At 43.5% G+C, this 202,637-nt stretch overlaps 7 protein-coding genes and 1 pseudogene across 10 annotated transcripts in view; 4 read left to right on the top strand and 4 right to left on the bottom strand.

The window, feature by feature from the left end:
- The first annotated feature begins 38,714 nt into the window (after positions 1 to 38,714).
- Positions 38,715 to 50,946, top strand: LOC135511192 (sideroflexin-1-like). Its single transcript, XM_064932815.1, has 11 exons — positions 38,715 to 39,051; positions 42,002 to 42,188; positions 42,983 to 43,153; positions 44,469 to 44,567; positions 45,692 to 45,767; positions 45,853 to 45,938; positions 46,160 to 46,287; positions 46,591 to 46,640; positions 46,958 to 47,007; positions 47,235 to 47,282; positions 47,419 to 50,946. The coding sequence occupies exons 2-11, from the start codon at positions 42,025 to 42,027 to the stop codon at positions 47,513 to 47,515; spliced, it is 969 nt and encodes a 322-aa protein (XP_064788887.1). The 5' UTR covers positions 38,715 to 39,051; positions 42,002 to 42,024; the 3' UTR covers positions 47,516 to 50,946.
- A 259-nt stretch (positions 50,947 to 51,205) lies between these two features.
- Positions 51,206 to 64,513, bottom strand: LOC135511193 (peroxiredoxin-like 2A). 2 transcript variants are annotated; one of them, XM_064932817.1, is made up of 7 exons: positions 64,412 to 64,498; positions 57,380 to 57,604; positions 56,886 to 57,065; positions 56,308 to 56,399; positions 55,972 to 56,112; positions 52,967 to 53,131; positions 51,206 to 52,124 (listed from the first exon to the last, which is right to left on the bottom strand). In XM_064932817.1, the coding sequence occupies exons 2-7, from the start codon at positions 57,597 to 57,599 to the stop codon at positions 52,029 to 52,031; spliced, it is 894 nt and encodes a 297-aa protein (XP_064788889.1). In that variant the 5' UTR covers positions 57,600 to 57,604; positions 64,412 to 64,498; the 3' UTR covers positions 51,206 to 52,028. The 2 variants fall into 2 exon arrangements, with proteins under 2 accessions (XP_064788889.1, XP_064788890.1); XM_064932818.1 differs by lacking the exon at positions 57,380 to 57,604 and having other exon boundaries at positions 64,412 to 64,513.
- Positions 64,514 to 81,658: 17,145 nt separating this feature from the next.
- LOC135510139 (uncharacterized) lies at positions 81,659 to 88,014 on the bottom strand. Its single transcript, XM_064930918.1, has 5 exons — positions 88,005 to 88,014; positions 87,352 to 87,812; positions 82,558 to 82,873; positions 82,092 to 82,227; positions 81,659 to 81,737 (listed from the first exon to the last, which is right to left on the bottom strand). Exons 1-5 carry the CDS (start codon positions 88,012 to 88,014, stop codon positions 81,659 to 81,661), a joined length of 1,002 nt encoding a protein of 333 aa, XP_064786990.1.
- A 16,257-nt stretch (positions 88,015 to 104,271) lies between these two features.
- LOC135511189 (S-adenosylmethionine synthase-like) lies at positions 104,272 to 118,838 on the top strand. Of its 2 annotated transcripts, XM_064932811.1 has the most exons (9): positions 104,273 to 104,519; positions 111,105 to 111,182; positions 111,788 to 111,910; positions 112,131 to 112,387; positions 113,636 to 113,761; positions 113,913 to 114,005; positions 114,172 to 114,354; positions 114,582 to 114,715; positions 115,057 to 118,838. In XM_064932811.1, the coding sequence occupies exons 1-9, from the start codon at positions 104,450 to 104,452 to the stop codon at positions 115,157 to 115,159; spliced, it is 1,167 nt and encodes a 388-aa protein (XP_064788883.1). In that variant the 5' UTR covers positions 104,273 to 104,449; the 3' UTR covers positions 115,160 to 118,838. The 2 variants fall into 2 exon arrangements, with proteins under 2 accessions (XP_064788884.1, XP_064788883.1); XM_064932812.1 differs by lacking the exon at positions 115,057 to 118,838 and having other exon boundaries at positions 104,272 to 104,519; positions 114,582 to 114,719.
- Positions 118,839 to 120,141: 1,303 nt separating this feature from the next.
- On the bottom strand, positions 120,142 to 167,920 carry LOC135511191 (transmembrane protein 150A-like). Of its 2 annotated transcripts, XM_064932813.1 has the most exons (8): positions 167,596 to 167,920; positions 167,064 to 167,329; positions 155,048 to 155,095; positions 153,824 to 153,910; positions 141,924 to 141,991; positions 130,676 to 130,803; positions 124,365 to 124,542; positions 120,142 to 123,800 (listed from the first exon to the last, which is right to left on the bottom strand). In XM_064932813.1, the coding sequence occupies exons 2-8, from the start codon at positions 167,126 to 167,128 to the stop codon at positions 123,556 to 123,558; spliced, it is 819 nt and encodes a 272-aa protein (XP_064788885.1). In that variant the 5' UTR covers positions 167,129 to 167,329; positions 167,596 to 167,920; the 3' UTR covers positions 120,142 to 123,555. The 2 variants fall into 2 exon arrangements, with proteins under 2 accessions (XP_064788885.1, XP_064788886.1); XM_064932814.1 differs by lacking the exons at positions 153,824 to 153,910; positions 155,048 to 155,095.
- Positions 167,921 to 171,859: 3,939 nt separating this feature from the next.
- On the top strand, positions 171,860 to 178,233 carry LOC135510137 (toll-like receptor 4; annotated as a pseudogene).
- Positions 178,234 to 186,557: 8,324 nt separating this feature from the next.
- LOC135511188 (zinc finger protein 883-like) lies at positions 186,558 to 192,404 on the top strand. The gene is made up of 2 exons (XM_064932810.1): positions 186,558 to 186,679; positions 188,616 to 192,404. The coding sequence occupies exon 2, from the start codon at positions 188,757 to 188,759 to the stop codon at positions 190,395 to 190,397; it is 1,641 nt and encodes a 546-aa protein (XP_064788882.1). The 5' UTR covers positions 186,558 to 186,679; positions 188,616 to 188,756; the 3' UTR covers positions 190,398 to 192,404.
- Positions 192,405 to 192,840: 436 nt separating this feature from the next.
- LOC135511187 (storkhead-box protein 1-like) overlaps positions 192,841 to 202,637 on the bottom strand; it is a 52,050-nt gene continuing 42,253 nt past the window's right edge. The window contains exons 2-4 of the mRNA XM_064932809.1: positions 197,958 to 198,110; positions 194,856 to 197,703; positions 192,841 to 193,928 (exon numbers count right to left, since the gene is read on the bottom strand). Coding sequence (XP_064788881.1) covers positions 193,775 to 193,928; positions 194,856 to 197,703; positions 197,958 to 198,110 — 3,155 coding nt within the window. The 3' untranslated portion in view covers positions 192,841 to 193,774. The remainder of the gene's footprint in view (positions 193,929 to 194,855; positions 197,704 to 197,957; positions 198,111 to 202,637) is intronic.

Here is a 202,637-nt window from a genome sequence, read left to right as displayed (position 1 = left end):
TTGACAGACCTACCTAAACCTTACCCTAACCATCCCAAAACCCATATCTAAACCTAACCCTAACCTCAACCCTTCTTAAAAAACGATATCTTACCCCAACCTTAAACCCTAACTTTAACCATTCTAAAACCATACCTAACCCTAACCCTACAGACAGACATTCCTTTAACCCAACCAACGGGTTAATCTACAAGTGGGCTACCATGGGGCCTACAACTTTGGCCGGCCGCGCCCGTACCCTCCGACCCGCGCGTATATGATGTGGAGTGCAACCCCTCCCTTCCCCCCTCCGGTTTCCACGTGTCAGAGATGGAAGTGGATCAACCGACTCAAAACTAGAAACCTAACCCGTTTCCACGTGTCAGAGATGGAAGTGGATCAACCGACTCAAAACTAGAAACCTAACCCTAATGACATTCTAGACAATTCTGTGCTTCCAACTTTGTGGCAACAATTTGGGGAAGGCCCTTTCCTGTTTCAGCATGACAATGCCCCTGTGCACAAAGAGAGGTCCATACAGAAATGGTTTGTCGAGATTGGTGTGGAAGAACTTGACTGGCCTGCACAGGACCCTGACCTCAACCCCATCGAACACCTTTGGGATGAATTGGAACGCCAACTGCAATCATTAGTGCCCAACCTCACGAATGCTCGTGGCTGAATGGAAGCAAGTTATTGAACAATCCCGAGTGGAGCAGCAGTCTAAGGCACTACATAACAGTGCCTGAGGCGTCACTACAGACCCTGGTTCGATTCCAGGCTGTATCACAACCAGCCATGATTGGGAGTACCATAGGTCGGTTAGGGTTTGGCCAGGGTAGGCCGTCATTGTCAATAAGAATGTGTTCTTAACGGACTTGCCTCGTTAAATAAAAGGTTAAAAAATATTTAAATAAAGTACCAGCAGCAGTGTTCCAACACCAATGGTAATTCTTCCCAGAAGAACAGTGGCTGTTATAGCAGCAATAGTGGGAACCAACACCATATTAATGCCCATGATTTTGGATAGAGATGTTTGACAAGCTGGTGTCCACATACACTACATGACCAAAAGTATACGCAAACTGTTCTGGATGGGAAGCATGCAGGCGTCTTAAAATAGTTTCCTCTCTCCACCCCTTCGCTCTCATTCTACCACTCATAAGACTGTCAGTCAGACAAAAGCCAGACACACCAACATAGGCACACACACCAGCAAAGTCTTTTCATTCAGGTATTGTCGACTCAGAGTTCTGAGCCCAGGCCAAAGTTGAATGTTGTTTACAAACGTCACAGACCAATGCATTCCCACAAACACATCACCTTGTATTATATGGCTCAGCTTGGATTAAAGCATGAGCTGCTGGAATATAACAGTCACCTCCTAAAGAAGCTTGCCATCAGAACGTCACCGGTAGAGGCAGCTCCTCCTGGAAACATCATCTCATTCTCCATCGCACCAGAGATACTGATACCTGTAGAGACAGGGAATTTCTCCACAGAGTGCCAGTGTAGGTGTTGGCTTTTGCCAATCAACTAAAAACCATAGTATTTAGTACAAGACTTAGTTGAATCAGTTGTGATACTGATCTTTGGCAAGATTGAAATCCTGCATCTACATGGGAAGATGACCAACTGTTGCTGTAGCCTAAAGAGACATGGTAAATAGCCTTACTAAGGTTCTTTTTCAGACTGGGCTATTAATAACAATAAGCAGGTGATGCACTGACCTCTACTGGTGGGGCGGGGTACTAGGCTACTGATTAGTGGGCGGCTGACTGATGGGCATACTCACCCAGAGACTGTTTCATCTTAAAGATGGTCAACGTGGCAATCTCATGTCCTGAACTGGTACAGGTGGTATGTTTCCATGGTGACCATTCTGTGATTGTCCTGGCGAATATCTGTTCACTTGTTTCCCCCTTCCCCGTCTGTCCCAGTCTGGCTAAAGTTGGAAACCACCATGGTAGTCTGGAGAGAAGATATACACGACATCATAAATATTAGCAGACACACGCAGACACACAGACTCAGTCCTTTAACCCCAGTAGACCAACAGTATTATACTATAGTTTTACACCCTCCCAGCCCTGGTCAACCCTGTGTTTGACAGTGACAATGCGTGAGTTCACATGCGTGAGTTCACTTGCGTCAGTAAACACAAAATGAGTCCATTCACCCCAGGAAACATCAGCATGTCTCTATCGGAATTCATCACACCCACCTGCTCAGTAACACGAGTAATATTTTGATTTGAATCATTCTGACAATAGAAAAATAAACACACACACACACACACACATATATATATATATATAAAGTGGGGAGAACAAGTATTTGATACACTGCTGATTTTGCAGGTTTTCCTACTTACAAAGCATGTAGAGGTTTGTAATTTTTATCATAGGTACACTTCAACTGTGAGAGACGGAATCTAAAACAAAAATCCAGAAAATCACATTGTATGATTTTTAAGTAATTAATTTGCATTTTATTGCATGACATAAGTATTTGATCACCTACCAACCAGTAAGAATTCCAGCTCACAGACCTGTTAGTTTTTATTTAAGAAGCACTCTTGTTCTCCACTCATTACCTGTATTAACTGCACTTGTTTGAACTCGTTACCTGTATAAAAGACACCTGTCCACACACAATCAAATAGACTCCAACCTCTACAACGGCCAAGACCAGAGAGCTGTATAAGGACATCAGGGATAAAATTGTAGACTTGCACAAGGCTGGGATGGGCTCCAGGACAATAGGCAAGCAGCCTGGTGAGAAGGCAACAACTGTTGGCGCAATTATTAGAAAATGGAAGAAGTTCAAGATGACGGTCAATCACCCTCGGTCTGGGGCTCTATGCAAGATCTCACCTCATGGGGCATCAATGATCATGAGGAAGGTGAGGGATCAGCCCAGAACTACACGGCAGGACCTGGTCGATGACCTGAAGAGATCTGGGACCACAGTCTCAAAGAAAACCATTTGTAACCCACTACGCAGTCATTGATTAAAATCCTGCAGAGCACGCAAGGACCCCCTGCTCAAGCCAGCGCATGTCCAGGCCCGCCTGAAGTTTGCAAATGACCATCTGGATGATCCAGAGGAGGAATGGGAGAAGGTCATGTGGTCTGATGAGACAAAAATAGAGCTTTTTGGTCTAAACTGCACTCACCGTGTTTGGAGGAAGAAGGATGAGTACAACCCCAAGAACCCTATCCCAACCGTGAAGCATGGAGATGGAAACATCATTCTTTGGGGATGCTTTTCTGCAAAGGTGACAGGACAACTGCACCGAATTGAGGGAAGGTTGGATTGGGCCATGTACCGCAAGATCTTGGCCAACAACCTCCTTCCCTCAGTAAGAGCATTGAAGATGGGTCGTGGCTGGGTCTTCCAGCATGACAACGAACCGAAACAGACACCCAGGGCAACTAAGGAGTGGCTCCGTAAGAAGCATCTCAAGGTCCTGGAATGGCCGAGCCAGTCTCCAGACCTGAACCCAATAGAAAATCTTGCGAGGGAGCTGAAAGTCCATATTGCCCAGCGACAGCCTCGAAACCTGAAGGATCTGGAGAATGTCTGTATGGAGGAGTGGGCCAAAATCCCTGCTGCAGTGTGCGCAAACCTGGTCAAGAACTACATGAAACTTATGATCTCTGTAATTGCAAAAAAAGGTTTCTGTACCAAATATTAAGTTATGCTTTTCTGATGTATCAAATTACTTAATCATACAATGTGATTTTCTGGATTTTTGTTTTAGATACTTCTCACAGCTGAAGTGTACCTATGATAAGAAATTATAGACCCCTACATGCTTTGTAAGTAGGAAAACATGCAAAAACAGCAGTGTATCAAATACTTGTTCTCCCCACTGTATGTATGTATGTATGTATGTATGTATGTATGTATGTATGTATGTATATATATATACACACACACACACACACACACACACACACACACACACACAGTGGGGCAAAAAAGTATTGTCAGCCACCAATTGTGCAAGCTCTCCCACTTAAAAAGATGAGGCCTGTAATTTTCATTATAGGTACACTTCAACTATGACAGACAAAATGAGAAGAAAAAAAATCTGAAAATCACATTGTAGGATTTTTTATGAATTTATTTGCAAATTATGGTGGAAAATGAGTATTTGGTCAATAACAAAAGCTTCTCAATACTTTGTTATATACCCTTTGTTGACAATGACAGAGGTCAAACATTTTCTGTAAGTCTTCACAAGGTTTTCACGCACTGTTGCTGGTATTTTGGCCCATTCCTCCATGCAGATCTCCTCTAGAGCAGTGATGTTTTGGGGCTGTTGCTGGGCAACACGTACTTTCAACTCCCTCTAAATATTTTCTATGGGGTTGAGATCTGGAGACTGGCTAGGCCACTCCAGGACCTTGAAATGCTTCTTACAAAGCCACTCCTTCTTTGCCGGTGGTGTGTTTGGGATTATTGTCATGCTGAAAGACCCAGCCACGTTTCATCTTCAATGCCCTTGCTGATGGAAGGTTTTCACTCAAAATCTAACGATACATGGCCCTATTCAGTCTTTCCTTTACACGGATAAGTCGTCCTGGTCCCTTTGCAGAAAAACAGCCCCAAAGCATGATGTTTCCACCCCCATGATTCACAGTAGGTATGGTGTTCTTTGGATGCAACTCAGCATTCTTTGTCCTCCAAACACAACGAGTTGAGTTTACCAAAAAGTTATATTTTGGTTTCATCTGACCATATGACATTCCCCCAATCTTCTTCTGGATCATCCAAATGCTCTCTAGCAAACTTCAGACGGGCCTGGAAATGTACTGGCTTAAGCAGGGGGACATGTCTGGCACTGCAGGATTTGAGTCCCTGGCGGCGTAGTGCGTTACTGATTGTAGGCTTTGATACTTTGGTCCCAGCTCTCTGCAGGTCATTCACTCGGTCCCCCCGTGTGGTTCTGGGATTTTTGCTCACCGTTCTTGTGATCATTTTGACCCCACGGGGTGAGATCTTGCGTGGAGCCTCAGTGGTCTTTGTATGTCTTCCATTTCCTAATAATTGCTCCCACAGTTGATTTCTTCAAACCAAGCTGCTTACCTATTGCAGATTCAGTCTTCCCAGCCTGCAGCAAGTCTACAACTTTGTTTCTGGTGTCCTTTGACAGCTCTTTGGACTTGGCCATAGTAGAGTTTGGAGTGTGACTGTTTGAGGTGGTGGACAGGTGTCTTTTATACTGATAACAAGTTCAAACAGGTGCCATTAATACAGGTAACGAGTAGAGGACAGAGGAGCCTCTTAAAGAAGTTACAGATCTGTGAGAGCCAGAAATCTTGCTTGTTTGTAGGTGACCAAATACTTATTTTCCACCATAATTTGCAAATAAATTCATAAAAAATTCCTACAATGTGATACCTATCAAAGTGTAACTATGATGAAAATTACAGGCCTCTCATCTTTTAAGTGGGAGAACTTGCACAATTGGTGGCTGACTAAATACTTTTTTGCCCCTTTTTTTGCCCCACTGTATATAGTTGAAGTCGGAAGTTTACATACACTTAGGTTGGAGTCATTAAAACTCGTTTTTCAACCACTCCACAAATTTCTTGTTATCAAACTATAGTTTTGGCAAGTCGGTTAGGACATCTCCTTTGTACATGACACAAGTAATTTCTCCAACAATTGTTTACAGACAGATTATTTCACTTATAATACACTGTATCACAATTCCAGTAGGTCAGAAGTTCACATACACTAAGTTCACTGTGCCTTTAAACAGCTTGGAAAAATCCAGAAAATGATGCCATGGCTTTAGAAGCTTCTGACAATTTGAGTCAATTGGAGGTGTACCTGTGGATGTATTTCAAGGCCTACCTTCAAACTCAGTGCCTCTTTGCTTGACATCATGGGAAAATCAAAAGAAATCAGCCAAGAAAAAAAAAGTGTAGACCTCCACAAGTCTGGTTCATCCTTGGGAGCAATTTCCAAACGCCTGCAGGTACCACGTTCATCTGTACATACAATAGTACATAAGTATAAACACCATGGGACCACTTAGCCATCATACCGCTCAGTAAGGAGACGCGTTCTGTGTCCTAGAGAAGAACATACAAATGGTGCTTAAAGTGCAAATCAACCCCAGAACAACAGGAAATGACCTTTTTATTTTTTATTCTTTATTTAACCAGGTAGGCAAGTTGAGAACACCTTTATTTAACCAGGTAGGCAAGTTGAGAACAAGTTCTCATTTACAATTGCGACCTGGCCAAGATAAAGCAAAGCAGTTCGACACACAACGACACAGAGTTACACATGGAGTAAAACATGGAGTAAAACAAACAATACAGTCAATAATACAGTATAAAAAAGTCTATATACGATGTGAGCAAATGAGGTGAGATAAGGGAGGTAAAGGCAAAAAAAGGCCATGGTGGCAAAGTAAATACAATATAGCAGGTAAAACACTGGAATGGTAGATTTGCAGTGGAAGAATGTGCAAAGTAGAAATAAAAATAATGGGTTGCAAAGGAGCAAAATAAATAAAATAAATACAGTAGGGAAAGAGGTAGTTGTTTGGGCTAAATTATAGGTGGGCTATGTACAGGTGCAGTAATCTGTGAGCTGCTCTGACAGTTGGTGCTTAAAGCTAGTGAGGGAGATAAGTGTTTTCAGTTTCAGAGATTTTTGTAGTTCGTTCCAGTCATTGGCAGCAGAGAACTGGAAGGAGAGGCGGCCAAAGAAAGAATTGGTTTTGGGGGTGACCAGAGAGATATACCTGCTGGAGCGCGTGCTGCAGGTGGGTGATGCTATGGTGACCAGGGAGCAGAGATAAGGGGGGACTTTACCTAGCAGGGTCTTGTAGATGACATGGAGCCAGTGGGTTTGGCGACGAGTATATTTTACTTTATTTCACCTTTATTTAACCAGGTAGGCTAGTTGAGAACACCTTTATTTAACCAGGTAGGCTAGTTGAGAACACCTTTATTTAACCAGGTAGGCTAGTTGAGAACACCTTTATTTAACCAGGTAGGCTAGTTGAGAACACCTTTATTTAACCAGGTAGGCTAGTTGAGAACAAGTTCTCATTTGCAACTGCGACCTGGCTAAGATAAAGAATAGCAGTGTGAACAGACAACACAGAGTTACACACGGAGTAAACAATTAACAAGTCAATAACACAGTAAACAAAAAAAAAGAGTATACACTGTGTGCAAAAGGCATGAGGAGGTAGGCGAATAATTACAATTTTGCAGATTAACACTGGAGTGATAAATGATCTGATGGTCATGTACAGGTAGAGATATTGGTGTGCAAAAGAGCAGAAAAGTAAATAAATAAAAACAGTATGGGGATGAGGGAGGTAAAAATGGGTGGGCTATTTACCGATAGACTATGTACAGCTGCAGCGATCGGTTAGCTGCTCAGATAGCACATGTTTGAAGTTGGTGAGGGAGATAAAAGTCTCCAACTTCAGCGATTTTTGCAATTCGTTCCAGTCACAGGCAGCAGAGAACTGGAACGAAAAGCGGCCAAATGAGGTGTTGGCTTTAGGGATGATCAGTGAGATACACCTGCTGGAGCACGTGCTACTGGTGGGTGTTGCCATCGTGACCAGTGAACTGAGATAAGGCGGAGCTTTACCTAGCATGGACTTGTAGATGACCTGGAGCCAGTGGGTCTGGCGAAGAATATGTAGCGAGGGCCAGCCGACTAGAGCATACAGGTCGCAGTGGTGGGTGGTATAAGGTGCTTTAGTGACAAAACGGATGGCACTGTGAAACTGCATCCAGTTTGCTGAGTAGAGTGTTGGAAGCTATTTTGTAGATGACATCGCCGAAGTCGAGGATCGGTAGGATAGTCAGTTTTACTAGGGTAAGTTTGGCGGCGTGAGAGGAGGCGGCTTTGTTGTGGAATAGAAAGCCGACTCCAGATTTGATTTTCGATTGGAGATGTTTGATATGAGTCTGGAAGGAGAGTTTACAGTCTAGCCAGACACCTAGGTACTTATAGATGCCCACATATTCAAGGTCGGAACCATCCAGGGTGGTGATGCTAGTCAGGCGTGCGGGTGCAGGCAGCGAACGGTTGAAAAGCATGCATTTGGTTTTACTAGCGTTTAAGAGCAGTTGGAGGCCGCGGAAGGAGTGTTGTATGGCATTGAAGCTCGTTTGGAGGTTAGATAGCACAGTGTCCAAGGACGGGCCGGCAGTATATAGAATGGTGTCGTCTGCGTAGAGGTGGATCAGGGAATTGCCCGCAGCAAGAGCAACATCATTGATATATACAGAGAAAAGAGTCGGCCCGAGAATTGAACCCTGTGGCACCCCCATAGAGACTGCCAGAGGACCGGACAGCATGCCCTCCGATTTGACACACTGAACTCTGTCTGCAAAGTAGTTGGTGAACCAGGCATGGCAGTCATCAGAAAAACCGAGGCTACTGAGTCTGCCGATAAGAATATGGTGATTGACAGTTGAAAGCCTTGGCAAGGTCGATGAAGACGGCTGCACAGTACTGTCATTTATCGATGGCGGTTATGATATCGTTTAGTACCTTGAGCGTGGCTGAGGTGCACCCGTGACCGGCTCGGAAACCAGATTGCACAGCGGAGAAGGTATGGTGGGATTCGAGATGGTCAGTGACCTGTTTGTTGACTTGGCTTTCGAAGACCTTAGATAGGCAGGGCAGGATGGATATAGGTCTGTAACAGTTTGGGTCCAGGGTGTCTCCCCCTTTGAAGAGAGGGATGACTGCGGCAGCTTTCCAATCCTTGGGGACCTCAGACGATATGAAAGAGAGGTTGAACAGGCTGGTAATAGGGGTTGCGACAATGGCGGCGGACAGTTTCAGAAATAGAGGGTCCAGATTGTCAAGCCCAGCTGATTTGTACGGGTCCAGGTTTTGCAGCTCTTTCAGAACATCTGCTGTCTGGATTTGGGTAAAGGAGAACCTGGAGAGGCTTGGGCGAGTAGCTGTGGTGGGGGCAGAGCTATTGGCCGAGGTTGGAGTAGCCAGGCGGAAGGCATGGCTCGCCGTTGAGAAATGCTTGTTGAAGTTTTCAATAATCATGGATTTATTGGTGGTGACCGTGTTACCTAGCCTCAGTGCAGTGGGCAGCTGGGAGGAGGTGTTCTTGTTCTCCATGGACTTCACAGTGTCCCAGAACTTTTTGGAGTTGGAGCTACAGGATGCAAATTTCTGCCTGAAGAAGCTGGCCTTAGCTTTCCTGACTGACTGCGTGTATTGGTTCCTGACCTCCCTGAACAGTTGCATATCGCGGGGACTATTCGAAGCGAAGGCCAGCCAACGAGAGCGTACAGGTCGCAATGGTGGGTAGTATATGGGGCTTTGGTGACAAAACAGATTGCACTGTGGTAGACTGCATCCAATTTGTTGAGTAGGGTATTGGAGGCTATTTTTAAAGGACATCGCCGAAGCCGAGGATTGTTAGGATGGTCAGTTTTACAAGGGTATGTTTGGCAGTATGAGTGAAGGATGCTTTGTTGCAAAATAGGAAGCCAATTCTAGATTTAACTTTGTGACCTTGTGAAGATGCTGAGGAAACAGGTACAAAAGTATCTATATCCACAGTAAAACAAGTCCTACATCAACATAACCTAAAAGGCCGCTCAGCAAGGAAGAAGCCACTGCTCCAAAACCGCCATAAAAAAGCCAGACTACGGTTTGTAACTGCCCATGGGGACAAACATCGTACTTTTTGGAGAATGTCCTCTGGTCTGATTAAACAAAAATAGAACTGTTTTGCCATAATGACCATAATTAAGCATGGGGAAGGAAGCATGTTGTGAGGGTGCATTGCTGCATGGGGGACTGGTGCACTTCACAAAATAGATAGCTTGGTCACAAATGGGTCTTCCAAATGGACAATGACCCCAAGCATACTTCAAAAGTTGTGGCAAAATTGCTTAATTAAGGACAACAAAGTCAAGCTATTGGAGTGGCCATCACAAAACCCTGACCTCAACCCTATAGAACATTTGTGGGCAGAACTGAAAAAACGTGGGCGAGCAAGGAGGCCTAAAAACCTGACTTCGTTACACCAGCTCTGTCAGGAGGAATGGGCCAAAATTCACCCAACTTATTGTGGGAAGCTAGTGGAAGGCTACCCAAAACTTTTGACCCAAGTTAAACAATTTAAAGACAATGCTACCAAATACTAATTGAGTGCATGTAAACTTCTAACCAACTGGGAATGTGATGAAAGAAATAAAAGCTGAAATAAATCACTCTACTATTATTCTGACATTTCACATTCTTAAAACAACTCTGTGTTGTTGTCTGTTCACACTGCTATGCTTTATCTTGGCCAGGTCACAGTTGTAAATGAGAACTTGTTCTCAACTGGCCTACCTGGTTAAATAAAAGGTGATATAAATACTTAAAAAAATATTAAAAAAATAAAGCTGCCAGTTGAATCTCTGACTAACACCCCTTCAGGGCTTTGAGGTAGGTTACTCACTTCTGAAGAGTTCCGTCAAACATGGCAGAAAGGACAGAAAGACCATTCTGCTTTTGGGACGCATGCTCAGCCGGTTGACACAGAGACGCAGCACCTGGGAAGAAATGTGTATGCAGTTACCAGAACAGGGCAGGATCCAGCAAACACTCAACCTTACACTTAGATATGAAAATAATATGGCTAAAATGCTGAAAGTCCATCAGAAGGCATGCTGGAGCTATTACCACATGTCAAATACTTTCTAATTATAGGGGTTGGGGGCTAGTGGTCTCTTCAAGGGAGGGCCCAAGTGATTACAAAATACATTCAAGAGTGGAGATTAAGAAATATATATTTACAACAAGATGAAACCTGAAATAGCAAAGTCTTGGTTAGGCTAATTAACAGTTAACATTTCATTAATTAACAGAAATGAAGCATAAAAGCTACATACCCTTTGTTCCAAAGACACTCCAAAGTATGCCAGAAAGAAACTCTTTTGAGGCAGTCCACAAATGGGAGAAGTATGAAGACTTCTTCAAAAAATGTGTTAATCCTCCCAGGATAAAAAAGCAAAAATAAACTAAATAAATCAACCTCCAAAAATGGCTGAAACAAACATCTGCTCAGAAAAATGAATATCACAAAAACATCCACGAAACTGTAAGCACTTGGATAAGAGTCAAAATGACTAAAAAAAAATAAAAATAAAATAAAATAGAAACAAAGACAATTCACTCATTTGTCTAAAAAAGGTGACAAAAAGTTCAAAGAAAATGCCAGGTAGACAAAAAAAAGTTGATTTACATTCTCAGTGTTAACATGGTGTTTAAAAACTATGCGGTAGCGATGTCTCACGGATCCTGGATAGCAAGGACCATTCACTGAAGGAACACTTAGGGGCGAGAGGCAGCACAGAGCCAGCGTAAAATGTTGTGAATTATATTGTATCTTGCAAGTGACAACTACCAGTGGCTACAGCCCTACAAATCGAATGCTAGCCTCATTCTGGCATGGGGCCGTTCAGTCTTCAGAGGCTAATGTTGTTTCCTGGAATCAGGGCGGTATATATCTTCCTTTCACTAGGGTACATTTTTTATTTACTTTTTTTCCTGCATCTTTCTGGTGCTCCAAATTTTTCTGTGGTGCTTACATTAAATGTTCTTTGAGTATCTTTTTAATCACAATCCATACAGAAAACATTTAAATGTTTCATTCCAGCTAAAATCATAAAAATATAGGCCCAATATTGATTATCTGTTAATATTTCCCCTCTAAAATTGGATACAAAAATCCCATATCCGTCGGGCTCTAGAATAAATGGTATCAAAACACTGTATACAAGCACACCATTACAGACCAGTTTGCATGTTTTAAAGTTTGAATGGCAAGCAGTAGAAGAAGCTGCAATGCGCATCTGTCACACATTTACTTGCATACCTTGTAATGCAACAGGTGTCAGAGGTACACCTAAGAATGTCAATGAAAGTGTCCTTAAAAATACTTTCACTTCATAGATGACCTTATAATAGAAAAGTATGGGTAACTGCAAAGCAAGTCTTGAAGCAGTGTTTTCTTAATCTCTCCTCCTCAAAAAAAGAAAAAAAAGAACTAGCCCACAGACAAGTCACTCCAAAAATGGCTGAAAAACAAACTTACAAAAAGAAAAACATGATCCATTAGGTTTTTTACCAATGCCTAGGCCAACTCTTAAATTAGAAAAAATATCATTGTTTGCCTTATTTACATCAAAAAAGAAAGATCAGAAGGTTAATCTACAGAGGCTTTCAAAGGTAGAAAAGTTAGGCTCGTCAATGAACATGTCGTTGAAAGAAAAAAGAGGTCTAGAAATAAACCACAGCAAGAACAAAAGTGAACCAACAGGAGGACAAGGGAATCTGCAAAATCCACTATTCAAAGAGTTAACCGTTAACACAAAAGTATTTGGACACCTTCAAATAAGTGGGTTCGGCTATTTCAGTCACACCTGTTGCTAACAGGTGTATAAAATCTCCATAGACAATCATTGGCAGTAGAATGGCTTTCCTGTAGAGCTTTAGTGACTTTCAACATGACACCTTTCCAATAAGTCAGTTTGTCAAATTTCTGCTCCGGTCAACTGTAAGTGGTATTTTGAAGTGGAAATGTCTAGGAGCAACAACGGCGCAGCCACGAAGTCCTAGGCCACACAAAATCACTGGTAAACAAAAAAAAACTGTCTAAGATCAGATTGAGTTGAACAGTCAAAAACAATTTCAAAAACTGGGTCTGTCCTCTGACAATATTCTTATAGAATTTTCACAAATGCCTTACTATACGTCATTCTCAAACATTCAATGAATTTATAAAAATGACCATATCTAAAAGTGATCACGTGTCAGAAAATGTTAAAATAAATATGTATATAATCTTCCTGGGATGTATATGAACAGATCTAAGAATGCATATTGTTAAAACGCTATCAGTTCCACTTTAAGATCAAAAATGTATTCTAGACTATCATAGAGAAAAGACGCATATCCTTTAGCCTTTTTACATTCTATTATTAAATATTTACACCATTACCAGTAACTGAAATGTGCGTTTTGTTTTTTTGCAGGTTTGGATGCAACGTCGAGGTCCAGGCCTATTTCCTTGCAGCGTGGGTAGCATTTTTGAACGCTGATTGCTAAGGACATCGTTTAATTTAAATCAATTTTACAAAAAGGCTGTAACTTAACAAAATGTGGAAAAAGTCAAGGGGTCTGAAAACTTTCCGAAGGCAATTTATGCATATAGCTTTTTGCCCATGTAAGGGAGTATTGTCCTGCTTTCATTGTCTTTGGATCAGGAAGTTCAAACACTTATGTTAACCACCCAGGTTCTTCTCCTGTAATGCATCTTGCTTCTGTCCATTTTTAAAGTAATATCGTTACTCATTTTGCAAAGGAAGATCAAAGTTCTACTCTACAATATCTCAGACATGTTGGCAAGCTCTACTAATCCACTTACTTAAATCCGAAACCTCAACCATTACGGCATTAGTCAGTAAAAATGCAAATCAAGATTATATTTTGCTCCAGTTCCGACATTCAATTAATTCTAAGCCTATTTCTTGGCACTTTCAAATATCTTCCAGCACATTTTGGGAAAGGTTGAGCAACTGACGACAATGACAAATAAACTCAGAAAAAAAAGAAACGTCCCCTTTTCAGGACCCTGTCTTTCAAAGATAATTTGTAAAAATCCAAATAACTTCACAGATCTTCATTGTAAAGGGTTTAAACACAGTTTCCCATGCTTGCACAATGAACCATAAACAATTAATGAACATGCACCTGTGGAACGGTCATTAAGACACTAACAGCGTAAAGACTGTAGGCAATTAAGGTCACAGTTATAAAAACTTAGGACACTAAAGACACCGTTCTACTGACTCTGAAAAACACCAAAAGAAAATGCCCATGGTCCCTGCTTATCTGTGTGGACTTGCCTTAGGCATGCTGCAAGGAGGCATGAGGACTGGAGATGTGGCCAGGGCAATAAATTGTCATGTCTATACTGTGAGACGCCTAAGACAGCGCTACAGGGAGACAGGACGGACAGCTGATTGTCCTCACAGTGGCAGACCACGTGTAACAACACCTGCACAGGATCGGTACATCCGAACATTACACCTGCGGGACAGGTACAGGATGGCAACAACAACTGCCCGAGTTACACCAGGAACGCACAATCCCTCCATTAGAGCTCAAACTATCCGCAATAGACAGAGACTGGACTGAGGGCTTGTAGGCCTGTTGTAAGGCAGGTCCTCAACAGACATCACCAGCAACAATGTTGGGCACAAACCCAGTTGTTGGGTTTGGGGTTTGTGCAACAATGTTGGGCACAAACCCCAGATTCGCATGTATCGTCGAAGGAATGAGCATTACACCGAGGCCTGTACCCTAGTGCGGGATCGATTTGGAGGTGGAGGGTCCGTCATGGTCTGGGGCGGTGTGTCACAGCATCATCGGACTGAGTTTGTTGTCATTGCAGGCAATCTCAAAGTTGTGCGTTACATGGAAGACATCCTCCTCCCTTCCTGCGGGCTCATCCTGACATGACCCTCCAGCATGACAATGCCACCAGCCATACTGCTCGTTCTGTGCGTGATGTCCTGCAACACATGAATGTCAGTGTTTTGCCATGGCCAGCAAAGAGCCCGGATCTCAATCCCATTGACCACGTCTGGGACCTGAAGGATCAGAGGATAAGGGTTAGGGCCAATCACCTCAGAAATGTCTAAACTTGCAGGTGCCTTGGTGGAAGAGTGGGGTATCTTACAGCAAGAACTGGCAAATCTGGTGCAGTCCATGAGGAGATTTACTGCAGTACTTAATGCAGCTGGTGGCCACACCAGATACTGACTTACTTTTGACCCCCTTGTTCAGGGACACATTTCCATTGCGGTTAGTCAGATGTCTGTGGAACTTGTTCAGTTTATGTCTCAGTTGTTGAATCTTGTTATGTTCATACAAATATTTACACATGTTAAGTTTGCTGAAAATAAATGCAGTCGACAGTGAGAGGACGTTTCTTTTTCTGCTGAGTTCATACTCATCCTCTGAATTCTTGACATTGTAGACTTCAGGGGGAAAGTTCAAATGCTTTACAATTGGCTGGAAGAGGAGGACTAGTAGGTAGTTCTACATTACAGCCGACTGCTGTAGCAGATGAGGATAGCACAAAAGGTACGGCAGTACCGTGTTTTGGGAGATTGTTGGCCTGATGTTCGAGTTTAGTTGGTGTTTGGCTAAATATCTGAAGTTGGGTTGACTTGACTTTCAAAATAACCCTTTTCTGCAATGTGTAGTGACAATTCTGGGAGGCTGAATACAATTCCTGTCAGAATATCAATGGGCGTTGAGCCATTCCATGAACAATCTTTGATTAAATGCTCTTCGTGGCGATAGTGTTGGCCATGATTAGGATATACCAGTCTTGCATCTTGTTCCATTTTTTTCCCCCTGAGAATTCTTTGACATTCTTTCAGGAAAATGATCTGAAAGCACTGGGTTTGTTTTTTGTTGCACGGCTTTGAAATCACACTTGGTATTATGAACACTTCTTTCGACATTTCACCCTTTCCCAAGAGCTCAGGTTTGTGTTTCCGATCCGTTACTTTACTCTAAATCCATAATAGAAATTGATAACGTCTCTGATTTTGCAAACTATGATCAAAATTGTATTCTAGAATATCAGAGAGTAAACAAAGTACCCACCCATCTTTTCCAATCCAATCTTACCTCAACGATTCTTACGCAAGTATGTATGAACCTCGATAACAACACTGTTAGTCAGTAAATTCAATTGCAGTTGTTTGTGCAGGTTTGGATGCAACATCAATGTCCAGACCTACTTCATGAGAGATCGGGTAGCACTCTTACACCCATTTGTGTTAAACGTCACATATGATTGGTCTAAGTTGGTAACATTTTGCTTCGTTTCATCAGCACAAAGTGCAAGGTCAATCTTAATCAGAGATGCTCTCTAGCTTGACTTCCAGCAAATTGCCTCCTTTCGACGCCCTGGCTATTAACATGTCCATTTCTTTTTTTTTCTTAATTAAAGCCAACCTCCTCATTTTTGTTACTTCTTTCAGCCTTTGGTATTTCGGCTCAAGTGTTGCTGTAGTGGCCTTCTGGTTATTGGAAATCTCTGCAGAATTCCTATGTTTGCGACGTTTTTTCATGAAAGTATCCTTGTAAAATTCACATCTCCTTTGACCTTGTAACTTTGTCCTTCTCTTCAAAACTGATCCTAACACACACATAATCTCATGAGCCAGCTCAGTTTTCCCACTTTGTAAATCCAGTTCAAAATTGTGTTCTAGAACATCACAGATAACCTGCCTGTAAGTTCCACACACTTCTGAGGCAAAATCAGCCAATTCTAACATAACATCTCTGGTCAATAGATGCAAGTCAAGTTGTTCCTTTTTCACAAATTTAGATTTCACATCCAGGTCAAGTCCTTTTTCCTTACAGAGAGGGTAGAGGTACTCCAATGCTTCTTCTAGTGTGGTTTTTGTCTGGACATGTTGAGGATAGATCACATCCAGAGCAGCCTCATCCTTTGTGCATATTTCATTAGGTCCCTTTTCAGGGCCAAGGAGTGCAGTCTCATCCGCACACCGTGTTAAAACTGTCTCAGTAAAGAGGCTTTCAGTCTTCACATGCGGAGGAGATATCAAGTCCACAACAGACTCCTCCTTTATACAGACGTCAAAGGGTGTTCGATTTTCTGAGACGCTGCTATGCAAATTGGACCTTGCCCATTTAAGAGAGGAGTTTTTTGCATTGATTGTCTTTGGATCAGGAAGTTCAAACACTACTGCTAACCACTCAGGTGTCCTCCTGTGATTCTTTTTCATGTCTTTTAGTCTTAACAAAGTCCGGGCGGAAAAATCACATCGTACTTCATCACCAACACCAAGATCAAAGTTGTATTCTAGAATATCAAAGATAACATGCTGGAGAGCTCTATTAATCTCTTTAGCATATTGAGACACCTCAAACATTACACCATTTGTCAGTAAATGACGATCAAGTTTCTGTTTCGCTCCAGATCCAACATTGAAATCTACACCCAGTTCTTTGCACTTCGGGTATGGAGCCTTCCAAAACCTTCCAAACTGTCTTGGGGTTTTTCTTGAGTAATGGTCACGACACTGTCTTGTATACTCATCCTCTATCGTTTTTTGGCATTGCAGTCTTAGACTTTCATAGCCATTGTAGTCTTCGTCTTCATCAGAAGGAAAGTTGAATGGCTCACAATAATCGGAAAGAATAGGCCTCGGTCTAGTAGATACAGCTAAATTACATCCGCTTTCTGTAGCAGGTGAGGTTAGCACAGAAGGAGTGTCAGTACTATATCTTGCTAGATGAACATTGTCAGCAGGCAATGGCAATTCATTATTGGTCTGGGTTTGGTTTACGCTAAACACCTGTGAAGTTGGGTTGATTTGAGCTTCAAATGAACCACAGTGAGTGAATGCAGGTTTGGATGCAACATCAAGGCCAAGACCTATTTCATGACAGAGTGGGTAGCAGTCTTCCACCAGTTCTTTGGTGTTAAACGTCACATTTGAATGTTCTAAGTTGGTAACATTTTGCTTTGTTTCATCAGCACAAAGTGCAAAGTCAATCTTATCAGAGATGCTCTCTAGCTTGACCCAATGAGGTTCGACTTGTCTGACTTCCAGCAAATTGCCTCCCTTCGACACCCTGGCTATTAACATGTCCATTTCTCTTTTTTTTCTCATTAAATCCAACCTCCTCCTTTTTGTTATTTCTTTCAGTCTTCGGTATTTCGGCACAAGTGATGCTGTAGTGAAATTCAGTCTACGGAAAATCTTTGCGGGATTCTTATGTTTGGGTCGTTTTTTCATGAAAGTATCCTTGTCAAATCCACATTTTCGCTTTTGTATACCTGTCATACTCAACAAAGCGCGTAGCCTTAACATAATATCTTCAGCAAGCTCAGTTTTCCCACCTTGTAAATCCAGATCAAAATTTTGTTCTAGAACATCACAGACAACCTGCCTGAAAGTTCCACACACATCTGAGACAAAATCAGCCAATTCTAACATGACATCTCTGGTCAATAGATGCAAGTCAAGTTGTTTCTTATTCACAAATTTAGATTTCACATCCAGGTCAAGTCCTTTTTCCTTACAGAGAGGGTAGAGGTACTCCAATGCTTCTTCTAGTGTGGGCATCATTAAGGATTGCTTCATTGTTATGTCTGTCTGAGTGAAGATGGTTTTTGTCTGGACATGTTGAGGATAGATCACATCCAGAGCAGCCTCATCCTTTGTGCATATTTCATTAGGTACCTTTTCAGGGCCAAGGAGTGCAGTCTCATCCGCACACCGTGTTAAAACTGTCTCAGTAAAGAGGCTTTCAGTCTTCACATGCGGAGGAGATATCAAGTCCACAACAGACTCCTCCTTTATACAGACGTCAAAGGGTGTTCGATTTTCTGAGACGCTGCTATGCAAATTGGATCTTTCCCATTTAAGAGAATGGTTTCTTTGTTTGAGTGTCTTTGGATCAGGAAGTTCAAACACTTCTGCTAACCACCCAGGTTGTGTCCTCCTTTGATTCTTTTTCATTTCTTTTAGTTTTTTCCAAGTCCGGGCGGAAAATTCATATCGTAAATTACCAACACCAAGATCAAAGTTGTATTCTAGAATATCACAGATAACATGCCGGTGAGCTTTATTAATATCTTTAGCATATTGAGACACCTCAAACATTACACGATTTGTCAGTAAATGACGATCAAGTTTCTGTTTCGCTCCAGATCCAACATTGAAATCTACACCCAGTTCTTTGCACTTCTGGTATGGAACTTTCAAAAACCTTCCAAACTGTTTTGGGTTTTTTCTTGAGTAACCGACACGACACTGCCGTATATATTCATCTATCGTGTTTTGGCATTGCAGTCTTCGTCTTTCATCGCCACTGTAGTCTTCGTCTTCATCAGAAGGAAAATTGAATGGCTCACAATCGGAAAGAATAGGCCTTGATCTAGTAGATGCAGCTAAATTGCAGCCGCTTTCTGTAGCAGGTGAGGTTAGCACAGGAGTGTCAGTACTATATCTTGCTAGATGAACATTGTCATCAGGCAATGGCAATTCATTATTGGTCTGGGTTTGGTTTACGCTAAACACCTGTGAAGATGGGTTGATGAGAAAATGCCCTTCAGATGTGCTAACGGGATCTTGGGCATTACAGAAATAAACCACTTTGACAGCATTATTCTCCCCATCACGTGGGCCTGTCTTTTCAGGGAAAAGACGTAAAATCTGCCCTTGACTTGTTGTTTGGGAACTGATGGAAGGTACATGTGAATGCTCTTTTGGTAAACCCACATAGGAACACGAAGACCATGGGACAGTTGGGGATATTCCCATGTCATTCTCCTCAAGCTTTACATCAATCTCAGAAAGAAAATAACTGTCTGATAAATTGTTGGTAGTTTGGATCACTGTATAGTCATGTTCATATGTTGAATCGGTTTTGGTTTCCAGATAACTTGTTTCTGTGTTTCCTGACACTGGAGAATGTGGGTAATCTATACAGGCATGAATTGAATCAGACCAAATGGTTACTTGGGATCGCTCTGCTTCATCGTCCTCTATCTTAACATCCATTTTGCACCAATAAACTACAAACTCATCAAAAAGCCCCGATGACAATCTCTAAACTGAAAACAGTCGATTGTTAGATATCTGGCAGAACAACTTATTAAAAAAAGGAAAGTCAACGTCACTTTACGGTACAACCAGTCACCAGCAACAATTAGTCATTTATTTAATATTGATAAATACTGTAAATTCTATTTCAAACACACCCGGGAATCAGACTCGCTGCTAAAAAAATATAATTCACCAATTTGCGACTACCCGTGCCTTTCCAATACATACATGGGCTATAAAAATTACCATTCAACTGATCTGACCAAGCTAGCCAGCCAACTTCCTAGCTAGCTAACGAGCTAGCTAGATAGCTAGCTAGCTAAATGACAACAAACGCCTAAATCGTATTTGGATGTATCTAACGTTAGCTATTTAGATGTAACTTTTTATTGTGTTTTGCTAACTAGGTTAATGCGGTTAGCAACTGCTAACCAATCGTTAGCAAGCTAGCTAGTTGTCCGTAACATAACTAGCTAGCGTTAAGTTTGCTACTAGGCTACCTACCTAAAATAACGTAACGTTACCTTTACTGGTGGTGGACAACAGCAAATCCCTTGGCCTGCATTTTGTTTAAAGAAAATCGAGACACAAAAAATGACTTTACATATTTGTTCGGCGTTATTTCTTAAAACCGCCTGCTTGCTAGCAGCAGCATGCGTCTGAGTGGAATTTTTAAGTAGCAACCTCGTCAGGTGGTTGTGGCTAGTTGGGGTACAGCTACAGACGAACGTGACGTTTTTCTCCCGTCGTGCAATTCGGATTTGACTATTTCACAGATGATCCGTTATAGTGACCAGATACTATAGTGACTAGGGCCCGAAAGGTTGCAAGATAAAATCCCCAAGCTGACAAGGTAAAAATCTGTCGTTCTTCTCCCGAACAAGGCCGTTCCTAGGCTGTCATTGTAAATAAACATTTGTTCTTAACTGACTTGCCTAGTTAAATATATATATATATATATATATATATATATATATATATATATATATATATTAATAAATAAGGCTGCAGTACGGTGATCACCACTGACCTAGATATGCCAAGACCCTCAAAATGCCTTATATCTGTGGTGGCATCGGTGTAGATGATCAGGTCCTGTACATATCCTGTCTAAGAGCCACGTAAACAGAGAACTTGACTCCAAATCTGTGACGCTTTGATGGGATGTAATTGGCAGAATGTAAGCCTCCCTTTCCAAGCCATGTGAGGCTCTTTTTATGCCAGCGACAGTCTTTTCTTTGAGTTCATGAGAATACTTGCAAACAAATTATGCACATTTAGTAGGCTAAAGACATTATGAATGTTGATACATTTGAAAAGAGCCTTGGGGGGTTTCTGTAATATGATTATGGGCATACCTGTTGGTTTCCTGCACCACACTCTCCACCAATTCCTCAAGGAACAGTTTAAAACACTCTGACAGGATCTCCAGCAGAAGGGCGCGACCTCCTCAACTTCAACCTCTTCTCCCTTACAGCCTACAAGATTGGCAGTAGCACCAGCATCTTGGGAAGGTGAGGGATGATCATTGCCTGCAATGTTGGGCAGGGCACCATTGTCACTCTCATACACAAGTTCTTCAGAATTACAAAATATCTATTGTACCTACTCATCAGTAAGGCGTTTCCCTTTGAAACCGGACATTATCTCTATACTCAAAGGCTATCAGTGTCTGTCAAGAGTTACGTTTTTTTGTCATGACTGACTTCGATTGTAGGTATGGTTACTCTGGGTTGCCAGTTTAGACCCCTCCTTCCCAGGAGTTTTATTTTTATTCAGATTATAAACATCATAGTAATATTTCCTCCATCATATCCCCTCATGATACCTTCCCCCATTTCCACCCCGATGGAATTGAAACCCCCCCACAAATTAAATGACCCCCCCCCCCCCCCCGTTTTCCTGTGTGTGGTTGGCAGAAATATTCACACTTCATCATATTGTTGCACTGTGCGCATCCTCTGCATAGCTACCATTTGGTAGAGGGCGTAAAAGAGCTTGGCTAATTTTCTTTTGTGGCTGGCAGTTGGCATGAACCAATTTATCGCGTAAATTGCGACCTCTCCTATACACAATACGTGGTGGATATTTAAATTCAGAAGGCAAAACTGGGTCCGATGATAAAATATGCCAGTGTTTCTTGACCACACCTCACACTTTTCGCGAATTCAAAGTATATGTACTTTTGAACATTAGGGAGTGTTCTTTGGCTTTAGCGGGTCTTTTTTGTAGCAGTTCATCTCGTGTTTTTTCCAATGCCAAATTAAGAGCCTCATCCACACATTGTAGCCTCTTCTTAGTAACCTCATGCGCATCTCCGCTGCTTTTTCTAGATGATCCTCTGTGGAGTGGCATATACGGCGCAGTCTAAAAAAATGTCTTCTTGGAAGTCCTCTTTTTAATGGCTCAGGGTGGAAGCTGTCACCCTGTAATAGAGTATTTCTGTCCGTTTCTTTTCTATACAGAGTTGTAAACAGGGTTCCATTTGATTTCTCAATCCACATATCGAGATAATGAACACGTTGAGTGTCAAGTTCAATAGTGAATTTGAGATTAGGGTCAATGTCATTGAGTAGTGCCATAAAATCTGACAGTTCTTCTTCAGTTCTATATGGTGCTGGCAGAAATATTCACACTTCAACATATTGTTGCACTGTGCGCAACCTCTGCATTTATAGCAACCATTCGGGAGAGGGCGTAAAAGATCCTGGCTGATTTTCTTTTGTGGCTGGGAGTTGGCATGGAACAATTTATCTCGTAAATTGCGACCTCTCCAATATACAATAAGTGGTGGATTCTTAAATTAAGCTGGCAAAGCTGGGTCCGATGATAAAACATTTCTTGACAGCATCAACCATTTTTTGCAAGTTCAAAGTGTATGTGGTGGTGAACATTCCAGAATGTTATTTAGCTCTAGTGGGTCTTTTTGTAGCAGGTCATCTCTTGTTTTCCCCAATGCCAAATGAAGAGCTTCATCCACACATTGTGGAGAGTAGCCTCTTCTTAGAAACCTATCACACATCTCCGCTGCTTTCTCTAGATAATCCTCTGTGGAGTGGCATTTACTGCACAGTCTGAAAAACTGGCTTCTTGGAAGTCCTCTTTTTAATGGCTCAGGTTGGAAACTGTCCCCCTGTAATATATTATTTCTGTCCGTTTCTGTTCTATACAGAGTGGTAAACAGGGTTCCATTTAATTTCTCAATCCACATATCGAGGTAATGAACACGTTTAGTGTCACATTCAATTGTGAATTTGAGATTGTGGTCAATATCATTGAGTAATGCCATAAAGTCTGACAGCTCTTTTCCCATTCCTCCTCATATGCAAAAACATGCTGTCAATATATCGATACCACTTCAGGACTTTATTCAAAAATGGATTTTTGTTTTCATAATTAACAAAACGTTCTTCAAAAAGACCCACATAAAGGTTAGCATGTCTCGGAGCGAATGTGAAGCCCATCGACGTTCCATTCCTTTGTAGGTGGTATTCATCATCAAACCTGAAATAGCTGCACGTCAAAACATATTCAGCTCTAGAATAAAGTTTGTTGGTGGCTATTCGTTAGTATCTCTGTCTCTCAAATAGTGTGCTAGTGCTGCCAGCCCCCCTCCCCCCACATGGGGAATGCTGGTATATTGACTCACGACATCTATTGTGACCAAAATGCAGTCTTCTTTTAAACCCGTTATTGGTGATATCTTGTTTATGAAGTCTATAGAGTATTTTACATATGATGGCAATGATTGAACATGAGATTTAATAAAATAATCTACAAAGTTCGACAATGGCTCTAGCATTGAGCCTATTCCTGCAACCACTGGTCTGCCTGGATAGTTGCCTTGTTGTGTTTTAGGTTTGTGTAATTTCGGTAAAATGTATAAGCATGGATGTATGGCACATTTGCAGCAAATATATTCATATTCAGGTTTTGAGATCAGGTGGTTTAATAGGGCTCCAGATTAGAGCATATTTCCCTTTGGAACACCTGTGTGGGATCAACTGAGTTGTCTCTGAATTTCTTCTTTATATTTTTCATAGTCTAAACAACCACAGCACCCCCCTTATCTGCAGGTTTTATAACCAAAGATGAATCTTTCATTAATTCATTGAGTGCCAGTTCTTCTGTTCTAGGGAGATTCTTCTGAATGTGGTTTGTTTGTCTCGTATATACTGATATGGCTTCTTGTTTGACTAACCTACAATAGGTATTAATCGAGAAGTTGTTAACCAATTTGAATTTGCTTTTGGGCTTAAAATGGGTACCAGTTCTTTGATGTGTTGATGTGTTACTAGGCCCAAATCAGTGTTTTGCAAAAATACATGCTTAAGTTTAATCTTGCGAAATAATTTAAACAGATCTACTTTCGTATCGAATGGTTTATCTGTACATGTAGGTACAAAAGTGAGGCCCTTAGATAAGACTGAGACTTGAGCGTCAGTAAGGTATTTTTTGGAGAGGTTAATTACCGCGTCCCGCTGTAGCGCCGTGTCCACGGCCTGTGTTCCTGGTCTCCTCTTCGACCGCTTGCCTCTCCTGCATCTTTCTTTTCTTTCCTGGAGCCCTCTGTTGCTTCCGGGCTAAAAAAGCGGACTGTGTGCAATGGTAGCTGGAGTCACTGTCTGTAGGGAATTGGCTCTCGGTGGATGCCTCTGTGTCCAAGTTTCCATGTCCTCCCGCTGCTGCGTATCTGTATCCTCCGATCAGCCTCTCCTGTCCTTGGGCCTTCCCATGCGTACACGTGGTTGAGCTGGTTGTCCTCTGTGTCTCGCTGGTCTTTCTTGATCTTTGTTGCTTGTAGAGAGTCTCTGTGTTTCCCAATGGACTGCTTGATCGTGTCGTCTGTGGCTGTAAAATTAGGGCCTAGAACCTCCTTCATTATAGCCTCATGTTCGCTAATCTTAACTTCAACTTCTTTCACTTCCTTCGACACATGTTCAATGATTAATAGCATTAAATCTAATGAGCATTTGTTGAGTATTTCACCCCATTGCTGAACAAAATTTTTGTCATTTTTCCCTATTGTAGGCTCCTTCTGTATTCTCAGTTCTCTTGGAATGCGCCAATACTCGCTAAGAGTGGTGCCATGCAGGAACAAATGTGTTTCTTTCTCTCGGAGTCTGGAGTTGGATTTTGAGTTTGACAGTCGAGCGTGGAACTGGGTTGTCTATGTTGGAGGTAGGAAAAATAATCTTATTGGCGTCTTCTTGTGTGAATGAAAGGGTACTCGCACAATGCGTGGTAAGTGAGTTTATCTCTCGTAGTGGATCCATTGTATACTTGGTACGTCTTTTACTTTTGTGTATACTTACAAGATTCCAGAGTGCGGATTGAAAAATAGTTATACAAAATTCAAAAGGCACTCGCACTTCTGAGCAATCTTATTTGCAGGTGCATGGCAACAATTGAACACGATGAAGGAAAAAGGGTCTCTGTATTTTGCCTCCAACCCCCTTCGATGTGTAGAACGGATGTGGGTGGGGCCAGGTCTACATAAGGGCGAAAAAATGTAAAAATCACAAAAGCTCTGATGAAGGCCGTGTGGCCGATACGTAAGCCTATAAATATCGGTGATACTATCAAGAGTGGCAGGGTAGCCTAGTGGTTAGACCGGAAGTTTGCAAGTTCAAATCCCCGAGCTGACAAGGTACAAATCTGTCGTTCTGCCCTGAACAGGCAGTTATCCCACTGTCATTGAAAATAAGAATTTGTTCTTAACTGACTTGCCTCGTTAAATAAAGATATATAAAAAAAGAAAGAGCAGTGTGCGGTTTCCTTTTTCCTCAGCTAAAGACTTACAGAAATCTCTGTAAGATGCTAACATCTCTGTTGACGAGTCTACAATTTGTAAAATACTAAACAAGAATGGTGTTCATGGGAGGACAGCATGGAAGAAGCCACTGCTGTCCAACAAAAACATTGCTGCACATCTGAAGTTTGCAAAAGATCACCTGGATGTTCCGCTGGCAAAATATTCTATATTGGTTGAGGTTATTGCTGCCAAAGGAGGGTCAACCTGTTATTAAATCTAAGGGTTCACTTACTTTTCCCAACCTGCACTGTGAACGTTTACACAGTGTGTTCAATAAAGACATGAAAAATTATCATTGTTTGTGTGTTATTAGTTTAAGCAGACTGTTTGTCTAGTGTTGTGACTTAGATGAAGATCAGATACAATTTTCTGACCAATTTATGCAGAAATCCTGGTAATTCTAAAGGGTTCACATACTTTGTCTTCCCACTGTAAGTAAACATACTTTAAAGTTCTACTTAAGTTGTTTTGGGGGGTATCTGTACTTTACTATTTATATTTTTGACAACTTTTACTTTTATTTCACTACATTCCTAAAGAAAATATTGTACTTTTTACTCCATACATTTTCCCTGACAACCGAAAGTACTCGTTACATTTTGAATCATTAGCAGGACAGGAAAATTGTGAAATTCACACACTTATAAACAGAACACATGGTTATCCCTACTGCCTATGGTCTGGTGGACTCACCAAACACAAATGCATTGTTTGTAAATAATGTCTGAGTGTTGGAGTGTGCCCCTGGCTATCCATAATTTTTTTAAACAAGAAAATGGTGTCGTTTGCTTTGCTTATTATAAGGAATTTGAAATTATTTATACTTTTACGTTTGATACTTACATATATTTTAGCTATTCCATTTACTTTTGATACTTAAGTATATTTTAAACCAAATACTTTCAGACTTTCACTCAAGTAGTATTTTACTGGGTGACTTACTTCTTCTTCAGTCATTTTCTATTAAGGTATCTTTACTTTTACTTAAGTATGACGATTGGGTAGTTTTTCCACCACTGCTCCATAGTAACTAATATCAGCTGGAGCCATTGATGTGAGTGGCGAGCACCACAGTACACCTCCAAGAGTCACAGCAGCCGCTGATTCAGTGAGACCGGAAGTTCCAGAGGTGACAGTCCATGTCAAGTCCGAGAGAGAACCCAAAGCGTTCAGAGGTGACAGTCCATGTCAAGTCCGAGAGAGAACCCAAAGCGTTCAGAGGTGACAGTCCATGTCAAGTCCGAGAGAGAACCCAAAGCGTTCAGAGCTGACAGTCCATGTCAAGTCCGAGAGAGAACCCAAAGCGTTCAGAGGTGACAGTCCATGTCAAGTCCGAGAGAGAACCCAAAGCGTTCAGAGGTGACAGTCCATGTCAAGTCCGAGAGAGAACCCAAAGCGTTCAGAGGTGACAGTTCATGTCAAGTCCGAGAGAGAACCCAAAGCGTTCAGAGGTGACAGTCCATGTCAAGTCCGAGAGAGAACCCAAAGCGTTCAGAGGTGACAGTCCATGTCAAGTCCGAGAGAGAACCCAAAGCGTTCAGAGGTGACAGTCCATGTCAAGTCCGAGAGAGAACCCAAAGCGTTCAGAGGTGACAGTCCATGTCAAGTCCGAGAGAGAACCCAAAGCGTTCAGAGGTGACAGTCCATGTCAAGTCCGAGAGAGAACCCAAAGCGTTCAGAGGTGACAGCTCTGACAGATCCACAGTTCAAGAGTGGGTCGACATCACAAAAGCTTACCTGGAAAAACAAAGATGTGATGTGACTGATTAGGCGGAAGAGATCATGAACAGGTTGATGGGAAAAGAAAGGGATGTCGTGAAGATTGGCTTGCGGAGTGACAAGTCAGTGGATGTCATACTATCACATTCTCCTGCAGTACTTCAGTGACATGTCATCCTGTCTGCCGCTTGAAGACTTCTACAGTCCCAGACCCAAGCTAAAGAAGAACCTAATCAACTACTGGATCAGGCTCGACAAATCAGCAGATCAAGCCAATAAGGGTTTACGTAGACAGGGTGGGAGGATGGAAAATATAATTCAACAAGTGGTTCGCATGTTTGTGAAAAATTTCCCTGATTCTGAGCTCTCCTGCAGGTTCAACTGCAAAGCACTTGTCATGATGTTGGCCTGGGGGTAGGTTTATGATAGTCATAAATACCTCTCCCCCTTTTTCCTCTCTCTACCCCACTGATGTGACATTTGAAAATCCTTTCGTTAACATAGAGATTCTGGGAACATCAGAAGGTGGGGGGAAATGAACCATATTCTGGCAATCCGACCAGTTGAACATATGCAGTGGTACTTAATGAATATGATGTCAGTTCGATTGTCATCTGAGACATGTCAGAATGGTTCAGATAATAACTACAGAACGAAGCCAACCTCAGCCTGAGCTTTGGTTGCAAATGGTATGAACTTTGAACTCTTATTCACTACAGAAGTGATACCTCCTAGCCGTTGAGTTAGCAACAGCAGCTGCAAATGTGGGCTAGGAAAGAACAGACAGAGTATCCCGTCTGCCACACAAAGAAGTTACTACAACGCATCCAATTTACCAGCAGAGACATTCTTCAAAGGACGAAAGACTCTGTTGGGCAACACGGCCTTCCATCTACCACCAACCTACCGAAGCACAGCTCAGAGTAAATATTTATTGCATTTTCCTTTTCCAAATGGGCGGTAATTTAGAATGGATAAGATTCTGTATTTACGACAGAGTAGCTGCCTACGGCCTGATAGAGACATCGCTTCTCCCTTTGTTCTTCAGTCTTCCCGCTCTTTCACTCAAACCCAGCCCCCTTTTCTTTGTGTAACCAGCTGTCATATCTATTCCGTCCGCTAGGGACGTTTTCCTTTATGATATCATTTGTAATCAAGGTATGATTCATTCTGTGTATATGTAATTCTGTGTGATTAGTTAGGTATTTAGTAAATAAATAATTAAACCCAATTTTGTATTGCTGATTCAACTTGTTAGCCAGAGTTCGTGAAGATAACCAAGAATTTACAACTTTCAGATGAGACTGTAATAAGGTGATGATTAATATTGACTGCTATTGATGTAAAATATTACTAGTTCATTCGGAAGATAACAGCTCTATAAATATTATTTTGTGGTGACCCGACTTTCTAGTTAATTACATTTACATGATTAGCTCAATCAGTTAATATTAATTACAGAGAAAGGATTTTATAGGATATCATGTCATATCACTTAATCCGGGATAGCCAAAGACACTAAACACTTCATGAATGGAACTCCAAAGGTGTGCAGGTGAGGGTCAACAGCTTTCAGAGGGAGCAGAGAGCCTTAATGAGACAAGGCAGATTTTCACAGCCGAAGAGACATTCCACTGCTCTGCATGACAGCAATCTCTACTGCAGGCCACACTGCCTTCTCCCACCTGGACAAGAGGACCACCTATGTCAGAATGCTGTTCATTGAAAAGCTCAGAGTTCAACACCATAGTGCCCTCCAAGCTCATCTCTAAGCTAAGGACCCTGGGACTGAACACCTCCCTCTGCAACTGGATCCTGGACCAGTGGGTAAGGGTAGGCAACAACACATCCGCCACACTGACCATCAACACAGGGGCCCATCGGGTGCAGGCTTAGTCCCATCTTGTACTCCCTGTTCACCCATGACTGTGTGGTAGTGCACAACTCCAATATCATCATTACGTTTGCTGATGACACAACGGTGGTATGCCTGATCACCGATGCCAATGAGACGGCCAACAGGGAGGAGGTCAGAGACCTGGCAGTGCGGTGCCAGGGCAACAACCTCTTCCTCAATGTCAACAAGACAAAGGAGCTGGTTGTGGACTACAAGAAATGGAGGGCCGAGCTCGCCACCTTCAACAGGGCTCTTGTAGAGCAGGCAGAGAGCTTCAAGTTCCTCGGTGTCCACATCACTAAGGAACTGTCATGGTCCATACACATCTACAGTTGTGAAAAGGGCACAACACCTCTTCCCCCTCAGGAGGCTGAAAAGATTTGGCATGGGTCCTCAGAGCCTCAAAAAGTTATACAGCTGCACAATTGAGAACATCTTTACTGGCTGTATAACTGCTTGGTATTGAAGGGCTTTGCATTAAACCGCAAGGCGCTACAGAGGATAGAGCTTCCTGCCATCCATGACCTCTATACCAGGCAGTGTCAGAGGAAGGCCCTAAAAATTGTCTCCAGCCACCCAAGTCATAGACTGTTCTCTCTGCTACCGCACGGCAAGCAGTACCATGTCTGGAACCAACAAGAACCTGAACCTGACTACTGCTAAATAGTGAACCAAATAGCTACCCAGACTATCTGCGTTGATCCTTTTTGCACAAACTTTAATTAATCACATAAGCTGCTACTGTTTTTCTATCCTTACGTGATGAATAACAAGCCATTTGATTTGTAACTTTCGGGTCTTTGTTAGAAATGCCTTGCTTGTGTATGTAGCTTTGCCAGATTGAGGTTTACAGAGAAAAATTACAAAAATAATTTTATGTGTGTGTTATTTCAAAGCATATGTGGTAAACTGTGGGGTGTTGGGTTGAGCATGCAGAGATCAACACAGAGACAAGGAGGGTTTCGTCCACAAAAACAACTTTACTAGGACATAAAATAAGCATAACGAAGACAATCACGTAGGTTTCACTCGGTCCTTCTTCTCTGCTTTTGCTCTGTGTCGGTCTCTCCCCGTTCTCCATCACGGTGTGCCACAGTGCTCCTTTTATTTGGCCTCCACGGCTGGTTGGCACTTTCACCTAATTACCTCCACCTGGAGCTATCCGGGTCGGGGAGCCCAGCTCATGTATTCCCAGCAGAGGGAGCCAACATCTCATCAGGTCCCTCCCCTCTATTACCATCCCCCGGGGTAGACCTACTGGGATACCACACATCATTAATTTGGTTCCATGCTCATGCTGGCCAATAAAAGTGGATGAAACTCATTCTTCACTACACGGTTAAATGTCATCCTTCATCCAGTCACATTCTCTGTTCTCTCCAGTAATCATAACTAGACAATACGCTAATATTGATGTGTTGTAGACAGATGGTTACATTCTCTGGTGTATTGAGAGATCTGCCTCAGTCCTATGACTAACATAAATAAAGTGTGACTCATGGGGTGCATCTCAATAGTCTGAAGTGTCTTTCTTGGTCTCCTTTCCCTTATCTGTGAAAACTGCAATCGAGTGAAATCAAATACCTGTAACTTCAGGTATCCCCACCATATTGTTTTCACCTATTCTTTATTTTCAGTTCAGTGCAGATGATGGAGAGGAAGCGGGTGAAAACTATTGAGCTGCACCTTCAAACAAAACAGTAAAGTGTTGTTGTTTTTGTTGATTTCTTAGTGAGAGGGAGGACCAGTGGGGTCGTGTGCAGATCAACAGACTACAGCTCAGGGGATCTCCCTAAAGCTCTGAGGGCATATCTCGTTATCCAGAGGCACCCACAGCCAGAGGCACAAAACTGAACTCTGAGTAAACTCTAGTTTGGTCAAGGGGATAGCAGCTCTGGGTTAGGATTAGATCATTTGAGATAAATAAACATTTTCAGCTCATGAAACATGGGACCAACATTTTACATGTTGCGTTTATATTTTCATTCAGTACACATAACACTCATCACATTTCTCACATTAGTCTTGGTAGTTGGTACAGACAGACATCTGGCTGAACTCAGTCTCAGCTTATCCCACTGGCTTTAACTACAGTACAGAGGGACAGAGGATCAATTCAACTACATGAATCATCAGGAACAATCATATAAATCCCATAAATGGCTCAGTATTCTCAGATCCCAGTAACCTAAATACACCCACACTGTATCCCAAATGGCACCCTATTCCCTATATAGTGCACTACTTTTGACCAGAGCCCTATGGACCCTGGTCAAAAGTGCACTGACTAGGGAATATGATGCCATTTGGGACTCAGTCCCATCCAGCCACCCATCTGCCGTAACAAGCCGTGACCCAGACTGCTGCTCTGTATCTGGGCACACAGCACTACTCTGGGGCTATTTCCAGACCAACTCATATTAAGCAAAAAGCAGAGGATAAGATCTGGGGACTGTGATGAACACAGCAGAGGATTTAGTTGTTGTGATGTGGCCGGCGCGTTACTTTAAACGTGTGTTATGTTTGGGGCAAATCCAATACAACACATTACTGAGTATTTATATATAGTAAAGCATAGTGGTGGCTGCATCATGTTATGGGTCTGCTTGTAATTGTTAAGGAATGGAGAGGTTTTCAGGATAAAAAAGAAAAGGAATGGAGCTAAGCACAGGCAAAATCCTAGAGGTTCAGTCTGCTTCCCACCAAACACTGGGAGATTAATTCACGTTTTAGCAGAACAATAACCCAAATAACAACACTGGAGTTGCTTCAAATAACGTCAAATCAAATCAAATTTTATTGGTCAAATACACATGGTTAGCAGATGTTAATGCGAGTGTAGCGAAATGCTTGTGCTTCTAGTTCCAACAATGCAGTACTATCTAACAAGTAATCTAACAATTTCACAACAACTACCTTATACACACAAGTGTAAAGGAATGAATAAGAATATGTACATATAAATATATGGATGAGCGATGGTCGTGCCGCATAAGCAAGAAGAGTAGATGGTATAGAATAGAGTATATACATATGAGATGAGTAATGTAGGGTAAGTAAACATGATATAAAGTGGCATTGATTAAAGTGACTAGTCCCATTTTCTATTATTAAAGTGGTGAGAGATTTAAGTCAGTATGTTGGCAGCAGCCACTCAATGTTAGTGGTGGCTGTTTAACAGTCTGATGGTCTTGAGATAGAAGCTGTTTTTCAGTCTTTCTGTCCCCGCTTTGATGCACCTGTACTGACCTCGCCTTCTGATTGATAGTGGGGTGAACGGTGGCTCGGGTGGATGTTGTCCTTGATGATCTTTTTGGCCTTCCTGTGACATCGGGTGGTGTAGGTGTCCTGGAGGGCAGGTAGTTTGCTCCCGGTGATGCGTTGTGCAGACCTCACTACCCTCTGGACAGCCTTATGGTTGTGGGTGGAGCATTTGCAGTACCAGGCGTGATTCACCCCAACAGGATGCTCTCGATTGTGCATCTGTAAAAGTTTGTGAGTGTTTTCGGTGATAAGCCGCATTTCTTCAGGCTCCTGAGGTTGAAGAGGCGCTGCTGCGCCTTCTTCATCTCGCTGTCTGTGTGGGTGGACCATTTCAGTTTGTCCGTGATGTGTACGTCGAGGAACTTAAAACTTTCCACCTTCTCCACTACTGTCCCGTCTGTGGATAGGGGGCTGCTCCCTCTGCTGTTTCCTGAAGTCTACGATCATCTCCTTTGTTTTGTTGAAATTGAGTGTGAGGATATTTTCCTGACATCACACTCCGAGGGCCCTCACCTCCTCCCTGTAGGCCGTCTCGTCGTTGTTGGTAATCAAGCCTGTAGTGTCGTCTGCAAACTTGATGATTGAATTGGAGACATGCATGGCCACGCAGTCGTGGGTGAACAGGGCTGAGAACGCACCCTTGTGGGGCCCCAATGTTGAGGATCAGCGGGGTGGAGATGTTTCCTACCCTCACCACCTGGGGGCAGCCCGTCAGAAAGTCCAGGACCAGGGCGGGGTCTTGAGCTTAATGACGAGTTTGAAGGGTACTATGGTATTAAATGCTGAGCTTTAATCAATGAACAGTATTCTTACATAGATATTCCTCTTGTCCAGATAGTTAGGGCAGTGTGATAGCGATTGCATGGTCTGTGGACCTATTGGGGAGGTATGCAAATTGGAGTGGGTCTAGGGTGTCAGGTAGGGTGGAGTTGATATGATCTTTAACTAGTCTCTCAAAGCACTTCATGATGACGGAAGTGAGTGCTACGGGGCGATAGTCATTTAGTTCAGTTACCTTAGCTTTCTTGGGAAAGGGAACAATGGTGGCCCTCTTGAAGCATGTGGGAACAGCAGACTGGGATAGGGATTGATTGAATATCTCGGTAAATACACCAGCCAGCTGGTCTGTGCATGGTCTGAGGACGCCATCTGGGCAGGCAGCCTTGCGAGGGTTAACACGTTTAAATGTTTTACTCACGTTGGCCGCGGTGGGAGCCTGCAGGTTTTGGTAGCGGGCCGTGTCAGTGGCACTGTATTGTTCTCAAAGCAAAGATAATAAGTTATTTAATTTGTCTGGGAACAAGACATCGGTGTCCGCGACGGGGCTGGTTTTCCTTTTGTAATCCGTGATTGTCTGTAGACTCTGCCACATACGTCTCGTGTCTGAGCCGTTGAATTGAGACTTTACTTTGTATCTATATTGATGCTTAGCTTGTTTGATTCCCTTGCGGAGGGAATAGCTACACTGTAGTCGGTCATGTTTTCGGTCGCCATGATTAAAAGCAGTGGTTCGCACTTTCAGTTATGCACGAATGCTGCCATCAATCCACAGTTGCTGGTTGGGGAAGGTTTTAGTCACCGTGGGTACAACATCACCGATGCACTTGCTAATAAACTCGCACACTGAATCAGCATATACATCAATGTTGTTGTCTGAGGCTATCCGGAACATATCCCAGTCCACGTGATCGAAGCAATCTTGGAGTGTGGAAACCGATTTGTCGGACCAGCGTTGAATAGACCTGAGCACGGGCGTTTACGGTTTTAGTTTCTGACCAAGAAGTCAGTGGCCGAGTTACAGTTTTGACTTAAATCTGTTTGAAAATCTATAGTAAGACCCGAAAATGGTTGTCAAGCAATGATCAACAGCCAATTTGACAGCGCTTGAAGAATTTTGAAAAGAATAGGAAAATGTTGCACAATCCAGGTGTGGAAAGCTCTTAAAGACTTACCCAGAAAGACTCACAGGTGTAATCGCTGCCAAAGGTGAATCTAACATGTATTGACTCATGGGGTTTATCTAATGAAGATATATTAGTGTTTAATTTATAAAATAGAGGAGTTTGTGTAGATCGTTGACAAAAAAAAAGACAATTCAATACATTTTTATCCCACTTTGTAGCACAACAAAATCTAGAAAAAGTAAATGTGTCAGTCGTGTGTATCGGTGGCAGGGAAGTCAGGCGCAGGAGTGTAAAACGAGTGTAATGGAGTCCTTTTAATATATGTCCACTTAACATGCTCCATAACACTAAATGTACATACATAATAAACATGGGTACGAGGACCCGTCGCGCACCTATACAAACATAAACAACACTTGACATAAAACAATCTCTGACACAGACATGAGGGGAAACCGAGGGTTAAATACACAACAGGTAATGAATGGGATTGAAACCAGGTGTGTAGGAAGACAAGACAAAACAAATGGAAAATGAAAAGTGGATCGACGATGGCTAGAAGACCGGTGACGTCGACCGCTGAGCACCGCCCGAACAAGGAGAGGCAACGACTACGGCAGAAGTCTTGACAGTACCCCCCCCCCCCCCGGGCGCGTCTACACCGACCTCTGGGACGACCCGGAGGGCGAGGTGCAGGCCGATCCGGATGGAGACTGTGGAATTCTTTTAACATGGAAGGATCTAACACGTCCTCCACCGGAACCCAGCATCTCTCCTCTGGCCCGTACCCCTCCCAGTCCACGAGGTACTGAAGGCCCCTCGCCCGACGTCTCGAATCCAATATGGATCGAACAGAGTACGCCAGGACCCCCTTGATGTCTAAAGGAGGCGGAGGAACATCACGCACTTCAGCCTTCTGGAGCGGGCCAGCCACCAGCGGCCTGAGGAGAGACACATGGAACCAGGGGTTAATACGGTAATTAGTGGGCAGTTGTAACCTATAACATACCTTGTTCACTCTCCTCAGGACTTTAAACAGCCCCACAAACCACGGACCCAGCTTCCGCAGTTTGTAAGGTCTTAGGGAGACCGAGCAAAGGGAGGAGACAACAGGACTTAGAAAACCGATCCACAACAACCAGGATCGTGGTGTTACCCTGTGAAAGTGGAAGATCAGTCAAAAAATCCACCGACAGGTGCGACCACGGCCATTGAGGAACGGGTAAAGGTTGTAGCTTACCTCTGGGCAGGCGTCTAGGAGCCTTGCACTGGGCACACACCGAGCAGGAGAAACATAAATCTTCACATCCTTAGCTAAAGTGGGCCACCAGTACCTCCCATCAAGACAGTTCATTGTCCAACCTATCCCAGGATGACCAGAGGAGGGTGAGGTGTGGGCTCTGCACGTGACGCCCGCTCAATGTCCGCATCCAGCTCCCACATTACTGGCGCCACCAAACACGAAGCTGGGAGTATGGGAGTGGGATCCATGGACCGCTCCTCTGTGTCATACAGCCGGGACAATGTGTCTGCCTTAACGTTCTGGGAGCCTGGTCTGTAAGAAAGAGTAAACACAAAACGAGTGAAAAACATGGTCCACCTTGCCTGAAAAGGATTCAGTCTCCTCGCTTCCCGGATGTACTCCAGATTGCGATGGTCAGTCTAGATGAGAAAAGGGTGTTTAGCCCCCTCAAGCCAATGCCTCCACGCCTTCAAGGCTTTTACGACAGCTAATAGCTCCCGGTCCCCCCCACATCATAGTTTTGCTCCTCCGGGCTTAGTTTCTTCGAAAAGAAAGCACGGGGCGGAGCTTCCGTGTAGGCTAAAGTTTAAGTCAGCTAAAGTTTAAATCACACACACACCTTCCCCATCCACACATGCATGCACACCAGTGGAGGCTCATAGGAGGAGCTATAGGAGGACGGGCTCATTGTAATGGCTGGAATGGAATTAATGGAACGGTGTCAAACGTGGTTTCCATATGTTTGATCTGTTTGATAAAGTTCCATTAATTCCATTCCTGCCATTACAATGAGCCCAGCCTCATATAGCTCCTCTCACCAGCCTCCATTCATGCACACTATTAAGCTAAGTTAAATTACATTACCTGTATCCATGTTATGCTCAGTGACCTCACCTGTGACTAACACTGAGGAGATTTGATTAATCTGGCCTGGGCGCCCATGAAGGCATTTTGCATTCGTTTTGGAACTGGGCTGCCCACGGCGATGTGAGCTCAAAACAAAAATGGCGTAATTAAGCATGAGGAGTAATGACTAGGATTCTGCATATTCACATGCAAAAATGATTAAAATGCTTTATCTGCTTTCTCAATGAAAACATACACTACCGTTCAAATGTTTGGGGTCACTTAGAAATGTCCTTGTTTTTTTTTTTTAAAGCATGTTTTTTGTCCATTAAAATAACATCAAATCGATCAGAAATACACAGTGTAGACATTGTTAATGTAAATGACTATTGTAGCTGGAAACATCTGATTTTTTTATGGAATATCTACATAGGCGTACAGAGGCCCATTATCGGCAACCATCACTCCTATGTTCCAATGGCACGTTGTGTTAGCTAATCCAAGTTTATAAATGTAAAAAGATAAATTGATCATTAGAAAACCCTTTTGCAATTATGATAACACAGCTGAAAACTGTAGTTCTGATTAAAGAAGCAATAAAACTGGCCTTCTTTAGACTAGTTGAGTATCTGGAACGTCAGCATTTGTAGGTTCGATTACAGGCTCAAAATGGCCAGAATCAAATAACTTTATTCTGAAACTCGTCAATCTATTCTTGTTCTGAGAAATGAAGGCTATTCCACGCGAGAAATTGCCAAGAAACTGAAGATCTCGTACAAGGCTGTGTACTACTCCTTTCACAGAACAGCGCAAACTGGCTCTAACCAGAATAGAAAGATGAGTGGGAGGCCCCGGTGCACAACTGAGCAAGGGGTAAAGTACATTAGTGTGTCTAGTTTGAGAAACAGATGCCTCACAAGTCCTCAACTGGCAGCTTCATTAGTAGTACCCACAAAACACTAGTCTCAACATCAGCGTGAAGAGGTGACTCTGGGATGCTGGCCTTCTAGGCAAGGACATTTCTAAGTGACCTCAAACTTTTGAACGGTAGTGCATATTTTATGGAAAAGAGATCTTGTATGTTTCTGGACAATGCACCATGCTGCCTTGTTGACAACATCACCAAACGGTGCAGATTACTGTTCCATTTGGGAAGAGTGCTCCTCCCTCACCGCTTTGCCCGTTCATGTTACAGGCCATAGACCGGTGCCCCACTGCTCAGCATAATCCACTCCGCCCACAGAGATACACAGCACGCCCATCTGCCCTAACATTGGACACCTGTGGATGGCTTAGGACACATTAGCACCATCTCATTTGCTCTGGACAGTGACAATTGTCTTGGGAGGTATAAGAATACTACTTAACTACTCCCATACTATAGCTAGTGTCTTAACTACTCCCATACTATAGATTGTGTCTATCCCTCTGTAATTACATTACATTACAAGGTTCACAAAGTAGGCAAAGGGCAGAGTGCCAAAGTTGGGAAATTTAGGAGCGCAATTACAAATATTTGAGGTATGAAAGCTAGTACTTATTGTAATTGACAAGAATACATGGCTAGTGTTCCTGGGTGACAGTGAGAGATGTTATGCTACAATCTTCTGTCTGCGTAATGCAATATCATGGTAGTAGTATAAAATCCCTGATAATGAAGGAAATGTAGGCCAGTAGTCTACTGTAGTTTATAAACTCAGTTATGACTGAAAGTATTTTCAGTTTATTATTAAATATAGATTGTCAGTGAATCAATCATTAATCATATGATGAATCATATGGTGCTGCATACACACACACACATTGTGATGCAAAACATACTTCTTATACTTCCCTCTCTCAAGACTGCTCAGTTCAAGCTGTTCTCAAATGGTGGGTGGGAAAGAACCTCTGGTGAGTCAAGGGATCACTGTGGTGAGTCACACAGTTAGTTTCCACTGGGATGTGCATGCATAGTTGGGCTCTGGTGGGATTGGAAAACACTGTTTTGTTCACCTTCAGTTGAGGGACACAGGAACATTTGAAGGCTTGAGGAAGGTCTTGCACCAAAATGTAGCAACGTTGATAGACTGGGAAATAGAAAAACATGATTTAAAATATATATTTATGTCCGGGGGAAAAAACGATGTATCTCTTATATAATCTTGATTTATCCAGGTCAATCGTATTGAAATACATATATTTTACTATTTTAAAAGTTTGTTTTTGAAAGTATTTAGCTGGGCAGATACAATAAACCAATCATTTTGCCACCAACGCCCAGTGATTCTAGCCAACTTCCCATCGCTATGGAACAAATTACAAACATGCTGTAGTTCTACACCGCCCTTTTCCGGTTGTCACTAGCTAGTAATCACAGCCACAAAGTCAATATGGGCTATATCATAAACATTCATGAAAACAAACATTTGCTTTTTGGTCTTAATTTAATGCTAGGACTATGCATACGGTTAGCTAAGTTGTCAAGGTTAAGGTTTAAGATTTTAATAAGATCAATTGTAGAAATAGGCGGGGTTTAGTCATAGTTATGACTTTGTGGTTGTGGTAACAAAGGACGAACCCGTCTTTTCGCCTCAGTTTTCAAGGTAGAGAGACTGGCACCGTGTACATCAAGCCATTCGGTGATATCACTGAGAGGTCACAGTTTTACAGCTCTCTGCAATTATATAGTGAACACAGCTGGTGGATATTGAACCAAGGTATGTATGTTTTTGTTGGCAGGGTTTGTGCATTTAATAAATGTATAGCTAGCGCGAGCTAACACGAGGATGCTCACGTTCGGTCGTTTCCTCCTTTTTTACAACGTTGTGACGTACTAGTTATAGGTTAGCCATATAAATAGCTAACTAAAAAGTTACCATGTTCGTTCACAATATAGTAATTCATACCAAGACCGTGTCTGTCAGACTCCCATTCTACTGCTTCAATATTTGACAAGCAAACGGAGAAAAGTAGCTGGTTAACTAAAAGTCAGCATGCTAACTTTAGCTTGCTAAGTAACGTTAGCTAGCTAGCTAATGTCAACTGCACTCACTAAATGTCACATCGCTGAATCAATGACTTGTCAATAGCGTGATGCAAAGTGCAGGTTGATTTCTAGTCACCAAACGTTATATTCAAGTAATATTAACAATTTGTACCTAGGCACATTTCTGTTTTGGTCTTGTTTTCTCCTTTACTTTTCGTGAGTGTCACGCATTGAGCGATGTCGTGTGACGGCCCATCTGTCATCTTCTCTGCACCGGTCACGTACCTTATTGCAATAAATAATATTAAGGTTCACTTTGTTGATTACAATAGCTAACATTACTTATTTTCCCACGTTGTCTTACTGCAATATGTTGACAAAGAGAAGGAAGATGTTACAATGTATTTGATGGTCAGCTTTGTTGTCGAGGTGGTTTTAAGTACAGAATTTGTAAATTCATACCATGTCGCAATGACGTCTACACAAGTGGTTATTGTATAGACATAGCAATTGGTTTACTATTATGTGAAAACAACTGCAAATTGTTTGGGATGTGTTTAATCTTACAACTTGATTTGCATAACAAAATATAGGTCAATGCATATCCACTATCCTCTCCAGTGGCGATTTTAGCACGTAAATTTGGTGGGGCAAAAAATAAATAATTGGGGATGGGATGCATGCCACAACACTAAACAATACAGTAATTGCACTATACCACTGCTACACCTGGCTATCAGCGGTGCCTTGTCTGGCAGCGAAGCACTTCATTCAGCCTCATTTACATGGCTGGCTGACTTAAACAAATGTGGATTCTTCTGACAATTGAGATGTACAAGCTAAGGCATAAGGGGAAGACAAGAGGATAAGAGGACAATCTGTAATTTTGATTAAGATATTAATGAGTGAGCTAGGACGGATGTAGTCAATATAACTATTTGTTCAGCACTTTTGAAATGTACAGCAACTGAAGTCAGACCATCAAATTGTATTTGTCACATGCGCCAAATACAACAGTGAAACACTTACTTACGAGCCCCTAACCAACAGTGCAGTTAAAAAAAGGATTAGATATAAGAGAAGGTGAAAGTAACAAGTAATTAAAGATATATATGGCAAATCCTTTAATCATGGGGCGTTCTTAGTGTTCTCCATGTACACTAAGTCAGAACCGTAGGATAAAGGGGACATATACGCAGACAATTAAAGCTCTTACAATATTCAATTAAATTTCTCAAAAACAGGTTATAGGCTACATGTGCACCACCAAGTTAGAACAGTAGGCTAAGATATGAGGGGGGAACGGACCAAATTATTAGGGTGAAGCACATGGCCTACTAACAGCTTACTACACAACATACTCTTAGTATTACTTTCTTAGCTACAGTATACATGTCTTCCTGGCATATTACATAATTTATGAAGCAGCATACAATACATTTTTGGACTTACCTTGTTGTGCTGTGCTCACTTGAACAGGAAGGTAGCACGGCTGTCCTTCGTGGGCAAATTTGGTCATAAAGGTCTGTCATTCTCTTGATTTATGGTTATTTTCAAGACAACTGGGAACAAAACAAAAAGGTTGAATCATGAGGTTGTAGCTCTAGAAAGATTCCCGATTTACAATTCCGAGTTGGATAAAAGTTTCAAAATGTATTTTCCCAGCCACAGCTTGTTTTTCCCGAGATACCGAGAACGTTGTTTGTGTGCGGCTTTCTTAACTCAATTATATATTTTTTACATTGATTGCAAACTGATAGGTGACACGTAGTTTTTTGCTAAAATGACGTGTCACCACTGATCCTCTCATTACACATAGCCTAAACATGTTCCTTGATATGTTTCAGGCAGCTAGAAACCACATCAATTTGAAGTAGTGGTAATCACGTTTTGAGCCACAATGCAATGAACTTACTTTTGTAGCCTTCAGCTTGAAAGAACTGTTTATCACTTCATTACCTAGGAAACCAAACATCATAACTCCAGTGGTTGGAAGCTAGACTTTTCATGCCTCAGTTTGTTTATTGTTGTACTGCCAGGCTCTGATATAGCATTGGTCAGATGATTCATAGCCTAGATATGCATGTAAAAGACAGCCAGTAGGCCTATTCTCAAACTGAGTGCTGGACTGCTCGTCATTCAGGTTGAATTTGGGCGTAAAATGCTGGAAGAATATTCAGGATGGCAATGTAATTCACTTCAATAATGCTGATGCAGTTTGGCGCAAGCTTCGTAGTCAGAGAATTTGGTTAACACCAGACTTTCTGTATTTAACAACACCGTTACCTTCCTACAATGACCAGTTGGCTCAAATAGAAACAGCCCTGATGATAGCCTCCTTGTCCTTTTTTATTGTGATTTTGGGAGGATACTAGAGGTGGCGAGGGCCCCTCCAATCAGGAGGTGTGTTTTGGCTGTTGAGGTAGGCTATGTAGAGGGAGGGAGTTATACATGGATCAGATAGGTGGGGGGGCTTAGTCCTAGCTAGGAAGGAGGAGTAATCTTTTATCATTTGCCTTTTCAGTTCTGCTCAAGTCACTAAACTCCATGAGCTGGTTGAATTCATCCACTAGGCCAATTTTTGTCTTTCTAACGTTACAGGGCAAAATAAAATAAAAATGAGTCTTTGTCAAATGTGCAGAGAATAATCACATTTCTAACTAACTTGTTTCTGTTGTCAGGTGGTCTCATAGTAAACTCAAGGATGTCTGGAGATCTGTCCCTGGACATTAACATCAAGGAGCCGCGATGGGATCAGAGCACATTCATGGGCCGCGCCCAGCACTTCTTTTTCGTCACCGACCCCAGGAACATCCTCAAGTCCTCTAAGACACTGGAGGACGCACGGGTCACTGTGGAGAACTACAGGTACGGAGGGGGGGTGACACCTAGGGAAGGAGGGTGGTTGATCCCAGGAACATCCTAAAGTCCTCTGAGATGCTGGATGACACACTGGTCTCTGTAGAGATCTACAGGTATTGAAAGGGGGTAGAGTGAGAGATTAATGGGATAAGAGGAATGTAGGCGTGGTAGTGGAGTTGACATTAGATTATGTTAGAGGGGTGGTTTACTGTGGCCTAAAATGTGAATGGTAATTTGGAAGTTACCCTGGCCCCTGGGTAGGAATCAATTTTCATTAATGCATTTATGAATGAGCATGGACTCTATGGACATTGTCTCTAGTCTAAACTGAGGAGTTCAAGGAGCTAGCTAGCAGTTACCTTAACCTGATATCTCTCTTGCCCCCCCCCCCCACTGTAATAAGAGAAACTAACAAACATCTTTAGACACAGGCCACTAATTAGGCTTGTAGGTTGGAACATCTGTCATACCGGTTTCTCTTACATCAGAGGTGAACTGAAAACACCTAAATTCATGTCTAAGATTGTCTTTGTTATAAAGAAATGCAGAAATATTTCGGGGATTTGTGTGTATTGTTAGGTATTACTGCACTGTTGGAGCTAGAAACATAAGCATTTTGCTGCACCTGCTAAACATGTCCGATATACAATTTGATTTGTTAAAACATTGTAAGTAGGTGAAGCTTTAGCCTATATTTATTTTAGCCCGTATTTCTGTAAATCAAACATTGCAATAAGTTGCCCAGATGCTAAGAATTGATGTGCCTCTACTCATTGTTTAGAGGATCTGTTTGTGTCCAGGTTAGGAGTGGTGAGGCCAGGTCTGACAGAAGATGAGCTGTGGAGAGCCAAGTACATCTATGACTCTGCCTTCCACCCTGACACGGGAGAGAAGATGGTGGTGGTGGGACGCATGTCTGCCCAGGTCCCCATGAACATGACCATCACCGGCTGTATGCTCACATTCTACAGGTACCACTGGGGTGGATGACTTTTCAATTCAATACATGTTAAATGCAATTTGTGTGTGGCATAAAACACCTACATTAAAAACACACAGGGCTGCGTACTGGAAGAGGAAGATCTGATGAGGTGAATGTTGCAGATTGAAATGTAGAGGCGCATGTCAGATGCGGCAACTAACCGCACAGCAGGGATATTTCAACATTCTTCACGAGGACTAAATCTCCACCCACGCTGTGAATGCTGTGGCTGGTGCGTGCTGTTGCTGGCTGGCTTAACACATACACCATATGGGCCGCTCATGCTCTTCTCTCTTGCTTATTAGTAAGTTATGCCAGGACAAAAAGTGCACAGAATTGTGTAGAATAAATGTAGCATGTTAGAACTTCTCACCTAATGGCATAAACAACCTATGCAGTTGACTTTCCCAATCGGTGTAGTCTCTTCTCTTTCAACTGAAGACTGGGTTTGTTCGATGGCAATATTCTGTGTATTCGGGAAGCAGGTAGCATAGTGGCTAAGAGCGTTGGGCCAGTAATCGAAAGGTTGCTGTTTAGAATCTCAAAGCCAACTATGAATAATCTGATGGGCCCTTGAGCAAGGCACTTAACCCTAATTGCTCTGGATAATAGCGTCTGCTAAAATGTAAAACTTAAAATATTTGTTTATCTTGTGGGCATTGAAAAGGAAGATTCCTAAGCCCTTTAATGAGGGTCAGGACACTGCTATTGGCCTTGCAGCGTGTGGATGCCTTGGATTGTTTTCATGTTCTCTGCATACCTTCCACTGTGCCTTTTACATTCCTGCTCAGAGGGCAAGACCAGAGTAGCACACTGCAGCTATTGTTGTGTGTCTGAAGAGTAAAGGGCATACAATCATAGTCACACTGGGCTCCAGAGTGGCGCAGCGGTCTGAGGCACTGCATCTCAGTGCTAGAGGCTTCACTACAGACCCTGGTTTGAATTCAGGCTGTATCACAACTGCCCATGACTGGGAGTCCCATAGGGCAATTGGCCCAGCGTTGTCCAGGTTAGGGTTTGGCCTGGGGTAGGCTGTCATTCAAAATAAGAATTTGTTTTTAACTGACTTGCAAAGTTGACTTAGTGTTTTTATTTAATTTATGTAAACTGTGCACAAATGTGGAAAGTGACATTTGTACCTTTTTACAAGTCATGATTTGCCTTTGTTTGAATGATTAATTCAAGCATTCTGCCTCTGAATTAAATATCTGAAATGATTTAATGCTTGTTCACACACTTTCTTTGTCTCCCTTTCTATCCTTTCCCCACCCTTCTCTCCCTCGTTTTCATCATCTCTCCTCCAGGACGACTCCAGCGGTGGTGTTCTGGCAGTGGGTGAACCAGTCCTTCAACGCTGTGGTCAACTACACCAACCGCAGTGGAGACGCTGCCCTCACCACCAAGTAGGGACTGGGAACACTAATGCCACAGCCACATATTAAACCAGCCCTGCTGTACCTGTACTAGGGTGCATCTCATAGCCTTAGCTAGCTTCCTCTCCTCATTTGCTTTCCCTCATCAGTACTGATCTGAAAGGACATGGATAGGTGGGAGCAAATCCCCATAACACTTCCCCTATGTTGCTTTTACCTGTCTTCTCTTTTCCTATCGGTGCAGACAAAGGAAAAGAGGCAAGCAGAGAAGACCAGAGTAGACTATTGCGATGCACCCCTAGCTCTGTATGGAGGCCTGCAGAGGCTAGCCAGTGGAACCCCAGTCCACTACACTCCTCCCCTTACAGCGGTATTACACCCCACTGTTTAGACCAGCATGCTCCTCCATTCCAACTGAACGGTTGTAGCTTTACCCCTTCCTCCATGTCTGCAGCTGGTAGAGGAAGCAAGGCATTTGTGTATATCTTTCTGGTCTGGGACCATATGTTTCAGAGTAAGAGTGCTGATCTAGGATCATGTCACCCATGCATTGAGATCTAAAAGGGAGAACTGATCGTAGATTAGCACTCCTACTCTGAGGCTTTTGATACATACAGCTCCTGATGGAGAGGCTATACAAACCAGGGATGTATCTCAAAATTTTAAAGGGGTGTCCTCTTACATCTGTACCAAATTGAAAATGCATGACCGGTGAAAGGTTTACACTGTTGCTATCAGATGTCACCTGTCCAGTTCCTTCAAATCAGTGCAGATGAAGCGAAGGATACAAGGAAAGGATTCCACTTTAGACTATTGCGATGCACCCACTAACCAGGACACACAAGGAATAGGAGCCAGCAATGCTGGTGCTCCTCAGTTCATATGCAGATTGAAACTACCATGGAACGAGCATGTAGACTGGGGGGGCCATTTCAATCATTATTGTTGAATCTTGTCTTTGCCTGGCTTGTCATGTTTCGGTGTTCAATGAATGTGGCTTTTGACTTGACCGCCTTAACTACATTCCATATGTGTTGTGACCTGAGACCTCTGTATTCTGTCTGTATCAGATAGACTCTGGTAAATGGAACAGGAACCGTAATGAGGCTCAGTAAATTGAGAGGTGTAAATGTCTTTGTGTGATGCTCTCTCAGTCAGCTGGCTGCAGCGTACGTCAGTGCGACCACCGGAGCCGTAGTCACAGCCCTGGGACTCAAGTCTCTAGCCAAGGTACTGTCTCTGGATCATCTTAGTTCTAGTGGATTTGCGCAATTGCTTTGCATTTTTTTGAGCGCTGTGAAAACTCCCTCCCCAGCGCCTTCCAGCTGTCATGAGCCGGTTCGTCCCCTTCTTTGCTGTAGCTGCTGCCAACTGTATCAACATCCCCTTCATGAGGCAGAGGTGAGCTGGAGTTTAGACCACACCTAACTCGGGAGAAAGGTTTTCCTTAGCGCCGTCTTTTTGGTCAGCTCTGTGAGGGGTTAGGACTGGGTTGATGTCAAACACTTTGTTTCAAATGTATTTGTAAAAAATAAAAATAATAATAAGGTTATACAAATTGATTAACATGACTATGACATGTTTGGTTGAATTCCATCCTCTCCTTATGTCCTTCTCCTTAGGGAGCTGAAGTACGGCATCCCAGTGACCGATGAAAATGGAAACCGGTTAGGGGAGTCAGTCACTGCTGCCAAGTCGGGCATCATTCAGGTGGTGGTGTCCAGGATTGGCATGGCCGTGCCAGCTATGGGTAAGCACTGTGTTTCACACATGATGGATTGAACATTGTTTCGTTTTTTTATCTGGTGGGACACAATATTTCACAACGCAAAACAGTTTGGGAACCACTGGGTAAGGAGTTAACATGTAGTTTCAATCCAGATCAATTGGTCATGTGTAATTTGGTCTGAAACTCACTGTCCTCACACCAGTGCTTCTGGGAAAGATGATTTAGCAAAGCCCCCTTAAAACTGTAGATCACTATCAGAATCAGCAACGTGTTGTGAAATAACAAATGTTGCTCTTGAAAATACTCATTGTTTTCTGTCTACAGCTATCCCCCCTGTGATCATGAACGCCCTGGAGAAGAAAGCCTTTATGAAGGTAATGTTACAACAGCCATGGGCATGCTGGTTCTACAGTCAGTAGGGAGAGTGTGGCATGTTGCACTAGGTCTACCCTCTATTTGGAGTTCAAACCAATCTGGATGGTTCAGCCTTGCAATGCAATGCAATTTTTGTTGGAAATCTGTGCTCTTGTCTGTCTGATATCCAGTAAAACTCTAGCCTGGTCCCAGATCATGCCTGTACATCTCTACAATACTGTCCGTGTAATGTCTGTATACTGTTTGTTTTGTTTTTATGAAAAACTGCTTCTGGTTGGAGTCTCACTTTCTCTCTCTCACTGTGTTCTCTCCTCAGCGGTTCCCAGTCCTAAATGCTCCAGTACAGGTGGGACTGGTGGGTCTGTGGTAAGTATCTATCTATAGTTAATGTTACTGTAAACTGTTTGTTTGGTACACGTTTCATCCATGTTATCGGTTAAAGTCCTCTCGCAATGGCATGCACTGTAAGCAAACTAACCATAACATTTTAAATGGACTGGAGCTCTGAATACTGAACGTCACCATTGCAAACCATGTGTATTGCACGGTTTACTTAAACACTGGTTTGACAAAACCTCCCGTCTCTCTTTCAGCCTGGTGTTTGCTACTCCTCTGTGCTGCGCCCTGTTCCCACAGAAGAGGTACGTTATGGCCATCTGATACATACCTTAGATATAGACCGTGGACCTGCTTTTCCTACACAACTGTCTAATCAATCATTTTCTCCTTCACTCTCTCATCCCCTCTTTCTCTCTCCAACTCTCCCTCCCTATATAGTTCTATGACTGTGAGCAGCCTGGAGCCAGATCTGCAGGAGAGGATACGACAGAACAGTCCCCACACTACTACCGTCTTCTTCAACAAAGGCCTGTAGGACCACACACACCACAGACCAGCCCCCTCTGCTGGCTGGACCCTGCTAGTACAGCTCAGCGGGCAAAGAGAATATTATATTTATGCTTATTTTTGTATTTACCCGTTTTGTTTACTATGATGCTTGTTATAAGCTTTAGGATTTGATTATGGTGAGGGGTGTGTCTGAACGGATTGAATAAGGGGGAGCCTACACGTCAGGTTTTTGTCATCATTGTAGATGAAGAAGCCACTTCAGAGTAATGAGATGCACCTGAGGTGAGAGTAGCGTGACAGACAGACTATGGTTTAATTTGGGTTTAGTCTGGTGTATTTGTCCTTCCTGGGGTTGTGGCTGTTTAGTTACTGGCTGCTGGAAAATTGTCATTGTGACATTTACTTCCATCACCACTAACTACATACATGTCACCTCTTGTATTTGACCCCAGAGTTTTTTTTGTTCCCCCCCCCCAAAGTGTGTTTTGTTATTTATTGCCCTTGTGTTTGTACCCTTTTGAGCTGTGTGCACTGAAACCCATTCATGACTTAAAATGAGAAAATAGTCAAATGTATTCTGCTAGATATCCACTCCCTCAAATTGCCTTAACTGTAGTCTAGTACAAGTAGTGAAGGATAACAGTTGGTTTATGAGCACATTAGACTGACCTGTTATTGAATTGCTTTTTGGGTCCCAGGGTTTTGTTTTCTGTTGCAAAATGTTTTGTTCCAGTGAGTGTGCCCCAATGAACAGGACGAGCACCGTTTCTATCTCCCTTGGAACACGCTGTCCCACCTCAACCGCTCTCAGCCTAGTGCACTGGGAACCCTGTGTGTTTGTTATCAAGAAAACCTTTAGAGGTGCAATGATACTGCATGAGCATTCCTAAATTAGATTTCACTAAGCACATCCCCAATAGCACTGATGACAATAAGGCAGAATAAAGGTTTCTATAGGACAGGATCAAAGGCTTAATGTTTAAGCCTCATATCAAGGCCTCTTGATTTGGAAACACTATGGATGAATTTGGATCGTGTCTGTGCAGTTTCAACGGAACTCATGAATGATTGTTGGTGCCATGTGTCACTATTGCCATTGAAGGGGAATGTACTAGATTGTCTAAATGTTAAAGGAATTGTATCTATGTTTTGTCCTAACCAGGCCTCCTGTCAGTTTGTGACGCTTATTGTCTCTTTAGTCATTCGTCTGTTACAGAGAAGAAGAGTTAACTTGCAGTGGTGACCTAGATGTGTGGTGGGGCCAATTTATGCAATAAGAGCCAAGGGAGTAAATATGAATCATCCCAGTCTGTTAGCTTTAGATTAATTGTGTTGTGGTGATGTGTACCAAATATTGTTTTATTGTCATAAAACAGTTGTGAGAACCAGGGGTCTTAAACTAGAGGCCCGCTGACCAAATGTGTCTCCCAAGCTGATTTAATGTGGCCCGTGGTTGTCTTTAGTAAATACAGCCCATGGTCATGAAGGGACACAGTGAGATTGACATTTTCCACTTACCCAGATTCTGATTAACTCGTGGATACCAGGTGTATGTCTCTACATGCAGTGTGAAGGAAGTTAGATATTCCTGCGGGCCAAGGCTAATTAGTGTTAGCACAATGATTGATAGTCTACATGTACGCTAGCATACGCTTAATTGCTAGAATTTGTCAGTGTCCCGTTAACCTTGTGTAAAAGGAAATCATTGATTAGATTGTAGGAAGGTTGGAAGAAATGCTTGGATCTTTAGTTCCTGTGTGGAAAATCTGGGCTTAGTTAGAGCATTCCTGATCAAACCTGGGCTATAATACAGTATATTAATGTTGAATATCCAGCTAGATGTCAAGTGTAGTAATATGGTTGTTTAGTAGTCTAGACAATTTCATAGTACCGTATCAACTAAGTAACTTTGTGGTGGAAATATACTATGTACAACGGGTATATTTTTGCGGGATTAAAATATATTTAACAAATAAATGGTGGCGAGGTATTAGATTTAAAACTTCAGGGTGCACTGTTCCATTTCTCCTCTGGGTGGCAACATTTATTCAGCTAGAAGTTAGAACAACTATTACACATTTGTGTTTGTCAGAGTTTGAATATAGTTGTCAAAACCACCCATCAATATTGTCCCGGCTGACTTTAATATGGCTTCGCCATGTAGCTTGGTCACCTTTTCCTCAGTATTGCATGTCTACCAAACCACTCTAGTTGGTAGTTCCCTCTGAATGAAACCAGTGGATATTTATGCAATGAAGACATGAATCTCCTCCTCAGACTGATATGAAACTTGGTTGTTTTTTTTTTTTTTTAATGCTTTTTTTTGGTAATGTATCTGCATAGCCTGGTCCCAGTTCTGTTTGTGCGGTCTTGTTTAGGGTGACTGGCCATAGGATTTGGATAACACACATATATGGAACCAGGCTAGGCTCCTCATACATTTTATTGCAAATGTATGTCTATAGACGATCAGATGCACTGCAGCACAGCGTTATGGCCATACAGTAAACACTACTACATTATGCCATGGCTTTCAACTGTAAATACCAGGGTTGGAGTCAGTTCCTTCTCAATCGACTGAATTGAAACCCCAATTCCAGTAGATACTGGTTCATCTGTACTGTACCTACGCACACATAGTAAATGGTTATTCCACTAGTCACTATTTGTGTCCATAATTGAATAAAATACCATATTTCATGAGCAAGTTGGCACCATTGTAAACTCATTCACTCGCTATAAAAGGAGGTACCCTCTTCATTGTATGTTTGGGCCTTGGGGGGGTGTGCATCTTGTAGTCTGGCCTGGAATTGGGTGCTGTGTAATAACCAATGTAAAGGGTGGGGGTACCACCTTTCTTTAAAAAAAATATATATATGTATTGGAAATGTTTGTACTGTTTCTATAATGTGCATGATATAAACCAAGTCACAATTTACTATGAGCTTAGAGTAAGTTATCCAGCAGTAGCTAGCTTTATTTTATCGCCATTTAGCTTTTCCCCATTTAGTTGTTTTCTGATCCTTTTGGTGGGGAGGGCAAGGAATTGTGACTAGAACAAATGAACCTATAGCCCAGCATGTGCTGACAGAAACATGTAAGGCTTGGAATTGAAGAAGTAGAAAAAGCAGTGGTCTTTAGCGTTTGTCATCGGCTTAAGCTTTATATGACGATCCTCTATCAAGATATTTTCATATGAAATATCTCTAGGTTAGTTTAGGCACGTCATGGAATTTGGTCTTGGCAGCACATTAAAGGCACAACACTGAAGACAATCTATGACGTCGCTACACTCCATGAATGTTTTCATGTTAATGTGTGTCCATGTCCAGTACCCATGTAGTATTGGTGCTCCCTACATGTTTTTCCCCTCCATTTTGAGTTGGAATATGTTCTGTCACACCTGGACTATGTAAGACATTTACTAAGCTATAAAATAAAGTGATTGAAATGTGAGTTTTCTTTCTCAGGCCACAGACCTACTGTACTGTTCAGGAACAAAATCAAGACAAAGTGAACGTTCCACACCATTGTGCCCTGCTGAACGTACCCATTTGAGGGTGTGTCACTCATGCCGCATTGCTCAATGTTTACAAATGCAATAAGTAGCAGATTGCGGTGCACAGCTACGTAGCTGAAGTTGTAACTATGTAATGGAAAAAACATCTTATGAAAGGGTTCAAATGTTTAGAATGTCGGTCCAGAGAAAAGAGAGGATGGTGTGATGGGTTTATTGTGCTTTGCATCCTGTCTCTCACACACCTGCATCCTGCCAACCTGGCCATGGTGAGTATATTGAGGCAGTGTGTGTTTGGATATCAAACCTGCTCCCCTCGTCACTGAGTTTACAGTCAGGTCTTCATTAATAAACACACATTGACCACACACACTCATTCACAGGTATAACATGAAACACATAGCAAAGTTACAAGACTGACTTTACATACAAAATCCAGATGCAGAGAACCATGCATTCCTCAAGTTGAGTTTGACTTCAATAAAAGTGTAAACACACTAGTTGTAGATATACCGCTCTCCCAAGAGATGAGTAATGTTCAAGTGCAAGCAGTAAGGTCCCTGGTTGACAATACCTTCATTTAACCAGGTAAGTCGTGAGAACACATCTTTTACAATAACAACCTGACCGAGACCTTACGCCTACAGAACACTAGTTGGTACAACTTGGAGTTTCCACATCTAGAGAAAATAGATGGGAATAAGGTCCACCTCGTCTTCCAATGAGCTTATGAGAGCAGGGAGTTAAGAGGTCAGGATATTATAAGCGGTGGAGCTCATTATTCACCTGAGCATTCACATTGTTATTGAGGAAGAGACACGTTCTGATGGGCAGAGCTAGCAATAATAGAAATCATATGGTTGGTGCAGGAGAACTACAGATATGAAAAATGCCCTTTTCAAGTTTAAATGTCATACACAACTCAAACACTTGATGTTGGGATAAAGTTATGTTGTGAATGAAACGGAGGCCTCTATCAGCGTTGGTCTAATGCTACTAAGTTTGAACACAAACCTAACCATTATTGCACTGGAACAATTCTCTTGACAGCCTGCAAAACATCTTCATTCTCCACTTTGTTGCCAAACTCCTCCTCCCTGTGCTCCAGAAGAATTCCCTGAGGAAAAAATACAATTTTAAAAAGGGACCTACGTAATACCAAACAACCTCACAACACAATGTAACAACAATGCTGCTGCTCTTGGTCTATACATTTCGGTTAAACTGTGTTTGTATCAATATTGTCCTGGAGGACTTCCTTCCCTTGTCTCTGCTCATGGCCACTGATTACTGACTTGATAACAGATAGTGTGTGTGTGTCTCATCTGCAGCACTGGATCCATCATGGTTGAGTCTCTCCCCTCATACATGTGTCGGCAGTTGGAGTGGAAAGGTGTCAGCATGCTTCAGTTCGGCTGGCACCCAGCAGAGTGCTAGCATACTCCCTTAATAGACCTCTGCTTAAAAAACGGAAAAAAGCAGCAATAGTACTGTTTATCAATTGAGACACCGTAGCCAGTATACATTACAGTTACTCAAAATAGTCAGAATTAATCTAACTCAAGAAATCTGTCATTGCAATTTTTTTTTTGTTAATGAGAGGAGATCTTAGTTAAATGTAAAATTGCACACCTAAAATCTTAGGTGCAGTATTTCAACAACAAAAATTGAATGAAAACGGGTCGTCTCTCGTTGAATGACAAAGACTTAATTGAAGAATCCCTACTGTTGACCAATCACAGACAAAGGGGAGTAGACTTTGGCTTGCCTCAAAATTGTGTGCCCGAACAGCCGAAAAAACCCTTACTGAAGTCAAAAATGAACAAAAACGTCAGAGTATATACACAAACTGTTACTGTTTCGCCTGAGAAGCATGCGGACACCTTAACAGCTCCAGTTAATGATTCCCAGCTGTGGCTGAGCGTAATCCATTGATGCACAGCCCTGTGTGTGGGGTACCTGGTTCCCCGCTCCGATGACAAACACGCCTCCCAGGACGAAGCCCTCCCCCAACACGTTGCCATGGTAACCGGCCTTCCAGGCCCGCATAAAGTTCTGCCACACCCCCAGACGGATGAAGCCCAGCCCCCCCATCTTCCTCTGTAGTGGGCCATAGAAGTGGTGCTGCAAAGAACACAAGTAAACCAATCAATCAAGAGAAAAGAAAACTCAGGCACAGGCATACTATATCTACACATGGTTCAGCTCCTCTCCTTCATAGCTGGCCTGTGTAGAAATCGATTCAAACATGTTCACAGTTAATTTAAGCCAGTGCAGATGAAGGAATGGAGACAAGGAGAGGAAGCCTTTGTTAGACTATTGAGATGTACCCATAGTCAAGTCAGTCTCACCTTCTATAGACTATTGAGATGCACCCATAGAGAGTCAGGGGGTGTTTCTCAAAATGCATACTACCATGCATATAGGAGTATGGAAGGTCGGAGTCTAAATCAAAGTATGCGAAACGGAACACGGCGGACACTTCTCTAATGCGTACTCCATTTGTACAGTTGAAGTCGGATGTTTACATACACATTAGCCAAATACATTTAAATTTCTCAGTTTTTCACAATTCCTGACATTTAATCCTAGTAAAGATTCCCTGTCGTAGGTCAGTTAGGATCACTACTTTATTTTAAGAATGTGAAATGTCAAAATAATAGTACAGAGAATAATTTATTTCAGCTTTTATTTCTTTCATCACATTCCCAGTGGGACAGAAGTTTGCATACACTCAATTAGTATTTGGTAGCATTGTTTAACTTGGGTCAAATATTTTGGGTAGCCTTCCACAAGCTTCCCACAATAAGTTGGGAGAATTTTGGCCCATTCCTCCTGACAGAGCTGGTGTAACAGAGTCAGGTTTGTGGGCCTCCTTGCTCACACACACTTTTTCAGTTCTGCCCACAACATTTCAATAGGATTGAGGTCAGGGCTTTGTGATGGCCACTCCAATACCTTGACTTTGTTGTCCTTAAGCCATTTTGCCACAACTTTGGAAGTATGCTTGGGGTTTTTGTCCATTTGGAAGACCCGTGACCAAGCTTTAACCAAGCTTTAACTTCCTGACTGATGTCTTGACATGTTGCTTCAATATATCCACATAATGTCCCTTCCTCATGATGCCATTTATTTTGTTTAGTGCACCATTCCCTCCTGCAGCAAAGCACCCCCACAACATGATGCTGCCACCCCCGTGCTTCACAGTTGGGGTGGTGTTCTTCGGCTTGCAAGCCCCCACCTTTTTCCTCCAAACATAACGATGGTCATTATGGCCAAACAGTTCTATGTTTGTTTCATCAATCCAGAGGACATTTCTCCATGTGCAGTTGCAACCCGTAGTCTGGCTTTTTTATGGCGGTTTTGGTGCAGTGGCTTCTTCCTTGCTGAGCGGCCTTTCAGGTTATGTCGATATAGGACTCGTTTTACTGTGGATATAGATACTTTTGTACCCGTTTCCTCCAGCATCTTCACAAGGTCCTTTGCTGTTGTTCTGGGATAGATTTGCACTTTTCACACCAAAGTACGTTAATCTCTAGGAGACAGAACACGTCTCCTTCCTGAGCGGTATGACGGCTGCGTGGTCCCATGGTGTTTATACTTGCGTACTATTGTTTGTACAGATGAACGTGGTACCTTTCAGGCGTTTGGAAATGGCTCGCAAGGATGACCCAGACTTGTGGAGGTCCACAATTTTGGCTGATTTCTTTTGATTTTCCAATGATGTCAAGCAAAGAGGCACTGAATTTGAAGTTAGGCCTTGAAATTCATCCACAGGTACACCTCCAATTGACTCAAATGATATCAATTAGCCTATCAGAAGCTTCTAAAAACATGACATGAATTTTCCAAGCTGCTTAAAAAGGCACAACTGGAACTGTGATACAGTGAATTATAAGTGAAATAATCTGTCTGTAAACAATTGTTGGAAAAAATTAATTGTGTCATGCACAAAGTAGATGTCCTAACCGACTTGCCAAAACTACAGTTTGTTAACGAGAAATTTGTGGAGTGGTTGAAAAATGAGATTTAATGACTCCAACCTAAGTGTATATAAACTTCCGACTTCAACTATACATATTTTAAAGCATGCATCGATGCAAGCTTCAACGGAAAGTATGCAAAGAAATATGACGCAACAACAACAAAATGATGCAACATTTGTTGAAATCAATGGTGGCCATTATTTGAGCTGAAGCGAGAGAAAATACACTTCGACTTCGGAATGAATTGTTGCCTATTCACATCTCATAAAGTATTGTCGTCAGGCAACATACTTTATCTTAATACGTTAATAAATACATGCGGTGTTCATTTTGGCATGTTTACCTGCCTACGTACCGGAGATCACAAGCCCATAATAAGTCATAGGGCTAACTGGCAAGCTAATCACAAAGAATTAACATAATATTTGTTTTAGGTCATTATCTGGTTAGCTACATTATTACGAAGCACATATAGATAGCTGATATTTATGAGGTAAACGGTTGCTTTGTGTATATCTTGTTTTGTCATTGTTGTCCTGGCTGGAAGATGGTTCATTGAATGGGTAAGTCCATTGGGCTAACTGGCTAGCTAGCCACAAAGAATTGGTAGCTGCTACCCACAAACAAATGGGTATGCATCTACCGTGCATAACATTAGTTTTCAGTCATTTTTGTCTGTTTAACTAGCTGGATAGCACTTATACCTAGCGGATAGTTGTGAAGTAAAACATTTTCTTTGTGTAGATCTTGTTTTGCCTATTGTTGCCATTGTCCTGACCTGGAAGAAGGTTCAGTGAATGAGGAGATTCAGCGTGAGATAATACAGTAGGAATGTACCAGTGCTTCTCAAATGTATCGTTTTATGCATTCTCCACATTCTCGTCCTCACAAGAACATACTCAAGAGGTCATGGTGCACTTGTAGCATGATAGTGTGGAGCACGATATTATGCATACTGAGAAACACCCAGGGCCTCACCTTCTCGTCTACATAGATGTCCCCAGCGAAGTGTGGTCGGAAGTCCTGGATCTCCGTGCCGATGTTCTCCTTCACCACGGCAACTAGAGGGACCCCGAGATCCTCAAGCTGAGTCTTCAGAGAGGACAGCTCGGAAGCTTCCTACACACACACACAATTAGTACAATTTCATTAATAGGATGGGGTCTTGTTTATTCTCCTGATGCATACAGCGGAATCTACACGACAACAATATATGGTGTGGAATATAGACTTGAATTAAGACCATTTCGGATGAACTTTCCCTGTAAGTAAAAAAGCTGATGATAGTGTATAGTATCAGTGACATCACTTCACCTCTCTGCACAAAAATCATCCGGGCCGTCGTACAGCCATTACTACTGCTCCCGTCTTCTCCCACAGAGCTTTGGCCTTTATGGTGTTCTCATCTGCAGGACACACACATATACACAGGTCATGCATTGGTACCTGGTCTCTGCAGTGTGACAATTTTGGTCGCATATGCGCCTAAATATTTTGCTGTTTGACCTGGATAAAAACTATTCTTGGAGCACCAGTGTGCCTAGACCATTTTTTTTATCACCCAGATAATAATTGTAATAATTAGGCTTCGCTCTACCGTTGTTTCAGAGTGTCGCAGAAAAAAAGCGAGCAGATATTCGTTAGCATATTATGGACCACAAAATGCCTTGCTCAGAGCTACGCAAAAGATATTCAGAGTTCTGTAAACTCTGTTTGAGATTTCAAATCTTAACAGCTGCCATGTTGGCACCAAAGGCTCTAACCTTGCTACATTTTAGTATGAATGTAAAACAGAATGTCATTGTCATACTGTAGAACGTTTGGTGCCAATATGATCGACAGTTTCCTGCACTTTCCGGCCATGCCCAGTAGGTGAACCAGGGCCCTCGTACCGTCTCCAGTGGGGTGAAGGTCTGCGTCCTCCAGGTACTCCAGCGAGGCCTGGGCAGCCTTGGTCAGACACAAGTCAGTGTTGGCCAGGAAGATTCCAACGATGGCAACTCCTAAGGTCCCCAGACCCAGAGACCACATCCCCATCTCAAACAGCTCCACCTCGAGGCTGGAGGACAACACTGCAGCCAAAAAAAATAGACAAACATGATTATCAGAGTGATTTATTGTTCTTAGGGAAGGAGAAACTTTAAGAGGAACCAGAGCCTAGAGAAGAGGGCCGATCTTCTTACTCGGTCATGCCGCACGTACATGTCTAATGATTTCTGGTACTGTTAGATAACAGAACCTTACTGTTAGCGAGAGGCAACATTCTTAGGCATGGGTTAGGAAGGTTAGGGTCACTGATATTGGCCATAAGATAAGTAAAGGGAACTAGCCTATAACAAACTCCATGCAATGTGTCACTAGAGCGAGATAATGTAATGCTCCTTGCCTGATTTGGGCTTGTTAGGGTCAGAGCTGGATGATGCTGTGCTGAGGTGAAAGGCTTTTAGACAAGGAAGTCTGGCTGTAGGGTTGGTAGAGGGCTGGCTGTTGTGAATGGCACCCCCCAGAGGCAGGTAAGAGATGTGCAGAGTCTGAGATAGCCTCCATCTGGCCCTTAGGGCTTTAGCGGAGTGTCTGGAGAGGGACTGGACCAGTGCCAGGGCCATGGTGACTGTATAAACACAACCCATCAGAACTTTCTCTGACTCTTATAAAACAGACTTTCTCTGAAGAGACAACAAGAAAAACAAAAGCCTTTATCGTGAGCGTGAAATCACTGGCGTTTGAAAGATGGCATGGGCACATGCAACTACTGTTAGGAAGTAGTGACCGATGTTCAAACAGTAGGCTAAAAACAATGTTTTTGTTTATCTTTTCAGAGACATCCTTGGTAGGGCTGGCACAATTACCATTTGACCGTGAGTTATGGATGAAGACCATCATGAAAATAAATTAACCTTCCTAACCCCCCCAAAAATCTATAAAAATACAAACAGCTGACTGAAAAGTGTGACATGTTGAATGGTAAACTGATGGGTACACTTAATGGTTGCGTAGTATTGTGATGCAATAATTTACATGTTAATATAGAATGTTAAAGTTTGACTCAGCGAAATGATATTGCCATGAGCAGCACTGCAGATATTGAGATGAGCGAGATGCAAGACTTCGCTCTCACACAGTCACACACAGTATCTGCGCATGTGCACGGGTTCGCGTCACGCTGTCACAGCGTGGAAGCCAGGGCACCAAAACGGGGGAGAAGTTGAGCCTCGCGCTTCAACCCTCTTAGTTGTAGCGGAAAATGACCCACTATGCTGTTTACTTTCTGGGTCTACATCATATTGCTGAGTTCACCTTCAACTGATGTGGCTCGTGCAATGGAAATTATTTATGGTAATGTCAGTTAAGTTGAATCAACAAATCACAGCACAAATTCCAACTTCTACTTCCTGCTTTGCGCCTCGCAATAGCCACCAGTCCACCCATTATGCCATCATTTGGCTTGTTAGACATTGCAGCCGAAGATACAGATAACTGCTGCCTTACGGATCTACAAAGAATCTTGCATCATAATGAACTACTCATTATTATTTGGAGATCAGTCAGTCAGAATTTAACCATGATACATTCTGATTTTGATCTCTCCAACACAGCCAACGACTTGAATGGGGTTGCCCATTATATTTCTATGGCTGCACATGCATCCTTTTTTATTTGGCTAATTGAACGGTTATTACGGTGACCAAGGTCATCGATGCTGTACAGAGGTCAACGGACCGCAGAGATAGAAGGATGCTGGATTGGCGCACATTCAACAATTCTGATCTAACAAAGTGGATATTCGTTTTTTTTTTAACTGTAATGCAGGTAATTGGTGACGGTGACATGAACGTATATTGGGGTTGACGTTAGAGATCGACCGATTATTAGAGGACCCAAAAAAAAGCCAATACCGATTAAATCGGACGATTTAAAAATAATTTTTTTAATGTATTTGTAATAATGACAATTACAACAATACTGAATGAACACCTATTTTAATTTAATACATCAATAAAATCAATTTAGCCTCAAGTAAATAATGAAACATGTTCATGTTTTTTTTTTTTTTTTTTTTTTACCTTTATTTAACCAGGCAAGTCAGTTAAGAACAAATTCTTATTTTCAATGACGGCCTGGGAACAGTGGGTTAACTGTCTGTTCAGGGGCAGAACGACAGATTGTCAGCTCGGGGGTTTGAACTACTAGTCCAACACTCTAACCACTAGGCTACCCTGCCGCCCCGGTTTAAATAATACAAAAATAAAGTGTTGGAGAAGAAAGTAAAAGTGCAATATGTGCCATGTAAAAAAGCTAACGTTTAAGTTCCTTGCTCAGAACAAGAGAACATATGAAAGCTGGTGGTTCCTTTTAACATGAGACTTTAATATTTCAAGGTAAGAGGTTTTAGGTTGTAGTATTTATAGGACTATTTCTCTCTATACCATTTGTATTTCATTAACCTTTGACTATTGGATGTTCTTATAGGCACTTTAGTATTGCCAGTGTAACAATATAGCTTCCGTCCCTCTCCTCACCCCTACCTGGTCTCGAACCAAGAACACATCGACAACAGCCACCCTCAAAGCATCGTTACCCATTGCTCCACAAATACCGCAGCCCTTGCAGAGCAAGGGGAACAACTACTCCAAGTCTCAGAGCGAGTGACGTTTGAAATGCTATTAGCGCGCACCCCGCTAACTAGCTAGCCATTTCACATTCGTTACACCAGCCTAATCTCGGGAGTTGATAGGCTTGAAGTAATAAACAGCGCAATGCTTGAAGCACATAGACTTAATTATAACATAATAACAAACAGCCATTGGTCATTAATATGGTCGAATCCGGAAACTATCATTTTGAAAACAAATGTTTATTCTTTCAGTGAAATACGGAACCGTTCTGTATTTTATCTAACGGGTGGCATCCCTAAGTCTAAATATTGCTGTTACTTTGTACAACCTTCAATGTTATGTCATAATTACGTAAAATTCTGGCAAATTAGTTCGCAACGAGCCAGGCGGCCCAAACTGCTGCATATACCCTGACTCTGCATGCAATGAACGCAAGAGACGTGACACAATTTCACTTGGTTAATATTGCCTGCTAACCTGGATTTCTTTTAGCTAAATATGCAGGTTTAAAAATATATACTTCTGTGTATTGATTTTAAGAAAGGCATTGATGTTTATGGTTAGGTACACGTTGGAGCAACGACAGTCCTTTTTCGCAAATGCACACCGCATTGATTATATGCAACTAAGGACACGCTAGATAAACTAGTAATATCATCAACCATGTGTAGTTAACTAGTGATTATGATTGATTGATTGTTTTTTTATAAGATAAGTTTATTGCTAGCTAGTGTTGGGGAATAATCAGAATTAGTTGGGTAACATAGATAGGATGTTTTATTTTCATGATATGCTTAGGAGTTATTTCTCATAAGAATGTATTTTGTTGTACTATAGTGGTGGCCATTGGCAGTTATCTGTTCTATGTCAACATTTACATTTACATTTACATTTAAGTCATTTAGCAGACGCTCTTATCCAGAGCGACTTACAAATTGGTGAATTCACCTTCTGACATCCAGTGGGACAGCCACTTTACAATAGTGCATCTAAATCATTAAGGGGGGGGGGGGTGAGAAGGATTACTTATCCTATCCTAGGTATTCCTTGAAGAGGTGGGGTTTCAGGTGTCTCCGGAAGGTGGTGATTGACTCCGCTGTCCTGGCGTCGTGAGGGACAAGACTAAGTTGCATGGGCCGCAGAGAGGGGAGAGGTCAAGGGGTCATCATGTGTAAACATATCTTTTGCTCCACTGTGTCGGTGTGCCAGTCACACCCTACTTTTCCCATCGGGGAAAGGAGGATGGCAGTGTATGGAATCATTCTATGCTCCCTCTTTGTTGACCTATAGGGTCACTCTCCTCTCCGTGAGTTTGTCCAGGATTGGTTGTATTTAGAATTGGTTCTATCTAAATGACAATTTGATATATATCATAGGGTGGGGGTAATGTCTTGGTACCATCTTGTACCAAGGACGAGGTAAGATCTTTGTTTAGGAGACCAAACTGAACGATAATTTATAGCCAACTCTGTCTGGCTAGGGGATACTCCTCTCTGAAGTAAAGTCTTTCTTTGTGTAAGTTCCTGGGACCTGTGGATTGTCATGTCGTCTAGGGGGGGGGGGGGGTGGATCTTCGCTATAAAGGATCCCATTTGCCATTATGTTGGGACTCTCCACTTTTCATTAGAGATACTGAACTGTTGAAAGTCAAAATGCTATTGCAATGTGGAAGGGACTGTCAGAGAATTCAATGATAGCCACTGAATTGATCTGAGAGTCACAGGATTTGTGATAGAGCTCATAAAATTCAAGATGGACTTTGATAACTAACTCTGACTTGTGTGTGTGGTTTGCGCTCATGATTTGGTAAATAGAGGAAATTTCCACGACACCAGCAACTTACCTTGGCTTCTTACTGCATTCGTGTAACAGGCAGGCTCCTCGTGGAGTGCAATGAGAGGCAGGTGGTTAGAGCGTTGGACTAGTTCACTGTAAGGTTGCAAGATTGAATCCCCGAGCTGACAAGGTAAAAATCTGTCGTTCTGCCCCTGAACAAGGCAGTTAACCCACCGTTCCTAGGCACCATAATTTGCAAATAAATTCATTAAAAATCCTACAATGTGATCTTCTGGATTTTTTTTCTAATTTTGTCTGTCATAGTTGAAGTGTACCTATGATGAAAATTACAGGCCTCTCATCTTTTTAAGTGGGAGAATTTGCACAATTTGTGGCTGACTAAATACTTTTTTGCCCCACTGTAACAGTATGCCAGTGGAAGGAAGGGCTGTAGCAGGTGACCCAACTATGGTTTGTGACAACTATGATTTCTCATTGTAGCAATTCAATTTCAGTAATTTCATTAGTTTGTTTTTTTAAATTCCGTTATCTATTTGGTTTAACCAAATTGTTATCAGTAAAAACACTATTTGATAGGTCTACCTTCACTTGTTATTTCTGTTACTTTTCATTATTGTCCCTCATGAGTGAGAGAAATTAGAAAATATCAAATATGAGTGGGTTTTTGGTAACGGAATTTCAAGGCACAGGGCAATGTTTCTTAAACTTACACAATGCAAATAATTTATCCAAACGAAATAGAAGTGTTGATATTAGTTGGCAGGGGTCTTTACTTCAACATATTGATGTACAGAGATGGGTAAGCTGACAACATCACGCTTCAATGGGGCATAAGTCTGTGCGTTGTTGTGGTTCTGGATGGTCAGACAGCTAGCAACAATGACAAAATGCCATGCCTGTCATTTAAGCTGTTGTTTAATTACATTACTATTCCCCCATGAGGAAAATAGTAACTCCTTTCAGCTGGTTTAATCTTGTTCTTGATACCATGTCTTGTTTTTAGGTGTTTTGAATGATTTTATGTCAATGCTAATATGGCAACAGCAAAAGAATCTAGCTACCAACAACTAACAATGTATTTGAGCGACAACAAGTGGCTCATTATGCAAATGTATTTGTAAATATATTTTACATGTTGCAAAAAATCTAACCAACCCAGTCTGTTTTGCCCCATAGTTGCGCACGTGTTGGGTTGTTGCTAAACAACCAACCTGTCTATTTCCAAAACATTGTAAGACTTTTTCTGATAGATGTTTTCTAAGACTTATTTATCAAATATATAATCTCTTAGCTTTCATTTGTCACCAGATTTAACATTATCCTATGAACTTCACATGTTGGTGCTCATGGGTCCTTTTGGAAATGACCTTAGGCATTGTTTAATGAATGACAGCAAACCTGTTTGTCTACATTACATTTCCTCAGGAAACTGATGGGCGTGACTAAGTAACAAACATATGAACTGCTGCGTTTGTTGTGACTTATCTTTCGACCATCAAACTGTACTGTGGTTATAAAGTTACGGGTGTGACACACACTTGAGCACACACACACACACACACAAGCTTGAGCGCACACACCCTAATGTCTCAGACGATAGCTTACATGGCTAATCCTTCTTCCCCTTGTATAAGCAAGAGGGGCCTTAAGATACAATGTTAGACAGTACACAGTGAATCATCAGTATAGTCAATTGAGGATAATTATTATTGGTCTATATGAACATGAACAAAATACTGTTGCTGTATTGTCAGGGCTTACTTAGATGTGGATTTTTCAAGATGTGAATCATTCGGGTATTTTCCATTTTCTCTGAACAAGACAGTCTGAATGGTCCACCAAATGCTTAGGCCTACATGCATGAAATATATGTGAAACCAAACTGAACAAACCTACACGTATGGTCATTCTAAAAATACTAAAATTCAATGTTCAAACATCGATACATTTATCAAACAATCACCCACTGAAGGTGTGCACTCATTTCCCTCATGTTCAGCTCATTCAGTCCCAAATACTCTGTTCTGCACTTCACTGTGACTTGACAGTCTTGACTAACTACTGCAGTGTGACTTTCCCTTCCCAGAGTGAGGACAAAGGCCTGAACCCTAATGAGAACAACAACCAATAGACTACTTGGCAGCCGCACATGAACTGATTGACTAGATTCCATATAGATAGATAGTGGAAAGGAATGTTTATATTGTAAGCTTAGCTATACTGATTTACACATTGACAATGATTTGAGAAACGGACTGTTATTATTGACAACGAAAATGTGAGAACATAGGATCGATTATTGTGACAAAGATTAAATGGAAAGTATGCTAGTTACAGATCTGAATATAAACTGAATTCTGCAACTTCTTATTCCTTATCTTAGAGCGCTTATTTCAAATTGAGTGACACAAATTATTAAATGTGGCTTCACATGCAAACCCTATCCAAGACAATTTTGCAGCGTTCAACTGCCATGCAATTTGACATAGATAGCTTCCCTATGTAACAGTATAGCTTCCGTCCCTCTCCTCGCACCTAAATGGGCTCGAACCAGCAAACCTCAGCACACATCGACAACTGACACCCACGAAGCATCGTTACCCATCGCGCCAGAGCAAGGGGAACAACTACTACTCGGAGCGAGTGACGCGCACCCCGCTCACTAGCTAGCTACATCAATTTGATAAGTAACCTTAACCTTAAGACCCACTAAAAGACAGACAATCATGTTGACTGGTAAGTGGCCTTATAAAGTGAACTTTACTAGCTAGCTAAATCTATGTTGGCATTCTTTGATTAATGCATTAAGTAGGCAAAGTATAAATTAGTAGTAACAATGACACAACGTTAGCTTGTTCACTTTGTAGACTTCACAATTTGGGCTAGCTGGCTATCTAGGTTAACGGTAGCTAACTGCGTGATGACGTTAGCTTGCTGATTGAAATAATGCTCGCAACAAAATGTTTAACAATATTTCAAATAATGTATAAAGGAATGATACTCACAAATATTGTGTTGAAGGAGAAGAGTGCAGTTGACGTCTCCGTTCAAAATATCTAAATATGGCGTAGGTGTATCAGTTGATCAAGATAAATGGATTAGTCATTGCAGGGAAACTAATCGCACAAGATAACACGGACCTTGGAAAACAAATTAAGTTTATTTTTGTACAATAAAAACAGATTGACAGATTAATTGTTGAGAAAAAAATTATACCTTGAGGAGTAATGTACCGAGAATGTATGTCGACACACACACACACACACACACACACACACACACACACACACACACACACACACACACACACACACACACACACACACACACACACACACACACACACACACACACACACACACACACACACACACACACACCAGAGGTGGTAAATTCTGGTAACAGAGTAATTAGAATGACATGTTCATGGACAAAAAGCAGGGTTACTATTTACCAATAAGTAACAGTTTGGCTGTATATTGTGAGGATTCTGTGTTATGCACTATAGCCCATTACCATATATGTGATTGAATATTATCTGCTGTTGGCTTGTGTGGAAGTTTGTGTTATGCAACATAGCTGACTTGAGACATTGTTAATAGTTACAGGGCCATGGGCTTTTCTCATGATGGAAAAATACAGAATAACATGAAGACAGGAACTGTGCAATGAGTTGGGGGGGCACATTCAGAACGTAGTGAACAAATTGTATTTTGTTAGATAACAGGAGCCAGGTGCCTGATAACTGTATATTCTACACAACTACAACGACTGACCACTGGAGCGCCCGGGGGCTGAGACCAGCTCTGCACCAACAATCCACTATAGGCTGGGTGAGTCTAAACCACGCCCAGTCTCTACTGTGACAGGCCGGCTCGGAAGCAGGAACTAATTCTGTCAACAGTATATTATAATATCTTTGTCAGGAACAAGTCAGTTCTCTGTTTTGCCCTGCGAGGTGGGACAGAGAGCCCGTATATACAAAAATTGCATTTACCACTTATTGCTTAGCTAATAAAAAATACATAGTATACAATCGGTGACTCAATGACATATTTATCCTGATACCAGATTCGAATTGACGCAACCCTAACAATATATCACAGTTATGTTTTCAGTAGACTAACCGATTAGGCCTAGAGTGACAGATAAACACCCAACCCTATGCCCCCTGCATACACACCACATGGCCCATACACACACGTAGCCTAACACAGACACACTTCTCAATAAGTCTGATAACAAGTCTTACTACCAGGGTAGGCCTACACCTGAGCTTGGTTACATTGTAATGTTATTTTTGTTGTTGATGAGTTACTCTAGTGATGGGAGTAGATAATTAGGCTCAGAAGCGAGATTGACTGGCCCCAGTGATGTACTGGGATGAATTGGAACTCAGACTGCGAGCCAGGTCTAATCGCCCAATAACGGTGCCGACCTCACTAATGCTCTTGTGGCTGAATGGAAGCAAGTCCCCGCAGCAATGTTCCAACATCTAGTGGAAAGCTTTCCCAGAAGAGTGGAGGTTGTTATAGCAGCAAAGGAGGGGCCAACTCCATATTAATGCCCATGGTTTTGGAATGAGATGTTCGATGAGCAGGTGTCCACATACTTTTGGTCATTATAGGTAGGCCTAAAGGTTTATAGGCAAGATAACCCAATCAAAATGGAAAGCTCCTAGAAAGTGGGAATATGCCAGGCCTATTGAGCCTAAATCAATTATGGCCTATTGTATAAATAGAACAAAAATGAACAAAACTTTTTTAAGAGATCAGATTTTTTGTTTATAAATACTTTGCTACAATGACACACTTAGTTATCTACCCACCTCGTTCCTTTCTTTTAGCAATTCCATCTAGTAAGTACACCATCATGCTTTCGGGATGTGTCTTTTCAGATTCCACAATGACTCTTTAGTTGTGGACACTACATCAACACACTTGCCAACATTCCAGCCTTTGGGAATCTTGCTCAGAGCTCCAGTCAAATTGGGCGCGCTCCGCTCCAGCTCCGCTCCAGCTCCGCTCAGGTCACATACTCTGGTATTGGAGTGTCCGTGTGCGTAGGGCCCTGTGAGTTTTATTTATTTTTATTTCACCTTTATTTAACCAGGTAGGCCAGTTGAGAGAACAAGTTCTCATTTACAACTGCAACCTGGCCAAGATAAAGCAAAGCAGTGCGACAAAAACAACAACACAGAGTCACACATAAACAAACGTACAGTCAATAACACAAAAGAAAAGAAAAAAGAAAGATCTATGTGCAGTGTGTGCAAATGTAGAAGAGTAGGGAGGTAGGCAATAAATAGGCCCTAGAGGTGAAAATAATTACAATTTAGCATTAATACTGGAGTGATAGATGTGCAGATGATGATGTGCAAGTAGAGATACTGGGGTGCAAAAGAACAAAAGGGTAAGTAATAATATGGGGATGAAGTAGGGCCCTGTGAGTGTGCATAGAGACAGTGCAAAAATAAAAATTTAAGGTTCAACTCAGATAGTCCCTGTGGACATTTTGTTAGCTATTTAGCAGTCTTGTGACTTGGGGATAGAAGCTGTTCGGGAGCCTGTTGATGTCAGACTTGATGCACATGTACAGCTTGTCGTGCGGAAGCAGAGCGAACAGTCTATGGTTTGGGTGGCTGGAGTCTTTAACAATTTTCCGGGGCTTCCTTTCACACCCTTAACTACAGCTCAGCGTTCAACACCATAGTGCCCTCAAAGCTCATCACTAAGCTAAGGACCCTGGGACTAAACACCTCCCTCTGCAACTTGATCCTGGACTTCCTGATGGGCTGCCCCCAGGTGGTAAGGGTAGCGAACAACACGTCTGACACGCTGATCCTCTACACGGGGGCCCCTCAGGTGTGCGTACCTAGTTCCTGTTTACCCACGACTGCGTGGTCAAGCACGACTCCAACACCATTATTAAGTTTGCTGACAACACAACGGTGGTAGGCCTGATCACGGACAACAATGAGAGCCTATATGGAGGAGGTCAGAGACCTGACAGTCAGGTTGTTGTCCTGGCACCACTCTCTCAATATGATCAAGACAAAGGAGCTGATTGTTTACTACAGGAAAAGGAGGGCAGAGCACGCCCCCATTTACATCAACAGGGCTGTCCACATCACCAACAAACTATCATGGTCCAAACACACCAAGACAGTCGTGAAGAGGGCACGACAACATCTATTCCCCCTCAGGAGACTGAAAAGATTTGGCATGGGTCCTCAGATCCTCAAAATGTTCTACAGCTGCACCATCGAGAGCATCACCGCCTGGTTGCATCACCGCCTGGTATGACAACTGCTCGGCATCCGACCGCAAGGCACTACAGATGGTAGTGCGTACGGCCCAGTACATCACTGGGATCAAGCTTCCTGCCATCCAGGACCTCTATACCAGGCGGTGTCAGAGGAAAGCCCTAAAAATTGTCAAAGACTCCAGCCACCCTAGTCATAGACTGTACTCTCTGCTACCGCATGGCAAGCTGTACCGGAGTGCCACGTCTAGGTCCAAGAGGCTTCTAAACAGCTTCTACCCCCAAGCCATAAGACTACTGAACAGTTAATCAAATGGCTACCTGGACTATTTGCATTGAACCCCCCCCCCCTTTTTTAAGCTACTGATACTCACTGTTTATTATATATGCATAGTCACTTTACCCCTACCTACATGTACATATTACTTCAATTACCTAGACTAACGTGTACCCGCTATCAGGACTCAGGATAAGACCCAGATGCAGACATTTTGAATCCCAGATGTCTATGTACAAAATAGGGGAAAAGAAAACGACAAGTCAAGGGCAGGCAGAGGTCAGTAATCCAGGGCAGTGTCAGTAAGGTAAAGAACGGCAGGCAGGTTCAGGGTCATGGCAGGCAGAGGTCAGTAATCCAGGGCAGTGTCAGTAAGGTAAAGAACGGCAGGCAGGCTCAGGGTCATGGCAGGCAGAGGTCAGTAATCCAGGGCAGTGTCAGTAAGGTAAAGAACGGCAGACAGGCTCAGGGTCATGGCAGGCAGAGGTCAGTAATCCAGGGCAGTGTCAGTAAGGTAAAGAACGGCAGACAGGCTCAGGGTCATGGCAGGCAGAGGTCAGTAATCCAGGGCAGTGTCAGTAAGGTAAAGAACGGCAGGCAGGCTCAGGGTCATGGCAGGCAGAGGTCAGTAATCCAGGGCAGTGTCAGTAAGGTAAAGAACGGCAGACAGGCTCAGGGTCATGGCAGGCAGAGGTCAGTAATCCAGGGCAGTGTCAGTAAGGTAAAGAACGGCAGACAGGCTCAGGGTCATGGCAGGCAGAGGTCAGTAATCCAGGGCAGTGTCAGAAAGGTAAAGAACGGCAGTCAGGGTCAGATCATGCAAAATGGTCAAAACTGGGAGGACTAGAAAACAGCAACTATAGAAACTCGAAAATGAGAAAACCAAGCCGGTGGGACAAGACAAACAGATAACGCAGGTATAAACAAACCAGGAGATAATTGGGACAAATGGGAGACACCTGGTGGGGTGTAGAGATAAGCACAAGACAGGTGAAAGATCAGGATCCGACACCCCCGCACATTGACTCAGTACCGGTACCCCCTGAATATAGCCTAGTTATTGTTATTTTATTGTGTTACTTAAAAAAAAAAAACTTTACTTCATTTAGTAAATATTTTCTTAACTCTTATTTTTCTTAACTGCATTGTTGGTTAAGGGCTTGTAAGTAGGCATTTCACGATAAGGTTAACGACACCTGTTGTTTCGGCGCATGTGACCCATAACATGTGATTTGATTTGACCCCTTGTCATGGGGTACTACAGGGTTGTATTCATTAGGGTACACTGTAGCAACCTTTTTCAAAATCTTGTGCTACGGAAAATGAAATTGAGCATTTCTTATAGGACAAGTTCAGATATACCTGTAGGGAGGTACTTTCAATCCGTTTCTTCAGTTTGATGACAACTGAGTACGACCCAGAGACTAAAATATTGGACACTTACTGGAGCGACACATGCTTCACAGCCCACAGTTGCCTAAATGCCAATCAGGATGCCGCCATTGTTGTTGACTCATCCCATTCCTCGCTAGCCTGGTCCCAGTTTGTGCTGTCTTGCCAACTCCTATGGCCATTGTCACACCAAGACAACAGATCAGGGCCCAGGCTAATTCCTCTCTGTTTTTATGTGAGGATCTGAAATTATCTTCTATTCAATGACATTACATTAGGATGTGCTGTTTTCTATTGCCTTTGGATAGACACTGACATTATAGTGGAGTTGCATGGGTGTAGAGATCGTCAATTGAACTGCCTTTATTTGGAATATTCAGAAATCTTCTTCCTGAAAAGCAAATGAATAACATTTATGTCAGGGTCTTAACCGCTGTGACTGGCTCGGCAGGCTTTTCGAATAGGACAGAGGTCAGGGGTCAAGTCACAGAAGTTCTCAGAGGGAGCTGGGCATTCCTATAGAGATTTGGGTCACCCCTGTATGTGCTGTATGTTGTGTATTGACATGGGCACCCCCCTAAATATTAAACAAATGAATTATGGTGATAGTTATTACTGTACACACACAACTCGAACCTCACCTTTGACTCCTCCTGAGAGGATGTAGCTAAACTAATTGCAGCATATCCCATTTATAGAGAATATACAACAAATTCAAAAATCTTCAATCCGCTCAATGTCTTGTGGGGGTCTGCTTGCTTGGCCACTGATCAGTCATAAAGCCCTATTTATTGGCAAGAAGACACGGACTCCTAGAGGCAATCGACCATTTTGCAGTTTAAAGACGTTTTCAACTCTCTCCAGCTTTCAAGACTCCAGAGGAATGAAAAAGCGTTCTCCTTAGTCTGTATCTGGGAATCTCCCGAGTTAGACAAATACACTGCCATAGCTTTTACAAACGTATAATTACTGTGTAAAACGAGGTTAACAGGTTGCTCGACCGACAGCATTCCCTCCCACGGATTTAAAAAAAATCTGAATCCATGCATGGGGTTTACAAAATAATTTGTCAAAAATGACTGAATGTGGCCTCGTCATCCATCTCCATAGAAACGATGTTACACTATTATCCTAAACCCTAAAACGTGGCCAGTGAATAAATAGTACGATTTTATTATATTTGAGACATGGAACATAATGTCCACTATAGTTTTAAAATACATGTAAAAAAAATCTGTTATCGGTAAAAAGCTTGATAATTCGACATTTCTAGAATTTAGCCTACTAACCTTCCTCACCACACAGCCCATCGCCTCAGGTGAACATTGAACCCAATGACCAAACTAGACCGTTCTGGCTCTCGTGCTGGTTTAAAAACAAACACTCTCTCGGCTGTGGTAGGCCTTTTCCTATCAGCTTCAGTCGATATGACTTTGTTGCAGCAAGTGTAATATTGTCCCTCTCTAGAACATTGTGTGTCGATGGTTCTGGTGTAGACTAACTTTTCTACTACCCATGTTGATTCTAAGGTGTTTTATCCCAGTGCCCTTTGGTTTTCAAGCAGTGTTTTTGTATTTATACCCTCTGGAGAACTAGATCATGGCCCATAGAATTAGACATAACTCTCATCAAAAGAATGAAGTGAAAACACAACCAATTAATTAATTAATTAACCTTTATTTTACTAGGCAAGTCAGTTAAGAACAAATTCTTATTTTCAATGACGGCCTAGGAACAGTGGGTTAACTGCCTGTTCAGGGGCAGAACAACAGTAATGTACCTTGTCAGCTCGGGGATTTGAACTTGCAACCTTTTGGTTACTAGTCCAACACGCTAACCACTAGTCTACCCTGCCGCCCAGTGCAGTCAAAAATGTAATTTTGTTGTTTTATATGCAGTACCTGTCAAAATTTTGGACACACCTACTCATTCAAGGGTTTTTCTTTATTTTTACTATTTTCGACATAGTAGAATAATAGCGAAGACATCAAAACGATGAAATAGCACATATGGAATCATGTAGTAATCATGTAGTAAAAAGTGTTAAACAAATCAAAATATATTTTAGAATTTAGATTCTTCAAAGTAGCCACCCTTTGCCTTGATGACAACAAACTATAGTTTTGACAAGTCGGTTAGGACATCTACTTTGTGCGTAGTAATTTTCCAACAATTGTTTACAGACAGATTATTACACTTATCATTCACTGTATCACAATTCCAGTGGGTCAGAAGTTTGCATACACGAAGTTGACTGTGCCTTTAAATAGCTTGGAAAATTCCAGAAAATTATGTCATGGCTTTACAAGCTTCTAATTGACATCATTTGAGTCAATTGGAGGTGTACCTGTGGATGTATTTCAAGGCCTACCTTCAAACTCAGTGCCTCTTTGCCTGACATCATGGGAAAATCAAAAGAAATCAGCCAAGACCTCAAGAAAAGAATTGTAGACAAGTCTGGTTCATCCTTGGGAGCAATTTCCAAACGCCTGAAGATACCACGTTCATCTGTACAAACAATTACATTTACATTTAAGTCATTTAGCAGACGCTCTTATCCAGAGCGACTTACAAATTGGTGAATTCACCTTCTGACATCCAGTGGAACAGCCACTTTACAATAGTGCATCTAAATCATTAAGGGGGATGGGGGGGGGGTGAGAAGGATTACTTATCCTATCCTAGGTATTCCTTGAAGAGGTGGGGTTTCAGGTGTCTCCGGAAGGTGGTGATTGACTCCGCTGTCCTGGCTTCGTGAGGGAGTTTGTTCCACCATTGGGGGGCCAGAGCAGCGAACAGTTTTGACTGGGCTGAGCGGGAACTGTACTTCCTCAGTGGTAGGGAGGCGAGCAGGCCAGAGGTGGATGAACGCAGTGCCCTTGCTTGGGTGTAGGGCCTGATCAGAGCCTGGAGGTACTGCGGTGCCGTTCCCCTCACAGCTCCGTAGGCAAGCACCATGGTCTTGTAGCGGATGCGAGCTTCAACTGGAAGCCAGTGGAGAGAGCGGAGGAGCGGGGTGACGTGAGAGAACTTGGGAAGGTTGAACACCAGACGGGCTGCGGCGTTCTGGATGAGTTGTAGGGGTTTAATGGCACAGGCAGGGAGCCCAGCCAACAGCGAGTTGCAGTAATCCAGACGGGAGATGACAAGTGCCTGGATTAGGACCTGCGCCGCTTCCTGTGTGAGGCAGGGTCGTACTCTGCGGATGTTGTAGAGCATGAACCTACAGGAACGGGCCACCGCCATGATGTTGGTTGAGAACGACAGGGTGTTGTCCAGGATCACGCCAAGGTTCTTAGCGCTCTGGGAGGAGGACACAATGGAGTTGTCAACCGTGATGGCGAGATCATGGAACGGGCAGTCCTTCCCCGGGAGGAAGAGCAGCTCCGTCTTGCCGAGGTTCAGCTTGAGGTGGTGATCCGTCATCCACACTGATATGTCTGCCAGACATGCAGAGATGCGATTCGCCACCTGGTCATCAGAAGGGGTAAAGGAGAAGATTAATTGTGTGTCGTCTGCATAGCAATGATAGGAGAGACCATGTAAGGTTATGACAGAGCCAAGTGACTTGGTGTATAGCGAGAATAGGAGAGGGCCTAGAACAGAGCCCTGGGGGACACCAGTGGTGAGGGCGCGTGGCGAGGAGACAGATTCTCGCCACGCCACCTGGTAGGAGCGATCTGTCAGGTAGGACGCAATCCAAGCGTGGGCCGCGCCGGAGATGCCCAACTCGGAGAGGGTGGAGAGGAGGATCTGATGGTTCACAGTATCGAAGGCAGCCGATAGGTCTAGAAGGATGAGAGCAGAGGAGAGAGAGTTAGCTTTAGCAGTGCGGAGCGCCTCCGTGATACAGAGAAGAGCAGTCTCAGTTGAATGACTAGTCTTGAAACCTGACTGATTTGGATCAAGAAGGTCATTCTGAGAGAGATAGCGGGAGAGCTGGCCAAGGACGGCACGTTCAAGAGTTTTAGAGAGAAAAGAAAGAAGGGATACTGGTCTGTAGTTGTTGACATCGGAGGGATCGAGTGTAGGTTTTTTTAACCCTCCATTTCCGCTCGGCTGCCCGGAGCTCTGTTCTGTGAGCTCGCAATGAGTCGTCGAGCCACGGAGCGGGAGGGGAGGACCGAGCCGGCCTGGAGGATAGGGGACATAGAGAGTCAAAGGATGCAGAAAGGGAAGAGAGGAGGGTTGAGGAGGCAGAATCAGGAGATAGGTTGGAGAAGGTATGAGCAGAGGGAAGAGATGATAGGATGGAAGAGGAGAGAGTAGCGGGGGAGAGAGAGCGAAGGTTGGGACGGTGCGATACCATCCGAGTAGGGGCAGTGTGGGAAGTGTTGGATGAGAGCGAGAGGGAAAAGGATACAAGGTAGTGGTCGGAGACTTGGAGGGGAGTTGCAATGAGGTTAGTGGAAGAACAGCATCTAGTAAAGATGAGGTCGAGCGTATTGCCTGCCTTGTGAGTAGGGGGAAGGTGAGAGGGTGAGGTCAAAAGAGGAGAGGAGTGGAAAGAAGGAGGCAGAGAGGAATGAGTCAAAGGTAGACGTGGGGAGGTTAAAGTCGCCCAGGACTGTGAGAGGTGAGCCGTCCTCAGGAAAGGAGCTTATCAAGGCATCAAGCTCATTGATGAACTCTCCGAGGGAACCTGGAGGGCGATAAATGATAAGGATGTTAAGCTTGAAAGGGCTGGTAACTGTGACAGCATGGAATTCAAAGGAGGCGATAGACAGATGGGTAAGGGGAGAGAGAGAGAATGACCACTTGGGAGAGATGAGGATCCCGGTGCCACCACCCCGCTGACCAGAAGCTCTCGGGGTGTGCGAGAACACGTGGGCGGACGAAGAGAGAGCAGTAGGAGTAGCAGTGTTATCTGTGGTGATCCATGTTTCCGTCAGTGCCAAGAAGTCGAGGGACTGGAGGGAGGCATAGGCTGAGATGAACTCTGCCTTGTTGGCCGCAGATCGGCAGTTCCAGAGGCTACCGGAGACCTGGAACTCCACGTGGGTCGTGCGCGCTGGGACCACCAGATTAGGGTGGCCGCGGCCACGCGGTGTGGAGCGTTTGTATGGTCTGTGCAGAGAGGAGAGAACAGGGATAGATAGACACATAGTTGACAGGCTACAGAAGAGGCTACGCTAATGCAAAGGAGATTGGAATGACAAGTGGACTACACGTCTCGAATGTTCAGAAAGTTACAATAGTACGCAAGTATAAACACCATGGGACCACACAGTCTCCTAGAGATGAACGTATTTTGGTGCAAAAAGTGCAAATTAATCCCAGAACAACAGCAGCAAAGGACCTTGTGAAGATGCTGGAGGAAACCGGTACAAAAGTAACAATATCCACAGTAAAACGAGTCCTATATCGACATAACCTGAAAGGCTGCTCAGCAAGGAAAAAGCCACTGCTCCAAAACCGCCATAAAAAAGCCAGACTACAGTTTGAAACTACACATGGGGACAAAGATCGTACTTTTTGGAGAATTGTCCTCTGGTCTGATGGAAAAAAATAGAACTGTTTGGCCACAATGACCGTCGTTATGTCTGGAGGAAAAAGGGGGAGGCTTGCAAGCTGAAGAACACCATTCCAACCGTGAAGCACAGGGTTGGCAGCATCATGTTGTGAGAGTGCTTTGCTGCAGGAGTGACTGGTGCACTTCACAAAATAGATGGCATCATGAGGGTAGAAAATTATGTGGCTATATTGAAGCAACATCTCAAGACATCAGTCAGGAAGTTGACGCATGGTCGCAAATGGGTCTTCCAAATGGACAATGACCCCAAGCATACTTCCAAAGTTGTGGCAAAATGGCTTAAGGACAACAAAATCAAGGTATTGGAGTGGCCATCACAAAGCCCTGACCTCAATCCTATTGCAATTTTGTGGGCAGAACTGAAAAGGTGTGTGTGAGCAAGGAGGCCCACAAACCTGACTCGGTTACACCAGCTCTGTCAGGAGGAATGGGCCAAAATTCCCCCAACTTATTGTGGGAATCTTGTGGAAGGCTACCTGAAACGTTTGACCCAAGTTATACAATTTAAAGGCAATGCTAACAAATACTAATTGAGTGTATGTAAACTTCTAACCCACTGGGAATGTTATGAAATAAATAAAAGCTGAAATAAATCATTCTCTTTCCTATTATTCTGACATTTCACATTCACATGCTGCACCTTCTTCAACACGCTGTCTGTGTGGGTGGACCATTTCAGTTTGTCCTTGATGTGTACGCCGAGGAACTTAAACCTTTCCACCTTCTCCACGACTGTCCCGTCGATGTAAATAGGAGGCTGCTTCCTCTGGTGTTTTCTGAAGTCCACGATCATCTCCGTTGTCTTGTTGACATTGAGTGTGAAGTTATTTTCCTGACACCACACTCCGAGGGCCCTCACCTCCTCCCTGTAGGCTGTCTCTTCGTTGTTGGTAATCAAGCCTACTACTGTAGTGTCGGCTGCAAACTTGATGATTGAGTTGGAGGTGTGCATGGCCACACAGTCATGGGTGAACTGAGAGTACAGGAGAGGGTTGAGAACGCACCCTTGTGGGGCCCCAGTATTGAGGATCAATGGGGTGGGGATGTTGTTTCCTACCCACACCACCTGGGGGCGGCCCGTCAGGAAGTCCAGGACACATGTGGCACAGGGCTGGGTCGAAACCCAGGGTCTCGAGCGTAATTACGAGTTTGGAGGATACTACGGTGTTAAATGCTGAGCTGTAGTCGAAGGACAGCATTCTTACATAGGTATTCCTCTTGTCCAGATGGGTTAGGGCAGTGTGCAGTGTGATTGCGATTGCGTCGTCTGTGGACCTATTGGGGCGGTAAGCAAATTGGAGTGAGTCTAGGGTGTCAAGTAGGGTGGAGATAATATGGTCCTTGACTAGTCTCTCAAAGCACTTCATGATGACGGAAGTGAGTGCTATGGGGCGATAGTCATTTAGCTCAGTTACCTTAGCTTTCTTGGGAACAAGAACAATGGTGGCCCTCTTAAAACATGTGGGAACAGCAGACTGGGATAAGGATTGATTGAATATGTCCGTAAACACACCAACACACTGCGCATGCTCTGAGGACGCGGCTGGGGATTCCATGTGGGCCGGCAGCCTTGCGAGGGTTAACACGTTTAAATGTTTTACTCAGGTTGGCTGCAGTGAAGGAGAGCCTGCAGGTTTAGGTATAGGGCTGTGTCGGTAGCACTGTATTGTCTTCAAAGCGAGCAAAGAAATTGTTTAGTTTGTCTGGGAGCAAGGCATCGTGGTCCGCGACGGGGCTGGTTGTCCTTTTGTAGTCCGTGATTGACTGTAGACCCTGCCACATACCTCTTGTGTCTGAGCCGTTGAATTGCGATTCCACTTTGTCTCTATGCTGACGCTTAGCTTGTTTGATTGCCTTGCGGAGAGAATAGCTACACGGTTTGTATTCGGTCATGCTTCCGATCGCCTTGCCCTGATTAAAAGCAGTGGTTTGCGCTTTCAGTTTTGCGCGAATGCTGCCATCAATCCACGGTTTCTGGTTGGGGAAGGTTTTAATAGTTGCCGTGGGTACAACATCACGATGCACTTGCTAATAAACTCGCTCACCGAATCAGCGTATTCATTAATGTTATTGTCCGACGCTATGTGGAACATATCACAGTCGACGTGATCGAAGCAATCTTGAAGCGTAGAACCGATTGGTCAGACCAGTGTTGAACAGACCTGAGCACGGGCGTTTTCTGTTTTAGTTTCTGTCTATAGGCTGGGAGCAACAAAATGGAGTTGTGGTCCGATTTTCCGAAAGGAGGGCGGGGGAGGGCTTTGTATGCATCGCGGAAGTTAGAATAACAATGATCCAGGGTTTTGCCAGCCTGGTCGCGCATTCGATATGCTGATAAAATTTAGGGAGCCTTGTTTTCAGAATGGACTTGGTTTCCAGTTTACATAGAGTCCAATGCAGTTCTTTCAGGACCGTCGATGTGCCTGCTTGGGGGGGGATATACACGACTGGAGGAGGAGCCTGACCAGAAGACTGCTCCGTCTGCCCCTTCTGCGGCGCCATTGTTTTGGGTCGCAGGCTGGGGCCTCTTCCGGCGCCGACAGAGATGGCTGCCTCGCTTCGCTTTCTTATGAAACTATGCGGTATTTCTTTTTTTATGTATTATTTCTTACATCTTTACCCAAGGAAATCTTAAGTTTTATTACATACAGACGGGAGGAAATATTGGATATAAGAGCAACGTCAACTCACCAACATTACAACCAGGAATACGACTTTCCCGAAGCAGATCCTCTGTTTGGTCCACCACCCAGGACAATGGATAGGATCCTGTGAAATTGAGAGAATTATTATAATGCTCTTTTAGTGCAAGAGCTGTTTGAAAAGACAGCCTGAAATTTCAGCCTGTGTTGGTGGGATGGAGTTTTGGTCTGCCTGATGACACCCCAAGGTGGTAAATAAGTTAATAGACGAATAAGAAAGAAAGTTTCAAAGCTTTCTACCAATAGTAGCTAGTTTCCCATTTCCCCCATGAACTCCGAGACAGTCCTATAAAAATTATTGCTTGAGAAATTGCTCTTAGCTAAAAAGCTGACTTTGTTTTCAATTAAAATGGTCAAAAATTAACAATCGCAGTAAGGTACGTAATTGTTACCCAGAATGGATATGATATTGAAATAAAAATGGCTGCAAATTAAGCTTTTGTAGCACTACACACTCAACAGTGCCATCAGTTGTGTAACAGTATGCATTGATAAACACAAGGTGTGGTAGTGGGTTATTTTCAGGGTCTGAGGGGAACAGGGTAATGAAAGAAGAGACTCTGGGCTGCATCTCAATAGTCTAATGTGGCTTCCTCTCCTGTCTCCTTAACTCCTTTCCTTCACTTGTCCGAAAAGACAGGGCAGGCAACAACAACTCTATGCATTTGCTGTATTCCTTTGCCCTATCCTGTGCTTTCAGATCAGTGCGATGAAGGAGAGGAAACAGGGCAAGGAGACAGCTTCAAACTATTGAAATGCAGCGCTGTAGTGTGGTTACGTTTGTTCATCAGTGGTGGGCTCATAGACTAGAGGAATGTGCTGAGTGTCACAGCTACACCCATCCCACTAGACAGCTGCTGCATTCCTACTGGCTGTCTATGCCCTCTGTCTCTCTATCGCACTCTCTCTCTCGCACTCTGTCTTGCATTCTCTCTCTCTCTCAAGTGCTTTCTCTCACTCTCACTGTGTCATGTGCATCTTCTCACCCTTGAAGTTCTGAGAAAAATATGCAACCCTTCCCTCACCCCTAGTTTATAGCTGGAAGCAGCATTTCATCAATGTGGGTGTTCCTATATAAATGTTTTGCAGTAATGATATCAGTAGTAAAATAAATTGCATTGATAATGGCCTTATTATCAGCATTGTCAACATGTAATGCAGTATATACACCCTTATGGAAAAACCACACGAAATTCACGCGATCATGTGAATTGTTTCCAAAAACATGTTTTCATGTGATCATGTGATCTTATGTGAAGTTAATGTGATAAGATGTGGCAATATGTAAAGCAACCTGTGATAACAAAAACACGTTTTAACATGATTTTCCGTGATTTTCCACATGTGAAAACATGTTTTTTCTGTTAGCGCAGTATCAGTAGGCTAAGCGATTTACAGCCTCGTGTGCATAAAAACACTCACAAACTTTTACAGATGCACAATCGAGAGCATCCTGTCGGGCTGTATCACCGCCTAGTACAGCAACTGCTCCGCCCACAACCGTAAGGCTCTCCAGAGGGTAGTGAGGTCTGCACAACGCATCACCGGGGGCAAACTACCTGCCCTCCAGGACACGTACACCACCCGATGTCACAGGAAGGCCAAAAAGATTATCAAGGACAACAACCATCCGAGCCACTGCCTGTTCACCCCGTTATCATCCAGAAGGTGAGGTCAGTACAGGTGCATCAAAGCTGGGACCGAGAGACTGAAAAACAGCTTCTGTCTCAAGGCCATCAGACTGTTTGACAGCCATCACTAACATTGAGTGGCTGCTGGCAACATACTGACTCAACTCTAGCCAGTTTAATAATATAAAAATGTATGTAATAAATGTATCAGTAGCCACTTTAAACAATGCCACTTTATATAATGTTTACATACCCTACATTACTCATCTCATATGTATATACTGTACTCTATACCATCTACTGCATCTTGCCTATGCCTTTCGGCCATCACTCATTCATATATTTTTATGTACATATTCTTATTCATTCCTTTACACTTGTGTGTATAAGGTAGTTGTTGTGAAATTGTTAGGTTAGATTAGTTGTTAGATATTACTGCATGGTCGGAACTAGAAGCACAAGCATTTCGCTACACTCGCATTAACATCTGCTAACTATGTGTATGTGACAAATATATATATACATATATATATATATATATATATATATATATATATATTTTTTTTTTTTTTTTTATTATTTTTTTTAAGGTAAGTGTGGTCCTGGGAATTGAGCCCACTATCCTAGCTTTACTAACACTGTGCTCTATCAACTGAGCTACAGAGGACCACCACCTTAGTATGAGACATATGCACGCACACACACATACACGCACACACCAACAGACACAAACACATGCTGACGTACTGTACACACACAACCCTCTCCACCCCTGAACCACTATTGTAAGCCAATGTGACTTTAGGGACATTTTTGGGACCTCTGACCAATCACAGGTTTAGAACCGTACCCCACCTACTGTAACCTCTGGTCCTGAGCAGCCATTGGTCCACATTCCACACTCCTCTCTGATGAATCTAGCTAATCAGAGGACCTGGTGGGAAGAGGGAGAATGTAAGTGGGACAATTGCCAAGTTGTGAACACCACAAGTGCTGCTCAGGCTGGTTTAAATGGCTCAAATAGACCCTGTTCACAGATAATGTACAGTATTTTTTATTATCATTCGCTAAATGTAACCAAATTTAGAGTTAACCTACAGTTAACATTGAAGGTTGACCTTTATACACCAACAGAGCTCATTTTGTAAACAAAAGTCCCACATACACACATCAGCCTTAAAACAGTCAAATAACATTTATAGCTTATGTAATAAAACAGCAGTGTAAACAAATGATTAGGACTAATCATTAGTAGGGTCACTTCTTTTATCACATTTGAAGATGAATTAGACTGTATCTTTAATTGTATACTGCACCAAGTTTATTATAGTAAACTGAAACTAAAACTAATCATAAAAAGAGTATTTTGTCAAATTAAATAAAATAATGAACAAGCCTGTTTGAAAAATTAAAACTATGTGGAAACTTTGACTCTAATGAAAAAAAATTGGGGGCTGGGGTTGGGACTGAGGGCTGGGGTTGGGGCTGAGGGCTGGGGTTGGGGCTGAGGGTTGGGGCTGGGGTTGGGGTTGGGGCTGAGGGCTGGGGCTGGGGCTGAGGGCTGGGGTTGGGGACTGGGGTTGGGGCTGAGGGCTGGGGCTGAGGGCTGGGGTTGGGGCTGAGGGCTGAGGTTGGGGCTGAGGGTTGGGGCTGAGGGTTGGGGCTGAGTGCTGGGGTTGGGGGCTGGGGTTGGGGTTGTGGTTGGGGCTGAGGGTTGGGGCTTAAGGCTGGGGTTGGGGCTGGGGTTGAGGGTTGGGGCTGAGGGCTGGGGCTGGGGCTGAGGGTTGGGGCTGAGGGCTGGGGCTGAGGGCTGGGGTTGGGGCTGAGGGTTGGGGCTGAGGGCTGGGGCTGAGGGCTGGGGTTGTGGGCTGGGGTTGGGGCTGAGGGTTGGGGCTGAAGGCTGGGGTTGGGGCTGGGGTTGAGGGTTGGGGCTGAGGGCTGGGGTTGGGGCTGAGGTTTGGGGCTGAGGGCTGGGGTTGGGGCTGAGGGTTGGGGCTGAGGGCTGGGGTTGGGGTTGGGGCTGAGGGCTGGGGTTGGGGTTGGGGTTGGGGCTGAAGGTTGGGGTTGGGGCTGAGGGTTGCGGCTTAAGGCTGGGGTTGGGGCTGGGGTTGAGGGTTGGGGCTGAGGGCTGGGGCTGGGGTTGGGGCTGAGGGTTGGGGCTGAGGGCTGGGGCTGAGGGCTGGGGTTGGGGCTGAGGGTTGGGGCTGAAGGCTGGGGCTGGGGTTGAGGGTTGGGGCTGAGGGCTGGGGCTGGGGTTGGGGCTGAGGTTTGGGGCTGAGGGCTGGGGTTGGGGCTGAGGGTTGGGGCTGAGGGCTGGGGTTGGGGTTGGGGCTGAGGGCTGGGGTTGGGGTTGGGGCTGAAGGTTGGGGCTGGGGGCTGGGGTTGGGGCTGAGGGTTGGGGCTGAGGGCTGAGGGCTGGGGTTGGGGCTGAGTGTTGGGGCTGAGGGTTGGGGCTAAGGGTTTGGGGCTGAGGGCTGAGGGCTGGGGTTGGGGCTGAAGGTTGGGGCTGAGGGCTGAGGGCTGGGGTTGGGGCTGAGGGTTGGGGATGAGGGCTGGGGTTGGGGCTGAGGGCTGAGGGCTATTTCGTAAATTAAATTAAATAATGAACAAGCCTGTTTAAAAAATTAAAACTATGTGGAAACTTTGACTCAAACGAACAAAAATGTTGAATTATGTTCAGGGTTGGGGGCTGGGGTTGGGACTGAGAGCTGGGGTTGGGGCTCAGGGCTGGGGTTGGGACTGAGGGCTGGGGTTGGGGCTCAGGGCTGGGGTTGGGACTGAGGGCTGGGGTTGGGGCTGAGGGCTAGGGTTGGGGCTGAGGGTTGGGGTTGGGGCTGAGGGCTGGGGTTGGGACTGAGGGCTGGGGTTGGGGCTGAGGGTTGGGGCTGAGGGTTGGGGCTGAGGGCTGGGGTTGGGGCTGAGGGTTGGGGCTGAGGGCTGAGGGCTGAGCGCTGGGGTTGGGGGCTGGGGTTGGGGCTGAGGGCTGGGGTTGGGGCTGAGGGTTGGGGCTGAGGGCTGAGGGCTGGGGTTGGGGCTGAGGGCTGAGGGCTGAGGGCTGGGGTTGGGGCTGAGGGTTGGGGCTGAGGGCTGAGGGCTGGGGTTGGGGCTGAGGGTTGGGGCTGAGGGCTGAGGGCTGAGGGCTGGGGTTGGGGTTGGGGCTGAGGGTTGGGGCTGATGGCTGGGGCTGAGGGCTGGGGTTGGGGCTGAGGGTTGGGGCTGAGGGCTGGGGCTGAGGGCTGGGGTTGTGGGCTGGGGTTGGGGCTGAGGGTTGGGGCTGAAGGCTGGGGTTGGGGCTGGGGTTGAGGGTTGGGGCTGAGGGCTGGGGTTGGGGCTGAGGTTTGGGGCTGAGGGCTGGGGTTGGGGCTGAGGGTTGGGGCTGAGGGCTGGGGTTGGGGTTGGGGCTGAGGGCTGGGGTTGGGGTAGGGGTTGGGGCTGAAGCTTGGGGTTGGGGCAGAGGGATGCGGCTTAAGGCTGGGGTTGGGGCTGGGGTTGAGGGTTGGGGCTGAGGGCTGGGGCTGGGGTTGGGGCTGAGGGTTGGGGCTGAGGGCTGGGGCTGAGGGCTGGGGTTGGGGCTGAGGGTTGGGGCTGAAGGCTGGGGTTGAGGGTTGGGGCTGAGGGCTGGGGCTGGGGATGGGGCTGAGGTTTGGGGCTGAGGGCTGGGGTTGGGGCTGAGGGTTGGGGCTGAGGGCTGGGGTTGGGGTTGGGGCTGAGGGCTGGGGTTGGGGTTGGGGCTGAAGGTTGGGGCTGGGGGCTGGGGTTGGGGCTGAGGGTTGGTGCTGAGGGCTGAGGGCTGGGGTTGGGGCTGAGTGTTGGGGCTGAGGGTTGGGGCTAAGGGTTTGGGGCTGAGGGCTGAGGGCTGAGGGCTGGGGTTGGGGCTGAAGGTTGGGGCTGAGGGCTGAGGGCTGGGGTTGGGGCTGAGGGTTGGGGATGAGGGCTGGGGTTGGGGCTGAGGGCTGAGGGCTATTTCGTAAAATTAAATTAAATAATGAACAAGCCTGTTTAAAAAATTAAAACTATGTGGAAACTTTGACTCAAACGAACAAAAATGTTGAATTATGTTCAGGGTTGGGGGCTGGGGTTGGGACTGAGGGCTGGGGTTGGGGCTCAGGGCTGGGGTTGGGACTGAGGGCTGGGGTTGGGGCTCAGGGCTGGGGTTGGGACTGAGGGCTGGGGTTGGGGCTGAGGGCTAGGGTTGGGGCTGAGGGTTGGGGTTGGGGCTGAGGGCTGGGGTTGGGACTGAGGGCTGGGGTTGGGGCTGAGGGTTGGGGCTGAGGGTTGGGGCTGAGGGCTGGGGTTGGGGCTGAGGGTTGGGGCTGAGGGCTGAGGGCTGAGCGCTGGGGTTGGGGGCTGGGGTTGGGGCTGAGGGCTGGGGTTGGGGCTGAGGGTTGGGGCTGAGGGCTGAGGGCTGGGGTTGGGGCTGAGGGCTGGTGGCTGAGGGCTGGGGTTGGGGCTGAGGGTTGGGGCTGAGGGCTGAGGGCTGGGGTTGGGGCTGAGGGTTGGGGCTGAGGGCTGAGGGCTGAGGGCTGGGGTTGGGGTTGGGGCTGAGGGTTGGGGCTGATGGCTGAGGGCTGGGGTTGGGGCTGAGGGCTGAGGGCTGAGGGCTATTTCGTAAAATTAAATTAAATAATGTACAAGCCTGTTTGAAAAATCAAAACTCTGCGGAAACTTTGACTCAAACGAACAAAAATGTTGAATTATTTTCAGGATTGGGGGCTGGGGTTGGGACTGAGGGCTGGGGTTGGGGCTGAGGGCTGGGGTTGGGGCTGAGGGTTGGGGTTGGGGCTGAGGGCTGAGGGCTGGGGTTGGGGCTGAGGGTTGGGGCTGAGGGCTGAGCGCTGGGGTTGGGGTTGGGGCTGAGAGCTGGGGTTGGGGTTGGGGCTGAGGGCTGGGGCTGAGGGTTGGGGGCTGGGGTTGGGGCTGAGGGCTGGGTTTGGGGTTGGGGCTGAGGGCTGGGGTTGGGGCTGAGGGCTGAGGACTGGGGTTGGGGCTGAGGGCTGGGGTTGGAGCTGAGGGTTGGGGCTGAGGGCTGGGGTTGGGGCTGAGGGTTGGGGCTGAGGGCTGGGGTTGGGGCTTGGTTTGTGGCTGAGGGCTGGGGCTGAGTTTGTGGCTGAGGGCTGGTGCTGGGGCTGAGGGCTGGACTAGGGATGGGGTTAGAGCTGAGGGCTGAGGTTGGGGCTGAGGGCTGGGGCTGAGGGCTGTACTAGGGATGGGGTTGGGGCTGAGGGTTGGGGCTGAGGGTTGGGGCTGAGGGCTGGTGCTGAGGGCTGGGGTTGGGGACTGGGGTTGGGGCTGAGGGCTGGGGCTGAGGGCTGGGGTTGGGGCTGAGGGCTGAGGTTGGGGTTGGGGCTGAGGGTTGGGGCTGAGGGTTGGGGCTGAGGATTGGGGCTGAGGGCTGGGGCTGAGGGCTGGGGTTGGGGGCTGGGGTTGGGCTGAGGGCTGGGGTTGGGGCTGAGGGTTGGTGCTGAGGGCTGAGGGTTGGGGCTGAGGGTTGGGGCTGAGGGCTGAGGGCTGAGGGCTGGGGTTGGGGCTGAGGGTTGGGGCTGAGGGCTGAGGGCTGGGGTTGGGGCTTGGTTTGTGGCTGAGGGCTGGGGCTGAGTTTGTGGCTGAGGGCTGGTGCTGGGGCTGAGGGCTGGACTAGGGATGGGGTTAGAGCTGAGGGCTGAGGTTGGGGCTGAGGGCTGGGGCTGAGGGCTGTACTAGGGATGGGGTTGGGGCTGAGGGTTGGGGCTGAGGGTTGGGGCTGAGGGCTGGTGCTGAGGGCTGGGGTTGGGGACTGGGGTTGGGGCTGAGGGCTGGGGCTGAGGGCTGGGGTTGGGGCTGAGGGCTGAGGTTGGGGTTGGGGCTGAGGGTTGGGGCTGAGGGTTGGGGCTGAGGATTGGGGCTGAGGGCTGGGGCTGAGGGCTGGGGTTGGGGGCTGGGGTTGGGCTGAGGGCTGGGGTTGGGGCTGAGGGTTGGTGCTGAGGGCTGAGGGTTGGGGCTGAGGGTTGGGGCTGAGGGCTGAGGGCTGAGGGCTGGGGTTGGGGCTGAGGGTTGGGGCTGAGGGCTGAGGGCTGGGGTTGGGGCTGAGGGCTGGGGTTGGGGTTGGGGTTGGGGCTGATGACTGGGGTTGGGGCTGAGGGCTGGGGTTGGAGCTGAGGGTTGGGTCTGAGGGCTGAGGGCTGAGGGTTGGGGCTGAGGGCTGGGGTTGGGGCTGGGTTTGTGGCTGAGGGCTGGGGCTGAGGCTGAGGCTGAGGGCTGGACTAGGGATGGGGTTAGGGCTGAGGGCTGAGGTTGGGGCTGAGGGCTGGGGCTGAGGGCTGAGGTTGGGACTGAGGGTTGGGGCTGAGGGCTGGACTAGGGATGGGGTTGGGGCTGAGGGTTGGGGCTGAGGGCTGAGGGCTGGGGTTGGGGCTGAGGGCTGAGGGCTGGGGTTGGGGTTGGGGCTGAGGGCTGAGGGCTGAGGGATGGGGTTGGGGCTGAGGGTTGGAGCTGAGGGCTGAGGGCTGGGGTTGGGGCTGAGGGCTGAGGGCTATTTCGTAAAATTAAATTAAATAATGAACAAGCCTGTTTGAAAAATTAAAACTATGCGGAAACTTTGACTCAAACGAACAAAAATGTTGAATTATGTTCTGGGTTGGGGGCTGGGATTTGGACTGAGGGCTGGGGTTGGGGCTGAGGGCTGGGGTTGGGACTGAGGGGCTGGGGTTGGGGCTGAGGGCTGGGGCTGAGGGCTGGGGTTGGGGCTGAGGGCTGGGGTTGGGACTGAGACCTGGGGTTGGGGTTGAGAGCTGGGGTTGGGGTTGGGGCTGAGGGCTGGGGCTGAGGGTTGGGGGCTGGGGTTGGGGCTGAGGGGTGGGTTTGGGGTTGGGGCTGAGGGTTGGGGCTGAGGGTTGGGGCTGAGGACTGGGGTTGGGGCTGAGGGCTGGGGTTGGAGCTGAGGGTTGGGGCTGAGGGCTGGGGTTTGGGCTGAGGGCTGAGGGTTGGGGCTGATGGCTGGGGTTGTGGCTGGGTTTGTGGCTGAGGGCTGGGGCTGGGTTAGTGGCTGAGGGCTGGGGCTGAGGGCTGGACTAGGGATGGGGTTAGGGCTGAGGGCTGAGGTTGGGGCTGAGGGCTGGGGATGAGGGCTGAGGTTGGGACTGAGGGTTGGGGCTGAGGGTTGGACTAGGGATGGGGTTGGGGCTGAGGGCTGGGGCTGAGGGCTGAGGGCTGGGGTTGGGGCTGAGGGCTGAGGGCTATTTCATAAAATTAAATAAAATAATGAACAAGCCTGTTTGAAAAATTAAAACTCTGCGGAAACTTTGACTCAAACGAACAAAAATGTTGAATTATGTTCAGGGTTGGGGGCTGGGGTTGGGACTGAGGGCTGGGGTTGGGGCTGAGGGCTGGGGTTGGGGCTGAGGGCTGGGGCTGAGGGCTGGGGCTGGGGCTGAGGGCTGGGGTTGGGGCTGAGGGCTAGGATTGGGGCTGAGGGCTGGGGTTGGGGCTGAGGGCTGGGGCTGAGGGCTGGGGTTGAGGGCTGGGGTTGGGGCTAAGTGCTGGGGTTGGGGCTGAGTGCTGGGGTTGGGGCTGGGGCTGAGTGCTGGGGTTGGGGCTGAGTGCTGGGGTTGGGACTGAGGGCTGGGGTTGGGGCTGAGGGCTGGGGTTGGGGCTGAGTGCTGGGGTTGGGGCTGAGGGCTGGGGTTGGGACTGAGGGCTGGGGTTGGGGCTGAGGGTTGGGGCTGAGGGCTGGGGCTGAGGGCTGGGGCTGAGGGCTGGGGTTGGGGTTGGGGCTGGGGCTGAGGGCTGAGGTTGGGGCTGAGGGCTGGGGCTGAGGGCTGAGGTTGGGACTGAGGGTTGGGGCTGAGGGCTGGACTAGGGATGGGGTTGGGGCTGAGGGTTGGGGCTGAGGGCTGAGGGCTATTTCGTAAAATTAAATTAAATAATGAACAAGCCTGTTTGAAAAATTAAAACTATGCGGAAACTTTGACTCAAACGAACAAAAATGTTGAATTATGTTCAGGGTTGGGGGCTGGGGTTGGAACTGAGGGCTGGGGTTGGGGCTGAGGGCTGAGGTTGGGGTTGGGGCTGAGGGCTGGGGTTGGGGGCTGGGGTTGGGGCTGAGGGCTGGGGTTGGGGGCTGGGGTTGGGGCTGAGGGCTGGGATTGGGGCTGAGGGCTGGGGTTAGGGCTGAGGGCTGGGGCTGAGGGCTGGGGTTGGGGCTGAGGGCTGGGGTTGGGGCTGAGTGCTGGGGTTGGTGCTGAGTGCTGGGGTTGGGGCTGAGGGCTGGGGTTGGGGCTGAGTGCTGGGGTTGGGGATGAGGGTTGGGGCTGAGGGCTGGGTCTGAGGGCTGGGGTTGTGGCTGAGGGCTGAGGGTTGGGGCTGAGGGCTGGGGTTGGGGCTGGGTTTGTGGCTGAGGGCTAGGGTTGGGGTTGGGGCTGAGGATGAGGGTTGGGGCTGAGGGCTGGGGTTGGGGCTGAGGGTTGGGGCTGAGGGCTGGGGCTGGGGTTGGGGCTGAGGGCTGAGGTTGGGACTGAGGGTTGGGGCTGATGGCTGTGGGCTGGACTAGGGATGGGGTTGTGGCTGAGGGCTGAGGTTGGGGCTGAGGGCTGGGGCTGAGGGCTGGACTAGGGATAGGGTTGTGGCTGAGGGCTGGGGTTGGGGCTGGGGCTGGGGCTAAGGGCTGGGGTTGGGACTGTGAGCGAGGCTACCCAGGCAGCACGACCTTGAACCTGCAGATAGACAAACAGCTGTTAACAACTTTCCGACAAGCTTCACATCACAGGCAGCCCAACTCTAACTGATTATCTCAACCTGTTCTGTCAAGTTTAAGGTCCGACTGACGTTCAGCCATTCCCAAATCGACCCCTCGCTTCTACCCCTAGACCCTCCAGAGGATTGGATAGAGGTTAGTCTCGTGAAGCAATATGGCGCTATAAGCAATAAGCAAATGGCACTAGCTCCTCCGTGCCGTCCGGTAGGTGGAACTTGTACCATACAGCTATGAGTCAGGCAGGCCTCGGGGTCAATTTGGGATTGTGAAAGAATGAAAACGAGAACACACCGCCGTGTCACCAACATACATTACACAGTCCAGGGAATCCCCCAACAAATACCAAGTCAGGATCGTTATGTGATCTCAATAACTTACCTAAATGTCAATGTACTATGCTGTAAATCCCAATATACTATACTGCAAATGTCAATGTACTATACTGTAAATGTCAATGTACTATGCTGTAAATGTCAATGTACTATGCTGTAATTCCCAATGTACTATACTGTAAATCCCAATGTACTATACTGTAAATATCAATGTACTATGCTGTATATCCCAATGTACTATACTGTAAATGTCAATGTACTATGCTGTAAATCCCAAGGTACTATGCTGTAAATGTCAATGTACTATACTGTAAATGTCAATGTACTATACTGTACATGTCAGTGTACTATACTGCAAATGTCAATGTACTATACTGTAATTGTCAGTGTACTATACTGCAAATGTCAATGTACTATACTGTAATTGTCAATGTACTGTGATGTAAATCCCAATGTACTATACTGTAAATGTCAATGTACTATACTGTAAATCCCAATGTACTATACTGTAAATGTCAATGTACTATGCTGTAAATGTCAATATACTATACTGCAAATGTCAATGTACTATACTGTAAATGTCAATGTACTATGCTGTAAATGTCAATGTAGTATGCTGTAATTCCCAATGTACTATACTGTAAATCCCAATGTACTATACTGTAAATGTCAATGTACTATACTGTAAATCCCAATGTACTATACTGTAAATGTCAATGTACTATACTGTAATTGTCAATGTATTATACTGTAAATGTCAATGTACTATACTGTAAATCCCAATGTACTATGCTGTGAATGTCAATGTACTATGCTGTAAATCCCAATGTACTATGCTGTAAATCCCAATGTACTGTACTGTAAATGTCAATGTACTATACTGTAAATGTTAATGTACTATACTGTAAATGTCAATGTACTACACTGTAAATCCCAATGTACTATGCTGTAAATGTTAATGTACTATGCTGTAAATCCCAATGTGCTATGCTGTAAATCCTAATTTACTATACTGTAAATGTCAATGTACTATACTGTAATTGTCAATGCACTATACTGTAAATGTCAATATACTATGCTGTAAATCCCAATGTACTATACTGTAAATGTAAATATACTATGCCCTACATGTCAATATACTATGATGTAAATCCCAATGAACTATGCTGTAAATGTCAATGTACTATGCTGTAAATCCCAATATACTGTTCTGTAAATGTCAATGTACTATGCTGTAAATGTTAATGTACTCTGCTGTAAATCCCAATGTACTATACTGTAAATGTCAATGTACTATACTGTAAATGTCAATGTACTATACTGTAAATGTCAATGTACTGTACTGTAAATGTCAATGTACTATACTGTAAATGTCAATGTACTATGCTGTAAATTCCAATGTACTACACTGTAAATGTCAATGACCTATACTGTAAATGTCAATGTAGTATACTGTAAATGTCAATGTACTATGCTGTAAATGTTAATGTACTATGCTGTAAATCCCAATGTACTATACTGTAAATGTCAATGTACTATGCTGTAAATCCCAATGTACTATACTGTAAATTTCAATGTCCAATGCTGTAAATGTCAATGTACTATGCTGTAAATCCCAATGTACTATGCTGTAAATGTTAATGTACTATACTGTAATTGTCAATGCACTATACTGTAAATGTCAATATACTATGCTGTAAATCCCAATGTACTATACTGTAAATGTAAATATACTATGCCCTACATGTCAATATACTATGATGTAAATCCCAATGAACTATGCTGTAAATGTCAATGTACTATGCTGTAAATCCCAATATACTGTTCTGTAAATGTCAATGTACTATGCTGTAAATGTTAATGTACTCTGCTGTAAATCCCAATGTACTATACTGTAAATGTCAATGTACTATACTGTAAATGTCAATGTACTATACTGTAAATGTCAATGTACTATACTGTAAATGTCAATGTACTATGCTGTAAATTCCAATGTACTACACTGTAAATGTCAATGACCTATACTGTAAATGTCAATGTAGTATACTGTAAATGTCAATGTACTATGCTGTAAATGTTAATGTACTATGCTGTAAATCCCAATGTACTATACTGTAAATGTCAATGTACTATGCTGTAAATCCCAATGTACTATACTGTAAATTTCAATGTCCAATGCTGTAAATGTCAATGTACTATGCTGTAAATCCCAATGTAGTATGCTGTAAATGTACTATGCTGTAAATCCAAATGCACTATAATGTAAATGTCAATGAACTATACTGTAAATGTCAATGAACTATACTGTAAATGTCAATGTACTATACTGTAAATCCCAATGTACTGTACTGTAAATGTCAATGTACTATACTGTAAATGTTCATGTACTATACTGTAAATGTCAATGTACTACACTGTAAATCCCAATTTACTATGCTGTAAATGTTAATGTACTATGCTGTAAATCCCAATGTACTATGCTGTAAATCCTAATTTACTATACTGTAAATGTCAATGTACTATACTGTAATTGTCAATGTACTATACTGTAATTGTCAATGTACTATACTGTAAATGTCAATATACTATGCTGTAAATCCTAATTTACTATACTGTAAATGTCAATGTACTATGCGGTAAATCCCAATGTACGATGCTGTAAATGTCAATGTACTATGCTGTAAATCCCAATGTACTATACTGTAAATGTTAATGTACGATGCTGTAAATCCCAATGTACTATGCTGTAAATGTCAATGTACTATGCTGTAAATCCCAATATACTATACTGTAAATGTCAATGTACTATGCTGTAAATCCCAATGTACTATGCTGTAAATCCCAATGTACTCTACTGTAAATGTCAATGTACTATGCTGTAAATCCCAATATACTATACTGTAAATGTCAATGTACTATGCTGTAAATGTCAATGTACTATACTGTAAATCCCAATGTACTATACTGTAAATGTCAATGTACTATGCTGTAAATCCCAATGTACTATACTGCAAATGTCAATGTACTATACTGTAAATGTCAATGTACTATGCTGTAAATGTCAATGTAGTATGCTGTAATTCCCAATGTACTATACTGTAAATCCCAATGTACTATACTGTAAATGTCAATGTACTATACTGTAAATGTCAATGTACTATACTGTAAATGTCAATGTACTATACTGTAAATGTCAATGTACTATACTGTAAATGTCAATGTACTATGCTGTAAATTCCAATGTACTACACTGTAAATGTCAATGACCTATACTGTAAATGTCAATGTAGTATACTGTAAATGTCAATGTACTATGCTGTAATTGTCAATGTATTATACTGTAAATGTCAATGTACTATACTGTAAATCCCAATGTACTATGCTGTGAATGTCAATGTACTATGCTGTAAATCCCAATGTACTATGCTGTAAATCCCAATGTACTGTACTGTAAATGTCAATGTACTATACTGTAAATGTTAATGTACTATACTGTAAATGTCAATGTACTACACTGTAAATCCCAATGTACTATGCTGTAAATGTTAATGTACTATGCTGTAAATCCCAATGTGCTATGCTGTAAATCCTAATTTACTATACTGTAAATGTCAATGTACTATACTGTAATTGTCAATGCACTATACTGTAAATGTCAATATACTATGCTGTAAATCCCAATGTACTATACTGTAAATGTAAATATACTATGCCCTACATGTCAATATACTATGATGTAAATCCCAATGAACTATGCTGTAAATGTCAATGTACTATGCTGTAAATCCCAATATACTGTTCTGTAAATGTCAATGTACTATGCTGTAAATGTTAATGTACTCTGCTGTAAATCCCAATGTACTATACTGTAAATGTCAATGTACTATACTGTAAATGTCAATGTACTATACTGTAATTGTCAATGCACTATACTGTAAATGTCAATATACTATGCTGTAAATCCCAATGTACTATACTGTAAATGTAAATATACTATGCCCTACATGTCAATATACTATGATGTAAATCCCAATGAACTATGCTGTAAATGTCAATGTACTATGCTGTAAATCCCAATATACTGTTCTGTAAATGTCAATGTACTATGCTGTAAATGTTAATGTACTCTGCTGTAAATCCCAATGTACTATACTGTAAATGTCAATGTACTATACTGTAAATGTCAATGTACTATACTGCAAACGTCAATGTACTATACTGTAATTGTCAATGTACTGTGATGTAAATCCCAATGTACTATACTGTAAATGTCAATGTACTATACTGTAAATCCCAATGTACTATACTGTAAATGTCAATGTACTATGCTGTAAATGTCAATATACTATACTGCAAATGTCAATGTACTATACTGTAAATGTCAATGTACTATGCTGTAAATGTCAATGTAGTATGCTGTAATTCCCAATGTACTATACTGTAAATCCCAATGTACTATGCTGTAAATGTTAATGTACTATGCTGTAAATCCCAATGTGCTATGCTGTAAATCCTAATTTACTATACTGTAAATGTCAATGTACTATACTGTAATTGTCAATGCACTATACTGTAAATGTCAATATACTATGCTGTAAATCCCAATGTACTATACTGTAAATGTAAATATACTATGCCCTACATGTCAATATACTATGATGTAAATCCCAATGAACTATGCTGTAAATGTCAATGTACTATGCTGTAAATCCCAATATACTGTTCTGTAAATGTCAATGTACTATGCTGTAAATGTTAATGTACTCTGCTGTAAATCCCAATGTACTATACTGTAAATGTCAATGTACTATACTGTAAATGTCAATGTACTATACTGTAAATGTCAATGTACTGTACTGTAAATGTCAATGTACTATACTGTAAATGTCAATGTACTATGCTGTAAATTCCAATGTACTACACTGTAAATGTCAATGACCTATACTGTAAATGTCAATGTAGTATACTGTAAATGTCAATGTACTATGCTGTAAATGTTAATGTACTATGCTGTAAATCCCAATGTACTATACTGTAAATGTCAATGTACTATGCTGTAAATCCCAATGTACTATACTGTAAATTTCAATGTCCAATGCTGTAAATGTCAATGTACTATGCTGTAAATCCCAATGTACTATGCTGTAAATGTTAATGTACTATACTGTAATTGTCAATGCACTATACTGTAAATGTCAATATACTATGCTGTAAATCCCAATGTACTATACTGTAAATGTAAATATACTATGCCCTACATGTCAATATACTATGATGTAAATCCCAATGAACTATGCTGTAAATGTCAATGTACTATGCTGTAAATCCCAATATACTGTTCTGTAAATGTCAATGTACTATGCTGTAAATGTTAATGTACTCTGCTGTAAATCCCAATGTACTATACTGTAAATGTCAATGTACTATACTGTAAATGTCAATGTACTATACTGCAAACGTCAATGTACTATACTGTAATTGTCAATGTACTGTGATGTAAATCCCAATGTACTATACTGTAAATGTCAATGTACTATACTGTAAATCCCAATGTACTATACTGTAAATGTCAATGTACTATGCTGTAAATGTCAATATACTATACTGCAAATGTCAATGTACTATACTGTAAATGTCAATGTACTATGCTGTAAATGTCAATGTAGTATGCTGTAATTCCCAATGTACTATACTGTAAATCCCAATGTACTATACTGTAAATGTCAATGTACTATACTGTAAATCCCAATGTACTATACTGTAAATGTCAATGTACTATACTGTAATTGTCAATGTATTATACTGTAAATGTCAATGTACTATACTGTAAATCCCAATGTACTATGCTGTGAATGTCAATGTACTATGCTGTAAATCCCAATGTACTATGCTGTAAATCCCAATGTACTGTACTGTAAATGTCAATGTACTATACTGTAAATGTTAATGTACTATACTGTAAATGTCAATGTACTACACTGTAAATCCCAATGTACTATGCTGTAAATGTTAATGTACTATGCTGTAAATCCCAATGTGCTATGCTGTAAATCCTAATTTACTATACTGTAAATGTCAATGTACTATACTGTAATTGTCAATGCACTATACTGTAAATGTCAATATACTATGCTGTAAATCCCAATGTACTATACTGTAAATGTAAATATACTATGCCCTACATGTCAATATACTATGATGTAAATCCCAATGAACTATGCTGTAAATGTCAATGTACTATGCTGTAAATCCCAATATACTGTTCTGTAAATGTCAATGTACTATGCTGTAAATGTTAATGTACTCTGCTGTAAATCCCAATGTACTATACTGTAAATGTCAATGTACTATACTGTAAATGTCAATGTACTATACTGTAAATGTCAATGTACTGTACTGTAAATGTCAATGTACTATACTGTAAATGTCAATGTACTATGCTGTAAATTCCAATGTACTACACTGTAAATGTCAATGACCTATACTGTAAATGTCAATGTAGTATACTGTAAATGTCAATGTACTATGCTGTAAATGTTAATGTACTATGCTGTAAATCCCAATGTACTATACTGTAAATGTCAATGTACTATGCTGTAAATCCCAATGTACTATACTGTAAATTTCAATGTCCAATGCTGTAAATGTCAATGTACTATGCTGTAAATCCCAATGTACTATGCTGTAAATGTTAATGTACTATACTGTAATTGTCAATGCACTATACTGTAAATGTCAATATACTATGCTGTAAATCCCAATGTACTATACTGTAAATGTAAATATACTATGCCCTACATGTCAATATACTATGATGTAAATCCCAATGAACTATGCTGTAAATGTCAATGTACTATGCTGTAAATCCCAATATACTGTTCTGTAAATGTCAATGTACTATGCTGTAAATGTTAATGTACTCTGCTGTAAATCCCAATGTACTATACTGTAAATGTCATTGTACTATACTGTAAATGTCAATGTACTATACTGTAAATGTCAATGTACTATACTGTAAATGTCAATGTACTATGCTGTAAATTCCAATGTACTACACTGTAAATGTCAATGACCTATACTGTAAATGTCAATGTAGTATACTGTAAATGTCAATGTACTATGCTGTAAATGTTAATGTACTATGCTGTAAATCCCAATGTACTATACTGTAAATGTCAATGTACTATACTGTAAATCCCAATGTACTATACTGTACATTTCAATGTCCAATGCTGTAAATGTCAATGTACTATGCTGTAAATCCCAATGTAGTATGCTGTAAATGTACTATGCTGTAAATCCAAATGCACTATAATGTAAATGTCAATGAACTATACTGTAAATGTCAATGAACTATACTGTAAATGTCAATGTACTATACTGTAAATCCCAATGTACTGTACTGTAAATGTCAATGTACTATACTGTAAATGTTCATGTACTATACTGTAAATGTCAATGTACTACACTGTAAATCCCAATTTACTATGCTGTAAATGTTAATGTACTATGCTGTAAATCCCAATGTACTATGCTGTAAATCCTAATTTACTATACTGTAAATGTCAATGTACTATACTGTAATTGTCAATGTACTATACTGTAATTGTCAATGTACTATACTGTAAATGTCAATATACTATGCTGTAAATCCTAATTTACTATACTGTAAATGTCAATGTACTATGCGGTAAATCCCAATGTACGATGCTGTAAATGTCAATGTACTATGCTGTAAATCCCAATGTACTATACTGTAAATGTTAATGTACGATGCTGTAAATCCCAATGTACTATGCTGTAAATGTCAATGTACTATGCTGTAAATCCCAATATACTATACTGTAAATGTCAATGTACTATGCTGTAAATCCCAATGTACTATGCTGTAAATCCCAATGTACTCTACTGTAAATGTCAATGTACTATGCTGTAAATCCCAATATACTATACTGTAAATGTCAATGTACTATGCTGTAAATGTCAATGTACTATACTGTAAATCCCAATGTACTATACTGTAAATGTCAATGTACTATGCTGTAAATCCCAATGTACTATACTGCAAATGTCAATGTACTATACTGTAAATGTCAATGTACTATGCTGTAAATGTCAATGTAGTATGCTGTAATTCCCAATGTACTATACTGTAAATCCCAATGTACTATACTGTAAATGTCAATGTACTATACTGTAAATCCCAATGTACTATACTGTAAATGTCAATGTACTATACTGTAATTGTCAATGTATTATACTGTAAATGTCAATGTACTATACTGTAAATCCCAATGTACTATGCTGTGAATGTCAATGTACTATGCTGTAAATCCCAATGTACTATGCTGTAAATCCCAATGTACTGTACTGTAAATGTCAATGTACTATACTGTAAATGTTAATGTACTATACTGTAAATGTCAATGTACTACACTGTAAATCCCAATGTACTATGCTGTAAATGTTAATGTACTATGCTGTAAATCCCAATGTGCTATGCTGTAAATCCTAATTTACTATACTGTAAATGTCAATGTACTATACTGTAATTGTCAATGCACTATACTGTAAATGTCAATATACTATGCTGTAAATCCCAATGTACTATACTGTAAATGTAAATATACTATGCCCTACATGTCAATATACTATGATGTAAATCCCAATGAACTATGCTGTAAATGTCAATGTACTATGCTGTAAATCCCAATATACTGTTCTGTAAATGTCAATGTACTATGCTGTAAATGTTAATGTACTCTGCTGTAAATCCCAATGTACTATACTGTAAATGTCAATGTACTATACTGTAAATGTCAATGTACTATACTGTAAATGTCAATGTACTATACTGTAAATGTCAATGTACTATACTGTAAATGTCAATGTACTATGCTGTAAATTCCAATGTACTACACTGTAAATGTCAATGACCTATACTGTAAATGTCAATGTAGTATACTGTAAATGTCAATGTACTATGCTGTAATTGTCAATGTATTATACTGTAAATGTCAATGTACTATACTGTAAATCCCAATGTACTATGCTGTGAATGTCAATGTACTATGCTGTAAATCCCAATGTACTATGCTGTAAATCCCAATGTACTGTACTGTAAATGTCAATGTACTATACTGTAAATGTTAATGTACTATACTGTAAATGTCAATGTACTACACTGTAAATCCCAATGTACTATGCTGTAAATGTTAATGTACTATGCTGTAAATCCCAATGTGCTATGCTGTAAATCCTAATTTACTATACTGTAAATGTCAATGTACTATACTGTAATTGTCAATGCACTATACTGTAAATGTCAATATACTATGCTGTAAATCCCAATGTACTATACTGTAAATGTAAATATACTATGCCCTACATGTCAATATACTATGATGTAAATCCCAATGAACTATGCTGTAAATGTCAATGTACTATGCTGTAAATCCCAATATACTGTTCTGTAAATGTCAATGTACTATGCTGTAAATGTTAATGTACTCTGCTGTAAATCCCAATGTACTATACTGTAAATGTCAATGTACTATACTGTAAATGTCAATGTACTATACTGTAATTGTCAATGCACTATACTGTAAATGTCAATATACTATGCTGTAAATCCCAATGTACTATACTGTAAATGTAAATATACTATGCCCTACATGTCAATATACTATGATGTAAATCCCAATGAACTATGCTGTAAATGTCAATGTACTATGCTGTAAATCCCAATATACTGTTCTGTAAATGTCAATGTACTATGCTGTAAATGTTAATGTACTCTGCTGTAAATCCCAATGTACTATACTGTAAATGTCAATGTACTATACTGTAAATGTCAATGTACTATACTGTAAATGTCAATGTACTATACTGTAAATGTCAATGTACTATACTGTAAATGTCAATGTACTATGCTGTAAATTCCAATGTACTACACTGTAAATGTCAATGACCTATACTGTAAATGTCAATGTAGTATACTGTAAATGTCAATGTACTATGCTGTAATTGTCAATGTATTATACTGTAAATGTCAATGTACTATACTGTAAATCCCAATGTACTATGCTGTGAATGTCAATGTACTATGCTGTAAATCCCAATGTACTATGCTGTAAATCCCAATGTACTGTACTGTAAATGTCAATGTACTATACTGTAAATGTTAATGTACTATACTGTAAATGTCAATGTACTACACTGTAAATCCCAATGTACTATGCTGTAAATGTTAATGTACTATGCTGTAAATCCCAATGTGCTATGCTGTAAATCCTAATTTACTATACTGTAAATGTCAATGTACTATACTGTAATTGTCAATGCACTATACTGTAAATGTCAATATACTATGCTGTAAATCCCAATGTACTATACTGTAAATGTAAATATACTATGCCCTACATGTCAATATACTATGATGTAAATCCCAATGAACTATGCTGTAAATGTCAATGTACTATGCTGTAAATCCCAATATACTGTTCTGTAAATGTCAATGTACTATGCTGTAAATGTTAATGTACTCTGCTGTAAATCCCAATGTACTATACTGTAAATGTCAATGTACTATACTGTAAATGTCAATGTACTATACTGTAAATGTCAATGTACTATACTGTAAATGTCAATGTACTATACTGTAAATGTCAATGTACTATGCTGTAAATTCCAATGTACTACACTGTAAATGTCAATGACCTATACTGTAAATGTCAATGTAGTATACTGTAAATGTCAATGTACTATGCTGTAAATGTTAATGTACTATGCTGTAAATCCCAATGTACTATACTGTAAATGTCAATGTACTATGCTGTAAATCCCAATGTACTATACTGTAAATTTCAATGTCCAATGCTGTAAATGTCAATGTACTATGCTGTAAATCCCAATGTACTATGCTGTAAATGTTAATGTACTATACTGTAATTGTCAATGCACTATACTGTAAATGTCAATATACTATGCTGTAAATCCCAATGTACTATACTGTATATGTAAATATACTATGCCCTACATGTCAATATACTATGATGTAAATCCCAATGAACTATGCTGTAAATGTCAATGTACTATGCTGTAAATCCCAATATACTGTTCTGTAAATGTCAATGTACTATGCTGTAAATGTTAATGTACTCTGCTGTAAATCCCAATGTACTATACTGTAAATGTCAATGTACTATACTGTAAATGTCAATGTACTATACTGTAAATGTCAATGTACTATACTGTAAATGTCAATGTACTATGCTGTAAATTCCAATGTACTACACTGTAAATGTCAATGACCTATACTGTAAATGTCAATGTAGTATACTGTAAATGTCAATGTACTACGCTGTAAATGTTAATGTACTATGCTGTAAATCCCAATGTACTATACTGTAAATGTCAATGTACTATGCTGTAAATCCCAATGTACTATACTGTAAATTTCAATGTCCAATGCTGTAAATGTCAATGTACTATGCTGTAAATCCCAATGTAGTATGCTGTAAATGTACTATGCTGTAAATCCAAATGCACTATAATGTAAATGTCAATGAACTATACTGTAAATGTCAATGAACTATACTGTAAATGTCAATGTACTATACTGTAAATCCCAATGTACTGTACTGTGAATGTCAATGTACTATACTGTAAATGTTCATGTACTATACTGTAAATGTCAATGTACTACACTGTAAATCCCAATTTACTATGCTGTAAATGTTAATGTACTATGCTGTAAATCCCAATGTACTATGCTGTAAATCCTAATTTACTATACTGTAAATGTCAATGTACTATACTGTAATTGTCAATGTACTATACTGTAATTGTCAATGTACTATACTGTAAATGTCAATATACTATGCTGTAAATCCTAATTTACTATACTGTAAATGTCAATGTACTATGCGGTAAATCCCAATGTACGATGCTGTAAATGTCAATGTACTATGCTGTAAATCCCAATGTACTATACTGTAAATGTTAATGTACGATGCTGTAAATCCCAATGTACTATGCTGTAAATGTCAATGTACTATGCTGTAAATCCCAATATACTATACTGTAAATGTCAATGTACTATGCTGTAAATCCCAATGTACTATGCTGTAAATCCCAATGTACTCTACTGTAAATGTCAATGTACTATGCTGTAAATCCCAATATACTATACTGTAAATGTCAATGTACTATGCTGTAAATGTTAATGTACTATGCTGTAAATCCCAATGTACTATGCTGTAAATGTCAATGTACTATGCTGTAAATCCCAATGTACTATACTGTAAATGTCAATGTACTATACTGTAAATGTCAATGTACTATGCTGTAAATGTCAGTGAACCCACAGACATGTGTGTGACAAAACAAAACAAGGACCAGTTCAGTGGTTGGACAGGGCACTGTGTGATATTGTGTGTGTGTGTGTGTGTGTGTGTGTGTGTGTGTGTGTGTGTGTGTGTGTGTGTGTGTGTGTGTGTGTGTGTGTGTGTGTGTGTGTGTGTGTGTGTGTGTGTGTGTGTGTGTGACCACAGTGACCCATCAAGAGTAGCTAGTTGCCTAAACCCCTGACCCGGGGTCAGATATGTTTTCATCCCCTTCATGGTTATGTTTAGACAAAGAGATTAAGCACAACGTATTTACAGTTTGAGATACTGGGACACTATGGTGACTGTCTTTCAGTTTGAGATACTGGGCCACTATGGTGACTGTCTGTCAGTTTGAGATACTGGGCCACTATGGTGACTGTCTGTCAGTTTGAGATACTGGGCCACTATGGTGACTGTCTATCAGTTTGAGATACTGGGCCACTATGGTGACTGTCTGTCAGTTTGTGATACTGGACCACTATATGGTGACTGTCTGTCAGTTTGAGATACTGGGCCACTATGGTGACTGTCTGTCAGTTTGAGATACTGGGACACTATGGTGACTGTCTGTCAGTTTGAGATACTGGGCCACTATGGTGACTGTCTGTCAGTTTGAGATACTGGACCACTATGGTGACTGTCTGTCAGTTTGAGATACTGGGCCACTATGGTGACTGTCTGTCAGTTTCAGATACTGGACCACTATGGTGACTGTCTGTCAGTTTGAGATACTGGGCCACTATGGTGACTGTCTGTCAGTTTGAGATACTGGGCCACTATGATGACTGTCTGTCAGTTTGAGATACTGGACCACTATGGTGACTGTCTGTCAGTTTGAGATACTGGGCCACTATGGTGACTGTCTGTCAGTTTGAGATACTGGGCCACTATGATGACTGTCTGTCAGTTTGAGATACTGGACCACTATGGTGACTGTCTGTCAGTTTGAGATACTGGGCCACTATGGTGACTATCTGTCAGTTTGAGATACTGGGACACTATGGTGACTGTCAGTGAAAAAGGGAATATAGTGAATATTGCTTTTAAACAATCTGCTTCTTGTATCCTGACAGGAAAGAGACTACTAAACTGAGCACTGCTGAATTCTTGTTAAAATTCTTCTCTCATTTCTTGGAGCTGAGTCTACATGAACTATTACCAGATCCAGATGCGTGTGTGACTGTGTGTGTATATATACACCTCTGCACCATACAGTTATTCATATATGATTTGTATAATTGTATACAGTGCATTCGGAAATTTTTCAGACCCTTTGACTTTCCGAATGCACTGTATATTCTCGTACAGTTTTGGGGAGCAGTGAACTGCATTTAACTAGTACTATTTAATTACATTTTGCAGTAGCTTGATAGTAGTTGAACTAAATTCAAATATTGGTAGTGTTTTCAGTAGTTAATCATTTTTTTGCTATGTAGTGGTGTAGCTAACTACTGGAACTACACACTACTTTTGTTAGCAAAAATTAAATATGGGTGAAGAAAGCAATAATGTCCTATATTTTTACACATCAGACCAGCCTAATTTCCACTTCAAACACTTTTTGTGTGACAAATTCTCACTTTCTGTGTGTCCCACAAAAGCACTTTATGACAAACAGTTTTACTCATTTTCATCTGGTGGCTGGTCTCAGACGATCCCGCAGGTGAAGAAGCTGGATATAGGAGTTCCTGGTTTCACTTACACGTGGTCTGCGGTTGTGAGGCCAGTTGGATGTACTGCCAAATTCTCTTAAACGACGTTGGAGGCGGCTTATGGTAGAGAAATGTTTCTTAACCCCCTAGAGTTGATTGATGCACCGGTGCGTCAATCTAAGTTACATAACAAAACAATCCCCATCAAAATCCATCAGTTTAGGCCATAGATATCTGCATGTTTTGTGTTGGATGCATTTCATTCCACTACATCTGCTGGTGTCGCACTTCAGCATCTGTGGTGAAAGGTGGCAGAGCTAGAGAGGTGTTTGTCAACCATGAGACATCTGTGGTGAAAGGTGGCAGAGTTAGAGAGGTGTTTGTCAGACCATGAGACATCTGTGGTGAAAGGTGGCAGAGCCAGAGAGGTGTTTGTCAGACCATGAGACATCTGGGGTGAAAGGTGGCAGAGCCAGAGCGGTGTTTGTCAGACCATGAGACATCTGTGGTGAAAGGTGGCAGAGCCAGAGAGGTGTTTGTCAGACCATGAGACATCTGGGGTGAAAGGTGGCAGAGCCAGAGATGTGTTTGTCAGACCATGAGACATCTGTGGTGAAAGGTGGCAGAGCCAGAGCGGTGTTTGTCAGACCATGAGACATCTGGGGTGAAAGGTGGCAGAGCCAGAGAGGTGTTTGTCAGACCATGAGACATCTGGGGTGAAAGGTGGCAGAGCCAGAGAGGTGTTTGTCAGACCATGAGACATCTGTGGTGAAAGGTGGCAGAGCCAGAGAGGTGTTTGTCAGACCATGAGACATCTGGGGTGAAAGGTGGCAGAGCCAGAGCGGTGTTTGTCAGACCATGAGACATCTGTGGTGAAAGGTGGCAGAGCCAGAGAGGTGTTTGTCAGACCATGAGACATCTGGGGTGAAAGGTGGCAGAGCCAGAGAGGTGTTTGTCAGACCATGAGACATCTGTGGTGAAAGGTGGCAGAGCCAGAGCGGTGTTTGTCAGACCATGAGACATCTGGGGTGAAAGGTGGCAGAGCCAGAGAGGTGTTTGTCAGACCATGAGACATCTGGGGTGAAAGGTGGCAGAGCCAGAGAGGTGTTTGTCAGACCATGAGACATCTGGGGTGAAAGGTGATAGAGATAGAGAGGTGTTTGTCAGACCATGAGACATCTAGGGTGAAAGGTGGCAGAGCCAGAGAGGTGTTTGTCAGACCATGAGACATCTGGGGTGAAAGGTGGCAGAGCCAGAGAGGTGTTTGTCAGACCATGAGACATCCCAAAAATTGTTTTTCTCATAAAAAAGTCTGTTGACTCCGATCGGTTTGTACCTTGCCACTACTAGGAAATTTGAAAAAGTACACATTTATTGCACAATGTAGCCCAAACAGTTGAAACCTGGCATGCTTTCTAAACCATTACATACTGTTGTACGTAGAATACTTGCAACACTCCCTCTTACAGTTACAACACACAGAAATAGTGTGACACATAAACTACACAAATATTTAACCTATTTCCCTACCAATAAAACAATTTTTTTACATCCAGTAATAATGCCAAACCAATGTAGCTGAAGAAATGTAGTAAACACGATATATTGCATCATATGTTAAAGCCCCCCACTCTCTCTCCATACCTTTACACAGCCCCAGCTCCAACCTAGTGGAGAGCTAACCTAAACCACCCATAGAATAGGGAGGAGGGATATTTTCATGATAAATCTTTGCTTTCTACAGCACAACAAAGGTTACTGGACTCTAACAGCACCCCTGTGGAAGACAGAAGAGGTAGATTCCTTCCACCATTCGGGAGTGTGGAGACAACTAAGGGTTAACTGGGGCTTTCTGAAAAGTTTAAATCCCCTCCCATCAACAACTCCCCCTGGAATGGTCTCACCCAGGGGTTCACATGACGTGTGTGTGCGTGTGTGTTTTTTCTTAGCAATATATAGGACCATGTGGAGATAGTCCAGGAGTTCTGTTGGATAGACAGTCAATTGGCAGCAACCCTCTCGCTCTCTTTTTTCTCTCTCCCTGTACCTTCTCTCTCTCAAGAGAACGAGCTGGGATATAAAGCTCTCACTGGAAATTTTCTCCCTGTTTTTTTAGTGGTTCTGAGCACCTGCCTGTGTCAAAATGAGTGACACTCTGCTGGATGATGGGTCCTTCATGTTCACTTCGGAGTCTGTTGGAGAGGGACATCCAGGTGAGTGTTCACCTGGCTGTATTCTACCTGCTCTTTACCTGCTCAATATCTTCTCTTTCTCAACCGGATTTCTACTTACCTGCTCTCTATCTACCTGCTCTCTCTCTACCTGCTCTCTCTCTACCTGCTCTCTATCAACCTGCTCTCTATCTACCTGCTCTCTCTCTACCTGCTCTCTACCTGATCTCTACCTACCTGCTCCCTCTCTACCTGCTCTCTACCTGATCTCTACCTACCTGCTCTCTCTCTACCTGCTCTGTCTCTACCTGCTTTCTATCTACCTTCTCTCTCTTTACCTGCTCTCTACCTACCTGCTCTCTACCTACCTGCCCTCTCTCTACCTGCTCTCTCTCTACCTGCTCTTTCTCTACCTACTCTCTCTCTACCTGCTCTCTACCTGCTGTCTCTACCTGCTCTCTCTCCACCTGCTCTCTCTACCTGCTCTCTATCTACCTGCTCTCTACCTGCTCTTTCTCTACCTGCTCTTTCTCTACCTGCTCTCTCTCTACCTGCTCTTTCTCTACCTGCTCTCTCTCTACCTGCTCTCTTTCTACCTGCTCTCTTTCTACCTGCTCTTTCTCTACCTGCTCTCTCTCTACCTGTTCTGTCTCTACCTGCTCTCTATCTACCTGCTCTCTCTCTACCTGCTCTCTCTCTACCTGTTCTCTATCTATCTGCTCTCTCCCTACCTGTTCTCTACCTAATTGCTCTCTCTACCTGTTCTCTCTCTACCTGTTCTCTATCTACCTGCTCTCTACCTACCTGCTCTCTCTCTACCTGTTCTCTCTCTACCTGTTCTGTCTCTACCTGCTCTCTATCTACCTGCTCTCTCTCTACCTGCTCTCTCTCTACCTGCTCTCTCTCTACCTGTTCTCTATCTATCTGCTCTCTCCCTACCTGTTCTCTATCTATCTGCTCTCTATCTACCTGTTCTCTACCTGATCTCTACCTACATGTTATCTATCTACCTGCTCTCTACCTACCTGTTCTCTTTCTACCTGCTCTCTACCTACCTGCTCTGTCTACCTAATCTCAACCTACCTGCAATCTATCTACCTGCTCTCTACCTACCTGCTCTCTATCTAATTTCTCTCTCTACCTGTTCTCTACCGACCTGCTCTCTACCTACCTGCTCTCTCTCTACCTGCTCTCTACCTACCTGTTCTCTCTCTACCTGCTCTCTACCTACCTGCTCTCTATCTAATTTCTCTCTCTACCTGCTCTCTACCTACCTGCTCTCTACCTACCTGCTCTCTACCTACCTGCTCTCTACCTACCTGCTCTCTACCTACCTGCTCTCTACCTACCTGCTCTCTACCTACCTGCTCTCTATCTAATTTCTCTCTCTACCTGCTCTCTACCTACCTGCTCTCTACCTACCTGCTCTCTACCTACCTGCTCTTTAACAGTACTCCCACTCTCTAGCTGTGGGCCACAGCAATAGCCTGTACCTATCATATGTAGTGTGAATAGTGACGCAATGTTGATGATGCACATTATACATTTGATGCATGGCCACAGTTTGACACAATCATGGTTCAAGTGTATATAGCACCAGGTCAATCAATCAAAGCAGGTGGGTGCAATTTATTATCAAGTAGGACAAAAAAAAACAGCATTAGTCCGGGCCTCGTAAGGTAGCATCTGAATACCCTGGTATATAGTATGCTATACAACAGGTGGGTCTAATCCTGAATGCTGATTTGTTAAAACCGCATTCCAGCTGACTGCACAATCCACTGTCTCATCAGCCCAGCCAGGTATTTATAAACTTGATCTCCACTATAAAAAGCATCTAGACATTATCTCACATTTCATTTAGACAGTGTTTAGTTTTTAACAGCGGAGATTTGTATAAACCTTGCTGCCTGTCTCTCCGACATTTGCAACAATGTTTCGATCTCCTGCTGTCCCATAGTAATGAACGTGTCGTGAGTCGGGACAAGACAGACAAGCAGGCAACGTCTCTCAGCTGGTCAAAATCATGATTCAGCCGGCATCATTTTTATGGAGATATATAAAAAGGTCTAACTGAAAAAAGGTCAAATTAAACTCTGCTAATTTGCAGTCGTTCCAACTTCCGTTTCAAGTGATTGTGTTAGATGTGTTATTGGCTAGCTCCTCTGAACGACAGTGTGTCCTGAAGAGGGAGCACATGTTCTATGCCAGGTGAAATCACGCCTCATTAGCTCATTGTTATGGATGTATCCAAAGAAATGTCACTAGAAAACAGCTTAAACAAATGCAAATGCAACTACTTTGTTGTTATTCTGGCTTCACTTTTTGATGTGACTAAGTTAGCCGTAGTTGGCTAGCTAGCAAGCAAGGGATAAGAACGTTGCCAGTATGCCAATGGAACATTTAGAAAGAATGACTGGGTTGCGTCCATCGATACAGAACAAAAAGACTGAACGACTGGGTCGCGTCTCTAGCAACCGAACCAATAGAGTGAACGACCAGCCGGCTTGGGGAGCAACCCCAGATTTGTGTCGGGACTATATCTTGTGGAATAATAAAATAGTATGAATAAATTAATCAAAATATATTTTTTTAATGAAAATATGTCAATCATTATTTAAATATATTGGTAACCCGTTGTATAAAAGTGATAATGCCCTGGAAGCCGGAGTTTGGAGGACATATTGGCAAGTAGGAAGTTACAGCTGTTAATCTGTCTGTGTTCCTTGAACAAACACAAACACATTTACTATGGGAGCATATGGAGGGTATTCCATTGATAGACTACCCCATTGACATGTGGCAGGCTCTCATCATTACCACTCTTTCCACCTCACCCCCTCTCTCTCTCTCTCTCTCTCTCTCTCTCTCACTCTTTCTTTCTTTCTTTCTTTCTCTCTCTCTCTCTCTCTCTCTCTCGCTCGCTCTCTCTCTCTCTCTCTCTCTTTCTGTCTCAGTCTCTCCACCCTCTCCCTCTCTCTCTCGGTCTCAGTTTCTCCACCCCCCCCCTCTCTCTGTTTCTCTCCCCCCCCTCTCTCTATCTGTATCTATCTGTCTCTCTCTTTCTCTCTGAGGGGGATGTTGAGTAGAGGTCTGATGTAGAGTTGTATGGCTGAGAGAGCAGGGGAGAGAGAGTGATGTGTGTGTGTGTGTGCAATGTTACTGTTTGATTTGGCTGTTATTGTAACGTGTGCATTCTGATACAGCAACCAACCGGTCTGATGTCTCATACACCCCGTCCCCTCCAACCAGGTTAAATTCACATCCAATCAGAAGTGCTAAAACCTATTCTGCCCTCTTTGGGCTAGATGAACCAAACTGGTCAGAACCTGTGTTGACCCTCTGCTGACCTTATGAGAATACCTCCAGAAACATACACAGTCACACACATATACACAGACGTATACATACGTATACATACCCTCACAGAAACACAAACTGTCATACAGAGATGGTGATTGTGAAATGTATGAGAAGTTATTTACTATTGAGATTGAGCAATAGAGTTAACAGTACAGTGTGTCAGTTTCCAACATGTACTTAGTCGACTTGGTAAAATAAGGATTTAATATAAATAAAATAATAATGGGAAATCTCTCAGAGACACAGAAAAGGCATTTCCAAATGTTTTCCACTTGTTTAATGTTTTAGAGAGAAAGGTCTTTCCACTGGGCACCTTCAGTTGTTCTCTTTACCCCTTCCTAGAAATGAGCCACATTATTTGTCTTGGCAGTACATCTCTCCTCACACACACATGGTGATGTGATGCCCAACACAAAATGCACAGTCATCCATTGGTGTAAAGTACTTAAGTAAAAATACTTTACTATATTATTTATATTTTTGCCAAATGTTACTTTTACTTCACTACATTCCGAGGGAAAAGAATGTACTTTTTACTCCATACATTTTCCCTGACACCCAAAAGTAGTTACATTTTGACAGGGAATTGGTTAAATTTACACACTTTTATCAAAAGAACATCCCTGGTCATCTCCACTGCCTCTGCTCAGGCAGACTCATTAAACACAAATGCTTTGTTTGTAAATTATGTCTGAGTGTTGGAGCGTGCCCCTGGCTTTCCGTAAATACTCTAAAAAAATAAAATTGTGCCATCTGGTTTGCTTAATATAAGGATTTTGAAATTATTTATACTTTTACTTTTGATACTTAAGTATATTTTAGCGATTCCATTTACTTTCGATAATTAAGTATATTTTAAACCAAATACTTTTAGACTTTTACTCAAGTAGTATTTTACTGGGTGACTTTCACTTTTACTTGAGTCATTTTCTATTAAGGTATCTTTACTTTTACTCAAGTATGACAATTGAACACTTTTTCCACCACTGCAGTTACATCAGGAGAACAATGCCACACCACTGAAGCCAAACCATGAGATAAGAAAACACCAGGCCAAGTGGAGGACAAATACAAAAGACAAATCCGTCTTTCGGATGGGACGTTAAAAGGGTGTCCTGACCCTCTGAGGTCATTAAAGATACCATGGCGCTCATCATAAGAGTAGGGTGTTAACCCCGGTGTCCTGACTCTCTGAGGTCATTAAAGATCCCATGGCACTCATCATAAAAGTGTTAACCCCGGTGTCCTGACTCTCTGAGGTCATTAAAGATCCCATGGCACTCATCATAAGAGTAGGGGTGTTAACCCCGGTGTCCTGACTCTCTGAGGTCATTAAAGATCCCATGGCACTCATCATAAGAGTAGGGGTGTTAACCCCGGTGTCCTGACTCTCTGAGGTCATTAAAGATCCCATGGCACTCATCATAAAAGTGTTAACCCCGGTGTCCTGACTCTCTGAGGTCATTAAAGATCCCATGGCACTCATCATAAGAGTAGGGGTGTTAACCCCGGTGTCCTGACTCTCTGAGGTCATTAAAGATCCCATGGCACTCATCATAAAAGTGTTAACCCCAGTGTCCTGACTCTCTGAGGTCATTAAAGATCCCATGGCACTCATCATAAGAGTAGGGGTGTTAACCCCGATGTCCTGGCTAAATTCCCAATCTGGCCCTCAAACCATCACGGTCACCTAATAATCCCCAGTTTACAATTGGCTCATCCATCCTCCCTCCTCTCCCCTGTAACGATTCCCCAGGTCGTTGCTGCAAATGAGAACGTGTTCTCAGTCAACTTACCTGGTAAAATAACGGATAAATAAATAAATACAAATGAAATTGTTAGGGATTTTGCCACAACAACAAAGTATAGGCCTATACTTCATTTGTATATCTCTGTGTTCTCGAAAGCCTGTTTAATTTCTTAAAGCTAGAATCCTTAGTTGCTATATCCATTTTTGGACTTAAGTTGATTCTTGAAGAATTTAACGAATAAATGCCTCATGAGCTTTGTAAATAACAAACATTGTACAGCCTCAAAACATCATTAAAACTGAAATGTTTATATAATTGATGGTCAGTCCTCTGTCTATGAATTTGAGTGGTTACATTTCTCCAGGTCTCTCTCTCTCTCTCTCTCTCTCTGTCTCTCTCTCTCTCTGTCTCTCTGTCTCTCTGTCTCTCTGTCTCTCTGTCTCTCTGTCTCTCTCTCGGAAAGCCACCAGGTTCTCTGCTACAGTGTATCGTTGGCCTGACCTTGCAGACAGGCTGGGCTTTTCCCACACATAGTGGAAACTGGTTAGGCCTCCTTCCTCCCACAGTGAAGAGATAGCAGAGCTACAATATTTGTCCACTGGGTACATGGTTGCTTGTTGGCCGAAGCAGACACAACTGACACCCATATGTCTTTCCAAGCTATTGTTCCAATGTCCAACTGTTCCACTGATAATCAACATCGTATGTACCATTAAAAATGGAATGTTGGTGTTGATGTAAGCCATGCTACGCGTTGCTTCAGAGTGGTCAGACAGAGAGGGAGAGAAGATGAATGCAGGGGACTGTGGCATTGTTCTACCGCTGCTGTGCAGTGACACTGTGACCATTTGAAAACCCACTAGATCTTTAATATTAATTTGATCACTCTGTTGTCGCAGATCATTTTCCTGAACAGAAGGAAATGCAAATTGTAGTGTATTCAAGATTTAAAAAGGCTTCTATAGTTTGTAATTTCCACTTTAAAATGTCAGACTTGATTTGCCCTGATGAAAAATGTATCAACCCATACAAAAATGTTCATGAATTATAATTATTCACGTTTACTGTTGCTGCAGGATTATTTTTCTGCTGTGAGAGGTAAGGTCAAATCTGTACAGTGCAAACTGGACTTCACCTTGAACGAATAACGTACTGTAAATCAATGGTACATAATACATCTAGCCAGTTACAATTTGACTCAATCCTTCATGCAGCACACTGTATAAGCCTGCATTCAGACAGAGCTGTTGGACTGTGTGTGGTGGGGAAAACATTGGTTGTGAAAATTGCTGCTCTTTTGTACACTGGGATTATCCCAGCAAAAGGAATGTGTCACTTTTTAAAAGTTTCACAAGTTCAATGGGTACAATCCTGTTCATGAGTAAATTATTAATTTGCATCACGCTCAAATACACTTTGTTTCAGTGTGCTTATGATTCAAGCCATGTGCTGGGTGGCGGACCTCTCTCATTCATTTACTCTTGTCCTCTTTCTATCCTTTGTTCTTGTCCAGACAAGATCTGTGATCAGATCAGTGATGCTGTCCTGGATGCTCACCTGAAGCAGGACCCAAATGCCAAGGTCGCCTGTGGTGAGTGAGGGTGGAGGGACACATTTAAATGAAACACAGAATAACAAGATGTTTCGTGAGTGAGGGAATTTGAATGTAACATACAGAATACAATGTTGCTTGGGTTGGGGGACATATTTAAATGAAACACAGAATACAAGGGTGCTTGTGGTAAATTAGAGGGAAGGGGACACATTTAAGTGAAACACACAGAGCAACAAAGAATAGCAACGTTCCAAAAGCATTTCACCTTTTATTCCTACTGAGTTCTGTCTGAAGCACTTCTTTCTACTTTGTTTCAACTCAAACCCTTTCATATTCTCTAACATAACTTCTTAACTTCCAAGAAATAAACTATTACAACAGTTGGGACACAACACATGAGAAACCCACTGACCCCATATTGGGATATTGACCTAATGACACAAGTGTTCATTCTACACTATGAACTCAAAAAGATAAATGGTTGTCATTGATCCCTAGCTAAATTTTGAAATGCCTTACGAATCAATGACACACAACTTGTGACACACTTACATAGAATACCACTGATCTGAAGATATAAAGTGTCCTAGGTTGTTATAACACAGTTCTAAAGTGGTAATGCTTATCTTCACCCTGGGTAGAGACGGTTTGTAAGACTGGCATGGTGCTGCTGTGTGGAGAGATCACGTCCCGGGCCAATGTAGACTACCAGAAGGTTGTCAGAGACACCATACAACACATCGGTTACGACAACTCAGACAAAGGTGAGAAACAGGATTCTGTTGTATCAAACAGGTATGTTTTCTACTGAAACTGATTGGTCTATATCCATACTGTAGTGTAGGAAGCACAATCCAGGGAACCAGGAACATAGAGGGGTAATAATAATGACTCTCTCTTTCTCTCACTCTTTCACTTCCTCTCTCTCTCTCGCTCTCTCTCTCTCTCTCACTCTTCCATTCTCCCTCCTCTCACTCTCCCCAGGTTTTGACTATAAGACGTGTAATGTGTTGGTGGCTCTGGAGCAGCAGAGTCCAGACATCGCTCAGGGTGTCCACATCGACAGGAAAGAGGAAGACATGGGAGCTGGAGACCAGGGTCTGATGTTTGGCTACGCTACTGACGAGACAGAGGAGTGCATGCCTCTCACCATCGTCCTGGCTCACAAACTCAATTCCAAGATGGCCGAACTCAGACGCAACGGAACCATCCCCTGGCTCCGCCCCGACTCTAAAACACAAGTGAGACTAAGAAAATGACCAATGAACTCTCTCTGTCCCTCATTCTCTCTTTGAGGGGGATATGTGTGGAGAGAAGTGGTATAGGGTTGTATACAGGCTTGTCATAGCAGAGAAAGAGAGAAAGGGAAAAGAGAAAAGGGGAGAGAAGTAAGGAAGAGAGAGAAAGGTAAGTGAGAGGTTGCCACTAGGAAGTTACCATGAGACCATTTGTCTAGTCTGTTTATACCGCTGAGTGGGAATGAGTTGACCCCTAACCCCATGTAGTAAGACTAGTCTGGAGTAGAAGAGACCGGCTGTGCTCTCGTAAATCACAGCAAAGGGTCGTTATGATCTCTAACCCCCTCGTTCCTACCTCTCCTCCTCGTTCCTACCTCTCCTCCTCGTTCCTACCTCTCCTCCTCGTTCCTACCTCTCCTCCTCGTTCCTACCTCTCCTCCTCATACCTACCTCTCCTCCTCGTACCTACCTCTCCTCCTCGTACCTACCTCTCCTCCTCGTACCTACCTCTCCTCCTCGTACCTACCTCTTCTACTAGCACCTACATCTTCTCCTAGTTCCTACCTCTCCTCCTAGTTCCTACATCTTCTCCCAATTCCTACTTCTTCTCCTAGTTCCTACCTTTTCTTCTAGTTCCTACCTCTTCTCCTAGCACCTACTGCCTTCAACATTCACAGATCTGAAAGGACTGGATAGGTGTCAGTAATGTGGTGGAAGCTCCACTGAGTTTGCTCTACACTACATGTCTTATGTTCAAGTTGGGAGAAGGGGCAAGGAGCTGAAATGGAACAGACCAACATCCAATGGATTCCTTCCTCAGGCAGCTGTAACCTAATGGGCAATTCTCAAGTTCCTGAGATTCCTATGAGTGGGAAGTGAAGAGGGAAGGGTCTCTAGTTTAAGGGGTATTTTTGAGGGGGGCTGGAAGAGGACTGGCCCAAAATAGGACCTTGTGAGAGGGGCTACACTCAGGTATTTGGGGGTGGGGGTCTGAGTTGAACTCCAAATGCCGTAAATTGCCATTTTTGAAGTGATCAATTTCCTCTTGGGTGAGCTCCAATTGATTGGTTGATAAAGCTATTAAAATATATATATAAAATCCATCCATGACTGAAGTTCAGTTCACCAAGGCCCTCAGAAAACTTTATTGATATCCAAAAACATTGACAGTATCTTGCCTTCAGGACTGAGAAACACAAAAACAAACCCACAGCAGAACATCCCTCATCCCTCTCTCCTCTCCTCCCTCAGGTGACAGTACACTATGAGCAGGAGCACGGGGCAGTGATCCCTATAAGGGTCCACACCGTGGTCATCTCTGTTCAACACGATGACTTCATAGGCCTGGAGGAACAGAAGGAGGTGCTCAAGGAGAAGGTATGTGGTAGATGCTACTGCTAGGAAGATGATTTCAGTACTCGGCCAACGTATCTGTATGTGTGGCTCTGGTGGTAAACGCAATGTAAAGCACTTTGATGCTGAGTGAAAGGCTTCATACAGACACAATCTATTATGCCCCTCCCACCAGGTGATCAAGGTAGTGGTTCCGGCTAAGTACCTGGATGATAAGACCATCTACCATCTTCAGCCCAGTGGACGCTTCGTCATCGGAGGACCCCAGGTGAATTTCAGAACCTAAACGGGTGCAATCACACATGTGAACAAACACAAGTTTACTCACATCACCTTCACACACACATCTCTCATTATTTAAAGACCAAAGGGTATTATTCAAGATCAGATCTTAAAGCAACCATAATATCAACCCCCTCTTCCTCCTCTGCCAGGGTGATGCTGGAGTGACGGGTAGGAAGATCATCGTTGATACGTACGGAGGCTGGGGGGCCCACGGTGGGGGAGCTTTCTCTGGTAAAGACTTCTCCAAGGTGGACCGCTCGGCTGCCTATGCTGCCCGCTGGGTGGCCAAGTCCCTGGTCAAGGCCAAACTGTGCAGGAGGGTGCTGGTTCAGGTGAGGTCTCATCACAGTTCTCTAGGTTCTCCACTTTATGGGTTCTCCTCCTCAATATAATACCAACCAAATACATTAGTTCTCCTGACAGAACTGACATCAGCTAATTCCTTTTTACTTTATATTGTCATTATTGTCACTAACGCTGTAGATTTTATCGGTGGTTTGTGTTAAGTCTCAAATGTTGACGTTAGCATTGAGAGCATTCGGTGTGTGTGTGACTGTAGGTATCCTACGCTATCGGAGTGGCTCACCCTCTGTCCATCTCCGTGTTCACCTACGGCTCGTCACAAAAGTCTGAGAGAGAGCTGCTGCAGATCGTAAACAAGAACTTTGACCTACGACCTGGTGTCATTGTCCGGTAAACACCTTACCTCTGCAGTCATTCCAGCTTGTCATCAAAGGAAAACTGTTGTTTGTAACATGTAGTTGTAGATCATCGCACACATCACTATTAACCATAGAGGTCTATATCAGCTTGAAGGTCATATTATTAGCTCAATTATGGAACCCATCTTGAGAGCTGCAGACACCTCTAATGTTTTAGTTCACTCAGTTCAAGTTGGTCATGCTTATCATGTCATTGACAGATTTGTGTGGACCTTTAAGTTACACAAGCAGTGGTAGTGTACATTTGTGTAGCAACTGATGTTACAGGTGTCTTTCCCACCTCTGATATGTGTTTTATCTCTCTCGCCACAGGGAACTGAACCTGAAGAGGCCAATCTACCAGAAGACAGCGTGCTATGGCCACTTTGGCCGGAGTGAGTTTACCTGGGAAGTCCCCAAGGAGCTCAACTATTAAACATCTCCCCCTGGTGGTCAAGTATATAACAAACTCTTAAACACCCCCGTGGTAAAATATATAACAAGCTCTTAAACATCGACCCCCTGGTGGTCAAGTATATAACGATCCCTCCCAGAGATAGAAAACAGGCCCCCTCCCCTCTACAGGCTACAACCACAAATGGTTCTGCTTTTTCTTTGGCTAGTGTTGACGTTAAGGTTTAGGATTAGGATCAAGGTGAAGGGATATGTTTTTGGTTAGTGCTAAACAATCATTTATGTGATTGTAGCCCATAGAGGGGTTTGTTTGTTAATGCTTCTTATCTTGAATAAGAGGGATGCAATTTATAGAGGGGAATCTCTATTCTCCCTCCCTCTCTCTCTCCTCCATCTCTTTTTCTATCACATCAAACATTTCAGTCAAGAGAGAGGATGAACTCACTGTGATTTTAATCAGACAATCCACACATTTTCATTCAGATACAAGGTGTCCTTTGTATAGCGTCTCACTTGTGCCTTAGTATCAAAACAATGTTAGAAGTATTACATGTGCAGAAGTATTTATTCACACACACTCTGGACAAATAGTGATTCCATTGTCACTTCTGCTATTAAACAAAGAAAGAAATAAACAAAGAAAATTAATAAATAAAGTTAAATATTGAATATATTGAATATATATATATATATATATATATATATATATATATATATATATATATATATATATATATATATAAAGCAGAGCATTTAGCCTCAAAACTGTGAATTAGTGATGTGTGGTTGGACTCAGCAGTCGGGTTTAGGGGTATAAAATACAGTATTGTGTGGATGAAGGGCGGGTGAGTGGCGGGCAGGTTGAATAAAGAGAAAACAGTGCATTAAAATTCATAAATGTATAATTGTTGTGCAATTCATACCTATGGGCTATTTTTATCTGGCATTAGTGCGTAGCCTGAGCACCTAACTGTAGCGTGCCCAATACATGCAAATTCTCAAATTCTTTTGGGAATTTGGACAGAAAAAGTTTGTCGATCCACTGAGGCAAAAAAGGACAATGTCGGAGTTGAATTCAATAAGAGAAAAACTGAGAAATGGAGTGTTGGAAATAAATAGAAGGGAAGGCCAGGGAAAGATTTGGTAACGTGGTAACAGTGTCAGCTATGTTATGTGTGATGATTGTGAGACGCTATACAAATTCGATAGTCACAAGACTCGGACTTCAAAATGCACGTCAAGGGAACTGTTCGGTTCAGATGGGTTAAATGGAAAAGTGACTGTAGGTCTACAACCTTCACTTAACCTGATATAATATTAACCCCTGCCAAATTAAGCATTTGTTGCGGAAACATTATACACCAAATGGACATTTTGACTCGTAACAGGAGTGGGGAAATATTATGAGTTAGACAGTGAGCGGTTAGGGACCGTCCGTAAAGGTGAAGGTGCTATCTTTATCAGCCCCATAAAAGCTGATCGTATTTCAACCACATAAAACATGCATCCAAGCCGAGCTGAAATCTTATCAAAAACATGTTGGGTCATTTTAATAGCTTTTAATTTCCTATATTGCTAAATGATGTGTAATTCCGATTGGATTCCAGCCAGATTGGGAATATCCAACATTTGGAATTGGCATTCACCTGCAACCTGCATTTATAATGACAGCCGGGTTCGGGAAGACTAAAATATCAGACTACATAAAGCATTTCCCAAACCTGTTGTTTTCGGCGCATGTGATAAAAACAATTTGAATTGATCTAAACTGGAATACCATTACAGTAAAAGGTGCAAGAAGTCCAAGTAACAGATTGGATTAGTTTCGAAAAATGTATGTTATTTATGAGTAGCATAAGATTAATTAATCAATCATCAATTAATGTACATGCAAAAACATAATGAAAAATGTGGACAGCAGATGCGAGTTTTATTCATAACATTGCTAATTTAGCTAGCTAACATACATTTTGAGAAAACAAGTTATATTAACTGGCTAGCTAGCAACGTTTGGTGGTCAAATAGATTGAGAGCTAGCTAACCAGCTGAGCTAGCAAACAATGTAACAAGTATAATTTCGGATTTTAAAAATACTCCATCAATGGGCTCTGCATTTCAGGAATCACAGTAGCAAATACTCCTGGTGCACTATTCAACGAATTAGCCATTTAAACGTGACTTTTTTGAAGGAAACTGTTTGTGCCGTAGCGCTCACTGGCTTTCATGTGATTTGGGGTGCGTTCGTAAATTCAATCAGGAGTGCCAATGTGCGCTCAAAGTGCCCTCAGGGAGTTCGTAAATTCAGAGCGTTTCGCTCTCGCTGCGTTCAGAGCGGACACTGGGGACGAGGAGAAAGGTTGATCGAGTGTTCTGGCCTAGCTTGTTAGCTACTTCCAGCCACAAACGAGAGAACAAATCACTCTGACCATTTCACTCGCCCTAGCAGAGCTGGTGAGGCTATTTTCATGTTATCCAGTGCATTGGTGACTAATTGCTGCGGGCTACAATTTAATTACGTATTTTATGCCGTCGTTTACTGCCACCGGCCACATTCAACGGGTGTTTAGCGTTTGTAAATTCATCAGTTATTCTGCGCTCTGGTACACTCAGACGAGAGTGCTCTGAAACCAGAGTAGATAGCCAGAAATAATGTAAGAACCTTAAACGTTGGATGTCAGACTCGACGACAGTTACTCCCATTGGAGCGCTGCGATTGGTTGCCCAACATTTTGGGGCGGGGCTTAGCTGAGGGTTAATTGTGACGCTTGTCACTACTTTTTAATGCTATTTTATGTTTATTTAGAACAAATATACATGTAGTGATGTCTTATGTTTGTATTGTATTGTAATTTGTAATGTTATATTTAAAAAATGTAAAAAATAAAATAAAAAACGATTACAAAAAATGTATTAAAAAAAACATAAAAAACGATATTATCCCCTCCACTCTGTCCATATCAAGATGGTGCTATAAATCCTGTATTGGTAGTCATCCTTAATCAAAGCGGAATATGTATCTGCAGGTTCAAACCACATCCTTCAATCAACCAAATATTAGAAGGGAGATCACCCTCTAACTTGGTTTTCAGATTCAGTTACAACTCTTATCTTTGCTCTGTATCAAACTGGTTTATATTTTATGTAGCTTTGTAAAGATCAAATTCACAAAAGTCTTAATTTAGTAATTATATCATTGATACCGCAGGGCAGTTTTTACATTGCACTACTACTACTACTACACAACACCAACAACAGGTATGTAGGACGACACAGGTCTCTAATCCCAAGGAGGTCTTGGGCTGTATACGGTACCTCTTACCAGTGTGTTACAGTTGACCAAATCTAGCAGTAGACATAGCTTTGAATAATAAGGCTTTATAACCACTTATAAGGCATCATAAGGATGCTTAATAACTGTTCATAAGGCCTTATAATGCTTTAAGATGTGTCTATGAACCCCTGCTCAGTCCTCTTTGACAATGCTTTTTGTATCTTCATCTGTAGTCTAGAGCTACTGTAGAGCTGCTGCTGGGATCTCGCTGTAAACAATATTAGCCGCCTTGAATGAATGAACTGTTCTGTTATCTCTGATAAGGTTTGATGTATTTAGTATTCTGACTTGATTGTGAGTTAATTGTTGTGATTATTTTGCTATAGGCATAAATAGTCTATGAATAAATTGCCAAAGTGCATGCTGCCAACAGTAGGTATATTATTTTGTGGACATCTTAACGTTTCTACATTTGCGTATGCCTGAGATGCTTTCTGAGGATAATAACATTGAGCTTCCCAAACAAACATGACAGAAGTATTTTATGTTGACAGAATTTCCCTCTTTCATCCATTTTCTCAAACCATGAGACATTCACTTGAGTCTTATTTGAAAAGCAGTGATAAGCTCTCTCTCTCTCTGTATAGAGGTATTTTGTATAGACTCTTGTCTGTTTACATTATAAGTCTTACTCTGAGTCGCTGGGCCCAATATTTTTTTTAAAGGCCCCAATGCAGTCAAAATCTTGATTTCCCAGTGTTTTATATATATAAAAAGTGCTGCATTGGACCGTTAAGGACCAAGTAGGGTAATAGTGTTTAAAACAGTCTTCCAAAATATTTCAGAGTGCTGAGTTAGTGAAACCATAAGGACTTGAAATACCACAGATGCTTTACCTGCACATTGTTATAAACCATCCTGAGGGGTTTCATTTTTATCTACATAAATGCGGGTGTTTCTGTCCTTCACCCTCTGCACCTGAGTCATTGTAGCCTTGTGATGTATTCAGCTGTACTGATCTAGCTATCACCTCTTCCTGTGTCCCAACCTTGTTGTCCTAAGGAAGTTTGCACCCTCCCGCCCCTCTTTACCTAGAAGTTACTGTATGCTGTTCTCCCCCCATCCTCAAACTCAGTCCTAACAGTTGGCGTAGAATCCTGAAAATGTAAATAATTGTTCACAATAAAAAATATTTAAAAACAGAAAGCTGTGTATAGAGCATGTGTTTGGGTTGTTATGCATGGTGTTATTGGTTTTATCACATCCCTCATGAACTTGGTATGCAAGGTGTCTACATACTGTTCCAAGTTAATTTTATGTTGAACTTTGATAACTTATTTGTATAATTTCCAAGACATGTATTTTATTCCATTGACATAATTAGGTAGCCGAGCTGACAAGGTAAAAATCTGTTGTTCTGCCCGAGCAAGGCAGTTAACCCACTGTTCCCCGGGAGCCAAAGACGTGGATGTTGATTATGGCAGCCCCCCGCACCTCTGATTCAGAGGGGTTAGGTTAAATGCCAAAGACACATTTCAGTTGAAGGCATTCAGTTGTACAACTGACTAGGTTTACTCCTTTCCCTAGCAATGAATGGTTCAAGGAAAGGGGATGAGAGGGTGAGTAAAATAAACTAAAGATGTTAATAAGATATTACTTTATTGATCCACAGAAGGGGAAATGTGTAAGAGACAGGGGGGACAAGAACACTGAATGATGAAATACAGGTTAGGTACTTTTACAGTTTTATTGTAGAACAATTTAAGGCAAATATACATCTTCCTTCTCTCATACACTTAACCTGGAACATCTTTCTTTGGTTTCGTCAAAATAAAAAGGCACATACATGTTCTCTACATTTCAGTAGAATATGGCACTATTTTGATTTGGATATCTGTAGGTAGGTAAGACGATGAACATACCAATGAGGACAACAGCTAGATAGAGGAATGTTCTCTACTCTGAGAGTACACGTGTGCCAACTTAGAGCCTTCGAGAGACCCTTTGGATGTACAAATAAAACGCAACCAAACTAATGATTATCCATCAACTGTATTGATGATGTCTTAATGAAGCACTTATAACACCACTGCTTTTTCTACAAGATAGTGTTGACCTTTGATAAAGCATAGAACCAGCTCCATATGTAAATATATGGTTCTGTATAGAACAACCAATGGAACCATGGCGTGACCAATCAGGTCAGATATGGGCAAAGCCAATGGCACTACAATATTGAAATGTAAAATCAACCCACTGGTCAAAACAAGTTCCCTAAAAGACAATCGAATATACAAAAAAACACAATATACTTGAAAAAGTGAAGTTTTGTTTATAATCACTGATTGCGGCCAGCTGGTGATGTAACAGTTTCCTGAGAGGTAAAAGTTTGAAGGTAGATCAGTAAACAGAGAAACAGAACATTGACAAGGGTCATATTCCTTAAGGCATGTAACAAAAATGTTATATAATGTTCCAAAATTGACCGTGGAAATTTGAATTTTTCATTTGACAGGTAGTCCAGTTAGTTCCTCCCGGTTTCAGCCAGTTTATTTCCATTTGGTGACTAATGACCACGATGCTCAGCGTAGACATTAAACCTGGCCCAATCCTAACCATTAAGGAGGAAATATGCAAAACTGATCCTGGATATGTATCTAGGTGAAAACTTCCTCCTACTTCTTGAAGCTCTCTATGATTTGATAACATTTGGCAGAGTAAGTCAATACTGGGTCAGTGAGATTTATTAAGACAGTTTCAAGAAAATAGCATTTAAAGGCCACTTGAAAACTGAGATTCAATTAATCAGAATTCAATTCATTTTCTGGCACTAATACAGATGGATGATGAACTTCATGTTGAGGATTGGTTGGCACAGCGTTCAGTCAGAATACACAGGCCTTGTACTCATCCAACAGTTGATAAGGCCACATTGAACCAGTTGATAGCAATAGAAGAGCATGGTGGTCCCGTGTGGCTCAGTTGGTAGAGCATGGTACTTGCAACGCCAGGGTTGTTGGTTCGATTCCCATGGGGTACCAGTACAAATGAAAATGTATGCACACACTACTGTAAGTCGCTCTGGATAAGAGTGTCTTCTAAATGACGTAAATGCAAAAGAGCTCTGCGCAGTAATCTGTCTACACTAAAAAGGGGCTAATGGACCACTTTGTCCCCTCCAAACATTTACTATTAGATCAACTTCATCAGTAAGTGACAAACTCTCTCAGAATCACTTTCAAGCTGTTGTGATGAATGTAAAACTATAGACTCTACATATCGTTCTGCAATCCACCGCCGCTAGGGTGGCAGGTAGCCTGCGCTTAGAGCATTGGGCCAGTAACCGAATGGTTGCTAGTTCAAATCCCGAGACAAGATTTTTCACCATATGATTTGCCTTTGAGCAAGGCACTTAACCCTAATTGCTGAACCTGTCTGTGACCCCACTCTCCACAGGTCTCTCAGCCGGAGTTGAGATATGCAACAAACCAAAAAAATCTAATTCACACATGTGTATTAACACATACTTGTACATGTGTGAAATAGGACAAATATAAGCACCACCAATGTATTATTCATTATCATAGCTAATGTGGCAGCATTGAAACAGTGGAGACCGATTTGCATAATAAGATCTCTTAGCACAAGCTCTGAAAGGCAGGAGGATAGTTTGGCAGTGTAGTTCCAGGCAGGAGAATGGATACGGATGGTTTGTCTCTCTACATTCTATGGATACGGATGGTTTGTCTCTCTACATTCTATGGAAGAACAGCAGCAAGTAGAAGCTCCATCCCATTCCCTTTTGGCCCTATGCCAGGATAAGCTAAAGGAACAGAAAGCTAAGAATGTTCTGTAGTTTCAGCGTTCAACAATACATTGTACCCTTGCAAAACAACTGACAAGTTGACTGAGATGGTAACAAGCCATCAGTGACAGTAACACGTTGTCAGGCTGACAAATAGAAAAAGGGGAGCTCTGAAATAGAGAAGGTGTGTCCACTTATTGTTTCTTTGATTATAAATAGATTCTCAAATTTTCAGACTTTTTCATATTTCTGTGATTTAACTCGATCAGCCCAGGCACAGCTCTGGCTTGTATTAGCTGGTTTACAGTTTGATTCTTCCAGTCCTCTTCTCCACTCCCAACACCCATAAGTTTAGGTTGAACTGTACAGTCAACATTTATAAAATACTATTGGAGGTTTGGCTTTCCATATACTCAAGTTCATCTAATAATCATGAGGAAAAAAACAGATTTGTACAGTCTGCATTACAATGTCCAGCTTTATAAGGCATGTTTACATAGCTTCAGTAGAAAAAATAAGGTAATTCTGGCAGCCAGATATTCCCAGGTTTAAACCCGGGTTTCAATGACCAAGATAATGTTAATCAGAGAAGCATCCATGTCATGAACACATTCGTTTTAGCTAGTCTTTCACTACATTTGAGGAGAGTCAATTTAACCATTTTAAATATTCAGAATATTCCATTTGGCATATTGGGACCTGTGAGACCCGGGTGTCAGGGTATTGTTATTGTGCATTTTAAAGAACAAATGAAGGAGGCTTTTTGCCTTGTTTGGACTCTAGCACTGGGGGAAACAGTCATGTCTGCTCACTAAATGGTCTCTGAAAATAAAGAGATTTCATGTGCAAATCTAACATTACACAGGCCTAGCTCGCCCACACAGGCAGTATCTCTTTTCTCAAATGCATTCCTCTAGTTTTCTATCAGCCTCTCTTTCTCATGATACATCCTCTCACGCTCTCTGGCCGTCTGGTGGCCAGCCCTCCTCTCTTAACCTGTGCCCAGACGACAGTGACGTCAGACAGCAGCAGGGAACACTTCCTGTAAAGCACCACTCCTCCTTTGGCTGGAAAAAGGGGGGATGAAAGAAAAGGAAAAGAGGATTTGGTTCCTTTAGTGACGTGCAAACACAAGCATTGTCTTTGGAGGCTGAGACAGGGGAACAGTACGAACCCTCATCTCCTCCAGTGTCTACTCCACTCCCCTGGGCTTATGTGGCATTGGCATAGTCCACTTCACACCCTGCAATGGTGGTGTTTTGGCAATGGATACTCAAAAGTCCCTCCACCTCCCCCAGATTGATAATGGTAAAGGCCAGCTCTCTGGCTTCTCTCCCAGGGACTACAGCATTGACATGGTCTCAGGGGTGTGTGGAATGGGACCTCCTAAGGACTCCACTTTGTGGCCTCTCCTGTTGGGCCCCAGGGCTCCCCCTCTGGCTAGCACCATCACAGTATCTCCTGTGACACCGGTGAACTCGAAGGCAAAGGTTCCGTAGAAGAGCATGATGATGATGCAGAATACCCACTCAAAGATGGCCGATGCATGCTGCAGGACGAAGCTCTCCTGGATAAAGAACACGCCAGCTAGAGGCAAGAAGGTCAAGGAGCAGCTCTAACAGAGTTACAGACAGACAGACCCACCTAGAGGCAGGGAGGTCAAGTAGCACAACTAACAGACGGACAGACCGACTGAAATGCGAAGAGGATGTCCAAGTCCCAAAACAAATCCTAGCCTGGGCACTATGCACTAGTGGAGAGCTGTAGGGAGTGGATTATCCTATATTGGACTGCAGCAGCAACATTCATATCCACCATCAACTCCCTATTTCATACCCTCACTCCCCTGCCACCCCCTCTATCCCTCCACTCTCTAGCTCCTCCACCCCCCCACTCTCCAGCTCCTCCACCCATCCTTCGCTTCTCTCCCATATTCCAACACCCCCGCTCCATCTTCCCTCTGTTCTCTCTGGATGTGATAAGTCATATGAGCCTTGACTTATCGCCTCATAACATCCTCTCCTGTTTCTGTAGCGTGAAGCAGCATGATGTACCAATACCCCTCCCCCCCGGATAGGACGCTAGTCTATCGCAAGGCCTTGGTTGTGAAGATAACACAGATCTTATTGAGTCTTTTGCGGTAAAGGATACTAAGCACCAGGGTGATGAAGGCCAGTAGTGTCATGCCCAGTCGTAGGTGAGCCACGCTGTATTCTCCCTGAGTCTTGGCCAGCCTGTAGGTTAGAGCCGACTGAAGACACACAAACAGCATACTGGTGGGGAACGCTACCCCTGCCCCCACATAGTGGAGGATCTTCGCATTGTCCACCTGAGAGGGAGCAAGCGAGAGGGAAGATAGAAAGAGAGAAATGCATTTATTAGCATAGGCTTGATTTTCATTGTCTCAATGGCATTGCACAAGGCACATACTGAAACAAGGCACATAATGAATACACTGAAGACGTCATGATGGCATATGATGCTAGACAAAAGCCCCCTCTCTGTTCCAACCTCTAGTGCTGCTGTGGCTCAATTTGGCCAGAAGGGGGCAGCAGCAGTCAGTCATTGAAACTACTGAGTCAGGTAACTCAGTGACCCTGCTGTGTTGTCAATGGATCCACCTGTTACTTTTATTCTTTCTTTAGACAGAAATAGAGACTGGGATGGGGGGGGGCGAGCGAGCGAGGAGGGAGCGAGCGAGCGAGGAGGGAGCGAGCGAGCGAGGAGGGAGCGAGCGAGCCGATAGGTCAGTGAGAAAGAGAGAGAGGTGAAAAAGAGGCCAGTGGTACAGTAGAGTATAACGCCTCCTTGTCCCTCCTGAATTTGATCACGTTGCCAGGCTGAAACACACAATACACAAAGGAGCATGTGACCACACACACACACAGGCCTCAGTGGCACCAGACAGTCCGATGGAACCTGATAACAGAACAGCACACACTCAAAGCAGCTTTAAACAATGCAGGGTACTGACCAGACCAAGGGGACCAACAGAATAAATGTGTGTCAAGTCACCTTTATCAATTGGTAGTTCTCCCAGAACTACTACAATCCATATGAAAATAGTTAGGCTAGCTATTATTAACTAAGATGAGGGACTAATTTATCAGACCAAAGGCTTCGGCTACAGTAACAGCTTTCCGTTGCCCTCACTAACTCAGTATGAAATGACAGTAGGTTTTCTAGGCTCTTCCTTAGAGACCAAATTAATTACATTTCTCTCTATGGCTCTTCCTATAAAATCAAAGACAAAACAGCCAGAGATGACAGCTACAGTATATAATTACTGTTGACATAACACATATCAGTGTTACAGATAACGACAGCTTGCAGCGAAGTAACACCTCTCATCCCTCTCCTCGTTAGCAGTGTCCATTAGGTAAATCCTATTGCTTCTGGTCCAACACGTTCCTATTTAGCTGTCTCACACAGACACCAGTAGAGTTGAGGAAAGGACAGTACAGTCTTTCTGCAAGTCTTTCCAATGTAAACCCCTTCAGCTAGTCATATGTTCTCATGCTGCCCGCCCAGCCAACGTCTGCAGTTGACTTTGGCAGGCAGTAAATGCTAGGATGTCATCTACCTGTTGTAGGCAGGGTGAAGAGGCTGTGTAACACACTGACATTTAAGTCATTTTGCAGACGCTCTTATCCAGAGTGACTTACAGGAGCAATTAGGGTTCCTCAAGGGCACCGACAGATTCTTCACCGAGTCGGTTCAGGGACCTGAACCAGCGACCTTTCGGTTACTGGCCAAACGCTCTTAGCAGCTAGGCTACCTGCCCTTAGCAGCTAGGCTACCTGCCCTTAGCAGCTAGGCTACCTGCCCTTAGCAGCTAGGCTACCTGCCCTTAGCAGCTAGGCTACCTGCCCTTAGCAGCTAGGCTACCTGCCCTTAGCAGCTAGGCTACCTGCCCTTAGCAGCTAGGCTACCTGCCCTTAGCAGCTAGGCTACCTGCACTTAACAGCTAGGCTACCTGCACTTAACAGCTAGGCTACCTGCCCTTAGCAGCTAGGCTACCTGCCCTTAGCAGCTAGGCTACCTGCCCTTAGCAGCTAGGCTACCTGCACTTAACAGCTAGGCTACCTGCACTTAACAGCTAGGCTACCTGCACTTAACAGCTAGGCTACCTGCACTTAACAGCTAGGCTACCTGCACTTAACAGCTAGGCTACCTGCCGGCCACACACATGCCCAAGCGAGGACAAAGTACACAAGTAACTCTTGAAAGTGTTTATTGGTAACATCCTGTATTTATTCTGTTGCTAATGTTGCTTCAGGTGAAAGGGACAAGCAGGTCAGAGGTCATGTAAGGGATGGAAGAGTACCAGGATGATGCAGAGCGTAGAAAGAAAGAGGGGGTTTTAATAGTGAGAGCAAAAAAATAGGCTTAGAAAGAAGATAGGAAGGATCGTTCAGAACAGGGAGAATTGGAATGGTGAAATAGGTGTAAAGAGAGATGTCTGTGGCCCAGAGAACCTTCAGTTGTCTCTAGGAGAGAGAAGCAGACTGACTTCCAGTCATGCCTTTCACACCTCCTTCCACCCGCCTGTCTCATCCCCTCATCTCTCCCGGTCAGCGCCCACAGAGGGAACACCCAAAGAAGTGTACTTTTCCCATCCACCCCTGGTGTGTGTGGGTGTGTGTGGCCATCTACTTCAGGTCCTCCTGTCTAAAAGGGTCTGAGTCAAAGAGCCCTGCATAACACAACATGATGTCCTAAAAGTGTTATTATATAGCCTAGTACTTTTAGTGATTGTGTTGTTTCTGATGCTCTGTGGGGATTTCATATTAGTACTGTGCTACTGTTCCAGCTACAAACACAGCCTATTTAATTTTCACTGCTTCAAATTGGTCTACTAATGTGAGTGTTAAATATGCTCTGTCTATATGTAGCTATACATGTATAATATATATCTGTATTTGCATTGCTTTGTGTAGCATTTTTTTTTATTAATTAAGTTTTATGCCATCCAACACTACTGCAGCGGGGACTGGCTCTGATTGGTGATTGAATACAGAAAGTTCCAGAGACTGGCTCTGATTGGGTACAGATGGAATCTGTGACACGTGTGTGTGCACAGTCTGCTCCTGGCTGTAACAAACACACATGCGTGCCGTGATGACTCACTTAAACCCTCCCCGTAAAATGTCCCTCCAGTTTTTCACAACGCTCTGCTGGCAGACAGGCCCCAGAGGATAGGAGGGAGAAAGGGAAGGGAGGGAAGTGAGTCACTGATGCTACTCCCAGTTCTTACCACAGATAGAACAATGAGACAGATATTTCACTGGATGTAGAAATATGAAGCATCCGATTGGCATTTTCACTCTAACAAATATGGTAGTGAGAGGAAGCCCACTGGCAGGCAGTGAGAGAAGATGGAACGAGATGGATTTTGGCCTCCATTCTGCAAATCTTCTCATCGATGAAACATTTGATCTCAATAGAGTTTTCTGTTCCCAAAACTAGAATCTGTTATGAACAGAGTAGACTATGTTTTGTAGACTTTAGCCATTGCCAATGTTTTTAAAAATTGCGTTGTTTAGAAGGAGTGCGAAGTCCAATTGAGTTATTGCACACGGCCATGTCACAGAGCAGGCGTTCCCTAACGGAAATATACAGATATACGCTAGAACAGGCCAATAGGATCTTGCTAGCTCATGCTTGGCTCTGCCCACTATGACATCTGTTCCCATAGGAAACGACAGCCTGAGGTGTTTCTTGCTTTAGTGATAAAAATCTTTGCTCTTACTTTCGCTTTGACACACACACACACACACACACACACTAAAGGCGTCCGCATGCTTCCCATCTGAAACAGTGATATTATCGTTTCGGTCTTCTGCAAAAGTTTTTTCGGCAGTTTACGCACACAAAAAAATCTTCCTGAAGCAAGCCGAACTTCAGTCTCCGAAGTCTATGCCCTTTCTTTGGTGATTGGTCAACAGTAGGGATTCTTCAATGAAGTGTGTTTGTTGTCATTCAACAAGAGACAACTTGTTTTCATGCACATTGTTTTAATTAGAAAAACTGCACCAAATATCTTAGATTTAAAATTGTTCGACTAAGATCTCTACAAAAAACGTAAAAATTAATGATAACTCAAGAAATCTCAGATTAATTCTGACTATTTTGAGTTAGGGTAAACTGGCTATGGCATCTCAAAATGGACAAACAGTACTATTGCCGCTATTTTCTTGTTTTTCAAGCAAAGATCTTCTAAGGGAGTATGCGGGCACACTAGTTTGGTTTGAACTGAAGCATGCTGACTCCTTTAACTCATCTCTGTCATAGCCCACACTTACCCACAGTTGGCACGGTGTATGAGCCACCAGACAGGCTTACTTTGTAACCAAGGGACTTAAACTGTTAAACTGGCCTCTAAGAGGTGTGGTTCAGATGAGGCTAGTGGGAGAAGCTATAGGAGGACGGCCTAATGTAAGTAATGACTGGAATGGAAGAAATGGAACAGAGTCAAACATGTGGTTTCCATATGTTAGGTGTGTTTCATACCGGACCAACTAATGAGCCTGTCCTCCTATAGCATCTCAGTGCAAGAGACGTCACTAAAGCCCCTGGTTCAAATCCAGGCTGTATCACATCCGGCCGAGAATGGGAGTCCCATAGGGCGGCGTACAATTGGCCCAGCATCGTCTGGGTTTGGCTGGGGTAGGCCGTGATTGTAAATAAGAATATGTTCTTAACTGACTTGTCTAGTTAAATAAAGGTTAAATAAAAAATGTATTCCTCCTGTCGTTGTTCCTTTGTAAGTGCTTTCATTTAATTATTTTATTGTGTGAAACACTTGTACTGAAAAGCACTACACAAGGTTATTATTAATTATCTAAAAAAAAAATTCAGCACCATCTGTAATATCCCTCTTAGTGTATTTAGTGGGTGTTCATTTAAAGGAAGGACAGAAAGCTCAGAGACGTACAGTAAATACCCATGGAAGTAACAACTTCCTCTATTTTTGCTGAGTCACTAGAGTTGGTAGAGGGAAGACCACAGAAGACCTCTGCAAAAAACCTTAAATGAATTACAGATTTGAGTTACCTTAGATTCATTCTGACTATTTTGAGCCGGGGTATATTGGCAACGGTGTCTCAAGTGGGACAAACAGTACGATTGCCGCTTTTTTCTTGTTTTTCAAGCAAAGGTCTTTTAAGGGAGTATGCGAGTAACAGACGTTCACGTCGCCTAGTTGAGTTCTGCAAGGAGCAAACCGAACGTAGTATGCAGACGCCTTAAGGAGAATCAGGGGACAAGTGAAGGTGTCAGCTTTACACCTCTCCTCTAAAGTTTTGTTTTGAAGAGTCCATGTCTGGCATTCAGGGTAGAAACATCCTGTACACACACACACACACACACCACTTCCTTCCACAAACACACCGCCCAAGAGCCCTGAACGCCCAGGAGCCCTGAACGCCCAGGAGCCCTGAACGCCCAGGAGCCCTGAACGCCCAGAGAGTAAGCAGTAGAGTTGCAACTATTTTTTTTATATATATCCTGGTGGAGGATTCCTGAAATCAGGAGGGAAAAAGCGAGTAGGTAATCCTCGGTCTACGAATTATCGTTCTCTGAAATACCTGGGAATTATATGAATGTTTCCAAGCCTAGTAGAGAGTAGGGATAGACAGAGATATTAGGATAAATGGAGAGGGGGAAAGAGGGAGGAAGTCATTCAGACATAACTAATTGCAGGCAAAGGCCTAATGTACTGAATGTTAAAGAACCCGCCCCCCCCTTCCTCCACTAGTCTCTAAGGCAACCCTCCTATAGTACCCCAACTTGGCAACATGCGAGCGACTTGGCATCAAAGTTCCAAATATTTAAACTTGCAGAAACTATGTCCTGAACAACTAAACAACCACAGGGCAGGAATTAAGGTGGGATGCCTCACTACCCTAATAGTGTGTGTGTGTGTACCCCCATACGTGAGTGGTCCATAACTACAACATGAAGCAGGTCTGGAATGCAGAGGCACCAGCAGAGGAAGGAGAGAGGAAGAGAGAGGAAAGAGGGAAGAGAGGGAAGAGAGGGAAGAGAGGGAAGAGAGGGAAGAGAGGGAAGAGAGGGAAGAGAGGGAAGAGAGGGAAGAGAGGGAAGAGAGGGAAGAGAGGGAAGAGAGGGAAGAGAGGGAAGAGAGGGAAGAGAGGGAAGAGAGGGAAGAGAGAGGAAAAGAGGGAAGAGAGGGAAGAGAGAGGAAAAGAGGGAAGAGAGGGAAGAGAGGGAAGAGAGGGGAGAGAGGGGAGAGAGGGGAGAGAGGGGAGAGAGGGGAGAGAGGGGAGAGAGGGGAGAGAGGGGAGAGATGGAGAGAGGGGAGAGGGGAGAGATGGAGAGAGGGGAGAGGGGAGAGAGAGGAGAGGTGGAGAGAATAGAAAAGGGTTAGGGCAGCAGAGGAGAGGAGAGATGGGGACAGATAAAGAGTGTGAAACAGTTGTGTTGCTGAACGCACGTACCTGGAAGTTGCCAATCATGATGAGTCCTGCAGCACAGATCCAGCCGGTGGATAGGCCTGCTGTGTTCAACACACAGTTCTGATACTTCTCTATCACATGGGCATAACGTAGGAATACTATCACCATCACTGTAGAGAGAGAGAGAGAGAGAGAGTGTGTTTTTCCAATGGTTTCCAGGAAATTTGCCAGGTGACAATACTAGGGAAGGGATGGGGAAGAATAGGGAAGAAGGGGTGAAGGAGAGACTAGAGGAGTTACACTAGTGAAATGGGAGAGAGGGGGGGGGGGAGAGAGAGACCAGGTGAGTTACACTAGTGAAATAGGAGAGAAAGAAAAGGGGTACAGACCGAGGAGTCATTGCTAATGGGTTTGGCTGTCACTAATGCAGACATGCTACACTGGTCTGTTTGGGCTTCATTGTACCTGCCTAATTGAAGATAGCTGTGAGGGAAGGAAGAGTGGAGCGAGAGTGGGAGGAAGGGGAGAGAGTGAGAGGGAGGGACGACAAGAGAGTGGGAAAGAGGAAGGGGAGAGTGGGAAGGAGAGGGTGAGGTGGGTATAGAACTAGGAGCCCCTTGCATCGTGACCTCAAGCTGAGATGTCCGGGTCATGTTCATGAGGGCACGCAACAGAATTGAAAAATATATATATTTTGCAACAGAAAAATGTTTTTATTCTAATTGCACAAGCCTACATAAAAAGACTGAAACAGGGAGGCATTATCTGTTAAATCCCAATGAACAGGGTCCCGTTCCAAGGCAGGAGGTACTAGTACTGTTGAAGTAGGGCCTCCACCACAGGCTCCTTAAGGTTGGTTAGGGTTTCCTCAATGGTGGGTCGAAATACCATTGTTGCTAAACCCAGACAGGTGTCGGTATGGGTGTTGCTGTGCAAACCCTGGCTGGCGTCACTACAGGACACACACACTGTCTGGACAAAGATTGAGAACCACAGTTCTGACAATAACTTAAACATACATTATGGGACAGAAGGAATTCTGCCAGTAAACATACACCTAGGGGCAGAGTGATGTTATCAAAGAACAGACCAACAAAAGCAGCTAGCTAGAGTTCCCCTGCCGCGGGGCATTAAGCTGGGGTTTCATTGTGTGTGTGTGTGTGTGTGTGTGTGTGTGTGTGTGTGTGTGTGTGTGTGTGTGTGTGTGTGTGTGTGTGTGTGTTGCCTACGCGCATGTGTGTTCAGTGCACCCAAGTCATTTCAGAGAAGTGAGGTAAGTTACAATCATGGAAAAACAAGCAGCCTTGTCTCCAGGCTAGTAGGAAAAGGAAATGGTGCCTTATTTCTCTGTGTTCTGGTTTCTATTCAACAGAAAACACTGAGGAGAAAGAAAGCTAATTGGCGTTTACTGCATTCAATTACAGTGTCTGGTCTGTGCACTGGCTTGTTGCCTAGCTAGCAGTCTTCGTCAATAAGGTCCAGCTCTGTATTTATTTAAAAACAACAGTTTTCGTATTGAAGCCTTCAACAGTGCTTGACCCTACCATAGGCTTTTAATTCTAAAACATGTTTAAGTTTGATAATCAAATATACATTTCCCCCTGAAAACATCTGAACATCTCTGGCAGGACATTCAGTGTCATTGACGATCGCTACAGTATCCTTCTCTGAGAATACCGGTCATCCCATAATAGATTCAAAAGGTAGACACAGAATGTGTACTAACTAAAGCAATTGATGAGTAAGCACCTGCAGTGACCACCATGTTACCATGGAAGGACCTACTGTAGCACTTCTGAACAAGGTTCACCAGCTAGAAGAAAACTGGACTGAAACAGGGAGGGACTCCCTGTAAGAAAATAAAAGCTTGTTTTCATTTTGCATTGCAAAACTTTGTTATGTTTGAAATGAGTGTCCTAATGAATGACCCTGGCATTGCTTTGAAGAACATAGCTGTTGTAAATGTCCATAGCCAATACCAAATTAAACGTGCCCCAACCACAGAACATCATGTGCCTGTTTGTGTTCCTCCACCTCGCCCGCTGTCCCCACTACTCGACGGGTTGCTCTGGTTCTCTCTGAACTCAGGAAGGAGAGGGGGAACCTGAGCCATGGCTTTGAGCCAGACCCACCCTGTATTCGAGAGAATGCTGCACCTCAACCGATGGCGGGCACAACAAACACCTCAGATGATTAAGATTGCATAATTCCATTAGATTATCAAATAGTTTGAAAACCCTTCTGTAAACTTTTAAATGATATTAAACTCCACAGTTGATATTTTCCAGTGATGAAGACATGGATGTCTCATGGTGTGGTGAGGTATGCAAAAATGGGTCAACTTTGGGCACTTCTATCTTCTGAATGTTTTGCCATTCAGATCCAGTCACTTTCTAACCACTTCTTCCATGGGCAAATATGTATGGAACGTTATGTTTAAATCAAAAGGGTTGCAGTCAAAAAGTACAAATGAAATGACACATTCTCTAAAAACTCAGCTGCTACACACCCTAAAAAAGTTTTGATCTAAACTAAAGCAATGTTTCTCCTATTCATTAAGACCCTCTATAGCTCCCTCTCCTCGTTTTCTACCCAATATGGAGTGATTGGCTATTGGTGTTCTCACGTCAGAGCTAAGTTAAGTTAAGCAATCTCGGTTCTCTGTGGGGTCAAGTCAGAGCTAAGTTAAGTGAAGGAAAGTGCTTTATCGAGGCTCCGGGAGGGACAAATGTCCTGGGCTACGTCCCAAATGGCACCATATTTCCTACATAGGGCCCTGGTCAAAAGTAGTCCACTCTGAGTAGTGCACTGTAGGGAATAGTGTGTCATTTGGTTCGCAGTCCTGAACTAAAATGTCATGTTCAAGGGATAGTTCACCCAAATTACAAAATGACATATTGGCTTCCTGACCCTATAAGCAGACCATGGACAGGGTATGACAGCAATTCATGCTTTGGTTTAGTTTCCCTGGCACTGATTCCACATGACCAATATAAGCATTTGTTCAAATCATCCATAAGTATCTCAAATTGATTCTGAAGCTCCACTGAGTCACTAATCGTTGAACATTCGTGAAAAATGCCAATATGGGTCCCATGACTTGAATTAGATTTGTGCAACAAATGCTAAAACATTAGCATGTGGAAACAGTGCCAGAGAAACTAAACCTTTTTGGATGAACTACCACTTTAAACTTAGTAAGTCACATTTACGTTATTTGTGATGGTGAAATACCAAACTCCCCGACAGTCAGTATCAGTCAGCTGGGCCAGCCACCCTTCCAGTCTGTATCAGTCAGCTGGGCCAGCCACCCTTCCAGTCAGTATCAGTCAGCTGGGCCAGCCACCCTTCCAGTCCGTATCAGTCAGCTGGGCCAGCCACCCTTCCAGTCCGTATCAGTCAGCTGGGCCAGCCACCCTTCCAGTCAGTATCAGTCAGCTGGGCCAGCCACCCTTCCAGTCAGTATCAGACAGCTGGGCCAGCCACCCTTCCAGTCAGTATCAGTCAGCTGGGCCAGCCACCCTTCCAGTCCGTATCAGTCAGCTGGGCCAGCCACCCTTCCAGTCAGTATCAGTCAGCTGGGCCAGCCACCCTTCCAGTCAGTATCAGTCAGCTGGGCCAGCCACCCTTCCAGTCAGTATCAGTCAGCTGGGCCAGCCACCCTTCCAGTCAGTATCAGTCAGCTGGGCCAGCCACCCTTCCAGTCAGTATCAGTCAGCTGGGCCAGCCACCCTTCCAGTCAGTATCAGTCAGCTGGGCCAGCCACCCTTCCAGTCAGTATCAGACAGCCGGTGTTCTCGTTTTCTTGTAGCATACAACAAGCATGTAGGCTACTATACTATATCATAACAATTCAAATGTACAAGTGGAGTAAGCTATGAACGTTAGAGTACTAAAATGGAATTCTATTTTACACAGTCAAGTTCAACAATATAGGCCTCCTACTGGGGTGCAACGGTAAAACCGTTAACTGCTTGATCTTGTGCAGTGCAAACACTTGCCCGGAAAAGTCAACCCTCGGCATCTATAGGGTTGAATTATAACACAAATTTGCAGTCGAAAGTTTCCAATAGTTAACTCAACATCCAAGAGGAAAATAATTAGCGAGCTAGCAAGTCCAGCAAGGTTTGCAAGTAAGAAGGCTATGCATATTTACAAGCAATGTGTGTGGATCGATTTGTTTCCAAATATATTATATGTTTTATTATTAACCGTTACGACATGCATTTGTCAGCTAAATTCCGCTTTTATTCTGTATCACCCAACTCTCATTTATAATAAGTCTGGTTTATAATGAGGGGGATATAACTAGATAAACTGGAAGGAAACATCTCTTTTTCAGGACACTGTCTTTTCACAATTAATGAACATGCACCTGTGGAACTTTCGTTAAGACACTAACAGTAGGCAATTAAGGTCACAGTTATGAAAACTTAGGACACTAAAAGATGCCTTTCTTCTGACTCTGAAAAACACCAAAAGAAAGTTGCCCAGGGTCCCTGCTCATCTGCGTGAACATGCCTTAGGCATGCTGCAAGGAGGCATGAGGACTGCAGATGTGGCAAGGGCAATAAATTGTAATGTCCGTACTGTGAGACGCCTCAGACAGCGCTACAGGGAGACAGGATGGACAGCTGATAGTCCCAACAGTGGCAGACCACGTGTAACAAAACCTGCACAGGATCGGAACATCCGAACCTCACACCTGCAGAACAAGTAAAGGATGGCAACAACAACTGCCCGAGTTACACCAGGAACACACAATCCCTCCATCGGTACTCAGACTGTCCACAACAGGCTGAGAGGGGCTGGCCTGAGGGCTTGTAGGCCTGTTGTAAAGGCAGGTCCTCACCAGATATCAGCGGCAACAACAAACCTACCGTCGCTGGACCAGACAGGACTGGCAAAAAGTGCTCTTCACAGACGAGCCGCAGTTGTGTCTCACCAGGGGTGATGGTCGGATTTGCGTTTATCGTTGAAGGAATGAGCGTTACACCGAGGCCTGTACTCTAAAGCGGGATCGATTTGGAGGTGGAGGGTCCATCAAGGTCTGGGGCGGTGTGTCACAGCATCATCGGAATGAGCATGTTGTCATTTTTATTTTTTTATTTATTTAACCTTTATTCAACCAGGTAGGCAAGTTGAGAACAAGTTCTCATTTACAATTGCGACCTGGCCAAGATAAAGCAAAGCAGTTCGACACATACAACAACACAGAGTTACACATGGAGTAAAACAAACATACAGTCAATAATACAGTAGAAAAATAAGTCTATATACAATGTGGGCAAATGAGGTGAGATAAGGGAGGTAAAGGCAAAAAAAGGCCATGGTGGCAAAGTAAATACAATATAGCAAGTAAAACACTGGAATGGTAGATTTGCAGTGGAAGAATGTGCAAGGTAGAGATAGAAATAATGGGGTGCAAAGGAGCAAAATAAATAAATACAGTAGAGAGTAGAGTAGAGGTTCAGAGATTTTTGTAGTTCGTTCCAGTCATTGGCAGCAGAGAACTGGAAGGAGAGGCGGCCAAAGAAATAATTGGTTTTGGGGGTGACCAGAGAGATATACCTGCTGGAGTGCGTGCTACAGGTGGGTGCTGCTATGGTGACCAGCGAGCTGAGATAAGGGGGGACTTTACCGAGCAGGGTCTTGTAGATGACCTGGAGCCAGTGGGTTTGGCAACGAGTATGAAGCGAGAGCCAGCCAACGAGAGCATACAGGTCGCAGTGGTGGGTAGTATATGGGGCTTTGGTGACAAAATGGATGGCACTGTGATAGACTGCATCCAATTTATTGACTAGGGTATTGGAGGCTATTTTGTAAATGACATCGCCGAAGTCGAGGATCGATAGGATGGTCAGTTTTACAAGGGTATGTTTGGCAGCGTGAGTGAAGGATGGTTTGTTGCGAAATAGGAAGCCAATTCTAGATTTAACTTTGAATTAGAGATGTTTGATGTGAGTCTGGAAGGAGAGTTTACAGTCTAACCAGACACCTAGGTATTTGTAGTTGTCCACATATTCTAAGTCAGAACCGTCCAGAGTAGTGATGTTGGACGGGCGGGCAGGTGCAGGCAGCGATCGGTTGAAGAGCATGCATTTAGGTTTACTTGTATTTAAGAGCATTTGGAGGCCACGGAAGGAGAGTTGTATGGCATTGAAGCTCGTCTGGAGGTTTGTTAACACAGTGTCCAAAGAAGGGCGAGAAGTATACAGAATGGTGTCATCTGCGTAGAGGTGGATCAGAGACTCACCAGCAACAAGAGCAACATCATTGATGTATATAGAGAAGAGAGTCGGTCCAAGAATTGAACCCTGTGGCACCCCCATGGAGACTGCCAGAGGCCCGGACAACAGGCCCTCCGACTATCAGAGAAGTAGTTGTTGAACCATGCGAGGCAATCATTTGAGAAACCAAGTCTATTGAGGATGTGGTGATTGACCGAGTCGAAAGCTTTGGCCAGGTCAATGAATAAGGCTGCACATTATTCATTCTTATCGATGGCAGTTAAGATATCGTTTAGGACCTTGGGCGTGGCTGAGGTGCACCCATGACCAGCTCTGAAACCAGATTGCATAGCGGAGAAGGTATGGTGGGATTCGAAATGGTCGGTAATCTGTTTCTTGACTTGGCTTTAGAAGACCTTAGAAAGGCAGGGCAGGATAGATATAGGTCTGAAGCAGTTTGGGTCAAGAGTGTCGCCCCCTTTGAAGAGGCTGCTTTCCAATCTTTGGGAATCTCAGATGATACGAAAGAGGTTGAACAGGCTAGTAATAGGGATTGCAACAATTTCGGCAAATCATTTTAGAAAGGGTCCAGATTGCCTAGCCCGGCTGATTTGTAGGGGTCCAGATTTTGCAGCTCTTTCAGGACATCAGCTGAACGGATTTGGGAGAAGGAGAAATGGGGAAGGCTTGGGCGAGTTGCTGTGGGGGGTGCAGTGCTTTTGACCGGGGTAGGGGTAGCCAGGTGGAAAGCATGGCCAGCCGTAGAAAAATGCTTATTGAAATTCTCAATTATAGTGGATTTATCGGTGGTGACAGTGTTTCCTATCCTCAGTGCAGTGGGCAGCTGGGAGGAGGTGTTCTTATTCTCCATGGACTTTACAGTGTCACATAACTTTTTTGAGTTGCAAAAAGCACATTTCTGCTTGAAAAAGCTAGCCTTGGCTTTTCTAACTGCCAATGTGTATATTGTTTTCTAGCTTCCCTGAAAAGTTGCATATCACAGGGGCTGTTCGATGCTAATGCAGAATGCCACATGATGTTTTTGTGTTGGTTAAGGGCAGTCAGGTCTGGAGAGAACAAAGGGCCATCGGTAGCAAGCTAGCATAGGATGGAGATCTGTTTTTAGCCACCTTGTGCGTTTCCGTCGGTAGATTAGTGGGGTTCCGTGTGGTAGAGGGGATCAATCCAATTGGCAAAATAGATAAAGTTAGTGACCCAAGAAAAATTGTCCGATAGACCTATTCAGATAACAGCCGGTAAGATAGCTAACGATTAGCGGGCCGCAGATCGGCGTTCAGGTAACGTCGCGACGGAGGGGCCAGTTGGATAACTCCCTAACTAACGTCGGTAGTCTAGTTGTGAAGGTCCGGTGTGACTCCGCATCGACAACGGGTTCGGACAGGTGAATGTAGCCCAGGAGTGGCTGATGGAACTCTTCAGCTGGCTAGCTCCGGAATAATTGATGTTTGCTCCGGGATCGATGTAAGCCAATAGTCACACGGAGATAGCAGCTAGCTAACTGCGAGGTCCATGTGTAAATGTCCAGAGCTTGCGGTTGAAATATGGAGAGATATGGAGAGAAAAATAGCTCCGGTATGTTCTGGTCTGAGTCTCGTTGTACAAAAGCTAAAGGATAGCTGATGACAACAAACCGTGGTTAGCTGAATACTAACGTTAGCCAGTGAATTGGCTAGCTTCTGGCTAGCTTCTGGTTAGCTTCTGGTTAGCTTCTGGTTAGCTTCTGGTTAGCTTCTGGTTAGCTTCCGGTTAGCTTCCATTTCAGATTTGAGGTAAATAATACTTTTTTTTGTGAGGCAGGTTGCAGGAGAGTGTTTTGAAGTTAAGTTTTTGGAAAAGAAAATATATAAGATAGGCAAATATTTTTGTAAATATACACTGCTCAAAAAAATAAAGGGAACACTAAAATAACACATCCTAGATCTGAATGAATGAAATATTCTTATTAAATGCTTTTTTCATTACATAGTTGAATGTGCTGACAACAAAATCACAAAAATGATCAATGGAAATCAAATTTATCAACCCATGGAGGTCTGGATTTGGAGTCACACTCAAAATTAAAGTGGAAAACCACAATACAGGCTGATCCAACTTTGATGTAATGTCCTTAAAACAAGTCAAAATGAGGCTCAGTAGTGTGTGTGGTCTCCACGTGCCTGTATGACCTCCCTACAACACCTGGGCATGCTCCTGATGAGGTGGCGGATGGTCTCCTGAGGGATCTCCTCCCAGACCTGGACTAAAAGCATCCGCCAACTCCTGGACAGTCTGTGGTGCAGCGTAGCATTGGTGGATGGAGTGAGACATGATGTGCTCAATTGGATTCAGGTATGGGGAACGGGCGGGCCAGTCCATAGCATCAATGCCTTCCTCTTGCAGGAACTGCTGACACACTCCAGCCACATGAGGTCTAGCATTGACTTGCATTAGGAGGAACCCAGGGCCAACCGCACCAGCATATGGTCTCACAAGGGGTCTGAGGATCTCATCTCGGTACCTAATGGCAGTCAGGCTACCTCTGGCGAGCACATGGAGGGCTGTGCGGCCCCCCAAAGAAATGCCACCCCACGACTGACCCACCGCCAAACCGGTCATGCTGGAGGATGTTGCAGGCAGCAGAACGTTCTCCACGGCGTCTCCAGACTGTCACATGTGCTCGGTGTGAACCTGCTTTCATCTGTGAAGAGCATAGGGCGCCAGTGGCGAATTTGGTGTACTCTGGCAAATGCCAAACGTCCTGCACGGTGTTGGGCTATAAGCACAACCCCCACCTGTGGACGTCGGGCCCTCATACCACCCTCATGGAGTCTGTTTCTGACCGTTTGAGCAGACACATGCACATTTGTGGCCTGCTGGAGGTCATTTTGCAGGGCTCTGGCAGTGCTCCTTCTGCTCCTCCTTGCACAAAGGCGGAAGTAGCGGTCCTGCTGCAGGGTTCTTGCCCTCCTCCACGTCTCCTGATGTACTGGCCTGTCTCCTGGTAGCGCCTCCATGCTCTGGATACTACGCTGACAGACACAGCAAACCTTCTTGCCACAGCTCGCATTGATGTGCCATCCTGGATGAGCTGCACTACCTGAGCCACTTGTGTGGGTTGTAGACTCCGTCTCATGCTACCACTCGAGTGAAAGCACCGCCAGCATTCAAAAGTGACCAAAACATCAGCCAAGTAGCATAGGAACTGAGAAGTGGTCTGGTCACCACCTGCAGAACCACTCCTTTACTGGGGGTGTCTTGACATAAAAAATGTGAAATAACACATATGGAATCATGTAGTAACCAAATCAAAATATATTTTATATTTGAGATTCTTCAAAGTAGCCACCCTTTGCCTTGATGACAGCTTTGCACTCTCTCAAACAGCTTCATGAGGTAGTCACCTGGAATGCTTTTCCAACAGTCTTGAAGAAGTTCCCACATTTGCTGAGCACTTGTTGGCTGCTTTTCCTTCACTCTGCGGTCCAACTCATCCCAAATCATCTCAATTGGGTTAAGGTCTGGTGATTGTGGAGGCCAGGTTATCTGATGCAGAACTCCATCACTTTCCTTCTTGGTCAAATAGCCCTTAGACAGCCTGGAGGTGTGTTTTGGGTCATTGTCATGTTGAAAAACAAATGATCGTGGGACTAAGCGCACACCAGATGGGATGGCGTATAGCTACAGAATGCTGTGGTAGCCATGCTGGTTTGGTGTGCCTTGAATTCTAAATACCATCACACCAACTCCTCCATTCTTCACGGTGGGAACCACACATGTGGAGATCATCCGTTCACTTAGGGAAAATCTCAGACCAAAAGGACAGATTTCCACCGGTCTAATGTCCATTGATAAGTAATGACGGACTGTCATTTCTCTTTGCTTATCTGAGCTGTTCTTGCCATAATATGGACTTGGTCTTCTACCAAATAGGGATATCTTCTGTATACCAACCCTACCTTGTCACAACACAACTGATTGGCTCAAACGCATTAAGGAAAGAAATTCCACAAATAAACTTTTAACAAGGCACACCTGTTAATTGAAATGCATTCCAGGTGACTACTTCATGAAGCTGATTGAGAGAATGCCAAGAGTGTGCAAAGCTGTCAAGGCAAAGGGTGGCTACTTTGAAGAATCTCAAATATATTTAGATATTTTTTTTAAAGTGGTTACTACATGACTCCATGTGTTATTTCATATATTTGGTCTTCACTATTATTCTACAATGTAGAAAATAGTACAAAAAACTAAAACTCTTGTATGAGTAGGTGTCCATACTTTTGACTGGTACTGTATATTAAACCAGAAAAAAAGTTTAATTTTATTTGGGACTTACTGAGTCTGGCTTTAAAAGCAACTACAGCCAGCCAGACGACCTTAAATAGCAGCGGTCATCAAGCCTCCTCTCCCCTGAGTAGGGTAGGGACACACACAACTATGAACACACAGTCATACACAGACACAAAGCAGAGCTGGGGTGGCTGTCTGATGCTTGGCATTACGTCCGGCCGCCCTGGCCCACAGTGGATAACACAGACACATGCATGCCCAGGGCTGTGCGTCAACGGAGTGGGCTCAGCCACAGCTGGGAATCATTGACTGGAGCAGTTTGAGTCTAACTGCCGACACACACAGGGCACGACACGTGCACATGATGTATGAGTTCTAGGGCTGTTAAAAATTCCAACATTTTATCAAGTTTATCGCAGGATTTGACTAATCATGATCAATCGCAAATTCAGAATTTGCTCAAATTGACCTGTAATTTAAGACTATACAAAAAGCATTACAATAATATTGACATCATGATTTTGTCCAAAGAAAGTCAGCAAAAATCAGGTACATTGACAAAGCACACTTTTTTTATATCTCAAAGTCAACTTGTGACATTGCATCATTTTTAGCTGTATAGATTGTATATAGTAGATATGTATTTGATGTTCAGTGTATTTTGAAAGTTTTTTTGCAACAAAAAAAATGTATATTACAAAAAGTTAACTTGAGTTAATTGTTTAACTCCGACAACCCAGATCAGTTCATGTGTGTAGACAGACACTCACCCATGAAGGATCCAGCGCTGCAGATGAGGCTGAAGAAGCAGCTCTCTGGAGGAAGAGTCCCACATTTACTGTAGAAGGAAACAGGACAACGCAGTTCAAAAGACCAATTAGATTACGGGCAAAAAAAATATTTTAAAAGACAGTGTCTCTCTGTGTGTGTCAGCCTTTTCTCAATTGGGTAAAAGTCTGTCCTCTTCTCAACTCCTCCGTCCTCCTCTCATCTGTGACACGAAAACGGATAAGTGTTCGACATATGGAGTGTCAATTTGTTAACAGGTGAACAAAGGAGTTTGCTCATCTCCTCGATTGCCTCCTCTGGCGGAGGATTCTCAGGTGTATCCAACCGTTGAAGAATTTTGAAGTCAACCACACCTACTTTGAAACAGCTATTGTTTTCTCGGAGGGGAAATGCATGTAGACATTTATAAATGATACGATACTTATTTATCCTTTTGTCTATAAAATGACTGCCACATCTAGTTAAAAAATGTTATACTACATTTGATGCATTTTACAATTCCATCTACAGTGTCTCAGACAGGTCTTCCGAGTGGTGCAGCGGTCTAAGGCACTGCAACTCAGTGTTAGAGGCGTCACGACAGACACCCTGGTTTGAATCCAGGCTGTATCACAACCGGCCGTGATTGGCAGTCCCATAGGGTGGCGCACAATTGGCCCAGCGTTGTCAGGGTTTGGCCGGTGTAGGACGTCATTGTAAATAAGAATTAGTTATTAACTGACTTGCTAAGTTAAATAAAGATTAAAATGTAAAAATCAGACCCCTTGACCTTTCCCTCATCAATCTACACACAACACCCCATAATGACAAAGCAAAAACAGGTTTAGACATATTTGCACATTTATTTTAAAAAAGTAACTGAAAAGAATTCAGACCCTTTACTCAGTACTTTGTTGCTGCAACTTGGCAGCAATTCTTCAAGTCTTCTTGGGTATGACGCTACAAGCTTGGCACACCTGTATTTGGGGAGTTTCTCCCATTCTTCTTTGCAGATCCACTCAAGCGCTGTCAGGTTGGATGGGGAGCGTTGCTACACAGCTATTTTCAGGTCTATCCAAAGATGTTCAAATCGGGTTCACGTCCAGGCTCTGGCTGGGCCAATCAAGGACATTCAGAGACTTGTCCTGAAGCCACTTCTGCGTTGTCCTGGTTGTGTGCTTAAGGTCGTTGGTCTTGTTGGAAGGTGAACCTTCACCCCAGTCTGTGGTCCTGAGCGCTCTGGAGAAGGTTTTCATCAAGGATCTCTCTGTACTTTGCTCCATTCATATTTCCCTCGATGCGGACTAGTCTCCCAGTCCCTGGCTCTGAAAAACATCCCCACAGCCTGGTTCTCCCACCACCATGCATTACCGTAGGGATAGTGCCAGGTTTCATCCAGACGTGACACTTGGCATTCAGGCCAAAGAGTTCAATCTTGGTTTCATCAGACTTGAGAATCTTGTTTCTCATGTTCCGAGAGTCTTTTGGTGCCTTTTGGCAAACTGAGTGGTGGCTTCCATCTGGCCACTCTACCATAAATACCTGATTGGTGGAGTGCTGTAGAGATAGTTGTCCTTCTGGAAGGTTCTCCCATCTCCAGAAAGGAACTCATGAGCTCTGTCAGAGTGACCATCAGTTCTTGGTCACCTCCCTGACCAAGGCCCTCCTCCCTCATTTGCTTATTTCGGCCGGGCGGCCAACTCTAGGAAGAGTTTTTTTTCCATTTAAGAATTTTTTTGCTTCGTCATTATGGGGTATTGTGTGTAGATTTCTGAGGAAAATGTTTTATTTAATACATTTTAGAAGAAGGTTGTGACGTAACAAAATGTGGAAAAGGTCAAGGCGTCTGAAAACTTTACAAAGGCACTGTATGTAAACACTTGATGAAACAAGGAGAGTAATTTGTTTGTTTCCTCGCCGTCTCAATTACCTTTGACCTTTTTCCCAAAAGAGGCAAGGAGAGGATGGAAGAAAGGATGGGAGGAATCAGGCAGCTCCAATTGGGAAAAGGGCCGAGTGTCCTTCTCTGCTATAGCATAGCATTTGACCTTTCACCTACTCTCCAACCCTTCCTAGAAGGGTGAAGGGGGAAACCAGCTCTTGTCGGGGTGAGGCAATCAGTCATAATACCTGCCTGCGAGCTTCCACCTGTCTGCCTGGTCCCGTCTCCTGTTAAGACCAAGCCCTCTCAGCTGACTGGACCTCGCCACTGTCTCAGAGACACACACTTAAAGAGCATGCAAGCGCACACACCCAACCCTTTCTCTCATTCACAGGTCGATTATAGAACCATGAAACAGTAATTGCAACTTCTAGAGGTAGGAGCCAGTTATCCTGTAAGCTTTTTCAATACCATATAATATATTTGGTCACAATTTCTATAGAAACCATATATTTACATTCTTTAACAGTTCTCTGAAGTTGAAGGCTCTGGGGATGGTAGAGGCTAAACAAAGCACACGTCTCTTAATTATCTCAACCCCCATCGGAAAACTGACTCCTCTTTTCTGGGGAATTCCTGTGTGTGTGTGTGCGTGTGTGCGTGTGCGTGTGTTCCACGCACACACAAATCTGAGCCGTCAATTATTTTAAGAAACAGGAATCACACACGCATACGCAGACACACACACACCGGAACCGAGAGAAACAGAGAGCGACAGAGATAGAGGAAAGGAGGAGACAGAGGGAGAAAGAATGAGGAAAGGAAAGAGAAAGGGGTGGTGACATGAAAGCGAGAAAGAGGGGTAGACAGCTATATATCAAAGAAGAAAACAGCAAACATATATAGACTACCATTCAATGGTTTGGAGTCACTTAGAAATGTTCTTATTTTTGAAAGGTACATTTTTTGCCCATTAACATAAAATTGATCAGAAATACAGTGTAGACATTGTTAATGTTGTAAATGACTATTGTAGCTGGAAATGGCAGATTTTTTAATGGAATATCTACATATGAGTAGAGGCCCATTATCAGCAACCATCACTCCTGTGTTCCAATGGCACGTTGTGTTAGCTAATCCAAGTTTAACATTTAAAAAAAGGCTAACTGATTATTAGAAAACCCTTGTGCAATTATGTTAGCACAGCTAAAAACTGTTGTTCTTCTGATTGAAGCAGCAATAAAACTGGCCTTCAAAACACCAGTCTCTACATCAACAGTGAAGAAAGAAGATGCTGGCCTTCGAGGCAGAGTTGCAAAGAAAAACCCATCTCTCATAGAGTTCTTTTTATTGGCCAGTCTGAGAGATGGCTTTTTCTTTGCAATTGCCTAGAAGGCCAGCATCCCGGAATTGCCTCTTCACTGTTGACATTGAGACTGGCGTTTTGCAAGTACTAGTTAATGAAGCTGCCAGTTGAGGACTTGAGGGGTCCGTTTCTCAAACTAGACACTAATGTACTTGTCCTCTTACTCAGTTGTGCACCGGAGCCTCCCACTCTTTCGATTCTGGTTAGGGCCAGTTTGCGCTGTTCTGTGAATTGAGTACTACACAGCGTTGTACGAGATCTTCTGTTTCTTGGCAATTTCTCGCATGGAATAAGCCTTAATTTCTCAGAACAAGAATAGACTGATGAGTTTCAGAAGAAAGTTAATTGTTTCTGGCCATTTTAAGTCTAATCAAACCCATAAATGCTGATGATCCAGATTCTCAACTAGTCTAAAGAAGCACAGTTTTATGCTTTTTAAAAATCAGCACAAAAATCAGCTGTGCTAACATAATTGCAAAAGGGTTTTTTAATGATCAATTACATTTACATTACATTTAAGTCATTTAGCAGACGCTCTTATCCAGAGCGACTTACAAATTGGTGAATTCACCTTCTGACATCCAGTTAGCCTTTTAAAATTATAAACTTGGATTTGCTAACAACGTACCATTGGAACGCAGGACTGATGGTTGCTGATAATGGGCCTCTGCATGCCTGTTGATATTCCATTAAAAAAAATAATAATAATTTTTTGCCGTTTCCAGCTACAATAGTCATTTACAACATTAACATATATTACAAAGTGCTTTTCTTTCAAAAACAAGGACATTTCAAAGTGACCCAAAACTTTTGAGTGCTAGTTTACATGATCAAATACAAAATCTTAGAATCAACTATTAAATACTACTAAAACCCACTGGATTCTCCAATGATATTGAATGAACTACAGGACAAAATACAACACTTCAACTCAAAAAGGCCTGTGGAGTTGATGGTATCCTAAATTAAATAAAATATACAGACCACAAATTCAAATGGGCTATACTCTAACCTCATCCTCAGCTCTGGGATATTCCCCAATATTTGGAACCAGGGACTGATCACCCCAATCCACAAAAGTAGAGACAAATTTTACCCCAATAACTACCGTGGGATATGCGTTAACAGCAACCTTGGGAAAATTCTCTGCATGATCATTAACAGCAGACTTGTACATTTCCTCAGTGAAAACAATGTACTGAGCAAATTGGCATTTGCATACAAACTAGAGGTCGACCGATTATGATTTTTCAAAGCCGATACCGATTATTGGAGGACAAAAAAAAAGGCCGATACCGATTATTCGGCAGATTAATTTATTTGTAATAATGACAATTACAACAATACTGAATGAACACTTATTTTAACTTAATATAATACATCAATAAAAATCCATTTAGCCTCAAATTAATAATGAAACATGTTCAAATTGGCGAGGGCACTAGAACAGTCTGCAGCACCCAGCCTCAACCTACTAGAATTTGAAGTCAAATGTCTGTTTGCTGATGATCTGATGCTTCTGTCCCCAACCAAGGAGGGCCGACAGCAACACATAGATGTTCTGCACAGATTGTAAGATCTGGGCCCTGACATTAAATCTCAGTAAGACAAAAAAAAGAACGTGTTCTAAAAAAGGTCCAGTTCCCAGGAATACAAATTCCATCTAGACACCATTGCCTTAGAACTAAAAATACACTGCTCAAAAAAATAAAGGGAACACTAAAATAACACATCCTAGATTAATGAAATATTCTTATTAAATACTTTTTTCTTTACATAGTTGAATGTGCTGACAACAAAATCACACAAAAATTATCAATGGATATCAAATTTATCAACCCATGGAGGTCTGGATTTGGAGTCACACTCAAAATTAAAGTGGAAAACCACAATACAGGCTGATCCAACTTTAATGTAATGTCCTTAAAACAAGTCAAAATGAGGCTCAGTAGTGTGTGTGTGTCCTCCACGTGCCTGTATGACCTCCCTACAACGCCTGGGCATGCTCCTGATGAGGTGGCGGATGGTCTCCTGAGGGATCTCCTCCCAGACCTGGACTAAAAGCATCCGCCAACTCCTGGACAGTCTGTGGTGCAACGTGGCGTTGGTGGATGGTGTGAGACACGATGTCCCAGATGTGCTCAATTGGATTCAGGTCTTGGGAACGGGCGGGCCAGTCCATAGCATCAATGCCTTCCTCTTGCAGGAACTGCTGACACACTCCAGCCAAATGAGGTCTAGCATTGACTTTTATTAGGAGGAACCCAGGGCCAACCGCACCAGCATATGGTCTCACAAGGGGTCTGAGGATCTCATCTCGGTACCTAATGGCAGTCAGGCTACCTCTGGCGAGCACATGGAGGGCTATGCGGCCCCCCAAAGAAATGCCACCCCACACCATGACTGACCCACCGCCAAACCGGTCATGCTGGAGGATGTTGCAGGCAGCAGAACGTTCTCCACGGCGTCTCCAGACTGTCACATGTGCTCAGTGTGAACCTGCACTACCTGAGCCACTTGTGTGGGTTGTAGACTCCGTCTCATGCTACCACTCGAGTGAAAGCACCGCCAGCATTCAAAAGTGACCAAAACATCAGCCAGGAAGCATAGGAACTGAGAAGTGGTCTGTGGTCACCACCTGCAGAACCACTCCTTTATTAGGGGTGTCTTGCAAATTGCCTATAATTTCCACCTGTTGTCTATTCCATTTGCACAACAGCATGTGAAATTTATTGTCAATCAGTGTAGCTTCCTAAGTGGACAGCTTGATTTCACAGAACTGTGATTGACTTGGAGTTACATTGTGTTTAAGTGTTCCCTTTATTTTTTTGAGCAGTGTACTTGAATCAGTTAAAGAACACATTGCTCTTTTTGGTTGTGAGGTATCCCTCCGCGGCGGAGGGATACATCAGAGGTGAGGATTTACAGATTTACTCCTGTGAACACCTGGGTCAAGGCTGGGGTCCGCCCCTATATATAGACCCCATGGCCGTGGCACACATTCTCTACATAATTTTTGATGCGCCTCTAGCACCGTAGAGGATTGATCCAAATAGCTCACATAACCGTGGTTTCAAACGTAACCTTTTATGTTTCACCATATTGAATCACTCCAATATATTGCTATACCCGTACCAGATTAGTTGGCGCTAGAGGGACCTTGCCAGCCAGAGGAAGTCCCACCACTGGACCGAGATGCAGGAAGGGGAAGGGGGGGGTCCCGGCACAGTCCCCAGAAGGGGAGGCGACGCACAAGACCGCTGAACCAACCGCAGAGAGAGCTGCCGCATTTACCCGATAGTACCAAGCAAAGGTGCAAGAGGACGCCCAGAGGGCCGCAGCACTTTTATCAGCGAGGGGCACTCCTCTCAGTAGAGCCCAGGACGCAGTCACACCTCGTGTTGAATGGGCCACCACAGATCCCAGCACTGGCCTGCCAGCCAGGCGGTATGCTGTCATAATCGTTTCCACGACCCAGTGAGAGCCTCTGCTTTGATAGCCCAGGACTCACTCACCATAGCAGACAAAGAGCTGATCTGTTGTTCTCACTGACCGTGTCTGCTCCACATAGGCAGCCAGTGCCCTCACAGGGCACAGCATGCCGGATGGAGGCCCAGACTCCCCCACCACTGCCGGGGGGGGTCGTAAGAAGACAGGATCAAAGGGATGCTCACATGCCTGTCTGACAGAACCTTCAGGAGGAATGAAGTGTTGGGGCGGGGAGATATACTCCTCCCCCCGGGGTCCACCCGGTAGCACTCAGTACTTACTGGAAGAGCATGGAGCTCACCCACCCTCTTCATGTAAGTAATCGCTACCAAAAAAGCCACCTTCATAGAGCAATGTTTCAGGGATGTAGACTCCAACAGTTCCCAGTTTGCCATTGAGCGGGTCCTAGCTGGACGCAGGAGACGAACCCCCTTCATAAACCTGGAGACCAAGGGATGGCGCCCCTCTGGCCTGTCCATCCACCCCACATGGCACGCAGATATAGCAGCCAAATACCCTCAGTGTAGAGGCTGTGAAGCCCTCATCCAAGTGAGACTGCAGGTATTGGAGGCAATACTGCACTCCGCATGACTCGGGCACAACCTCAATACCAGTGCACCATGAGCAGAACAACCACCAGTGGAACTGACATGCCACGGTTGTAGCCGGGGTGCCATTGTATTCTGCATGGTGTTCATTACACCCTCCTGTAGTCCTAACATGGACCATTGGTGCCATTCAGTGGCCACGCCTATAGACTGAGGTGGTGCGGCCTCGGATGCCACAGAGTTCCCCCGGCCTGAGACAGCAGGTCCAGCCCGGACCAATCGTGAGCCAGAGCATCCAAGCCCAGAGGCCCTGGTGGCTCCGACATGGAGTACCACAACATCAGGAACATCAACAGGAACATGGAAATATGCATCCCTCAGGTCCAGTGTCACAAACCACTGGATACAGCCTACAATATGCAGGCTGGGGACAGCATGTGGAACCTCAGTACCTTTAGGTACCCATTGAGTTTGCAGAGGTCCAGAATCAGTCGAAACCCTCTCTTTTTGGGACCACAAAAGAAGTGGAGTAGAACCTACCTAGAAGTTCTGAACTCTCGATCCTGCGGATGGCACCCTTGTCCAGGAATGAAGAGATCTCCAGCTGCAGGGTTTTCTTCAAGGGGTCAGCCACTGTGGTAACACGAAGGCCGGCATCATAATTGGAGTCAGTACCCCTTGAGCATTGTGGACAACACTCATGGGGACTCCACACACTCCTCCCACTTTGCCCTCTGAGACCAGGAGAAGCGGCCGAGGCCGGGGAAGGGTGTGACAGGGGTCCTGCCAGGGCCCGCCTTTTCGTTGGTGCCCCGAACAACTTGGGCCCCCAGGCACATCCCTATGGCGGTTGACAGGTTGTTCCACTGCACGCTGTGCCCCTTCCTGCTGTCATTCCTCAGCACGAGGCGATGGGGCAGGAGGAAGGCGATGGTCTGTCTGCCTTGGACCCGGAGCCTGTGGTGGTGATGAACCGTCTCAGGGTCTCCCAGTCCATCCGAAACTTATCGGTCTGCTCCAGAATGTCATTAACCCCTGTGGTGATGGGGAGAGTGGCAAATGTGCACTGGTGAGCAGCTGGCAGACGGGATTGGGCCAGCCAGAGGTGGCGCCAGGAGGTAAGCACCTGCGCCATGGCCCATCCGTTGGAGTGGGCCACAACTCTGGAACAGAGAAAGCAGACGAGACCTCTCCATCGCTTCCCGAAGGATATCCTCTGTTCCCCCCTGCAGCCGGGGCAACAGAGTCTGCAGATAGGCCTGCAGCAGTATGGCCATGTTGGTAAGGTGGCCAAGAGAGCAGAGGGACCCATATGTGGCTTTCAAGTCTGCATCAAATACTCTGGTGGTCCTGGCTTCAGTCGCAGGTTCCGCACTAAATCTTCTGGTCCGGGAGGACCATGGCAGCTATCATGGTGTCCATGGTCGGGTAATCCCGGAGGCCGAGTTACTCTGAACCCACCACATAACTCCATGGTCCAGTCTCTGATGTGAGTCAGAAGTGCCCCTGGCAGAGGCCCAGCGCTCCTGCAAGGCCTCGCGGAACTCAGCAGAGATGGGGACAGATGGAGTCATCACTGTCCACCAGTTTGAAGTCCAGTGCAATGGCTACCCAAGTGAGTAGGCCCCTCATAGCCTCGATCCGCTGGGGACAATGAAGCCCCACCGCCAGCTTCTGATGGCCTGTCAGCCTGGAAGCCCCGCTCACGGTGGTGAACAGTGCCAGCATCGTCCCCCAGGAACAGCCTATCACTGGCCAACAGGGAACAGCTGTTGTTGCCATCGAAGCTATCAACCTTCTGATGCAGGGCATGCGGCCTCCGTTCAAGGTGATCCCAGCAGTTTGACTCCTGCCCTCATCCAGGACTGGCAGCAGATGGGCTCTGCCTGCGGTGGCTCCAGACTCACTTCCTGGGAGGGGATCTGGGCCCAGTAGAGGGACTCACGGCTCGTTGGCACACCACTCCTGAGGGAGGGAGCTCGTCCCCAGCCTGAGCGCTAGCCTGGCCGACCCACTCGCACATGGCCTCCAATTTTACCAGGTTTAGGCGTTCTGAGAACACCACACAAAACAGGCATCCAGTAGAGTGCTCCACAGCCCTCTCCACATGGCTCAAACCCAGGCAGCGCATACACGAGGTATGCAGATCTCCAGGGGGATGCCACCATCACACCTGTCAAAGGGAAGCCATAAGCTCAGCCAAGCCAGCAAGGCCAAGGAGCATGGGGTCAAACACCCTGAGAGAGCTTATGTCGTGACCTGCTTGGAGGAATAGGAACCCGGTGAGGGATAAATTACCCAGTATCTCTGCGAAAAACAGGGAAAAACTGGAAAAAGAACCTTGTAGGGTAATTAGCAGAGACAACATGTTAAGCAATTCACAACACACAGAACAAGCCAGTCGACAAGTTGTGTAAGGTAAATACAGTTTGTGGCAGCAAGAGCCACCAATATATTAAAGGATGCACACAGAGTCGTAGTGTATCGCTAACCAAACACAAGCACGACAAACCATGCGCGTAAGACACAGGCGTGAGTTTACTTCCACACAAGATATTACACTTACCAGTGACTTACCAAGCACACTTCAGAAAGTTTGTACTGCCGAGAAAATGAAAGTGTGTGTGTCGCGGCCATGGCGGCGGACCCCAGCTGAGATACTGGTGTACAGGAGAGTAAATCTAAATCCTCACCTCGGATGTATCCCTCCGCTGTGGAGTGATAACAATATATTGGAGTGATCCAATATAGTGAAACATAACCAACCAAATCCTTTCGCCCTTTTTTGTACACTTAACTAATCTCCAAACTAGCTTCAATGCCATACAACACTCCTTCCGTGGCCTCCAACTGCTCTTAAACACTAGTAGAACCAAATGCATGCTTTTCAACCGTTCGCTGCCCGCACCACTACTCTGGACGGTTCTGACTTAGAATATGTGGACAACTACCAAGGTGTCTGGCAAGACTAAACTCTCCTTCCAGACTCATATCAAATATCTCCAATCCAATATAAAATCTAGAATCGGCTTCCTATTTTAAGCAACAAAGCATCCTTCACTCACGCTCCAGGTCATCTATAAGTCTATGCTAGGTAAAGCTCCGCCTTAGCTTATTGGTCACGATAACAACACCCACCCGTAGGTATCTCACTGGTCATCTCCAAAGCAAACAACTCCTTTGGCCGCCTTTCCTTCCAGTTCTGTGCTGCCAATGACTGGAACGAATTGCAAAAATCGCTGAAGCCTTATATTTCCCTCAATAACTTTAAACATCAGCTATCAGAGCAGCTAACCGATCGCTGCAGCTGTACATAGCCCATCTGTAAATAGCACATCCAATCTACCTACCTCATCCCCATTTAGTTTTTTATTTACTTTGCTGCTCTTTTGCACACCAGTATTTCTACTTGCACATCATCATCTCCTCATCTATCGCTCCAGTGTTAATTTGCTAAATTGTAATTACTTCGCTACTATGGCCTATTTATTGCCTTACCTCCTCACGCCATTTGCACACACTGTATATACACTTCCTTTTTTTCTTATTGTGTTATTGACTTTACGCTTGTTAATTCCATGTGTAACTCGTGTTGTTTGTGTCGCAGTGCTTTGCTTTATCTTGGCCAGGTCGCAATTGTAAATGAGAACTTGTTCTAAACTAGCCTAACTGGTTAAATAAAAGTGAAATAAAAAAAAATAAGAAAACAAAAAGAATTACTTTACACGTTGGAAAGAATTAACTAAAAAAAGAGCAAACTAGAAAGCTATTTGGCCCAAAACAGAGAGTACACAGTGGCAGAATACCTGACCACTGTGACTGACCCAAAATTAAGGAAATCTTTGACTATGCACAGACTCAGTGAGCATAGCCTTGCGATTGTGAAAGGATGCAGAAGGCAGACCTGTCTCGCAAGAGAAGCCAGGCTATATGCACACTGCCCACAAAATGAGGGGGAAACTGAGCTGCACTTCCTGACCTCTCGCCAAACGTATGACCATATTAGGGACACATATTTCCCTCAGATTACGCAGACTAAATCCAATTTTAATAAACTCCCATATCTATTGGGTGAAATACCAGTGTGCCATCACAGCAGCAAGATGTGACCTGTTGCCACAAGAAAAGGGAAACCAGCGAAGAACACCATTGTAAATACAACCTATATTTATGTTTATTATTTTTACATTACATTTACATTTAAGTCATTTGGCAGACGCTCTTATCCAGAGCGACTTACAAATTGGTGAATTCACCTTATGACATCCAGTGGAACAGCCACTTTACAATAGTGCATCTAAATCATTTAAGGGGGGGGGGGGGTGAGAAGGATTACTTTATCCTATCCTAGGTATTCCTTGAAGAGGTGGGGTTTCAGGTGTCTCCGGAAGGATTCCGGATTTTTACCCATTTGTACATCATTACAACACTGACATTTGAAATGTCTTTATTCTTTTGGAAGTTTTGTAAGTGTAATGTTTACTGTTAATTTCTTTGTTATATCACTTTTATTTATATTCTATTTCACTTGCTTTGGCAAGGTAAACATATGTTCCCCATGCCAATAAAGCCCCTTATATTGAAATTGGTAGAGAGAGAGAGAAAGATCAGACTGACCTGATGAGTGGAACATTGTCTAGAGTACAGCACAACGTTGGTCCACTCTGTAGGTACAGCTCCTTGTCACACGACTGGTTATATAACCTGTGTGCGCGTACACACACACACACACACACACACAGGGAGGAAAGGGATGCTTTGATGAGGACAAGGTTTTAAAAGTCATGTCAAGCAGCCCTTGTAAACAGTCTAGTAGTGCATAATAGAAGACTACGTTTCACTATTGCAACATCCCTATTATGGAAATACTAGTCTAAGTGGCATTACATGGGAAAGTGTTTTGACAACCCCACACACACTCAGCAAGGCAACTAAATTCAGCTGTGGGACGATTCTGGTCGGAGCAGATAGTCGGGGGGCCGGAACATAACTATAATAATTTGTGCATTGCAAATTGACCACAACTAACTCCAAAAAGAGTTTGAATACCTTGATTAAATTGAGACCTGATGACATCTTTTTTTTTTTCCTCTTGCGAATGCTCGGAAACAGGTTTCCTAATTTAAACAAATTCCTGGTGATTTTAGTGTTTTCTTACAAAAAATGTAGCATGATTACAGACAGCTAAGCTAACAGGCAGCTAACAGGCAGCTTATATAGAGATGAATTTATTTTTTTATTTTTTTTATTTTACCTTTTATTTTACCAGGCAAGTCAGTTAAGAACAAATTCTTATTTTCAATAATGGCCTGGGAACAGTGGGTTAACTGCCCGTTCAGGGGCATAATGACAGATTTGTTCCTTGTCGGCTCGGGGGTTTGAACTTGCAACCTTCCGGTTACTAGACCAACACTCTAACCACTAGGCTACCCTGCCGCCCCAGTGAGTGAGTTAGAGGAGAGCAGGAGAGCCAAAAGAGACTCCTTGTTGTGAGAGTGGTTTGACGTATGCAGGCAAGTATTATACCATGTATAGGTTTCAGGCTATGTAGCAGTGATACAACTGGTTGATAACTAGTTATTAACATGAATAAACTACACAGTTAGCCTAGTGGGGCGGCAAGTAGCCTAGTGGTTAGAGCGTTGGGCTAGTAACCGAAAGATTGCTAGATCAAATCCCCGAGCTGATAAGGTAAAAATCTGTCATTCTGCTCCTGAACAAGGCAGTGACCCACTGTTCCTAGGCCGTCATTGTAAATAAGAATTTGTTAACTGACTCGACTAGTTAAACATTTTTCTTTTTAAATAAACAGCTATTAACATGAATGATTTTGCTACGTACCAGTTATTCACAGGGCAGATGTGCTGGTTGTACAGGGCCATGACGTACCTGTGACAGGTAAAGAAAAGGGTCAGCCTATGCATAATATAGACAACATTGATCAGATAAAGGAGTAATGGTTAGGATACTACACAGACAGGAGGCAACACACCTCATCAACGTACCATGGTCTTCAATCTGGACAACACAACTGAAACTTGAACATTTAACTACTTGAATCATGAGGCTTATGAACTCACAGCCATTCATATGGCTTGGAATGGAAAAAGTGATTCAGGGAATAGACCATCATCTAACATGTTTAATACTCGTTTTCCCAGGGGCCTCTATTCTTAGAAACAGTAAAAAGAGAAATACAGTCGGAACCAGTGAGTCATTGAACAAATAGAGGGAACAGGAACAATAACCGTCACTGGTGGTTTTGTGGTTGAACCAGGGAGAACGGGGTGAAAGACTAAGGTTTCCAACCACAGGGCAGAGTTTCACACAATAGAAGAGAGGTAAAATGTAGGTTATTTGAAACATGACCATTACGTGAGAATGCTCTTGCGGTAAAATGCATTGCTTTCAGAGTGTTATGATAGGGAGGCGGGATTTTTTAAGTGGATGAGGTTTAAGTCGTAAGAATTACAAATTCAGGTGGAGAAATCCAGGGGAGGCAAGCAACCTGTCCATTGCAGAATATACAACCTAAATCGGCTCTCAAATTCCTGTAATACCAGCTGGGGGGGGGGAAAATCACATCCAATGTAGTTTAAGGGTTGTCACTGGTTGTATGCTCTCTCAATGTAGGCTATGCTCTCCATCTATGCTGTCATTGCACTCTCTAGCCTTCTGTTAAAACAAATAAGCCACACAACAACCTGTCACTGAGATTGTCCTGTTTACTTGCCCCTGGAAACCAGGTCACCTGATAACAAATCAGCTAGCAATTCTGACTGATCAAAATCACCACAAAGTGTCTCCTAATTCCAATCGATATTCTTGTTTGCTTGAACTGGACAAAAAAATATATAAAAAATAAAATCAGTCACTGGACTGGACTAATATCAGGAAATCTGGGTGTACTCATGGAGGACCAGTCTGGTCAATGTGTTCTAACCCAGAAACAGGTTGATTCAGCTTGGTCTCCCCCTCAGAGGGGCACTGACCGGAGAAATGAGAGAGAAGGGGTGAAAGAGAGAGGTGAGAGAGAAATTGTGCACCAGAATATAATGCACCCAACAAAATCAAAACTCCGATAAAGGGTAATTGTCATTGAAAAATTACGAAGCACAACACCATGCAGTAGAGACAGACATACGAATATAGGGTGTCACAAACACACAGGGTCTTTCTCAAAATGCATTCTACGGTGCTTCAAGCACAGGAAGGTTGGAGTACGAGTCCAAATCAATGTATGGGAGGGCACTTCTCAGATGCGTACTCCGTTTGTACATATTTTGAAGCGGAAAGTATGCACAGAAATATTACGCAACTACGTAAAAATGGCGCAACCTTTCATTAAATTAATTGCAGACATTATTTGAACTGAAGGGAGAGAAAATAAACTCAGACTTTGGAATTAAATGTCGCCAATTCACATCTCATACGTTGCTTGAATACAATATTTCATCATGATAATTTAATAAATTCATACCGTGTCAATTTTAGCAATGTTTAAGGGGAGAAAGAAACGCATACCTATTTAGGCGAGGTGCTGGCTAGCAGAGTAGAACACAAAAAAAATAAAGGAGAGCCTCACTCTAGGAGCTCAAGTGCAATAATTTAATAACCTACAGTGCCTTGCGAAAGTATTCGGCCCCCTTGAACTTTGCGACCTTTTGCCACATTTCAGGCTTCAAACATAAAGATATAAAACTGTATTTTTTGTGAAGAATCAACAACAAGTGGGACACAATTTTTAACAAATCAAAAACTGAAAAATTGGGCGTGCAAAATTATTCAGCCCCCTTAAGTTAATACTTTGTAGCGCCACCTTTTGCTGCGATTACAGCTGTAAGTCGCTTGGGGTATGTCTCTATCAGTTTTGCACATCGAGAGACTGAAATGTTTTCCCATTCCTCCTTGCAAAACAGATCGAGCTCAGTGAGGTTGGATGGAGAGCATTTGTGAACAGCAGTTTTCAGTTCTTTCCACAGATTCTCGATTGGATTCAGGTCTGGACTTTGACTTGGCCATTCTAACACCTGGATATGTTTATTCTTGAACCATTCCATTGTAGATTTTGCTTTATGTTTTGGATCATTGTCTTGTTGGAAGACAAATCTCCGTCCCAGTCTCAGGTCTTTTGCAGACTCCATCAGGTTCTCTTCCAGAATGGTCCTGTATTTGGCTCCATCCATCTTCCCAACAATTTTAACCATCTTCCCTGTCCCTGCTGAAGAAAAGCAGGCCCAAACCATGATGCTGCCACCACCATGTTTGACAGTGGGTATGGTGTGTTCAGGGTGATGAGCTGTGTTGCTTTTACGCCAAACATAACGTTTTGCATTGTTGCCAAAATGTTCAATTTTGGTTTCATCTGACCAGAGCACCTTCTTCCACATGTTTGGTGTCTCCCCCAGGTGGCGTGTGGCAAACTTTAAACAACACTTTTTATGGATATCTTTAAGAAATGGCTTGCTTCTTGCCACTCTTCCATAAAGGCCAGATTTGTGCAATATACGACTGATTGTTGTTCTATGGACAGTCTCCCACCTCAGCTGTAGATCTCTGCAGTTCATCCAGAGTGATCATGGGCCTCTTGGCTGCATCTCTGATCAGTCTTCTCCTTGTATGAGCTGAAAGTTTAGAGGGACGGCCAGGTCTTGGTAGATTTGCAGTGGTCTGATACTCCTTCCATTTCAATATTATCGCTTGCACAGTGCTCCTTGGGATGTTTAAAGCTTGGGAAATCTTTTTGTATCCAAATCCGGCTTTAAACTTCTTCACAACAGTATCTCGGACCTGCCTGGTGTGTTCCTTGTTCTTCACGATGCTCTCTGCGCTTTTAACGGACCTCAGACTATCAAAGTGCAGGTGCATTTATATGGAGACTTGATTACACACAGGTGGATTGTATTTATCATCATTATTCATTTAGGTCAACATTGGATCATTCAGAGATCTTCACTGAACTTCTGGAGAGAGTTTGCTGCACTGAAAGTAAAGGGGCTGAATAATTTTGCATGCCCAATTTTTCAGTTTTTGATTTGTTAAAAAAGTTTGAAATATCCAATAAATGTCGTTCCACTTCATGATTGTGTCCCACTTGTTGTTGATTCTTCACAAAAAAATACAGTTTTATATCTTTATGTTTGAAGCCTGAAATGTGGCAAAAGGTCGCAAAGTTCAAGGGGGCCGAATACTTTCGCAAGGCACTGTAATAAGCGGTCTTCATCAGGGTATAATGACCAACACTGCGGGGTGACTCGTTTATATAGTGTCAAAAGACACACGTGTCTGTAATCATGGCCAGGTGTGGCCTGATATCATTAGTTAATTCTCATATATTAAAATAACATACAAAAAAACAAATGGATAGCGTACCATCACAGATACAATTTGGCTACATAAGCCTACAAACATTTACAATGGCACAATCACAATAATGGCTTCAGATCAAAGTCTACGTTGAGACTGAAGGGAACAAGAGTCTTTAAATTAAAGATCCAGGCAGCCTCTCGTTTTAACAAATTGTAGAGGTTACCCCCTCTCCTCAGGAGGGTGACAAGTTCGATGCCAATATAACGTAGAGACAAAATTGAGTGGTTTTCTTCCAAAAAGTGGGCCGCAACTGGGTAAGTTGAGTTTTTGTACCTAATGGTGCTACGACACTACGATTAGTACTTTTAATCCGCGTTTTGTTTTAGCCACAATTTTTACGACAAGGACAAGTTATAAAATAAATAACTGCCTTAGTGGAGCACGTAATAAAACCTTTGATTGGGATCTGTTTCCCTGTTTGGGGGTGTTTGAAGGATCTACATTTATAAGTGTCATTGCATTGAGCACAGCCATTACACTTGTAGTTTCCATCCAGTAGGGCCAGAAATAGACATTGTGTCTTGGGGTGGTATATCTTGGGGTGGTCAAATCAGAGTTTACCAATAGATCAGATTTCTGCCCCGCGAGAATTCGCCCAAGGGAAGGTTAAAAGAAAAACACATTACCGATACTATCATCGGATCGTAAAATGTGCCAATGTTTGTGAACGATTCCCTTAATTTTTTCAAAGCACTTTGAATAGCGGGTAGTTAGAACGCAAGAACACTTCTTTTTGCGAAACTGACCTTAAAGTGTCATGTCTCGTTTTGTTTTTGAATTTTCTCAATAGCAGTATTCATCTGACCTCTCGAATTTTCTTTCTCAGCCATATTTCTGTCACTGTTTTTTTGCTAATTCTTTTGATTCAACAGAATTGGCTGTAGGGCAAACTGTTTTTCAAGGGAAGTGAGTGACAACTATCAGCCCTCAATAAACTGTTACGATCAGTAGGTTTCCTGTAAAGATCAGTGTATAGAACATTATCTTCACACAGGATCAAAAGTAGTGGTCGACCGATTAATTAGGGCCGATTTCAAGTTTAAATAACAATCGTAATCAGCGTTTCTGGACACCGATAATGGCTGATTACATTGCACTCCACGAGGAGACTGTGTGGCAGGCTGACTACCTGTTGTGCGAGTGCAGCAAGGAGCCAAGGTAAGGTGCTAGCTAGCATTAAATGTATCTTATAAAAAACAATCAAGCTTAACAATAACTAGCTAACTACAGATGGTTGATGATATTACTAGTTTATCTAGCTTGTCCTGCGCTGCATTTAATCTATGCGGTGCCTGTTAATTTCATCATTGAATCACAGCCTACTTCACCAAACGGGTGATTTAAAAAGCGCATTCGTGAAAAAATGCCCTGCGGTGCACCAACGTGAACCTAACCATAAACATCAACGCCTTTCTTAAAATCAATACACAAGTATATATTTTTAAACCTGCATATTTAGTTAATATTGCCTGCTAACTGTGCAGAGTCAGGGTAATGTTATTTGCAGAAGTTAGGGCCGCCTGGCTCGTTGCAAACTAATATGCAAGAATTATACATGATTATGATATTACATTGAAGGTTGTGCAATCCAACAGCAATATTTAGACTAATGGATGCCAACCATTAGATAAAATACGGAACGGCTCCGTATTTCACTGAAATAATTAAAGTTTTGTTTTTGAAATGATAGGTCATTAATATGGTCAAATCCGGAAACTAAGGCTCATATTTCTGTGTGTTATATTATAATTAAGTCTACGATTTGATAGAACAGTCTGACTGAGCGGTGGTAAGCAGCAGAAGGCTCGTAAGCATTCATTAAAACAGCACTTTCCTGCGTTTGCCAGCAGCTCCTCGCAATGCTTCAAGCATCGCGCTGTTTATGACTTCAAGCTTATTATCTCCCGAGATTAGGCTGGCAATACTAAAGTACCTAAATAGAACATCCAATAGTCAAAGGTATATAAAATACAAATGGTATAGAGAAATAGTCCTATGTTCAATTTAGTTGAATTGAACCTAAAACTTCTTACCTGGGAATATTGAAGACTCATGTCTAAAAGAAACCACCAGCTTTCATATGTTCTCATGTTCTGAGCAAGGAACTTAAACATTAGCTTTTTTACATGGCACATATTGCACTTTTACTTTCTCCAACCCAGTTTTTGCATTATTTAAACTAGATTGAACATGTTTCATTATTTAAATTGATTTTATTGATGTATTATATTAAGTTATAATAAAAGTGTTCATTGTTCATTCAGTATTGTTGTAATTGTCATTATTACAAATATATATATATTTTTTTTAATCGTCTGATTAATCTGTATCAGGTTTATTTGGTCCTCCAATAATCAGTATCGGCATTGAAAAATCATAATCGGTCGACCTCTAATCAGAAGATCAAGAAAACTGATTTGATGTGTATCAGATTGCACAGTAAATCTCAGATGCGTAGAACAGGAGTTAGGAAAAGTATGGAACGCCTGGAGCTGTTTTGCATCACCCCTCCATAGAACAAAAATATAATCAATATACCGTTTCCAAATAATGATGTTAGGCAAGAAAACATCTGATTGAAATGTTTTGCATGTTTACCTGCCTACAATACCCACTGTACTGTACGTAGACCCGCAAGCCCATTGTAAGTCAATAGGGCTAGCGTTAACTGGCTAGCTACTACTGTTACCTACAGTTGAAGACTGAATACACTTAGGTTGTAGTCATTAAAATCCGTTTTTCAACCACCCCACAAATTTCTTGTCAACAAACGATAGTTTGGCAGGTCGGTTAGGACATCTACTTTGTGCATGACACAAGGGTCCTGTGTGGCTCAGTCGGTAGAGCATGGCGCTTGCAACGCCAAGCGTCGTGGGTTCGATTCCCGCTAGGGCCACCCATATGTAAAAGTAGTGGCCCCAGCCGACTTGTAAGTCGCTTTGGACAAAAGCGTCTGCTAAATGGGATATATTATTATTATTATTTATTATATATTAAATGTTCCAAAAATTGTTTACAGACTAATTATTTCACTATCACAATTCCAGTGGGTCAAAAGTTTACATACATTAAGTTGACTGTGCCTTTAAACAGCTTGGAAAATTCCAGAAAATGTCATGGCTTTACAAGCTTCTGATAGGTAAATTGACATCATTTTAGCCAATTGGAGGTGTACCTGTGGATGTATTTCAAGGCCTACCTTCAAACTCAGTGCCTCTTTGCTTGACATCATGGTAAAATCTAAAGACATCAGCCAAGACCTCAGAAAAAAAAATTGTAGACCCCCACAAGCCTGTTTCATCCTTGGGAGCAATTTCCAAACGCCTGAAGGTACCATATTAATCTGTACAAACAATAGTACGCAAGTATAAACACCATGGGACCACGCAGACATCATACCGGTCAGGAAGGAGACGGTGTAACCCTAACCCTCAGGGGTCAGATTTAGAACTTCATTTTTAAAAAACATAAAATACGGTCAAACACCTCCATAAAGTCAAAAAGGAGAAAATGGTGATTTCTCCCTACAGGGGCATCATGACATAACATTTGCACACACACCACCTGAACCCAAAAATAAATTACATTTGGTAAACACTAACTCTGCCATCTGCCTCTGAAGTCATGGCAACCATGAATAACCATCATCACTAGGCCAGAGAGAGACAACAGATAAGGAAATATGGAGAGAGAGAGAAAGAGAGCGAGAGGGGAAGAGCATCAAAGCACGATCCCAGTAACAGTGACTTCTCCACAATACAAGAGTCAGCTTGTGTATGCTGCACTGCCATTCACACACACCAAGTTGAACTTGGACAGGTAGGAGTGAATGGCAGACAAAACATGGGAGGCACACACACAGACCCAGGATACCACAGCTCTCTTCCACACACACAGGTAGTAAAAGATTCCTGAGTGTCCATCTACCTGCATGGGCCTCTCAGGTACAGTGCCTTGGCGTTTTTCCTATTTTGTTGCATTACAACCTGTAATTTAAATAGATTTTTATTTGTATTTCATGTAATGGACATAGACAAAATACTAAAAATTGGTGAAGTGAAAAAAATATACTTATTTAAAAAACTGAAAAATGGTGGGTGCATATGTATTCACTTCCTTTGCTATGAAGCCCCTAAATAAGAGCTGGTGCAACTAATTACCTACAGAAGTCACATTATTTAAGTCCACCTGTGTGCAATACACACACACCTGTTCTGAAAGGCGAGTCTGCATCACCACTAAGCAAGGGGAAACACCACACAAGCGGCACCATGAAGACCAAGGAGCTATCCAAACAGGTCAGGGACAAAGTTGTGGAGAAGTACAGATCAGTGTTGGGTTAAAAAAAAAATATCAGAAACTTTGAACATCCCACAGAGCACCATTAAATCCATTATTTTAAAAAATTGAAATAATATGGCACCACAACAAACCTGCCAAGAGAGGACTACCCACCAAAACTCACAGACCAGGCAATGAGGGCATTAATCAGAGGCAACAAAAAGACGAAAGATTACCCTGAAGGAGCTGCAAAGCTCTACAGCGGAGATTGGATTATATGTCCAAAGGACCACTTTAAGCCGTACACTCCACAGAGCTGGGCTTTATGGAAGACTGGCCGGAAAAAAAGCCATTGCTTAAAGAAAAGAATAAGCAAACACGTTTGGTGTTAGTCTAAATGAATGTGGGAGACTCCCCAAACATATGGAAGAAAGTACTCTGGTCAGATGAAACTAAAATTGAGCTTTATGGTCATCAAGAAAAACACTTTTTCTGGTGCAAACCCAACACCTCTCCTCACCCTGAGAGCACCATCCTCACAGTGAAGCATGGTGGTGGCAGAATCATCATGATGCAGGGAAGGAATGATGGATGGCTCAAAATACAGAGATATTGAGGGAAACCTGTTTCAGTCTTCCAGAGATTAGAGACTGGGAAAGAGGTTCACCTTCCAGCAGGACAATGACCCTAAGCATACTGCTAAAGCAACACTTGGGTGGTTTAAAGGGAAACATTTAAATGTCTTGGAATGGCCTAGTCAAAGCCCAGAGCTCAATCCAATAGGCAATCTGTAGTCTGACTTAAAGATTGCTGTACACCAGCAGAACCCATCCAGCTTGAATGAGCTGGAGCAGTTTTTCCTTAAAGAATGGACAAACTCCCAGTGGCTAGATGTGCCAAGCTAATAGAGACATACCCCAAGACACTTGCAGCTGTAATTGCTGCCAAATGTGGCTCTACAAAGTATCGGCTTCGGTGGGGTGAATAGTTATGCATGCTGAAGTTCAGTTTTATTGTCTTATTTCTTGTTTGTTTCACCAAAATATTTTACATCTTCAAAGTGGTAGGCACGTTGTGTAAATTTAATGATACAAACCCCCCACAAATCTATTGTAATTTCAGATTGTAAGGCAACAAAAAATAGCCCCGCCACATCGACTAACGTCAGAGCCGGTGAAATAGGATTCGATCTTGCGCTTGTATTAATGAGTTGCCTGTTTGACGGTTTGTCGGAGGGTATTGTGGGATTCTAAGATTCTGGATTAGTGTCCCGATCCTTGAAAGCAGCATCTATAGCCATAGCTCAGTGCGAATGTTACTGTAAACGATGGCTTCTGGTTGGGATATGTACGTACGGTCACTGTGGGTCAACGTCTTTGATGCTCATTTTAATATGGCTGGTGACTGATGTGGTAAACTCCTCAACATATTCCAGTCTGTGCTAGCGAAACAGTGATGTAGCTTAGCATCCGCTTCATCGGACCACTCCCGTATTGAGGGCGTCACTGGTACTTCCCGTTTGAGTTTTTGCTTGTAAGCAGGAATCAGGAGTTATGGTCAGATTTGCCAAATGGAGGGCAAGGGAGAGCTTTGTATGCGTTTCTGTGTGTGGAGTATAGGTGATCTAAGTGGTGTCACATACTGGTAGAAATTTGGTACAAACAGATTTCAGTTTTCCTGCATTTGTCACCAACCACTAAGAGCCGCATCTGGGTAAGCATTTTTGTGTTTGCTTATGGCCCTATACAGCTTGTTGAGTGTGGTCTTAGTGCCCACATCGGTTTGTGGTGGTAAACAGACAGCTATGAAAAACATAGATGAAAAGTCTCTTGGTAAATGGTGTGGTTTACAGCTTATCGTGAGTTATTATAACTCAGGCGAGCAGAACTTCGAGACTTCCTTAATATTAGAGACGCACACACACATCTCTGAGCTTCCCAGACACAACAGCTCTGTCCTGCCGACGTATAGAAATAAAAGCTAGATTTATATTAACCATGTCCTTGTTCAGCCACGACTCACAAAAACATAAGATATTAAGATAAGATCACGTTGATAGGATAGTCTTGACAGAGCACATCCAGTTTATTCTCCAGTGATTGCACGTTTGCCAATAGAACGGAGGGTAGAGGCAATTTATCCAATCTCCGACATAGTCTCGCCAGGTATCCCGCACGCCAGCCTCTATAGCACCTCCTCCTCCTCTTTATTTGGAGTGTCGGGGATTTGGGCCTGGTCCACGATAAACAATGTGTCTTTCAACCTCTGACTCATTGAAGTAGAAGTCATCATCCAAATCAAGGTTAGTGATAGCTGTTCTGATGTCCAGCAGCTCTTTTCGGTCATATGAAACAATGGCAGAAACATTATGTAGGAAAAAGTTAAGATCAGCGCAAAAAGATAAAAACAAAAGAGCACAATTGTTCTGGAGCCCATAAAACAGCCTCCATTCCCTCCGGTGCCATTATATTCAATTACCACGTTAACTTCTAGAATCTGTACATGCTGGAACACCACAAAATAATCATCATGATTATTTCTAACAGTTTCATCATGGACAACTAACTACACACTAAACAGAAATGTAGATAGACTGTTGAATCTAAAAACTCTTATTGCCCCATGATAAATTAAATGAAGATGAAATGTCATCGGAGAAAGTGCTGCGATCATTTGTTGTTCTGTAATCAAATCAGCATCCCAAAATGTCATCCACAGAAAGAAAACAGAGGAGCTTAATGGCTGACTATCTGTGCAGGTTACCTCAGGCTACACCTAAAAGGTCAATTTAATATTTCATTTCCCCTGTTTTCCTCATTGAGAAGAGCATGGAAAAGGGCGTCTGTACTGAATTGCCATTCGACATGCAGCTTTTTCAATAGAAAAAAACCATTTGCAAACAGAAAGGTCAATGGAATAATCTATGTAAGAAGCCGGCTAGCTTTGAGTGGACTCTACTATAAAGTTATTGTCTAGTTCTCAGTAGCTATTTCATGGCGCAGAACAGAGTACAGTGTTTGTATGTGGGTGTGGGTTGCAGTGTGAAATCCCTGAATAAGCACTACCCCCAGTATTTATCCTACCCCCACTTGGGGGGGGGGGGTTACGTAACAAAGCGTGCCCTTTCACATTCCGCTGCCCAAGGAGAGGGACCCTTGACTGCTCTGGGAGACAGGGTGCCCTTGTGAGTCCCACTGGACAGGAAGGAAATAGGTGAGAGGGATCTGGCGGCAACACAGCAGTCAACCCCCCTCCCTCCCTCAGTGTCCCTCCTTCCTCACTCTTTTTCTCTCTCCATCCACCCTCATTACATCTTTGCCTTTTCTAATGTGTCTACTCTGTTGTTTATCACATATCCTGATGCCTAGTCTTCTTACCACTATACATATCTACACCTAACACTCCAGCTACTGACTCTGGAGTAGACCGTGTATATAGCTACTGATGATGGAACAGACCATGTATATAGCTTACTTTTCTTATGTTTTTATTTCTATTTCTCATATGTTTTTGTTCTACTTTACTTTATAGCACTACTGATATTGATTACAGGAAAGAGCTTGCAAGAAAGGCATTTCACTGTACTTGTGCACGTGACAAAACTTGAAACTTCATCCCCTCTCATTCCCTCCAAGCCCTCCTCGAGCAGGACAAATGTCACCCCTAGACACTCATCTAAGGAGTCAACCCCAAGCCACCAACCCTAAGTGACTTCACATAGACCTAGACCTAATAAAGGACTGAATATGAAGGCCTATAGCAATAGGCCTACAGGCTACCTGAACCTGCTATTTTGAGCGAGAGAGAGAGATGAATCACAGCCCAAGCTATAATAGACAGTAGTGCTCTAAGGCCACATGCAGGCCTGGGGAGAGAACTAATCCACTCATATCACCATGGAGCCCTGGAATGCACAGCAGCTATGCAGCCAGGTTCTATGACCAGAGCAGTGGTGGTGGTTGGCACAGTTGGTTTGCATGACTAGATACTGTCCAATCCTGCCGTTAAATGTCAGGTATAAAAATATATATATAAAACTATGGCTGTGGATTGCTTTATCATGGTATTTTGAGGTTGCATGACATTTGGCCACTGACTGACTGTTTGAGATTCTGTGCCAGACATGTTGTGCCTTTGGCCAAAGGACCAAACAACAATGGACTATTTGAGTTGGCTTAAAATATCAACAAAAAGCAGAAACACTCACACAACCCATATTCCAGTGATGGTCAAGGAAGGCAGACTAACAGGTAGTATGACCCAAAGAGACATGTCCTCTCCCTGCTCTGTCCCTCTGTTTCAGGAAATAGCCCTCTTCTTCTTCTTTCTCCTCGTCCTTGGCCAAACTCGCACTCTCCTCTCATGGACTAACGTTAGCATTTAACTCCAGGTAACTGGCAGCCGCATCTCAGCCGACGTGTTTGTGACTTGAAGGCGAGGAAATGGAGTGAGTGGAGAGGCGAAGTGTCCAGTCTGGAAAGAGGAAGAAGATAGGTTACTCAACATCGCCATCATCGTGTTGTCACTATTGGCTACTATGAAATCTGGACAGATGAGTTAGGTATGGGTGACTATAGTCAAATGGTTTACAGTGTAAACATGCAAGATGATATTCACTTTTCCCGACACTTTCGCAGCAATATATTCATTATTCAGTTAGCGGTTTCATGCTAATTTGCCTATCAACTCAAGCCAATTGTTACAGGAAATAATGATAAGATATATTCTCAGCATCTCACCGTTTCTCTTTAGGAAAGATTCGTTTTTGCTTCCAACTTTCGTTTCACCTCACTCTAGTCTCGAGCGCCTATAGCTGCAACAGCTCTGTCAAAAAGGCACCTTTTCACGGGGCAAATCTTTCCTGTGTTTCTCACGAAAAATACCAACGAGTCAGTATATATTCGTTTTAAATATTTTGACAGTTTTAAGTCCGCCTTGTTCGTTTTTCTTCTTTGAATTGGACAATTAGTATGTGTATTTTCTGAGGGAACCGACGGTGTTTCGTGTATCTCCGTGGGGAGGTAGCTTTGTCAAAAATCATCAAAGCAGTCTTGCCAGCTGTTGAGCGCAACTCCTCCCCCATTGGGGGAGACTGGGTACGTTCAATTTATCTAGCCCGGTTGGACGAGAGGTGCAGAAAACGACTGAATATCCAAATGGCCAAAAATGACGAACTCCGCTCACCGACGGTCTGGTGAACTAAATCAAGCGAACCTATTAGTTTTCTCGCGCCCCCACATGCACCGATGTTCGAGCCTGCAGTTTAGCTCTGATTTGTTTGTTTGTCTAATGCTTTGTTTGTTCGTTTGTTCCTGTTTTAAGAAAAATTATGGTTATCCTCATTATTCTGTGAATTTAGGTCACACTGTTGACAACAGTCTGTTACTCAGTGTATTAACTAGGCCTACATCCCAATAACCGTTTTCGGCACGCATGTCTTGTGGTATATTTTTGACACCATGGTGCATCTCAATAGTTGCCTGGAAAGTAGAACTTATTGTCAAACCAAATAGGTGGCATGAAATAAGCATAGCTCAGTAGAAGGTACACGATTGCGTCATGTACATTACATCTAAATCCGTAGAGAAACCATTTCAGCACTCATCCATATTCATGACTATTTCAAACCACAGGAGGTTGGTGGTACCTTCATTTGGGAGGGCAGGTTCATAGTAATGGCTGGAACAGAATCAATCAAATCAAACTTTATTTGTCACATGAGCCGAATACAAGAAGTGTACACATTACCGTGAAACGCTTACTTTACAAGCACTTAACCAACAGTGCAGTTCAAGAAGAAGAAAATATTTACCAAGTAGGCTAAAGTAAAAAGTGATAATAAAAAGTAACACAAGAATAACAATAATAAGGCTATATACAAGGGGCACTGGCACCGAGTCAGTGTGCAGTATATGTAGGTGGGGGCGAAGTGACTATGCATAGGTAACATACAAACAGTGAGTAGCAGCAGTGTACAAGGGGGGTTCAATGTAAATTGTCTGGTGGCGATTTTTATGAATTGTTCAGAAGTCTAATGGCTTGGGGGTAGAAGCTGTTGAGGAGCCTTTTAGTCCTAGACTTGGTTCTCCGGTACCGCTTGCTGTGCAGTATCAGAGAAAACAGTCTATAACTTGGGTGACTGGAGTCTGACAATTTTACGGGCTTTCCTCTGACACCGCCTATTATATTGGTCCTGGATGGCAGGAAGCTTGTCCCCAGTGATATACTGGGCCGTTCGCACTACCCTCGCCTTACGGTCAGATGTCTAGCAGTTGCCATACCAGGCGGTGATGCAACCAGTCAGGATGCTCTCGATGGTGCAGCTGTAGAACCTTTTGAGGATCTGGGGTCCCATGATAAATATTTTCAGTCTCCTGAGGGAGAAAGGGTTTTGTCGTGTCCTCTTCACGACTGTCTTGGTATGTTTGGACCATGATAGTTCGTTGGTGATGTGGACACCAAGGTACTTGAAACTCTCAACCCGCTCCACTACAGCCCTGTTGATGTTAATGGGGGCCTGTTCGGCCTGCCATTTCCTGTAGTCCACGATCAGCTCCTTTGTCTTGCTCACATTGAGGGAGAGGTTGTTGTCCTGGCACCACACTGCCAGTTCTCTGACCTCCTCCATCAGCAAATTTATATATGGTGTTGGAGTCGTGTTTCGCCACGCAGTTGTGGGTGAACAGGGAATACAGGAAGGGACTAAATACACACCCCTGAGGGGCCCCAGTGTTAAGGATCAGCGTGGCAAACGTATTGTTGCCTACTCTTACCACCTGGGTGTGGCTCGTCAGGAAGTCCATGATCCAGTTGCAGAGGGATGTGTTTAGTCCCAGAGTCCTTAGCTTAGTGATGAGCTTCGTGGGCACTATGGTGTTGAACACTGAGCTATAGTCGATGAACAGCATTCTCACATAGGTGTTCCTTTTGTCCAGGTGAGGAAGGGCAGTGTGGAGTGCGATTGAGATTGCGTCACCTATTGGGGCGGTATGCAAATTGGATTGGGTCTAGGGTGTCTGGGAGGATGCTGTTGATGTGAGCCACGACCAGCTTTTCAAAGCACTTCATGGCTACCGACCTGAGTGAAACAGGGAGGTAATCATTTAGGCAGGTTACCTTCGCTTCCTTGGGCACAGGGACTATGGTGGTCTGCTTGAAACATGTAGGTATTACAGACTCGGTCAGGGAGAGGTTTAAAATGTAAGTGAAGACACTTGACAGTTGGTCCGTGCATGCTTTGAGTGATTTCGAACTCATCAACACTTGTGTTTGATATGCTTCCATTCACTCCATTCAAGGTTTCCTAAACCGTATCGCAATCAACGATCAATTCCCTTCAGTTAATCAAAATGAAGATCCGATGACTCCAACGCATTGTAAATGCATTGGTGTCAGCAGGGCAAGAATGAATGCATTTATACTGCCACCTAGTGCTTCGAAACCTCCTAAATTATTAATGAAAAACTGGTGGCTGGCTGTAAATTGAACCTTGCAATAAGTGTGTTTTTAGTATAACGTCAATACAGTTCTTTCTTAGATTCAAAAGCTATTTCATTTTATTTGTGATACATTTACAAGAACTGACAGTTAGAGAACATTGTCATGTCAACTCCATTGCAACCCTAATTTGTAATTGTGTCACAAAACAGTCAGAGTACATTCTGACCCATCACTCATCTCAAAGCTTTAGCTTTAGCAAAAACATGTTTTTTCATAACAAAATGTATCTCTCTGTAATTACATACGTATTACAATGTAATTAATCTATTGTAGTGACAGCATTAACCAAATATCCACACTTTATTAAAAATAATTTCACCTTTATTTAACCAGGGAGGCCAGTTGATAACAAGTTCTCATTTACAACTGTGACCTGGCCAAGTTAAAACAAAGCAGTGCAATACAAACAACAACAGAGAGATACACATGTAATAAACAAATGTACAGTCAATAACACAATAGAAAAAGTATATTTACAGTGTGTGCAAATGGCGTGAGGAGGTAAGGCAATAAATAATAATGAGCATCGATACTTTTACATTTCATACAATATGCTTGTATAACCTTCCTGTATGTAAGCATACAACGACAAGAAGTTTGGACCTTTATGGCACAGATTTCGTGAGATTTCTCTGAAACCGTAGGAGCACTGGTTCAAGACCTCCCTTCAGCTGTTCCCACTAAATTGCTCCACTGTTTCCACACTGGAACCAAAGCCCCACACACTGAAGGCAGAGGTGGAAAAAGTATCCACTTAAAGATACCTTAATAGAAAATGACTCAAGTAAAAGTGAAAGTTACCCAGTAAAATACTACTTGAGAAAAAGCTAAGTATTTGGTTTTAAATATAGTTAAGTATCAAAAGTAAATGTAATTGCTAAAATATACTTGTGTATCAAAAGGAAATAATTTCAAATTCCTTATATTAAGCAAACCAGAAGGCACAATTTTCGTGATTTTTTATTTACAGATAGGCAGGGTCACACTTCAACATTCAGACATAATTTACAAATGCCAGATCTGAGGCAGTAGAGATGACCAGGGATATTCTTTTGATACGTGCGTGAATTTGACAATTTTACTGCTCCTAAGCATTCAAAACAGTCCTAAGCATTCAAAATGTAACAAGTACTTTTGCATGTCAGGGAAATGTATGGAGTAAAAAGTACATTATTTATTTAGGAATGTAGTGAAGTAAAAGTTGTCAAAAATATAAATAGTAAAGTACAGATACCCCCAAAAACTACGCAGGAGTATTTGTCCTCAGAGCAGTACAGGCTCCAGGACTTGTCATTCCACCCCAGGCTGCTGCATGCTGTTGCTCTTGCGGTTGATGCTTTGGTAGGTGATGGCGAAGTCTGTATCTGTTTCTCTCCAGTCCACCTCCCAGTAGCAGTGACCCCTTGACACACCCTCACACTGCCTGGGATTGAAGAGAATTTAATTAGTTGCGTTAATTGAATTGAGTCTGACCATCCACCAATCCAACCACCATACATCATAATGGTTGAAGATATCCCTCTAGTGGTGTGGGGGCTGTGCTTTGGCAAAGTGGGTGGGGTTATATCCTTCCTGTTTGGCCCTGTCCGGGGGTATCATCGGATGGGGCCACAGTGTCTCCTGACCCCTCCTGTCTCAGCCTCCAGTATTTATGCTGCAGTAGTTTATGTGTCGGGGGACTAGGGTCAGTTTGTTATATCTGGAGTACTTCTCCTGTCCTATCCGGTGTCCTGTGTGAATTTTAGTATGCTCTCTCTAATTCTCTCTCTGAGGACCTGAGCCCTAGGACCATGCCTCAGCACTACCTGGCATGATGACTCCTTGCTGTCCCCAGTCCACCTGGCCGTGCTGCTGCTCCAGTTAACTGTTCTGCCTGTGATTAGTATTATTTGAACATGCTGGTCATTTATGAACATTTGAACATCTTGGCCATGTTCTGTTATAATCTCCACCCGGCACAGCCAGAAGAGGACTGGCTACCCCACATAGCCTGGTTCCTCTCTAGGTTTCGTCCTAGATTTTGGCCTTTCTAGGGAGTTATTCCTAGCCACCGTGCTTCTACACCTGCATTGCTTGCTGTTTGGGGTTTTAGGCTGGGTTTCTGTACAGCACTTTGAGATATCAGCTGATGTACGAAGGGCTATATGAATCAATTTGATTTGATTTGAATACAAACGTATTCTCCTCTTATTAGCCATATGCAGAATGTTATTCACTTATTTACCCTATACATAGGGAAGTCGAACTTTTAGCCTGTTTCACAGATCCAATGGACGCTCGACATGTTTGACTTTCAGCAGACGCGATTTAGAGTAGTGAGTGCATACGTCTTTGTACTTTTTTTTTATTTTTTTTTTACATACTGCCCCCTGGTGGAAATCGAAGCCACAAACCTGGCACCGCAAGCGCCATGCTCAACCAACAGCCACACGGGATCTAATGTAAATCCTGGTTAAATTGTGTTTAGGGGCATTTAAAATGTCTCTCCATGGTTTAAATATGAATAAATATATGTCATTGTTGTGAAAATGTGTGTGTGTGTTACATTTATTATCATATAGAAAATATTGATTTACCAAGTTATATTACGATAATTTCCCTATCGTGGACAGAACGTGTTTACTACATTACACAGATTAACGTTTTCACCACGCGTGAATTACAGAAAATACACATCGTTTTTACCTCAGATTGGTGATTTTAGCATTCACGTTTATAGTCATCACGATCTCCCAAAATATATTGTTTAAAACAGATCATTATCTTTCGTTTAGTACACGTGTTTTTGTCATACGCGCCAGTCGGTAGTGGGAATAAAAACGTAACTATCATGTGGAAAACAGTGGTTTAAAGAAATTCGGACGCTCCGCCCATAAAAGTATCTGGTTTCACATGAATTCATGGATTTGAAGTTTAAACTATAATTAAAATGAAAACCAACCCCTGTCGCTTGTTACAAATCGATGTGAGCTGATGATTCGTTTAAATTATCCAGTCAACATGTGTTTTGTTTCCTTTTCTGTATTGGCTATCTACCGAAATCATTTTCTCACAGATATATAAATTGATAAATGGCAACGACAGGTGATCATATATCAACAGACATGTAGGTATGTTGTCAGAAGAGCGCAAACGGTACATTTCGCCGCGGTTATTGTCCCACTTCCATTGATTTCAATACAATATTGATGTGAGTGATTAAATTGTGATTCTATTGATTACAGTAGAACAGTGACTGCTTTGTAAATATTGGTGCATGTCCAGTTTAGAAGGTACTAATTTAGCAAAATGCAAATAATCTGAACACAAGTGTGACGTGTGTGTAGGGAGTATCTTTTATTTATTGGTCTTCAAAATATCGTAATTTATTTCAGCATATTGATTATGAATTTGTGCATATAAAACCAATCTTTTGACACTCGGCCATAAAGCAAAAAGCTACGACAACAGGAAGCAGCAACAGTAACGTTATCATTTTCAATGTATGTTTTAGGAATATGAATGGTACTTTTAAAATAATTCTACTACAGGATTCTACTTTATCAGGTAAAAACTACTGAATGAGACCAACAATATGGGGGTTTTGATGCCAGCAGCCCTGATGCCAGCAGCCCTGATGCCAGCAGGGCTACCTGCCATCACATCTGGGCATCATCAGACGAGGTCATTCCCCAAATGGTTTAATAAAATGTCATATTGCATTCCGTCTTTGTTGTTCATTCAGTTAAGCCTGTGCTCGATTGAACTATTGGATGGTATTCACCGAACCTGTTCTGCAGATACACAGAATATATCTGACACACTGGTTTCAATGCCAGTTTCATCCATCCTGCCAATAATGGGAGCGTTATTTCCTCCAAATTAGTGTTTTCTGTCACAGGAGACAGGGCACAAATGTAAATAGACACTGTTATTTGAATAAAAAACGGGTTAAAATGACTCATATTTTTGGAAGTTTTGTCTTTTTTTGTCTTGGATTTTTAAGAACCCACCTTGACTGAATCCACAGCCTGGCAAAGGTCTGTCCACTTCTTCACTTTTGTGGCAGACCGTCACCGTAGTGAGGCCCCGGTGTTCACACTGGGGGACCTGGTCTGGCTCTCATCCCGAAACCTGCCCTGCTGGAAGCTGGGTAGCTGTTTGTGGGACCGTTTAAAGTCCTGAGGAGACTGAACAAGGTGAGTTACAGGTTACAGCTTCCCCCGATTACCGTATTAACCCCTCGTTCCATGTGTCTCTCCTCAGGCCTGTGGTGGCTGGTCCGCTCCAGGAGTCTGAGGTGCGGGAGATTCCTCTGCCCCCTCTGGACATCGAGGGGCCCCCTGTGTACTCCGTTCGATCCATACTGGATTCGAGGCGTTGGGCGAAGGGCCTTCAGTACCTCATGGACTGGGAGGGGTAAGGTCTGAGAGGAGAGATGCTGGGTTCCGGTGGAGGATGTGTTGGACCCTTCAATGCTGCAGGAGTTCCACCGTCTCCGTCCGGATCGCCTTGCACCTAGCCCTCCGGGTCGTCCCCGAGGCCGGTGTCGCCGCGCGTCAAGGGGAGGGTACTGTCATGACCTCCACCGAAGTCGTTTCCTCTCTTTGTTCAGGCGGTGTTCGGCGGTCGGTGTCACCGGTCTTCTAGCCATCGTCGATCCACTTTTCATTTTCCATTTGTTTTGTCTTGTTTTCCTACACACCTGGTTTCCATTTCCCTCATTAATTGTTGTGTATTTAACCCTCTGTTCCCCCATGTCTTCGTGTGGAATTGTTTGTTATAAGTGCTTGTGCACATGTTTATTTGTGCGCGTCAGGTTTTTGTACCCATATTCTGTTGTATTTGTATGCCGTTGGGTTTTGGATTAAACTGCTCTGGCTACTACCTAGTTCTGCCATCCTGTGTCTGACTTCCCTGCCACTGTCACGCCCTGACCTGAGTATTCTTTGTTATCTTTATATATTTTGGTTAGGTCAGGGTGTGACATGGGTGATGTATGTGTTTTTGTACTGTCTAGGGGTTTTGTAGGTTTATGGGGTTGTTTACCATCTAGGTGTTTATGTATGTCTATGGTTGCCTAGATTGGGTCTCAATTAGAGGCAGCTGTTTATCGTTGTCTCTAATTGGGAACCATATTTAGGCAGCCATCTTCTTTGGGTATTTTCGTGGGTTATTGTCTTTGTGATGTTGCATGTTAACACTCAGTTTCGATAGCGGTTTTGTTTGTTTGTTTGTTTGTTTGTTTGTTTGTTTGGTGTACTTCGTGTTTTTTCTTCATTCATTAAAAGTATGTATTCACACCACGCTGTGCTTTGGTTTCCTCACTACGGCGATCGTGACAGCCACCAATTACGCACCCCTATACAGTAGATTGATGAGGGGAAAACAATTATTTAATACATTTTTAAATAACGCTGTAACGTAACAACATTTTGAAAAAGTCAAGGGGTCTGAATACTTTCCAAATGCACTGTATGTACTATGTACGCACTAACATATAAAACCGATATGATTTGTCCAATAGTTGACAAAAATATAATTCCAAATACATTGTGAGATCAAGGACTTGCAAATCCAATAATAGAGGGAAAATACTGTGCTGTAACATTGCATATTACATATTCCTTTTAAGATTGTGACCAAGACAATTCCAATGTGAACAGTTCCTATGTTTTTATATGTAGGTATCAGTATTTTGTCTCCCCCATACCCCAACGTCTAATCTTGCCAATTTTTTAAGCAGTTTTGTTTACACACCACCAAACTGATATCCAGAGTTTCTGTGAAGGGATGAAGGGCTGGTATGTAGCTGTGGTTTCTCCCTTCACATGAGTAGTGCCTGTTTCGGATCACCTGATAAAAATGACATGTTAAGACACATAGTCATAAATACAGTATGATGCAGTGGTTTAACAGTATCAATAACCTTTAGGATTTTGAACTATTTTCATTGTAATGTGTTAACTAATAAAATTCCAGGGACAAAAATATGAATACAGCTATCAAATTAAATATATTCCATGTGGGAAACTGGGAATAGGTCATGAATTAAATGTATCATAGTCTGTTGACTTGGTCAGTCGCACCACCAACGTTGAACATCACCATCCTTTTCAATGTTGCCTAATTTTACATTTTACCGATCTTCAATTATACTTTACCTCTGTGCAAATGTCTCCCTCCACAGCACGCAGGAGAAACAAAATCCACAGGAGAGCAGAAACCATGTTGTTTACTAAAGCATTCAACACTTAGTAATTGATAATAACATGTTAGTTGATAGGCTAGTACTAGATACTACACCATCACTATCTATTTGAGAAGTGGCTCTGCATCTCACATGTATTGTTCATCTATGGATGCAAGTCAGTTAAGAACAAATTCTTATTTTCAATGGCGGCCTAGGAACAGTGGGTTATCTGCCTGTTCAGGGGCAGAACAACAGATTTGTACCTTGTCAGCTCGGGGGTTTGAACTTGCAACCTTCCGGTAGCTAGTCCAACGCTCTATTCACTAGGCTACCCTGCCGCCCCACGCTGTTTCTCATTTTCTAAAAGGACAAAGCTATTTAAATTTGTGTTCCCCTGTCTCCACATTGTCACCACATCCCCTGATGCATGAGAACGGGGCATCTATGTGGTAGGACCAGTGCCAGAGCTGAATGAATGTGTCTGTTTTGTAATATTCACAGATACAAAATGATGTGGTTGATACCCATTTTGGACAGTTTTTCTGTTCTTGCATGCAGCAAGGACAATGCACAGAGGTAGGTTATGTCATAAAAGATTTATTGTAGACTCAGCATACTTCGACTTCGCCACCTCAACATCAGTTCCAATGCAGAGATCCACTTAAATATTTCACAATTTTCTGGACTTGAATCTCTTGAAGGGTTGGATTTCCACAATAGCTCACTGGTGCTGATGACCTTTTTAACATGGTGTCATCACAAGTATCTGGAAATTTTTGATACAGCAATCACTGTCACAAACCAGTTATTCTTTCAATGACAGGAATCTGAGTATGCTCAAACTATCTGGTGACAAATTACTCAGGAATATCTCAAATAACCTCTCTGTGAACCTTACTCCACTGGAAACGTTAGATATTTCATCTTGCGGTATTGAGAAGTTACTCTGGAACTCTTTTGTTAATCTGAATACGTTACGAGAGTTGATTCTTAGTGGAAATAAATTGATATCTGTGCATTTTCAATCCAATCCTAGCTTTGCTTCAAAATGCAATTTCAGTGAAATGAACTATAAAAATAAAAACAAATATTTTGTGTAAACCATTAACAGAATCAACACAGACCACTAAAGTGTTTGGCTTTGATGTTGAATACTGCACGCACATCTTGAGAGTTAAACTTTTAGTGCCCATCTTTGTTGTCATTTTTATTCTTACATTGGCAGTCTTGGCCTTCAAGTTCCAGTTCTACCGGTGTTATTGCTGCATTTTGCTGATAGGCTACAAGATCTCCCACCAGCAGGATTGCCTTTACGATGTCTTTGTGATCTACTCCAGCAAGGACGAGGCCTGGGTGATGGAGGAACTGGTGGAGAACCTTGAGAAAGGAGGCCCTCCCATTCAGCTGTGCCTCCATGAGCAGGACTTTGAAGTGGGCAAGTCCACCTCCTCCAACATCATAGACGAGGGCATCATCGGTTGCCGCAAGGTAATCTCGGTGGTTTTGTTCCACTTCATTGACAGTGCGTGGTGTCGCTTTGAGTTTGAGGTGGCTCAGTCCTGGCTGGTGCTGGAGGGAAAACACAATATCATTATACTGGAGGACGTGGAGGAGGAGGAGAGGACCAAAAGTGTTTGGGCTCCACAAATACCTGAAGAAGAACACTTACCCGAAATGGAGGGACATCTCAAAAACACAACCATAAACTGGTTCCTGTTGATGAGCTGACATTATTCTCAGAATTAGCATCTCTGTTGTCAGCTTTTTAGCTATACGGCATTTAATTGACTTTTCAAAACAGGGTTAGCAGAACTTACGCAGTGGATTTTGAGAATGAACATAGCAGGTTAAGATAATAGGTTAAGGCTAAGAAAAGGGTTAGGGTTAGCTAAAACGCATAAATAAACAACAGCTTTCAATGTCAAATTTGACAAAAGCTGTATTCCATCTAGACATGACCTTCTTTGACATTAGCTGATAATTAGCTGAGGGGACAAGCTGTACCAAAATGAACTAATGGTGGGCCGTGAATCAACGTAGGCTAATTGTGCATTAGATTATGCGTTTTCATTAGCATGGGACTGTTATGCGGATATTTTTTGCATTCGTTTTTACTAAACATTATGTTCTAAATCGTATGTAGAAGTACAACGAGTGCACAGTAGATAAGTAGCAAGGCAGATTTAGGACACAAACAATGTCTTTGGTTATCACGTTACACAGTCATGTCATTTTGATTTAAGCAATACACACAAACACTCGGAGACAGCAGTGAACAGATTAACAATTTCAGAATGAAGGGATGTTTTGATCTCAAATTGTGTTTGTAAGAATGAAAGCATGCAACCGAATACAAGTTGAACACGAAACTACACTCTTAGAAAAACAGGTGCAATCTAGAACCTAAAAGGTTTCTTTGGCTGTCCCTATAGGAGAACCCACATGCATAGTCGCTTTGCCCCCACATGCATGTACAGATTACCTTAACTAGCCTGTACCCCTGCACACTGACTCAGTGCCAGTGCCCCTTGTATATAACCTCGTTATGTTATTCTTATTGTGTTACTTTTTATTATTATTTTTTTTTTTTTGTTTACTTGGTAAATATTTTCTTCTTCTTGAACTGCACTGTTGGTTAAGGGCTTGTAAGCAAGCATTTTGCGGTAAATTCTACACTTGTTGTATACGGCGCATGTGACAAATAAAGTTTGATTTGATTTGAAATAGACCATTGACATTTATGGATCTGTGCCATTTACTTTGAACTGAACTGTGTTTACTTCATGAGTGGTTGTGAGTAGATGCGCTTGTTTTGAGATCAAAGCAAGAGCTGTCTGTAGCCACACGTGCACATTTTGTTCATATCCTTTGCTAGTTGGTGAGTTATTAGCACAGTTATAGTAGTCAGCAATAGGCGAGTGATTGCTTCCTACAAGAGCACAAAACGTGTACATTTCTACACATCTTTGACAAGAGAGTTGTTTGTTTGTCTTAAAGGGGCAGTGTTGTATTTTGAGACAGACTAGGCTAAGTAGCCAATAGGCAGAGGGTAGCATAATTTGTCTGATTCTCTGTAATAATGGTATGGGAATAATAATGCATTTTATTTTGTAAAGTGCTTTCTTGCATCAAACAATACAACATTTTCAGTCACCTCCTTGTCTGAAGGACAAGTTAATAAACAGGTCAATGTCAAGCCCTGCATGTTTTGGCTGCTATTGTAGGCTGAAAGATAGAACAGCTACTTCCATGTTAAAATATAATGGGATGCATATTCTTGTCTTTGATGGTAGGCCACTCTGGTAGGCCTACATTACAATCAAATAGCCACAGTAGCCTACATGGCCACTGTTAAACCTGTAACTTACAGCGGTTACAGCGTCGGTGTTCACAGTAAACACGTGCTGGAAGTCGCACAGAATTTTAACTATGTTCGAGTTTGCGCTCAACAGACCTGAAATTTGCTCAGTGCCCCCCAAAATTTGAGGGAACATTGCTGACAGGTGTGGCATATCAAAAAGCTGATTAAACAGCATGATCCTTACAAAGGTCCACCTTGTGCTGGGGACAACAAAAGTTCCACAACACAATGCCAAGATGGCGTAGCAGTCAGATGTCTTTGTCTTGTCTCGTCCCATGTATATATATTGGTATATATTATTCTTCGCATTCTTTTTAATATTTTTCCTAAACCTCAACTTCAAAATACTCTCCTGCAACCCGCCTCACCCAATGTGGTGTGGATCTGTTTTTTTTCCAAAAGTATTTCTATACCTCCGAACTGGAATACCTCAACTGAAACTAGCTAGTTTACTAGCTACCAGCTATCAGTCAGCTAACAACTGCTAGCGGTCATCAGCTAACCTTTAGCTTGGAAAGCTCTCGCCAGTTCGTAGAACGTGTTTCAACCAGAGCATACCGGGCCTATTTTTCTCTCCATATCCCCGGATTCATACCGCAAAGTCTGAACCTTTTCATCTGGATCATCGCAGCTAGCTAACCCTGGTTGACTACTCCTGGCTAACATTTCCGTCCCGGAGCTAGCACCAGCTAGCCTGGAGCTAGCCCATGTTAGACCCATCTCCTGGCTAGGGCTCCTTGGCTACTCCTGAAGCCCACTCCTTGGCTACAATATCCGGACCCCTTCTACTGCCGGTACGGGGCTCAGAAACCCGCCGATCCTTCATGACTGGAATACCGACATAATCTGCCCGAGGATCCCTACAGGACCCTCAGGTGCGTCGTCCCCTGAAGGCCCATTCTGCTAACCGCGGGCTGCTAGCTATCTAGAGCATATTGGACTGTTAACTGATTCATCAGCCAGTTTCTTGGACCACTATACCCATTTTGCCAATTGGACTTGGAACCCTCTGCTACTTGGAACCCTACTAATTCCATGACTGGTCTATCAACGTCACCACACGAGGAGGCAAAAACAGACTTTCCCCCACCGCGACGTCCCTCTAAAGCCCTTATGCTAGCTTGCTAGCCGCGGTCTGCTAACTGCTAGCTTGCTATCCCCGGGCCTGCTAACTGTCTGAATCGCCGTGTCCCCAGCCTTCCCAACCACTCACTTGACCCAAACGATCACTTGGCTACGCATGCCTCTCCCTAATATCAATATGCCTTGTCCATTACTGTCCTGGCTAGTGATTACTTTCTTATTTCACTGTAGAACTCCATCCCTGCTCAATATGCCTTAACCAACCATGTTGTTCCACCTCCCACATATGCGATGACATCACCTGGTTTAAACGTCTTGTGGCAAACCTCTTCAAGGTTAGGAGCGTTTGTCACAAACTAAGTGGTAAACTGTCACCAAATCACCCAAGAATGAGAGTTCTTTCGAACAGGACAGTACCTGTGTGTTTGTTTCTCCTTCCTGGTCCACCCAGGCCGTAGGCGAGGTCAAGGATAGCAGGGTTCGGTACACGAATCGGGTTCTCGGTAGGTCCAGGTCCAAACGCCAACAGGTAAGTCCAAAACAGTCCAACTCATACACGGTAAATCCAGCCAATCTCTATTGTTTCTTTCTCTATTGTTCATAGATCCTTCCAGCACTCTCTTCTTCTCTTCCTGGTTTTTCTTGACCCTTTATCTGTGGGTTGGCTCCACCTTCTGAGGGTTCCCCTTGCTTCTGGGACTTGTAGTTTTGGTGGTCGGCCATTTTGTGATCTGTAGTTCTGACAGGGGTGGCCATTTTAGTGATCGGGCAGAGCCCGTTTATTAGTTCTGCTCTCACATATCTGCCATTTACCACTCGACTCCTTCTTTGCCACAGTCTCTAGAGACTATCTATATTTCTCTCCTCATTACTCAATGCCTAGGTTTACCTCCAATGTACTCTCTTCCTATCATACCTTTGTCTGTACATTATGGCTTGAATCTATGCTATATATGCCCAGAAACCTGCTCCCTTTACTCTCTGTTCCGAACGTGCTAGACGGCCAGTTCTTATAGCCAGTTCTTATAGCCTTTAGCCATACCCTTATCCTACTTTTCCTCTGTTCCTTTGGTGATGTAGAGGTTAATCCAGGACCTGCAGTGCCTAGCTCCACTCCTACTCCCCAGGTGCTCTCATTTGTTGACTTCTGTAACCGTAGAAGCCTTGGTTTCATGCATGTTAACATTAGAAGCCTACTACCAAAGTTTGCTTTATTCACTGCTTTAGCACATTCTGCCAACCCGGATGTCTTAGCTGTGTCTGAATCCTGGCTTAGGCAAACCACCAAAAACCCTGAAATTTCCATCCCTAACTATAACATTTTCCGCCAAGATAGAACTGCCAAAGGGGGCGGTGTTGCATTCTACTGCAGAGATAGCCTGCAGAGTTCTATCTTACTATCCAAGTCTGTACCAAAACAATTCAAGCTTCTACTTCTAAACATTCACCTTTCCAGAAACAAGTCTCTCACAATTGCTGCTTGCTATAGACAACCCTCTGCCCCCAGCTGTGCCCTGGACACCATATGTGAATTGATTGCCCCCCATCTATCTTCAGAGCTCATGCTGCTAGGTGACCTAAACTGGGACATACTTAACACCCCGGCCTTCCTACAATCTAAGCTTGATGCCCTCAATCTCACACAAATGATTTATGAACCTACCAGGTTCAACCCCAAATCCGTAAACACGGGCGCCCTCATAGATATCATCCTAACTAACTCGCCTTCCAAATACACCTCTGCTGTTTTCAACCAAGATCTCAGTGATCACTGCCTCATTGCCTGCATCCGTAATGGGTCTATGGTCAAACTACCACCCCTCATCACTGTCAAACGCTCCCTAAAAAACTTCAGCGAACAGGCCTTTCTAATCAACCTGGCCAGGGTATCCTGAAATGACATTGACCTCATCCCGTCAGTAGAGGATGCCTGGTTATTCTGTAAAAGTGCCTTCCTCACCATCTTAAATAAGCATGCTCCATTCAAAAAAATTAGAACGAGGAATAGATATAGCCCTTGGTTCACTCCAGACCTGTCTGCCCTTGACCAGCACAAAAACATCCTGTGGCGTTCTGCATTAGCATCGAATAACCCCTGTGATACACAACTTTACAGGGAAGTTAGGGACCAATATACACAGTCAGTTAGGAAAGCTAAGGCTAGCTTTTTCAAACGGAAATCTGCATCCTGTGGTACCTCCTCCCAGCTGCCAACTGCATTGAGGATAGGAAACACTGTCACTACTGATAAATCCACTATAATTGAGAATTTCAATAATCATTTTTCTACAGCTGGCCATGCTTTCCACCTGGCTACCCCTACCCCGGTCAACAGCCCTGCGCTCCCCACAGCAACTCGCCCAAACCTCCCCCATTCTCCTTCACCCAAATCCAGATAGCTGATGTTCTGAAATCTGGACCCCTACAAATCAGCCGGGCTAGACAATCTGGACCCTCTCTTTCTAAAATGATTTGCCAAAATTGTTGCAATCCCTATTACTAGCCTGTTCAACCTCTCTTTCGTATTGTATGAGATTCCCATAGATTGGAAAGCTGCTGCAGTCATCCCCCTCTTCAAAGGGGGAGACACTCTAGACCCAAACTGCTACAGACCTATATCTATTCTACCATGCCTTTCTAAGGTCTTTGAAACCAAGTTAACAAACAGATTACCGACCATTTCGAATCTCACTGTACCTTCTCTGCTATGCAATCTGGTTTCAAAGCTGGTCATGGGTGCACCTCAGCCACGCTCAAGGTCCTAAACGATATCATAACCGCCATCGATAAGAGGCATTACTGTGCAGCCATATTCATCAACCTGGCTAAGGCTTTCAACTCTGTTAATCACAACATTCTTATCAGCAGACTCAATATCCATGGTTTCTCAAATGACTGCAAAGCCTGGTTCACCAACTACTTCTCAGATAGAGTTCAGTATGTCAAATCGGAGGGCCTGTTATCCGGACCTCTTGAAGTCTCTATCGGGGTGCCACAAGGTTCAATTCTCGGGCCAACTCTCTTCTCTGTATACATTAATGATGCTGCTCTCGATGCTGGTGATCCTTTGATCCTCCTCTATGCAGACGACACCATTCTGTATACCTCTGGCCCTTCATCGGACACTGTGTTAACTAACATCTAGACGAGCTTCAATGCCATACAACTCACCTTCTGTGGCCTCCAACTTTTCTTAAATGCAAGTAAAAGTAAATGCATGCTCTTCAACCGATTGCTGCCCGCACCTGCTCGCCCGTCCAACATCACTACTCGGGACGGTTCTGACTTAGATTATGTGGACAACTACAAATACCTAGGTGTCTGGTTAGACTGTAAACTCTCCTTCCAGACTCACACTAAGCATCTCCAATCCAAAATTAAATCTAAAATTGGCTTCCTATTTCGCAACAAAGCCTCCTTCACTCATGTTGCCAAACATACCCTCGTAAAACTGATCATCCTACCGATCCTTGACCTTGGCGATGTCATATACAAAATAGCCTCCACCACTCTACTAAACAAATTGGATGCAGTCTATCACAGTGCCATCCGTTTTGTCACCAAAGCCTCATATACTACCCACCACTGCGACCTGTATGCTCTCGTTGGCTGGCCCTCGCTTCATACTCGTCGCCAAACCCACTGGCTCCAGGTCATCTACAGGTCTCTGCTAGGTAAAGCCCCACCTTATCTCAGCTCACTGGTCAACATAGCAGCACCTACCCGTAGCACACGCTCCAGCAGGTATATCTCACTGGTCACCCCCAAAGCCAATTCTTCCTTTGGCCGCCTCTCCTTCCAGTTCTCTGCTGCCAATGACTGGAACGAACTGCAAAAATCTCTGAAGCTGGAGACTCTTACCTCTCTCATTAGCTTTAAGAACCAGCTGTCAGAGCAGCTCACAGATCACTGCACCTGTACATAGCCCATCTGTAAACAGCCCATCTATCTACCTACCTCATCCCCATACTGTATTTATTTATTTATATTGCTCCTTTGCACCCCAGTATCTCAACTTGCACATTCATCCTCTGCACATCCTACCATTCCAGTGTTTAATTGCTATATTGTAATTACTTTGCCACCATGGCCTATTTCTTGCCTTACTACTTCTCTTATTTGCACATGCTGTACATAGAGTTTCCTACTGTATTATTGATTGTATGTTTATTTATTCCATGTGTAACTCTCTGTTGTTGTATGTGTCGAACCGCTTTGCTTTATCTTGGCCATGTCGCAGTTGCAAATGAAAACTTGTTCTCAACTAGCCTACCTGGTTAAATAAAGGTGAAATAAAAAAATATATATGTCTCAAGTTTTGAGGGAGCTATTGGCTATTGCTGACTACAGGAATGTCCACAAGTGCTGTTGCCAGGGAATTGAATGTTAATTTCTCTACCATAAGCCACTTCCAACGTTGTTTTACAGAATTTGGCAGTATGTCCAACCAACCTTACAACTGCAGACCACGTGTATGTGGGCGAGTGATTTGCTGATGTCAACGTTGTGAATAGAGTGCCCCATGATAACAGTGGGGTTATGGTATGGGCAGACTTAAGCTTCAGACAACAAATACAATTGTATTTTATTGATGGCAATTTGAATGCACAGAGATACCTTGACGAGATACTGAGGCCCATTTTCATGCCATTCATCTACAGCCATCACCTCATGTTTCAGCATGGTAATGCACAGCCCCATGTCGCAAGGATATGTACAGAATTTCTGGAATGTCCCAGTTCTTCCATGGCCTGCATACTCACCAGACATGTCACCCATTGAGAATGTTTGGGATGCTCTGGATCGACGTGTAAGACAGCGTGTTCCAGTTCCCGCCAATATCCAGCAACTTCGCACAGCCATAGAAGAGGAGAGAGACAACATTTCACAGGCCACAATCAACAGCCTGATCAACTATATGTGAAGAAGATGAGTCACATTGCATGAGGCAAATGGTGGGCACAATAGATATAGACTGGTTTTCTGATCCAGGCCCCTACCTTTTTTTAAGGTATCTCTGACCAACAGATGCATATCTGCATATATCTGTATTCCCAGTCATGTGAAATCCATGGATTAGGGCAAAATGAATGTATTTCAATTGACTGATTTCCTTATATGAACTGTAACTCAGCAAACCCTTTGAAATGTTTGCATGTTGCATTTATATTTTTGTTCAGTATATTTGCACATCACTACAACACTGTATATAGCCATAATATGACATGTGAAATTTCTATATTCTTTTGAAACTTTTGTGAGTGTACTGTTCACTGTTTACTGATTGTTTATTTAACTTTTGTTTATTATGTATTTCACTTGCTTTGGCAATGTAAACATTCAGAGAGAGACTTTCACTTGCTTTGACAGAGAGAGAGAGAGAGAGAGAGAGAGAGAGAGAGAGAGAGAGAGAGAGAGAGAGAATAGGGGGGATAGAAGAGAGGAGGGTAGTGAAGGCGACTTTGAACAGTCGGCCTAAAACTCGGTGGCCTGAATCGATGTATTACTCCGGGGCTATAGAGGGCAGTCTTGATTGCATGTGCCAGTGACAAGCTACAATGCGTTGTTGGCGCCAGAAGATCAGTGGCGCAAGCTCTACAGAAAGCGAGAGAGGAAGACTTTGCAGACAGTCGCAAGCAAGCATCCAGGAGAAATCGGTTGTGCAGAGCCCTTAAACTTTGTTTCATCATACCCCGAAGACAAAGAGGTGGGTACCCTGCGGACCTATACTAATTAATATCCCAAACAGCTGTCTATTTTGACTGTTTAGGTTGCCAATAAACAGGCTATAGGATTAGTTGATAATTGTGTACACGTTTATTTTTTATTCAGATACTTAGTTAAGTTATATATTCCTAAATTCTGCACAAATTGAAAATATTCCACTATCAAATGTTATTTTACTTCTGTGACTCATTTTCACCCAGTGACGGTCCCAAGAAAATGGACCTCGGGCCCCGTATGTGCTCGGAATATAGCCAGCTAGTTAGCTTGATATCTAGGCTATGTAGCCTGCTAGCAAAGTACGCTAGCGCAGTAGCTCGCGAGGCTAGGCCATATTGAGTGGAATGCTGTCGCATGTCGATGATATTTGGGTAGCTTGGTGCTCGAACGTTCTCAAACTTGCAAGACATTGGTAAATTGAATTAACTGAGATTATAAAGCATTCGTCTCGTGTGTATTTTATGATTTCGAAGGCATTTGATCCGTGCTTTGTTATGTATTTGTTATATAAGATGGGGTCGCCTTTCCCGGGCTTTTTAGCGAGGCGAATACTCCTCGCCCGGATAATGTTAGCCATCTTTGTTTCAGGCTGATTTATCGGAATATGGCGAAAAACTACCCCATCTGCACCTCGGTGTTATATATTTGGGTTGTATACAAATGTATTTTCTGACTTTTTTGTGGTTCTTCCTACCGTTACTTAAAAATAGATTTTTTTAATACTTTTGGAAACCCCCTCGTAGTTCTGTAATGCGCTTTGAAGGGCGGAAGCTAGCGTAGCGGCAGCCATCTTATGTTTCCTGGCTAGCTGGAAAGTGGTGGTGTGGCATAGACAAGATGGCCTGTTAAAACTGCGCACAAGTTGTGTCCGAGTTTCCGCATTCGTTATTGTATTCGTAATCGTGGAAAAATGACTTGGGTGAATGTAAGGTTTGTTGCACATATGAGGGGAAACGCTTGATTTGTTGATCAGCCATGCGGCTAACTAACTAGCCAGCTAGTTATCAGCTACAAAGCTAGTTAGCGCGCTAACTCGCCAAACATTAGCCGCTAACAATGCTGTATCGTGAAGTTGTTTTCACCTCCCCTAGCCAGCTAACTAGCGGGCTAATGTTGGCTATGTAGCCAAGGTGGTTAATGTTATGTTGGCCAAGGTGGTTAATGTTATGTTGGTCTACCTGGTTAAAGAGTGTGTTTAGACTATTTTCATGCAATTTCAAATGTTTAGTCAACTTAAGGCTTCTGTGAAACCCTCGTCCATCTTTTATATCGGTTAGTCAGTAATTGCATGTTACCCATTCTGCATCTCCCTAGATAGCCAGGTAGCCTCAGCTCTTGCGCATAACTTTGGTGCTAAATAACATTTAGCCCGCTAGATAGCAATTTATAGCCAGCTAACGAAGTATTAATATGTATTTCAACTGTTTCAAATAATTTCTAAATTCGTGCGATGTTTGCCCTTTGTTAGATTACGGGAAACACCATTTGTCTCTGCAGAATTAATACAAGTATTTTGTACTGTGTATTGTTGACACTGGTACTCCTGTCACTTGGCTAGTTAGCCTTAAATTATTGCTAGCTGGGGGTCTTGGCTGGCTAGTTATCTGGCTAATAATAAGTGTGTCAGTGCAGAAGCTATGGCTCCGTATAAAGTTTCAGATGTTTTCTTGATTTGTAATGCACAAACTGAACAGCGTTCTGCCTACTTTTTTAACCCCTTTTCTGCCAGGATAAATACCTATAATCTATTACTGTTACACCACACCAGCAGCTCTGTGCTTTAGTATCAGCATTGAAACTGTTGTACAGTACTACTGTTCAGTTCACTTCATTGGCATTGAAACACTTTAGTTGAGATGTAAATGATAGCTCAATGTCACATCACTTAATCTGTATCTTATATTGCTTCCACCTGACAGGTCTCTGACTGACTGAGAATCTAAGCACTACTACCAACCCTGTTGTGCTAGCCATACTAAGTGGATCTCTTCCTACCCCAAGTCCCTCTAAGCTTCCCGTCCGGCTCTAAAACGGAGGTCGTCGGGCTGGAGTGTGTTCTCATGGCTGACTCAGAGACTGAGTGTGACACACCCGGCCTTGACACGCTGGGGTCGGAGTGTGTCATTGCCCACAGCCAGGTTGACCTGCATTATGCGGCCGAGACGGAGATCATGACGGAGGAGAAACGTGGCATGGAGCTGGAGATCCACGGGGCAGACCTGGCCAAGATCCAAGGGCTCACAGCCGTGGCCTGTGTGGACGCCATCGTCACAGAGACTGACCACGACTACGTGACCAAGCCGGACCACCACGGGGAGATCCAGTGCTTCACCATGGGGGGCGAGGGCAAAGGGGAGGCGCTGCTGGGAGAGGTGCTGCTAAAAACAGAGACTGAACATGTGGTTAAGGTGGAGTCGGACCACGTGGGCGGCGAACTGACTGTGGAGTCCGAGAATGGTGTGGTTATCCACGAGGCCCATGGCCTGCAGTGCAACGAGTGCGGAGAGATCTTCGGCAGCATGGCCGACCTGCACCAGCACTTTGAGATCCACAAGGCCACCAACCCTTACATCTGCGTGCACTGTGGCGATAGCTTCGCTGTGGAGTCGAGCCTCAAGCAGCACATGAAGATCCACATGAAAGAGAAAGCGTATGCCACCACAGGCGTGGAGATGGTGGGAAAGGGGGTGATCGATGCTTTCAACCTGAAGTCTCACCAGATGATCCACAGCCCGGAGAAGCCCCACCGTTGCTCGGAATGCGGCAAGAGCTTCGCGGCGGCCATCACCCTGCGGGAGCACATGAAGATGCACTCGGAGGATAAGCCGTACAAGTGTACTCAGTGCAGGAAGAGCTTCATCCGCCGGCGCCACCTCAAGAAGCACCAGGAGCTCCACGCCAGGGAGAAGCCCTTCACCTGTTCCCAGTGCGGTAAGGGCTTCACCACGGCCTCTAGCCTGAAGCAGCACCAGAAAACCCACGCAGGGGACAAGCCTCACCGCTGCACACAGTGTGGGAAGTGCTTTGCCGCAGCCGCAACCCTGCGGGAGCACCAGCGCATCCACTCTGGGGAGAAGCCCTACAAGTGCAACCAGTGCAGGAAGAGCTTTGTCCGCAAGCGCCACCTTAAGAAGCACCAACTGGTCCACTCGGGTGGGAAACCCTACCTCTGCGCCCAGTGCGACAAGAGCTTCAACCACTCCTCCTCGCTCTCCCGGCACCACAAGGTCCACCTGGAAGCACGCATCTACTCCTCTCCTCCCCAGGGCAAGGCCTTCTCCTACGGGTCCACTATGAAGCAGCAGTCAAGAATGCACCAGGGGGGAGGCGCGGGAGACAAACCGTACACCTGCATCCACTGCGACAAGAGCTTCAATCATTCCTCCTCCCTGTCCCGCCACCAAAGAGTCCACTCGGAGGGGAAGAGCTACACCTGCGGCCACTGTGGGAAGAGATTCAACCACTCCTCTTCCCTGTCCAGGCACCAGCGTGTTCACCAGGAGCAGAAGCAGCAGCAGCAACAGGTAGTGGTGCAGCAACAGTACAGCGCCGTTCCTTCGACGAAGGGATTCCCCCACACCACCATCCTCAAACAGCGTATCCTGGCCAGCGAGAAGCCATACAGGTGCTCCCAGTGTGGAAAAGGCTTCAACCATTCATCTTCTCTCTCCAGGCATCATAGAATCCACATCGACCAGTGAGATCCCTACACACACCTACTCTCTCTCACTCACACACAGCCCTGACCGACACCCACCCCTGTGATGTTTCTGTTCTACCAATCGGTCCCGAGCTCCAGACAAGGACTACAGCCAATAAAACCCGGCCAGCTCTCCCAGTAACAGTGTAGTGGTCAGGGGCAGAGTTTAATTTGTCTCTGTGTGGAGCAGTCGATACAGATGGACGATGACACAACCAAAATATCCTTTTCAAAAGGAGAGAAATCAAAGTTCTAGCCTGAACTTATAATAACCCTTTACAGACAAGCTGTTGAAGTTGGGTTGCTTGACAAGTTCCTAGGACTTTCAGATCAGTTAGTTTTGAATAAATTGTGTGATAGACATTTTGAATGAGCCTGTGTTTCTCCTTTGTGATTCTTCGCTCCAGAACCCCCTCTTTTTGATTGCTTTTAAAGAAAAGAAAAATGATTTGATAATCTAGATGATAAATGTTACCTGACTAACGGAGAGAAACACTTGTAGTTATTTCACTCGTGCATAATTCTCCCCCTACTATATGGAGTGCTTTTCCGATCTAACCCTCGTTGAGGTCAATCTCCCACTCTTGGCTACTGATGCAACTTGCGATCAAGTCATACTGTCTTGATGGCATAAATTAGCAATTTTTCAAATGTGCATTTTTTTAACCCATCTTACCACCTGTAAACTCATGGGGGGGACAGATCCTATGTAAATAATGGTTGATTTATCCTTTTTTATATATCTGTATAGGTGACTACTGTGCAGTTTTGTTCCAGAAATTAGATGTATTTTTTTTATAGTAACATCCACATACTCTCTCACCTCCCTTCTCCAGATTCCTTTTCATTGATTGTTTTTGTTACAGAGCTACCAGGAAATGTTGCTGCTGCTCTCGTATGTACATACTGTCATATCTGGGTTGCCATCCAGTGAGATGCAGCTCCATGTAGATGGGTATGTACCCAGTGATGTGATCTGTACTGTACAGCTAAAGTGTGGAGAGCAATACTGCCTCAAGCCTCTGTATTTTGGGATGCAATTAACAGTCATGAAAAGGAGAAATGGACAAAATCACCGTAAAAAAAATAAACTATCTGGTAGCATTATCTGAAGTTGACTTGCGTCTGTTTTTAATTGATTCCCTATCCAGTTCTTTCAGCACCAAATGTAACATCATTATTAGTTAGACGATGGACTCTGATGTTCAAGAGTTATTTCTTTACTCATTCAATTAGCAGTGTATAGAATTATAGTTGATTTCACTGAATGGTTTGGGAGTAGAAGTGCCCAAATTGGACAGTGTAATAATAGGTTGTTTACTACCTATCTAGACGACGATAGGTTGCTTTTAGTGACACCACTCTTGACTTTGAACTTCCAGGTTTTTCCAAATTCCATGGGATTACGCTTTTTATTTACTGTTCTGTGTATAAAAAAATAAAATAAAAACATTTAAAATAATAAAAAAATACCATTTGGGTCATTTTGAAAGGGAAGAATAGCTATCATACTGTTTCTTAAAAAAAATATGGGAAGGAATTTTTATTTTGAGCAGCCTTTATTCTTTTTACCCCTTTTTGAATAACAGTTGTGCTTCAAACGGTAGCATAGGCTTATTCCTTGTGTTAGATAGGTGCCTTACTGCATGCTGTAGAAATGTATGCTGAGCTGTCATAAAACAAACAAAAACTTATGGTTTGGCAACTCCTTTATTCTTAACGTACACCCCAGCATTTTAAGTTGATGTCATTACTTTATTATTTTTGGGCTTCTATGTACATTGTTTGCACACTGTTACATCTTCATTGTCATTTAATTTTCTCTCCTGTCTTTGATTGGCATTCAATGTAGATTTTCTTCAAGGTTGAATTAAGGAAGTGAGAATGTTTTTGATCCCTATATGGCTCTGATAACCGTAGAGGTCCCACCCAGCTCCACCTCTCCCCACATTTCTGACTGCTACATATATGGATAAATAAAAGTTGACTGTCAACATTGCATAAATGGTTTCTTTTGTCTGATTTGTTATTTTGAAGTCTGGTAATGACACCCACATGCTTCTTGTTACATGTTAACAGTGGGCAGGGCCAATGTAGAAGTTTAATATTCATTAATCCATGTTATTTGAAAACTTCTTTCCACCTAACTTGGAAATTCTCAAATTTATGTTGGTGACGATGCTTTTGCCTCCCCCACAGACTACTGTAACCATCAGCCCATTGGCTCATTTGAGTTTTAAAACATGCTTCCATTTCTTTTGTTACTGCGTCCAATTGGGGGCAGCCTTGTCTAAGGTTTGCTTACCTCATTCCCAACCAATTATAGCCGTCCCTTCTAGTTGTAAAAGTCCCACTGTTTAGTAATGACCTAATTTTTAAGAAAAATACAAGTTAAACACGCGTCATCTCGCTATCACCCAACACTAAACCACCTCAATTCCTAACCTGAGCTCTCCCAGAGCCATGTTGATGTGGCTGGGATTTCTCTCCATGTACACCTTGTCCCTGGAGCCTCAACCTACACCCAGGACTTAGCTTATCACCTCTGTCTGCCAGGTTCTCGTTTGTATCGGCTGTTACTGAGCGACTTCAATGAACTTGTTTACTTACAAGAGGAAATCCTATGAAAGGCAAAGTCACTGCAGGGTAAAGGGTAGGTAGGCACTACTATTCAATACAATGGAGCTGAAAAGCTAAGCCCCAGGTGCTGGTGGTGGAAGAGTGACGGGTTCCGTGGAGAAGCGAAAGGTACTACTTATTTTCTTAAGTGTAAACAACTTTCAGTGAGGTGGTGGCTTGTGTGGTACATAAATATTTATTTGTGTTACACGTGGCTACAAGGAAAGGTATGAAAATTCAATTTCAGGCCTAGTGGAAGGACCATGCAAACTCACAGTACTACCTCCTACATCCACACCACTTATTGATTGATCATGCATTCATTGCAGCAGATTCACTAGCCAAATATGTCTCAGGATATTCCTGTTAAATGTTATATACAGAAAGAGGAATAAAATATACAAAGATATCCACTGGGGTAGGTCTGGGTTGAGCATAAGTTGCTCTTATACACTATCCCGGGAGGACTGGATAGCTAGCCAGCATAGACAATGAGGAAAAGCTAGGTGTTCACAGCAAGTTTATGACAGGAGTGAAACAAACATGCTGGAAGTCCATGAAGATAGGCTGTGAACCCCATATCTGATTGCACATTCTTACTTCCCACGCTTTCTGATGGCGGAACAGACGGAGCTGCATCAGGGGACTCATGGGAATCTCACACAGAGCTGCGTCAGGAAGCTCATGGGCCCTCACACGGAGCTGCGTCAGGGAGCTCATTGTCCCTCCCTCTGAGATGCATCTGGGGGCTTATGGTTTCTATACGTTCATGACTGGTGTGAGCTGTAGCAAAGAGCTCTGTGGTCTCATGGCGGAGCTCTTGGAGTGCAGTTTCTCCAGGTTCTGTAGGAAACCTCTCCTCTTTAGACCCTCCAGAATCACTGTGTTGTTGGTTGCCAGAGTCACATGGGTGCTGTAGGGAGAAACATAGAAGAACCGGGTATAAATTATAAAATGCACACAAAAAGCTCCTGTGGGGAGATGAACCATATCAGTAGGACAGAAATACAATATGGAATACACTGGTAGACACACACTTACATTCAGGGAAAGGGGAAGGGGATACCTAGTCAGGTACTAACTATACTGTGAAATTCAGGGTGAAAAAAAACTACTCTTCACCACAAAAGGGAAAATGCCAAGTTCTTATAAAGTTCATGCAAAACTTTTCCCCTCTTCAATGTTAAATGTGAGGGTTTACCCATTCATTATTCACAGTAATCATCCCCCTCTGTATAAATACTGCCTGGTCTAATTGGCTACGGGGTGTTTGTTCAGCTTTATATCCATTTACATGAAAAGGGAAGAGAGGGAAGGCACACCGCCGACCAGGGCCATGTGTCATCTAACTACCTCCAGCCTCAGCTTATTTTCACTGCAGCTCCACATTCTTCCACCCTCCCTGGGCCAGCGCTATAGGCAGCTGGCTCTGTAGGCCCTGTTGCCTCTACCTCAGTTAGAGAGAGGCTAGGTTTACAGCTGGAGAAAGGGGTCTAGGTCACAGGTGAGAAGACAAATAAACGGGATTTAAGGGCCAAATGCCTCTATGTGTTTCTGGCAGACTGAGACCTTAGGACAGGAGAGGAGAGTATGGGAAGAGGTCCTGCTGCCTGGAACAGTCCCATTCCTGGGGTATATACATTAAGGGAGAAGTGAAGATATAAGAGTATTTTGTCTTTCATAAAAAATACTAATGCTGGTGAATAGCATGGTCATTTAACAATACCTAGCTAGTGCAAATTGTCACAATCACTTCACAAAATATAATGAGACCTTTTGTTAAAAGTGTTATAACTGCAATCCATTAATGTTCGATGATGATTAATACAAAGAAACTCACCAGGGCGAGTCTATCCTACTGTCTCCCGTGTTGCTCTGACTCTCCCCTGCCTCCCCCATCATCTTTCCCCCTCCGGCTCCACTGGACATGCCCAGACTGGTACTTGAGCTCTGAAGGCCTCCTCTCTCCCTCAGGGTCTCACAGCCCCCCTTTTCGTCCCCGTCTTCCTCTACTCTGCAACCCCAGTGAGCCGACTCCCCGTCCCCCTCGTCTGCTGACTTATGGAGGGTCTCAGCGTCAGACTCCACCTCGCTGGTCTGGCAGTAGTCAAATATGCTGCTGTCTGCCACCCCAGCATGCTCCAAACCCTCCAGGGAGAGGCTGGCGTCCTGCCGTCGCTCCCCAAGGATCGGGGCTCCTCGCCTGGGGCTGGGATCACTGTGGGTCCCTGGTGACGTCTGGCTGAGGTGGCTAAGGGTAGAGCGGCTCACTCTGACGCACCTCTCCTTCCCCTGTCCGTGGGGGCTGTGAGGGGACAGAGAGGGGTATTGGTGGATGGTAGAAGAGTGCTCCTCCGCATAAGTGCTATCCCAGTCTCCTTGGGGAGATTGGGGGTCGGGGAAGTGGGGTTGGGGCTCGTGGTAAGAGGAGTGAGGTTGGTCGTGGTAGTGAGTAGGGTCTTGGTGGTCGAAGTGAGTGTCTTGGTATATGGTCTGAGGATCGTGGTAGAGGGACTGAGAGTCATGATAGTGAGACATTCGTGTTTGATAGATCTCTCTGTTGTTAATGACTCCCTCCTCACTCAGATAAAGAGAACTACAGGCATCCTCATCTTCTTCCTCTGCTCTCTGGTAAAGCCTGTGGTCATCTTCTATAAACTCATCACTCTCTATCATAAAGCCATTACTCTCCACCATTAACCCATCAATGTCCCCATGCTCATGACCTGGACTCCTGTGCTCTCTACTGCCACCACTGCTGTGTACCAGACCATGCTGGTTGGGGGTGGTACTGAAAGCCTGTTGGTGAGAGGAGAGCAGGTCAGGCCTGTGGGTTAGGTCTCCCTGTGTGTCTGTGTGTTTGAAGGAGTGCCTGCGATGCACCGCAGGCTTTGGCCAGGTCACGGCCGGGTCGCACGGCTGGGCAGGGACTTGGTCATAGAGGTGGGTACTAGGGAGGTTGGCATCAGAGTCTAGGGTTTGGCTTGTTACTGCTGGGTGTCTATGGTCCGTTGTACTGCCATATTCTGCTTGCTGTGTTGTTCTATGCTTTCCCTCCTTCTCCTTCCCTCCCTCCCTGCTGTCACTCCCTCTGTTCTTTCTCTCCCTCTGATATCTAACCTTGTCGTCTATCCTTAGGGTGCTGCTCTGGGGGTATGCCGAGCTGTAGTCTGACGGTAATTCTCTGGGGGGTTTGGTATCAGAGGAGTGCAGGAGGAGGGGGTCGGTGGTGAACCCCCTCTCGTGGAGACGGTCACATGACCTGTCCTCGGTTGTACGAGACTTTCCAGCATGCTCTGTGTCATCAGCGGTCACTTTGTGCGGGTCCCAGGATTTGGAGCGGTGTCCCACTCGTTCTCTCCTGCCTCCTCCTGAAGTCTTCCTCTCTTTCCCCTCCTTCGCTTCCTTTCCCTCTCTCCTCCTCTGTTCTTTGTGGGTCATGCTAGGGGCCACAGTCTGGGTTGGGGCTGTATCTTTCCCAGGTGGTTGACCCTCAAAGGGGTTGTCAATGCGTTTCTTATAGAGGCTTTTCCCCTCCACCGCTCCTGGATCCTCTCTATGGTCTGGTTCATAGATAGGGACCTCAGGTCTGAGGCGAGAGGGGACCAGCTCCTCCCTGTCTGGGTCCACATCCACACACACTGGGGCCGTAGTCTTCAACCTGTCTTTCTGTTTCTCCCCGGAGGAATGCGTTCTTTTGCTGCGAGAGGCCTTGGAAGTAGATCTCCTGCCCCCAGCCCCTGCTCCGAGTACGGGCCGGGAGGAGTGTTGTTGTCTGGGCTTGGAGCTGGTCAGGATCTCAGTGGACATGCCCTTGTCCACTACCTTGTCCCCTCTGTCTACCCTGTCCCCCTTGTCCAAACCTTTATCCCTTTCCACCCCTCTTTCCCCTCGTCTTTCTGTTTCCGTCCCTTTCTCCCCTCCTCTCTCCCCCAGTTTCTTCATTAGTACAGTGTGGCGTGTCAGGTTGTCCACAGTGAGCTCAGGGTTGATGCGTCTGATGATGGCGTGCTCCAGGTCTCTGGGCAGATTGTTCAGATCCTCCTCGTCCCTCACCGGCCACTCCTCCGGAGGGAACTGACCCGAGAACGAGGCATATTCTTTCTTCACTTTCTCCTTCTTCCCTCCATTCCTCCTGAAGAGGCTGAGGCCAAACCTCCTCCCCGGTTTGCCCTTGCTGCTGGCGGCGGTAGCCGTAGTGGTCTTGCTGACCTCGCTAGCCTGGTAGTCTGCGGCCGTCGAGGTTGACTGGTGCTGGACTTGAGGCTTGTGGTCCCGGGACCACTTTAGACTCTTCCCTGTGTACTCGCTAATAGAAACAGAAACCGAGTGCTGGTCTGGGAGGGATGGAGGAACCGTGGTGGCTGTAGTGGCCGTAGTAGCAGGATTGTTCACGTTCTGGGCAGGGGCAAAGCAGCTGCAGGACTTGCAGTGGGCCACCAGAGGGGGCTGTGAGTGGCTCTCCAGGGTGTCATTACTGAGCAGGTAGGTGATGGGGGGAGGGGATGGCAGCTCATTGTCTCCAGACCCTGAGGTCCACCAGCTCTTCTCTCTCACCAGGCTGTTGGTGATAAAGTAGGTCTGAGGAGTGACAATGAAATAGCCCTCTCCTGTGTGGTAGATCTTCCTCTCTTTGATCAACGAGCCCAGAGCGTTGTACAGGATGTCCTGAGTAGGGATGGTCATACCTGGCAGGAAGAGAGAGAGAAGATCAGCATCATTAGTTAATACAGTTTATCTCCTATAAATCACATAGAAGTTACTGCATATCGGCAGATGGACTCGACTAGTTTACAGTCAGACTTAAAACTGCACGTTAAGCATTAGTACACTAGATATAATTCTCCCCTTTTTGACACCTACAATTACTCTATTGCAGGAGCACCTGTGGTTGATTGTATGTAGGGATATGAAGCTCTCCCTATACATCTGTATAAGTTACCTGGGTGAGCCTTGGTCATGTGACTGATGAGGGCTTCCTGGTTGACGGTGATATTGGAGGAGTTCATGTCAGAGATGACACAGCAGAGGACCTCGGCTAGAGGGAGGAACTGAGACTGGGCCACTGGAGACATCTGCACTGGGGACAGGTCACCTGGAACGTGCACGCACGCACGCGCGCGCGCGCACACACACACACACACACACACACACACACACACACACACACACACACACACACACACACACACACACACACACACACACACACACACACACACACACACACACACACACACACACACACACACACACACACACACACACATTGTTAGACTGGTGTAAAACAAACACCTTAATTAGGCAGATCACCAGCAACACACACACCTTGGAGAGACACTTGGTTACACCAACATCTGTTTGCAACTTTTACTTTGTGGTCTATATCCTTTTTCCAGTAAAAATATTAATGTCATGACCAAGATTAATTAGTTGATAATGCGGGTGTTCCAGTGAATATTGTAGACCTGACTTCCATTTGAATTCCATTAATACTGGGATGGACTACAGCATTCCATTAATACTGGGATGGACCACAGTATTCCATTAATACTGGGATGGACTACAGCATTCCATTAATACTGGGATGGACTACAGCATTCCATTAATACTGGGATGGACTACAGCATTCCATTAATACTGGGATGGACTACAGCATTCCATTAATACTGGGATGGACTACAGTATTCCATTAATACTGGGATGGACTACAGCATTCTATTAATACTGGGATGGACTACAGCATTCTATTAATACTGGGATGGACTACAGCATTCCATTAATACTGGGATGGACTACAGCATTCCATGAATACTGGGATGGACTACAGTATTCCATTAATACTGGGATGGACTACAGTATTCCATTAATACTGGGATGGACTACAGCATTCCATTAATACTGGGATGGACTACAGCATTCCATTAATATTGGGATGGACTACAGCATTCCATTAATACTGGGATGGACTACAGCATCCCATTAATACTGGGATGGACTACAGCATTCTATTAATACTGGGATGGACTACAGCATTCCATTAATACTGGGATAGACTACAGCATTCCATTAATACTGGGATGGACTACAGTATTCCATTAATACTGGGATGGACTACAGTATTCCATTAATACTGGGATGGACTACAGCATTCCATTAATACTGGGATGGACTACAGCATTCCATTAATACTGGGATGGACTACAGCATTCTATTAATACTGGGATGGACTACAGCATTCCATTAATACTGGGATGGACCACAGTATTCCATTAATACTGGGATGGACTACAGCATTCCATTAATACTGGGATGGACTACAGCATTCTATTAATACTGGGATGGACTACAGCATTCTATTAATACTGGGATGGACTACAGCATTCTATTAATACTGGGATGGACTACAGCATTCTATTAATACTGGGATGGACTACAGCATTCCATTAATACTGGGATGGACTACAGCATTCTATTAATACTGGGATGGACTACAGCATTCCATTAATACTGGGATGGACTACAGCATTCCATTAATACTGGGATGGACTACAGTATTCCATTAATACTGGGATGGACTACAGTATTCCATTAATACTGGGATGGACTACAGCATTCCATTAATACTGGGATGGACCACAGTATTCCATTAATACTGGGATGGACTACAGCATTCCATTAATACTGGGATGGACTACAGCATTCTATTAATACTGGGATGGACTACAGCATTCCATTCATACTGGGATGGACTACAGCATTCCATTAATACTGGGATGGACTACAGCATTCCATTAATACTGGGATGGACTACAGCATTCTATTAATACTGGGATGGACTACAGCATTCTATTAATACTGGGATGGACTACAGCATTCCATTAATACTGGGATGGACTACAGCATTCCATTAATACTGGGATGGACCACAGCATTCCATTAATACTGGGATGGACTACAGCATTCCATTAATACTGGGATGGACTACAGCATTCCATTAATACTGGGATGGACTACAGCATTCCATTAATACTGGGATGGACTACAGCATTCCATTAATACTGGGATGGACTACAGCATTCCATTAATACTGGGATGGACTACAGCATTCCATTAATACTGGGAGTGACCACGGAATGTCATTAGTCCCACAGAAGCGACCACAGGTTCTGCCTGTCAGGCTATCACATATCACCTCTACTGTGTCTTCAGCTAAGAGAGAGGCTAGAGAGAGGAGGAGAGGGGGGGGGGTTAACCATACCCTAACAACTACCTGGTCCTCCTTTAACAGGGCTTATAATCAATGGACTTTGAGGTGATTTAGGTACACCTTGATTCAAGTCCACAGTTAATAGTTATTTTTTCTGTTGCTCTTGAATGGTTTTATGTACCCACTACACTGCCTGGTGGAAACTACCACAGTTCTTAATATTTAACTCTAGGTTACATTATAATAGGTTAAGTACTCGCAATCTTGGATGGCCACTTTAGTGCTTTCCCACCCTAAGCTGTTAAATGATTAGCCTAACCACAAGCCTGGTAGGCCTAGTCTACTCTCCTTACTATCCAACCCCAGACACAGAACCAGTCACTACCAGACATGACCATGACCTCAATAAGACCATGCTGTTTCAACAAAATATTGGTGTTAAACCATATGGTGAGTTTGTGTGAGTCTCCCACCTCTCCTTAGGCCAGAAAACAGTGTCTGGCAAACACCTCTCTCCCTGCAGAGTAAACATTCACCTCCCTCACACACTGAAACCACTCATGTCAGGTGAAATAAACCACTAATCAGATGGATGGATGAGACACACACACCCGAGGCAGTCTGCAGAGGAGCTAAACAGCAAATAAAGTGCACTCAATGCATTCTATACATCCTGTAAGAAACACAACTTGAAATGGGAAAACAATGACTTCTTCACACTGACATCCCATGCAAAAATGCCATTAATTTAGCCAATATTTAAATATCAAGAAGATCTCAGTCTGAGAAGCTATCTAGATTTATTAAATGACAACAACAAGGCTATTTTGGCCTCACTACAGACAACAGACCGTTAAAACTTAGTCTAACCCCAACCCCCCTACACCATCACCACAGACAACAGACCGTTAAAACTCAGTCTAACCCCAACCCCCCTACACCATCACCACAGACAACAGACCGTTAAAACTCAGTCTAACCCCAACCCCCTACACCATCACCACAGACAACAGACCGTTAAAACTCAGTCTAACCCCAACCCCCCTACACCATCACCACAGACAACAGACCGTTAAAACTCAGTCTAACCCCAACCCCCCTACACCATCACCACAGACAACAGACCGTTAAAACTCAGTCTAACCCCAACCCCCCTACACCATCACCACAGACAACAGACCGTTAAAACTCAGTCTAACCCCAACCCCCTACACCATCACCACAGACAACAGACCGTTAAAACTCAGTCTAACCCCAACCCCCTACACCATCACCACAGACAACAGACCGTTAAAACTCAGTCTAACCCCAACCCCCCTACACCATCACCACAGACAACAGACCGTTAAAACTCAGTCTAACCCCAACCCCCCTACACCATCACCACAGACAACAGACCGTTAAAACTCAGTCTAATCCCAACCCCCCTACACCATCACCACAGACAACAGACCGTTAAAACTCAGTCTAATCCCAACCCCCCTACACCATCACCACAGACCACAGACTGCTAAAACACAGTCTAATCCCAACCCCCCTACACCATCACCACAGACCACAGACTGCTAAAACTCAGAGCTGATGTTTCACTGAGTGTTCCTTCCCTTAGGTCTTAGCTCTCTATTGTGTTCACTTCCTACGGCAATGGCTGCCAGGCTGGCTGCATAGCATCAGCTAATGGCTGGGACTGACACCGTCTTGTGGGGGGAGATGGAGGAAATATTCATGAGGAGGAAGGTGTTAGTGTGGCATCTTCAGCAGGGCTGGGTGCACTATCTTCTGCGCCACAAAGGTCCAGACCTCCTGGCAGGTGTTGTAATGTAGCCTACTTAGAAAGGCAACCTTCATTAGCCTCACTGTTCCTGATAGATTAAGATATCCTGTCTGAGACAGTCTCATGGTCGGTCTTCTATAGAGACTTCAACAGAGGAAAGGAAGGATTGCCATAGGCTGCAGAAATTAGGTCCCCTAGCAATGCAATCCCTTCCCTGGGGAGAGGGAGAGGGAGAGAGAGAGAGAGAGAGAGAGAGAGAAAGAGAGAGAAAGAGAGAGAAAGAGAGAGAGAGAGAGAAAGACCGAGAGAGAGACAGAGAGGGAGAGAGAGAGAGAAAGACTGAGACAGATAGAGTGAGAGACAGAGAGGGAGAGAGAGAGAGAGACTGAGACAGATAGAGAGAGAGAGAGAGAGAGAGAGAGAGAGAGAAAGACCGAGAGAGACAGAGAGGGAGAGAGAGAGAGGGAGAGAGAGAGAGAGAGACTGAGACAGATAGAGAGAGAGAGAGAGAGAGAGAGAGAGAGAGAGAGAGAGAGAGAGAGAAAGACCGAGAGAGACAGATAGAGAGACAGAGAGAGAGAAGGACCGAGAGAGAGAGACAGAGAGGGAGAGAGAGAGAGGGAGAGAGTAAACAGGGG

Source organism: Oncorhynchus masou, chromosome 23 (assembly GCF_036934945.1).
Source record: "Oncorhynchus masou masou isolate Uvic2021 chromosome 23, UVic_Omas_1.1, whole genome shotgun sequence".
NCBI classification, from domain to species: Eukaryota; Metazoa; Chordata; class Actinopteri; order Salmoniformes; family Salmonidae; genus Oncorhynchus; species Oncorhynchus masou.
Note: the sequence above shows the minus strand (reverse complement) of the source record. Positions and strands in the feature narration are given on the sequence as shown.

Excerpts from the sequence above, each read along its gene's own strand:
- LOC135511192 (XM_064932815.1), top strand. The coding sequence starts at position 42,025 with ATGTCTGGAGATCTGTCCCTGGACATTAACATCAAGGAGCCGCGATGG. Across the intron at positions 44,568-45,691 it reads GACGCTGCCCTCACCACCAA|TCAGCTGGCTGCAGCGTACG; the intron begins GTAGGGACTGGG and ends ATGCTCTCTCAG. Across the intron at positions 46,641-46,957 it reads AGAAGAAAGCCTTTATGAAG|CGGTTCCCAGTCCTAAATGC; the intron begins GTAATGTTACAA and ends TTCTCTCCTCAG.
- LOC135510139 (XM_064930918.1), bottom strand. Across the intron at positions 82,874-87,351 it reads GCCCTCAGCCCCAGCCCTCA|CCCCAACCCCAGCCCTCAGC; the intron begins GCCCTAACCCCA and ends CCCAACCCTCAG. Across the intron at positions 82,228-82,557 it reads AACCCTCAGCCCCAACCCCA|CCCTCAGCCCTCAGCCCCAA; the intron begins GCCCTCAGCCCC and ends CCCCAACCCCAG.
- LOC135511191 (XM_064932813.1), bottom strand. The coding sequence starts at position 167,128 with ATGTCTCTTTGGGTCATACTACCTGTTAGTCTGCCTTCCTTGACCATC. Across the intron at positions 153,911-155,047 it reads ATCTGCCCTGTGAATAACTG|GTTATATAACCAGTCGTGTG; the intron begins GTACGTAGCAAA and ends ACGCGCACACAG. Across the intron at positions 141,992-153,823 it reads GACAATGTTCCACTCATCAG|TAAATGTGGGACTCTTCCTC; the intron begins GTCAGTCTGATC and ends TTCCTTCTACAG.
- LOC135511188 (XM_064932810.1), top strand. The coding sequence starts at position 188,757 with ATGGCTGACTCAGAGACTGAGTGTGACACACCCGGCCTTGACACGCTG.
- LOC135511189 (XM_064932811.1), top strand. The coding sequence starts at position 104,450 with ATGAGTGACACTCTGCTGGATGATGGGTCCTTCATGTTCACTTCGGAG. Across the intron at positions 112,388-113,635 it reads GCCCCGACTCTAAAACACAA|GTGACAGTACACTATGAGCA; the intron begins GTGAGACTAAGA and ends CTCCTCCCTCAG. Across the intron at positions 114,716-115,056 it reads CGACCTGGTGTCATTGTCCG|GGAACTGAACCTGAAGAGGC; the intron begins GTAAACACCTTA and ends CTCTCGCCACAG.